Source organism: Delphinus delphis, chromosome 12, assembly GCF_949987515.2.
Source record: "Delphinus delphis chromosome 12, mDelDel1.2, whole genome shotgun sequence".
In the NCBI taxonomy this organism is placed as follows: domain Eukaryota; kingdom Metazoa; phylum Chordata; class Mammalia; order Artiodactyla; family Delphinidae; genus Delphinus; species Delphinus delphis.
The window spans coordinates 29,686,963-29,953,941 of record NC_082694.2 but is presented as its reverse complement, the minus strand read 5'-3'; the positions used below and the strand labels follow the sequence as shown (position 1 = coordinate 29,953,941).

General features: G+C 49.9%; 1 protein-coding gene across 9 annotated transcripts; it reads left to right on the top strand.

Moving 5' to 3' along the window:
* The first annotated feature begins 30,427 nt into the window (after positions 1-30,427).
* DYSF (dysferlin) lies at positions 30,428-252,399 on the top strand. Of its 9 annotated transcripts, XM_060026393.1 has the most exons (57): positions 30,428-30,585; positions 53,172-53,227; positions 54,436-54,527; positions 76,045-76,150; positions 83,333-83,447; positions 84,710-84,802; positions 85,155-85,366; positions 87,136-87,264; positions 87,656-87,718; positions 88,407-88,457; positions 90,532-90,562; positions 91,174-91,289; positions 98,301-98,427; positions 101,812-101,915; positions 109,807-109,875; positions 110,003-110,046; positions 113,513-113,595; positions 122,617-122,732; positions 123,255-123,368; positions 124,769-124,946; positions 125,510-125,634; positions 127,572-127,678; positions 132,790-132,982; positions 135,040-135,195; positions 138,735-138,866; positions 138,951-139,117; positions 139,923-140,037; positions 140,326-140,431; positions 140,687-140,829; positions 142,532-142,705; positions 158,120-158,213; positions 158,705-158,782; positions 166,591-166,772; positions 169,285-169,425; positions 170,209-170,238; positions 171,692-171,721; positions 177,793-177,834; positions 180,435-180,536; positions 180,656-180,817; positions 181,867-182,032; positions 182,452-182,528; positions 188,491-188,553; positions 213,144-213,242; positions 220,833-220,961; positions 221,268-221,423; positions 222,935-223,026; positions 225,630-225,800; positions 226,427-226,569; positions 228,625-228,764; positions 229,977-230,065; positions 230,312-230,407; positions 230,814-230,955; positions 234,995-235,094; positions 245,058-245,236; positions 246,814-246,923; positions 248,321-248,468; positions 252,133-252,399. In XM_060026393.1, exons 1-57 carry the CDS (start codon positions 30,498-30,500, stop codon positions 252,169-252,171), a joined length of 6,405 nt encoding a protein of 2,134 aa, XP_059882376.1. In that variant the 5' UTR covers positions 30,428-30,497; the 3' UTR covers positions 252,172-252,399. The 9 variants fall into 9 exon arrangements, with proteins under 9 accessions (XP_059882376.1, XP_059882378.1, XP_059882382.1 ...); XM_060026395.1 differs by lacking the exon at positions 177,793-177,834; XM_060026394.1 differs by lacking the exons at positions 30,428-30,585; positions 177,793-177,834 and adding an exon at positions 41,666-41,756.
* Positions 252,400-266,979: the final 14,580 nt, after the last annotated feature.

The window sequence follows — 266,979 nt, the reverse complement described above, 5'->3', positions numbered from 1 at the left end:
AAAGTTTTAGATGAGGCCATGCTTCAGACATAAGCCTACTGACTGAGAATTTTTAGTATCTGATTCTTTATCTCTTTAGATTAGAATGCACCAATTAACAATAGAGGGTGAATGGAGGGAAACAAAAAACAACTACTTTTTTAGATCTCTTACTCCCATCATAGCACAAGAGTTAGCTCACAGTCAGCAAGAGTGGAGTGAAGAACACATCTTTTTGTTGTTGCTCACCAAACTCACTGCACACTCAGTTCGCACTTAGCCACAGCCTGAGCAAAATGATAAAATACTACACGCCACAGAGTAAGGAATGGGGTGGGGAGAGGGATGGCTTGTGAATGCCAAGAGTCTGTTGTAATTAAAACCATATAGGTGAATGAGGTACTAAGAGGGAGAAGAGCTATTAAAAGGTTGGAGTATAAGGAGCTGGCAAGTTAAGGTGGCAGAGTAGGGAAGTTCCATGATGGTCTGGTGGTTAGGATTTGGCACTTTCATTGCCAAGGCCCGGGTTCAATCCCTTATCTGGGAACTGAGATCCCACAAGCTGTGCAGTGCAGCCTGCCCCCCACCCCCAAAAAAAAAAAAAAAACCACCAGTAGAGTAAATAAGACTCTTAAAGAATCTTTTCCTGGGGCTGCTTCTGAAGCTTTTAAAACCAGAGAAGTTAGGAACTTCTTTAATCTTGCCTGGATCAACCTTGGTGTTTAATCTTAAGCATTTATTTTTATTTATTTTTTTATTTTTGGCCACACCACGTGGCTTGTGGGATCTCAGTTCCCCAACCAGGGATTGAACCCAAACCACGGCAGTGAAAGCACCGAGTCCTAACCACTAGACCACCTGGGAACTCCCTAATCTTAAGAATTTAAATGTAAAACTCTTACTTCCTTCAAATTAGTTATCTGGACATTGGGATTCTAAATTAAAATAAAAGGAACTGCTAAAGCATAAAAGTATAGTAGAGGTGATTTGTGTGTGTTACCCTAGTGACAGATGTTGATGGTTCACTATATGTAGTAAATAATGTTCCTCTCTGCTGCTGCTTGCACTTAAGACTGGGAATTAGGACTCCAAATACAAAAGATTTTTAGGTTTGTTTTGTTTTGTTTCGTTTTTTTAAATAAACATACCTTTTTTGCATATAATCTTAGAAGTGTTCTAGACTTTTCCAGAAAACCTTGAAATACCTACCTCCCTTTATTCACACTACACATATGGAATGTCATTTACATAGCAGTTTCTGCTTACTAGTTGGTTAAGGTATATAACTGGATTGCAGCTTTTATCATTTCAGCATAGTTTCTGTCATTATCTAGACACCAAAGCAAGAAAAGGTTGTGTTTCCCCCTCATAAAGGTATTTAGATTCTTTTACCCTTTCTGGCATAGAATGCTGTGGAAGTTTGCCTCTCCAAAACTGCTCCTTCTGAATTCTTTAAAAAGAAAAAAAATGTGTTGAGAGTCAGGTTTTAAAACGTTAAATTTTTATTTTAATATTTTATTGTTTGATTGTAGAAAGTATCAAGCATTTGAAAAAGAATAGGGTAATTTATATATACTAATTATCTAGTTTGAGTAATTATCAGTGCAGTTATCAATTTATATATTTACTTTTTTCACTTCTCATTTTTTTTGTTCTTTTTTGTTTTTTGCGGTACACGGGTCCCTCACTGTTGTGGCCTCTACCGTTGCGGAGCACAGGCTCCGGATGTACAGACTCAGCGGCCATGGCTCACGGGCCTAGCCGCTCCACGGCATGTGGGATCTTCCCGGACTGGGGCACGAACCTGTGTCCCCTGCATCGGCAGGCGGACTCAACCACTGCACCACCAGGGAAGCCCCATCACTTCTCATATTATTTTAAAGTAAATCTCAGCATGTCATTTTACCCATAAATGTTTCATTATGTATTTCTAAAAGATAAGGATTCTTCTTAAAATAACCAGTAATATCATTAAAAATATTCCTTATTTAGATAAAAATCCAGGGACTTTCCTGGTGGTGCAGTTGTTAAGAATCTGCCTGCCAATGCAGGGGACACGTGTTTGAGCCCTGGTCCAGGAGGATCCCACATGCTGTGGAGCAACTAAGCCCATGCGCCACAACTACTGAGCCTGTGTGCCACAACTACTGATGCCGATGCGCCTAGAGCCCATGCTCTGCAGCAAGAGAAGCCACAACAAATGAGAAGCCTGTGCACTGCAACGAAGAGTAGCCCCTGCTCGTCACGCCACAACTAGAGAAAGCCCGCACCCAGCAACGAAGACCCAGTGCAGCCAAAATAAATAAAAAATAAAAATCCAGTTCAGATTTTCTACTCTCTCATAAATGATTTTTGTTTTCTTTTACTATGTTTGCATCAAGATCAAAATAAGATCCATACATTGTTGCTGGCTTGGTAGGTCTTTTAAATTATTTTTAATATATAGACTCTCTTCTGGTAATTTATTTAATGAAGAAACGAGATATTCAGTTCTGCAAAGCCATGCTACTCAAAATGAGGTCTTTGGATCTAGTGCCAGTCCACAAACTGTCTGGTACTAGTACAGAAGTCGAAAGTGTTTAGAAACTTTATCGCCATTTGACAGAGACTTTGTCTGTTTGTTGAATCTAATAATTTTAAAAATTGGGCTTGCATGTTTTTGCATTTTTTGTTTTTTAAAATATATTTACAAGTATTAGTCTGTGATAGATTGGAAATTAGGGGGTGAAAAATAAACTGATCCATCACATAGTTTGAGAAGCACTGCTGAAGGGTTTCACACAGCCTGGATTTTGTTGATTGCAACTGTACAGTGGAATTCTAACATTCCTCTTATAAATTGATAGTTGAATACAGAACGTTGATCAGAATTTTCTTTCTTTTTGGCAAGACTGCTTCAGACCGTGTTGTGGTCTTCCTGATCAGGAGGCACAAAATACCTGTTTTCTTTGGGATTTTGGTAGCAGTTGATGCTTAGAGCTTTGATGCACTTGGTCATTAGGGATTGTGAAACACTGATACTATAATTCTATATTTCTTCTTGTATAAACTAGGATACTTGTCTGAAAAGAGAACTTCCCCTCATCTGCTGTTTGGTTACTCGGTGGGTATGGTTTATGTAAAAAAGACATGATATGGGGCTTCCCTGGTGGCGCAGTGGTTGAGAGTCCACCTGCCGATGCAGGGGACACGGGTTTGTGCCCCAGTCTGGGAGGATCCCACATGCCATGGAGCGGCTGGACCTGTGAGCCATGGCCGCTGAGTCTGTACATCCGGAGCCTGTGCTCCGCAACGGGAGAGGCCACAACAGTGAGTGGCCTGCGTACCGCAAAAAAAAAAAAAAAAAAAAGACATGACACGTATTTGATGCTTTTCCTTTATTTACCTTTTTCCCCCAAAAAATAAGTTGTTTTGTTGGCATTCACTGGTCGTGATAAATTCTTTTTATTTAAATATTAATTTGAATTCATGAATTCTAACATATTTGATGTTACAAACCTTTGCAGTATCAGCCTGTTGATACTCAAATTGTTCCATTTTTGGCCTTTTTGATTTGACACCTCATTCCTTTTAACATGACACAACTAATTTTAATAGGTTCCTTCCTATCTGTATATGAAGATGTTGCAGGCTCACCTTGTATACCTCCTGCCCCAAATCTGAAGTCAGCCGTTTCCTTAAGGAACAGTGTCTACTTAGGGTGCACATTGCTTCTGTTTGGTTATTGCTCTTCAGTGGCTGGAACTTGGAAGTATATGTTTTGTTTTTAAGATAAAATGCATCATGATCATACTGATTCTTCTGGTTCAAATTGAGGACTTATAAGTTTTTATTTAGCTCTTTTAAGTCTAGATTTTCTTTGTCCTATGTCAGGAATTCTCATTCTCAAGGACATCAGTCAGAATAACAATACCAAGACCACAACCAACAATGTGATTATTAAAAACAGAAAATTTTAAACTTGAAACCTTTTGCACACCAAAGGAAACCATAAACAAGATGAAAAGACAACCCTCAGAATGGGAGAAAATATTTGCAAACAAAGGAACCGACGAGGGATTAATCTCCAAAATACACAAACAGCTCATGCAGCTCAATATCAAAAAAACAAGCAACCCAATCCAAAAATGGGCAGAAGACCTAAATAGACATTCCTCCAAAGAAGACATACAGATGGCCAAAAAGCACGTGGAAAGATGCTCAACATCACTAATTATTAGAGAAATGCAAATCAAAACTACAATGAGGTATATCACCTCACACCCGTCGGGATGGTCATCGTCAAAGAATCTACAAACAATAAATGCTGGAGAGGGTGTGGAGAAAAGGGAACCCTCCGACACTGTTGGTGGGAATGTAAATTGGTGTAGCCACTATGGAGAACAGTATGGAGGTTCCTTAAAAAACTAAAAATTGAGCTACCATATGATCCAGCAGTCCCACTCCTGGGCATATATCCAGAGAAAACTATAATTTGAAAGGATATGTGTACCCCAGTGTTCATTGCAGCACTATTTACAATAGCCAGGACATGGAAGCAACGTAAATGTCCATCAACAGAGGAATGGATAAAGAAGATGTGGTATATATATATATACACATATATACATACATACATACAATGGAATATTACTCAGCTGTAAAAAAAAAAAAAGAATGAAATAATGCCATTTGCAGCAACATGGATGGAACTAGAGATTGTCATCCTGAGTGAAGTAAGTCAGACACAAAAAAGACAAGATACTGCTTATATGTGGAATCTAAAAAGGTACAAATGAACTTATCTACAAAAACAGTTAACAGATGTAGAAAAACTTACGGTTAACAGGAAATAAGGGGGAGGAGAGATAAATTGGGAGATTGGGATTGACGTATACACAGTACTGTATGTAAAATAGATAACTAATAAAGGCCTACTGTATAGCACAGGGAACTCTACTCAATACTCTGTAATGGATTACATGGGAAAGGAGTCTAAAAAAGAGTGGATAGGGGCTTCCCTGGTGGCGCAGTGGTTGAGAGTCCGCTTGCCGATGCAGGCGACGTGGGTTTGTGCCCCGGTCTGGGAGGATCCCACATGCCGCAGAGTGGCTGGGCCTGTGAGCCATGGCCGCTGGGCCTGTGCATCTGGAGCCTGTGCTCCGCAACGGGAGAGGCCACAACAGTGAGTGGCCTGCGTACCACAAAAAAAAAAAAAAAAAAAAGGGTGGATATATGTACATATATAGCTGATTCACTTTGCTGTACACCTGAAACTAACACAACATTGTGAATCAACTATACTCCAAAAAACATTAAAAAAACTTTTTTTCCACCTTTGCTTTTGTTTTGCCTTTAGGGTATATCCTAGTAAGGATATACGTTCAAACTATAGGGCTTTCAAGTCACTTGGAATAGTTCTTTAACAGTTATGCTGCCATCTAGATTAACATTGAGGTTCGTTTAATTTCATTTTTGATTTTTTTCCAGACCACTGGTAGGAGTGGTCTCTAGACTTTGGTGGGGTGGGGTATTTTATCACTAATATTGTATAGAGTTGCCTATAGTAAATGATGATGATAAAAAGCAGTTTTACTCAGTTTTTATTATTTTTAAGTACTTTACAGACACCCCCCCCCCAATTTGGCCTTCATGGAATAGACTATACCCATTGCCCTGCCTTTAGTACACCCCTGCCAGTGGGGCTGCATTCCCCACTGGCAGGGGTGTACTAGAGGAGGCAGCCCTGCTGTTTCTGGGGTGACTCAGCCCTGTAGAACAGCTGGAGCCTTCTGAGTCTCTCCTGACTTACCAAGAAAGGCTTCTGAGTGGCCAGGAGGGGTACCTGGAGTATGCTGGTGCCTTTTTGAAAAGACTAGCCAGAGGCTTGGGTGGAAGTGTAATTAACGCACCACCTCTCACCAGCCTTGGTTGCAGTGACAACCTCTTGACTCCAGGTGTGTGTAGGCCCCCGAGTTGATCCTAGTCGTGTATTAAGGACCAGAGAAGAGAGGCCTGGCTTATAACAGCCACTGCAGGGACTGACTGGGAGCTGCACTCAGGTGTTATCTACACTGTGACGGCCCTGTAGTCTGGAACTTTTTTATTTTCAGTCCTCCAACTCCAACAGACCTGTTGCCACCACCTTCCCGAGGAAAACCCCTTGTGGTAAGCTGCCCCAGCCAGGGAAGGAAGGGGTGAAGATACCTGAGGAATGTTGCAAAGGTGAAGTTCAAACTTTGGCACCGAGGTATAATCACTCTGCAGTTATAGAAGTGGCCCCATACTTTGCTGTGAGCTGCTGGCTCTTGGTAAGTGTGACCCAGCCAGGTTTTTCTAATGCAACATTCGAAGCTATATTAGTTAGAAAGCTGAGGAACACTTAAACATAAGAAAACTGAATTAAACAGAGAACACTGTTGAATCTCCCTATTCTTTTCCTTCTTTAAGCCCTTGATTAAGTAATTTGCTTGTATTCCAGGCCTTTTTTACTTAAGAAATACACTGTGTCATTAAACTTTGAATTAACACTTAGCAGGGAGGGCTGTGCATGCCAAAAGGGGCACCTGTGACCAACAGCTTGAAGGAAGGCAGAAATCATGCCTTCCTCATGTTCACCTGGGGCCTTTCTCCTTGAGTAGAATAGCTTGGCACCTAAGTATTTGAAAATTCCAATCTCTTCTGTCCAGCATGTCAATTAAATGGACATATAGTGTAGCTCCAAGACCTGAGAGAGAGGAGTTGCTGTTGTGGGGAGGAGTTGCTGTTGTGGGGAAGTGAGGTTTAGAGGTGGGAATGAAAGATACTTAGGCGGGCTTGTACATGTGATTGCTGTTGCTTGCTTGTGAAGCACTCATTTCTCCCTTCTAAGTAGTCCTGCCATTGGGAACCAACATGGAAGCCACCCTACCTCTGGATTTTCAGTTCTGGGAGCTAATCTGTTTTCTTATTATGTTTTATCAACTTTCTCTCAAACTCATAGCTTTAGATGTTGAGGTTGGGAATTTGAACTTTATCCCATTGTCAAAGGAAAATATGCACACTTTTGAGATGAAATCCCATATTTAGGAAAATCACATTTACACACTGAACTTTACATGCCATCTACTCTGGTGCTGATGTAAGGCAACAGTTTAATTTCCATCTTTTGTCTAATGTGATACTGCTGATTTCCTTGTTGATTTGTGGCTGATTCCACTAGGCTCCTGTCCCTTTCATCTCCCCAGCCTTGCTTGAAACCTCCAAACACACAGTGCTTCCTCTGTCACGTCCCATGGACAACCCCAGTCTACTTCCTCTGTACTCCAACCTGATTCCTAATGCCAGTGGTTAGGACCTCCACACTGACTACTTTCCATACTTTTTAGGCTGTTTTGTTGCAGCCGTCTTGGCAGCAAAATCTCAGTGCTGGGGGGACATCAGAGGTCACCAAGGCCAGTCTTCAGATGCTCAAAATTCTCCATGGCATTCCCGCAATGGAATGGCTGTCCATTCAAGGAGTACTTCTAGGGCCTGGGTGCTCCCACTGTGGCCACTTCCATTTTTAGGTAGTTCTAGTTATTATTATCCTCTCTTTAGAATTTGAGTCTTAAAAACCTAGAGGTAAATCCAAGAGAAAATTTCAGGGTCCTTCAGGTAAGGAACTGTTAGATATTTTCTGTTTGTCCTACCAGATCCACTCCCTACCCTTTCCCACCCTGCTTTCTGCCCCAGGAGGCTAATCTATGTGGACAGCATCCATTGCCTGTCCACTTCTGTGTGGTTTTGAATGAGGAGCCAGGGCAGGAGATCGAACAGAGTAAGTGAGGTCAGAGTATTTCTCCTGGCTTTCTCTCTGCAGGATTACCTCAGTCTGGCTTTGTTCTTCAACTAGGAATCAACATTTTAATCAAGGCTGCATTCTTTATAGGATTCTCTCCTTTTAGGTTCCAGTAACTAGTAACTACTGTTACTCATCCTAGGGTGTTGAACTACCCTATAGCCTGCACACTTTGTCAATAGTCTCTTTATTAAACCTTCCTCAAGTTATCCTAATATCAGTGTGCTATTTCTTAATGAGACCTAGATTGATAGAATAATTGGTACCACAAGTGGCTCTAGGAAACTGTCCTTCAAAACTGGGCTAACATTAATTTTTTAACTGGTTATATTAATGTCAGATAAATTATACTTCAAAGTTTATTACTAGAGACAATGAGAAACATTACATGACAATAAAAAGATCAGTCCACCAAGAAGATGTAACAATCCTAAATGTTTAAACACCAAACAACAAAGCTTCAAAATACATGAAGGAAGAACTGATAGAGCTAAAAGGAGAAATAGAAAAATCAGTTATACTTGGGGACTTCAGTACCTCTCACCAATTGATAGAATTACTAGAGAGAAAATCATCAAGCATGCAGAAGAACTGAAGAAAATCGTCAAATCAGCAGGATCTAATTGGCATTTCTAGAACACCCAGCAACGGCAGAATACACATTGTTTTCAAGCAAGTATAGAATGTGCATTACAGACCATAATCTGGACCATAAAACAAACCTTGACATATTTAAAACAATTAGAATAATACAGAATATGTACTTTGACCATAATGGAATCAAACAGAAATCAACAACAGAATGACAATAGGAAAATCACAAAACACTTGGAAATTAAACAGCACACTTATAAATAATCCATGGGTCAAAGATGACGTTTCAAAGGGAAAAAACAGGAATGAAGATGAAGACATCAAAATTTGTGGGCTACAGCTAGTGAAGTACTGAGGAATATTTAAGTGCTTGCTTTGTAGAAGAAATAAGTTCATAGCTCAAGAAGCTAGAAAAAGGAGCAAGTGAGACCCAATGTAACCAGAAGGAAATGATAAAGCAGAAATTAATAAAATTGAAAAGAGGAAAATGAGAGGGAAAAATGAATGAAACAAAGCTAGTCCCTCAAAAAAATCAATAAAATTGATGAACCTCAGCAAGATTCACAAAAAGAAGACATGGATACTAATACTGGGAATGAAAAAAGGAAATAGCACAACAGACACTGCAGCTATTAGAAGAAGAATAAAGGAATACTATGAATAATCTCTGCTCAAATTCGACAACTTGGAAGAAATGGACAAGTCCCTTGAAAATCACAAGTTACCAAAACTAAGCCAAGATGAAGGTAGAGAACCTGAATAATCCTAAAATTGAATTTATAATCAAAACACTCTCAAAAAAGATAACTCCAGGCCCAGATGGTTTCACTGAAGAATTCTTTGAAACATTCAAAGAATTACTTTATACAATTTCTTCCAGAAAGTAGAAGAAGGAATACTTCCTGCCCATCATTTGAGGGATTTATTCTAGATATGCAAGGCTGGTTCAATATTGGAAACTCATCAATGTAATCCACCATATCAACTGGCTAAGGAAGGAAAAAGCCAGATGATAGCTTTTGATTCAGAAAAGACATTTGACAAAATTCAACACACATTCATGGTTAAATAGACAAACAAAAAAACCTCTCAGTACACTAAAAATAGATGGGAACTTCCTCAGTCTCATAAAAAGGCTCTATCCCCCAAAATCTACAGCTAGCATCACACTTAACATTGAAAGACAATGCTCTCCCTCTCAGATCCCAAGCAATGAAAGGATGTCCACTCTCACTTCTGTTATTTAACATAGTATTATAAATTGTAGCCACTGCAAGAAAGAAAAATCAGAAAGAAGAAATAAGACTATTGCTATCTGCAGATGATATGATTGTCTACATAGAAAACTCCACGGAATCTGCAACAAAACTTCTAGAACTCTTATATGAGTTCAGTAAGATATAAGAGCAATACAAAAATGAATTGTATTTTCTATATACTGACAATAAATAAGTAGAAACCAAAATTTTTTTTTCAAATTCAGTACCATTTACAATTGCTCCAAAGAAAATTACTTAGGTGTAAATGTACCAAAACATGTACAGGATCTATATTATGAAAATTATAAAATGCTGGTGAAAGAAATTAAGGGAGACCTAAATAAATAGATGATTATGTTCATGGATTGAAAAGTTCAACACAGTTAAGATGTTAATTCTCCCCAAAATTGTTCTATAGGTTAATGCAATTCCTGTCAAAATCCCAGTAAGTTGTTTATTTTTGTAGACATGTACAAGCTTATTCTACCCTTATATATGGGACACATAAAGCTGAAACAGTGGAGGGGAATTGGCCAAGGTGCTGGAGTAGAAATGCCCTGAGTTCACCTCTCTTGGGCACACCAAAATCACAAATATTTGCAGAACAACCATTGGTGAAAAAGACCAGAACCTACCCGAAAAAATCTACAACTAAAGATATAAAGAAGTAACCACAAGATGGGTAGGAGGGGCAGAGATGTGATGTAGTCAAGCCCTGTAACCCTAGTTGGGCAAGCTACAAAGGGGAGAATAACTACAATGGCAGAGGTTCTTCCAAGGGAGTGAGAGGTTGAAGCCCCACAATAGGCTCCCCATCCTGGGGGTCCTGCACTGGGAAAACAAGCCCCCAGAGCATTTGGCTTTGCAGGCCAGTGGGACTTACTTTAGGGTGTTCCAGGGGGCTGGGAGAAACAGAGACTTCACCCTTAAAGGGTGCACACAAAATCTCACATGCTCCATGACCCCGGGCAGAAGGAGTAATTTGATAGGAGCCTAGGTCAGACCTGCCTGCTGATCTTGGACAGTCTCCCAGAGAGACAGGAGGCAACTGCAGCTCACAGTGGGGACATAGGCACTGGTGGCAGCCATTTTGGGGAGCTCATTCTACCACATGGACACTAGTGCTGGCATGTGCCATTTTGGAATCCTCCCTCTAGCTTTTTAGCCCCAGGACAAAGCCCCACCCTGACCCAACAGCCTGTAGGCACCAGTGTAGGGATGTCTCAGGCCAAGCAACTGTGTATGGACATAGCTTCATCCTCTAGCAGACAGGCTGCCTCACCACCCCCTGAACCCACAGCTGTCCCTGGACATGGCACTGCCCACCAGAGGGTCCAGGACACCACCCCACACACCACTGTGCAGGCACTAGACTTGGGACCCCCGGGCCCTCTAACCAGAGATCCCAGGTCCCAACTCTGCCAACTGGGGGCAGACACCAGAAAGGCCCACATGGCCCTCATACAGGGAACCCCTAGAGCATATAGCTCTGGTGACAAGAGGGGAGTGTGCTGCTGGGAAGCAGAGGACATCTCCTACAAAAGACCCCTTCTCCAAGGTTAGGAAATGTAACCAATCTACCACATACATAAAAATAAAAACAGCAACTTAGGCAAAACGAGGCAACAGGAACATGTTCCAAAGGAAGAAACAAGATAAAACCCAAAGAAGGACTAAGTGGAGATAAGCAATCTACCCAAGAAAGAGTTTAGGGTGGTGATCATAAAGATGATCAAAGAACTCAGGAGAAGAATGGATGCACAGAGTGAGATGTTAGAATTTTTTTTAACAGAGTTTGAAAATATAAAGAACAACCAAACAGAAATGAAGAATACAATCATAAATGAAAAATATATTAGAAGGAATCAACAGTAGACTAAATGATACAGAGGAATGGATCAGTGAGTGGAAGACAGAGTAGTAGAAATCACTGCTGCTGAACAGAAAAAAGAATGAAAAGAAATGAGGACAGTTTTAAGAGACCTCTGGGACAACATCAAGTGCATGTATATATGCTGCATGCAAGAGACTCATTTCAGATCTAAAGACACACACTAAAAGTGAGGGGATGGAAAAGGGTATTCAATGCAAATGGAAATCAAAAGAAGGCCTGGGTAGCAATAGTTACATCAGACAAAATAGACTTTTAAATAAAGACTGTTACAAGAGACAAAGAAGGGCCTTGCATAATGATCAATGGATCAATTCAAGAAGAAAGTATAACAATTGTAAATATATATGCACCCAACATATTAACACAAAGCAAATACTAACAGACACAAAGGGAAAAAACAACAGTAAAAATAGTAGTAGGGGACTTTAACACCCCACTTACATCAATGGACAGATCACCCAGACAGAAAATCAATAAGGAAACACAGGCCTTAAATGACACATTAAGTCAGATGGACTTAATAGCTGTATGTAGGACATTTCATCCAAAAGCAGCAGAATACACATTCTTTTCAAATGCACATGGAACATTCTCCAGGATAGCTCACATCACATTCTTGGTAATTTTTAAGAAAATTGAAAGCATATCACGCATCTTTTCTGACCACAATGCTGTGAGACTAGAAATCAACTACAAGAAAAAAACTGGCAAAAAACACAAACGCATGGAGGCTAAACAATATGCTACTAAACAACCAATGGCTCACTGAAGAAATCAAAGAGGAAATTAAAAAATACCTGAAGACAAATAAAAACATAACCATCCAAAATCTATAGGATGCAGTAAAAGCAGTTGTAAGAAGGAAGTTTATAGTGATACAAGCATACCTCAGGAAACAAGAAAAAATCTCAAATAAACAACCTAACCTTACACCTAAAGGAGCATAGAAAAAGAAGAACAAACAAAACCCAAAGTTAGTAGAAGGAAAGAAATCAAAGATCAGAGCAAAAATAAATGAAATAGAGACTTTAAAAACAGTAGAAAAGATCAATGAAACTAAGAGCTGTTTCTTTGAAAAAATAAACAAAATTGATAAACCTTTAGCCATACTCATGAAAGAGAGAGAAAGAAAGCCCAAATTAAAAAAAAAAAATCAGAAATGAAAAAGGAGAAGTTAAAACCAACACCACAGAAAGGCAACGAATCAGACTGATATGAATAACTATGCCAATAAAATGGTCAATCTAGAAGAAATGGACAAATGTCTGGAGATGTACAATTTCCCAAGACTGAACCAGGAAGAAATAGAAAATATGAAGAGATCAACTACCAGTAATGAAATTGAAACAGTAAAACAAAAACAAATAACTCCCAACAAACAAAAGTCCAGGACCAGATGGCTTCACAAGTGAATTCTATCAAACATTTAGAGAAGAGTTAACATCTATCCTTCTCAAACTATTCCAAAAAATTGCAGAAGAAGAAATGCTTCTGAATGCATTCTATGGGACTAGCATCACCCCCCCCCCAATACTAAAACCAGACAAAGATACCACAAAAAAAGAAAATTAGGGACTTCCCTGGTGGCGCAGTGGTTAAGAATCTGCCTGCCAATGCAGGGGACACGTGTTTGAGCCCTGGTCCAGGAGGATCCCACATGCTGTGGAGCAACTAAGCCCATGCGCCACAACTACTGAGCCTGTGTGCCACAATTACTGAAGCCCACTCGCCTAGAGCCCTGCTCTGCAACAAGAGAAGCCACCGCAATGAGAAGCCCTTGCACCACAACGAAGAGTAGCCCCCGCTCACCCTGCAACTAGAGGAAGACCATGCACAGCAACGGAGACCCAACACAGCCAAAAAAAAATAAATGAATAAATAAATAAATAAATTGTAATAAAAAAGAACATTACAGGCCACTATCACTGATGAACATAGATACAGAAATCCTCAACAAAATATTAGCAAACCAAATCCAACAATACATTAAAAGGATCATATACACATAATCAAGTAGGATTTATTCCAGGAATGGAAGAATTTTTCAATATCCTACAAGTCAATCAATGTGATTCACCACATTCACAAATTGAAAAATAAAAACCATATGATCATCTTAATAGTTGCAGAAAAAAGCTTTTGATAAAATTCAACATCCATTTATGATAAAAACTCTCCAGAAAGTGAGCATAGAGGGAATATACTCCAACATAGGAAAGGCCATATATGACAAGCCCATCATACTCAACAGTGAAAAGCTGAAAGCATTTCCTCTAAGATCAGGAACAAGACAAGGAGACCCACTCTTGCCACTTTTATTCAGCATAGTATTAGAAGTCCTAGCCACAGAAATCAGACAAGAAGAAGAAATAAAAGAAATCCAGATTGGAAAGGAAGAAGTAAAACTGTCACTGTTTGCAGATGACATGATACTATACATAGAAAATCCTAAAGACGCCACCAAAAAACTACTAGAGCTCATCAATGAATTTGGTAAAGTTGCAGGATACAAAATTAATATACAGAAATATGTTGCATTTCCATACACTAACAATAAACTATGAAAGAGAAATTAAGGAAAAATTCCATTTACAATCATATCAAAAAGAATAAAATATCTAGGAATAAACCTACCTAAGGAGGTAAAAGACCTGTACTCAGAAAACTGTAAGATACTGACAAAAGAAATTGAAGACTACACAAACAGATGGAAAGATAAACTGTGTTTATGGAATGGAAGAACTAATATTGTTAAAATGGCAATACTACCCAGGATAATCTACAGATGCCATGCAATACCTATCAAAATACCAAGGGCATTTTTCACAGAAATAGAACAAATAATTTTAAAATTTGTATAGAAACACAAAAGACCCTAAATAGCCAAAATAATCTTGAAAAGAAGAACAGAGCTGGAGGAATCATGCTTGCTGACTTCAGACTATACTACAAAGCTACAGTAGTCAAACAGTATGGTACTGGGACTTCCCTGGTGGTCCTGTGGTTAAGACTTCGCCTTCCAATGCAGGGGGTGTGGGTTCAATCTTAGTGGGAGCTAAGATCCCACATGCCTTGTGGCCAAAAAACCAAAACATAAAACAGAAGCAATGTTGTAACAAATTCAATAAAGACTTTAAAAATGGTCCACATCCAAAAAAAAAAATCTTAGGGCTTCCCTGGTGGCGCAGTGGTTAAGAATCTGCCTGCCGATGCAGGGGACATGGGTTCAAGCCCTGGTCCGGGAAGATCCCACATGCCACGGAGCAACTAAGCCCATGCGCCACAACTACTAAGCCTATGCTCAAGCCCAGAAGCTACAACTACTGGGCCCGCAAGCCACAACTACTGAAGCCCGCATGCCTAGAGCCCATGCTCTGCAACAAGAGAAGCCACTGCAATGAGAAGCCCGCGCACCACAATGAAGAATAGCCCCCGCTCACCACAACTAGAGAAAGCCCGTGCACAGCAACAAAGACCCAATGCAGCCAAAATATAAATAAATAAATAAAAATTTTAAAAAAATCTTAAAAGGAAAAAAAGTATGGTATTGGGAGGAAAAAATAAAACAGAGACATAGATCAATGGAACAGAATAGAGAGCCCAGAAATAAACCCACACACTGGATTATGGCAATCTATGACAGAGGGGACAATATACAGTGGAGAAAAGACAGTCTCTTCAGTAAGTGGTACTGGGAAATCTGGATACCTACATGTAAAAAAATGAAATCAGAACATTCTCTAGCACCATATACAAAATAAAACTCAAAATGGATTAAAGACCTAAATGTAAGACTGCAACCATAAAACTCCTAGAAGAAAACATAGGCAGAACACTCTTTGACATTAGTCATAGAAATATTTTTTTGGATCTGTCTCCTCAGGCAAAGGGAAAAACAGTAAATTAAACAAATGGGACCTAATTAAACTTAAAATCTTTTGCATAGCAAAGGAAACCATCAACAAATAAAAAGGCAACCTGAACAGGAGAAAATTTTTGCAAATGATATGACCAATAAGCGGTTAATATCCAATATATATAACAACTCATACAACTCAATATCAAAAAAAAAAACCGAACAACCTGATTAAAAAATGAGCAGAAGACCTGAATAGACATTTTCCCAAAGAAGACATACAGATGGCCAAAAGGCATATGAAAAGATGCTCAACTTCGCTACTTATTAGAGAAATGCAAATCAAAACCACAATGAGAGAGCACCTCACACCTGTCAGAATAGCTATCATTAAAAAGTCTACAAATAGCAAATGTTGGAGAGGATGTGGAGAAAAGGGAACCCTCATACACTGTTGGTGGGAATATAAATTGGTGCAGCCACTGTGGAAAACAGTAGGGAGGTTTCTCAAAAAAACTAAAAATTGGAACTACCATATGATCCAGCAATTCCACTCCTGGATACATATTAGAAAAAAATGAAAACACTGATTCAAAAAGATACATGCACCCCAATGTTCATAGCAAAATCATTAACAATAGCCAAGATATGGAAGCAACGTAATGCCCATCAACAGATGAATGGATAAAGGTGATGTGGTGTATATATATTATGCCATGTATGTAATATATAGAGGAATGGAATATTACTCATCCATTAAAAAAAAAGAATGCAATTCTACCATTTGCCACAGCAGGGATGGACCTGGAGGGCACAATGCTGAGCGAAATAAGTCAGACATAGAGAGAGAGATACTGTATGATGTCACTTCTATGTGGAATCTGTAAAGTAAACTAGTGAATGTAACAAAAAAAGAAACAGACTCACAGAGAAAACAAACTAGTGGTTACCAGTGGGGAGAGGGAATGGGGGAGGGGTAAAGTAGGGGTAGGGGATTCAGAGGTACAAACTACTATGTATAAAATAAGTAAGCTACAACGATGTATTGTACATCACAGGGAATATAGCCAATATTTTTATCATAACTATAAATGGAATATAACCTTTAAATATTGTGAATCACTACATTGTGTACCTGAAACTTATACAATATTGTACATCAACTATATCTCAATAAATAAATAAAGTTTATATGGGAAGGGAAGAGAATAGACAAAATAGAATAGACAAAACCATTTTGAAAGAGAAGAATAAAGGGAAAGAAATCACTTTCTAATGTTAATTCTTACCATTTAGGTGCAGTAATCAAGAGAGCATGGTACTAAGAGAAGGAAATACCCAGAGATCAATGGAACAGAATAGAAAACCTGGAAATAGACCCACACAAATATACCCAATTAATTATTTACAAAGAAGCAAAGGCAATTCAATGGAATAGGAGTAGACTTTACATTAAATGGTGTTGGAGCAATTGGACATCCATCAGCAAAAAATCGAACCTCAACCTAAACTTCACACCTTATATGAAAAACTCAAAAAGGATCATGGATTTAAATGTAAAACACAAAACTATGAAACTTTCAGAGGAGAGTGTAAGGAAAATCTTAAGGATCTAGGATTTGGCCAGAGTTCTTAGACTTGACACCAAAAGTAAAATCCAAAAGAGGAAAAGTGGATAAATTGGATTTCATCAAAGTGAAAACTTTTGTTTTGCAAAAGACCTAAAAGGATGGTAAAGACAAATTATAGACTAGCAGAAAATATTTACAAATCACATATCCAACAAAGGCCTTATACCTAAAATATATAAAGTCTTGGACTTGCCTGGCTGTCCAGAGGTTAGGACTCTGCTCTTCCCCTGCAGGGGCAAGTTCGATCCCTGGTCAGGGAACTAAGATCCTACATGCCGCAGAGTGTGGCCAAAAAATTTAAAAAATAAAAAAGTCTCAAAACTTAAAATTAAAAAAAATCCAATCGAAAATCAGCAACAAATCCTCTTTGTATATCCAAAGAGGATATACAGATCACATATAAACATATGAAAAGACGTTCAACATCATTAGCTGTTAGTGAAATGCAAATTAAAATCACAAGGTATCACTACACAAGTATGAGAATGGTTAAAATGAAAAACAGTGATAATACCAAATACTGGCAAGGAATCGGACAAACTTGGTTGCTCATACATTGCTCACCAGCACAACCACTCCGGAAAATAGTTAGACAGATTCTTTTGAAACTAAAAATGAACTTACCATATGACCCAGCATTTGTACTCTTGGGCATTTATCCCAGAGAAACGAAGATTTATTTTTACACAAGAACTTGTACACAAATATTCATAGTAGCTTTATTTGTAATAGTCCCAAAAGGGAAGCTGCTGAAATACCCTTCAGTGGGTGAATAGTTAAACAAACTGTGGTCAATCCATACTATGAAATACTCTTTAACAGCTAAAAACAAGCCATTGTTGCTCAGAACAACTTGGATGAACCTCAAGGAAATTATGCTGAGTGAAAAAAGCCAGTCTCAAAAGGATACATGCCACATGGTTCCATTTATGTAGTATTCATAAATAGTTAATAAAGATGGAGAACAGATTAGTTATTGACAAGGATTAAGAATGGGAGAGAGGATGGGTTAACTATAAAGGGGTAACATGAAATAGTCTTTGATAGTACAATTGATTATCTTGATCATGGTGGTGGTTATGCAAGGCTACACACAACAAAATTGTATAGTGCTATATGCACATACAAGTGAGTGCATATATAACTGGTGAAATTGAAAAAGGTTTATGGGTTGTACTGATACCACTTGTTGATTTTCATATAGTTCTATGGGCACTTAAAATATTAACATTGGGGGAGTTGGTGGAAGGGTGCACAGAACTTCCCTGTACATTTCTTTGCAACTTCCTGTGAATTCATAATTATTTCAAAGTGAAAATTTTTAAAAATTGGATTCTGGGGTTGCATTGGTCATATATTCAAGTAATACGTAACCTCTTTGCCAGGGGTGAATAGGACATGGTAATCTGGTATGCAGTATCACCACAATTATTCCAATTATCACCAGTGGTATCAAGGAATGAAGTTTAAGGGCAGGCTTTGGAAGACGAAGTATCTGTGGCACTTTAGTCACTGTGACAACAATAGTGCTTATAAAGCTTCTAGATTTACCTGGTTTCCTATGGCCCCAGTTAGCATGTTTAGAGAAAAAGAGAAAAGTTATAAGCATACAATTAAAACGAGCGTGGAGGGACTTCCCTGGCTGTCCAGTAGTAAAGATTCCGGGCTTTCGCTGCAGGGGGCACGGGTTTGATCCCTGGTTGAGGATCTAAGATCCCACATGCCATGAGGCATGGCCAAAAAAACCAAACAAACAGCAACAAAAAACAACAGCCATGGAGAACCAGAAGACCTCTATGGCAGCTTTGAAGTTGTTCCTCATCTGGTGTCATAGAGAAGGTAAGGGTGAGGAACCTCGATATGACACATTCCCCTCAGATCCTGCCAGCCACTTGGTAGCTGGTTGACTGTATTCAGCCCCTCGCAACATGGAGGGTACAATGCTTTGTCCTCACCAGGGATTTACACGTTTTGGGTCTGGATTTGTCTTCCCTGAACTCAGGGCTTCTGATAGTACCACATTTGTGGACTTATGGATGGATTTATCCATCACCGTGGAATAGCATTCAACCTCACTTTGACAAGGAGATACATTTTTTGGTAAATGGACATGTGGGCCATGGACTCATGCCCACAGACTTCATAAGTTTTACTGTGTGCTCCATAACCCAGAAGCAGGTGGCTGATAGGTGGAATGACCTGCTAGAGTAGTTATGGCACAAATTGGAGAAAGTATGGGTGTTGTACTGCAGATGTTTTATATACTTTATTTTTTTTCTTTTTTTTTGCAGTTTGTAGCCTTTTATTTATTTTTTACTTTTGGCTGCATTGGGTCTTTTTTGCTGCGCGCGGGCTTTCTCTAGTTGCAGTGAGCAGGGCTACTCTTCGTTGCAGTGCTCAGGCTTCTCATTGCGGTGGCTTCTCTTGTTGTGGAGCATGGGCTGTAGGCGCGTGGGCTTCAGTAGTTGTGGCTCACGGGCTCTAGAGCACAGGCTCAGTAGCTGTGGTGCACGGGCTTAGTTGCTCCACAGCATGTGGGATCTTCCCGGTCCAGGGCTCGAACCCATGTCCCCTGCATTAGCAGGCGGATTCTTAACCACTGCGTCACCAGGGAAGCCCGCTTTATATACTTTAGACAGAGGCCAATATGTGGTACCATCTCCCCCATGGCCAGAATGCATAGGTTTGGGAACTAAGGAGTGGAGGTGTGGGTGTTCCCTCTCACTATTATATCCACTAACCCACTTGAAGGATTTTTATCTCCCATCTTTGTGACCCTGGCCTCAGTCTTTTTGGAAGTACCTAAGAGAAGAATGCATACACCAGAATGAATTGGAAGCTGAGACTGCCCTTTCACCTTTTGGGGTTCCTCATGCCACTGGACGAACAGGAAGGGAAAGAGATCATTGAACCTGATTGGATAATTGGTCCTGTTTACTGGGGGAAACTGAGTTTCATGGGAGTGTGCCTCTTACGACTCACTTGCCCAGTAGCCCTGGTCAATGGAAAACTGTGGCAATCTGATAAAGACAGGACCAGCAAGGACTCAAATCTGCCCAGCGTTCCTGCTGGCAGAGGGTTATGCAGAAGATGGAATGAGTAATGGAAAAATTAAACTTGATTATCAACATACGCCTTGTTACCAGATACAGAGGTGGAGACCATAGCAGGTGATTCTTTTTTTAAAATCTCTATTTCTCCTATTATTTTATATGCTGGGTGTGACAAACTAAGGATGCTCTGCTAAGTACCCAATTCTAAAACCACTAAGGGACTTGAATATTAGTAAAGATTGGTCTCAGAGCCTAGGCTTATCCGCCTTGGAGGATAAAGTGTCCTCAAATGTTAGGGGTGCTAATAGAACAAGATCTCTGGATCAGATATTGGGCAATGATTGGGCAAGAGAGAAGAGCAACTGTGAAGTACTGTGACTGGATGGGAAGTAGTGCAGCATGGTCTGTTCTGTTGTCTCAGTAGGACCTTTGGCTCAGTTCTGTTTTTCTCAAGCCAACTATATTCCTAAGCTGACTATAAAAAGAAAGCTCTTGGGAAGGGTGGGGATTTGCCAGGATCAAGGAGTTAAGTGGGTTCCCTGAGTTTGAGGGAGGCTGGTTAATAGAGAGTGTAGTGGAAAGACAGAGTCCTACTGAAATCACAGGGTATGAGCCTTGAAAACCAGTCGTCACCCTGGATAACTTTCATCCCAAAGCTGATTCTCCCCAGGCTTCCTTCTGTGCCTGCTATTCCAACCAGTTCTTTCTCGTTGGCCAGGATTATGTTCCATGTAGTGGGTTCCTTCTTTCTCAGCTCATCTTCTAAGCAATGGAATGGTCCCTAAGGTAAATTGAGATATTACTAGATGCATATCGCTGTCCCCCAAACGTCCAGAGAGTGGAAGTCTCTCCTCACCACCCGGGCTAGCCCTTGCACTAGAATCATCATCTCCAGTAATCATGTGTTCCAGTTTCCCCTCTCCTCTAATCCTCACCTAGAGCCTCTTTTGCATGAGTCTTGGTGAGGATTTCCATGCAGGGGTACATCTTGATCTGCAGGACTCTCTCTCCTGCCATCTGGTAGCTGCTTTGATCAAGGACTATCTTTCACCACTTTGTTGGGTTTATGTAAATACTTCTACTGTTAGAACCATACATGCTTCTGCTATGGTCTGAATGTTTGTGGCCCCCAAAATTCATATGCTGACATCCTAACCCCTAAAGGTGATGCTGTTAGTAGGTAGGACCTTTGGGAGGTGTTTAAGTCATGAGAGTGGAGCCCTCGTGAATAGGATTAGTGCTTTTTAAAGAGGCTCCAGAGATATTCCTAGCCTCCTTCTATCACGTGAGGACACAATGAGAAGTCTGTGACCCGGAGAAGAGAACTTACTCAACCATGCGGGCGCCCTGATGTGAGGCTTCCAGCCTCCAGACTGCGAGTAAAAATTTCTGATTATGAACCACCCAGTCAATGTTATTTTGTTATAGCAGCCTGAACGAACTAAGACCGCTTATAACATTTTTACAGATGTTAGAGACCATAAATATTATTTGTGGTTTCATTTCTAAAGTTTTAATTTTATGAAATTAAATAATAGCTACACATTCCAATAGTAATAATAATAAAACAATAATAATAACTAGCTAATATTTACTGAATGCTCACTATACACCAGGCAGATATAATGTTTGTAAAGCACTGTATTAGTCAGAGTTCTCTGGAGAAACAGAACCAGTAGGATATAAATATAAATACATAGAAAGAAATTTATTATGAAAGATTAGCACTTGCACTTAACGGAGGCTGAGAAGTCCCATGACCTGCCGTCTGCAAGCTGGCGGCCCAGAAAAGCCAGTGGTGCAGTTCCAGTCCTAACCCAAAGGCCCAAGAACCAGGAAGGAGTGGGACGGGGTGGGAGTGGAGGTCGCTGATGGTGTAAGTCCTGATCTGAGAAGGCCCAAGAACCAAGAGTGCCAGTGTCTGAGGGCAGGAGAAGATGGATGTCCCAGCTCAAGCAGAGAACATATCTGCCCTTCCTCTGCCTTACTGTTCTAATCAGTCTACTCAGTCCCTCAATGGACTGGATGATACCCACCTGCACTGGTGAGGGTGATCTTTACTTAGCCTACCGATTCAAATGCTAATCTCTTGCAGAAACAACCTCACAGACACCCAGAAATAATGTTTTACCAGCTATCTGGGCATCTCTTAGCCCAGTCAAGTTGACACACAACAGTTAATCATCACAAGCACTTGTCCCATGAGGTAGATGTTCCTATAGTATCCATTTTACAGACAAGGAAACCAAGGTGTCAGGAAAGTAGGCTATCATGCCCAAGGCTATACAGCTAGAAGGTGAAGAGTGAAGGTTTGAATCCAGGTAGTCTGACTCCAGAGACATCCCTTTACACTGGTGCCATTGTCCTTTTCTTGTCCTACTGGTTTTACAGTTTTTAGCTGAATATTATCTCCCTCACCTTCTCTCCCTCCCCCAAATGCTCTCTTTTGCCACTTCAAGCCGATCTCCAGACAAACATAGTCTTCTCAGTCCTTGTGAAATGTACACCCTCTGGATTCAAGAGTGCATTCACCTGGCGTTTAAGGTTAGGATCCAAAGAGCCAAAGCCTGTGCTTTGACACTACCTGGGTCAGTGTTTCCTGGTCTTTGGTCCATATAAGAATAACTGGGGAGTTTTTAAAAGCCAGATTCCTGGGCCTTTTGCAGAGATTTTGATTCAGTAGGCCTAGGAGTACAGAGGAACCCAGGTGTCTCCGTTTTTTACAAGAAGCTTCCAATGCAGGAAACCCTCAGATGGAGCACACTTTAAGAAATGCTGATGGGTCAAATATTCGCTTCTCTCGGTGTCCTTCCTTTTCCAAAGTCTCAGCCTTCAGGCAAGGAAGACACGCTGAAAATGCCCACAGTTTGTTGCCCTCTTAAGTCCTGGAACTATTCTTTAGGCCTTTCCTGGTGGTGTCTCCCCAGATAGCCACAGGAGTCCTTTGGTGTGTAAGCTTCAGCAAGCTCTCTGGCTCAGCTCCGCCCAGAGATGCACAGGAGCCCTTCACACTTGTTCCTCCTCATAGGTATCAACTCAGCCTAGGCCCTTATTCTGTGCCTCAGCAGGGAGCCATCCAGCACCACCATCTGCCTCTTCCCCCTGCTGGGGCCTGGAACAGGTTTCCTCACATTTGCTAAGATTGCTGCATCCTGGGATGTCGTAGTCTCTTCCAGAAGATGAGATAGCCTCACTTTGGAAAAAGTTTAATTCCTGTTCTTTTCCTCCATCACCTTAGTTTGGATCTTCTCAGAAGTGCACTCGCGCTCTCTCCCCTCCTCCAATGCCCCGCCCCATCTGTGTGTGTGTGTGTGTGTGTGTGTGTGTGTTTCTCTCATCCTCTCTAGAGACTCCTCATCCTTTGGAATTGATGTGAAAGGAGGACCGTGCTTACAGACTGACCTGCTCCCATTAGTCCCAAGGCCATGCTCCCTGCACTTCAGCAGATGGGCTGCTCCCACCCCCTGCTCAGGATGGGGCTTTCAGGGGGCATTTCAGACCACAGGAGCTCCACCCCTCCATTCTGAACACACTCCTTTTCCGTATATCAGCCATGCCTGGATGGATAAAAATAGTCTCTATTTATTGGGTGTTTACTAAGTGTTTATCATGGTAGATTCTCAGGAAGGTCCCTTTCATGGAAAATTGAAACCTTCTGACATTACCATAAGTTTTTCTCCTCAGCGTAAGCAGATGAGATGACCAGAGTGTGAACAGGATCTGTGGCTCTTAGCAAGCGTGGCGGAGATCTGTGTGGCTGAGAAGGTGGAAGTCATTCAGTGTTTACAGATTCTCTCTTCTGTTAAAATCTGTTGCTGCTTTTCTTCTTTCTTTCTGTTTTCTATTGGAAAACAGACTTTTTTAAAATCTGTTGCAGAAAGAAGACTTTCTTTCTGTTTTCTATTGGAAAATGGTATCAGACTTGTCGCTTGGTGTCTCAGTGAGGCTGGAGAGCTGACTCTCCTTTTCTACCCTGAAACAACAAGCAGTAAAAGTGGTCTGAACACCAGCTCTTTTCAATAATGGTCTGGCTGCCGTTGTCAGAGGTTTGGTGCATTAGTTTCCTATGGCTGCTCTAACCAATTGTTACAGTTGTGGTGGTTAAAACAACAAAATGTATTCTTTCACAGTTGTGGAGGCCGGAAGTCCAAGCTCAAGGTGTCAGCAGGGCCATGCTCCTTCCGGAGGCTTTGGGGGAAAATCTGTTCTTATCTCTTGTAGCTTCTGGTGACTGCCTGGCATTCCTTGACTTGTGGCCCCATCACTCCAATCTCTGCCTCCATCTTCACATCACCTTCTCTGTGTGCACCTGCCCTTCTCCTGCTGCCTCTTTCTTATAAGGATACACGTGATTGCATTTAGGGCCCACTGGGATAATCCAGGATAAACTCCCCCTCTCAAGATCCTTAACTTGGGCTTCCCTGGTGGCGCAGTGGTTGAGAGTCCGCCTGCCGATGCAGGGGACACGGGTTCGTGCCCCGGTCCGGGAAGATCCCACATGCCGCGGAGCGGCTGGGCCCGTGAGCCATGGCCACTGAGCCTGCGCGTCCGGAGCCTGTGCTTCTCAATGGGAGAGGCCACAGCAGTGAGAGACTCGCATACAGCAAAAAAAAAAAAAAAAAAAAAAAAAGATCCTTAACTTGATCACATGTTTTGCCATGTAAAGTAATATTCACAGGTCCTGGAGATTAGGAAATGAATATATCTCTGTGGAGGCACTTTTCTGACTTGGCTGTGGAAAGTAGGCACCCTCTGTTGTTAGCCCCCAAAGATCGAGCAAGGCGAGGCCACCCCTTGGCCCTGGACAGTCCAATCAATTGATGAATCTCACCTTCAGCAGAGGGCAGGAACAGAGTGGACATCTCTGCATTTGATAGGAAATAAAAGATAAATAAAATATTTTGAGCAGCCTCTGTATCCTGATATGTTGTAATTGCTTAACCTGCTGTGATAAAAAAAAAAAAAAAAAAATCCTTATCCAGGCCAGAAAAGGGAGGCACCCTTGATTTTGGAAAACCTTAAAATAGTGTTTTACATTACATGCATTTTATTCTCATTTTATCCTCACTGCAAACTGTGATTGTAGTCATCTTACAGATGAGGAAACTAAGGCTCATAGATAATAACTCTATCAATAGTCATATGGTAACTGGGAGCTAACACTCTTACCATCCCCACTTTCTGTTCCCGGTACACCTGACCCACTGGCTTCCTCTGCCCAGAACACAGAGCATGTGGTCCCAGAAGACCTGAGCTCATAGAACCAAAAATAGGTTGACCTTGAAGATTCAAATAAGTTTTCCTTAAATTGCCTAAGCTGGGAAGGGTTCTACTTATTTACTTTCTTTCCCAGAGGAGAAACCAAACTGTACCATCTTATGGAAAACCCAAACGAACTTTTTGGCCAACCCAATACAAGAAGATGTATAAATTCTGCATGTCAGCCAGGCTATCTATGGAGTAGAATTCATCTTTAGAGACTTCCTGAGCTGAAGCTGACTGACTGCCTATTTAGTACCTTCAGCTAGAGATCCTGACTTTGACATGGTTATGGTCTATGAGGGTCATCATGTATCATTGTTCAGGGCACTACCTGTGCAACTGTACATGGCAGCCCAGTTGGTTATTCTCTCATCCCAAATAAGGGATGGACCCCAGCCCACAAATATCCCCCTGACAACAACACACACCCGTAGACCTTACTTTACCCTCTGAGGACTTTTTCCCGGTTACATCAAAGCTCTAAGTACTGTTAAGACTCCGTGCTTCCACTGCAGGAGGGCATGGGTTGAATCCCTGGTCAGGGAACTAAGATCCCACATGCCACCCCGTGTGGCCAAAAAAAAAAAAAAAAAACTCCTAAGTCCTCACATTCTCCACTCCTCCACTTCTTTGCTTCTTTCCTGGTCTGATTCCAACCAGAGTTCCAAAGCAGAGAGGATAGGCAGAAACATGAGACACTAGTGGTGCTTAATATACCTTGAAAGTCATAGCCAAGGATCTTTTATAGCAAGAAACAGAATTATGCTTCAGGGACTTCTCTTGTGGCACAGTGGATAGGAGTCCTCCTGCAAACACGGGGGACATGGGTTCGATCACTGGTCCAGGACAATCCCACATGCCGCGGAGCAACTAAGCCCGTGCGCCACAACTACTGAGCCTGCGCTCTGGAGCCCGCGAGCCACAACTACTGAGCCCGCGTGCCTAGAGCCTGTGCTCCGCAACAAGAGAAGCCACTGTAATGAGAAGCCTGTGCACCACAACGAAGAGTAGCCCCCGCTCGCCACAACTAGAGAAAGCTGGCGTGCAGCAACGAAGACCCAACACAGCCAAAAATAAATAAAAATTAAATCTTAAAAAAAGAAAAAAAAAAGAATTATGCTTCAAATTACCCTAATCAAGATGTGGAGGGATTCATTATAAAGACACTAGATACAGTTGGATTCTTGGCTACTAGCAATAGCAACCAAACCTGGGCATCCGAATCAAGAGAGTTACAGGGGAGCTTTGGGGGCTCACAAAATGTAGGGAAGTTGGCAGTCTTGGCTTGGGAAAGAAAGAGAACTCAGGGCAGCAGGAGTCACGGCTGTGATCCTTTGTCCTACAGCAGGAGAAGGCTGGTCATTTGCTGTCACTGCAGCTGCCGTGTCTGACTTCCTGAAGCTCCTAAGGACTTACTTCCAGTCCTGGGAGAGAGTGTCCATCTGGCTGAGCCTGGGCCACACTGCACAGTGACGGGGAGCGAGAGGCCCTGGCTCTGAAGTTTCTAGAGAGGAAGGCACTTCTGCTCCCTGGGAACACTTACGAGGAGTGGTGAGAGGGTGTTTTAGGAAGGAGAGGTTGAAAGCTGGGAGCCAGAAACGACGAATATTCACCTCCAAGGCCATCTCAGAATTCATGGGCAGAAAGACTCATGAGGGATGGGATCCAGAAACAACTAGAAGGGTCTCTTTCTCTCTGTTCCCTCCCCCCTCCCCCATCATCTCTTTTTCTCTGACTGCAGAACTTTCTCCACTTCTCCCTGCATGGAGCTCTTTCTGAGGCTCCGTTTTATTCATCTGAGCTCCAGCCACACACAGAAGCTAGCATCTCAGTTCCAGTTCCAAATTCTTGGGAAAGATCATCGAATTGCTTCCGCTTGAATCTGGTGTCTTTCCCTGTCTCCAGGGGGTTAGTCTCAGAGAACATGGTTCTTTTAAATAGAGAAGACACCCCAAACATGTTCTATATATTGAGGAATAAAGTTGGGGGGCATTCCCATTAGGGGTTCACATCTGTACAGATGTGGCTATGCATAAAAAGTTTGAAGAGGACTTGCTGCATGAATAAACAGTGTAGAGAAGTTGCAAAGGGGATGTTTAACCTATAAAGAAAACTGATTCTTGTCAAATCACTTGAGTCACATTGTATTTGCAAGCAGCTAAGTGTTTCGTGGATCCAATTTTAGCTCTGCCTTACAGCAGGTTCATGTTACTTTATGCATTTGAATAGAGCCAAACTGTACTTCTTTAAAAATAGAACATAATTTGGACTTTCCCTAGATCAACAGGGCCTCTTGCCCTTCTTCTCAATGAAGTCAAGTTTTACTCCCTATTTGGTACCCTTCTCTAAAACTGGAACCTGGCAAACTCCTGCCACATACGAGGCACCCTATAAACGTTGGTTGAATGAATGAATGAATGAATGAGCCAATGACTCCATCCAAAGGTTATTTCTCCAGCAGCACATAAAGGCCAAGTTCAGCAGCAAGAAGCTTGATCTACTCCACCTGCTTACAGAACATCCCTCCCAGTTCCTCCCAGCTTTCCTTCATTCCATCTCCACTTTCATCACCTTGGGCCAAGTCACCACCATGTCTCACTTTGAGCCTCTGCTATAGCTTCTAACTGGCTTCTTCACCTCCACTCTGGCCCCTTGCACCCCCTTCCCCCCAAAGCAGCCAGAGATGCTGAAAAGTAAACCAGATCCTGTCATCCCTCTGGACCTGGCGGGCCCTAGGCAGCTTCCCACAGGCCCTGTGTGGTTCTCTTCAGCCTCGTCTCCTCCAACACTCCCTCCCCCTAATCTGCACTCCAGTCAGGATGTTCTTTCTTCCTGGACTCTTCCCAGGACCGTGACCCAGAGCATTTCCTTCCTTCTCTTAAGAAGCCTCTTGTCCTCTGCCCCAACCTCAGTCTTGCCCAGTAAACTCCTAACTGGCCTTCAGATCTCATCTCAAATTACCTCTCACTGTCCGGGGATGAGATGAGGGCTCCCTACTATCTGCTCTCACACACCACCACTTTCTATCCTTTATTGTACTTATTGTAATGGTGTAAGATTAGCTTGATTCCTCGATAAGCGTCAGTTTCCCCCACTGAAGTGGAAACTCTGTGAGGTCAAGGACTCTATTAATTTTCTCAGGCTGCCGTAACAAAATACCACAAACTGGGTGACTTAAACGACAGAAATTGGTTTTCTCATAGTTCTGGAGGCTAGAAGTCCAAGGTCAACCTGTCAGTCAGCAGGTCTTGTTTCTGCTGAGACCTCTCTCCTGGGCTTGCAGACGGCCCCCTCCTTGTGGTGTCCTTGCATGGTCTTTCCTCCGTGTGCATGCTTCCCCGGTGTCTCTTCATGTATCCAAATTTCCTCTTCTTACAAGAACCTGTCAGGTTGTATTAGATTAGAGCCTACTCTGACAGTCTCATTTTAACTTAATGACCTTCTTAACTGGGGTTAGTGCTTCAATGTACAGATTTTGGGAGAACACAATTCAGCCCATAACAGGGACCATGTCACTTATGTTCACTGTTGTGTCCCTGTCACCCAGGACAGTGCTTGGCATGTTGTAGGGCTCCATACATACCTGTTAAATGAATGATTAAATTTAAGCCCCCTCATTTTACTTTTCCCCCAACCACGTATGGTGCTAGAGGCAAAGAAGAGGCACAGATTGCAGCCGGAGAACTATAAGTGACCACACTGTCTGCTATTCTGATCTTAAAATCACAGACCTTTGGGGGAGTGTTGCTACCTCCCGGTACCTTCATATAAGGCAAAGCGAGCCCCCTGTCAGCAGCTGACCCTTCCTGCGCTGGGAGTGTGTGCTACCCCCATGGGCTGCTGGGGGAGAAGTTTTGCTGACAGCTGACAAGTTTTGCTGACAGCACACCCACACCCATCCAAGTGGCCCACTTTAGAAGGTGAGTCACCCATCTGCTGGGAGTGGGTCCACACAGCTCCCGGAAAGCAGTTTAGCAACAGGTACTAGGGCCTAAAAAAAAGGCATGTCCTGTGCCCTTATAATTCCAAAGCTAGGAATCCCATCTGAGGAACAAGCAGAGGGGGGCTCAAGATGGGTTTATATCCCAGTTTTTATATAAAAAACGATTTCTCACTACTCTGATGATAAGAAACTGGGAAGAGCCTCAGTGTGCAGCAGTGGGAGAAAGCTTTGGAATTTAAGACATTCATATGATAGAAAATTACGTAGCTCTTGAAAAAAATTGTTTATAAAGAATTTTTAATGATGCAAGAAAATGGTACATGAAAAAGCAGGACACGGAACTGCACAGACACTCTGATCTCAGGTGTACAATAAAGACCAATTTACGTGCATATATGCATGCAATTCACAGGAAAAAATCTGGGCTGGTAAATAAACAAATGTTAATACTGTATTTTTCAGACTCAGTGATTTCTTTCTTTTATGATTTTGTGTTAAAAGTGGCATGTGTTGTTTTTATAACCAGAGAAGAGCGGTACAAAGTTTTTAAGGCAGCCGGCGCTGCCCGTCAATGAAATTCCTCAGCTCTGGTCTTCTCTCGCGAAAGCGCCGGCCCCGCGCCTGCTCCCCAGCGCGTCCCCGGGGCGGTCCGGCCGGCTGGCTCCGAGGGGGAGTGCTGGAATCCCTGCGGCGGGAGGAGGCGACGGGCTCGGCGTTGCGCACACTGCCGGAGGTGGAAGGTCAGGGGAGGGACAAAGCCCTTCTCCCGTGCAGGAGCGAGATGTGAACTGCGCTGGGCGCCCGGACCCCTGGTCCAGCCCTCAGCCCTCGCGGCCGCCGCCCAGTCCGCTGTTCCACCGCCAGGTGCAAAATGCCGTGTCATTGGGAGAGTCTGCGGCCGGAGCATTGAATTACAGCTTAGCCGAGCCCGGGTAGGGCGGCGGGGGTGGAAGGTGAGCAGAAGCCCCTGTTCTCCTCGGAGCACCCGCTGACAAGCGGGCTGAGCGCAGCCGGGGAGCGGACCGAGTGGAGCCCACTGAAGCAGCCCGGGACTGGCCTGTTCCTCTTTAAGAGCCGCTGCTCTGAGCCGGGAGCCAGTGATCCAAGCCGTTCTCCCTCCGCCAGCTCTCTCCAGTGAGGGAACCCACGAGCTGCGCCTCGACCGTCCCCGACCTTCCCCAGCCCTCTCCGCGCCCTGGGCGCACTGGGCCCTGACTCCCCGCCAGTCATGCTGAGGGTCTTCATCCTCTACGCCGAGAACGTCCACACCCCGGACTCCGACATCAGCGATGCCTACTGCTCTGCGGTGTTTGCAGGTAGGAGGGGCCCGCGATCCCTCCCGGGAGGGGAGGATGGGGTCGGAGAGGAGACGCCGCGGCTCTCCATCCCGGAGAGCACTGGGACGTGAGAGGCCAGACTCCTCGCCCAGACCAGATTGACTTTGAGTGTTGCAAAAACACACACCCTCGGAGAGAGGCGACTCAGAGGGAAATTGAGGCAAGAGGGAGAGGTGGCTGAGCGGCCTGGAAGCTGAGCCCGGGTTGGGGCTAAGAGGGGCCTGGAAGACGGGGTCAGCATCTTTCCTCGCACTCTCAGGATCTCTTAAAAGAGGCCTTTCCAGGTTGTGTGCCGCAAAGCGTTTTACTGCAGGGCTCCCCGCCTCTCCCCGGAAGACTGGTGCCTGGACTATTTGTAATCCAGCTCTTCCCGCCTCCCGCCCCCCACCCCCTCCCCGCGCCCCGGCCCGGGCCTGGCGGCTCTCCTCGGCCTTCGCTCTCTATTACAGGCTGGGCCGGCAGGCAGGCGGCCACTGGGGGCAGAGGCATCGCCCATCGGTCCAGGGATCCTACCCTTGCTTTGGGCACAGGATGCGGGAAATTTAGCATGTTGGGGGTGGTAGCTCCATCATCAGATTGAGGCTACCTTGAGCAGGGGAGCCTGCTCCCCTCTCAGATTGAGACCTCCCACAGGAAGGTCTTTTCATGGTGATGAACGGCCTACTCCAGGAGGTGACGGCAGGGCCCTGTCTGCTTCTCTGCGATGCCCCTCTGGGTGGAGCCAGAGCTGGGGCCTACACAGCTGGGTCTGTGGGTTTGGAGCCATACTGAGGGAGAAGGACCAGAGGGCAGGAGTGTGGGAGCCCAGCTCCCCACCCACCCTGTGGGTTCACTCTCAGCCTCTGTTAGTTACCTGTCATGCCCTTTCTACCCCGGAGATCTGGCTACATCCCAGGCCTCTGGCAATCATAACATCGGCTGGTCCCTGGCCATCCAGCAGACATTCCCTTTCAGTTTCACAAGCTCCTGGATCTACCTGTTCCCAGACGCCCCTGTGCCCATGTGTTCCTGGACACATGCACACCTGAAGTGCATGTGACACCTGCAAGTTCCAAGGAGTAGAAACTCACAGAACGCAGGCATGTGTCCATAGCAATGTGCGTGCGCACACACACACACACACACACACACACACATTCCTGGGTGTGCGATTTTGGGTTTCTCGAGGAGGAGTCGCTGAATGGGCCCTTGGCCTGGAAAGAAGTGTGCCCCAAAGGGGGTAGAAGGAGCAGGAGGTGACACGCCAGCTGTGCTCTTTTCCTAACGCGTTGCTTTGACCTGTTCTGACCAGTTTCCCACAGTTGCCTTCAGAAATTAGCTTTATCAAGGTTTCCAGGAGGAGAACGAGGGCACCAATCGGGGGCCTCCACGCTTCCTCTGAAACCTTGGCTCTGGGCAGGCCAGGCCAGTGGTTCATCTGCATGGCCTGGACTAGCAGCCTGGCTGAGGGCCCTGGGCTGAGAGCTGCAGACCTCCAGGGAGCACCATTCACTCTGTAAATAGCCCCCTGGCTGAGGGGAGGAAGGATACATTGCTGCCGGAGGGAAAACAGGCACCTTGTGCTTTAAGCAGCCACTCCCACCCCAGCACCCCTCGCCTGGCACAGGGCCCCCTGAGGGCTGAGCACCCTCTGGAGCTGTCCAGTGCACAAATGAAATGCAAGAAGGGTCACCTTGGAGCCCCTGCCTCTGTTCTCAGGGGTCTTGTCTCCTCTGGCGTCCACTCAGACTGAACCAGATTTTCCCCCACCTTCTCTGACCACACCCCCAGCTCCCAACACCTCCCTGCAGGACAACACACTTGACTCAGCCTTCATGGAGCCCCTACCCAGACCAAGCTCAGAACCCTAGTAAGAGAAAGGAAAGAACGAATAATGAATAATGAAAGGGGAAGCACTTTCTCACCCCGGAAGTGCTTTACCTAGAGGAAATCCTATTGGTGTGGCTCCTCTCCTGTCGTCATGGAGCAAGTGCCCCATCCTGCATCCTCGCCCTGACTGAGCCCTTCCCCACATTTGTCTGTCTGCTGTCAGTCTGCAGTCCTCCCCTTGGCCTGCAGCCTGGCTCCTCTGGGTGGGCTCCCCCTTCCCTGGCGATGAACGAGGTACACTGTCTGTGCTGACTGAGAGGGTCCCCAGCCTTCGCAGGGGGCCTTCTGGATCCCCCCCACTCCCAGCCATCACAGTCACTGCCAAGCAGTCATGGGGAGCGCAGGCCCTCCCTCCCCCACCCTTGGCCACAGTCCACCTCCTGCGTGTTGGCCAAGCTCCTCACTCATGTCCAAATTTGGCCTCCCTGCGGCATTTGGGCCTGCTCACCCTCCTTATCCCGACCGGGGCCAGGTTGGTGAATGATTATGCAGAAGGCTCTGTCTCAGGGACACACTCCTCAGAGCAGAACACCCTTCTGGGAAGGCTTCCCGCACCAGCTGGCCTGGACCTGGCTTTCCCAGACCTTCTGCTTTTAGGGCCCATAGACCTCCTCCTTTGGTTACCTATTTGTAATATCTCATAATTTCACACGTGCCTCCGCCCATGCATAAATCCATTTCCTGCTCACGGTAGCTTTGTAAGGCCAGTGGGCAGGGATATCATCCCCTTTTACAGATGAGCAGATAGGCCCAGAGAAGTGCAGGGGCCTGACCAAGGTCACACAGTGGCCAAAGCACCCCTCCCACCCCCATCATCACGCCCTCTGTTGTTCTCAGCGTCCATGCTCATGAATAAGAAAGTGCTTTGGAATGCATACCATGCACTGCCCACACATGAGGCAGCCTGGGCCTGAGCCAGAACAGGGGAGGGCTGTGTGGGGGGTACCCAGCATGGGCTGAGTCAGAGTCGGGGGGAGTGCAAGGCTGCAGGGAGGGCAGTGTATGACAAATGACCCAGAGATGCAGGATTCCAATTTTGAAAAGTGTATTCATCGCAAGCAGAGAGAATGGTCATTCATTGACCACAATGTACCATTTTCAGATGCCGTTTCTTCAAAACCCCACAACGATCCTGTGAGATATATTTAACCGATACTGTGCTTACTAGGTGTAAGCGCTGTTCTAAATGGAGCTCACTTACTATGAGTTCTATCGTGTTCGAGTTGTAATCTGTACCAGGCCGTTGTATGTAGACGCTTCATCCTCCTAGCAACCATATATGGTAGCAACCATTATCACCCCCGTTCTACACTAGAAAGAGGTTCAGTCATACACTAGTAATTAGTGGAATCAGGATTCAGGCCCACACACTCTGGCTCCAGAACCCGTCTTTAACTGCTCTACCATTTCCCTCTGGTCTTAGCTCTGATTTATAAGAGACAAGCAGTAAAAGGTGGAGGGGCAGGACCCAGGTCTGGCTCACACCCCAGAGACCAGTCTCAGTCTGCACGTGGCCCCCTCACACCCTGCCTCATCTCACACATTGTCCCTGCTGCCACCCACTCTCGTTCGCCCTCAGGCCCTGACATCCCCACTCGCATTCTCTGGTCTGGAGGATGCTTTCTTATCTCAGAGGGGTCTCTGCCCCTCTGCATCACCCTCTCTGCATCTCATAGGACCAGTCACCGGTTGGCCCAGGATGCTCCCTCTGGGCAGTACTCTTGTGCTAGGCCATCTCAAGGCCTCTGTTAGGCCTGTGATGGCTGTTCAGGGACTGATAAGCTAAGGCTAGGGGCATGCATCATGTAGCACTGATGTGGGCAGCCTGCAGTGGTTGTGGCAGGCACTTGGGGGCCTCTGGAAAAGGGGCACTGTAAGCATAGGCCCCAAGCTTAGCCAATCCAGTGGGGTGGAGGGGCTCAGGGGTGCAGATAGCTGGCAGCCTTGGTCACATTCCAGTGGGATGAGACCATGGAACAAGAATGAAAGGACGGTAGCTGAGAGTGTTGGCTGTGGACCCAGACTGCCTGGGACCTTGGATTTGGAATCCCAGCACTGTCATTTTCCAGCTGTGTGTCTTTGGACAAGTTACTTAACCTCTCTGTGTCTCAGTTTCTCATCTATAAAGTGTTGATAATAATAGTACCTGCTTTGGAGGGATGATTCTGAAGCGTTTATGTGTTAATACACATAATACACTTTGAATAGTGCCTGGCACTTAAATACATGTTAACTATTTTACTATTATTATATATGTTTATATATATATTTATTATAATTATTATTATGGTTAACATGTATTGTACATGTACTAAGAAATCACTGCACACATCCAGAAAGCCTTTCACTATCTTTTTTGCCTGGTCCGGCCTATCACCAGCTCTGTTGGTTCATCTACTGTCCTACCAGACTGGGCACAATGTGCTGAGGAGTGAGTGGCCATCCCCTCGGCCCCAAGGGACCCTGGTCCTGTCTCCTCTGGCTGCTTCCCCCGCACCCCCCGGAGCAGTCGCTTCTGAGGCCAAGACATATGTCCACTTGCCTGCCGGCTGGCTGTGACCCTCACCATTGGGCTAGATCTTTCTTGGAAAAGTGACTCCCTGAGCCCACAAACCTTCTCAGTCCCTCTCCCCAGGCCAAAATCTGTTTCTTTCTTTTCTTTTTTTTTTTTTTTACATCTTTATTGGAGTATAATTGCTTTACAATGGTGTGTTAGTTTCTGCTTTATAACAAAGTGAATCAGTTATACATAGACATATGTTCCCATATCTCTTCCCTCTTGCGTCTCCCTCCCTCCCACCCTCCCTATCCCACCCCTATTTCTTTCTTTACTTCCTGCACGCTGGTCTCTTTCCAGATTGGTTCATTAGGCTGAAGTGTTAGCAAGAAGAGCACTAACATCTATTGTGTACCTACTGTGCGCCAGGTAGGCACTGGCCTGGAAACTTTAGTGTTTGCTGTAATCCTCCTAACAGCTCTGTGAAGTAGCATTCTCTCGATTTCACAGAAGTGGAAACAGACTCTGAAAGGTCAAATCTCACGTCTTGGGACACATGGCTAGAAAAGGGTGCACTGGGATGGACGCAGGGCCATCTGATTGTTCCTGCTATGGGAGAGTTCTTCCCAGGCAGTCGGTCACATGACCATGGCCATAACCAGAATCACTGCTGTATGTGCAATCTACACCCCGACACCCCTGGTAGACACGTGACTGCCTCTCTAATCCCAGCTGGTCGGATTGGGATATCCTTGGGACACAAATTCTTCAATGAATGTGAGCGGGGAGGGCAGGAGGAGGCATCGGACCATCCTTACTCCTGTAAGTTTTTGGACTTTGGCAGATGTGCCCTGAGGAATCCTGTAAGCTCACATGCAGAGTGTTCGTCTCCAGGTTGGTGTTATTGGAAGCAGAGGGCAAGGTTTATTTGCTTCCTGGATACCCCATGTCAGGCCTTGGGAAAAAACAAGGCCCCAGACATTAGGAGAACTGAGCCAGAGGAGGCCAACTCCAAAAGCAAGAAGGGGCTCTCCTTGAAGTATCTCCCCCTTGACTGGCAGGGAGGAAGGACCCCATCTAGGTGACAGAAGAGGGTCACAAACCCACATGCCCATGGGAGCATGGCAGGTGGCGTAACTAAGGCCAGAGGGAGAAGCGCATGCATATTGGGTGAGTGGTAGCGAGTAGGGCGAGCCGAGATGCATGCTCCCGGCTGCAGGCGCCAGAGAGTCAGTGTTAGGCAGAAAATTAGGGATCGTGTGCCAGCTTCTCTGATTTTTCAAGGGATGCTATAAATCCAGATCTCCTTATGGTTAAAGTACAATTTTGTTATAAAACATTGTGTTGATCAAAGACAGCAGGTCTATGTGCTGGATGTGTCCCAGGGGACACCAGTGGCAGCATCTGATGGTGTTTTGTTTAATCTGGGAGACCTTGGTTCTTGGACTCTCCAGGGAACAGGCAGCCAGTCTCCTCTCACTTGAGATTATCAGTCAGCACCTATCCATGACTACACCGATGGGGTAACAGGGGAGAGCCTTAGTCCCCTCCCCACCTTACCTCTTTTAGCTCTGAAATGTCTGTTGCGCTTAACATGAAATTGTAAGTAAAAACTGGGCTTGCTATGCAAATTCAGCTTCAAAGCAGGTCCCCTTGAGGCAGGAGATAGATGATCCCCAGGCTAAACGGCTGGAGTTTGTCCCCTGTGGACAGAGACTCCAAACAGCAGGAGGGAGGAAAAGCTAAGCCCTGCCCAGATAAGGGATAGAAGACCACATAGTCCTCATTCTCAGAAGTCAAGGAGACCTTCCCAACTACACACACACAGAAAAGCTCCTTGGAGGTCAAAAAGGGAGGGGGCGCCACCCCATAGTAAGTGATGTCAACCTACCCGTAGGCCTATTCTCTAGAATCCATCTTGGCTAAGAGATGCGCACACACACAGAGGAGGACGCTGAGATATACCAAATATGGACTCAGACCAGCAAAGCAAGATGACTGGCCAAAGGAAACCCAGAAGAAATGCCCCATAAAGGTCATTCAAACTACCACAACAGCGCGACTCTCTCTCTGAGCCCGCCCGTGTGTCTACCCACACGTACTCTTTTTCCTCCTAATAAACACTTTACTTGTTTCACTACTCTCCGTTTCTTTGTGGAAATTCATTTTCTTGTCACTGGCCACCGGTCTAGTGGCTAGGATTCAGTGCTCTCACTGCCGTGGCCTGACTTCAATCTCTGGCCGGGAGCTGAAATCCTGCTTCAAGCCGCTGCAGGCCGAGGACACCCGAGACCACCCTTACCCACTTGCTACCCAACAGTGGCTCCTAAGCTGGCCTTGTCCCCTTTGCAGTGGGGCTGGAGTTTTCTGGGATGCCGAGGAGCCGCCCTTACCTGGGGCCTTAGGTAGGATGCAGACCTGGCTGTTGGCTAGCGAGCCCTAACTGATGGTGGGGGGCACGATGGTCTCTCTCACTCACGTAATGGTTGATGCGTAGGCAGCCCAGGCTGGTAAAGTTCTGGCCCGCAGGGCTGTCCAGGCCCCCGGATCCCTTCTGTCTTGTTTCTCTGCTATCCCCCGTGGTCCCTTTGACAACATGGTTGGTGTGGTGGATACTGTACTTGGCTCTCCAGTGTCCCTTCCACACCATGATGAGGCTAAGCCAGTGGTTCTCAAAGAGGATAGTACTGTCCCCTTGGGGGAATTTCGGATATGATGATTTGGGATATGTTTTCACTGCAGCCTGGGCAGGACACACATAGCCCTCCTGCTCATATCGCATCGGTCATCACCTGGTTTCCTGGCCACATCTAGCTCTGAGGGAGTTCTGGGAAATGTAGTCTATTTATGTGGGTGACCATGCTTCCAGGTCAATCTCCTTGGAACATTTCTATGGCAGGAGGGGAGAACATCTTTTTTTTTTTTTTTTTTTTTTTTTTTTTTTTGCGGTACATGGGCCTCTCACTGTTGTGGCCTCTCCCGTTGCGGAGCACAGGCTCCGGACGCGCAGGCTCAGCGGCCATGGCTCACAGGCCCAGCCGCTCCGCGGCATGTGGGTTCTTCCCAGACCGGTGCACGAATCCGCGTCCCCTGCATCGGCAGGCGGACTCTCAACCACTGCGCCACCAGGGAAGCCCCGGGAGAACATCTTTGAGGGGGCCAAGTTGAGGTCTCAGCACACTGTCCGCAAGAGCTGCATTCCTGTTGCAAGTCCCCTTGGGAGGAAGCCCCCTTGAGCGCCAGGCCCCAGGATGACATCTCCAAGGGAAGAGTCAGCCATCCTATCAGGAAGAAGTGAAGGGCAGCCAGGCTGGGAAGTTGGAAGTTGGGATGGGAAAAGAGGCCTCAGGAAGTGTCCAGGGCTCAGGCCACCAGCTGCTGCTTTTCTGATGTACTGAGCAGGAGTGTGGAGACCCTGTTCCTCAGACATAAGCCAAGTGTTTGCAAAAGTCCCTTGGAATATTCCTCTGGAAATATTAGATATGCCCCTACAGATTTCCTGTGCCCCCTCTGACCGATTAGAGCAGGGCTAGGGGGCAAGGTGTGGTGTGCTGGGGAAGGCAGCAAAGTCAGGAATTATTGTGATGGTAAAAACTATCCTGGATCATCAGATCCAAAATTCCCCCTAGGGGGCAGTACTACCCTCTTTGAGAACAGCACACTTCACATCACAGGGTGGAAGGGACACTGGGGAGCCAAGTACAATGTCCATCACACCAACCCCAGGCCAGCCCTTCTATCCACCGGGAACACCTGGCTGCCTGAGACAGACTGGGGCTCTCCCCTCATCGACCGACTCCACCATCTAGCTAGACACCAAACCAGCACTTAAACAAATAGTTACTGCTTCCAGTTGGGACAAGCGCTAAGAAGGAAAAGCGCTGCTGTGCAGTTGTTTGCCAGAGGACCCAGCCTAGACCAGGAGGTCAGAGGCTTCCCACGGAAGTGATGAAGCCTGAAGAGTGAGTGGGGGTGGCCCTTTAAGAGAGGGGGGAAGGCAGTTGCAGGTGGAGGTGACAGCAGAGCTTGGAGGGAGTTTGGAGGGAGCTCAGCATGTTCCAGAAACTGAGAAGTGAGGGGCTGAGGGGTCTTACCTTGTATGCAGAGGAAAGGGAGCCGGGCTTTATTCCAAGAGCATGGCAGGCCTTGGAGGGATTTTACGAGGGGAAAGACATGATTATATTTAAGATCACTTGGCTCCTGTGTGGATAATGGACCAGAGGTGACCAGCTAAGAGGCAGCCCAGGCAGGAGAGGGTGGTGGTGGAAATGCCTTGGTGGAAGTATTTGGATGCTGTGGGCACATAGATGGTACCAAAGTCAGTAAGGATGACTTAGGCTGCAAGTAAGTGAAATCCTACCTCAAAAAGACTTTAATAATAAACAGTCTTAAAGTGATTTTTTTTTTTTTGAGGTACGCGGGCCTCTCACTGTTGTGGCCTCTCCCGTTGCAGAGCACAGGCTCCAGATGCGCAGGCTCAGCGGCCATGGCTCACGGGCCCAGCCGCTCCGCGGCATGTGGGATCTTCCCGGACCGGGGCACAAACCCGTGTACCCCTGCATCGGCAGGTGGACTCTCAACCACTGTGCCACCAGGGAAGCCCTTAAAGTGGTTTTTATTCCCGATACAAGTCCTCTTGGGAGGAAGCCCTGTTAGTACCACGCCACAGTATGATCCAGAGACCAGGTGGACTCTGGGCATATACAGTGGACAGCTCCACAGTCACCCTGGACCCAGGCTGACTCCATTTTTCTCTCTGGTCTGCCATCCTTGGTGTCTGCTACATCTTAGAGCTGGCTGGCAATTTGATCTACATGCTTCCTTATTCTCACGAAGCAGGAGAGGAAGTTGGGCTTGTCCATTCACGGAGGATAAGTTATCCCTCCAGGAGAACAACTCGGGACATATGCCATCGCTGGACCAATAGCTATTGCCAGGAGATGGTCTCAGATAGGTCAGGATCTGGAGCTAGGGCTGGGGGTAGTACCCGAATAGTCGGGTTCTGCTGAGAGAGAGGAAGTTTGGATGTTGGAGAGGAAGTGAATGTCCAGCTCATCATAAGGGTTAGTGGGGTCACCCAGGGAGAGTGGTAGAGTCAGGAGGAAGAGGGCGCAAGCCAGCTAGAGAAGGTGCAGCCTTTAAGGTTGGGGAGAGGACAGCCCCAGACTTGTCATCGAGTGGATGAGGGGGTAGGATCTAGTGCCCAAGTGCCCAGCGGGGCTTAGGAGTACGAATGATTCGTTTATAACAGCAGGAGAAAGAGCAAAAGATTTGGGTGCAGAAGCTGACGGGAGTTAGGAGGCGGGGAGCCTGAGGAAGTTCTCTACTTTGCATATAAAAAGCAAACTGAGAGCGAGGATGGTGATGGGGTGTTGTGGGTTTGGGGAGAGAAAAGTATGAAATAGCTGTCTAGGAGAGAGGGAGATTGAAGAGGCTGTGGAGATGTAGTAGTTCCTTATCAGCACTCAGGATCCACCAGAGTCAGGGGTGGGAAATCACAGGTGAGACCAGCAGGCTAGCTGTGTTATTCTCCAACACCTTTAGTGCTTAGCGGGCTGGGGTGGAGTAGGCAGGGCTGGATTTCACCACGTTGCTGTTTAGCCACCTGAAAATGCTGGATCTTCAAAACAAGCGAAGAGAAAGAGAGCTGTGATCTTGTGCAGCAGAATGACGATAACTAGTCACTGAATTGAGGCTGAGTGAGGAAGCTAGTGAGGACCTGGGAGGTGGGAGGAGGGACAGTGCCTGTCGGGTGCTCGGTGCTGCATTGTAGGGGTATGGAGGTGAGAAGCCACCTGTGGCCAAGAAGTTCATCAGCTGGAAAGGAACCAGACGTAACACAGGAACGCACGCTAAAGGCTGTCACCACTCGAGGCTCACGCTCTAGGCAATTCCCCTCATGGTGAGGGCGAGGGGACCTAGAGATTGCTTTTGGGGATGTGGCAGGGTACCGAGTGGGCAGGATGCAGACCTCCGCCTCCGGAGGCGGGTGACCTCAGACTGCTCTGGAGAAGGCTCAGAGGCTCTTCGCGAGAGTTCGAGCGTCGGAGTCTCTCGGACCTCCGGGGCACCGAGGGCGGTCGAGGGGGAAGGTGGGCCGAGGCGAGCGGCGTGGGCGCCAGGGGCTCAGGGCGCAGCGCGCGTTTGGCCGCTCGGCCCTCTCCTCCTCTAGCGCTCGCAGCGCTTGCAGTTTCCCGCGGACACACTCTGGTCTCTGAAGCCGGGTTTCCCCCACCTCCCGCCTTCGCACCCAGTTGCCCCTGGGCGCTTCGGGCAGGAGAGCAGTGGAAACGAGGTCGGCCTTGGTGCGCTCGGGGCCCGGGCGCGCTGGCCGGGCGGGTAACCGGGACAGTGCGGGCTCCCGCTAGCAGGCGGGCGGGCGACGCTTCCCAGCTGCGTAGCCGAGCCGTGCGCCCCGCGTCAGCTGCGCTTCCATTCCTGGCGGGGGCGGGGACCCGCGGAGGGGACCAGCGCCCCCGCCGGCGCCAGGCTGACCCCTGGCCCGCCCCGCCCTCCGCGGGCAGGGCGGATCCGGACCCGGGCCGGAGGGGAGGGTCCACCCAGTGGGTGTCCGGTGTCCTCGCCGCGGCCTCTCCCAGGCGCCGGGACTTCTCCCGCGGATGCGACAGCTCGCTCCCCTCTGGTGCGGCTGCCTCGGAGCCGAGAGCTTGCTCGGTGGGGGCCGGCCGAACCATGCTGAGCTGCCAGCTGGTGAGGGCCAGCAACCTCCCCAGTGTGAAGAAGGACCGGCGCAGCGACCCGGTCGCCAGCCTGACTTTCCGAGGTGAGAGCCCCGTGTCCGTGGCGCCCGTGCGCCCGCGCCACCGACTCTGCGCGCGCACCGCCGGGTCTGCCGCCCCGGCTCCGGCGCTAACTGTAGTCCAAGCCATAGTTTCCTCCTCGTCAGCAAGGACAGAAATCTCAGAGAAATTTCGGTCCTATCTTCTGCCGAGGGGACGAGGAGGATGCAACCGAGCACGATAAATGCCACAGTGTTCAGAAATTTTGGAAAACCGGAAGTGCCATAACAGGTCGACAGTTGACACTTTTCTAAGACCGAAGCCCAGAGGGAATAACGTGCGAGCCCTTAGCGGGCAGTGATGAGGGCGGGGTTGGAGGATGGGTGCGGAAGAGAGAGGAATAGGATCGCTTAAAAACTGGGTGTGGAGACCGTGAAAGTTGTGTCTTGATTTCATTCATTCATTCGTCCATCTTTCTTCAGCACTGGCCATATTGAATCGGCCGTGTCTCAGTTGGGAGGAAAAGGGATAGAATAGAGCGGATGTAGCCTTGATACAAAAAATTTTGAGAGTTCAAGGAAGTTTTTTAAATGCAAAGAGCCTAAACACCTGCCTGTGGTACTTAGACCAGAGAGGGTCTCTCTGTTTGGGGCAAACACCCCAAAGGACTCAAACCCCGCCCCCTTCTCACCAGGCACCCTTAACTCCCGCCTCAAGGCAGACATTCCCACGGGAGGAGGTATCTCAGGAGGGGAAAGGGAAGAGGAAGGATCTGTCAAAATTAAGAGAAGGAACAATGGCAGTGAGTCAGGACCCCGGTTCTGCAAAGAAAGATAATTAAGGAAAGGGAGAGGGTTTTCCTCTTACCACGAGGTGTATCCTGTGGTTTTGTGGAATTCAAAAACGTTTGCGGCGCAAAAGGTGGTCAAACGGAGAGGGACAAGTGGCTGGTGTTTTCAGGAGGTTAGAAAAAGGTGGGAACACCAAGGGGGCTCTTTAGCTCTGACCCACGATCGCCATCTTCTCCCCAAGCACCCCAAAATGATGATAACCATAGATGAAAGACACAGTTTGGCAAAGTGAGAACTAACTGTAGCTTTTATTCTTTGATGTGTGACCATTTACATTTTATTCCTCTTTTGAAAAGTGTGAGTCGAAACAGTTTAGAAAACTCTTCTGTTTTCATTAATTGGTGATATTCCTGGGTGCCTACTATGAAATGCAGCATCCAGACAAGGTCCCTAGTTCTCCCTTAGGTTCAGATTCTGCTTAAGCCATTCTTGTGTGGAAATGATGGGGCCAACACTGGCTGGGAAAGAAGCTCCCCAAGGACCCTGAGCCCAGGGCCCTTCATCAGCCTAGGTCTCTTAGATGCTTCGGACTTCTTTTGCATCTGTTCACCACTCTCTTTCCCTGGTTCTCTAACGGTTTTGTGGTAGCTACTAATCTCCCCATTCTGCAGACAAGGAAATGGAAACCTGGGGAAGTGTCCTGGTCATGGCAGGGAGTGCTTGGAGCGGGCAGTGCCCTTGAGTCCAAATCAATTGAGGTCCCTCTTGGCTGTTGCCCCAGCCCAGGTACCCCAAGCACATGCACCTGCTGTCCTCTCCCCATCTCTGCATTCCCCTCCCTTTATAATGCCTTACTATTTATTTGCACTGACAAGCTCCTAGCAAAACTGCAATATAATGGAATGTACCATCTCCAGCTGTTCAAAGTCTATTTAACTTTCAAAGCCCAGCTACAATGCCACCTTCTCCAGGAAGGCACCCAGGATTCCCCTGGCTATCATTAGTCTCTCCTCTCGTAATGCACAGCACCTTGTTAGGTCTGCTAGTGTACTTGCCCCAGCTGGGCTGTGCTCAGTACTTTGCTCCGTAATTAGGATCGCAGGACTCCTTGAGGGCAGCATCTCGTCCTATGCATCAGGATGCCTGGGGCTGAGAGCAAACTGGTGGTACTCTCTGGTGTGTGCCCTTTGTGGCCCAGTTACTCACCATCTTCCAGATGTGCCTGGGAGTCTCAACAGTCTGAGGCAATGGTTTTCATGTTTTACTGTGCCTGAGAATCTTCTGGCGATTGTGCTTGAAAGACAGATTCCTGGGTCCTATCCGTAGAGGTTCTGATGCAGCAGGTTTAAGTGACCTAAGAATTAGCATTTCCATACCTGATGCAGGCCATTTTGGAACCACGTCTTGAGAGAAATTGATGTGAGATGTGGTGAAAGGTGAAATTAATGTGACCTCCCCCACCTGACAGGGGTATTCATGCTGGACTTGGGGGCTGAGTTGATGCTTAGGGAAAGGGGCTGTTAGAATCAGACCCAGAATTTACAGATCATCTAGCTTGGGGTACTCAACCCCGGTTGCACATCAGAATTGCGTGGAGAGCTTTCAGAAAAAACACTGCCAAACTCCCGGTCCCTCCTCTCTTGAAGCAAAACTTCTGGGGTGAGGGGCCCAGATATAGGTGTTTCCAAAAAATCTCCAAATGTACAGAAAGCGCAGTCAGGGGTGAGAAGCCTTGTCGGAACACATCATGGCACAGAGGGGACTGGACTGCTTGCAGGGAAGTCTCCGCACTGTGTGCTGGGCTCCCACTCGGAGCGGAGCCCGAGGAGCATGGGCCTGGCCAGGCCCACTTGTCTCACAGTTGTTCCGGGCATTCCAGGCTCAGATGTAATTTCAGGACCTGCCTCCCAAAATAGACTATGAGCTCTGGGAGGCTGGACTCTGAGGGCCCTTTTCTGTGTTCCCTCTCTCAGGTCTTTAGGATAGAGGTTTTTAATGAATACTTATCATCCCTTTGTTCGTGTATTAATTATTTAGTTAGCGTGTCTAACTACCACGAGTACCTGGGCCACGGTGGAGATTTTTGACTGACCATCTGCGTGAATGGGCAGCTTCATTTCCTATAGCATTTAATGAGCTGGACTTCTCTTCTGCCCTGCCCATTTCCCACCCTCTAATGTCATGATTTACATCCCTTCATTCATGCATTTAGTTCATTGAACAAATATTTATTGAGCACCTACTACATGCTGGGTGCTGTTCGAGGGGCTGGGGATGCATCCAAGGACAAAACCAGATCCCTGTTCCCTTGGAGCTCAAACATCTTATTTCCTTGAAGTTTGGGTCTCCTGTGCCCCCACTTAGTGACTTTCTACCCTGCTTCCTCCAGGCTCACCAGCCAGAACCCGAGTCATTACTGCCCCTTCCCTTTCCCTCCTCCCATCAGTCCTCTCTTCCTCCCCGTGTCTCTCCAGTCGCTCTCTCTCCCTTCCCCCCTCTCCTCTCATCTATCTCCTGGGGAATCTTATAGAACCATCTGTAGGTGGGCCCACGTGACTTACCTGTACAGGGAAGGTGAGCTGCAAGGACACCGGACTCTCTGAATCTAGCTTTTTGAATATTAGAAGTTACTTTAGGGCTTCCCTGGTGGCGCAGTGGTTGAGAGTCCGCCTGCCGATGCAGGGGACGCGGGTTCGTGCCCCGGTCCGAGAGGATCCCACGTGCCGCGGCGGAGCGGCTGGGCCCGTGAGCTATGGCCACTGAGCCTGCGTGTCCGGAGCCTGTGCTCCGCAACGGGAGAGGCCGGCCCGCGAACCGCAAAACAACAACAACAACAAAAAATTACTTTAAAGCATGGAAAATAGCCTGTTTTCTTTAGGTGAACGTAACATGTACTCAATGTAAAAAAGGATGAGACAAAACTAAAAAGTAGCCCCCTATCCTTATACTTCAAATTAACTTGTCAACAATTTGACGTTTTCCTCCAAGATTCTTTTTTCTCTTTTGTTTTTAAAGCAATTTTAGTGTGAAATTTAACACCTAAGTAAGTACATAATATATAAATGTACGCTTTAATGCAGTTGTTCTCAGTTGGCGATTTTGTTCCTCGGGACATTTGGCAATGTCTGGAGACCTTTTGGGTTGTCACCGCTGGGTGGGAATGAGGTACTATTGGCATCTACTGTGGGTAGAGGCCAGGGATAATGCTAAACGTCCTACAGTGCACAAGACAGCTCCACGACACCCGCAACAATGACTTATCCATCCCCAGAAGCTAACATGGCCAAGGTTGAGGAACCCTTCCTTAATGGATAAATTATGAAGGGAACACCCATGTCTGTCACTCAGGTCAAGGAATTGAACCTTACCGGTCCTACCCCTCCACCAGAAGTCCCTAGACCCCTTGCCTTCCTCCCTAGAGATGATCCCATCCAGATATCTTTTTTCCAGATGTTTGCATATTTACATTTTCACTCAGTAAGAAGCCAGGGGCATTTTTGTATCAGTAAATATCCTCTGCACACCTTCTAAGTTTTATTTTATTACATAGATGCACCATAATTCAGTTAATCAACCCTCTATTAAGGAATATTTAGGTTGTATCAATTTTTTAATATTTATATCCAAAGCTTAAATTATACTGTCACTATGAGAAATATCCTGGTGACTAAATCTTTGCCCACTTATTTAACTATTTCCTTTTGGTAAATACTGGAAGTGGCGTTGCTGTGTCAGAGGTTATAGACATATTTAAGGCTTTGCCACATTTCCCAAATTGCTATCCTGACAGTCTGTACGAACTTTATCTTCCCATTAGCTGAGTTTGAGGGCTTATTTTCTTATAATTCTGCTAACACAAAGCATTATCATGCAAATTTTTAACAATTTTTTAGGTTCAAATAGTATTTGTGACCTTTCGATGTTATTGCCTATTTACATTTATTTCTTACTGAATTGCTTTTTAATTTGCCCAGTTTGGGAGGGAAGAGATGTTTGTCTTTTTCTTCATTAGTTGTGAGTCCTCTTTACATATTAAGGACATTAAGATGTTGTCATAGATGTTTAAAATATCTTCCCCGGTTCTAATTGGCCTTTTGAGTTTAAAGACTACGCCTCCTAGAGAGCATTCCATCACAGCCAGCATATCCACCTGCCACCACCCCTTCCTGACTACTCATTTTCTGGAAAGTATGCTTTCAGTTAAGATTTAGAAAATTGAGATCGAGGTGGGAGTTCTTGAGGTGAGAAGAGTAGGGCTCTGCTAGGGAAGCAGGGAGTGACTGCTGCCCAGTCTTGGGGTGTGCAGGCTTAAGTCGGGGCACAGATGGTGGGGCAAGTATCAGAGTTATCAGAGTCTGCCTACCCTTTTTGTTAGGGGATATCTGTGCCAAGAAGTAAAGCAGGCCTTCCCTCAGCAGAAGCCAGGGCTACCTTTTCTCCGTTTACCACCATTTCTCTTGTCCACCAGTTTTTGGTTTCCTGTTGGTAACTTTGAATTTCTATCGCTTTGTTTATCTGATGGGTATTCTTTTTTTTTAAATTAATTTATTTATTTATTCTTGGCTGCATTGGGTCTTCGTTGCTGCGTGTGGGCTTTCTCTAGTTGCGGTGAGCGGGCTTCTCATTGCTGTGGTTTCTCTTGTTGCAGAGCACGGGCTCTAGGCGCACGGGCTTCTGCAGTTATGGCATGCAGGCTCAGTAGTTGTGGGTGTCGGGCTCTAGAGCGCGGGCTCAGTGGCTGTGGTGCATGGACTTAGTTGCTCTGCTGCATGTGGGATCTTCCTGGATCAGGGCTTGAACCTGTGTCCCTTGCACTGGCAGGCAGATTCTTAACTGCTGCACCACCAGGGAAGTCCCTCTGATGGGCATTCTAATGAGGTGTCAAGAGAGTGCCCAGCCCAGAGCAAGTCCTCTATAAATATTTGTGGACTAAATGAGAGACTGCATTGAGGTTGCCTGCATGATCTGAAGGTGCCCTGCCTCTTTGACAGTGGGTCCTGTTACCTGACGGGTGGGCAGAAACAACCCGTCTCTCTCTCTTTGGGAGTCCCAGATGCCCCATCTCCTCTTCTCTCTGCTCCCTCTCTAGGTGAACAGCCCCACCAACACTCATGCATCCCTGTCAGAATCTGAGATGTGCTCTGCTCCCACCACCACTTCTGCCTTCCCCACCCAGATGCCTGTCAGTAGACCCCAGGCCTGCTACCTGTGTCCTCACCATCTTCCACCTGGACTTAAAAAAAAATTGTGTTAAAATACACATAATATAGGGCTTCCCTGGTGGCGCAGTTGTTGAGAGTCTGCCTGCCGATGCAGGGGACACGGGTTCGTGCCCCGGTCCGGGATGATCCCACATGCCGCGGAGCGGTTGGGCCCGTGAGCCATGGCCGCCGAGCCTGCGCGTCCGGAGCCTGTGCTCTGCAACGGGAGAGGCCACAAGAGTGAGAGGCCCGCGTACCGCAAAAAAAAAAAAAAAAAAAAAAAAAAAAAAAGATATATTGGTCAACTCACTCAATTGATGTCATGGCCTGCTAATGGGTCCCAATTTGCAGTTTGAAAAACACCACCCTAGGGACTTCCCTGACGGTCCAGTGGTTAGGACTCTGCGCTTCCACTGCAGGGGGCATGGGTTCGATCCCTGGTCAGGGAACTAAGATCCTGCATGCTGTGCAGTGTGGTCAAAAAACAAAAAAGAGAAAGAAAAAGAAAAACACTACCCTACAGCCATGGGTGACTGTGGTCTCGGAGTGTGGGTTGAGTTGGGGTGGGTAGGCTGGGGAAACAAGTGAAGAGTTTGCATGGGGCCCAGAAGAGCCCTCCCATGGCGGGTTCACTCCCCTTCACTAAGTCATTCAGCCTGGAGGCACACCCTAGGGCTCCAGCATGATTCTCACGGATGCCTGCTGGCCCCCAGTTCTGCAGAGTAATCTGGGGAGAGGATGTAATCCCCTCCCCCAACCCCAGCACGAGCTGTGAGCTCTCCTGTATCTTTAACTATTGAGTCTGTTTATTTACAGACATAACGCCACATCTCTCAAGGCCAGAATTGATGATCAAGGACAGGACAGGTCTAAATCCATGATGAGGAAGGAACTGTTTCCTAATTAGCAGCCTGACGTCCTCTTCCTTGGCGTCTGTAAGTCATGTGATCGTGCCGGGTTAACGTTTCATTTCTTTCTGGCTCTTCTTTGGGGCTGTAGAGCCTATCAGTGACCACTCGCTTCATGTCATCCAGAGGGTCCCAGAGTTGGCCCTTCTAACCGGGACTTAGTGAAATCCCTTAGAGGGTGTTTGTTCTCCTCATCTTCAGGGAAGGCGGGAAGTAGAAAATGTTTAAAAGACACTTTGCACAGGGCTTGGCACACAGACACTGCTTAGTTGCTGCTAGCCAGGAGCACCTGGATATGTTCCCAAGTGGACAATTCAAGAGAGGCTGCAGATGGAATTTTCCATGTTACTCCTGTAGGTCATGGAAAGTTGATAGGGGAGGGGAAGTGAACACTTAGATAGCATCTCATATCCCCTCAAAACTGATACAGCAGACACTCTTTATTATTGTCATTTTACTGCCAAGGGAGATAAGGCCTTAGAGAGGTGACAAGTTCAGTTAGTAGCGCCTGCTGTTTGAATGACTCCAAAGCCATGTGTTTAACCTCTGCTGGAACCACACCAACATGGGCCCCAAGGGGATTCAGAATGATTCAGCCAGGGCAGGACTGGGCAACCTTTAAGAAGATAACTGGGCCCCCCAAGGACACCTGCCCCCCATTGTACTTTCTTTCATCCCCTCTTTCTGTTGACATGTAGCCATTCTGCGAATGCAGTCTCTGGCGTTCTCTGAGAAGAGCCGTTCTGTCCTCTAGTGAGGAAGTGAACTTGCAGTCAACTTGGGAAAGAAAAGGACCCATTCCTTTGGCACCCGATTACTGGGCACCTTGCTATATTCTAGGGTTCCTAACATGAGGAAGGCATGGTGTCTGCTCTCTGAAGCTCACACTCTAGTAGGGGAGACAGACATAGAAGCACACAGTTGTCCTGCTGTTCGATACATGTGGTCACAGCTTGCAACCATCTCTGTCTGGGAGAGTCGGGGGAGGCGTATCTGAGCAGAGACAACTGAGCTGCCCATTGAAGGATCAGTAGGAATTCTCTAGATGCTTCAGAGTGGAGCACAGAGGGGAGGGGAGGGGAAGTGAACTCACATTTAATGAGCGTGCTGTGTGCCAGGCAGCTCAGTCATCTTGTCTTGTTTAATTTTCACCACAGTCCCGTAGGGAGGTATTATTATGACCTTACAGATGAGGAAACTGAGATGTTCAGTGAATTTCCTAAGAGGTTCTTCAAGTGTGGTACGTGGACCTCTGGGGGAATCCCCAGGCCTTTGAGCAGGTCAGCAAGGTTAAAGCTATTTCCACAATAACACTAAGATGCTATTTGCCATTTTCGCTGAGTCCATATTTGTACAACTGGTACAATAGCACTGGAAGGTGAAACTGTTTCTGCCTTAAGACTAATGAGGGCTTTGGCACCAAATTGTACTCGTTGTTGTATTTTTCACCCTCATGTAATTTGGAAAAAAAAAGCCAGTACTCACAGTTTGGGGGGCAAAAAAGCCAGTTTTACTGAAGAATGACCTTGATAAAGCAGTACAAATATTAATTTTATTAATCTTGATCTGGAGTTACACATGTTTGTAATATTTTCTGTGTTGAGATGGGAAGTATGCACAGAGCATTCTGCTGCACCCTGGAAAATGAAGGTCGCTGCAAGAAAAAGCCCCGTGTGACCGCTTGAGTGGCATGCTGAACTAGGCTTTTTTTTTTTTAATGGAATACCGTTTTTACTTGAAAGAATGACTGACAAACTATGATCGTTCAGACTTGGGCATCTGATAGACGTTTTCTTGAAAATGAGTGAGTGAGCCTGCCACTTTAAAAGTTGACGTTTATCATTTGTTGCCCATCATAAAATTTGAGCTTTCAAACAAAAATTGGAATTTTAGAAAGCTTCTGTCTTCCAGTTTCCCAGTATTTAATGTCTTTTCTGTTGAGACTGATGGTGATATTAATGAATGTAATTTTTCAGTATTATACAGTGAAATGTGTCAACATTTGGAAGGTCTGCATAACTCAGTGAGCAAAAACTTCCCAAATGAGCAATGCAAGATGTTACAGAATCATGTGTGGATAAAAGATTTATTCAAAATGCAAGATAGGACAACAGATTTTAATGTAACAGAGTACAAAATGTTCATCACTCTCTACTTTCAGATTTCACACTGCAGCTAACCTTTAGGTTTAAGAAATACTACTTATTGAGGGCTTCCCTAGTGGCACAGTGGTTAAGAATCTGCCTGCCAATGCAGGGGACACGAGTTCAAGCCCTGGTTCAGGAAGCTCCCACATGCCACGGAGCAACTAAGCCCCCTGCGTCCCAACTACTGAGCCTTTGCTCTAGAGTCTGCGAGCCACAACTACTGAGCCTACGTGCTACAGCTACTGAAGCCCATGCACCTAGAGCCTGTGCTCCACAACAAGAGAAGCCCCGGCAATGAGAAGACTGCGCACCGCAACGAAGAGTAGCGCGCAACTTGAGAAAGCCCGCACGCAGCTATGAAGACCCAATGCAGCCAAAAATTAAAAAAAAAGAAAAAGAAATAATACTTATTGAGTTTTGGTGCAGTATCAAAGAAGGAGATCCACAATTATCTGAAAATTTATTAAAATGCATCTCCAACTATATGTCTGGTTGGGTTTTTTTCACAGATGTCAACTAAAACAAGACATCTCAATGGACTGAACGTAGACAGGGTAATGAGAATTCAGTGAGGCATTAAAGAGATTTGCAAAATGTAAACAGTGTCACTTTTCTGTTGCCTTTGTTTTGGAAGTTAGTTATTTTTCATAAAAATATGCCACTTATGTTAACATGTACTGGGCTTATTATTGTTAATGTAATATTAATTACTAAATAAATATTTTTAAATGCCTCAGTTTTAACCTTGAATACAGTAAAAGTTGATAGATACAAGTTACCTTAGGAAAAGCTCCTTAGGGCCCTCAATAAATTTTTTTCTATGGAAGTTTTACTTTTTTTTAAATAAATAAATTTGTTTATTTATTTATTTATTTATGGCTGTGTTGGGTCTTTGTGGCGAGCGGGGGCTACTCTTTGTTGTGGTGCACGGGCTTCTCATTGTGGTGGCTTCTCTTGTTGTGGAGCACAGACCCTAGGCGCATGGGCTCCAGTAGTTCTGGCGCATGGGCTAAGTTGCTCCGCGGCATGTGGGATCTTCCCGGACCAGGGATCGAACCCGTGTCCCTCGCATTGACAGGCGGATTCTTAACCACTGCGCCACCAGCGAAGTCCCCTCAATAATTTTTTTTAAGCTTTATTTTATTTATTTATTTATTTTTGGCTGCATTGGGTCTTCGTTGCTGTGCGCGGGCTTTCTCTAGTTGCAGGAAGCGGGGGCTACTCTTCATTGCGGTGCGCGGGCTTTTCATTGCGGTGGCTTCTCTTTGTTGCGGAGCACGGGCTCTAGGCACTTGGGCTTCAGTAGTTGTGGCACACGGGCTTAGTTGCTCCGCAGCATGTGGGATCTTCCCGGGCCAGGGCTGTAAACGGTGTCCCCTGCACTGGCAGGCAGATTCTTAACCACTGCACCACCAGGGAAGTCCCGCCTCAATAATTTTTAAGAATGACATCCTGTGACCAAAAATTTGAGAACTGCTGCCCCTAGGGTCTCCCAGAAAATAAGTATTCTATGGTGGTCTGTGTCATTCCAAAGTCCACGTGCTTTTCCCACAACAGTGATTTGCAGCAGGCGGTGAGAGGGGTTGGGGGCTCACCCTCTACCACTGGGGCCCTGTGGCTCTTCCCAGCCATCACAGTGTTAGTTCTTCTTGTTGTCTATCTCAAAGCCCTTCTGCATTCCTCGGCCCAGCCCTCACGAGCAGGTAGGACAGCCTGCTTCCGATAGATACCTTCAAGGTGAGAGTGAGGTGGATTTTTTTAAAATTGAGGTAAAATTCACAGACCCTAAAAGTCACCATTTTAACCATTTAAAAGTGTACAGTGTAAATGGTTTTTAGTATACTCACAATGTTGTACAACCATCGTCACTATCTAATTCCATAACAGTTCATCACCCCAAAAAGAAGTCTCCATTAAGCGTTCACTTGCCATTCCCATCTCCCTCTAGGGCCCTGGAAACTACTAATCTATTTTCTGTCTCTGTGAATTTGCCTGTTCTGGACATTTCATATAAATGGAATCATACAATATGTGGAGATAGATTGTTTTAAAGAAAAATGGAATATTTTCTATGAAGATCATTCATTTTGAGAATCAGAAACTTTACAATTTAAAAGCTTTACTTAGAAAGTCAGGAGTAACAATAACAAACTCATTAAGAAGAGTCAGGCTGGGTATTTTCCTATAAACAGTCCTTCCGATGGGGCTGCTGTTTGTCCGTCCCAGAGCTGAGAGATGTGTGTGATTGGCATTGGGCTTTCATTGCAGACTGGTGGGATTCTCAGGGACTCGTGGGTTTTGTAAGGTTTCCTTTGGCGGGTGAGGTGCAGTGCAGGTCTTAGAACTGGCCCTCACTTGGGGAAGGCGCAGGTTGGGGTACATCTCTTCACTCCCCCTCTGTGTCTCTCGTAGGCGTGAAGAAGAGAACCAAAGTCATCAAGAACAACGTGAACCCCGTGTGGAATGAGGTATGTGAGCTTCCCACCTTCCCTCCTTTCCTCCCTCTGCTTCCACTGTCTCTGCAGGGACGAGTCAGGGGGCTCAGGCAGAGGCGGCTTTCTCAGAGGTGTTGTCATGGAGAGGAGGGGCTCTGGTCCGGTGTGCCAATGAAATCCTCCTGGCACCTGGGAGGAGGGGTGGTGGCCTGGCCTGCGGTCTCCCCTGTGCTGTGGGTACGGTGTGGAGAGGAGTGAGGGGTCCCTTGTCTCCACTTCTTTCAGCTCTGGCCAGCCAGGAGGAGGGTATCTAGGGCTCTCTTACCTGCTTTTTTTCCCTTACACAGGACCGTTGTCCTTGCCCAGAACTACCTCCTCCCCACAGCCCTCCCTGATTCATCAGGTCCTCCTCTGGTTCCTGCCCTCTCAACCAGCTTTCTTTCTTTCTTTTTTTTTTTCCTTTGGGTTAAATTTAATACACTGTTTCAGAAAAACTGACAATGTTTAGGTAATTTAAACTATAGGAAATAATTGTCTATTTGCAGTAGATCATCTGTGCAAATGATTTACTTAAGGCATGTTGCAATAGCCTTTAACAAGTTTAATCAGTAAATCTATGTTGGCAGATGCTCATTTATTTGCTTACCAACTCAAGCGCTTGCTGGTCAGGGTATCATCTGTGCAGAGATTTGTCATTCTCTAATTGCGAAAGAATTGGCTCCCATCTGCTGCATAACTTGCTCTTGTTCGAGACTTAGTCAACCAGCTTTCTTTATATGGCGCCCTGGTGGTCTTTGGAAGCCCTATCCTCGTGTGGATGGGGTTGGGATGCATGGGGTGCCTTTGCTCTGAGGAGGGTCCTGGGGTCTCTGGAGACCAAGGTGGCACTAACGCATGCTGTCACCAGGCGCCGGGCTGCCCCATGAGCACACTGATTTTGGGCCCTGAGGGCCACCTGGAAGTTTTCCCAGCTGTGCTCCTGGTGACTGGTGGAATTGAGTTGGGGAGGGGGTCATGGGGGTCTGGTCTCCTACTCTCTTCCGCTGCCTTCAGCTCTCACTGTCCCTTCTGAAGCTCTGAGACCCTGCTACTCATGTATTCATTCCTTCACTCATGCATCCTTCCCGTCACCAGTAGTGGTCACAGATGCCCGCTCAGTGCCCCAGGGGGACCCGTGGGGACCAGACACAGTCTCTTCTAGGGGTCCATAGGTTAAGACATCTTTTCTCTTTTTCTTCCAGGGCTTTGAGTGGGACCTCAAGGGTGTCCCCCTGGACCAAGGCTCCGAGCTTCATGTGGTGGTCAAAGACCACGAGACGATGGGGAGGAACAGGTGAGGCGGTGAGGGGGACTCTGGCCTGTGGGTGTGTACGGGTAGGGTCGTGGCGGATGTAGACTACAGAATGTGGACTCTGGAGAGCTGGTGTTTGGTGAAGACCTGCCACTCGTGGGCCTGGCCCGGTGGGAGATCTGGGGGAGAGGGCTGGCTGCAGTCTCAGGAACTCAGCCGTGGGTAAATCTGAGAGCTTCCCAAGTGACAGGGAAGGAAGATGGGCTAGAATCAGATGTGCGTGTGTTTCCCCAGACAGTCTGTGCCCCAGGGAGCAGGGAAGAAAAGGCTCTCTGGGTCCTGCTGCAGCCCTGAGGTGCCTGGCACGGCCCTCTCTCCCTGCCCAGCACAGGCTAGGGAGGGCAGTGGCACATGGCGCGAGGCAGGCCGAGCGATGGCTTCATGGAAGAGGTGGGACTCGAGGTGAGAGTTGTGGTTTAGAAGTCGGAACGGTAATGGCGACCCACACTGACTGCCCACCGTCCTGTGGCGGTGTCTTCTGGTGATATTTCATGTACGTAGTAGGGATGGTTTCCAGGCAGGGGCAATAGTAGGAGCAGAGTTCAGAGTTTTGTGGTGGCAAAACCAGGCTCTCGAGGCGGGCGATGGGTCCTTCCTCGTGTATGGAGCTCCTGGGCCTTGTGTGTGCTGGTGGCGGGGTGGGCAGGGCCAGCCAGCTTGCAGACGGATGGCCCTGTTGACTGTGGGTAGGGTGACCTGGGAGGCACAGCCTGAGAGCGCTCCAGTGCTGGAACCTTGAATGTCAGGGCGGGGCTTCAGCCGGTCCCTGCTAGGCCTGACGGGGGTGCAGCTGTGTGAGGGGCCGGCAGGGGTGGGTTCACGCTCTTGGTGCCGTTCACTGAGGTCTGGACCCGAGGATCGGGCATGGGCTTGCTGTTTTGTGACCTGCTGACAGTAGAGCCTTTGTTTGGGAACTGGGTCAGCTGGTGTCTGGGGCCCGGCTGTGTTTCCCTGGCAGGGCGAGAGTGGGAGAGGGAAGGAGGGGGGATTCAGAGACCTGGGGAAGGCCGACAGGGGTCTCAGCCTCCCAGACATCTGGAAAGTTGGAAATCTTAAAAAGCTTGGAAGAAAAACGCAACCACCACGGTCTCTCTGTGTCTCTGCTGGCTGTGGGTGCAGCGCGTGATACGTGTGGCGAGGATGGAGGCGCTTCCACTAGGCCCTCCCAAGGTAGGGCTAAAAGGTGTGGGTCCAGGGCGTCTTGGGTCCATTTTGTCCAGCCTGGACCTCAGCAGCCCCCACCTGCACAGGGTGCAGGTTCCTGCAGGGGCTGGAACTCATTCACACTGTTACCCCAGCACAGGTATTTCATAGAAAAAAGGCAGCTTCTGACAAGCATGAACGGTGGACCTACAGGTGAGGGAGGAGCAATGCTGGACTCTGGGTGGTCCTGGAAGGCTTCCTGGAGGAGGGCCACACAGACGGACTCAGAGGCCAGGGTCGGCTTTAGAGAGGAGAGGAAGGGAGGGCCTTCCGCTGTTTGGGCATGGAGGGCAGCAGGCTAAGGCCTTACATGTGGGATTCAGTCACATGACTTGTGCAGCCCAGTGAGAAGGGAGCAATGGGGCCAGGTTGGGAGGGGGCCTCTGACACCAGGCTGAGGATAATAATAGCAAACCCACAACAGCTGATGTTTACCAAGAGCTTAGCCAAGTGTCTGGCCCTGTGCTGAGTCTTTATATAAAAGATCTTTTTTAATCGTTAGGTGTTACTATTAGACTTGTCATTATTACGGAGGGAAACTGAGGCTCCAGGAGATTAATTTCCTCGAAGGCTACTGATGGCAGAGCTGTGATTGAAGGGCAGGTCTGCAACATGGTCAGAATCACGGAGCCCCTGCACCTCTCAGAGGCTCCCGGAAGCCCCAGGCAGGTGCTGGGCCCTTCTGGAGAGAGCGTAGCAAGGCAAAGGCATGCAGAGGAAACGCATGTTTCACTTTCATGATCACATTCAGTACTTTTCAGGCCCTGTGGGGAGATTTCTAAGACCATGAAGGCAGCAGGGGATGAGAACATATTTTTGATCAATTCAAGGGCCAGGCTAGACATCGGGGTGATAGCAGGCCAGTGCCACACATGGGCCGGCCTGGCTCCGTGGGTTGGAGATCACAGCAGGGGCAGGCTGTCTCGCACATTGGAGCCCTCTCGTTGGCCCCTGTAGGTGTCCTCTGGCTCCTGGGGGCAAGTCAGCTCCCTGAACACCAGTTTCCCACATGACCAGGTAGGTCACTTGAGAGGCCAGTGTGCTGGAAATCAGTTCCTCACACAGCAATTTGCAGAAGAACTAATTCACAAAGCTTCCTGATTCACCAGAAACTTCTTTCTGATAACAACTTGAATGCAACTTTTGAGTTTTTCAAACATTTATCTCAATTTTGCATTTCTAGGGATTAAAAATTAAATTTTAATTCAACTAAATTTAAACTTACATTCACAAACGTCTGAAGAATTTCAGAAATAATAGAATTTTAGCTTTGCTATCGGAGCCTCGGAGCCAGTGGGGTATGCAGGCTGGAGAGCAGTTTGCTTGGATGGAAGATGCATGAGGGGAAACCCACTGGAGCAGCGGGAGGGAGGCAGGTACCCACAGGGTGCTTCTGTAAGGCCCTCATGGTTAGAGCGCACAGTACGTTCATGCTGCTCATGAAATGTGAGAAAAGAATCCCAGTTAAGGGCTTCCCTGGTGGCGCAGTGGTTGAGAGTCCGCCTGCCGATGCAGGGGACACAGGTTCATGACCCGGTCCGGGAAGATCCCACGTGCCGCGGAGCGGCTGGGCCCGTGAGCCATGGCCACTGAGCCTGCGCGTCCGGAGCCTGTGCTCCGCAACGGGAGAGGCCACAACAGTGAGAGGCCCGCGTACCACAAAAAAAAAAAAAAAAAAACCAGTTACTTAAAAGTATTAAAAAGTCTAATGCTGTAAAAGTCAAGCATTTCCAGGAAGTGGAAAGAGCAACCATGTGATATTTTACGTTCTAAAAGAGAAAAGGAAAAAAAAATCGGTGAATTCAATTCAATGAACGTTTTACATAGAACACCTACTCACTACCCTCAAGTTGGCAGTGTCTGGTCAGGAAGCAAATAGGGAGACAACAGGTATGACGGTGACCGCTGCCATCTGACTGCCCTCAGTTTCAGTGAAATCCACAGGGTCGTCATGTAGCAGTTCCTTCCTTCCTGGCAGTCCTGGGTGGGCTGTGAGCCCACCTAGGGTCCTCCTGGGTCTTCTTCCAAGCGAGGTGCAGCACAGCCCTCCACAGTCTCCCTCTGTCTCCTCCTCTCCATCTTCTGAACCTCCATCCTCTGCCTCCACCTGTTTCTAGAGTCCCCTCAATGCCTCAATCATTCTTTACCGCCCCTCACTCACACCTCTGTCTCCACAGGTCTGTGGTTTTGCTCCTTTTTCTTCCTGGCCCCTCTCCGTTTATTCCTTCTGTCATCTGACTCTCCCCCACTTCCACTCTCTTCTCTTTCCCCAGGGCTTCTGGGATTTTTGATGTTTCTGTGTTTCCCCGACGACCGTTGGCAGTTTGGGGTGACCTCATTATGCCAGCCTGGTCTGTTGGCCTGGAGTGGGGTCTCGGAATCTCTCAGGAGGGGAAACTCAGGCTGGATACTGTCTCTGGGCCATTCTGCACCCCACCCATCCTGAAGCAACTGCAGGGGTGGATCAACTCCATGTCTATAAAATCAGGTTTCAAATGCACATAAGAGGAAACTTCACTCCTCTGGATGGGAGACACTCGTGCAAACCCAGCTAGGCTGGGTCCTGGACTCAGTTGAGTGTCCCAGGCTGCACTCAACAACTTCCTGTTTACTCTGGGCTTCTCAGAAGGATGCTGGAGGGGAAGTTGACCCTGATCCCTGACCAGCTAAGTTTGACCCCTGCGATGTTCAGCTGAGAAATTCCCAATTCAGGCTATGAGACGCAAGAGCATCAGCAGCAGCTTTGACATAACATACCAGTGCCTGGCCCCGCCTGCAAGTTCTCACTTAATTGATTGGGAGCGGGGCCTGTGCACCATTACGAACTCCCAGGTGTTAGGGAGTGAGAACCAGTCGTCTGCACTCCAGACCAGTGCTGCCCGGTAGAACTTTCTGAGATGATGGAACCATTCCGTGTTGGCTAGTGTAACTGAGGAACTGAATCTTAAATTTTATTTAATTTTAATTAATTTAAATTTGAATAGTTCATGTGCGTGCACAGTGGCGGCTTACTGTGTTGGACAGCGCAGCTCTAGGTTTTTAGAACAGTGCTCCAACCCTGGGTGCATCTTAGAATGGCCTGGGAGCTTTACAATAGATCAGTGTCTAGGCACAAACTGATGAAAGGAGAAGCTGGAGTCGGGTGCAGGCAGCAGCACTTCCTGAAACTGCCCAGGGGAGACCAGTGTGCACCAGGGCATGAGAGCAATGCTGGCACTTCTGCAAGGAATGGCTCTCAATTTTTTCATGGATTAACTGAGAAATAAATATAATTCTTGCCATAGTTTCTGGATGTGGTTATTGGTAGAACTGATTACCATGCAATAATTATGGGCAAAACGGCACATGGTAAAATTGTTAAGGAAATGAAAAACTGACTGAAGAATCCTGTTGGTAACTGTAAACACTGACCTGAGAGAATCAGACTTAATAGAACTAATTCCACAAAAGAAAACTCAAGAATCAAGAGAGCTATATTTGATAAAGCTTGATATGAATCGAAAAATGAAAAAACAAACAAACAAAAAAACCCCCAAGAAAACTTTGCACCAAACCTGTGTTGGGAAATTTAAACAGAAAATAATTGTTACTAATGACAATAATTTTGGTAAAATAAAAATGAAGATTAAAAAAAGAAAGGAGTTTAATTACACTGTATAGAAAATATCTCAACAAATTAACCGGGCTTAATTTAATTTGTTCTGAAAAATGCCTTTCCAGTAGAAATTAATTAATGTAGGTGTATTTTTTTTTTTTTTTAACATCTTTATTGGAGTATAATTGCTTTACAATGGTATGTTAGTTTCAGCTTCACAACAAAATGAATCAGTTATATATATACATATGTTCCCATATCTCTTCCCGCTTGCATCTCCCTCCCTCCCACCCTCCCTATCCCACCCCTCCAGGCGGTCACAAAGCACCGAGCTGATCTCCCTGTGCTATGCGGCTGCTTCCCACTAGCTATCTACCTTACGTTTGGTAGTGTATATATGTCCATGCCTCTTTATTGCTTTGTCACCGTTTACCCTTCCCCCTCCCCATAGCCTCAAGTCCATTCTCTAGTAAGTCTGTGTCTTTATTCCTGTTTCACCCCTAGGTTTTTCATGACATTTTTTTTTCTTAGATTCCATATATATGTGTTAGCATACGGTATTTGTCTCTCAGTTTCTGACTTACTTCACTATAATGAAAACAAGAGTAAACAAATGGGACCTAATGAAACTTAAAAGCTTTTGCGCAGCAAAGGAAACCATAAAGAAGACCAAAAGACAACCCTCAGAATGGGAGAAAATATTTGCAAATGAAGCAACTGACAAAGGATTGATCTCCAAAATTTATAAGCAGCTCATGCAGCTTAATAACAAAAAAACAAACAACCCAATCCAAAAATGGGTGTATTTTTTTTTAATTTAAATGTTTGGTAAATGTAAATATGGGAGCAAAAGTCTCCATGGGGTCAAAATGTCCATCTGTCAAAACACTAGGGTTACGGAATTCCCTGGCCATCCAGTGGTTAGGACTCTGCGCTTTCACTGCCGAGGGCCCGGTTTGATCCCAGGTCGGGGAACTAAGATCCTACAAGCCTAACGGCCCAGCCAAAAAAACCCCCAAAAACGAAGCAAAAAAACCACCAGGGTTAAAATGATACCTTGACCACCAGGCCCAGGATAGGGTGGCCAGATTCAATAGAGAAACATACAGGACACTCAGTTAGTTTGAATGTCCCAAATGTTGCATGAGACATACTTATATTAAGAGATTACCAAGTGTTTATCTGAAAGGTAAACTTAGCAGGGAATCCTGTACTTGATCTGGCAACTCTATTCCAGGGTGGCTGTCCCCCCGCCCCCGCTTCAATCAAGAAGTACAGAAGGAGACCCAGATTCACACCAAGAATCGGCTAGAAGGCACACTACTGCCTTTAAAGAAGCCTTCCCTTAGGCTCTCACAATAGCATTTTCTTCAGAAGAGTGTGATTCACTTCCAACCTTTCAGCAACCCGGTGACTCTATAAAGTGGGTCCTTGAGGGCTCTCTCAGCCGCACACAGAGCCTTGCCTGCCTTCACCTGCCCTGCGATCTGGGTTGTCAGTATGGTGTCGGCCACTGACGGGGGCCCCGGAGGCAGCTTGGGTACCTTCCTGGGCACTGCTGCTCCGTGTCCTTCCTCCTCAGCTGCTCCTCCTCTCACCCCGACGTCGGCCCCGTGAGCTGGTCACGGAATGAGCTGGAATGAATATGGACTTTGGGAAGAGCTAGGGTCCAGACTCAACAGCCCTGTGGCCTTGGGCAGGTCCTCAGCTCAGCTCCCTGAGCCTGTTTCCTCCTGCTTAGGGAGTATTAAATCAAGTGCAAAAGCACATCTCAGGGACCTGCCACAGAGGGCTGCTCCCTAAATGGCAGTTCCCTTCGGCACATCCCCTTTTCCGTAGCTCCCCTGTGCTGCCCTCCAGCTGCCCCAGTTGCTTGAGTCCCACTGACCCCAGCCCTTTCCCATCAAAGGCTGCTCTCAGCCAGCTGTGGTTTGAAAACGGACTCACTCATTCATACTGAAGTGTTGGTGGCAGCCTGTGGTTTAACGTTTTGCTCCTTCTCTTAGGAATGTAGGCGATGGTGCTTTATTTCCCAGACTCCGCTTAGACCAAAAATGAAAGCGCTAACGGTGAGCCTTTCGGCACCGCGATAGGCTGTGAGGAGATGTTTTGGGAACGGCGGGTCTTCCTGACGTAGGTGACCATCTCCTGTAGGGCTGTTGCTGACCCTGGAGTAGGTCTTGGTGCCCCTAGGGTGGAGGTAGGGGTTGTCCTGGTGTCTCCGGGGACAACGAGCTTAATCTACTGAGGGAAAGCAGGGGTTGCTAGGAAGGAGCTGAATGTGAGTCTGTCACGTGCAAGAATGTAAGGAAGGTCGGGCGCAGATCTGGCCAGTGGATGCCTTTGACTCACACCTGGAATGAGTTGATGTGGTCAAGGGGTTCCATCCTGGCAGGGGCAGGTGGTCTTGGTCTCCCAGGTTGTCTACATAGCTGAGCAGGGCAGTGGTGGTGGCTGGCATGAGAGTGAAGGTCAAAGGCTACTCTCGGGAGCCCCACTTTCAGCAGTGGGTCTCATCCTGGCACTGCCTTGACCTGGACCTTTCTGAAAGGCAATCACAGTACCTACAGTGCAGAGTTGTTGTATAATGCGTACGTGTCAAACGCCTACCCTGTGCTTGGCACATTGAAGGTGTCCGGTACATGGGGACTGTTGGTTGTAGCAGGATCCGTACAGATGCACATACAGAAACCACACCAGTATGTGAACATTACAGCAAGTGCATGCCCCGTCTGGACACGTGCTGTACCTGAATATGAACACATTCTTTTTTATTTGAAAAAAACCCCACAAGAGTATACAAATTATAAATATTTTTATAAGCAGAAGTAAGCGCCAGGATTTCCCTGGTGGTCCATTGGTTAAGACTCTGTGCTTCCACTGCAGGGGCCATGGGTTCGATCCCTGGTTGGGGAACTAAGATCCCGCATGCCACGTGGCACAGCCCAAAAAAATAAAGTAAAATAATAAGCGTAAGTCAGTAAGCTCCATTTTTAAAAGTTTATAAAGGAAAAAATGCATGTTCTCCAATCCGCTCCTTCCCTTCCCTCCAGTGGTGTCCACTGTTGACCGTATATAGCTTCCTCAACTTTCCCTAAGTATCTGCAAGCATCTGTTTATATACAAGTGTATTCATTTACTTACACAAAAATGAGTCACGCCATGTATGTTGGTCCCCATGTGGCTTTTTGTCATTTTATCACGAACCGTTTTCCCAGGTCAGTGGGTATCGGTCAACACCATTTTCAGTAGTTGTGTTGTATTCCACGGTGTGCGTGCACCATAATTTATCCCACTGTAACCTTATTGACTGGTATTTAGTTTCTTTCTAGTTTCTTTCCTGGCATGCCAGTGAACATCTTTATCCAAACGTTTTTATGTCCTTATACTATTTTTCCTTTAGGATAGGTCCTTAGAAATGGGATAACATTTTCATCAATTCTGCCAAATTGCTTTTCAGAAAAGGTGTCCTGAGTTACGTCTACCGACAGTGTAAAAAAAGTGCCCGTCAATGTTTTATTTTTGCTAGTGCCATGGGGGAAGAAAGGTATCTTATAATTTGTGTTTCCTTAATTGCTTGTAAAGTTGAGCATATTTCCATGTGTTTATTGCCCATTTGTATTTCTTCTTCTGTCAGTTGCCTATCTTAATCCTTTGAGGTGCTTGTTTTATTCTAACTAATTCATGGTAGTTTGTACGTTTGGGATCTTGTTAGGAATATTGACCCTCGGTCTGTTTTAAGTGTGGATGGTATTTTCTCTCTGCTTGTCGTCTGTTGGTTGCTTTGTCCTGGTGTCATTCTTACACAGGAATGGATGTTCACCTTTGGGTATTTGTATGCCTGTGCACATAGACATTTAAAAAGGCAGAGAGGCAGTTTGCTGTTGTTAGAAGTTGGGGAAAGTAGGCCTATGTTCAGCCTCCAGGTTTCAGCAAGCCAGTAGGCAAGCCTCCGGAATCCTTGGGAGGCAGTTTTGAGGCAGGAATACTTACAGTTCACCATCCCATTGTTCCCAGCATCCTCGGAAGCATTGACCATATCCTTATTTTCCAAGGATTTTTATAACTATATTTTGTCCTGGATTCTATCCAGGACATCCCTGTGTTTCGAAATAGTTTTTCTTTTGTCTTTCTCTGGATTGAAGTGGAAAACTATTTAGAGTTACCCTTGGGCGGCCCCTGGAGGATCAGATACTGGCAGGAAGTCTGCCAGAGGCCAGGCGGGCTGGGGTTTGTGTGTGTGTGTTATGTCCGGCTGTTCTCATTTCCTGCCTCTCACGGCCAGGCATGCATGGCTGAAGCGGCCGCAGCTCATGGTGTCTCTTCACCGGTGTCCTTAAACTTCCCCTGAGTGTGTGTGTCTGTGCGTGTGTGTGTGTGTGTGTGTGTGTGTGTGTGTGTGTGTCCTGCCAGGTCAGGGGCTATCTGATTTTCCTGTTGTGCTGACTCACTGAATCTAATGAGGAAGGTGCGGCTGAGTCAGTGATGAATGGGTTTGAGTTGTAATACATATATTTTTAGTTGGCATGTCTTTTTCTTAGTTTAAAAGATAAAGAATGAGAAACGGACACATGGAGACCTTTCTAGAGCCTTTTTTGGGAAATAATTTCAAACTCATAGGAAAGTTTCAAAAAGAACATCCACACACTTTACTTAGACTCATTTATTGGTAATGTTCTATTCCATTTGGTTTATAATATTCTCTCTCTCACTCTCTCCTCTCCCTCCTTCCTCCCTTTTTCTCTCTCTCCCATTTGAGGGTAAGTTATACTCATCATGGCCCTTTATCCTTAGATACTTCTGTGTATATTTCCAAAGAGCAGGGATTTTTTTTACATAATCACAGTAAGTTACCAACTTCAGTAAATTTAACATGGTTGCCTACTTTAATCTACTGTTTGTATTTTGATCCTATCAATTGACCAAGTTATGTCTTTTATAGCATTTCCCCCTCCCTTTCCCCCAGTATAGATACCCATATTGAATTTTGTCATCATATTTCCATAGCCTCCTTTACTTTGGGACATTTCCACAGTTATGACAATTTACATTTTTGAATAATACAATACCCCAATGAAAAAAATAGAATATTCCTCATTTGGGGTTTGTCTGATGTCTTTCTCATGATTATATTCATGATCAGATTCGGTTACTGACTCCTGGCTGGAATCCGTCATAGGTGCGTGTGTTTATCTCAGGATCTGGAGGTGCATGGTGTCCCTCGTTGGTGACATTCATTTCAATCACCCGTCAAGGTGTTGTCTGATTTTTCCATTGTGTCTTTACTGTTCTTTTTTTCCTCCTTGACGTGTGTTAAGAGACACTTTAAGACCCTGCCAATATCCTGCTCGTCAAAATGTCCCCCTAGATTTAGCAGCCACAGGTGACTCTTGCTTGACTGATTCAGTCTTTACCATGAAGGCTGGGAACTGGTTTTCCATTGCCAGCACTCCCTTCACATTTACCAGTCTGGGCTGTGTAAGCCTTTCCTGCAGGAGGCCCTAGTGATGGTGCGTGTCTAACCCCACTGCTGTCATGCCTGGACCCTACCCTGTGCCTGCACTGGTCATCGGCCACCCACACTCTCACTGGAGCCTCCCCCCTTGGCAGGTCCATCCTTCAAGGACAGAGCTAGAGTCAGGAAGAAGCCTGTTCAGGGCCTGGATTATAATGTTAGAAAGTCCTTCCTTCTGTTCTCTCTCCCTGAGATTTTGAGGGTCTCATTTCTATTCTACCATCAGGAGTGACCACAAATAAATCTTACCTCTTACATATATTATGACAGTCATGATCTAATGGGTCCCTCACTTCAATCTGGTGGGGTAGTATGTGCAGAGGACAGGAAGCTGGTGAGTGGGGTGACATTTACCAAGCACTGTCTGTGTCCCAGACACAGTTGGGGGTGTTAGGTATGTGAACTTGGATTTTACAAGAACCCTCTGGAGTGTGCACTATTCCTGTGAAGCTCCACCAGTGCAGGGGTGGTTGTCCATTTTGTGTAACCAGTATCCCCAATACCTACAATAATTAGGTGCTCACTACATATTTGTCAAATGAATAAATGACCTTTACAGATGAGAAAACAGGCCTCAAAAAGGTTATGTAACTTGTCCTCAGCCACAGAGCTGTCGCATGGCAGAGCTGAGGTTCCAGCCCAAGTAGGATGACTCGAGAGCTCTTTTTCTTCATCATTCTATGATAAAATTTATTTTTGGAAGATAGTTGAGAGGAAGAATGTTTTCAAAGTGTTGCTATAGGTTGAAAGGTATAGTTTAGAAATGTTGGCACTGACTCAACATGTGAAGACCATGGTTGGCGTGTGTGACACCCAGGGTCTGCCACCTGGGGTGTCCCATGAACCAAACAGGGCAAGAACTGTGTCCTGCCAGCCTTCCTGGGCCACCTTCCTTCCGGGTGTCTGGGGAGAGGGCTTGTCTTACATTCACTTACTGGTCAGTGTCAGTATGAGCTGCACCCACTTCTCCCATGTAACTTCTCCCTAACGCAGCTCCGAGCACCTGGGGATGTTGTCTTCTCTGGTCTGCTGCACCTCGGCTGCCTCACCTGTTCATTCTTCAGCTCATGGCACCATGGCATATGGGAAGGCCTGGGGTAACGGATGGAGGGTCTGCCACCCCCTGCAGGTGTGGAGGCCACTTTCAGTGGAAGAGCGTCTCTCTTAGGTCCTTCAGCTATCCCTGCCACAGGCATGGCTGCCTCTCCCTGACTAGCTGGTTTCTCCTGGGGTCTCAGCCAGCTGCCCTGTTGCCAGACCTGTTCCGCACACTCGACCCTTCCCTTCCTTCTTCTCCTCAGGGCCCAGACTTCAAGGCCACCCTCTGAAAGCTCCAAATGCATAGTGTAGACTACTAGACCTCACAACCTCCTCTTCATAGGAGAGTGTAGCCCATCTACAGGGTGCGATTACTGAGCTCTTTAAAATGACCATTCACCCCTGATCTCCCCAACAAAGAACTAGCAGGCTTGTGTTTTAAAATGTAGGTTTTGTTATTATTCAGGTATGGTAAGCCGACAAATCAGGAGATGATTACCATTGAAAGGATAGTTTGTTACCGTTCCTCAGAGGAGGGGGCATGTCGCACCATGGGGGCCACGTGGGGAAGCACCAGGGTCAGTCGGGAGGCAGGGGGAGGGATGGGAAAGCATGGGCAAGAGCCTTTACTGTGGTTTCCTCAGAAAAGAACAGGCAAGGCAGGGTAAGCGGGTTTAGGATCAGCTAGTTTGAATAATTTCAGCAGGCTCTGGAGGGCAGGGGCTATGTGAAGTTATGTGGCACCTGGCCCTGGGGTTTTCAGTGCAGGGGAATGTTGGCTGAATGTGAGTGCTCAATAGAGAAGGGGGTGGGGGTGTGGGCTCTGGCTTGGTGGGTCTGCATATGAAAGGTGCAGTTGCAGGTGAGTCCTTTATATCTCTAGGAATTGACTAGTCCTGGGAGGGGCAGCCCCTCCAAAGTGAGCAAAGCCCCAGATATCAAAACATCAAAATATTGAAAATAAAAAGGCATGATTAGTACAGCTTGGAATTAGATTTTTTTAAAAAGGTTGAACCAGATCAGATTTATAGCCTGGGCTCTCTTTTCCATGGATGAAGCAAAGGGTCTTTTTGTGTCTTTCATGATGTGCTCATGGGGCTCTGAGGTGTGCCACTGGTCCAGGATGGGGTCTAAGGCAAGGCTCTTGGAGTCTGGCTCTGTCTGTTATTTGTGTGAAATCAGACAAGTCAAATGCCTTTCCGAGTCCCAATCTCCTCATCTGTAAGGTGGATTGAACTAATACCAGTACCTACCCCACAGGGCTAGCGTCAGTTTAACCGCTGAGTGTACATTAGACACTCTATGTGTAGAGTGTCTAATATACACTCAGTCAGGAGGCAGGTAGCTCTTAGTAGAATGTACGTTCCATGAGGGCAGGCTCGGTGTTTTGTCTGATAGGCAAAATAAGTATTTGTTGAATTAATAAATTATAAAATTTAAAAAGAGTTTTTATGCTTTGTTTTCAAATTTAATTTTTGAGTTAGTAAAAAAATTTAAGGAGTTATAAAAGCAGACTCTATTTTAAAAAATGCAGCAAAAGTTCTCCCTTTGTTCCCCCAGCTGCGCAATTCTCATCTTTCTCCCATAGGTAACCATTGTTCTTTGTTTCTTCTGTATCACTCATATTATTGATTAATCACCAGTATAAATTCTGACTTTCCTCTTTTTTACATAATAGGTAGTATATTTATTTATTAAAATAGATTTTTTTGTATTGTGGTAAAATACACATAACAATTACCAGCTTAACCATTTTTAAGTGTATATAGTTTAGTGGCATTAAATACATTTGCATTGTTTTATAACCATCACTACCATTCATCCCTGTAACTCTTTTCATCTGTAAAACTGAAGCTCTATACCTATTAAACAATAACTCCCCATTGTCCCCTCCCTCCAGCCTCCGGCAAACACCATTACACTTTCTATCTGACCACTCTAAGTAATAGGTAGCATATTATACACACTGTTTTGAACATTGTTTTTTTACTTAACAATGCATCTTTAAAAAAAATCAATCAATATTTTAAAAATTGAAGTATAGTTGATTTACAATGTTGTGTTAATTTCTGCTGTACAGCAAAGTGATTCAGTTATACATATATACATTCTCTTTTTTTCAATATTCTTTTCCATTATGGTTTATCACAGGATATTGAATATAGTTCTCTGTGCTATACAGTACGACCTTGTTGTTTATCCATTCTATATATAAAAGCTTACGTCTGCTAACCCCAGCCTCCCACTCTACCCATCCCCCAACCCCCTCTGCCTTGGCAACCACCAGTCTATTCTCTATGTTCCTGATTCTGTTTCTGTTTCATAGATAGATTCATTTGTATCATAGTTTAGATTCCGCAGTAAGTGATATCATATGGTATTTGTCTTTCTCTTTCTGACTTACTTCATTTAGTATGATAATCTCTAGTTTCATCCATGTGGCTGCAGATGGCATTATGTCATTCTTTTTTATGACTGAGTAGTATTCCATTGTATACATGTACCAAATCTTCTTTATCCATTCATCTGTTGATGGACATTTAGGTTGTTTCCATGTCTTGGTTATTGTGAATAGTGCTGCTATGAACATAGGAATGCATGTATCTTTTTGAAATATAGTTTTGTCTGGATATATGCCCAGGAGTGGGATTGCTGGATCATATGGTAATTCTATTTTTAGTTTTCTGAGGAACCTCCATACTGTTTTCCACAAATTACATTCTGTAATCCACCAAATTACATTCCCACGAACAGTAGAGGAGGGGTCCCTTTTCTGCTTACCCTCTCCAGAATTTGTTACTTGTAGACTTTTTAATGATGGCCATTCTGACCAGTGTGAGGTGGTACCTCATTGTAGTTTTAATTTGCATTTCTCTAATAATTAGCAATGTTGAGCAGCTTTTCATGTGCCCATTGGCCATTTGGATGTCTTCTTTGGAGAAATGTCTATTTAGGTCTTCTGCCCATTTTTCAATTAGTTTTTTTGTTGTTGAGATGTATGAGCTGTTTGTACATTTTGGAAATGACCTTTTCGGTCACATCATTTGCAAATATTTTCTCCTATTCTGTAGGTTGTCTTTTCATTTTGTTTGTGGTTTCCTTTGCTGGGGAAAAGCTTGTGAGTTTGATTAGGTCCATTTGTTTATTTTTGTTTTTATTTCTATTGCCTTGGGAGACTGACCTAAGAAAACATTGGTACGGTTTATGTCAGAGAAAATTTTGCATGATCTCTTGTAGTAGTTTTAGGGTGTCATGTCTTATGTTTAAGTCTTTAAGCCACTTTGAGTTTATTTTTGTGTAAGGTTAGAGGGTGTGTTCTAACTTCATTGATTTACATGTGGCTGTCCAACTTTCCCTGTACCACTTGCTGAAGAGACTGTCTTTTTCCCATTGTATAGTCTCGCCTCCTTTGTCGAAGATTAATTGACCATAGGTATGTGGGCTTATTTCTGGGCTCACTATTCTTTTCCATTGATCCATATGCCTAACAATGTATGTTGAAGATTTTCCATACATTATAAGTCTACAGTGTAACATTTCCATAATTTTTATAGTTGTATACTATTCTGTTGTATGTCTATACTTAACTTACCCGTTTTCTATGATGGACATTTGGGTTGCCTCTTGTGTTTTGATCTTACAGTGATGTAAAATGTCCAGATGTTTCCTTTTTTAATTATTAAAATTTTTATTGGAGTATAGTTAATTTACAATGTTGTGTTAGTTTCAGGTGTACAGCAAAGCGAATCAGTTATACATATGCATATATCCACTCTTTTTTAGATTCTTTTCCCATGTATGGCCCGATGTTTTAAAATAAAATTGTTTAGATTTCTTTGTGCTTTGTTAAAATCAACTTACTTGGCCACCTTAATTCGTACCCTCCCACTTAAGGCTTAGACTTGGAGGTCACCACCTCGCATTTCTGATAGGACAGCAACCTACTGGATGATGAATTTGGGAACCAGCTCTTTTTCCATGAGGAAGGACGTATGCCTTGTCAACATGGAAGCAGCTTTGACCTTGCACTCCCTCTCCCATGCTAATTCCTGACCTGGCTTTCTGTCTTTGGGATGGCAGCAGCTCTTTCGGACCCCACACTTCTCTTGCCCTCACATTCCAGTGGCCTGGGAACACAGCACAGCCAAGAGGGACGACCAGGTCTGGGGAGACTGGGCAGCGCATTTTTCTATCAGTAGGCTGTCAAGGCCCACAGGGTTTCCTTCCAGCCCACCAGGCTCCACGCACACTCAGAGCTCGCTCCCAGGCAGCCCGTGCAGGACCCCCCGCCAGGCCTGTCCTTGCCTCATTTGACTGCTACTGAATCCTGCCTGCCACACTGGGCCACTGGTTGGTACCCACCGAGTGTGCAGCATCCCTGATGTGCAGAAGGCCGGGGCGCCCTAGGGTCTGTGTCTTAGCCTTGGTCTCAGGATGGGATGGGTCTCCTCAAGGGTCTGGACCCTCCCAGGTCCGAGCCCCCTGAATAACACATCTTCTCCGTCCTCCGTGAAATGAATGAATGAAAAGTGGCCGTCAGGGTTTCCGATCGCGGTCAAGCCTCAGATCCGTCCCCCTTCCCTCCCTTCCTCCTCCTCCCCGCAGTTCGGCGGGGCTGCCCACACAGGGCAGGCTCTGCCTCTCTCGGACTCGGGCGCGTCAGCCCACAACCTGCTCCTTAGGCTTCGGGATAGGCAGCCTGCTTCCAGCCTTACCTCCTAGCGGAGTGGAGGCCTGTGAAGCCGCTCAGGCCCTCGGAGGGACTGACCTCAGGGCCTATGCAGGGTTGGCAAGTGGGGGCATTTCATGGCCCAGAAAGACGTTTAAGGGAGGAAATAACAAGCAATCCTGCTGGCCGCGGTCCCTCCCGCCCGGAGGTGCCTGGGCTGGCAGGGGTGGGGCCGGCGCTTCCTCTTGCATTTCCTCCTATTGTTCCCGCCCCGCTTCCGGGAATTCTCCCTGACAGGGGCCTGGGCGGGCGGGATGCCGGCGAGGGAGGAGAGCCGGGCCCGCTCTGCGCCCTGACCCGCCGCGCTCTGGCCGCAGCCTCCAGGGTCCGGAACCGGGGGCTCGCCGGCAAACTAGCTGTCTGCACCTCCAGGTCTGCCATCCCTCCACTCCCCTGGCGGCCCTGCCTCCCGCCGCCCCAGGCTGAAGCCTCAGAATTGCCAGGAATTGCCGCTGGGAATCTGGGGGCCAAGTCTGTCTACCAACAAATAATGCAGGAGGCTGCAAATAAGAAAATAGTTTATTTGGGATTTTAAGAATTGCAATTCGGGAGACGCAAATTCGGGTACCTGTGAAAGTATTGGGAGAAAGAGGGACTTTTAAAGACAAAAAGCCTGGAGGTTGTTAAAAGTTGCCTGGCGAGAATTGTGATAGGATCTGAAAGTATTTGTGCTTAAAGAAGCACAGGTTGGGGACTTCCCTGGTGGCGCAGTGGTTGAGAGTCTGCCTACCGATGCAGGGGACACGGGTTCATGCCCCGGTCCGGGAAGATGCCACATGCCGCGGAGCGGCTGGGCCCGTGAGCCATGGCCGCTGAGCCTGTGCGTCCGGAGCCTGTGCTCCACAACGGGAGAGGCCACAACAGTGAGAGGCCCGCGTACCGCAAAAAAAAAAAAAAAAAAAAAAAAAAAAAAAAAGAATATGCCTGCCAATGCAGGGGACACGGGTTCGAGCCCTGGTCCGGGAAGATCCCACATGCCGCAGAGCAACTAAGCCAGTGCGCCACAACTACTGAGCCTGCGCCCTAGAGCCTGCGAATCATAACTACTGAAGCCCGTGTGGCACAACTACTGAAGTCCATGCACCTAGAGCCTGTGCTCCGCAACAAGAGAAGCCACCACAATGAGAAGCCCGCGCAACGCAAAGAAGAGCAGCCCCCGCTCACCGTTAGCTAGAGAGAGCCCACGTGTAGCAACGAAGACCCAACGCAGCCAAAAAAAAAAAAAGCACAGGTTGTTTTAGGGTAGGGGGTCTATAAGTAGATAGACTCTCCTGAGTTATTTTAGGGAAAGGGTCCGATAAATATCTGGAGTTTCGGGCAGGTGTTCTGGATGACTTCATCAGGTCAAAAGGTCAGATTCCATCCAGGCTGAGACATATATAAGTCACACTTCATTAATGGCCTCCCAGCTCCATTTTATAGAGCTCTGTTACCAATCCCGACTCTATTTTGATTTTCCTTTCACAGGTTCTAGAGCAGGATCCACCGTCAACCTGCTCAAGCAAGTCCCTCCGTTCTGCTGCCCCAGTTTCACAGTGTCGCATTGTTACCCAGAAACTGGGTTTGCCTCTTGGTGGGTGTCGAGCCAAAAGACACAACCAAGTCAAAGACCAGGAGAAGGAAGGATTTATTACTTGCAGCAAGTAAAGTGAAATTTGGGGACCCTTCCCAAAGCAGTGTCTCCCCGAAACAGCAAAATTGGGGAAGTTTTAAGCTATGGGTATATGCATATTCGAGAAGGGGCTTGGGCAGTAGGCAGAGTCCGAGCTTTAATTGACTGAAGGCATGAAGGTCAGAAAAGGTCAACGTCACCATCTCTTAGATTCCAGCTGATCTGGTGGTTGAGTGCCTGAGGGGGGATTTAAATTCTGAACAGCTCAAGAAGTGCTTTAGGCTAGTCTTTGCAATTTAAATAGAACTGGGCGTCTCCACAACTGGTTTGTTACCTTTGCTATTGTTACTTTTGCCTTGATAAGTTTGTCCTTTATGTTCTCTTAAGATCATTATTACTGAGATCTATTCAAGGACAAGGACTGTGGCCAGGATTAGATCACAAAATGGTTTAGGCCAAAAATGGCTTCTCTTATGTCAAGGAGGCCATGCCTGGTTCTCTTTCTCTGGGGACCCCCTACCCCATCTGCTTACAGCATGGATTCAGGGGTTCTCCGCACCTACTGTCTGGTTTTTTTGACATTGCCCACTTCAGTCAACACACTGGTGACAGGGGCCTTCCCCTCGCTGGCTCTGGGATAGAGACTCTCCAGGAGGCCCAGTTTAGTGAGCTATGGTACGAGCCTGCTCTGTTCTGCAAAGGACTATAACACAAACCAGTCCAAATTCTAGGAAATTCCTAGCATCATGAGGGGTGTTAGAACCCTGGAATGAATATTAGCAAACATCTCTCCCTTTAGCCCTATTAAAAAACAAAATTCAACTAAGTACATTTGAAGATCTAATTGGTTTTTTATTCATTGAGTTATGAATCTGACAGCGTCCCATCTAGCAACTAGAAAGGCACTCCAAGGGGTTGTGCAAAATGGAAGATATTATAGGCAGAAGGAGGGTGGGGCAAGAAGGTATTAACAAAAGAATATGAAGGGTTATTTTAAAGTCAGGACATCAACTTTTTTGGGTGGGGAACAGACAGGCAAGGGTTTATCATGCAGATTGCCTCGTCTTCTTCTGGGTGGGGTGGGAGTGGGGTAGAGATGCCCCACAAGACAGATTACCTTTCTGGTGCTTGACCAGAACATTCTAGACTGGCCTATTAAGATTACATTTCTGGGAAAGGTTGAAACTGCGACTAGACCCGGTATTAAATCTAGGTTTGGTATTGGCCTCGGCCTGCAGCGGCTTGAAGCAGGATTTTGGTTCCCCAGCCAGAGATTGAAGTCAGGCCGCGGCAGTGAGAGCGCCGAATTCTAGCCACTAGACCACCAGGGACAGTGTCCAGTGACAAGGCCCTGGCCCGTTGGCTTTGTAGAAATGAATTTCCACAAAGAGGCAGACAGTACTGAAATAAGCAAAGTGTTTATTAGGAGGAAAAACATGTGAATAGACTCACAGGGGCAGGCTCAGGGTCGCACCCTCGTGGTAGTTTGAATCACTTTTATGGGGCATTTCGTCCAGGTTTCCTCTGGCCAATCATCTTGCTTTGCCCGGCTCTGTGTCTGTATTTGGTTTAACTCAGGGTCCTCCTCTGTGTGTGTGTGCATCTCTGAGCCAAGTTGGATTCTAGTGAAGAGGCCTAGACGTAGGTTGACATCACCTACTATGGGGTGGTGCCCCTCGCTTTTTGACCCCTGAGGAGCCTTTCTGCACATGTGTAGTTGGGAAGGCCTCCTTGACCTAGAGAATGAGAAAAATGTGGTCTCTTTTTCTCTTATCTGGTTAGGGTTCAGCTCCTCTCTGCCCCTGCGATTACTGTTATCTTAAAGTGTCCACCGGAGGCAAAGTCCAGCTATTTACCCTGTTCCTGTTGTTGTTTCTATCTGGATGTGTAAACAGGAGGTTGGCTGAAAATGTCTAACCTGGAGCCCATCTATCTCCTGCCTCACATCTTTTGGCAATTGTGAATAATGCTGTTATGAACTTGGGTGTACAAATATCTCCTTGAGGGGCTTCCCTGGTGGCGCAGTGGTTGAGAGTCCGCCTGCCGATGCAGGGGACACGGGTTTGTGCCCCGGTCCGGGAGGATCCCACATGCCGCGGAGCGGCTGGGCCCGTGAGCCATGGCCGCTGAGCCTGCGCGTCCAGAGCCTGTGCTCCGCCATGGGAGAGGACACAACAGTGAGAGGCCCGCGTATCGCAAAAAAAAAAAAAAAAAATCTCCTTGAGTCCCTGATTTCAATTCTTTTGGGTATTTACTCAGAAGTGGAATTGCCAAATCATATGGTAATCTATATTTATTTATTAAAAGCTTTATAGTGTTTTTTTTTTAATTTTATTTATTTTTGGCCGTGTTGGGTCTTTGTTACTGCACGTGGGCTTTCTCTAGTTGTGGTGAGTGGGGGCTACTCTTTGTTGCGGTGCACAGGCTCTAGGCACGGGCTTCAGTAGTTGCAGCATGTGGGCTCAGGAGTTGCGGCATGTGGGCTCAGTAGCTGTGGCTCACGGGCTTGGTTGCTCCGCAGCATGTGGGATCTTCCCGGACCAGGGATCGAACCCATGTCCCCTGCATTGGCAGGCAGATTCTTAACCACTGTGCCACCAGGGAAGTCCTGGTAATTCTATATTTAATTTTTTTGAGGAACCGCCATGCTGTTTTCCATTCCAACCAATGGTGTGCAAGGGTTTCAATTTCTCAACATCCTCGTGAGCATTTGTTGTTTTCTGTTTTCTGATAGTAGTAATGGATGTGAAGTGGTACCTCATTGTAAGCAGCCAGTTTTAATAGTCAGCCCGTTAGGTCAGGATGGAAGTTTTATTTCATCAGTAATAAAAACTCATGTTCAAATCAGTTGTTATAGAGACCAGAAAAAGGAAGGTCCCAGATAATAGGTGTGCTATTTATCCATCGGAAAAACAAAAAATTAACAAGCAAATGATGAGAGTACACCTGTGGCTGGTCGTTGTTTGTGTCCTGACAGTAATGTGCAGGAGGCACACCCAAGTCCGATGTAGGCACTGGGCAACGGTTCTGGTTGACACAGGCCACTCGCTGCCCTGGTTTCCTGCCGCTGCTGCAGGATGCAGTTTGCTCACTTTTTAGCTTAGGGACACAACCTTTTTCCTTGGCACTCTTTGAAGGGTACCTTCACTGAACATCAGGTGGTGACCTTCTCTTTCCTAAGAGCTCATCCATCTATGGGCCTCTTCCCCTCAGTCAGAGATGCGGCCTCAGGTGTGTGTGGGGTGATAGTCTCTTGGGAGTGGGGCATGCCTCCCCTGCCCCAGTTTTCCTTTCTCCCTGTCCCCGAAGATAGGAAGGTCTGTGTGTTTTTCATTTATCATCGTTGCTGGCTGAGCTCTGGGAAACCAGTGTAGATGGTCTGTGTAGCTGTGGGTCAGGAGAGCTGCTGGGGCAGAGGAGAATGCAGAGGCAGTGGCGGCGAAACTGCCCCTGCTTTCAGGAGATGCTGCTCTGGTGCACTGTTCAGGTCTGATGGGCAAAACAACCCAGGCAGACGGGGTGGCAGGGCTGGGCCTCTGGGTGGGGGCGGGGCAGAAGGGGTCAAAGTTGACCTTGGGGGAAGTGTCTCTTGTCCTTCTCGTGCAGGGAGAGGGGCCTGGTCTTCCAGGGATGGTGATGGGGTAGCTGGGGGCAGGGCTGCCGGGGGAGCCTTGAGGGGTCCTAGGCATTCTAGGCAGATCAGTTGGTCTGTGGGGCATCCGTGAGGTGGCGGTGGTGAAGGGCATACGGGGGAGGAACTGGGCGCATTAGGCTGCTCTTCTACAGTCTACTTTTCTCTCCTCTCAGGTTCCTGGGGGAGGCCAACGTCCCACTCCGGGAGGTCCTTGCCACCCCCAGTCTGTCTGCCAGCTTCAATGCCCCGCTGCTGGACAGCAAGAAGCAGCCCACAGGGGTAAGTGTCCACCGGCCTCTGCATCTGGCCGGTTTCTGTCTGAGGCTTTGCCCTCCTGACCCCAGTGGGGTGTCAGAGTCCAGCCCCCAGCAACCAGGCCCGGCCTGCCCTGGCTGGAGCTCGGAGTGCCCGGGAGGGGCTCAGGGGTGGAAGGGATGGGAGGGGAAGAGGAGGGACCTGGCCCCACCTGCAGGGCTCCAGTCAGCCTTGCCGCACAGCAGCCTGCCCCTGGGTCACCTCCCGGGCTTGGTTTTTCACTGGAAACCCGAGGTCTTCCCAAGCTTCTCGGCAGCCTTGGTTACGGAGCCTCCATCTGCCTGGTAGCCCTTCCTCACCATCCAGGCCCCTTTTCCAGATCCAGAATATCTGAGTCATCTGGGTCACAGATCACAAGGGAAGGGGAACAGACACCCCCCTCCCCTGCCCACCAGGACCTGTCAGACCCCCTTCCCTTCCTCCATAGTCCTTCCTGCTCCTCCGCCAGCCTTCCCAGTGCTCTCCCAGTCCTCCCAGACAATTCCCAGCCCTCATCTCTGGCCTCCCGTTATTTTTAGTGAGCTAAATATACCCTGCGGGGTTCTTACTTCATGGTCAGTAGAATTCCTGACCTTCCCTCTGGGTCAGCCCCACCTCCCAGGATGCACTGCGGGGACTAACAGTCTGGAAGTACTTCCTCCCAGCGGGGCCCTGGGGAGTCTGTCAGACAGAGTGTGGCTACCTTGCCTGGTGGAGTGTGTGCATGTGCGTGTGCGTGTGCGTGTGTGTGTGAGGTTGGGGGCTCTTGGCTGGCTTGGTGAGTCAGGAAGTGGCCGGTCTGGGCAGAGCTCTGAATGGAACCACTGCTGGGAACTGGGAGCTGGAGAAAGAGAGTGAATGACTGAAGTCACACAGTGAATCGGCGTCCAGCCTGGGACACGAATCAGGGGGCACATCTCCTAAGCTCTCAGTCATGGAAGGGACTTGAACGGACCCCTGGTTCACTGCCCTTCTGATGCTGGAATTTTCTCCTAAGGTGCCTTAGGCCAGTGATGGCTGGGATGCTTCCTTGGTGGGGAAATGCCACTTCTCAGAGAATTCATCCCTTTCTCAGACAGTGCTCACTGGTAGAACATTCTGGTTCCGTGCAGGGTTCGCTGAGCCTGTCTCCATCACCTCTTGAGTCGCTTTTGTCCTCCCTTGGAGCCCTTCAGTCTGCTAATGCTTCCTGTAGTCAGGAAGGGCTCCGGGACTGCTGAGCTACCCTTCTAGGGATCGTGAAGTGGGCCAGAGCTGGCTCCTCTGAGACGGAGAGCACGAATGCAGGAGTGACAGGCATCGAGGCAGCTGGGGAAAGAGGCATTTTGAGTCAGGGGATCTGCTCGGTGCTTCTCCACGGCGTCTCAGGGACAGCGCTGCCTACTTTGCTGAGGGTCGGGCCCCCAGTGCCTCCAACCGGGGTTTCTCGCTTCCTGGCTGGGCCACTCAGTCATCTCCTCGCTCTCGCCCTCTCTGCATCTGCGACGCTGGTGTTTCCCGCCAGTGCTTGCCACTGTGTCACACACCCCTCCAGGAAGGGGCTGTGAGAGCCACAAGGTGATGGGTGGCCGCTGAGCACAGGCTCCGGGAGCTGGGGTAAATTAGGTTCCTGGACCCACCTCCAAGGTGTGCGTGGAGGCTTCTCCACACCCACCAGCAATACTCCAGACACCAGCTGGGTGGCTGCGATTCAACTCAATCCTGACACTATCTACCTGGCCATAGCATCAGATCCTACAGGTTAAATGCTCAGTCCTGCCCCCCACCCCCCTTCAGATACCAGTCGCAAGCCCAGGCTGTTACCTGTGCTTCTGACCAACTGGCTATAAATCAGAGGTTCCCAGAACCTCCTCCACAGTTTCAATGAATTTGCTAGAGTGGCTCACAGAACTCAGAGAAACATTTTACTTACTAGATTACCAGTTTATTTATTTTTAAAAATTTATTTATTTTGTTATTTTTGGCTGCGTTGGGTCTTCGTTGCTGCACGTGGGCTTTCTCTAGTTGCGGCGAGCGGGGGCTACTCTTGGTTGCAGTGCGCAGGCTTCTCACTGCGGTGGCCTCTCCTGTTGCAGAGCACGGGCTCTAGGCACGCAGGCTTCAGTAGTTGTGGCTCACGGGCTGTAGAGCGCGGGCTCAGTAGTTGTGGCGCACGGGCTTAGCTGCTCTGCGGCATGTGGGATCCTCCCGGACCAGGGCTCGAACCCGTGTCCCCTGCATTGGCAGGGGGATTCTTAAGCACTGTGCCACTGTAGCAGTTTATTAGAAAAGGGTATAACTCAGGAATAGCCAGACAGAAGAGACACACAGGCAAGGCATGGGGAAGAGGCACAGAGCTTCCATGCCCTCTCCGGGAGCACAACTCTCTCCAGCTTCCACATGTTCTCCAACACAGAAGCTCTCTGAAACACAGCCTTTAGGGTTTTTATGGAGGCTTCGTGACTTAAGCATGATTGATTAAATCGCTGACCATCAGTGACTGATTCAACCTCCAGCCCCTCTTCCATCCCTGGAGGTTGGGGGTGGGACTGAAGTTACAACCCTCTGTTCACACAGTTGGTCCTCCTGGCAACCAGCCCCATCCTTAGGTGGGGTCCAAAGGTCACTCCATTAACATAACAAGAGACCACCTTTGTCACTCTTGGCACTTAAGAAATTCCAAGAGTTTTGGAAGCCGTAAGCCAGGAAATGTGGACAAAGACGAAATATCTATGAAAAATATATTTTGCTCATCTCAGTGACCAAATATATATGTCTTACAAATCACGATATAGCATGGGGCCTCCTTCCCTGCAGCCCAGGAGGTAGCTCTGGCCTGTGGAGAGGGTCCAGGACCGTCTTCTAGCCCCTGTGATTGTGCTGAGTCACACTGCAGCCCCAGGCAGCTCCCAAGGCCCTCTGAACTGGGGCTCCCCACCCGGGGCCTGGGGCTGGTTGCACGGCAGTTGGGAGCACAGAGAGCTGGGGATTTGCTCAGAAGGGACAGAGAGCCCTGTCAGCGGCTGTGCATTCTCACTGGCCATTTACTGAGGCCGATTTCTGGGCTGAGTCCGATGGACAGAGTTTGCCAGGCATCCCCTGTTGGTTGTAGCTCGGATGACCTCAGAGGGCCAAGGGAACCTGCTGATGGTGTGAGGGGAGTGAAGTCAGGGCTTGTGGGATCCTTAGAAAACCCCAGAGGGACTGAGAGGAGAGGAGGGGCCTGCTGCACGCTGGCCCGTGGGCTCCACCTGCCTGTCGCTCGGCATTCTCACCCAAGTCCCTTCGGATGTGGCGTGCTGGGCCGTGTGCCATGAGAAGATGCCAGAATTATCTAGACGCCTCTGGCCCGAAGGGGAAAACGCTACCCCCATCCTGGGGGAGCCTCCAGGCCCACGAGGGTGCTGGACACACATGGAGGAAAGAGGCAACATGCTCACAAATGTAGTTTGAGAGCAGCTTGCTAATGAGGGTGTGGCTGATACACCACGAAAACCATGTCGGAATTTCCTCAGCCTTAAATGCCAGAGTTGGGTCAGGAGGGGAAACCCGCTGGGTGACAAAACACGTGAAACCCACTGGCGGGGTGGGTCGGGGAGGCAGGAGGGTCCTGTGTATTGGGAGCAGGCGCCGAGGTGAGCGGACACAGTGCTCTGGTGAACCCCTGAGTTTCCTTCAGGTGGTCTGAAGAGCTGCCGACAGCCCCTGCCTCAGCTCAGGGCCACATCTTACCCTCTGCCGGCTGCTGGGTGTCACCTGAGGGCAAGGTAAATGAGACCCAGGCACATGAAGTGCGTTGGGGGCAGTGTGGGTGGGCTGGTCCATGGTTTGGTCCTGCTAAGCTCAGTGTTGGAGCGCGGTGGCCCAGGAAGGAGGCAGCAAGCAACGGGGCTGAGCATGGCAGGGTGGGCGAAGGACCTGGGAGCTTGGCCCTATAACCTGTAGGAGGATCTGATGGGGTTGTCCTCTGTCTCTGCCTGTCCTGGTGTCCTGGTTTCCTGGGCCCTCTTAGCCTGGGGGCCACACAGGACCTTGCAGAATTCTGTGATACTGTTGACAGAACGGCAACATGGGTGACCGAGGTTATCTGCTCCAGGGCAGCGTGCTTTGATGGACACGTGACTGACTGGCAGTGGCCTTGTGATAGGATGTATGCGTGGTGGTGCTGGGGCTGAGGACCTGAGGGACAGGGCTGTCGGATGGAGCACCTTGATGTGGAGGGCCTTAAAGAGGGTCCTACTGAGGGCTGTGGGCCAAAGTCATGGTCTAGGAGAGATGGAGCTCACATACATCCCACAGAAAGAAAATCTCAGCTCTGGTTATGTCTGGAGAAGGGGACACGCTATGAGATATGATGTCCCAGTAAGGATGGGAGTGGTCCTGACCCTGAGTGGGGCCCACAGACATGCCCCCTTTCCTTTAGATCTCAGTAGAGCTAGAGGCCTCCAGTATTAACCAGCTTTGGTCCTGAAGCAGTGGACCCTGGAACCTGCCCCCTGCTGGCGAGATCTGTTCTAGATCCTGGGTTTCGGATCCTCAGAAGCTGCCAGGGATGTTCCTGTTGTTTCTTGATGGCGATGTAAAAGGTGGAGCTGGCTCTGTCTTGGAGGTCTGTTCACAGGCCTGGAGCCACTGGCATGTTGCCAAGCCTTCAGGAGGTTGGGGGTGGGGGGGGCTCTCAGTGTGGAGGGACCTGATGCTCAGGAAACTCCGGGGGTGAGGTGGGGTGGGGTGGGGTGGGGGCAGGGGTTACCTGGGTGGTCTTGGGATTCAGGGGATGCCGTTCCTTCCTGAGCCTCCACGCTAATGGCACCCAAGCCACGGCATGGAGCAGTTACACTGCCAGGGCTCCACTTCTGCACAGAGCACAGAGATGATGTACCGGAAGCCCCAGGTGGTGAGGGACGGGGGCTGGACAAGGTGAGCCCCAAGAAACAGGAAGTGGTGTTCTTCAAAGGAATCTGGTCCCAGGGTCAGAGGACCTCAGCCTCCAAGTGTTACGGGGCTTTATTTGTCTCTGCTGGGTGAGATTCCTGTGGTTGCTAGGTTTCTCCACCAATCACGAATCCATTCCCTTTTCTAATGAGTAAGGATGGCGGGGGGAGAGGTATTTTGTGACTCTGTAAATACTTTGCTCCATATCCAGTTTTTACCCAGCAGGTTTGACACCCATTGATATTTCTTGGTTGGATATCGTTTTGATGGTTGCTAAATGGTGATATCTTAAATCAATTATTAATTTTTTTCTGCGTTGATCATCTGGCGTTCCACTGTAAGGAAAAGTGTCCCCCTGTTGTATTTATTCATTTATTTCTATGTGGATTCACGTATTCCTATTTTATTCAATGGTTTAGTCTGTTCCCGTCATTATTTACTGTCATGTTCAAGTTGTACCAGATTTGGCCTGTGGGAACCCTTGAAAGCAGGCTTCTTTGTCCTCTTGACTTTTTTTTTTTATCATTTTCTGAGTACTTCCTTGTTTTCTGGCACAAAAAGGTGTTGCAGGGTCATCTTCTACCTTCCCTGGCCCAACCCCGGAATTAGTTACTACTCCGAAAAGCCCAAAGTGCCTTTTGATGAAGTGAAGGAAAATACAGCTTCCCAGGCCCACCTCAGACCTGGAGTCTCGGGGAGATGGGCGTGGTTGTGAGCGGGTCTGGGTATATGGGGCCGCCTTCTCGAGAGGCTGTTGTCCGCGTTACTAGAGCTTAGGGTGCGGGGCGCGCTGGCTGCTCAAGTGGCGACACCTGGCGGTGGTTCAGGAACCTGCATTGCTGTTAGGGCAATGCCTTGGATCTGGGACTTAAATGGTCTCATTGACTTCCCGGGCCTCCTCCTAGGTCTCCTGGGATGGGGAGCTGGCTCCAGCCTCCTTCCTCGGTGTTCTGAGCACCCGCCCATTACACACACACACACACACACACACACACACACACACCTGCCCCGACCCTGCCCTCCCTTAGCCCTGCTGCCCACGCCCAGGCTCCAACCTGAAGGGTTCAAGCTGCAGAGCTGGGTACATTCAGAACCTTGAGCTCCTTCCATCTCAGGACCAGGAATCGCTCCAGGAGTTTCCGGACATCCCTAATATTACTCAGCAGAGATAGATGTCTAGTGAATTATGCTGAGTCGCTCAGAAGATGCATCATTAACAGTTATGTTTATAAAGCGTTTATCAAAATTTGGGGAAATGCTTACTATCTAATATTAAGTAAAAGACAAGTGTTTGCTGTACATTTTTCATTTAAGAAGACTGGAGAGAATTATATCAAAGTGTGAATAGTGGTGGAATTATGACAATTTCTTTTCTTTTACATTTTTCTTTAAGGCTTTTGTAATTTCCAAACTTTCTTACTTTGGAGTTTTTATTACTTTGATCGATTAAAAGGCTGCCCCAGGACATCTGCTGGACCTGTTGTATCAGGGAAGGCTCGGCCAGGCCTCCGTGGCCTGGGAGCAGTAAGAGTAGAGAGCGCCATGGCTGTACCTTTTCTTCAGGTCCGGGTGCCCCTTTGAAGGGTGCCGGTCTCCTGGTAGGCTCGGGTGGGGCGGGAGCACAAGGCAGCCTTCCCCTGTCCGTGTGAGTGGCGTCATGGCTCACTCTCCTCTCACTGGTCAAAGCTGGAGCATCTGGGGGTGAGATGGGGGACAGGGGTGCTTCTGGGAGGGAAGAGGGCTCAGAAAGTTGAGCAGCACCCTGAGACCCTCTCAGTGCTAGCTGGGGCCTGAGCAGAGCAAGGCCGAGCTGTCGGTAGAGAGACAAGGGAGGACCCTCGGCTGGGCAGAGTGGCCAAGGGGCCTTTTTCCATAAGATGGGCCTATGCTGAGAGTTGAAAAATCCTGCAGGTGAGGTTCGATCGCTGATTCATTTATAGAAGCTTACTAGGCATTCTATTAACTAATTTCATCCTCATTTGACCCTATGCAGAAAGTGCTCTTGCTATCACTACCCCCATTTTACAGACAAGGAAACGGAGGCACAGAGAGTTTACAGATCTTGCCAAAGTCACACAGCTTCTGAGTGGTGGAATTGACTCCAGATTCAATGCTCTTAACCACCTGACTGTGCTGATGGGGCCACAGACTCCATTTTTGGTAGAGGGACGAAAGGAACAGGAAGGATGCTGGAGGGCGGTGGTCAGAGGCCAACACACTAACCTGCTGCCCTCTCTCCCCCATCTCTTCCAGGCCTCACTGGTCCTGCAGGTGTCCTACATGCCTCTCCCTGGAACCGTGCCCACGTTCCCACCTTCGACGCCTCTGGAACCCTCCCCAACTCTGCCTGACATGGATATGGTGGCTGGTGAGAAACCCACGCTCACCCTGGCGGGGCCCTGGGGGGAGAAGCCTAGCAGTGGCACCCGAGTCTGAGAAGAGGGTGTCTTCCTCATAGTGGGGGCTGCCCAGGCCTGGAGAAGGGAGGCCGGGTGGGTGGGGAGTCTTGAGAGCTGACTTCTGTCTTGCAAACCCAAGGGGCAGGAGGCGGGCTCCCCTAGGTGCCGCTAGGGTTAGTGTGAGGATCCCTTCCCAGCACCAGCTGTTCAGGAAGGGGACTGTGCCAGGGCTGGGCACACTGCCCTCTGCAGCTCCAGAGGGGTGGGAGTTTTAGAGGTAGGCCTGTGCTGAGATGGGGTCCATCCTAGGTGATGCCTGAGGCCCCACCCACTCCCCAGAGCTGGATGCCTCCCTGCCCTGGCGCTCCGTAGGCCCTTAGCAATGACACGTAACCAAAGAGCTGGATTTTCCCTGAAAGAGCCCTGGGCTGAAGTCAGGGGACCTGAGTTCCAGTCTTGCCTTTGACACCAAGTAGCTGTGTGACTTTGGGCCAGTCACTCCCTCTCTGGTCCTACAGTTTATTATTTGTGAAGTGAGGAGACTGAATTGTCTAAGTCTCGAGGTTGCCTCAGTTCTCTTTATTTACCTCTCCTGGCCTTGTGAAGTGAGGACCCAGCCCAGGGTGGCTGGCTTGCCCAGTGCTGGGCCTGGGTGTGACAGTCCAGCCTGCTGGGGTGAACAGGAAACCACATAGGTGGGCCAGGTGGGGTCTTGCCCGTGGGAAAGATTCTCTCATGGTGAAGGGAGCTAGAAGCAAACCCAGCACGACACCCGGCAGCCCGTCTCAGGTGTGCCCCGAGCCTGTCCTGCGGCCCGTGTAGGGCTCCTGGTGAGGCAGGCAGGGCAGGGCCCCTCTTGTTGGACTGGGCACTGTCTGAGCTCGGAGGTGGGGAGATCCTTCTGGACTGGGGTTGAGGGGGGAAGCAGGGGGTGCTCCTGGTGACCGAGGGTGGGGAGGCTGAGGGCCCTGAACGTTCAGGGGCCACTTTTGAGGTGAATCTGACAGAGGTGGGCTCCAGCCACTCGGGGAAGGCTCCTAGCGGTGGCCAGTTCCCAGTCCTTCCCAGGAGGTGGAGAGAGGGACAGATGGACAGATACGGCGCCCGTTTCGGAGCTTTGTGTCAGGCCAGGGCAGGCGGGGAGAGCAGGGTTGGGGCGGGGGGGGGCTAGCTTGGCTTCCCTCACCAGCTCCCTCCTCCCCTCTGGGGCTGTGCCCTGCCCGTGTGCCAGGTGGGGGACAGAGCCGGGCTGAGACTTGGTCCCTGCTCAGTGACAGCACCGTGGACACAAGATACTCTGGAAAGAAGTGGCTGGCCCCCACGGGTGAGACGCGGGCCGGGCTGTCCCGATCCTACCACCTGTAACCGGCTCGCTTGCTGCCATCGTCAGCTCCCCAGAGTGGGACAAGGTGGCCAGAAGGGCTCATCCCGCAGGACGAGGTGGGGAGGGCTGGGGCCATTCTGTCTCCTCCTGTCGACTCACTGGACTGACCACCCTCAAGTGTCAGCTGTTGGAAGCTCCTCTTCTTCTCCCTCATCCATCCTGGCTGAGTGGTGGGGAAAGAGAGGGGAAGGGGATTTGGGTGCTGAGCTGTTGGGTCCTCCATCGAGGTCCCTGATGGAGGATCCTCCCAGGGGCCAGAGGAACCCAGCCTCATCAGCACCCTCTCCTCCAGACACAGGAGGAGAGGAGGATACTGAGGACCAGGGGCTCACGGGAGACGAGGCCGAGCCATTCCTGGACCAGAGCGGGGCTCCAGGCCCAGGGGCCCCCATCACCCCAAAGAAGCCACCTTCCCATCCTCCCCCCTACCACCCCGGGGGAAGAAGGAAGAGAAGCACGCCCGCACCCAGAAAGCCGCTGTCGGACAAACCGCAGGACTTCCAGGTGACTGCAGTCTCCTCCTTCAGCCCGCAGCAGCCGCTGATGCCAGCGCAAAACTTGTCTGTCCAGCCGTGGGGAAGGTCCTAAGGGCTCTCCTAGGTGGGAGTCTGGTTCCCCTGGGTCCTGGGCAAATGCTAGATAGGGGGGCCATGGCTTGGGGCCTCTAGAAAAAGCCTCTGCCCAGCCCATGGTTTTGCTCTTAAAAAAAAAAAAAAAAAAAGGAAGAAAAAGGGTCACTGCAGAGTCAGCATCACTACACTGTTATCTGCTTCCCCAACCAGAGTTGCCCTAGCCAGCCGGTGCTGTGCTGTTCAAAGTGTGGTCCGTGGACGAGCAGCCTGGGTGTCACCTGGAAGCGTGTTAGAAAGGCGGGATCCCAGACCCACTGAATCAGAATCTGCACTTGAACAAGATCCCCAAGTCTGAGAAGCTCTGCCTATCTTTTTTTCTCCCTCTATCCATTTCCCCTATTTATAGCCATGATTTTTCTGAAGGTCATGTGCAATTTGAGTTTGTTCAAGTTTTTCACAGAATAGAACTATGAATATTAACGCTTTGACATTTTTTTATCCAAAAATCTATCCCATTTAATTTGCCTTTCTTTCTTTTTAAATTTTTCTTTTTATTTATTTATTTTTTGACTGCACCATGTGGCATGTGGGATCTTAGTTCCCCGACCAGGGGTCGAACCCAGGTTCCTTGCAGTGGAAGTGCAGAGTCTTAACCACTGGACCCCCAGGGAAGTCCCTAATTTGCCTTTTAAGTTGGGTCCTTTGCTTGTTCTTTTTCTTTTCTACAGAATTTTCCATCTTGATGTAATTGCATTTAGTGATATTTAACTATTCAGGACTACTATTAAAGTTAAAAACAGGAAACTTAAATATTTATTTATTAAATGAAACAAATTGTAAAAATATGCTTCAGTTCTAAATTGTGGTAATTTCAGCAAAAGTTCTAGTTATAACCATGTTTGCCTGAGAGACAAAATTCTAACCTATTTTTATTATTATTCACAAGACATGTTATTGTTTTTCTCCTTAGAAAATTAATACATTTTTTTGGGTAGAAAATTTGGAAAATACTGTACAGTGAAGAGAATGAAAATCACTCACCCCCTTCCCATTGCCATTGATAGTATATTCTGTAGTATCTTATTTTTAAAAAAGAGTCGATTAATAAAGAAATAACTGCTGATTAGAAATTAGAACCAGTAAACATCGTCTTTTTTCATGAAAGTTTTAATACTGTAAAATGTATTATTTTTTAATATTTTGCTTAAATTTGGAAGCACAGATGTTCTTGAAACCTTCATTTACTGAAAGTTCATTTCTCAGAATGTCAGACATTCTGTCTTGCACCTTATACTACATAAGAATAAAGTGGGGTTACATCACTATGTAACTTTGACCTCTGAGGGGATTGTCAGTGAGGAATATTCAAGCCACACAGAAACATTGGCTTCAAGGGGTCTGAGGTGGGGCCACGCATGAACTGAACGGAGGTGGGATCCTCAGCTCCGCCCTGGGATTTACCGCTGGCAGCTTGCTTGGGGGAGCCTGGCAGCTCTTACATGGAACCATGGGATTTTATAGATGCAAGGGACCTTGGTGGGAAGATATTGTTCTTACAGTGTTCTTCCTAATGCCTTTTTAATACCTGTCCCAAGAGGCCAGCTGTGAGGGTGGTCCCTGAGATTCCTGACTCTCTCGGGCAGGGGGTGGGTGCCTGATGACTTCTCCCTTTTCTTGCTCATGCCCCCTCCTGGCTTTCAGATCAGGGTCCAGGTGATCGAGGGACGCCAGCTGCCGGGAGTGAACATCAAGCCTGTGGTCAAGGTCACCGCAGCTGGGCAGACCAAGCGGACGCGGATCCACAAGGGAAATAGCCCCCTCTTCAACGAGGTGGGAGACCCTGGGTCAGAGCTAGGACCTTGGTGGGAGCACACAGCAGACGCCTGGCAGTTCATTCAGTTTTTGCATATGGCGCTAGCGCTGGGTGGAGAGCTGTGTCAGTTCCTGAGTAGGTTATCTGAGGAACTGGAGAGAGGGTTCCCGCCCTTACTCCTGCCTTGGGTTCCCCCTGCTTCACATCCCCATCATCCCGTGGGGCCGGCCACCCACCCTGTCCCTGACGTGACAACCTCTGTGAGGTCGAATCCCCAGAGCTCGGTGCTGGGCTGAGCCCACTGCCCACTTGTTGTGTGGACCAGACCTGGAGGCTGGGCAGTGGCTGTCCCCTCTTGCCCGGGCTCGGCGGGCCTTCATCTGTCCCCCTTTCACCCTGAATCAACAGACTCTTTTCTTCAATGTGTTTGACTCTCCCGCGGAGCTGTTCAACGAACCCATCTTTATCACGGTACGTGGCAGCCCCCGAAGGCCCTCTGTGGGCTCAGCGTGCATGTGTGAGTACGTGTGAGTGTGTGTGAGTGTGAGTGTGTGTGGGTGAGGCACCCACCCCCCACCCGAGCCTGGATGACGGCGAGCAGCTCACAGCCTCGCCCCCGTGCTCACAGGGTTGCCTTCTGAGCTCAGATGCAAGCGGCAGCCGAGTGCGGAGTCCCTGCTGTTCAGGGTCAGGTGCCTTAGGCCAGGGTCCTGAACTAATTCTTGCAGTGGATCTTTGATTTTCATCTTGTTTTGTTTGTCTATATGCCTGCTTCTGACAAGATTTTCTTTCTCTGGACCTCAGCTCTTTTTTTCCCCCTTTCCTTTGAAAGGCAGTATAGTTTAGCAGTTAAAAGTGTGGGCTCTGAAGCCAAAGTGTCTGGATTCTGGTCCTGCCTATACCGTGTAGGGCTTGTGTGATTCTGTACAAATGATCTCTCTGTGCCTCTATTTCCTCATCTGTAGAATGGGGATAATAATAGTACCTACTCATGGGGTTCTTGTGAGGGTTAAACATTGCTTGGAACAATCTCTGGGATACAGCAAGTGCTATTGGAATGTGGGCTGTTATTTTTTGGGAGGGAAGAGCCGTTCGGTTGGTTCCTGTCTGGGTCAACCTTTGCTAGTGAATGAGAGTTTGAACTTGTCTTTCCTTCCAGGTGGTGGACTCCTGTTCCCTCCGGACAGATGCTCTCATTGGGGAGTTCCGGGTAATGGTTTATTTTCTTTGAAAGCAATCAGTTCTTGTTTATCCATGTTAATGGAAGCTCTGTGGATGACGGGCAGGGTTGGTGCTCCAGAGATCCTGTCTGTCTTGGTCTGTGTTGGGGAAAATGTAATGAAAAAAACAAAACAAGATCTTCTCCTAACCCAGAAATCCTCTCCACAAAGGTAGTAGAGAAAGAAAGCACTTTTGTTATTGAATAAGCATTAAACCAGAGTATGATGCTATCACGGGCCATCCGCTAAGAGATTGCAAAGACAGAAAGTAATCTTGTATAGAGCCAAGCAGACACAACCCTTTCCGTATATGTTCTCAAGATAAACAATAACTAAACAATAACTAGTGCTCGAGTTAGCGGCCTGGATAGTACCCTCAGTCACACATAGTTCATCCTAAATCTACCTAGTAATTGGGGTGACCATCTGTGTTTGCTAATTGACTCTATCCACAAGAAAAGACAGAAAGCAAGCTCACATTTTTATGATGGGGGGTAGATTTACAATTTGGTTAAGGTAGGCCCTTCCCTTTCCCAGAGATGGGAGAGCCTGGAGAAGGGCACTCCTGGATCGTAAAGCTGACGAAAGGCTTATTTGGTTTCTAAAAAGGTAACATGTCAAAGAGATAGAGAAAGTACTTACATTAAGTTTTCTAATGAAAATGTTCTGACAAAAAGAGAGGAGAGGGAAATCTCTCCCCTTGTTTCCAACAGGGAGGATTCAGCTTCTTTTTAAAATTCGCATTTGTCCTTACATCTTGGAAAGACAGCGTGGGACCTGAGTTTAGGCAGCCCTCCTCGTAATTCTGACAATCTTGGGCCAGCGTGACACCAGCGTTCTGTGCCCTGGGCTCACCTGGGTTGGGAGTGGGGTCCAGATGTGGAGTCCATGGGGATGGGGTGGAGTGGGGTGGGGCGCAGTGGAGGGAGCGGGGGAGCCTGCCCCCTCATTTGTCCCAGACGTGCAGAAGTGAACAGTCCACTGCAGAGGACCTTGAACCAACGGCATAGGATGGTTTTAACAGATTACATAGTGTAAAGGCAACTAGTAATGGAGACCTTCACAAATGGTGTTTTAATGTCATTTTATTGATTTTCTCATTTTGAATCCATAAGCATTTATCACATGGAAAGAAAAGGCACAGGTTTATTTGACCTTCCTCTTGCTATCCAAATAAAATGTGGCCCCTTCTCCAAGAAGTAGTCACAAGATAGAAAACGGAGTCTGTTTTTCTGGAGAAGCATTTTCTTTAAAAGAATGGGCTTGTGCTGGAGTCATTCTGTAACACTTATGTTACAGGATCTTACGTTTTGAGTCTTTAATCTTGTTATAAGAACCCAAGGGTTAGGTTAAAAAAGTATTCTTTTTTCTAATTTTAAAAGTAATCCATGATTTTAAAAAACTTTGTAGTTTTTTTTTTTTTTTTCAGTACGTGGGCCTCTCACTGTCGTGGCCTCTCCCTTTGCGGAGCACAGGCTCCGGACGCGCAGGCTCAGTGGCCGTGGCTCACGGGCCCAGCCGCTCCGCGGCATGTGGGATCTTCCCAGACCAGGGCACGAACCCGTGTCCCCTGCATCGGCAGGCGGACTCTCAACCACTGCGCCACCAGGAAAGCCCATAAACTTTGTAGTTTTTGAGAGCAATTTTAGGTTCATAGCAAGACTGAGTGGAAAGTACAGTTCCCACATACCCCCTCCCCTAACACATGCATAACCTCTCCTACCATCAACATCTGACTAATCTGTGATTTTTTAAACGGAAAATTATAAAATATAGGAAAGAATAAAAATAAAATAAAAATCACCCAAATCTACCACCCAGAGGTAGTACAGTTACCGTTCGGTGTGTTTCCTTTGCTCTGTCTTTTCTATGCGTAGATATACTTTACCAAACTTCCATCAAAATGTATTCCACTTTCTTTCCATGTGATATCAGAAGATGAACATTTCCCCATGTCTCCAAATGTTCTTCAGAACAGGATTTTTAATGGGTTGGTATCATGCATCATACTTTAACACTCTGGGGACAAGAGTGTGACGTGTGCCTCCTTCTGTTTGATTTCAGATGGACGTGGGCAGCATCTACCGAGAGCCCCGTGAGTCACCCTCTCCTCCCCTTGGGCAGGTCCTTGCATTTGGGTTCCGGAGGCTGCATGGGGCACCCATTTGGGATACTCATCTTTCCTTCTAGGAGATTTTAGAATTTAGAGGTGGGGTTTGATCTTGGAGGTGAGGCTGCAGGAATGAAGAGAGGACAGGCTTTCATCTTCTGGGTAAAACAGGCCCCCAGGAAGATTGGACCCTCACGTGGGTCTCAGCTGGCCCAGCTGGAGGGCTAAATCTGGAAGGCCCAAGCACGGGTTGCTGGGGACTGGGGTGCCTCCAGACAGGACGGGTCATTTGGATCCCAAGTCTAGGATTTCTCTACACCCTGGTCTCTGCTGTGGTCTGGTCACTTCCTGAAGGGGAGGAAAATGGCTGGGGGTCTGGCTTTGGCAGCCTCTGATAGGGGCTTCTGTTAACATTTCTCACTTGGACCCAAATGAACACTCAAGGTACATTTTGTTCTAGAATTTGAGTCCTTCCCCCATGTCTGGGTAGATGAGTCCTTCATCTCATCCAATGGAGTCCACCCGGGGCTCCCAGAGGTGGCTGCAGACTTGTGTCCTTCCAATTCTGGGGTCACCAAGGGTGTTGTCTCTCTTAGGACATGCTTATCTCAGGAAGTGGCTGCTGCTTTCGGACCTGGATGATTTCTCTGCTGGGGCCAGAGGCTACCTGAAAGTGAGCCTTTGTGTGCTGGGGCCTGGAGACGAAGCCCCCGTGAGTACATTTCCTCGTCCCCCTCACAGCACCTCCGCCTGGCCTTGGAGGCACCAAATGAAGAAACAAAAAAACAACTTTAGTTTTTCTGATTTAAAAGAATACATGGCAATTATGAGAAATGTAGAACATGTGGAAAAGCATAAATAAAAATTGAATCACTCATAATTCTACCCATCAGAGAGAACCGTCATTAATACCTTCTTGCATATATTCTCCCAGAAGGACATACATGTATATTTTTCTTTTTTTTTTTGGTGCAAAAGTGAGATCACTCACTCTGTAATGTATTGTAGTCTGAATTTTATCACCTAAGAATATATCATTGTCATCTTTATGGTCAGTAAGTAAAGTTATAAGTTGGAGGTGGTAAGAATGAGAAAGGCTTTCAGAGTTGGGGAAGTATCAGCATCTCTGTATGTCTGGGGAGAGGAGAGAAGGTTTGGAACAGTTGTTGAGGAACAAGGGGTTAATTAGATACAGACAGAAGGATTTCTTTTTTTATTTAAAAAAATTTTGTTTATTTATTTATTCATTTATATTGGTAACTGTAAGTTTGTTTTCTGTGTCTGTGAGTCTATTTCTGTTTTGTAAATGAGTTCATTTGTATCATTTTCTTTTATATTCCACATATAAGCGGTATCATATGACATTCATCTTCTTTGGTCTGACTTACTTCACTTAGTATGATAATCTCTGGGTCCATCCATGTTGCTGCAAATGGCATTATTTCATTCTTTTTTGATGGTTGAGTAATATTCCGTGTGTGTGTGTGTGTGTGTGTGTGTGTGTGTGTGTATGTATGCAAACACACCACAAGACAGGAGGATTTCTGAGCAGACACTCTGGGCTGGAGGCTTTATGGGAGAGTGACCTCATAATACTCAGTGGCCTGGAAGCAGGAGAGGGGTAAGATGGAGGTGCTGTCAGGTGTGGACAAGGCAGGTGTGGTGGAGGCACAGGACTGAGGTAGCTGATGAGCCTGGCAGGGCGGATGCAAGAGGACTGGGCATAGAGCTGATGAGGAGGACAAAGAAGAGGGAAGGGCTAGGGAACACACATTTATTGAGTGCGTGCTGTGTGCCAAGCTCTGTGTTGGGTGCCTCACTTGGTGTGAGGGGGGTTGGAGGAGGTGGATAGGTTGAAGTCTGTCTTTAGAGAAGGGTCTCAAGGTCAAGGTCTTCCTAGAGGATTGGTTCTTAGTGGCTGGAGGTTTGAGATATGGCCATCCCTCTAGCAGCTGCAGGGGAGGGGGATTAAGATGCTGCTGGTTGGGGCTTCCCTGGTGGCGCAGTGGTTGAGGGTCCGCCTGCTGATGCAGGGGACACGGGTTTGAGCCCCGGTCCGGGAAGATCCCACATGCCGCGGAGCGGCTGGACCCGTGAGCCGTGGCTGCTGAGCCTGCGCGTCCGGAGCCTGTGCTCCGCCACGGGAGAGGCCACAACAGTGAGAGGCCCGCGTACCGCAAAAAAAAAAAAAAAAAAAAAGATGCTGCTGGTGGAGGACAAGGGACTGTGTTGGTGAATGACTTGTCCACGTGGATGTTGATTATCTCATGGGAGAATCGGAAATCAAACACGCAAACGTTGAGTCAGATACTGAGATCATCAAGGCAGAGTGAGCCAGGAGGAGTGGGAGAGGCAGGAGTGGGGAAGGCGGGTCTCCAGGAGGGCTGGGGAGGTGGAATCCCCAGGGAAAGCCGCGTGTGATCATGGAGGCGGAGGGCAAGTTCCATGAGGCTCTTAAGGACGAGAGCTCTGGCTGCTGACGAGAGCTCAAGAAGCCGCTGTGCAAAGGGTTAGGGGAAGGAGAACCCCGGGTGCCGTGCAGGGGCCAGTGGAGCTCAGGTGGACCAGCCCCACCCAAGGGCACCTCCCCTGATCTCTCATCCCGTGTCCCTCTGTAGCCCAGGCAGACATTGTGCTTTCCTGCTCCTTTTCCTTCTACGTGGACTCTCTGAATCTATTACCCTTTCCTAAGACACTCTTTCCTCTTCTTCCCATGGATCAGACCCTTGTTTTTCCCGGATGAAACCACTTTTCTTGAGACCAACTCAGAGGGAAGCCCCTGTTCTCTGCTTCAGCTCTTTGTGGCTTTCAGGATGGGAGGAGTGGCCATCTTTTGGTTTCCCACAGTAGCTTCTCAACTTCAGCATTGCCTTCTTTTTTTTTTTTAAATTAATTTTATTGGAGTATAGTTGATTTACAATGTTGTGTTAGTTCCTGCTGTGCAGCAAAGTGAATCACTTATAAATATACATATATCTACTCTTTTTTAGATTCTATTCCTGCATAGGTCATTACGGAGCATTGAGTAGAGTTCCCTGTGCTATACAGTGGGTTCTTATTAGTTATCTATGTTATATATAGCAGTGTGTATATGTCAAACCCAATCTCCCAATTTATACACCCCCCCTTGGTAACCTAAGTTTGTTTTCTACATCTGTGACTCTATTTCTGTTTTGTAAATAGGTTCATTTGTACCATTTTTTAAGATTTCACATATAAGCGATATCATATATTTGTCCTTCTCTGTCTGACTTACTTCACTCAGTATAACAATCTCTAAGTCCATCCATGTTGCTGCAGATGGCATTATTTCGTTCTTTTTTATGGCTGAGTAATATTCCATTGTATATATGTACCACATCTTCTTTATCCATTCCTCTGTTGATGGACATTTAGGTTGCTTCCACGTCCTGGCTATTGTAAATAGTGCTGCAATGAACATTGGGGTGCATGTATCCTTTCGAATTATGGTTTTCTCTGGATATATGCCCAGGAGTGGGATTGCTGGATCATATAGTAGTTCTATTTGTAGTTTTTTAAGGAACCTCCGTGCTGTTCTCCATAGTGCCTGCACCAATTTACATTCCCACCACCAGTATAGGAGGGTTCCCTTTTCTCCACACCCTCTCTGGCATTTATCGCTTGTAGATTGCCTTCTTCTCTGAAGCCTGCCTCACTGGTTATTTCCCCTGGTCTTCTGGGCTGTTACCTACCCCTGGCACAGGCAGAGCTGGTGCAGGAGGGTCCTTGCTGGCAGATTCCCATCTTTGCCATTGTTCTGAGGTCTGACGTGTCCTTGCTGATGAGCCATCAACGTCTGATCTTACTTCCTTTCAGACCCTGAGCTTGGAAATTGCTCTCCCCACCAGTTTCTTCCTGCCTCTTTCCCTCCCTCACCCTCAGTGAATGGCAGTTCTTCCTCACTGAGGTTACAGCGCTGACCCCTCTCAGTTTCCCAGCCCATCAACTCCCTCCTGAAGCCTGGCCCCCATCCCCGATCCGCACTCTCACTCTGTGCTCACTAGCTTCTGGGCTCTGCTGCCACACCTCGTGGCCCCCACCCTCCCCACGACATGCTGTCCGCACCACTCCTTGGTCAGCTTTGGGAGCAAAAGTCACCTGGAGTTGCTGTCAATGTCTTCCTTTACTTGGGTGAGGTTTACTCCTTATCCCATCCTCCACAGTGGCTGTTTCCAAAATTCTGGTCAGGAATTCCCTGGCGGTCCAGTGGTTGGGACTCTGCGCCGTCACTGCCGAGGGCACGGGTTCGATCCCTGGTCAGGGAAACTGAGATCCTCCAAGCCACGTGGCACAGCCAAAAAAACTTAAAGAAAACAAAACAAAACAACCTCCTGGTCTTAAGCTCCAGCCTCGGTCCCCCGTAGAGAGACAGAGCCGCACAGTGGGAGTGATGTGAGTGCTTGAAGCTCCCTGGGTCATCAGCGCACCCCCCATCTTCCTTCATCTTCCCTCCCTTCCCCTCTCCCCGTCTCCTTTGCATGTGCTCATGTCCTCCATACCACCCCCGTCTTGTTCTTCCTGTCTCTTCTCTGGCTCCTGCCCTCTGGTCTGTGTCAGACTCCAGATTTCCCAATCTCAAAACACCCTTGCCTTCACCCTTTCTCCCCACCCCTCCCCTCCAAGCTGCTTTCCTCTTCCTTTCAGCCATCACCAAGGTCACCAAGTTCTTGAGAGTACCCTGTGTCCCTCTCCTCCAGTCCTTTGCCAGCTGCTCACTCCTTCACCCCTTCAGCGTGCTTCCCACTGCCTCCTTCCCTGAACCACTGGCCTAAGGTCATCCATCGCAAAGCCCCAGGAGCTCTTCTCTCATTAATCCGCTCTGTTGCTCCACAGCGTTTGATTCTGGAGCTCACGTCTTATTTGAAACTCTCTTCTCCCTCGGCATCCATGACTCCCCTCATTCTTTTCCTTGTTTTTTTTTTTTGGAATGGATCCTTCAAATTCAGTGGCTTGACAAAATTCTGCTGCCTGCATCTTTGCTGTGCCTTTGACGTGACATTCAAGGCCCACGAACATCTGGCTTCAGTCTGATTTTGCAGTGCATCTATCTGTCTATGGAGGAGCCTGTCTCCGTCTACCTGAGGCTCCTCAATCGCTCATCTCCAGCCTGCATCTTCAGAGCTCCAGACGCTCAGTGTCAGTTGCCTGTACCAAAGCACATGAACATGTCCCTTAGGCCCCTTTAACTTCACATATAGAAACCCAGTATCATTCGCTGCCCACTCCTCATACCTGATTCCCATCCTGTGTTAGGTGACATCTTGGGAAATGGCACTCATCATACACTTAGTTCCCCAGGCCAGAGCGTCTTTCCTCATCCTTCAGTCCCACATCTGTCAGTCCACACGCACACAGTTGGCCAGTCTTGTTGGCATGACAACCTCAGTGCATGCCTCTCCTCTCTCTCATCCCAAGACCAGAGTTCAAGGTCAGGCTCCCGTCATATCTTACCTGGGCCTCTGTGTGAATGAAGATGTAGGTTCAGCTGCTGTAACTCCAGTTAACCCCACATTACCACCAAAACCATCTTCTTTAAACTCAGATACAATCATGTGAATCTCCTCTTAAAAAACTGCCGGAGACCCACCCTGCCCCCCAGTTACGTACAGGATGAAGTCCAGGATCCTTAGCATGACATTCAAGGCCATGAACATTTGGCCTCAGGCTGATTTTGAAGTGCCACTTGCCAGGACTTACTTCCATGGACTCCGTACTGTGGCCACACCAGACAATGTGACCCCTTCCAGAATGTACTTCCATCCTTCTCCCTGCCTTTTCACCTGATGGGATGCCTTCTCTGCCTACATAAAGCCACTTTGTTCTTCAAGACCCAATTCAGATGCTACTTCCTCCATGAAGCCTGCCTTGTCTTCCAGGGAAACTGATTGGTCTTTCCTTTCGGTCACCGCCCCATGTTTTGTTAGTTCAGTTAATGTGTCCATCTTTGTCACTGAGACTCAGTTTCTTGAGGTCAGCGACAGTATAATAGATATGAACTGTTTTATCTCCCCTCTTGCCTAGTACAGGTCTTGTGCATGGTATGTGCTCAATCAGTGCTTGTTGTCTAAGGGAATGAGCAGTGTTAAGGATGATGACTGAAAGCAGAGGAGGTGATCATTTTCTTCAGATGTGAGCTGAGGAAAAGCAGTGCAGAACTACTTCCTTCACAGCACTTGTGTGACATGAGGCATTCTGGGATGGAGAATTTTGCTGCAAAGATTCTGATGCAGGTTTCTACCTGTGGACTGAGTGAGGATGGTCCAGGCAGCTTTCCAAGGAGTGAGCTGCTGGGCATGGCCTGATGCCACCTCTCTCCTATCCTTCTGCCACCCCCTTGCCCAAGTGCAGCATGTGGATCTTTTGTTCCTCAAACTGCCAAGTTAGCCCTCGCTCTGCATGAGTTTCTGCCCCTGCCTGGATCCCACCATCCAGGTCTCCAAGCTGGCACATCACCAACACTATTCCTGCCCTCCCCTCAATATAGTTACAAGCCCCCTTGCTCTGTTCTTTCTAAACCCACTGGTTCTGCATCCAGCCTACGTTAACCCTCATCTAGCTTATCTGTAAAGTGGGGTATCCCAGGGCCTTGCACCCCACAGCATTGGCGTCGTCTGGGCATTTGTTAAAATACAGAGTCTTGGGTTCCACCCCAGACCTGTTGAACCAGAATCTGCATTTTAGTTGGAAGGTATAGCAGTGGTCTAGAAGTCACTGATTCTCCAGTTTCTAATGTGTAGCCACATTTGAGACCCACCGCTCATGGGGGTTGCTGTCAGGATTACATGAGAGAGTGTCTACAATCAGTAAATGTTATTTTTATTATTACTGTTCTAATCATAATACTCAGCACATGCTATTACATTCATTTGCTTAAAGGTCTGCTTTCCCTGTGAAAGGTGAGCACCACGGGGGCAGGACCTCCGTCCATCTTGTTCACTGCGGCAGCCCTCGCCCCTCAGCGTGATGCTGACACTTAGTAGTCACTCGATAGATACTTGTTGGGTGAATGAACAGACGTTATTGAAGACAGTGGCTGGCCTAGACCTCTGTCACCTCTGTGCTATTTTTTGATGGGTGGAATGGGAAGGAGACTGCAGTTCTTGAGTGCCTGCCGGTGTGCCACGTGCATTTACACGTTATTGAAGTTGATCCTCCCACAGCCCGGGAGGTCAGTGTCATTGTCTCCACTGTCCAGATGAGGAAGCAGAGTCTCAGGGTAAGGAACCTGTCAGAGATCACAGGCTAGGAAGTGGCAGGGCGAGATCTGCCTTTCTTCAAGATGCACCATTTATTTATTTATAAACATGACCTGAATGATGCAATTTTGGATTGAGGAATACTTTTTTCTAAAAAAAAAATTATTTATGTAGTTGCAACCAGGTCTTAGTTGCGGCAGGCAGGCTCCTTAGTTGTGGCACGTGGGCTCCCTAGTTGCAACAGTTGGTCTCCTTAGTTGTGGCTTGCCAGCTCCTTAGTTGTGGCATGTGAACTCTTAGTTGCAGCATGCATGTGGGATCTAGTTCTCTGACCAGGGATCGAACCCAGGCCCCCTGCACTGGAAGCGCAGCAGGGTCTTATCCGCTGCGCCACCAGGGAAGTCCCGAGATGCACCATTTAAGTGTGTTGGTTGAGCTCTCAGAAAAGGAAGGTAAAACACTGTGCTCGAAGGCACATTAAGGAATCATATTTGGTTGTGTTGTAGCTGGAGAGAAAAGATGCCTCTGAAGACAAGGAGGACATTGAAGGCAACCTGCTCAGGCCGACCGGCGTGGCCCTCCGCGGAGCGCACTTCTGCCTGAAGGTCTTCAGGGCTGAGGATTTACCGCAGAGTAAGTCTGGTGCCCTCGTTGGGTGACTGTGAGGGGGGATGCTGGGCTGGGCTGCCTCAGCTCCCTGGGGGAAGGAGAGGGAGGGGCTGGTCCCCTGCTCCCTCTCTGCCTCCCCTTGGCCTGGCTTCCTCACCCCGAGGGTCTACTAGATCCGTGTCAGCCCAGTTCTCCCTCTGCTCTGCCGTCTGGCGAAGCCTCACACCCTCTCTAGGTTTCCCAAGGCTTTTTACTGTTCTTAACAGAGAAACCGTCAGAATTAATGAGAAGTCATACTGATGCTGGTGGAGTCACAGAGATGCAAGAAATCTTGAGAGTACTAGCTGCCCCTGGGCTCCGTTTCAGCATCTGCTAGGCCTTGTCTGGCTCTTTGGCCACTCCGTACACCCATTTTCTTGGCTCTCACTATGGAGTCAGCACCATTTCAACTCTCTGTTCTGCGCTCACGGCTGGATCCCACTGATTTTCTTTCTCTCTTCTAGGAAGCCCCAGACTGAAAATTGGCAGACCCTGGGCTGGGGAAGCAGTTGCTGAAATGTTAGAAGGGCTCAGTGTTTCCACTGAGTGGAGACACATGGGTGTCTAGTTTGCCTGGGACTGTCCTGGTTTTAGCACCAAAAGTCCCACATCCCAGAAAGTCCTCATTCCCTGGTAAACTGGGACAGTGGGTCACCCTAGCTGTGGCTATGTCCCCATCATCCCAAGAAGGCCATTGTGGCCACTGCCTGATTTCTCACAGTGACTAACCCTGTACTAGCCCTACCCTGTGTGCTCAATAAATGTGGGGGAATTATGCTGAATATTCTAAAGCTGTGGGTGTCAACCCAGGCTGCAGTTAAATCATCCTGGAAGCTTTAAGGAAGTGCAGATGCCTGGGCCCTTCCTCCAGTGTTTCAGATTGACTTGGTTTGGGGTGGGGCTTACACACTGGTAGTTTAAAAATGCTCCCTGGTAGTTCTCTTGCTGCGGGCTATAAGCCACTATTTTGGAGCATACATTAGCAGAATTAAGCCAGGCGCTGTCCATAGCAGAGTTCACAAGAACAAGTAGTCGGGGACTACTTGGGTCCCTGTTTACGAGTTTTCCATGAAGCTAATTGCTTGAGGGTTTCTGCTTTGACTAATGACACCAATAAATGGGTTCCTTCTGCACAAGCTTAATTGAACCAAAATCATGGGGAAAGCCTTTAAATAAGTAATGGGCATTAAAATACAGGCTTAGAACATTCTGCGTCTGTTGGTTGAAACTATGCAGAAGTGAGGCTGGTGAGCTTCCAAAGGGGGCTGGGGAAATAGAAATGTTTGCTTTGCTCAGGGTAAAGGGGATTATGTTGAATTCTCTGAAATGTTGTTTAAATATAAATAAAAGAAAAATAGATGGGTAAATAGAACATAAATATTTGCTAATTGTTATCTGTTGTATTCATGTAGACATTGGCTAGTATACAATTGTTAACTGTCCCCTCCTCTCAGTTTCTCATTTATATACATAGGTACATTTATACCTAACATATATATACATACATACATACACACATCTATCATCTGTAAATACATATGTAAAAATATGGCTAATTCAGTAAAATATTGGTTTGAAGCAGCATAGATTAAATATATATATAAATATATATATATATTTTTAAACAGAATTGACTTATTGGTTACCCTCAGGAAAATCACTGTGCTAATGTATAAAGGAAAATGTCAAACAGGCAACAGTAATGGGATATTATTATAACAACTTACAGTCTTTTTTTTTTAAATTAATTTATTTTTGGCTGCATTGGGTCTTCGTTGCTGCAAGCAGGCTTTCTCTAGTTGTAATGAGCGGGGGCTACTCTTTTTCTTTTTTTGTTTTTTAACATCTTTATTGGAGTATAATTGCTTTACAATGGCGTGTTAGTTTCTGCTGTATAACAAAGTGAATCAGCTATACATATACATATATCCCCATATCTCCTTCCTCTTGCGTCTCCCTCCCACCCTCCCTATCCCACCCCTCTAGGTGGACACAAAGCACCGAGCTGACCTCCCTGTGCTATGCGGCTGCTTCCCACTAGCTATCTATTTTACATTTGGTAGTGTATATATGTCCGTGCTACTCTCTCACTTCATCCCAGCCTACCCTTCCCCCTCCCTGTGTCCTCAAGTCCATTCTCTGTGTCTTCAGTCCTGTCCTGCCCCTAGGTTCGTCAGAACCATGTTTTTTTTTTTTTTAGATTCCATATATATGTGTTAGCATACAGCATTTGTTTCTCTTTCTGACTTCACTCTGTATGAAAGTCTCTAGGTCCATCCACCTCACTAAAAATAACTCAATTTCGTTTCTTTCTATGGCTGGGTAATATTCCATTGTATATATGTGCCACATCTTCTTTATCCATTCATCTGTTGATGGACGACACTTAACATTGCTTCCATGTCCTGGCTATTGTAAGTAGAGCTTCAATGAACATTGTGGTACATGACTCTTTTTGAATTATGGTTTTCTCAGGGTATATGCCCAGTAGTGGGATTGCTATTCCCACTATAACTTGGTAGTTCTATTTTTAGTTTTTTAAGGAACCTCCATACTGTTTTCCATAGTGGCTGTATCAATTTACATTCCCACCAACAGTGCAAGAGGGTTCCCTTTTCTCCACACCTTCTCCAGCATTTATTGTTTGTAGATTTTTTTGATGATGGCCATTCTGACTGGTGTGAGGTGATACCTCATTTTAGTTTTTTTAAAAAGTTTATTTATTTATTTATTTAATTTATTTATGGCTGCATTGGGTCTTCGTTGCTCCACATGGGCTTTTCTCTAGTTGCGGCGAGTGGGGGCTACTCCTCGTTGTGGTGTGCGGGCTTATTGCTGTGGCTTCTCTTGTTGCGGAGCATGGGCTCTGGGTGCACGGGCTTCAGTAGCTGTGGCACACAGGCTCAGTAGTTATGGCTCAGGGGCTCTAGAGCACAGGCTCAGTAGCTGTGGTGCATGGGCTTAGCTGCTCCGTGGCATGGGTGATCTTCCTGGACCAGGGATCGAACCCGTGTCCCCTGCATTGGCAGGTGAATTCTTAACCACTGTGCCACCAGGGAAGTCCCCAACTTCCAGTCTTTTTCTGGATTGATGTAGATTTCTAATCAGTCAATCAATCGGACCTGTTCTGAAAGCCTTTGAGAATGGGGCGGGGGACAGTGAACCAGCTGTTTGGAGCTGGGCAAGGAAGCAGCGCAGTGCCCTCAGGAGCTGCTATTCTGAGATGGTCCTTTCTCCCAGGAGCCCTGGGCTGAGGGGTCCATGGCGTCTCTCTCAGGGAGTCCCAGGACTGTGGGGAGACAGGTGGGAAGTGGGGGTTTTGAAGATGGGAGAGCGGGTGGGCAGTGATCAGCATGTCTTTCTCCTCAGTGGATGATGCCGTAATGGACAACGTGAAGCAGATCTTTGGCTTTGAGAGTAACAAGAAGAACTTGGTGGATCCCTTCGTGGAAGTCAGCTTTGCGGGGAAGATGGTAAGGGGCAAGTAAACAAGAGGATTTGTGGGAGGGTGATGACTGGATGTCCCTGTGGATGGGCACTGGATGTGCAGGACAGAGTGAGGCACACACAGTGCCCCCCATCAGAGGCATGTGCACACTGGGGATGGGGGGCTGATTGTGGGACATGGGGTGAGACACGCAGGCCCAGCTCTCTGGGGCTGCCATGCACACGCACGAGGACAGGTCTGCTCAGGTGTTTGAGACAGACACATAGGTGTGGATGGACAGGGAGAGGACATATGGACAGTGGATAGATAGAGGAATATTTGGGGGAAAATTAAGTAATAGTCAGGAAACCAGATGTGAAGGCACAATGATAGGGAAACTTAAAAACAATGCAGTGAAAACATAGTGATTATTTTTAAAAAGTTGTGGCAGGAGTTGGGCAGACTCCTTTCAGCCACACTGGTGGGGGCCCTAGGGATCGTGTACCTCTCTTCCTTCCTGCCTAGAGGCCAGGCTGTCGCTCCAGTCCCTCTTGATTTCTGCCTGGGCCCCTCCCTCTATCCCACCTTAGGGATGGCTTTGCCCACTTTCCAGGCTCTCCTTCGAAGCCTCAGCCACTCCCAGGGTTCAGCCGTCACCTCTCCACAGAGGAATCCACAGCTGTATTTGACTCTGACCCCTCTCTTCAGACACAGACCTCCCCATGCCTCTTCAAGTCTCTATATTCTGCCCCTCCAGCCTTTTAAAGGAGTCATCTGCTGCCCCAAACCGCCCCACTTCCAGAAGCCGCCATCCTAATCAGGTACCACCGTCAAAGGCAGAAAATGTGGGCCTGCCTTGATTCGGCCCTTTTTTTTTTGACCTCCCTACATCAAACATGCCACCCCTAGCTCTTGCCTTCAAAAATCCCGAGGTCCTTTCCTGTCTCTATGCCCCTAGTCACTGTCATCTCTCCCCGGGGCAACACAACAGCCTTGGGTCCATTCTCTTGTCCGGGTTCTCCCCATAGAAATCCACCAGCATATTTAGTGTAAAACACAGTCCTGTCTGTAAAAGGAAGTTCAAACCGCATAACCTGGTTGACCAGGTCTCACCCAGCCGAACTTTCTCACCTCATCTCCATGGCCAATATTAGCTTGTACAGTCTTTGCGAGAATGTGGAACATCTCGCCCCCTCCTGGGCGGACGCAGCTCTGCAGCCCGCTTGGAGCAGCGCCGAACTGAGCGGGTTTCAGCCCCACTGTCTCGCTGGGGGGGCGGGGGGGGCGGGGTGCGGAGGGGGGCGTGCGGGTACAAACCGCACAGACAGCACGTCGCCCGTGTGACCTCTCGTCTGCCCTGCGGTCACACTTAGCTTTTGCCCGGGCCTGTGCACTCCGGGGTCCTTCCTGGCCCTTTCCCCCCGCAAGTCTGTTGCGTCGTTCAAGGTTTAGCTTCCGTCACCCACACAGGCCTGATGTGCTAGTTCGGCCTTCGGGGCTCCGCGCGGCCGATTGCACGGCCCTTTTTTAGCCCGTTTTCCGCTGCATTCCGGTGTTTGTTAGCACATGTTCCTCTGACTTTCGGGGAAACAGCCCGATTTCTTTTACTCTATAACCTCAGAGCAGAGACTGGTGGAAATACTGGAAATAGGGGAGAATGACGTATCTGGAAGGCGCAGCCTCCACCCCAGCTCCCGGAACCCTAACGAGGCGCCTCTGAGCTTCGTGCCAACCTCAGGGAGCTGGCAGGGTGGGGTAGCGCCCTCCGGGGCCCCGCCGGCCTGGCCCAGAGGTCCACCGGCCGGCCGCAGCGCCAGGCTCCGGCGAGTTGAGTTGGATGACTTGGGTGTTAACAGGAAAATTGGAAACGGGGCGGAGGAGAAGGGCTTTGAACAGAGCGGAGTGGAGGGCGGGTGCAGCCGGCTCTGCTTTGCTCCCGAGGCAGAGGCCGGAAGGGGGAGACACGCAGGTGTTATAGGACAGTCGGGGAGACGTTTACAAGCTTAACAACAAACGCTAAAAGCCTGGGGTGATGATGGAGGTGGTGTGGGCTCCCATTCACACAGCACTTTGCAGTGTTCTTTTTCACTTAATCTCTTCTTAGATTCATTTTGGAAAGATGTAGGGTCTGCCCGCCCATCCCACCAACAAAGGGACCCCTGAGGTCAGGGGCCGGATCGCTGAGGCCCAGGTGTGATTTCACAAACGGGAGGAAGGCCTTGGATAGTTTGTTTCCTCTGCCTGCTACCTGAAGTCCACACTCTTCCCCGCCCCCCGTTTTATGTTTCTTTTCTTTCTTCTTTTATTATCGATGCACATATTTATTAAGGAATTTGGAAAAATGCAGAAAAAGTAGCATTATCCATAAGGCATCATACAAAGTTTATGTTTGGGGCCTATCTTTCTAGTTTTTAAAATTTTTATTTTTTACTGTGAATCAATATTAGACACTGTTGAAACACTTTATTTTTTTTAATATTTAAAAACATAAAGAAAAGTTGAAAGAATGGTTCAGTGAATGCTTACCCCCTGGTATGGTCTCCACTTAGATGAAACAATTATGAACCTTTTGCTGCATTTACTTTCTCTCTCTCTCTCTGGATACTCCCCCCACCCCAGTCATTTGAAACCTAATTGCACACTTTGCCCCTAAAGGCTTCAGCAAGCACCTCCTGAGAAAAAGAAAATTCTTTGTAACCACAATAACATTATCACACCTAGGAAATGAACAATTATCTTCTACTCTTGTCAGATACTGGCTCATATAAATATTCTCTGATTATCCCCCAAATGTCTTTTAGAGCTGTTTAATTTTTTTTGTTTGTTTTTGTTTTTTTTTTTTGCGGTACGTGGGCCTCTCACTGTTGTGGCCTCTCCCGTTGTGGAGCACAGGCTCCGGACGCGCAGGCTCAGTGGCCATGGCTCACGGGCCTAGCTGCTCCGCGGCATGTGGGATCTTCCTGGACCGGGGCACGAACCCGCATCCCCTGCATCGGCAGGCGGACTCTCAACCACTGCGCCACCAGGGAAGCCCTAATTTTGTTTTGATCTAAGATCCAACTGGATTTTACGCTCTGTGTTAGTCTCTTCTGTAACAGTCTTTTACCCACCTCCATCATTCCCATTTTTCTCACCCCACAACATTGCATTTTTGAAAAGCCCAAGCCGTTTGTCCATGTCCTGGATTTGTCCCATTGTTTCCTTCTGTTGTTGTTTAACTTCTTCTGGCCCCTGTATTTCCTATAAACTGGAAGTTAGGTCTCAAGATCAGATTGCATTCAAATGAACTGTTTGGGCAAGAACGCATCACGGGTGATGTTTCGTACGTCGTATTGCGTCACAACAGGAAGCAAAATGTCACCTTGTCCCATCACTGGTAATGATTGATTACTTGGTTTAGGTGGTGTCTCCAGATCTCTCCCTTGTCAAAGCACACGCTCGCCTCTGTACTTTGCAGGTTATCTGTGGGCGATATCTCGACGTGTGCTGATGTCCTGTTTCCCAGCAACCTCTTACCTAATGGTCCACGAAGCCATTGACCTCCTTGCCTGAACAAGTCATTCACCTGGGGTGCAAAGCGGCGATTCCCTCATTATCATTCCTTCTCTCTTTATTAGCTGGTGTTTTTTGTAAAGAAGAGCTTCCCCTCCCCTCTTCCCTTTTGAGTGTTAATATGCCCCTAATACTTTTTATTAATTCAGTGTATTAAAATCAGTTATGGTGCTGGTTGTGTGAACCGTCCTGCTGTTGGCCAGTGGAGCGCCTTTGAGCTGTTCCTCCGTCCCGGGCTAAGACAGGGTCTCAGGGGAAATGTCTGTGGGAGAGGTAACACGAATTTTAAACTCATTCACACTGGGGTGTAAGTGCTCACTGTGGGTCTTACCGAAGTGCAGTTTTTGTTTGGGCTTGGGCTCAGAGTCTGATGCCCTTAGGAGGGACCGTGATGGGATGAATGGAGGCAGGAAGGAAGCAGGAAGGTTGGCTGGACAGTCCTGCTGGACACTTACTCCAAGGACCGGGATCAGTTTTCCCAGCTTGACAGATGGGAAAGTCATGTCTCAAGATTGTTTTTATTCCACATTCCCAACATGGTAGGGTGCTGTGATGATGGCTAGAACCAAGACCGACCTGCCTTCCGATTCAGTAGCTTTCCTTGGAGCTGAGTCTCAGAGCTCTGGGGCTCCTAGCTGCTACTGGGTCCCTGCCAGCACCTTGATCTCTCTAGGGCTTCTGTTCTGAGATGCCCTTGGCTGGCCCTGGGGATTTTTCTAGGAAGGTGCAGATGTCTGGGGAAGGTGATAGAGGTAGGGGACCAGGCCCAGGCAAGGGACTATATAAAGCTGACTGGTGGCTGGGCTCCTGAATGAAGCTGCACCCTCCATTTTCCCTCTAGAAGGAAGGGGCTTATGAAAGAGGCAGTTGAGACCCTCCATCTTCTGGTGGTCACCGGGTCTCTGTGTCCCCTGCTCTCTGCCCCAGCCACCTCGTCATGGCTTCCCCCAACTCTCTCTGCTACCTTTATCACCTGTGTCATCCTGCCTGTCCTCTCTCTGTCTCTGGTGTGTCCCTTTTTCTCATTCATCCTTTTCTGAAATGAAAAGCCCTGGGGATTTGTCCTCTGTGTGCCTACTCACCCAAGCCTGGCCCTCTTTGCATTTCCTCTAATGGACACTTGGTGGCACTGTTATCTAAGACGTGAACCATACCTGATTTGGCTAAGCTACTGAGATAGAAGGTTTTGTGTGTGTGCGCACTCACACACACACATATCACACTTCTTCATGGTATGGGGCAAGGACAGGGGAGGTACTTGGAGGGCAGAGTGGGAGACTAAAGCGACTTTTTTATTTTCCAAGAATAAAACCTATTAATCATAAAAAGATGAAAAAATCAGAGAAAAGCAAGGAAAATGAAAAAAATTAAGCACATTTCTGCACACCACCTTGGAGAGGCCCACCATTAACATTTGTTTATATCTCCTGCTAGTACGTTTTCCTCCCTGTAGCTCTCACTCCTTCTCTCTGTTGCACATCCCCCCCGCCAACCCTGGCCCTGCCCTGCCCCAATGGAAAAAAAAATTGGATTCGGAATACAGTTGATCTTCATTATTCACAGATTCTGTATTTGCAAATTTGCCTACTCGCTAAAATTTATTTGTAACCCCAAATTAATCCTTAAGGTGCTTTGGTGATCATTTGCAAAGCTGGGAACAATTTGAGTCAGCTGAGGTGCATGTTGCCAGCTGGGCTGAAACAATGTGATTCCCTCCTTGTTTCAGCTCTCGTGGTGTAAATGTGTCCTTTTCCTGGTCTATTTAGTGTCATGCTTTTTGCATTTTTTGTGCTTTTTGCTGGTGATTTCAGTGTTTACAATGGCTCCCGAGTGTTGTGCTGAAATGCTGTCTAGTATTTCCCTGTGTAAGAAGGCTGTGACGTGCCTTATGGAGAAACTATGTATTAGGTAAGCTTCATACAGGCATGAGTGAGAGTGCTGTTGGCTGTGAGTTCAATGTTAATGAATCCACAATATATAATAAAAAAACGGTGTTTTGAAACAGAAACACACATAAAACAAGGTTATTGGTGAGTTGACAAAAAACTGTTGTGACAGAGGCTTGCAGGAACTGAACCCTGTATTTCTCTTAGGAGCAACGCTTCAGTGTTCATCAGCTCATGTTCTTGGTGACTTACGATGTGTAGTTAGAATGTGTAACTACCGCCAGTAATGAGAATCCACTATATCTGTGTGGTTTGGTAAAGTGCTTTTATCACCTAACATTTCCTTAGGTTATTAAATAGTCTTTGAAATCAATTTTTTGATGGCTGCATAATATTCCATGAGATGATATAACATACATTTTAATCCCACCCACATCTCGGTGGCTCTCTCACGGGGAGCCTCCAAGGGCAGCCCGGAGGAAGTGATTGCTGGGGAGGCCTTGGACTGCCTGGGGCAGGGCTGGGGGAGGGTGGGGACAACCTGTGCCTTCTTGTCCAGGGAGCTGAGTGATGCTGCCAGGGTCTCTCAGCTGTGTCTGATTAACGAGTCTTCCCTCCCTCCCTCCCTCCCTCCCTCCCTTCCTTCTTTCCTTCCTATTTTAAACTTTTGTTCATCTAAGTTTTGAATTAGGTAATACATTTATTATGCCCACCATATACATTTATGCATCCATCATTTTGCATCATTCTGGCTTAATTATGCATATGCTGCACACATCTGACCATAAATTCTTACCTTTTACCCTTTTAACACAAACGGTTGCACATGACACTCACTGTTCTGCACCTTGCTTTTTTCACTTAATAATATAACTTGGAAGTTGTTTCATATCACAGAGCTCTTTCATTCTTCTAGGGCTACACAGTGCCCCATTCTGTGGATGGATCACACTTTATCTAATCTGTCCTCTGTTGGTGGACACATGGGTTGTTCCACGTCCTCCCTAGTTGGAGCCATGCTGCAGTGGATAACCTCGTACACGTGTTATTCTGCACACGTGCAAGTCTTTCTGTAGGATACTTTCTAGAGGTAGGACTTGTAGGTCAGAGGGCATTTGCATTTGTAATTTTGAACCATAGTGGCCAATGGCCCTTTGGAGGGGTTGAGCTGTTCTGTTTTCCCACCAGCAAAATCCTAGCGGGCAGTTTTCCCATTGCCTTGCCAAGAGAGGGCTGTCAGGCTTTAGAGATTTTTGTGAATCTGATAGATGAGATGTCGTATCTCATTCATTTTGTTTCTTTTATTATGAGGGAGATTAAGCATCTTTCTGTGTGCTTTACAGCCCTTTGTGTAACCATTCCTGAGAACTGTGTGTCCCACTTTGCCTTTTGTTCCGTCTGACTGTCGGAGCTCTTCTTTCCTTACTCCTCTCTTTGCTCACACAAGGGCCAAATCCCGGCACCCATCCCTGCCCCCAGACTTTGCCTGGGCTCTTCTCACAGGGAGGAGGGGATGGTGGGCACAGGGGCTGGTACTGGGTGGATCAGGGATGGAGACAAAGTCCTGGCCCCTAGGGAGGCCACACCCTCATTTGATGGAGGGCCCAAAGCCCCCAGTCTGGTCAGGTGCTCATTAGATGAGAAAATGCATGTCAATGCTTCACACAATCAGGGCCCACAGTAAATGCCCTGAGGAAGGCTGCTCACTGTTTCCGTGTGTAGGACACACACACCTTCCAGGATCTGAAGCAGAGTCTTCACCTGCTGCCCTGTGTGGGTACGGGATGCCCTGGGCTGGCTAAGGGACCTGGTGCCTCCCTGGGGACGCCCAGGGCAGAGCAGAACACGCAAGCCGCTGGATTGGATCTGGTTTCCACCTCTGCTAGGTTTCTTGTTTGTGGAAAGCCCAGTCTTATGAGCAGGGCTGATTGGAGGCAGACTGTGGCTTATGAGGTTTGTGTCTTCACTGCATTTTCCTCTCTCAGATGCAGGTGCATGGCCCCCTGCCCTGGCCCTCCAGCCCCCCTTTCCTCTCCTCCTCCCTCCATCTCTAATCTCCTGGGTTCACAGTCTTCCAAAAGGGCAGGTGATCTGGGCTGATGGGCAAAGGGGATTGCCTCAGACTCTAGGACTCCTGGGAAAGCTGGTCTGGACGCAGGGCTCCATATTTAGGGTCATGGCCATAATGGGAGGTGAGGGAGGAGAATTTCCAGCCAGAGGTATGAGATAAGGAAGGAGGGTTGTGACATTCAAACAATCTATCCCTCCTAACTCCCTCCACCCCATGCCCCCTTGGGTCTGATCTACCATTGAGCTTTGTCTCTAGAAAGATTCCCTGTGTCTGAGCCCACTGCACCAGGCTCCATGGCCCCCAGGGCCTTCTGCCCAGCCCCAAACGTGGCCAGCATGGCAGAGAATGGCTGCTGGCTGGTGTGGTGGTCTCCGAGGGAGCCCAGAGTCCCCTCAAAGCTCCATCCACCTGTGCTCTGTGTCTTCTAGCTCTGCAGCAAGATCCTGGAGAAGACGGCCAACCCTCAGTGGAACCAGAGCATCACGGTGCCTGCCATGGTGAGCCTCACCCCCATGAGCCCACCCCAGGAGGCCTGGGCTCCCAGCCTACCCAGTTCCCGCCCGCATCCCAGACTTCTGCTTCTTCAGAAGGACCCCACCCAACCCGTCTCTCTTCCCTCCTTAGTTTCCCTCCATGTGTGAGAAAATGAGGATTCGTGTCATAGACTGGTGAGCTCTGCGTCCCGGGATCTTTAGAGGTGGCTGTTGTCAGGGGTCACTTGGTCCTTCGGTTTCCTTTTGTTCATTCTGCAAGAAGTGGGAGAGTCTGTTTCAGGTGAGGTAGTTTCCTCTGGGGGAGGCCAGAGAAGGAGAGGGTGTGGGCTGTTGGGAAGCTTACAGCCCTGCTCGAGGGCAGCCAGCGGGGGCTGGAACAGCTCCAGGAACCAGAGATCCCTGAGGCCAGGAGGGGCCAGGAAGGCTTCCTGGAGGAGGTGAGGTTTTGGGAAGTTCAGGATGAAGGCATTCTAATGAAGAGAGGGTCATAAGCAGAGGCATGGAAGCCGGAAAGAGCAAAGCTTCCAGGAGGGTGGGCTGTGTTGCCCACAGTGTTGGTAGGATGAAACGGGTCTCCAGGCTGGGGAAGTGGGTCCGGTTACCCGAGCTGGGGATGCCACTGCCGGCTTGCAGCAGGGGTGGGCAAGAGTCACACAGTCATCTTAGAAAGTGAGTATCTAACCCTTGCTGAGCGTCTATGTGCTCCAGGTCCTCCTCCCAGTGAGCGCTTTACATGCGTGTCCCACCTGACGCTCACCTCGACTCTAGGCACCGCCCGACCTTGCAGATGAGGGAGTAGGTTTGAATAGACTGAGTACCCTGTACGACGTTGGGAAGCAGCCGAGGCCAGGCTCGAACAAGCCTGTGCTCCCTCCGCCCGTGCGCTTAACCACCGGGCCGTGCTGACCCCTCCGCGTTGAGCCTTCTCTCACGCCCGACGGCTGTTAGGCGTCCCCACGCGCGATCTCCAGGACCTTCCCTACATCAGCCTTTCCCAAAAGAGAGAGTTGTCCTTTCTCTGCCCCCAAAAAGTCTTGGCTGTGCGGTTCCCGGCGTGTTGTCCTTTGGTCTCAGGCCCATGGCACCCCCAGCCAGGAGGATAATGAGAGACTAGGGAAAACCCCCAGGCCACAGAGCCATTAAAGTGCGCGCCAGGTCCCCAGCCCGAGAGAAGACAGCTTGGGAGAATTAGAGGAGAGGAAGGGAGTGCGAGGGGGGCGAGGAGGGAGAGGCCTCTGGGGCCCTGCCCCCCCGTATGCTCTGTGGGAGGTGCTTTGGGGGCAATGTGCTCTACACCCACGGAGCCATCCTTCCCCTCGACGTGTGCGCGCGCGTGCGTGCGCTGGGTGCGTGCCTGTGCGTGGCGGTGTGAGTGGATGCACGCGGGCGTGCGAGCGCAAGGGTGCCGCGTCCCCTGTGTTGTGGACGGCCTCGCCCGAGTCCGTGTGAGCCGAGTGAGGCATCGGCATACTGTACAATCCAAACGCATTACCGAATCTGGTGGCTGCCTCTCTGGTTTAGGCTGAAGTGGCATTTTTATTGTGAGTCTATTTTCAGACTTGCTGCATTTTCCAAAAGCAACCCCAAGCCCCAAAACCCAACTCTTGGCCAGAAAGCATTCAGTTGCTGCAAGTTCCTATCCAGAAAAGTGCTTTCTTCCCAGAAAACTCAGATAAACTTGTGTTATTACCTGAATCCTAGAAATACGATATGGTCCATATGGCCTTTTCTCTGTAACTTAATCTTCCATTCAGTTCTCAAAGAATTTCTTTCATTAAAAGACAAAATCCCTCAAACTACCCCCTACCCCGCAAAAAAAAACCTGACACAAAATCTCTCTCCTCCCATTCTCTTTCCCTTCTCACCAGATTCAGGTAAGACCAGAGGTGAGAAATCCTATTCCTCTCCAAGGGCTGGTCTTTTCTAGGGGTTGGTCATGAAGGCAGTTTAAAAGTGTCATCAACTGTCAATTATCTGGTATTGATAACCTTACTGTAAAATGTTTAAGGGAATTTTTACTTTCCAGTTCATCTTAACGTTATTCACCAGGAAAAGGGATACAGATCTGTGCTGACAGTTCACTCTTCCTAATGTAGACCCCGCCCTGAGAGAAAACTTTAAAGCTTGATCACCTCCCTGGGAAATACAGAGAGAAAGGAAGGGAGCAGCAGAGATCTGGTATCTCATGGCTTTAAGATTTAAAAGGAAAATGAAATTGCCATGCCCAGGCGGGTCTTTCACAATGGGGCGTGTGGGTGTCATCTCCTGAAGCCTCCTGTGGCCAAAGGATGCACAGCAGGGAGAGAGGGCCTGCTGGGCCCCGAGAGGAGGGAAGAGGCACGTGGGGAACCTTCTGGAAGGAGATAGATCCTGCCCCATCCAGCGTTCCTCAGTCTCAGCACTGTGACGTTTTGGACCGGAAAAGTCTTTGCAGTGGGTGACTGTCCTGTGCACTGTAGGATGTTTGCTGCAACCATGGCTTCTCTCTACCACTCCCCTCCACATCGAAAATGTTTCCAGACGTTGCCAGATGTCCTGGGGTCAAAATCACTGGATTGAGAACTCTAGGTCTAGCCTGGCAAGGAAGCAGCAGGTCGCTGCAAGCATAGCTCTGGTTTCCATGTCAGGCATATTCTGCTCAAATCCCAGCTTTGCCAACCTGCCTACCTCAGCTTCTTCATCTGAAATTGGGGCTAATTGCAGAAGCTGCCTCAGGGCCAACAGGAGGATTAAATGAGCCAAGTCACGTGACGGGGTTAGCACACTGCTTGGCTCTCAGGAGGAGTCCAGTAAATGCTGACTATTACTGTATATGATTGTTAGGGGGGCAGGTGTGGGGCGCAGAGGAAGGGTCTGCACAAGACAGTCAGTCCTCAAGCTTCTCCCCATAGTCCCCTATGCTGGCTGGGGAGGGGAGAGGCCGCCTTCTGGGAGGCAGGACAGGCCCCGTGTTGTAGACAGAAGCCGCGTGGGCCACGGTGCGAGCACTGGACCTGGAGTCTGGACACCAGGGTTTCGGTTCTGGCTCTGCCCCTCCCTCCCAGGCTGACCTCGGGCAAGGACCTTCTGGCTCTGAGCCTCAGTTTCTTCATCCATGCAAAAGAGATGTTAGTAAGAGTATCTGTTCCTCAAGGCTGCTGGGAGAATCCTTGGAGATAAGGGGGTTTAAAAGTGCTTTGTCACATACAGAATCAGATACAAAAAAGAGCTACCATAAGCTAATTAAGACTGTGGCCTTGGAGGCTGTTTCTTCCTGGTCATCTGGTTTTCTCCTTGGTCCGGGTATGTCTTGGCTCCTAGAGCCTTGCTCTCCCTGGGCCTGGGGGTCTGGCTCCCTGAGCGGCCTCCTGCTCCCCCGCCCTGCCTCCTGCCTCAGGTCTCCTCCCTTTCAACCTGCAGCTGTGCCCGCAGACCTCCAGCATGGCCGATGGGATGCTGATGGTGGGGGGGATGGACTGGGTCCCCCCTAGAGGAGTCTTGAGTGACACTTTCTTGCCTAGGATTACTAGGCCTCCATAACATACCCCGTGTGAAGACTGGGACCCCTAATGATGTATAACCGAGGTCGTTTCCTTCCTGGGTGGGCTGTGGCCTGCGATCCCCCTCCCCTGTTCACGCCCTTTCTGCCCCTTTGCTCTAGGGACCGCCTTACGCACAACGACATTGTGGCCACCAACTACCTGAGTATGTCGAAAATCTCTGCCTCTGGAGGAGAAATAGAAGGTACGTTCCACCTTTCTGCTGCCCTCTGGCCCCCCGTGCTCTCCCCTGTTCCGCCCCTACTGTCTTGAGAGTTTGTAGAAAAGGGAAGATTATAAGGTCTTTGCTGCCCATTTCCCAGGGAGAAGGGCTCTGGCCAGTGAGAGAGATGGGTTTGCATTTAGGACTGGCCCACTTCGGATGGTGAGATACACCACCGAATGGCATAGAGAGGATTCATTCCTGCAGATTATACTGGTGGCTGTGGCCACACCATCTACCGGGTTCTAGGTTGGCTGACTGTGTTCTAGCAGCTTCTGTTTTGAAAAGCTTTCACTGGCCTGTGAACAAGTAGTTCATGATCATTTTGTACAATTTAAAAGAGATAGTCTGAAAGAACAATATAAAATTGTCACAAAATTATCCATAAGCCTACCCTCCCAGACAAGAGGTAAATATTAACATTCTGGGACCTGTTTGTCTGTATGTATGTACGTGAAAAACATTGCTTTGAAACAATTTTCAATTGTTTTGAAAATTGCTTTTTGTCACTTGGCAGTACAACAGAGATGTTTACTCATGTTATTAAGTATTCTTCTACAATATAATTTTAAATGAATACACACATTCCATTGTGTGAATACACCATAGTCCACATTAACTAAATGTTGAATAGTTAAGTGTTTTCTAATTTTTCCATGTTATAAACAGCTAACTTGATACTGAATATTTTTGTAGCTGAATCTTTATGTAATTCATGATTTTTCTTTTGCATAAATACCTAGAAGTGGAATTGCTGTGTTGAAAGATTCGAACACTTTAGGGACTTCCCTGGTGGTCCAGTGGCTAAGACTCCATGCTCCCAATGCAGGGGGCCCAAGGTTCGATCCCTGGTCAGGGAACTAGATCCCACATGCCACAACTAAGCCCTGGCCCAGCCAAATAAAAAAAAAAAATAAATATTTTTTAAAAGATTTGAACATTTTGAATCTTTTGGTATATATCAAAAGTGCCCTACAAAAAGGCTGGACTAATTTACACTCTAATCACTCAAGCTTCTTTTGCTGCACCCTCATCAACAAAATGCAAAATAATGGTATTTAAAAAGAATTTTGTCAGTTTTTTGGGTGAATTTCATTGTTGCCTTAATTTTATTTCATTGATATCTGGTAAAGTTGACCATTGTAAATTTTAAAATATTTTAATAATTATCTTACATTTACAAATTATATATATTTATATACTTCTAAATTTATTCTGTTGTAAATTGCCTATTCATGCTTTTGTCTATATTTCTGATGATAAGAGTTGTGTATGTATGTGGAGGTTAATTTTCTCCCATCATATATGTTGTAAATAATTTTTGTCAGTCTTATTTTATCATTTAATAGCTTTTAACATACGGAAATTAAAAAATTTCACATAGCTAAATATATTAATCTTTTCCTTAGTGAATTAGGAAAGGGTTTAACATTACTTTTTTCAAAATTGTTCTTTGGTGATACCAATGCTATATATTGAATAATCTTTTCCCTGCGTTTTGAATTGCCACTTTTATCCCATACTAAATTCCTAAACGTGTTCTTGGGCCTATTTCTTGATTTTCTATTATCTTTAATTGGTATGTCTGCTTATTACTTCTTAGGTTTTGGTATCTGGGCTATGCTGGCTCTGTAAAATTAATTGGAAAGATTTAAAGTCTTTTCTAACATCTGGAACAGTTTATATATCATAAGAATATAGTCTTTTGAGGGTTTGAAAGAATTCACCCATAAAACCATATGGGCTGGGTGCCCTTTTTGAGTGGGTGTTGCACTCGCTCTTTAAAACCTTTTCAGTTTCTCCTGTGATCATTGGTATTTTTAGTTTGTTACTTTTACTATAGTTAATTTTGATAATCTACATTTTCCTAGAAAAACATTCATTACACTGAGGTCTTCTAATTTTTTTACTTATAGTGTTGTGTGGAGTAATCTTTTATAATTTAAACAATTCTCTCTACTTTCTTACTTCTAATGAAATATGTTTGAATTTTCCTTTTTCTTGACTAGGCTAGTTAGAAGTTTTTATTTTTCTCCCTACTTTATTGGACTTTTCAAAGAATCTGCTTTTGGATTTAGATATCAATTCTAATATTTTCTAATTTTTTATTCTCTCATCTTTCTACTCTTTAACTCTCTTTAGACGTATTTTGTTGTTTCCTTTTTAACTTTCTAGTTAACTTCTTGTGTTTATTTTCAATATTTCTTATTTAAATAATGGAAGTATGGTTTCTGCTCCATATGTCATGCTTTTGGCCTTCAGCAAACCCCAAGGTTATATTTATCTCTATTTTTTACACTTAAATATTTAATCTATTTTGAATTTATTTTGGTGTGTTTTCTGAGACTGATTTGATTCCTTTGTAGGTAATCTTTTCTTTTTTCTCTGACTAGATGCTGTTTGTAGGAATGTCTCTTTTTCCTTGCAGTTTAAAAAATACCTTTGCTCTGTCTAGGTACAGGACTCTTTTCCTTGAATTTTGTCTGAGACATAGAGAATCCTTAAATCTGAGTTGAGGGATGATTTCATTTACTCTTACATTGTTTACCCGAGCAGCTGAAGGCAGGGTGCGAGAGGGGTAGGAGGGGAGCTCTGGAACCAGGCAGCTTGAGAGAGTTGCTCCAGTCTCCTCCCACCAGTCCCAGCCTTGTAAGGTTCTTGTAAGGATCCAGTGAGATTATAAATGTTACATTCTGGTACATAATAAACCCCAAAGTAATGTCTGTTGTTTAGTATTGCTACTACTGGCTTTCTGCATCCCTAATCTGATTTTTCTTCCCACTGTACCAATTCTGCTTTTTACTGCTTCCCATGTGGTTTAAAATTGACTATTGCATTTTTAGTTTCTTGTCATGCCTTCCTTTCCCTCTTTTTTTTAATGTTTTCCTTTTCCTCTTTGTTCTCTCCCTCAAGTTTTGCTTTGTTCCGCAAAAACTATGTCTTCTTGCACTCTACCGAGGATTCCAAATCGTGTCCTGAGAATTTCAGGTGAACACTCTCTTGAATCTTACAGATGCTATTTCCTCCCTGTTTCCCTATACTGGTTGGCCCCCTGTTTTCCCCCTCCCCCTTTATTTACTCTCACAATATCTGGTCAGTGTTGGTGTCTTTCCACAGACAGGATGTGTGGGTCTCTGTCCACCCATCTTCTCAGATCTTTATCTGGAGGACAGGTTAGCGTGCCCAGTTTCTGGAAGATTCTACCTAGCACTCTTGAAGTTGACCTTCTAGATTCTCTGAAACGTTAAAAAAAAAAAAAACCTTTGAATTATAGATAATTCAAACATACATAAAAGTAAAGAATTCTACAATGAACTCCCAGGTGCCCTCACTCAGCTTTAACATCTAGCTGCTTTCTGTCATTCTGATTTCATCGTTGATACTTGTAATTGGTGGAATACACAAGAACTCCCTTCCAGAAGTCATTGCTATGTGGGCTCCTCCTGCCCCAGCCCCTCCCACTCCCAACTGTGGGAACTGCTGGTCCCAGGATGCGGTGCTTCTTCTGTGATTGCTGTTCCGAGAGTTGGATGTAGAGGTAGAAGGATTGGAGGTGGGGGCAGTGTATCATGGGAGTGGGTGGGAGAGAGGGTATTCTAGGCTCCTCGTGGATCAGAACTCCTGGCATGGAAGGAACCTCTTCTCCAGTTTCCTGGCTGGTGCCATCCCTGTCTCTGAGTCCAAGGACAGACGCTGGTACAGCACAAAGTGACCTTCTGACTTTTCCAACAGCTGCCGTTTCATGAGGCTATAGCTGCGCCAGCTGTCAGCCACCTGAGGGAGAGTTTAGATCCCTGTGCCCCCATCAGTCTTCACGACTGGTGGTGATGCTGACCTTGATCTTTTCCAGGGTCATCATGAATATTTGAATGGGAACGTGAGAAAGATGTTTATTTGGCCACTAGATGGCGCTCAGGCCATGGGCAACCCCGCGTGGTTCAGGGACCACTGGCTCCCACAGATTGTTTTGGGCTTAAATGAGAATCTTCTTGCCACCAGCTAACCGGTTTTAGATGTGCAGTTAAATAGCTTGATCTATGTAGCAATAAAAGAGTTAGACTTACTGCTCAAACTGGAGCTGTTCTTCCCAAGCTCTCTCTAGGCCTGGAAGGTTAGCCCTTGCCTCTGTCCCTGCCAAGCTTTTCCCACTTGTCCTGAGGCCACCTCAGAATGTCACCCCAACTTTCAGATCTTTGTGTTTTTCTCCACACTGGGGTGTTCTAGAACATCTGGGTGATGCATGGCCCTTGATTTCCCCACTGCTCTCAAAACCCAAACTAAAGCAAACTGTAAAAATGGGTTCTTTCTCTATTCCCTGGCCTCACAGTTCACCAGCTTATTTGATCCAACCAGGAGTTTTTGTTTTCGTGTTTTGTTTTTATTTCCAGCTAGGACAGGACCTAACACTAGCTTCTTAAGCACCTCTGCCCACAAGTTTGCCTGGGCACACTTAAGTATTCCTTGGACCCTGTGCTCCAAAACATTTAGTAAAAAATTGGTTTTTTAATAAGGAGTGCTTTTCTTAGAAGCTGCAGTACTTTCGAAAGGTAACAGGAACATGAGACCCATGAAACCTACACAGATTCTTTTATAACTTTGTACGTACGAAAATCGTGCTACATAAATAGCACTCAGGCAGTTTTTTCCACAGCTACGAAATCCAAAGTTCGTTTCTTTTTGTCTTTGGAACGTAGATGATGAGGATTTCCCAGCAGTTCTTGGTTTCTCCTCCTGCCTGGCGCGGGCTGGTGTCAGGCAGCCAAGCCGTGGGCGTGGGAGATGGGCTGAGAGGCAGAGGCAGCGGCAGGGCTGGCCGCAGGTAGTGGCCTCAGCTTCTCCAGGAGACGCGGGGTCCCGGGCTGGGAGGGCCTGCCCTCTGGCTTCCCCAGGTGAGGGAGCTGGGCTGGGCTGCTCACGCTACAGAACTGGGAGCATTCATCTGTGTTTTGAGGCTTCCCCAGCCCCTATTCCTTGGGCTTAGGGAAAACACACCAGAACACTTGTGTTTTGGCAGAAGAGTGATGAGGATTAAATAGAGGCTTTGTCTTGGTTGGCTTCACTGGTGACGCTGCCCTTGACTTTATGAGCTGTCTGCAGACACAGGGGAAGGACCCAGGATGATCCTCAGCTCCTGGAGACCTGGGACCCTGCCCCCAGATTAGGAGCCATTGGCCTCAGTTGTCAGCAGGGCCGTGTCTCAGCATGCCTTACACTGTGCCTGTTAGGTTTGCTGAACAAACGAATGAATGAGTGAGGGAATTAGTGAAAAGGCGTGGTTGGGAACAAGTCTACTCTGCAGCCCCCTAACTCGGTCCTCCCAGCCACCAGAGGCACGTGTTGTTCAGATGGCTGGTAGGACAGGGGCCATCTGTGTCTGGGCTGGGCACTAGTTTGCAGCCAGGATCCAGAGTTGGTCTGTGGGTGGAAAGCCATGTTTGCTTCTGCAAGAAGCACGTGGGGGTCGGAACTATGACCTCGGCCTCATTAGCCCTAGATAACTGACCGGGCCTGTTTGTAATCATTTGGAAGGAGCTTAAAGTGGAATCTGTTTCCTTCCGGCGGGCCCTGGCCGTACTCTCCTGGGGCTGCAGCTGTGCCCGTGGCGGTCCTCTGTGGTTGCCGAAACTCCCCTGCGACCAGAGGCCTCGCTCCCCCACTGATGAAAACCTATTCCTGTGGATATGAAAATGGCCATGAATTATGGTTTCTGCAGCTCTGACTTCTGCCAGCTGGCATTCCTAGCTGAGGCCTGCTGTGGAGAGCTGAGTGGGTGGGTCCCAGGGCCTCAGTTCCCCCAGAGCCTCGCCTCACTGCCCTCCGTGCTGCCCTCTGGGCTCACTTGGTCAGCTCTGTCCTCGTATCCAGGCTCCACGTTCCCTCTTCTCTTCCCCACGCTCTTTCTTTCTGTGTCTCTCCTCATTCTTCCTTCACAATGTTTTACTCAGCTCTTGGCCCTTAACTCTGATCATGGAGCTATAGGAAAATAGCAATAGGTATTGTTTTTTGAAGGAGACCAGTAGGTAAAGGTGATCAATGAATGAAAATAATTTAGGGTTTCACCAAACACAACCCCAGGTCAATCAGGACCCCAGACTTGGCTACACTTAGATGGTTGGAGGAGGAGACAGGGAAGGTCAGACTGTGGGAAGAGGCAGAATCGGAGAGGACCATGGAAGGAGACTGAGGGCTGCCTACTCTTTTGGGGGCATCTTGTACCTGCCTATAAGCGAGGGACGGATTCCAAGAGGCCGAAAGTATGCCAGAGCATCTCCTTTCTTGCTTCTCTTATTTCTAGACACTCCTCACCAGCATCTAGGGTATACCCAAGAGTAGAACCTTTAGCTAATGGAGGGTGCCTGGCACTGTGGTTCATTTGAAACGGCAGGTGTCAAAAGCCAGATCCCAGTGCCTGCTGTTGTGAAAATGCAACACGGTGCCTTCAGTGGTAATACTGGAAATAACCACTAGGTGGAGATCTTGTGCCTTGAAATGCTTCCACTCAGGGCAGTCAACCTGCCTGTGGCAGGGACCGCTGGGTGTGCCTCACTGCCTAGCTCTGGCCCTTTCACGTTTCCCTCACCCTTTCTTTGCATCTGTACTTTGTTTTCCTCACTTATCTGGGTATAATATGGAAAAGCACATTTTCTTTATTGTGTTATTTCTTTTTTTAAAATTAATTAATTATTTTCGGCTGTGTTGGGTCTTCGTTGCAGTGCACGGGCTTCATTGCGGTGGCTCCTCTTGTGAGGAAGCACAGGCTCTAGTCACGTGGGCTTCAGCAGTTGTGGCACGTGGGCTCAGTAGCTGTGGCTCGTGGGCTCTAGAGCGCAGGCTCAGCAGTTGTGGCGCACGGGCCTAGTTTCTCCGCAGCACGTGGGATCTTCCCGGACTAGGGATCGAACCTGTGTCCCCTGCATTGGCAGGCTGATTCTTAACAACTGCACCACCAGGGAAGTCCATGTGTTATTTCTGGAATGTATTGAGTCAAGTTTCTGGTCCAATTTCCAATTGGCAAACAGAACTCACAGCCATGTAGGCAGACACCGGTGGGGAGAGACCCGAGCGCTCACTAGGGCACTGGGGCTATCTCTGGCTGAGGGGGGTGCGCTGTTGACTTAGTGTGTGATAAATTCACAGCTGGGCTGGGGTTGGGGCCTCGGGCCACATCTGTCTCCCCTTCCAGGAGCTGCGTTTCCATCTGTCTGTCTGCCAACTGTCCATCCACATGCCCCATTCACCTAATCCGTCCTCCACCCAGCCATGCCCATCCTGACCCCTTTTCCATTTCTTTACGCTTCAGAGGAGTCTGCAGGTGTGGTCACGCCTCCTCCAGCCACAGACCGTACGTGCTTTCACCTCCAGGATGACAAGGGTGTGGGCCTTGTGGTTTTTGCTGGAGGGGCAAGGGCGCTGTTTGCCGGGAATTTTTTGATTTGCCTGAGGTGGGATTGAGATTCTCCACCACAATCCCAGTTTACCTTTGGCTGTTACCTCTCAAACGTGGTTGAATATGTAAATTGCTTGGAATGCTTTAAAGGCAATTCCCTCCCACTCTCTAAACCCCTTCCAGAATCTGCTGGGCCCTGGAGCTCAAAAGAGTTTAGTTCTTCAGCAGGGAAGGGGTAGAGCAGGCAGGGGAGTGCATGATGAGGCAGGGGCAGTGTAAGTCCTCTTGGGGCCCAGGAGGAGCCCAGGGTGAGTTGAAAACTCCTGAAGTTGACATTTACAAGGTAAATTATAATCGAGATGATTAGTACAGATAATTAGTAATGCTCACAACAGTTCCATCAGGCCTCCCACCCCTGTCCCAAATGCCAGAGCCCAGCGTGTGCTGGGGACTGGAGGACGAGTGATGCTGGGTGCAGGGCTCTGGGGGAGGCATGCTCCTGTCTTCTAATTGGTAATATCTTATGCCTCAGGGATGGGCTCAAGCCCCGGAGCTCACGCCCAGGGTCTGAGTGCTCAGAGTTTGCAGTCGGTCCTTGGGTCTGGCTCGAGTACTTCCTTGCTGAGGCCGTTTATTTTGTGCCTACCTTGCCCCACCCATGATCTTCTGGATTGGAGCATCCCAGATGGTACCTGCTCCTGGGCCCACCTCCCACCTTTGCCATTCTGGAAATGGCCTCTTCCTTCCTCTGGAAGGGGCACCCTGGCTTTTCAAGATTCTCAGAATCTGGCCAGTGAAGTCCCGTCCTGGGAAACTTGGCTGTCCGTTGGAAAGTCGTGACATTAACAAAAGAGAGCCTCCAAAAAAGGATGGAAATGATGTGAAGAAAAGATCTTCCCTCATCACTAGTGTCATTCTCAAACTCTCCTCCAACTCGCTCCACTGAAAGATCGTTCTTTGCACAATGTAGGGAAGGGGAGGGATGGCAGGATGAGTCAAGGCTGTTAGATGGTCTGTCTCAACTTCATAAGGACACAAAGGTGGAGGAGACATGTGCCTGGGGCTGCCCTGTGTGTGAGGTGGTGGTATCCAGCTGGGCCCCCTCCCTGGCACCTGAGAGATGGAGTCTCTGGTCACCAGGCTCCTGGGCCTCCTTTGTGCCTCCCCGCAGGCCAGATGGCCTGAGACACAGATGTAACTGCAGGATGAGGAGGGCATGCAGGACAGGGTATGGCCTGAGAGAGGCAGGGCAGGGGAGGCCCCTGAGTCCCAGCTTTGCACGCTGGCTGAGCGCATGCGCTTTGAGGTTAGACCACGTTGGGTCGTGCCTCTGTGTAGTCGTGTATTCCTGCGCCTCGCTTGGCTTCGGTTTCCTCATCTGTAAAATGAGACTAATAAAATCAGTGCAAATCTCCACATCTCAGCATGGTGGTGAGGATTAAAGGGACGCACGGGAGACAGCTCTCGTGGGTGTCACTGTCCTTTATACATTTACGGGGGCTGCATCCCATGCATGTGCGAGGAACTGAGGGCTGGTCTCCGGCCCGAAGGTGGCTGGGTGGAGTGCTAGAAATCTCGGCTGGGCGGCCCCTCTGATCCGCACCTGTGTCTCCCAGTGGATGACCATCTGGGCTTCCTCCCCACCTTCGGGCCCTGCTATGTCAACCTCTACGGCAGCCCCAGGGAGTTCACTGGCTTCCCGGACCCCTATGCAGAGCTCAACACGGGCAAGGTGAGTCAGACAGGAACCCACAGTCCCCAGATCCCCAGGCCTGCATACAGGGTCTTCCCCCCTGGCCTGGGCAGTATCTGCAGTTGGCCTGGACTCCAGGGGCCTGACGGGACTTGAGTGGGCCGAGGGTCTGGCAGCCACCCCCTCAGAGAACCCTTCTTCTCCCTGAACCCCTCCTGGCCCCTCCTTCCCTCCCACTCCCTTCCCTTTGCCTCTCCTTCAGGGCCAGCCTGACCACCCCTCCCCTCGCCCCCCTAATTTTCCTGGCCTCTGGGGGCCCAGCCTCCATCTATCTCAGGTTTCAGTCTCCCTGGCTAGGTTGGACTCTGGTGTTGACCATCAGGGTGGCATGTCCCATGAACTCTCTGGGCCACCGTTTCCTCACCTGCAGAGTGATGGGGTGTGGCTCAGGGCCCTCCTGGTTGCCGGGAGGTGACTGATCCCAGGGCCAGACCAGGCTCCTTTCCTTCCCCTCCTCCCCTCCATCGACCCTGCTCCTGGTGACCCAGCCTCCCCTCTCAGGGGGAAGGTGTGGCCTACCGAGGCCGGCTTCTGCTCTCCCTGGAGACCAAGCTGGTGGAGCACAGCGAACAGAAGGTGGAAGATCTCCCTGCGGATGACATCCTTCGGGTGGAGGTAAGGGGTGTGGCCCTGGGAGGGGCCAAGAGGGCGGTGGCCAAGTGGGGCTGGCGGAGGAGGAGGGCTCAGTTCCACCCACACTCGTGTGCCCTCACACCTCTGGGCCTCAGAGTAACCCAACACCTACCCTGCCTCCCTAAGGAATGTTCAGAGGCTCAAAGAAGATAAATGAAGGTTTTTAAAGTCTAGAGCTCAATGCACAATGAGAGGCTATGTTATTAATAATAATAATGTAAGAATACCTAACCCTTTAATCACTGACTGTGTCACACACTATGCTGGTGACACTCTTTTTTTTTTTTTTTACATCTTTATTGGAGTATAATTGCTTTACAATGGTGTGTCAGTTTCTGCTGTATAACAAAGTATATCAGTTATACATATACATATGTCCCCATATCTCTTCCCTCTTGCGTCTCCCTCCCTCCCACCCTCCCTAGCTGGTGACACTCTTGATGTCATCGAGTCCTCCCAGCACCTCCAGGTGGCTGCTCTGAGTATCTCCATTTTACAGATGAGGAGACTGAGGCTCAAATGCAGCAGAGCAGCACGTGGTCGAGCTGGGCCTTGTGTCCAGGAGACAGCTGTATGGAGTCCTCATGGTGGTGCACACTTTCATACTCTGTAGTCAGACAGTGCTGGTTTGAGCTCTGACTTGACCACCTGTCTGTTGTATCAGTTTCCCTGTGTGTAAAGTGGGGGTAATGATTATATTCCCCTCATAAGATTGTTGTGAGAATTAGAGTAATTCATACCTGCATGCAGTAAGCACTCAGTAAGTGTTAGCTGTTACCACTGTGCACATCATCTAAAAACCCAGTCGTAGAATCCCTCTTCTCTCTGCCTTCCACAAAGGGGATCGTAAAGTCATCTCGGTTCAGGCCGGGGTGTGTGGTTGAGTGCCTGCCATGTCCTCAGCCCCGTGCCCGATGCCCAGAGGGGACAATGGTATTCATTCATCCCACGCACGTGGCAGCCTGCGCTGCTGCAGAGCTGGCTGGCATGGTGGAGAGCCCCAGTGGTGCAGGGTGGGTGCTCTGGGTGGGGGCATGGTGGCTTAGAACCTTCGGCCCCCTCTGAACAGCAGATGCGGGAGACCAGGCTCCCCGGGGTGGCAGTGCCATTGCTGTTTGTTTGGATTAAGGAGCAGCATGACCTTGGAGGCATGGACCTTATTAGAGGAACATGGCCAAACACACAGGCCTGGAATGTGTTTGCTCAGTTACTAACCAAATCTGGGCTGTGGGGCAGAGCTGGACCACTTGCCACCCATCCGTCCAGCCAGGATTTATTGGGTGCCAGGCATGGCCAGGGCCTGTGAGACACGTGACCCCTCCCCATGCTGGTGTCTTCTTCCCTCCTCCCCCTGACCCCACTGCTGCCCTCTCTGCCCCCAGAAATACCTCCGGAGGCGCAAATACTCGCTCTTTGCCGCCTTCTACTCGGCCACCATGCTGCAGGACGTTGACGACGCAGTCCAGTTTGAGGTCAGCATCGGGAACTACGGGAACAAGTTCGACACGACCTGCCTGCCACTGGCCTCCACCACCCAGTACAGCCGGGCGGTCTTTGATGGTGAGGCCAGAGACCACGCGCCTGGCTGGGACCCAGACCACCGAGCAGTGGGCTGAGCCCTAAATCCTGCCCCCTGGGGAAAGCTGCTGGAGGCTCGCCCAAAGGCTCTGGCCCTGGGCACACCTGTTTGGGGGACCCCCTGGTTTGCTTCCCCCCCACCCCGTGCCGCCTTCCCCTGCTCATCTCCAGGTGCGTCCCTGCTGGGACCCATAGATTGGGCTCTCGAAACCAGCAGTGGTCGGCATTGATCCTGACTTGTGGCGATCAGTTATCACAGGGTGGCTGCGGGCTTGGCATAGAGGTTTCGGAGAGTGTGGGATTCCCAGGGCCCTTCTAACAGCCCCTCGGTTCTGATGTGTTAAGGAGTCCTAATGAGGGTGGCAGCTGCCTGCTCCACGCGGGAAGGGAACTCTGGCACCTTGTCTGGGCACTGGGGGATGCTGGCCGAGACACGGCTATCCACGGGAGCTCTTAGTGGGGGAGCAGGTGCTCGCATCCATCCTCCCCTCGGCCCCCGCACTGCTCCACTCCTGGCTCAGCCGCAGGCCCTTGGGTCCTTCCAGGCTGCCACTACTACTACTTACCCTGGGGCAACGTGAAGCCCGTGGTGGTGCTGTCGTCCTACTGGGAGGACATCAGCCACAGAGTCGAGGCTCAGAACCAGCTGCTTAGGATCGCTGACCAGCTGGTGAGTGGAAGCTGGCCCCACCCTCAGTAACCTGTGCATGCACCCCTGGTGGGTGTCTTCAGACCTGCTTCCGTGGGTGCGAAGCCTGCAGACCTCATGGTGCCTGGGGTCCCCTGAAACCTGACCAGGCCAGGCTTGTGCTCCTGTCCTGCCTACTGGGAATAGAGGAGAGGGAGGGAGCACAGCCCTGGGGGCGCCCCCAGTCTGATGTAGGAGATAGCACAGAGAAAAAGCTGAGGGAAACTGAGCTGGGAGCAGAGGACAGAGCCACCACCCATTCATTCCTTCATTCGTTCGTTCATCAAGTGCCTTTGACTCCTGCCACGGCAGGACTTGTGCTGGGAACTCCTAGCTAGAGGGTAGACATGAACAGGATGCTGCCCCTGTCTTCACGAGTCAGCCTAGAGTCAGCTTAGTGAAGCAGAGTGTAGGTTCACCCACCCCTCTCCTGCAGAGACTCAAACTCACATTCTGCTCCGGGAGTCCCTAGGGAGGGTGGCTCGGAGGGGAGAGGGACCAAGGAGCATCAGGAAGGCATCGCGGGGCAGCAGGGGGGCCGTGTCCAGTGAGGGGGGTTGGGAGCTCGTTAGGATGTCCTTGCAGAGGTCCAGGGGAGCATGATTTGGCCCTGGGAAGGAGCTGACCTCAGGGAAAAAACTGAAGGACTTGAGCTGCCAGGACTTGGTGGTCTGTTGAATTGGGGGCCGTGAGGAGGGACTCCGGTGAACGGGGAATTGGGAAGCTGGGGAGAAGAACAGGGTCTACGAGGTCAGGTGATGAGTCCTGTCTTGGATATGGCCGGGGGTTAATTGTGGAGGCTGGGAGTTGCAGGCCTGCTGCTTGGCCAGGGAGCGGAGGAGAATCAGAGTGGGCAGAGGTGTAGAGGCCAGGGTGAGACGATCCTGGTGGTGGTTCCCAGCCCCTTCTGTGTGTGCCTGGGGTGGAAGCTCACCCGCGAGGTGTGTGGCCTGTGGGGACATGGGGAGGCAGGCGTGGCCATGCTGCTGGGGCCTGCGAGGGGCAACAGGGTGGAGGGAAGGGGGTTGGAGAGGCTTGGGCAGGTGGAGGAGGGAAAGTGGAAAGGGAAGCGGGGGTGGGGCTTTTAGAGTGGCTGGGAGGGGATGCAGGCCCCAGTCAGGGGCCGTGGTGAACCACACTTTCCCTGAGACCCAGAGCTCTGTGGCAGGGAGGGGACCAGCCCATACCCGGTTTCGGAGAACTCGGAGTCGATGCTGTGCAAGTCCAGCATCTTCTGGGCCAGCTGTTCTCTCCAAGCCGTTCCCTGCGGGCAGGGGTTCGCTGATCCTTCCAGGGCCTGTCTGTGCCCAGCATGGTAGTCCCAGGGTGGAGCACACGGCACGCGCTCAGGAAGGTTGAGGTGGGGAAGAGGGTGGGGGACTGAGGGGAAAGTCCTTGGCCTGAGGGGTGTCCCGTGAGAGATCTCCGCCTCCCAGCTCAGGCCTGAGGCCCAGGGAGGAGAGCTCCATGGAGGAGACCAGGTGCCGCTGGGGCACAACCTGGCCACAGGAGTTTGGAGAGGGCAGCCCCGTTACTGCAGGATGTCTGAGCGCTCCTGAAGGAAGGATGAGGGACCCAAGCCTGCTTGGGTGGCAGGACTTGGAAAGGAGGGAGGGTGCCAGCGGGGGAAGTGGAGGCGGCTCCAAGGTCACTCACCTGTGAGACCTTAGACCTGGCTTGACGGGGACCCGTGGAGAGCCCGTGGGGTGGGCGTCCCAGGCTTGGGAATTTGGATCTGTTTGGTGTGGGGAATCCTGGAAGCTTCTTGAGCCAAGACAGATGCTGGTGTGTGGGGTCTGGGCTGTGCCTCTTGGCTCTAACCATTCTCTTTTTGGTGGGACCGGGCTGTGGTGACAGTGCCTGGGGTTAAGGGTCCATCCCACGGTGACTCTCCCAACCCCTGCCTGCCCGTTCCACAGGAAGCCGGCCTGGAGCAGGTCCACGTGGCCCTGAAGGCTCAGCACTCTGCCGAGGACGTGGACTCCCTGGTGGCTCAGCTGATGGATGAGCTCATTGCAGGCTGCAGGTACGGCGTGCCTGGCACCCACGCGCCCTCCCTTCCTGGCTCGGCCGGGCCCTTTCCCCGGGAGTGTTCGTGTGTGGTGGTGAGCGACTGCACGTCTCCCCAGCCACGCTTGGCCAGCAGTCCAGCCCATGCTGAGTCCAAAGGTGGTGGAGCCAGCGCGGGGAGTTGAAAAGGTGACATTTAGAGCAGGTCATAAATCTCCCGGCAGCGGCGGCAGCTGTGGGCCCGCCGGGGCGGCCAGGCTCACCTGAATGGGGAGCATTGTGTCTCTGATCCCCGACCTCTTATTTCTCTGATGGAATCTCCAGGAGGAGCTGGCTGGTGGGAGGGACGGCACCCCTCCTTCCCCCAAGGCCATGTTGGGGACCACAGTGTCTGTTTAGCCTTGTATTAGCACAGCTGATGGTCACCTTCAGGAAAAGGGGGCGCTGGGGGGTGAAGGAGAATGGGGGGGCTCCGGGTCCCGGGGCCCTGGCAGGAGGGGGAGCGTCTCCTCCACAGCTGGGTGACTTGGAGCTCACCACTCACCTGCTCAGAACCTTGCTTTCCTCATCTTCAACCTGACATTAAGAATAAGTGCTTTCTAATATCACACAAGCAAAATGCCTGGTCCTTAGGAAGTAGTTAATAAACGGCAGCTGTAATTATTATTGAGAAGAAGAAGCGTGAGGAGATTTAGATTCTCATCCCATTAACCACCCTTGTGGCTTTGGGCAACTTCACTTCTCTGGACCTCAGTTTTCCCAGCTATTAAATGGACTTAATAATAAACAGACCTCTTTCTACTTTCTATGGGATTAAGCGTAAATATATGCAAATGTATTCTTTGCCCGCTCTAAATCTTATCATCCCAGCCCCCGTCGGGAATGCATGAGAAATGCCTTCGTGTTGCAAATCAGGAATCCGTGACCCTGGCTGCCTGCCACAGTGCCACTCTGGTCCTTTGTACCCCAGTTGGGAAGTGCACCTTTATCAGAAATGACCCTGCCTCAAGCCCTCCTGGGGGTGATGAGGCAGAAGTGAGCAAATGAAAGAAAGTGTGTTGGGGGCTTGAGGCATGTGCCCTAGTAGCTCAGAGCAGGTGTATCTTACGCAAATCAAAATCAGAGACGCTTCCTGGAGGAGGGGATGCCCTATGTGAACTCCGGAGGGAAAGGAGTCAGCCTTTGGAGAGCGGACTGCCGGGCACAGGCGCAGAAGCCCCAAATGCCTGCTGCCTCCTGGGGCTGCAAGGGAAACTGCAGTCCAGAGGCGACAGACCTCCAGGGTTTGCTAAGGCAAGTTCAGCCCTGGGGGCTGTTGGGGCACAGGGATCCCCGGGATTCAGACGCTCACTCCTGCTGCAGCGTAAGAGGTGGGCTGGGGGTGGTGATGAGGGGCAACTGGACGAAGGCTTCACCCAGGGCAGGGACACGGGGACGTGGGGTGAGAGAAGCAGAGGTCAGCGACATGGGGACATGGGGTGAGAGAAGCAGAGGGCAGCGTGGACTCTTCAGGAGGCATCATGGTGGTAACAGCCTCATAAGGAACACTTGCTGTGCCAAGTGCTGTTCTGAGAATTTCACATGTATCAGCTAATCATAAAAATCTCATGAGGTAGGAAGCAGAGTGATCCACATTTTACAGATGAGGAAACTGAGGCATGGGGAGGTGAATTGCCCAGATTCATGCCTCTAGTGAGGGGCTGAGCCCCCTCGCCGTGCTGCTCTGTACTGGACAGGCTTTGATGGTGGATTGAGTGTGAGGGCCCAAAGAAGGTCCAGAATGATTCCCTGGCTCTGGCCAGAGCAGGTGGGTGGAGAGCAGAGCCGCTTCTGGAGGGAGTCAGCGGGTTTGGGGGAGGATGAGGAATTCGGGGCTGGCCGTGTTGAGTGGCAGGTGCCTGTGGGCATCTGTGGTCTGGAGGTCAGAGGTCAGAGCGAGGCTAGAGGGGCACACGGGGGTGCGGTCAGCAGAGGGGGCTGCCGAATGACTGGCTGTGCCCCACTGCCCGGCCTGACAGCCTCGGACGCAGAGGGTGGGCCCCGGCTCTCGGTTCACTGCGTTCTCCTTGTGACTCATGTGTGGTATGGGCCTTGGCAGGTCTGAGGTGCCTGAAACGTCTGAGATGGGTGGGTCCCAGGTCCCGGGCTGTCACTCCGCTCTCTCAGGGCTCTGTTCTTGGCGGGCTTGGCTAAGAATGCTTATGCCAAAGCCTGGTCCCCTTGAATCATTCTCCTGGGGGTAGATGGTGGCCAGGGCCCTCCTGGGGAGCCCGGGTCGCAGGTCAAGGGCTTGTGAGGAGGGTCCCGTCCCCTCAGGAGTGCACGCATGGCTTTCTGGGGAGAACGCTGGGCCTCAGGACCAGTTCCTTTGGCACCACCTGAGGCCACTAATAGCCCTGGGGCCGCAGCAAGAGAGCTTCCACCCCCGCCCCTGGCCCGCTCTGTGCTGAGCGTCACAGCTGATAGCAGGGCAGCTGGGCATGGGGGACGTGAGCCAGCTTGCCACAGATGACCTGGCTGCTCACCCATTCCTCCAGCCAGCCCCTGCCCAACATCCGACATCAGTGTCCTTCATTTGGTCAGACCCCTCCCTGCCTCCTCTCCCTGGGAGCCCCTCTCCCCCTGGCCAGTGCCGCCCACTCTTTTCTTCCGGATCAGCCTTCTCCTCTCATCTCTCAACTCATGGACACAACTACCAGCTGCACACCTCCACCTGGGTGTCCACCAGCACATCCAATTCGTTCTCTGTGATCTTCCTAACGGTGCGGTCCGCTTCGACTTCAGCCCCGCGGCGGCTCCTGTTGCCTTTAGGAAAAGCTGCAGCTCTCCTCTGACGGGTGGGCCGCTCTGTCCCCACTGCCTGCCTTCTAGACCTCAGCAATCTTACCCTCTAGCCCTCCGGAGCCTCTGTGCTGGCCCACCCCCCAACCCCACCTCCCTCCCACCAACGCCCACCTGCCTCCGAGCCTTTGTCTTGTGCCCATACCGTTCCTCTGGCCAGAGCGCCCTTCCCGCTCTTCTTGGCCTCACTAGCTCCTGCTGGCCCTGCCAGTGCAGCCTGAGGCCACTTCCTCCAGGAAGGGCTCCAGACCCTGAGGATTCTCAGGGGGATCTAGCTTGCTTGCTTGTCTGTTCCAGGGGCCCCCTGAGGGCAGGGCTGGGTCTCATCCCTGGACCCGGCCTCCAGCCAGGACCAGCAGAGCTGTTGCTTGTGGGGAGTGAAATGAATGAGCCAGCGGCCAGTTTATCTTTCAGGCAGGACACTGTCCGCTCCCAGGTGGCTGTCCCTGTGAAAGGCACCCACTCGCCTCAGGGGCAGGCGGCAACCTTGTGAGCAGCCCAGCTCTGCTCCCAGCCTATGCTGAGCCCTGCCTTGGGCCCGCCTGTCATTTCCAAGGCAGCCAGGGTTGGCAGGGCGACGGCCCCTGCTTGGGGTTGGGGCAGTGTCATCCAGCCTCCTCTTCCAGGTCTCCCTTTCTTTCTGTACCCTGTTTTGGGCTTTTTGGGGGTGAGGAAGGGCTGAGACATCTTGTTTGTGGCAGTTACAGGTCCCGGCTGTTTCTTGGGGAGTCTCGGCTGGGCTGGTAGCCTCCATGAACATCTCCCTCTGGTGGTCTGCCCGGCAGTCCCTCTCGGCTCCCGACCCAGGCCGGGAGCATAAATCACCCTGGTTGGCTTGCCTCCCCATATCCCACTCCAGACCCGCCTGCCCCCACCCTCAGGCCCACTCACGCCTCCTTCCCTGCAGGCCCAGCCCAGGACTTTGGCCCAGGCCCCCCTTCACCCACCGAACATGCCCCTCCGCCACGTTCGAGTGGGCTGGGGATGGAGGCCGCCCCTCTCCTGGCCTGGGGCAGCCCCATCCGAGGCACCCTCGGGGCAGTAAATATTATATTACTACGGGGTGTGCAGTACGTGACCTGAGACAGGCCTCGGGGCTTAAGTTTCCCGAGATGGAGTTTGCGTACTGCTCCCCCCACCCTAAAAATTCAATTAAAAAAAATAACAGGAAAAATGTAGAGCGCCGAGGGCCTGCCAGAGTGGTGTATCTGGCGGCGGCGGTGCCGCTGCACTCGGCGGTAATTGGTTCTGCATAGCTCGGGGAAATTGGCAGAAAAATAAATCAGCCGGGAGCCGGGAGCCGAGACACTGTGGGGCGGGGAGCGTGAGGTGGGGCAGCAGATGTGGCGAGCGAGCGGGCCTGACTGATGTCCTGTTTGGGAGTCAGGGGCTTAGCGGGGGGGTGGGGGTGGGGCAGCCCCCCCTACCCTCCAGCAGGGATGATCTAGAGGGTCCTGCCTGGCGAGGAAGAGCACAGACGCCCCCTCCCACCCCACTCCATCCTGTGTGACCCTTGCGTGTGCACTCACTGACCCTGGGGCTTCGGACGGCCAGGGGCAGCCACATAAAGGGCTTTTAGGGAGCCCGGAGAGGGAGCCCATCCTTTGGATGGGGGTGGTCAGAGCTCTTCGCCTCTAAATGGGGTTGAGCTTAAACCCAACCCCCCGACTGGAGGCTTAAGGCTGTGTTTCTGGGACTGCGTGTACCCCCAGCTCCTCTCCAGAGGCTTCCCAAAGCAGAGGGTTCTGGGAGGGGTGTTGTGCGGCCGCCCTGGGTCGACACATCTGTACTGCTGGCTGCCGGCCTCCCCACAGCGTCTGCAGTGGCTTGTCAGGGGTCCATAAATTTCCTTCTTGAAGAACGTGTGCGCACAACAGAATGGATTCGCTTCAGCCAAAGGCAACCTAGTGCTTGCGCCTCTGCTCTAGGAGGGTGCCGGGGGGAGGGAGGGACCCACTGGGCCTCTGGGGACGTGCACTCAGGTGGGCAGAGGGGACTCACGACTGGAGGCTTGAGGATAGGTTCCAGACAGGCAGCCCCAGAATAAAGGGCTGCGGCGCTTCAGAGTGGGGGGCACACTGGCCAGTGTGGCTGCAGCAGGCTTCCTGGAAGAGATGGCTGGAGGAGGCACCCAGGGCACACGCCGCAGCCAGCAGGCAGGCTGAGGGTGTGAGACCCGTTGCGGGGGGCCTGTGCACACGTGTGTAGGTGCTTGCCTGCACCCGGGCCTGGGCGAGCGCCGGGCTCCTGCTCGTCGGGTACATCCCGTCTGTCTGTCCGTCACAGCCAACCCCTGGGTAATGTCCAAGAGACGCCCTCCGCCACCCACCTGGACCACTACCTGTACCGCCTGCGCACTCGTCACCTGAGCCAGATCACTGAGGCGGCCCAGGCCCTGAAGCTCAGCCACAGTGAACTCCCCACCGCCCTGGAGCAGGCTGAGGACTGGCTCCTGCGTCTCCGTGCCCTGGCAGATGAGGTAGCTGCCCCTGAGAGGTGCCTTCCTTCCTGCCTGGAGTGTCAGAACTGGGAGGGATGTGGGGAATGTCTGGACCATGATCCACACTGGCTCCATTGCTGGGTAACCTTGGGCAGGTGACTTAACCTCTCTGAGCCTCCGTGTCCCCATTCACAGAAGAAGGACAGAGGATGCAAGGGGATACTGGGTGTTGTAGGGCCCAGCAGAGCCTGGCATTTAGTAGGTGCTCGATAAATGCCCCCAAATGTGCTCGATAAATGTGCTTAATAAATGCTGCCAAAATACGTCAGAGACAGAGCTGGGACCAGAACCGGGGCTCCTGGCTCTAGGTTCAGCGCCAGGGGCTGCTCCCCCAGGGGCCCAACTCCTTCTGCCCACCAACCTGTCTACCCCCGGCCTCAAACCTGCCTCTCACGGGACCCTGCATTTCCTGCCCTCCTGGATATCCCTGAGCCCCAGGCCTGAGGAGGCTGCACCTGCAGTAACTCTGCATCTATACCCTGACCCCTCTGCCCCTATCCCACTCTGCAGGGAAGCAGGCAGGCCACAGACTTGTCCAGAATGAGGAGGAAGGTCTGCTCATGTGTCACAGGTGGACACAGCTGCCACCCACCCTGGCCAGAGCCACCTGGGACTCCCGGGGAGAGGGGTGGTGAGGAAGGATCTCCCCAGAAGGAGTGTGCAGAGAAAGGCAGGGCCTGCGAGCGGCTTCTGGAGGAGTGACTTGTTGAAGGGGAGAAGGGAGTCCAGGAGGTGGAAGGGGTGCTCAGGCAGGGAGGAGCCTGCAATGTTAGTCCCTGAGAGGCAGCTTCGGCTCGTCCCCAAGCGGGGCCTTGGACGTGTGGCCGGTTACCTGGGGGCCACTGTGTTGCTCAGCCCCAGGACGACCCCTGGCAGTGGCTGTGGACCGTCCCTTTGGGAGGGTCACAGGCTGCCTCCCGTGTGTTGGCCCCGACCCTGGGACTCTCACGCAGATTGTGTTATGGCTGCGAGGGGTTAAGGTGAAGCGGGTGCTACAGACTGTGAGGGAGACCGGAGAGAGCCTTTCTCAAATTTGAGTGTGCATCCGAATCCCCCGAAGGCCTTGTTAAAACTGGGTACAAGCCCTACCTGATCCCGCATGTCTGGGACGGGGCCTGAGAATCTGCATTTCCAGTTAGTTTCCAGGTGATGCTGCGGCTGCTCTGGGGACCGCACTTTGAGAACCCTTGGTATCGTGGTTCGAAACACACATCTGGAATCAGAAAACCCTAGTTCCTAACTTCTTTGAGCCTGAATTTCCTCACCTGTGCCTGCCTCTGGGCTTGCTGTAGGGATGAAGGGACACGGCCTAGGAGGTGTTGAGGGAGTGTGCCAGCCATCAGCTCTCAGCAGGAGCCTGGCTTCGAGACCCAGCCCTGCCCCACTGACCACACCGCTCAGCAGCCTTGGGAGAAGATGGACTTAGCCAACTGGCCGCCTCTCCTGAGTGTGGCAGCTGGGAGCAGTTCTCACGCCTAGAGGCTCAGAGGGGCTCAAGGGCCCTGCAGTCTGGGCTGGTCCCCATTTTCAGAGCCCAGTGTCAGCAGGCCCAGAAAAGGGCCAGACCCCCAGGGTCCCCGCTGTTAGAGGGAGGAGGGATCGTGTGTCCTCTGGGAAGGCGCACCCCTTCTGTGGATTCGCTTCTGCTCTCAGGGGTGAGGAAGGGGGTGGCACCTTAAGTGCAATGTCATCTCTAGGGTCAAATCAGATCCTCCGATGTCTTCCCACCGGGAGCCTCTATCTACCCACCCAGTTGAGGGGATCTAAGAACTTGGGGCTCCAGGCAGGAGTGTCTCTTCCTAGAAAACGTGAACGCAGCTTAGTGAATTCCTGGCGGGCTCCTCGTGTGAGCCGGGGGCAGCCTGTCACCCTATCCCTGGGGGCTCAGAGCTACTGAAGACAGGGGTGCCCAGCCAGCCCTGGGAGGTCAAGGGGGTGGCTGGGGGTGGGAGCTGGGAGGAGAGGCCTGGGGAGAGGGGGCTGAGGGTGTGGGCTGGGCGGTACCATCTCCACCCTGACTGCCACCCTCTCTCCAGCCCCAGAACAGCCTGCCTGACATCGTCATCTGGATGCTGCAGGGTGACAAGCGGGTGGCGTACCAGCGGGTGCCCACCCACGAGGTTCTCTTCTCCCGACGGGGCACCAGCTACTGTGGCAAGAATTGTGGAAAGCTGCAGACGATGTTTCTGAAAGTGGGTTGTTTCTCCTTAAGTCATGGTCATACTTTGTCACCCCCAGGGTGGTCCGCACCCCTTCTGTTTCCCCTCCTGTTCTCTGTCAGACTCCGAGTTTTTAGACTCTGCTCTTGGAAGGGACCGAGGGCTTGCGTAAAAAGACTTCCCTTCTCCCCTCTCCCCACAAAGTCCCTGGACCCCATGCACCTGGTCTGGAAAGGGAGCAGGTGAGAATTGGAACCAGGGGTGCTGGGAATGAAGGAGGGGCTGACTCCCGAGGCTGTGCTCCCCTCCAGCCAGCTCCCTGGTGGGGGGCCTCAGCCCTCAGCTCCCACCGCCAGCCTTTGGGAGCCCGGGCACAGACTTGCCTCCCCCCTCCCACCTCCCGAGGGTTTGGCTTCAGGTGGAGTCACACGTGGGTTCAGGTTCCTCCCTGGGGGAAGGCTGGTGTCTGGGCACCGGCTGTGCCTATGGCTCTGCTCCATCAGAGATCTGGGAGCAGGTAATCCTGTCCCTCCAGTCACCCCGCCCCACCTCTCCTGCCCTTTGTCCTCCTGCCATCTTCTTCTCTCAGCCTTGGTGGGTGGGTAACAGGGAAGTGAGCAGGTGCCTGGAGGCCCCCGTCCTCCTCTCTGGGTTCATGTGGGGACACAGAGCCCGGGCTGCTTGGTCGGGACAGAATTTGGGGAAATCTGAGCTGTGGCTGTTGCGGCCCAGGAGAGCGTCCCGTGGGGAGGGCCGTCCCTCACCATGCATGGCTGACTCCAGATGGCTCCGCCGGCATCGTAAACTGCCTGGCCTTCAACCCTCTCTCCCCACGTGTCTCTTCCCATCCGCACCAGGACCTCCTTCCATCTCACCTCTTCCACGAAGTCGCTGTGGACTAACCTTAGCCTCGAACCTCTGAGTGGCTATTGGTCGACCCATTCGTACACTGATCAGTCATTCTTGCTGCCCCCTGAGGTGGGCAGAGGAGACAGGTTTCAAAGGCCCAGAGTGTGTGGACAGGTTGCAGGGCTGGCTGGAATCCTGTGTGGTCTTGGGCAGATTGTCTAACCTCTCTGAATGCTGTTTTCCCACCTATAAAACAAAGATCAGGCTGCCCTGATCACAATTTTGAGGATGGAATTAGGTAACACAGGTCAAGGGTCTGACTGGAACTAGGTGATCAATGAATATCAGTTTTTTTCTCCTCTTCTCCCTTTTTCCTTCTGGGGAGAGGAGGCTCTACCAGCACCATGACTGGAGGCCAGCGCAGGGCCAGGGATGATCAGATATCTGCGTTTGGGTCATTGGTGCTTCAGAGGAGAGCCGGCTTTGCCTAGAAAGAGGGCGGGGGTGTCAGGCAGCGGGCTGCCCCTCCCACCTCGGGGCATGTTCCTCGTGAGATCCTAACCTCCTAGCATCCTGCTTTCCTCCCTCCCAAGCCAGCTCCTTGCCTGGTAGGGCAGATGGGAAAGGAAGTCAAGGAGCGGCCACATCTGAATGGGGTTAACTAGGGAGGGCTGTCAGGCTGCAGTGGAGGTGGGGCTGCAGGAGTGGGCCTGGTGGATGCCGGTGAACGGAATCAGTCTCTGACCTCTTGGCCCTGCAGCCTCGGGGAAATGCAAACTGAAAAATTTCCCTGATCCCAAGCAAGGAAAAAAAAAAGATATAGGATTGTTTCTCGAAGTCTTCCCCACTGAGTTTATGAGCCCCGCCAGTAGCTCCTGAGCAAGCTCTACAAAAATGTTGGCAGCAAGCGGAGACCAAGAAAACATTGGTGTTTCTTAACTTAAACCAAAGTTGGAAAAAATGAGCACCAGCAGAGAGGGAGAGGAGCCCCAAACTAGACATTTCTTTATTTGCTGTTGCTATTTTGGGTCCAGCAGGCTGGCCCTGTCTGGGGGAGGGCAGGGGAGAGACTGGGGGCGGAGGGAGAAGGGGGGGGGTCAGGCATTCCTGCCATCTCCCTGGGGCTGGTGGTTTGGAGGGGAAAAGGCTGCTAACCACCCCAAGGGAGAGGACACTGAAGCGAGCAGCCATGGGGAGGTTTCTGGGGGGTGACACTTGGGGTCAGGGGCTCCTCCAGGCTTCACCGAGGATGAACCAAAGGCAGAGAGGCTGGATGAAGGGTGAGACTGGTAATGCCTTGCCACGACACCCCTTCCTGACCCTCTTACCCGGCCTGGGCTCTCCCTCCGGGGATCCAGGCCTCCTCTACCAGTTAGAGAGCCCTTACCTCAGCCTCCCTTTCCTCCTCTGAACCCACCAAGACTTTCTCGTCTCATTCAGCTCCACGTCCCAGAGGAGACCCTCCTCTAAGCTCACACACATGAAGCCTGGGTAGTTAATGTATTACTTCCTCTAAGGAACCGTGTGTTATTCTAAAAGTGAGGCATTTCTGCTCTTCAGGCCGTATCTGACCCTTGATTTCAGTCAAAGGGTGAAGCAGTTGCGGAGAATAAATTTTTTATGTTGGGTTGTTGTGGTTATTCCATTTTGGCAGAACTTCTGAAAGTTTCAGGATAAAAAGCAGTTGAAGACCAGTGAATAGTGGTTAACAGGCTGATAAGCACTTAAAAGGGTAGGGATATCAGATGATACACTAACATCCAGCCACCCCCCCCCCAAAAAAAAAAACAAACTGAAAACGAAGGGAGAGGCTTTAACCTCCTCCCCTTTCAGACCTTTCTATCTCTCTTTTTTTTTAAAAAAATAATTAATTAATTTATGTTTGGCTGCCTTGGGTCTTCGTTGCTGCACGCAGGCTTTCTCTAGTTGCTGTGAGCGGGGGCTCCTCTTCACGGCGGTACGCGGGCTTCTCATTGCGGTGGCTTCTCTTGTTGCGGAGCACAGGCTCTAGGTGCACAGGCTTCAGTAATTGTGGCTCATGGACTCTAGAGCGCAGGCTCGGTAGTTCTGGTGCATGGGCTTAGTTGCTCCGCGGCATGTGGGATCTTCCTGGACCAGGGTTTGAACCCGTGTCCCCTGCGTTTGCAGGCGGATTCTTAACCACTGTGCCACCAGGGAAGCCCAGACCTTTCTATCTCTTATAAAGACATGTTCTACAACTGCACCATTAAATATGGTAGCCGTATATGGTTATTTAAATTTAAATTAATTAAATAAAACTAAAAATTTAGTTTCTCAGTCACACCAGCTACATTTTAAGGGCTCAACTGCCACATGGGGCTAGTGCATTGGACTGTGCAGATATAAACCACTTCCACTGTAGCAGAAAGTTCCATTGGACAGTGCTATTCTAGACGAGAACAGAAATGAGGATGTGGTGGGAGAGGGGAGAATGGGGACTCCTGGTCTAGACACGGCTCGTCTCTGCAGAGAGCATCTAGATGGGGAGGATGCAGTCTTCTCCTTTGATGGGAAGGAATCTTGGCCGGTGGGGGCGTTTCTTAGTCATACACCCCTCTTCCATGAAATTCTAATAAGTCCTCCAACAGAGCACATACCTGATGGGGTGTCAGGCTGGTATGCTCAGGCCTGGAGGCTCCCCCAAGTCGAGACATACTGACCCTGAAGGGGACTGTGGGTTTCTCTCCTTCTCTGCTACCCAGTATCCAATGGAGGGGGTGCCTGGAGCCCGGATGCCAGTGCAGATTCGGGTCAGGCTCTGGTTCGGGCTCTCTGTGGATGAAAAGGAGTTCAACCAGTTTGCTGAGGGCAAGCTCTCCGTCTTTGCTGAAACCGTGAGTGCCTGACCGCCTGCCCACCCTACCCCCGGCCCCAAAGCTACCGCAGCCCCACTCACTTCTCTGTTGCTCACTCTCCAGTATGAGAACCAGACCAAGCTGGCTCTGGTCGGGAACTGGGGCACAACGGGCCTCACCTACCCCAAATTTTCTGATGTCACGGGCAAGATCAAGCTACCCAAGGAGAGCTTCCGCCCCTCAGCTGGCTGGACCTGGGCTGGAGACTGGTTCGTGTGTCCAGAGAAGACGTGAGTCGTGGACAGGGAGGGCTTGGGGACCCCGTTTGCCCCAGCCATTTCTCTGAAAGGGCCTCGGCTCTATTCATCCCTCTGTCTACGGCCGCTGCCCCTGCGCTGGTCATAGCGACTTCCATTTGAACTCTCCCGGGACTGGGGGATCACGAGGCAGCATTCTTTTCTGCAAGGGCTCTAATGATTGGAAAGTCCTTTATGATTAAACCGAAGCTGGCCTCCAGTGGGCTTTGCGTCCACTGGTTACGGCCTTTTCCTCCAAGATACCACAGAAAACCCGCTCCCTTCTCTGCGTGTTAATCCCTCCTTCAGTGCCCCTCAGAACAGCCTCGTTCATCCTTCTCCATCTCATCGCCATCTCCACCTCCTTCTCCTCTCTCTCTTTTCCAGTTCGGTTGATATTCAACAACTGTTTGTTTGGTTTTTCTTTTTACTTTTGAAAAATTGAAGAGTAACATATATTGTAGTCATGTACTCAAATCTTAAGTATATAGCGCGATAACATTTTACATTTCTACAACTATCTATTGAGCTTCAACTACCCACCGGGTTTTCGACGTCTTCAATTGGCTTCCTTTTCTCTTTCTTTATCTTGGTGGTGACTTCCTCTTCTGTCTGCAAGTGTCTCCCTGGGTCTCCCCTTGACTCGCTGCCCCTCCTCTCTCTCCCCTCATCTCTCTTGTTGTTGGTTGGGGTGAGGCTGACACAGGAAGTTTGGCCCAGGCTCTGGGGTGCTCTGCTGGGGGTTGTGGACGGCCTGGGGGTCTCTTCGGCAGAGGCTCTGACCCGCCCCCGCCCACAGCCTGCTTCATGACACCGACGCGGGCCACCTGAGCTTCGTGGAGGAAGTGTTTGAGAACCAGACCCGGCTCCCCGGAGGCCAGTGGATCTATATGAGCGACAACTACACGGATGTGGTAAGGGGGTGCTCTGGGGGCAGGTGGCCTCTGCTTTCCTGGAGGCCTGGACATTGGGGCCCAAGAGGGGCCTGTGACTGAAAGAAGAGGAATGTTCTCCCCTGCTCCCACGTCCCCAGCGTCAATGCCCTGGTCTCCAGAGGGACAGTGTGTGAGATCTGGCAAGGGTAGGACACTGAGCCCGAGTCACACCTGGGGCTTTAGAATATATGTTGTCAGGTGGCATCTTCTCATCTTCCCTGATCACGTCTGTCTCTTCTCACGCTTGCCTGGCCTGTGTTACCCCAGAACGGGGAGAAGGTGCTTCCCAAGGATGACATCGAGTGCCCGCTGGGCTGGAAGTGGGAAGATGAAGAGTGGTCCACGGACCTCAATCGGGCCGTTGACGAACAAGGTGGGCAGCACGTGGAGCCCAGTGAGCACCCGGCAGACTCGTGAGGCATGCTGGAAGGGGTCACAGTTGAGTGCAGGCCCCTTGGGCCTGGGGTTCTGGCCTTCACTGGGCTACTTCATCTGGGGGACTTCCTGGGTGAGCCCTCACTGTAAATTACAAATTGGGAGTCAGTGGCCACTTGAAAGTCTGTGAATGTACCCCAAATGGAGAGATGGGGAATGGCCAGGCAGTGAGTGATGGGCACCTCTCCCCCAGGCTGGGAGTACAGCATCACCATCCCCCCGGACCGGAAGCCGAGGCACTGGGTCCCTGCTGAGAAGATGTACTACACACACCGTCGGCGGCGCTGGGTCCGCCTGCGCAGGAGGGACCTCAGCCAGATGGAGGCGCTGAAGAGGGTGAGCCCAGTCGGCGGGGGGAGGGTGGGGCATGGGGAGGGGTGAGGCCCCGGGGAGGGGAGGCCAGCTGGGCACAGGTGCACACCTCTGTGCAGGGGACATGTACAAGACACACGGGCTCACTCGAGATGCTCGCAGATCGTACCCAGCACTCACACAGATGCACACGGACAGAAAACATCCAAATGCCCATGACCAAGCAAGGGGATGCACTTGGAATTCACGCACAGACCTGGAAGGTGCGAAGGCGTATCTAGAGTGTGTCTGTGGCTAGGTGTCCGAGGGGCAGAGTCTGAGACAGGGACTCGGCTGCATGCAGTTTACTGAGGCAGTACTCTCAGAAGTGCCAGGAGCAAGGATGTGGTCTCCGACAAAGTCAGCTTTGGCTTGAGCTGTGGTTCGGGAAGGGGCTCAGCCTGGAGCACTACAGAATCCTCCTCACCAGGCAAGGGGGGTGGGCTTAGTACGGTCTTAGCCGTCAGTCACTGGCTGGGGGTTGCTGGGGGCGTGCTGGAGGGAGCCTGTTCCCTCCAGCACGGCCAGTTCCCTGGAGAAGGGGGACGCTGGTCAAGGGGCTTGGGTGGGCTTGGTCAGCATTTACCAGGGGGCATGTACACAGTGTGAGCACACATGCCCACGGCCGTGCCCAGATACTCTTGGGACACAGACAGGTGCAGAGTGAGCTTGTGTGGGCACACGAGTGCCTGTACCTACCTGCTCCTGGGGTCACACAGATGCCCGTGTCGTGCACAGCCTCAGGGCCTGCCTCCCTGGAACCCTCTTGGCCTGCGTCCTTCCTTCCCAAGCGCACGTTGGAATTTTGGCTCGAGAACTAGGCCTCCCCCAGTCCGGGAATAGCCTTTGGCATGACCCGAGTCCCTTCCTCTCTCTCTGGTCACAGTGACTGTAGAGAGGAAGGTCACTGGGTCCCAGGAGAGGCAAGGCTTTTGGGCAGCAGGCTGTTCCTGGTGGCATGAACCAGACTCCACGCTCCCTGTGAGGGCACCCAGGGGACAGAGGCAAAGCCTTGCCAGGTGGTGTGCCTTGCCTGCTCCCTCACCACCAGCATCGTTCCTGGAGAGGGACGCAACTGGCCTCCGGGACTGGCACTGTCACCGAGCTCATGGCCTGGGCCTGACCTGAGGGTTATCTCAGGTCACGAGGTGGATGGGAAGGGGCTTCCGGGGCTCCCCAAGGCTGGGAAAGGACCCCTTGAGAAGAAGTGCGGGGGTCTCTCCACACTGACGTAGGCCTAGCCTCATGGAGAAACAGCCTGGGGCTGGGAAATGGGCTCTTCATTTTGCCTCTGAATTGCAGACCCGTTTCCACTTTTATAAGTTGGGATATGAAGAAGAAAAAGGAAATGACAAGAAAACCCTGGATTCGTGAAATCCACCCAGAACCCAAATAAGCAAACAAGCCGAAAGCCCAGTGTTTTCATCACTGCTCAGCCTACCTTCCTTTCTTGGCTCCTCGGAGCTCCCCACAGCCTAGGGAGCCTCTTCTCCTCCTCATTTCCTGACCCGGGGCTCAGAGCCCCCTCCTCCGGGCGGCCCTCGCAGGTTTTCCCACCTGGAGGGTGATGGTGTGTGGTGTGTGTGGGGGAATCGTGGAGGGCAGGGAGGGCACAGCTGGAGCCCAAGCCAGGACTCCCCGCCAACCTGCCAAGTGGCCTCTGAGTCTGCCCTGTTCTCCCACGCAGCACAGGCAGGCGGAGGCGGAGGGCGAGGGCTGGGAGTACGCCTCGCTCTTTGGCTGGAAGTTCCACCTGGAGTACCGCAAGACAGACGCCTTTCGCCGCCGCCGCTGGCGCCGCCGCATGGAGCCACTGGAGAAGACGGGGCCTGCAGCTGTGTTTGCCCTCGAGGGGGCCCTGGTACGTGACAGTGGTCATCTTGGGTTGGTGGGGTGCAGCGTGGTCTCCCAGGGCTGTTCAGGGCTGACGCAGGAGAGGTGCAGAGGACCCCGGGACGGGACTTTGGCTTCAGTCCTCTGAGGTTGCGTGTGGGGAAAGTGAACACCAGTCTGGGTGTCCTCCTAAAAGAAAATAGCTCATTTCTTGGCACCAGAAGACCCACGGCTTTTTTGGTAATTGAGAAGGGACCAGGGGAGAGGGCCCCAGCCTTTTGATGGTCTGACCTGTGACGGGGGCCAAGGGACCTGGCTCTTCCTGAAGAGGCTGGCTGGCCTGGGGTTGGGTCTCGGAAGCTTTGGCCTGGTCCAAGGGAGTAGCCTGAGAGGTCTAGTGACCCTGGATGTCCTTGGTTGGACATGAGTCCTCCTGAGAGGAGGCTATCTTGTGCGCATCCTCGGGAATTTTGGGGAGAGATGTGCCTCAGAGACCAAACCCCAGGCTGGCTGTGCTGCCTCAGAGGGTACTTCCCAGAGCCAGTGCAATGGGTGTCAGGTCAAGGTTATCCAGGGTCAGGATGATGTGTTCCGCAAAAGAGATGAGCAGACCCTTCCTGGACAGTCTGAGTGGGACATTCAGGGCCAGGAGATAGCCTGTCCCCCACTCTGTTGGTTTGGAGACTCCATCCAAGCATTGGGCGTGAGATGCCTAGGAGGAGACACCTTCTCTGAAATCCAGGTAGGACTGCCTGTCCCCTGAGGGGGCTTTGGGCTGTGACACAGGGGAGCAGGTCCCACCAGCTTCACTGGCTGATGGAATCTGAGTGTGTCCACGTGAGCCAGCTGTGTGTGTGCGCGTGTGCGTGCGTGCGTGCGCGCGCGTCCGTATGAGCATTTCGTCTGGGTGCGGAGCAGTGTGTCTTAGCCCTCAGCCAGGGAGTACAGTGGGGCAGGCCCCTGACCCGATGGGATGGCTACAGAGAAGGGAGTTGAGCCTGGCAGCGGCTCCGAGGGGTAGTGGGAAGAGCCTGGAGGTTCCATCACTCCCAGGGGTGCCAGTGTGGGAGAGGAAACCCTCCGGGGCCCAGATGATGTCAGAGGCTCTGGAGGGAGCCCCTCCTGGGTCTTGGGGGCCAAGTGGTCAGGAGGCTGGAAGGAGACGGCAGAGCTCTGGGCTCTCTGGGGCCCTGAGCTGGTGCTCAGGTGGGAGTTGGAACTGCCACCCAGGCTGGAGCAGCTGCAGTGGGGAGTCTCCTTGTCCTGTCAGAAGGGGCCTAGCTTGGGCACAGGGCAGTGCCTGGGGGAGGTTGTGTGGTTCCAGCTGAGGAGTGGGGAATAAAGACCTCAGCAGGCCGCAGAGGCAGGGCCAGGTCTGAGGGTGCTTGCCCTCTAAGGAGCCAGGACTCGTTTTCATCCGACGGAAACACAACCAAAGTGGGCTGAAGAGAGAAAAAGAGCTTAAGAGCTCAGATTGCTGGGAATCTGATTCACCGAGGTGAATCAGGCATTAGGCCTGGCAGGAGCTAGGGGCTCACACAGTGTCCCCGACTCGCTCCTCTGTCTTGGCCCCGTTCTCACACTGGCTCTTTCCATGTCGTTGGCAAAGTTGGTACCTGTGACAGAGGCTGACGCCACCTTTGCAGCTAGCACAGCCCGGCGGGCATCCTCTGTTTCCTCACAGCTGGAGACCCCAGAGCGGAGAGTGCGCTTTCTCAGTAGTGCCAGTACTGCCTCGTGTGCGATTGACTGGCTCTGCTTGGCCCTGTGCCCACACCAGCCCCTGAGCCTGAGGGCGAGGAACGGAATGTTCTGAATGACCGTCCTGGGTCACGCCCCTTTTCTGTGGTTGACAGCCCCACAGGCTGGGGAGAAGAGCATCTGAAAAGGAAAAAACCCCAAACGGTGGTGGACTCAGAGCTATAGATGACGACCACAGGACTCTTCTCTCTCTCTTTTTTTTTTTTTTTGCGGTACGCGGGCCTCTCACTCTTGTGGCTTCTCCCGTTGTGGAGCACAGGACACGCAGGCTCAGCGGCCATGGCTCACGGGCCCAGCCACTCCGCGGCATGTGGGATCTTCCCGGACCGGGGCACGAACCCGTGTCCCCTGCATCGGCAGGCGGACTCTCTACCACTGCGCCACCAGGGAAGCCCAGGACTCTTCTCTTGAATGAGCAGTAGGAGCAAGTGTGGGTTGCTGAGTGGAGGAGGAGTGCTCTGGTCAGAGCTGGGTTTTAGGGCCATTAATCAAGTAGCCGTGGAGGATGGCTGGGGCCGGAGAGCCTCCCATCAGGAGACCATCAGGAGGCTTGGTTAGAGATCTGGGAAGACGTGACCATCTGGGGTGGGGGCCAAGGGACCGAAGCAGAGGGAGGTGGAGTAGCAGGGCTTGGGGAGGGAAGGGTCCAGTAGGCATCAGACGCTCTGCTGGGTGGACGGTAGGGCCGCTGCCATCGCCAGGCCACGGGGCGGGGTGGGCCTGGGGCTGCGATGAGTTCACGGTTGGCACTGGCAAGTGTGACGCACATGGTGAAGTGCTGTATGAGGAAGATGGACCTGGAGGCTGCCTGCCAGGCGGCCCAGGGCAGGGAGGCTGGGGGCGTGGGAGCTGAGCATCAGCTGTGAGGCGAGCTGGCTGAGAGGAGAGAGGGCGCAAGGCCGGAGGTGCCCAGAGACCTGTGGATGGAAGCGTGGATGGCTCTGGGGCTGGTGAGGATCTAGGGGAAGAAGACGAGCAAGGCTGGCGGACTCACTGCCAAGCTTTCATGGCTCAGTGACTGGGAGAATGAAGAGGGCCATTTCCCAGAACACAGAAACCAGGCCGTTTATCCTTTACGTGGGAGAGAAATGTCATGAGGGAGCATTGAAATCAAACGTCAAGTGGGAAAGTGAATGATTGTGATGCAGTTGGGACTCGCCTGTGAAATGTGGAAGAAACCGAAGTAGTGAAGCCCAGAGTCCTGAGGGAACTTTGCTGACATAGGGAGCCAGAGGCAGACAGTGGTTAGAACGGCTGGATCCACAAACCTGGAGTTGAACACAGTCTTTAGGTGTGACCAGCACTTGGACAGGACCACAGGCCCATTGGACAGAAACTGTCTGGACCACTCTACTTGAGCAAATGAGCCCCCATCAGCACGCGTGCTCACACACACACACACACACACACACACATGCACACACATGCATGCACACACACACTCTCCCCTTCCATGGTCACCTTTACATGCTTCCTGCCAGGACCGAGGATGGCCTGGGTTCCCATCCCTAAGTCTGCTGTCCTTCATCCAGGGATGTACTGGTGCTCCAGCTAAGGCACTGGGGCTAGAGTCCACCCTGCATCATTGGGGCAGATGGTTGGGTTTTCTGGGTGCCAGGACCAATCTATCGTTCTGGGTACTGACCTTTGCCCACTGGTCACTGATGCCTGCCGATTCACTTGGCGGGAGTGTGGTGGGGTGGGTGAGGCTTCTGAATGGCGCTGGTTTGGTTTGAATTCTGCTTCCTCTGCTTCAGCTGTGGATAGGTCACTTGTCCCTTTAGTGACTCTGTTACTTACGAATGTCACTACATGTATGGGTCCTCGTAAGGATTAAGGACATAACCCAAGTACAGAGGTGCTTCTCAGTTTTAATGGACATAAGACCCATCTGAGGATCTTGTTAAAACGTATGCTCTTGATCTGCTGTCTGGGTGGGGCCCGAGAGTCTGCATTTCTAACAGCCCACGCTGCTGGTCCAAGGACCATCTTTGAGTAACAAGGATGTCGGGTGCACAGTGCATCCCGAAGATGAGGGAGGCAGTCACATCGACCACTACCGGGTGCCTCTCTGAGGGAGGCAGGGTGTCTATTCCTGACTGGAGGTGTGTCACCAGGGCCCTAGAGAGCGAGGCAGGGGCAGGTGTCATGTTCTCCCTGCTCCTTGTGGGGAGAAAGCGATCTTTTCTTCCAAGCATCCTCCACCTGATAGTGGAGGCCTGGCTCATGGGAAACCCCTGTCCGATTAGGAAGAGGGATATTCACGTGTGAATGCAAATAAACCCAACAGAAGCTGCATCTCCGAAGTGCTGGAGGGCAGACTAAGGGTAATTCCAGAGTGACAGCCCCCAATGAGGGTGGCTTCTTGGAGGAGGGCCTGGGGAGGCAGAGCTTGGAGGAGTCCAGGACTGTGGGTGGTAGCCAGGTGGGCTTTCTGGTAATCTGACAGTTCTGTATGTCTGGGTGCAAGGGCCAGGCCTGTGGCGCCCCCTTGCCTCCTACTGCCCGTCCCCTGGCCCATGCGTCCACCAGCAAGCTGGGCCTCACTTGCCAGCTCCCCTCCTGAAGACGTCTCACTGCAAGGCAGGCCCAGTCTGCTCATTAGCACGGGCAGCCTTTCCCTGAAACCTTCTGCCGGGGCCAAGCCTGGCTCCCTCTGCGGAGCGGGAGGCCCTGGCTCTGTCTGCTAATCGTCTGCTGTCTCCATCCCGAGCATTATTTTATTTTCGTATTATTCTTTTTCCAGCTAATATCCTGGCATTCCCAAAGACACCGGGTTTCATAATCTTCCTGGCGTTCCCAGGGAGCTGGGAAGTGGAGCACAAAGCTGCTATTATAGCGTGTTCCATCCAGCCTCCCTCTCCTGCCCCACACCCCTCGCTGCCGCCGCCACCGCCACCGCCGGCGTCCACCCAGTCACCCCCTCCTGACGCCACCAGACTCTCTGAGAACGCTGGTGACGGCTGCCGGGGATGAGCTCACAGAATCCATCCTGTGGCCCTTGCCCTGGGCCTGCCCTCCATGTGCGAGGATTTTTCCAGAGCCCTGTCTTTGCGCTTGGCCCGGCGTGTCTGGAAGGGTTTTCTGAGATGCCTGAGCCTGGGCAGGGAGAAGAGGAGATGGAGACCCGGCCGCGTGTGCTCCTAGTCTTGGAGATTTTTAGAGCTGGAAGGAACTTTCATGTTCGAAAGCACTCTCCACCTGGCTTTGGTGCTACTTGAAATTGGATGCAGAGTTGTGGGTGTGCATGTGTGATCTGTGTGTGCACGTGTGTCTGACGTGTGAGCACGTGTGTGATGTGTGTATGGATGTATATGGCGTGTGCACATGTGTGATATGCGTGTGTGTGCCGTGTGCATGTGTGTGTCTGTGGTGGGTAAATTCTGATGTAAAGTCCATGGTTTTCTCCAATTCTCAAGAAAATCTAGGATCCAAAGAGGGTAAGAATTACAAAAATCTGTTTTACCTTGTGCCGAAGACCAGGCTGAGAGCTGTACGTGCATTGTCTCATTTCATCCTCACAGGGACCCCGGAAGGCTGGATTCTATGATTATACCCATTTTACAGTTGGGGAGACTGAGGTTCCAGAACTGCACTGTCTAATATGAAAGCCACTAACTAGGTGTGGCTATTTAAATTTACATTTAAAGTGATTAAAATAAGAAAATTCCGTTCCCCAGTCACACCGGCCACATTCGGGGAGCTCGACAGCCACGCCTGGCTAGTGGCTACCATATTGGGCAGTGCAGAATAGTCCCATCACGACAGAAAGTTCTCTTGGACAGTGCTGCTCTAGAACAACTCTGAGCCCCTAATGTAGCCCCAGAAGAAACTGAGGCCTGAGAAGGAGTTTGCCCAGAGGCACGGCATGGGTCAGTTCTAGAACCAAGGCCAGAAGAGCGGGCTCTTCTGCTCTCTCTCCCCAGATTCATCTCCCCACTTGCTATGAGGGCATAAAGTCCTTCCCCCATAGAAGGCCCTTGAGTGGGGTCCCAGGGAGCATCATGGGCGCTGGCTGGAGCCCTCAGCTGGATGCATCCCCCTCCTCGTCTTGTAGCCAGGCAGCTTGGCCTCCCTGGAGCAGCTGGGCAGCTAGAGAGGAGTTGGCACCACTGCCCCCAGCCAGGAAGCCTCCAATCGGTTGGCAGGGGCCTGAGTCCTGACCTGAAGTGCCAAGGACCCACAGAGACAGGCACCCCCAGCCCCTGTCAGGGGGCAGGGAAGGGCAGCTGGGAGTCGGAAGGGCTGGGAAGGGGGTCAGGGAGAAGCCGGGGCCAGAGAGGAGGAATTTGGGAATTTGAACTGGCTGAAAAGGAGGTCAGATGTGGGTGGGGAGGGGAGGGGCCGTCTCTGGACCTGGATGAAATCCTGCTGTGTGCGGGGGCACCTAGGCATGCTTCCTAGAGTGGCTGCTTTGAGCAAGGGCAGCACCTGGGCGGTGAAAGGGCTTTGCCTTATTAAGTAATCAAGACCCCTGGCTGGGTCTGTGGGCCATTGGAAGGCGGCTCTGTGTCTCTTGAATGTCCTAATCAAGCACCTGTTCCACACCTGGCATTGTGCTACGGGGCAGGTTGAGGGCCACCGGAGGATTACACAGAAGGACCATTTGAGTAAATCCTCTAACTGTGTGGACTCTGGGTCTATCTCACTCAAGATTTGGACGCCGAAGCCTGCGTGCGTCCACTGAAACTTGTGTGTCTGCGTACCTGAGACACAATGCCAGCGCACAGGTAAGCATGGACTGTGTGTGTTACTGCTGGGTGGGTGTGATGGCTGCACCCCCTGTGTGTCATTATACACGCATGAGGGTGTGTCCACAGTGGCTAAGGTGACCTTATAATTTATTGTCTGGTCTGGACACTATTAAAAATCATGTTGGAAAATAGGCATAAGCTAGGCAAACGAGGACATACAGTCGTCCTGATGACGGAGGCACTCTGGCATGGCCTAAAACCTGCCTGAGCGTCCTCTGCAGACTTCAGAGACCTGGAAAGCCTAGAGGGACACACAGGCACATGCAAACACAGACACTCGTGCCAGCCCACACGTGGCATTGTGGATTCTCCAGGTTTCCTAATTCCACTCCCAGGCTCCCCAGGGGCTGGCCGGTAGCTCTGCAAGGAGTTTCGCAGCTGCTCTCAAGCCCTGGCTCCAGCTGTAAATTAAATGGGGTTGCACACTCGCCTGCTATTTCACTTAAGGTTGCAATCAGCCCTGATTAGGAAGGGAGGGCTGTGTGTTCCCAAGTTTTCTCTTTTACAGGGTTCTCCTCTGGCCTGGCCTGTGGGCCTGTGTGGGGTTTCCCTGGAAGCGGAGGCCAGAGCAGTCAGGGCAGTGACATGGGTGTGGGCTCCCCAGGGCCCTGACTTGGCACTTAGTCCTGTCCTGCCTCAGATCCCTGCTCAGGTGCTGAGTTCCGATGGGGAAGCAGGAGCTGGGAAGAGCCCTGCGGGGGTCCTGGGAGATCCCGGGCTCTACCAGCGAATTTCCCATGCACCCTGAAGGAAAACATGAATCTCTGGGTCCCAGTTTTCTCACTTATCAGATGGAGGTGATAACAACACAGCAAAAATAACCCCCTCCCCTTACAGAGCAGGGCTTGGCAAACGATGGCCCACTGGCCAAGTCTGGCCCTCTGCCTTTTTGTGTAAACAGGGCTGTATCAGCACAGCCACGCTCATCCATACGGCTGCTGTCTGCTGCTACAGCAGCTGAGCAGTTGCAACAGCGCCTATATGGCTGGCAAAGGTGAAAGTATTTACTCTCAGGCCCTTTATGGATAAAGTTTGTCAGCTGTTCTAGAGCATATGCTGTGTGTCAGGCAGTGCCCTCTGCGCTGTTCATGTATTATCTCATTTAGGCCTCCCAATAATCCTGAGGTAGATTTTATTAGTGCTCCCATTTTACAGAGACACAAACTGAGGCACGGAGAAAACAAGTAATAATTATTTTAGTGGTATTTCCTTGGTTGAAGGAAAAATCTTATGGATAATGGCTGGGTTGTACAGGTTTATAGCACTCTTCTCTCCATTGTCATTTGTTATTTGGGTATCCCAGCAGAGCTGATGGTGAAGAAGAGATCCTGGCAGGTCACCCGAGGCCTGCCTGTGCTGGTCGACGTTTAACAACTGGCTCTCCGGAAAAAAATCCAGCTCTTCTTGTAGCATTTGCTCAAATGGTCTAGATATCCCTGCCATGGCCAGTTGCAAGGTCTCAGTGTGAGATCACAGAATGTGGGGATAGGAGGAGATGAGCAGTAGCACACCATTATATAGTGTTTATACGGTACTTCCACCTCACAGATACTCCAGATGTAGATCACCTTGGGAGCAAGATAACAGTAAAAGGTAGCGGAAGAATTTGGAAGTGATGCTTTTGAATATTCATCACCTTTGTTTTAGAAATGATTTCCGAAGTTACAAATTTATCTGATTTAATTTTTACAAGTGACTGTGTTTAACGAACGGCTTGCAAATGGCTGGAAATTTAATGATCTCTCATGAGCCCTGAGAGCCAGCTCCAGCACCCGCTGCTCTCTGGGGTCCTCTGATCTTGTTTACATAAAGAAGGAGATTGGGGCTCCCCGTAGTGGCGCCTTTCCTGTCAGCTCTGTCACCTGTGCTCTTTGGATCCATCAGACACAGGACGTGAGTCCTTCCTGTGAGGTGAGGAGGGTAGCTGGCCCCTGAAACCCATACGCTTGACTCCGCTGGGGCAGGGCGTGCCCTGGTGGCCCCTGGAGCCACCTCCGAGGCTCCGTTTTTTCCTGACCGCCGTGAGTGTGGCTTCTGTGTTTCTGTCCCCCTCTTACTCAGCCCTGGGGAGCCCCGCTGCTCAGCCTGTGTCTTTTTGCTGCATCCTCCTCTGCTCTGGCCCCTTCTGTCTCCTCCGTGCCTCTGCTTTATAGATCCTGAACCAGACCTCTGGACCCCGTGTGGGAGTGCCAGAGGGAGGAGGCATGTGTGTGACAGCCTGTGTGCAGAAAGAATCTGAGAAATGCCAGGGGTCTGCTGCTCGGTCTTGGATCCACTTTAGGTGGGTCGAGGCGTCCCCTTCACGGACTCCTTGTTTTCCCAGAACCTGCCCACCTTCTCCCTGTGTGGCGGCCAGCGTCCCGGGATGTCAGCCCTCAGCAGAAAAGGTGGGCTTGGCCACTGGCTCAGGGGACCCCTGGGGAGCCCAGGCATCTGGGAAGGAGAGTTCCTCACCCTCCTGAGCTCGGGCATCTCCAGGGAGCCGTGGCTGCCAGCGGGGCAACAGCGGGTTGGAGGCCCCCCAGTCCCCTTGGGCGAGCAGTAGGGTCCCTCCCACAGCTAGCCACAAGACCAAGTGCGTGGCCACAGACTGCGTGGCTGCCAGCCCCAGCCTGGGAGTCACATCGGCATGAGCTATGGAGGTAGGAATGTGACTGTGGGAAACTCAATGCCCCGAGCCTGGCCTGGGGCTGGGGAAGAGTGTGAGTGCGGAGTGGGGGTGAAGGGTGGGTGGGTGGAAACCAGACCGTTAGCTACCCCTGCAGCCTGGTTCTGCTCAGGGCTCCAAGTGAGAGCAGAAGGAAGCCAGCCCCGCTGCTCCCGGCCTCGCCCTGCCCCAGCCTTGCCCCTCTAGCCAAGCCTTCCCTAAGCTCTGGGTGGGGGGCAGGCCTCCAGCGTGTCACTGCTGCCCCTGTTCCAGCACCCCTCTTATTCCCCTCGTCCGGGAAACCTTCCTGAATGGGACCTTCCGAGGGCCCACCCTGTTCCATTCCACCCCACAAATGGCCCCATCCTGGGGTGTAAGTGAGCCCACATCACTCTCTCTTTCTCTGGTGGCATCTGACCCTGAGCCCCATGAGGGTGGGAGGTTGCTGTCTGATGCACACTTTCCTGTCCCTTTCCCTGGGACCTTAGGCCTGAGTGCTGTGCACATGCCTTAGGGCGGGGATGCTGGTGATTCATTTCATGCGATAAATCTTCACCGAATGCCTACTAAGTGCCAGACACTGGGGTCAGGTGCAGGGGATAAAGGAACGTGCATGCCTTACCTATACACATGGAAAGATGGATGCAGGAGAGATGCTAGGGGAGGCTGGGTAGGGGCTGCTGATAAAGGCAGGGCAGTCAAGGAAGTGTCCAAGCCTCAGTGGTGACTGAGTTGAGGGAAGAGCTCAAGTTAGCTTGTCTGGAGGGCATTCCAGGCGGTGCGGACAGCCAGTGCAAAGGTCCTGTGGCAGAGGGATGGTGATGAATTCCAAACTTAAAGCCAGAGGGCAGGGATGAAGGCGGGGGAAGGTATTGTTCAGCATGAAACTGGTGAGATGAAAGAGTGAAACTGGCACCACTGAATGCTGATTACGTGCAGGGACCTGTCAAGGGCTGTGGGTCCGTTTCATTTAATTTCCACCTGTGGTTCTCAGCTGGGGACAATTTCTATCCCCCACCCCATCCCGCAAGGGACATTTGACAATGTCTGGAGATATTTTTGGTGGTCACAGCAGAGGGAGGGGGGCAGCTCTGGACATCTAATGGCTAGAGGCCAGGGATACTGCTAAACAATGCACAGGGCAGCTCCCACAGCAGAGTTATGTAGCCCCAAATGTCAGTAGTGCCAAGGCTGAACCCCCCTGCATTTGCCTCAGTAGCCCATCGGGGTGAGTGTTACCACGATGGCCGCTTTACAGTGAGGAATCTGAGTTTCAGGCTTCCCTGAGGCGCCCCCAGCTACCCTCCTCCGACCCATACTGTGAGCTCCAGGCACCTGCCCCCCACCCCGTTTCCTGGTGCCTGACACAGAGCCCGATTCCCTGGGGACTGGCAGCCTGATGTTCTCTGTGTCGGAGCTTCAGGGTCTGTAAGATGAATGAGTTGCTCTGATCATCTGCTCTGTGCACGTGCTATGCAATGTCAGGGAGTCGCAGGCCGCTCTTCTTCCGTGCAGTCGTTAAGTGGCTTGGCCTTTGTGTGCCATAGTTTGCCCGTCTGGAGAACAAAGGCACTCACAGTCCCTGTTGGAAGGTGGTAAGGTGTTGGCAGGATTCTGCTGTGAGGTTAGATGCTAAGGGCAGCATCTCTGCTGCGTCTCCACTGACCCCCTCTTCTCCCCTCTGCCAACGTCATCGCTTTCTCAGGGGGTGCTTCCCTCAAGTCAGGCTCGGCCCAGGAAGTTCCTTTAGCCCCAGACAGTTCCCTCCAGAAAATGGGTGATTATGTGACAGGAGAGGCACCTACAGAGACTGGGGCTCAACTTGGAATTTTTTCCTTGATCAGTAAATATTTGCCGAAGCCTTCTGTGTGCCAGGCATCGTAGCGGGTTCTGGGGACACAGCAGTGCCCCCATGGAGCCAGAGAGACAATGAACAAAAACGTTAATATAGCAAATGTGTGGGGTAATACGTGCTATGAGGAACAGTAAAGCTGAATAAGAGAGTAGACAGGGCTATTATGTGGGGTTGGGGCGTGTGGGGTGGGAGATGTGACGGTGTGGATGTGAACATGATTTTTGACCTTTGGTCACGGAAGACCTCTCTGGGGAGGTGACATTTTATGTCTCCACAAGCAGCAATACCTATTTTCCAACTCGAATATGGGAAAGGCCTGGCACAAAGTAGGTGTTCAATAAACACAAGTGGCATGTCAGAGGGACGGGCTGACGGGAGGGAGATGCTTCCCAGGAGCTCCCAAATCATCTTTTCATGAGACTTCATTGTTTGCTTTGAGAGAAATTCCCAAACGTGAGCCATGTATGTCCACGTGTGAAAGCCAAAAATATGCTTCAGAGTGGAAAAAGCGTGACATTGGATCATCTGTGTTAACGCGCAGGGTGATCCCCTGACCTGGCGATGGGCTGGTCTTTGTCATCAGCTCTCCCCAGAAAGGTGTGTGCTCATTCATCCATTCACTCATTCTCTAATTATTAATGGGGCACCCGCTGTGTGTGAGGGGTTCTGCTGGATGCTGGGTGCATGGGGGGAACCTCGCAAAGCTCTCTGTGGGAGGGGCAGACAGCGAACAGGTATTTACAATGGAGGGTGATATATGCAGTAAGGGGGGAAATCTGGGGCTCTGTGGGAGCCCACGGGAGGTGTACCGAACTCATCCTTGCAGGGTGACCCTGAAGGTGAGACTGGATGTCTGAGGAAAAAGCCAGGGAAAGAGCAGGGCAGAGAGAACTACGTGCAGGAGGCCTGAGGGCGAGAAAGGGGACCCTGGGGGTTCAGTTGGTTTGAGTGTGGAAGCAGCATCCTGACTGCTGGAGACTCAACGCAGGGGCTGCCACCGGGCTGGGAGAGGGGCCGGCCTCCGCTCTGCTCCTAAGGTCTGAAGGGGATTCGTGGAGAGCCCAGGTCCCCCCTGGGAAGGTCAGTGGGCCAGAGGATGTAAAGGCACTGGCCTGCTGTGTGGGGGGAATTCTGCCCAGCCTGGGAACCTGGCTGACCGCAGGGCTGAGGCTCCTCTGGCGGGACTGAACTTACTGGGGACTCTAGGTGCGTGTGTCGTCCTGGTTCTCCTAGCTTCTTCCCAGCAACCCCTGTCTGTCTCCTTGAGCAGGGAGGGAAGGGGAGGCGGAGGCAAGGCCACGCCAGGGTGGCAGATGGGAGTGGGGTCGGACAGAGGCCCTGTGGACCAGAGGGAGCGGCTGTGGGCCCCTCCTCTGGAGACAGGGCAGGTGGGAGAGCCTCGGCCGCCCCTCAGGGCCATTCCGAGGGAGCGCTGGTTCTGCCTCTGAAGGGTGTCATTCTCGGTGCCAGGGCCTGCTGTGGGCCAGGACTGAGCCGGACCTGAGGTACCTGGCCCCGGCCTTGTGGAAATCCCAGGGATGGGGACACCTTTTTTTATCACAGGCAGGCGGCCCTGCCTTTGGACAGAGACCCAGAAAGTGCTGCCCGCTGCTGACGGGACACGGCTGGGGGGCCACCTGGAGCAGGTGCGCGCTGAGTGGGGATGTGCCCTGGAGGCAGCCTGCAAGCGTGGAGGTCCCTGCAGGCACCTGGTGGGAGAGAGAAATCACGGGGCCCATGGGAGCTGGAGGCGGCTTCCCTCCCTGCACTCACCTCAGTGCCCTACTTGCTGGCGTGGGACATATGTGTGGCCAGGGTGAGGTGGAGGGGCTACAGAGCCTGCCCTACCCCCGACCAAGGCGCTCTGAGCTGCCTGCGCTAAGCCTCGTGGCACCTGGGGGCTGGCCGAACCCTGGTTCCAGCATCCTGACCTGCTTTCCTTGGCGTCCCTGTACCTCACGCCTGGGGTGGCCTGCTGGGCCCCCAGCTCCGGCTCTACGTGCGGCCTCGTAGACCCTGCGGCCAGAGCTACTAGCTGCTGGGCTTGGTGTGGGTGGCGGCAGGGCCAGAGCTGTGAGGCTGGGCCCAGCGCCTCTCCTGGCGGGAACCCAGGATGCCCGGGACCCTCGCCTGCCGGGAGGGAAGATTGCAGATGCTGTGGCCTTTGGGTTCTCACCTGTCTGTAGTATGGCATCCCTCCCTGTTGTCCTGCTCTCGTGTGTGTGTGTGTGTGTGTGTGTGTGTGTGTGTGTGTGTGTGTGCATGCATGTGTGTATGCATGTGTGTGCACGTGTGTGTGTGCACGCGCACGTGTGTGTGTGTGTGGAGAGAGGTTGATTGCTTGATTGACTGATTTTAATTTCTGCCCGGGACTGCGACGTTGCACTGAAATGTCTACTTTTCCAGCTCCTGGAACAATTTTGAACAAATATGGGGTATATGAATACCACCCCTGAGCACAATTAGTAACTTCATGGTTTATGACTTCCCCAGGTGGTGTGCTAACACAACATGTGATTTGTCTTCCTAAGAATCCCAGCAACTCTCTGAGATAAATACTGGAGAATTATCCCAAATTTATAGAGACTTGTGCAGAGAGGTTAAGCAACCTGCCCAAAGTCACACAGCTAGTAAATGGTAGCTGGAGCCCAAGGAATCTGATTCTAGAGCTTGTGTTGAAATTGTGGCCAAAGGAAAGGCGGGGGGGGGGTCACCGTATCTTCCTGTCAGAAAGTGGGGTGTCCTGTGCTAGGAGCCAGAGCCCACCCCGTTGTAGCCGGACCTCAGTGGGTCCCCTGGGAGAGCAGATGAACATGTCTTTCGCCCGTATATGTTTTATGGGCTCTTCTGTGGGATGGAGGAGAGGATGACTGCCTACCTTTAGGTTGCATTTCCTTGTTGACCCAGAGTGACCAGGGCAGGCCTTCCCTGGTGTCCTAAGATGAGCTGATCTGGGGGAGGACCAGCATTCTTGGCAGGGAACGGTAGGAGCTTGCACTGGGAGCAGGTGCGTGTCTGGGCCAGCTTTGGGGAGCATGGCCTGCCCGATTGGATTTGGGGGAAGTAAGCCCTGGTGTTGGAGGGGGAAGGTGGAGCAGGGCACTGGGGGTCTGACCAGGACCCTTCAGGTGGTGAGAGCCATGGAGGGCTTCAGGCCGGGAGCCGGGTGCCGAGTGTGGGTAATGCAGCTGGTTCTGGTCCTGGGTGCGGGCGGATCGGAAGCCGGCGGGCGGGCACCCGGGGAAGCTTCTTGGACTGGAGGTCTGGGGCTAGGCCCTGAGGGTGGAGAGGAGGAGCACCTAGGTGGCCGTACATCTAGGGGGGTGGGGCCACGATGTAGCTGCAGGGCCTGGGGAGAGGTCGAGACTCCTGGGGAATGGCTGCCGCCAGGTGGGGGGCATGGTGGCCTTGGGAAGTGGCTGCTCTGGGTGGGCCTGGGCGGGGTGAAAATGCCACGGGAGGGGAGGCCGGGGTTTTCTTTCAAGGGTGTGCGTGCTTGTGTGTTGGGAAGAGGGAGTGGCGAGGGACTGGGGCAGGTGACAGTGTGGGGAGGGGGGAAGGGCTTGCAGAGGAAGCGGGCAGTCTCTCTGTTGGGCTTCTGCCGTGGGAGGCTGGTGGAGCTGGTATCACAGAAAGCCAGGTCTGGAAGGACGGGCTGCCATGTGACCGGCACATTTTCAATTTTTGTGGGGGCCTTGAGGTCCCCGCTGGGGCTCATCCCTGATGAGGGGCTGCGGTGTGGCAGAGGTGGTGGTGGAGGGAAGCAGTGCACCAAGGAGGTGGGCATCTGGTCCAAGGAGGCTGTTTAGGGCCCAGTGGTTAGAGCCCAGCGCGAACAAGGGCAAGGTTTACACACAGCTTCTGAGGCCGAGTGCAGACCCACCCTGCGTCGACTCCTGTCCCCTGTCCTCAGACTGAGGCCTCCTCTGACAGTCAGCGCAGTGGGAGCTGATGAGAGACAGTGGAGGAGGCAGTGCAGCTTCTCCCCAGAGCTGGGGGCCCAGCTAAGTGCCCGTGTGTCCCTGGCACCAGCACCGTGTCCAGACATGTGTTGGGTGGGACAGAGATGCTAGACAGGGCCCTCCAGACTCGGGCTCCCCTAAACTCATCAGCCCGGGCAGATCCCCACTGGATTCCCTCTCAGAGAGCCCCTTCGATTCCTTCCTTCTAGCAAACTCTAACCTCTTAGGCTGGAACAGCTCAAAATCCCATTCTGGCTTGTCTGGTCTCCACTAGAGAGGGAGAATTTCCCTGTGGACTTAACACTGGGGTCTGGGAAGGCGCAGCCCTGGAGTGAAATCAGAGCTTTGGGCAGGTGAGGGGCCTCGTCTAAAGGACTCTGGGGACCTGACTCTCCGAACCAGTCTCCCTGCCACCCCCAGGCTCTGGGGTCAGAGTCTGCGGTGACCAGCTCTCCATCTCCAGGGCGGCGTGGTGGACGACAGGAGTGAAGATTCCAAGTCTGTCTCCACCTTGAGCTTTGGCGTGAACAGACCCACGATTTCCTGCATCTTTGACTGTAAGTGACGTTTGGAGGTGCCTACAGGGGTGACACGGATGAGTGTGTAGCCTGACGTTCCTGTTTGTGTGGGTCACATGGTCAGGTGTATACGTGGGGGCTGAGGAGGACTGAGTCTGGGTGTTTTGTTAGCGGGTCAGTGTCTCTTGGCTTGTGTGTGTGTGAACTCAGCCTGAAATCCAGCATTCAAGGCGCTGTGCATTCTCACTGCCCCCATCATCTGTGACCCCTCCACTCCTTCCCCCTCCTCTGCCACCTCCCCAGCTGTCACCAGACCCAAGGACACATCACTTGGGGGTCCACCTTTGGGCTGTGGTCTGCTCTCCTGATCTTGAGAGCAGCTAACTCCAGCATAGCGTACACGTGTCGTTTCTACCATCCAGCCCCTCTGTGCGCTGCCCCCTCTAGGGACACCCTCTGTCCTCCCCTCGAGCCCCAGATCTTGGTCACCCCCAGCCCCTCAGCTGGCATCTGTTTCTTCCTCGGTGCAGACGGGAACCGCTACCATCTACGCTGCTACATGTACCAGGCCCGGGATCTGCCTGCGATGGACAAGGACTCCTTTTCTGGTAGGTGGGAGGAGGGAGGAGAGCCAGGGACCAGGGCCTGAGGGCTGGGAACAGAGTCATCGGGCCTTCAGACCACAGGGAACATGGCCCAGGCTTCTCCTATGGTGGGTCGGGGGGCGCTGTGTTTGTTGGGTTTGTGGAGGTGAGGGCTGCAGTCAGGTCACCGTGTCCTCCTGGTTGTCAGGTGGCCTGCTTGACCCGTCTGCAGGTTTTGGTTTTACTGACCATCCCCTCCTCCTGAAAGCCCCTCTGGCCTTGGCCCCTGGGACACCCCTCTCTCCTGGTCTCCTGCAGCTTCCTGCTGCCCTACCTGCTCCTACTGAGCTACTGCCCTCTAAGCCTGATGCTTCCGAGAGTTCTGTGTGTGTTCTCTTCTCTGGGCGCTGGGTTCCCCCAGGCAGCCCAGTAGCCACTCCTGTTGGGGAAGCTTCCAGGTCTTTAGTTCCTTTATGTCCAGCCACATTCTCTATGTCTCCCCTAGAAGCCTCAGAGGCACCTCAGTTCATCTCGTCTAAGCTGAACTCCTTGGGACCCCTCCCCCAGATCCAGGCCCCCCTTTACATCCCACCTTGGTCTTAGTATCACGTCAATGCGCTTCTACTGCCCATCAGGTTGGTTAACGGTCAGGTGCCCAGTTCTGTTGATTCTGGCTCCTGAATCTGTCTCGGAGATTGTTCCCTCCTATTCTGCATCGTGGCTGCCGTCTCACACTGGCCTTGCTCCTTTTATCTGAATGCTCCAGTCATCTCCTGGCCTCCCTGTGACCTTCCACACAACCCCAGACACAGCTGGTCATGTCACTCCCCTGATTTCAGACATAGACACTAACAGGTAAATCCCCAACTCTTTAGCCTGGCAGACAACTCCTTCGTGATCTGACCCCTTTGGATCTCACCAGTTTCATCTTTCCCTAATTCCCCTCTATCTGCTAGCTCTGGCTACACCAACTTTCGTCAATGTTTGTCTAGTTCTTCCACATTTCTGGCCTTTGTGCTCAGTGCCTAGAATGCCTTCCCTCCCTATTTTTAATCCAGTGAACTCCTACTCATCCTTCAAGACCCAGCCCAGATGCCCTCTGACTCTTCCCCAAGCTGAGCTGGTTGTTGCTTCCTCAGCACCTGGCCAGGAGCTCACCAGCACCTCTCTCAGAGTCCTTACCCACTGCATAGATTACTTGCCATCTACCTCTGTCATATTCTTCCCGCCATGACTCTGAGCTCCTCCAGGAAGGGACCTTGACTTACCCTTGAGCCTGCAGCAGGTTCTAAAGAACTAACACTAAGATACCTAAAGAGCTAGCACTTACTAAGTGCCCACTATGAGCCTAGGCGCTTTGCTGACGTTTTTTCACGTACCCCTTACCACTCTCCTGTGAAGCAGGCATTGAACATCCCCATTTTACAGATGAAGAAACTAAACTGCTTGAGTTAAAATAGCTGACAAGTGATGTACCCCACTCCAAGTGCTTGCTACTCACTTGAGTAGATCTGAGTTCTTCTATGGGAGTGACCTCCTGTTCACAGAATGGCACTCAGCTCATGGCCAGGCGCCCGTCCTCCTTTCTGGACCCTGCTCCTCCCTGACCTGGGGACAGCTGTGCTTCCTCGTGTTCCTCTCCTCTCAGTGACCTTTTCTCGAGCCCCACGCAGCCAGGCTCAGGGTGGATGGAGCAACAAGCACATGGGGATTGGCAGGTGGTGGTGGGGGGGTTGTGGGAGTGTGGGGGAGACCTCTGCAGCTGCAACTTCCTGGGAACCTTGGCCGGGATGCTTTCTGAAAATCAGCACCTACCCCAAGGAGAAGAGAAGTGACCTGATTCCCAGTCTTGCTTCCTCTTCCTTCGGGGGAGGGTGTGAGAGGTCGGGGTGCAGGCGGCAGGTTTGTGTGTGGGGGGTGGGTAAGTGGGGTGCAGGTCGAGGGCCCCTTGTCCTCCACTGGCCGGGCGGGGGGTGGACCCTGCAGGGAGGGTGCTCCTCCCGGGGACCCGCACCTCTGGGGACTGCAGGCAGGGTCAGCCTGGTACCGGGGCCGAAGGAGACGTCACACTTTCCATCCTAGCTCCACCCCCTCCCCCAAATAAACATCCCTTGAGCTTTGAGGGCACTGCCCAGGCCCTGGCCGCTGGCTTCTGAATGAAAGGCCTGATTGAGCGGCTGCTGGAAAGGAAAACAGCAGCCAACACGGGTGAACCTATAAAACCCAGAGTGTTTATTTTCACTCCCAAACCCTAAACCAAAGCAGTTTCTCCCCTGGAACTGACCCTGAGGTGGCTGGAGGCTGTGCGTGGCCACTGGCTGGCATTTCTCAGAGGAAACTCCTGTGTGAATCAGGAATGTCTGGGGTCTGGGGAGGGTCCGGCACAGAGTCTGTCGCTGGTGTCGTCTTCCAGCCTGCTTGCTGGCGTCTGCAGCCCAGAGGGCTCTCCTTGGGAAGCGCTCTGACCTTGCTGCCCCGGGCTTTTCCCCAGCGGGGCCCCCATGAGCCTGTGCTGTGCCCTCTGCTAGTCCCTTGTGTGGTGGGCCTTGGGGCTGCCACAAGGCCAGTGCTCTCTCTATTTCTTCTCCTTGACTGAAGGTGTGGGGGATACAGGAATTGTCCAGGAAACACTTGTTGAATAACACTGAACTCGGTCGGGGAGGGAGGCTTGTGGAGACACTGCCATCCAGGCTGCCTGAGGATTTTGCCTTGGGTGGGGTTTGAGTGGAGGCCCGGCATCAATTCTCTGGACCACTGGAAGGGCGAGTGTGGCCTGTGCTTGTGCGCTTATGAGTGTGTGTGGCCAGCATAGTGATTAGGTATAAAAAATGTGAAATGATGCTTGATTCAAATGGCTTCTCTTATGTTGGGATAGCGTTGCCACTGCTGGGTGAGCATCTGGAATACAAACTGGATCTACTTTGAACAGAAAAGACAGGACTCCAGAGGACTTAGAAATCACTTGTCCTCAGTGCCGTACCTGCTGGGCAGCATCGTGGCTGTGAACAGCGGTCAGAGCTGAGTGGCTCTTCCCTGTAGACGGATATTTCTCAAAGGGGATCGGGGAGTGCGCTGTCTCCTTTGCCCTGTTATACTCCAGGGAATTCTGCTTTGCCTCGACCCCCAGCCGGCGACCACCGGTGTGGTTTGAGGGAGCCATAGGCTCTGCTTACAGAGCTGCCGCCAGGAGGGAGGACCCTTGGGCAGCTCACATTCCAGGGCATGGCCCTTAGCTTGAGGCACCCAGAAACTCCTCCTTGAGAGTCTCATGGGTCAGTGGGCTCAGGGGCCCCACTTGGTTAACGAAGGAGATGAGAGAAGGCTAGTAGGTCAGATGCCAAGTTATTCATTTATGGGGGTAGAGTGTCTGCCAAGAAAGCAGAAGGTCCTGTGCCCTCTTTGCTGGCCTCGTGGTTCCAGGGAGGTCAAAGCTGTGTGCTAGTTGGGTGGTCCTGAGGGGCGTTGCTGCCACGCCAGGCCACAGTGAGGTCTGGTGAACCATGGTTGCCCCACAGCTGAAGTCACCTCCGTGGGGACCAGTGCTTTCGTCTCTCCCAGATCCAGACTCTGGCTTGGGTGGGGCTGGGGAGCCCTTGCTTGTGGGCTTCCTCTGTCTGGACTCCAGTCCGAGCCCACCCCCTCTTTTGAAGCACAGCTTTCTGTTAAGTTTGGCTTTGGCTGGGGGAATTCTCCCAATGAGCTTAAGAAGCTGTTTTCCAAGGTGTGCTGGAGGCTTGTGAAATGCTCCACTTAAAAAGGGTTCCTGAGCGAGAGAGACTGGGAAACCCTGCACGCTTAGCGATTTACGAATCACGGTGGCATTGAAGGCTGGGGTGGCTGCAGGAGTCTGTTGAACGTGTTTAGCGTTCCTTCATTCCCCGAGAACTCGCCTTGCGAAGAACACATTTTGGGGAACTCTGATGGACAGGATTCAGCCCAACTCGCTGAGCACAAGTCCAGGACCGTTTGCGATCTGCCCGCCTGCAACCTCCTCCCTGGGGCCCCGGGGTGCTACCTTCCTCCCCTCAGCCAGACTTGCTGTTCCCTGAGTGCTCTTTGGTGCTTTTGCCAGTGCTGTGCTTCTCTTTGGTCCACCTCGGTTACCTCCTTATTCTTGAGACTCGGGGCTGGAGACCGCCTTTGGGGGTACTGACTTGACGCCACCAGACTCCAGGGCGTACCCCCACCCCTAGCGCCTTGAACGCTCCGCCGTGAGGCTGCGCATCGCTTTGTATTGTAACCGATGTCTAGTTACCACTTCCAAGCAGCAGCCATGATCTTCAGAGCCCGGACCGTGTCTCGTACACCTTCCTATTCAGAGCACTGTGCCTACCTACCATATGTGGGTCAGTCAATAACTGTATGGTGGATGAATGACGGATCGCAGGTAATGCTGGAGTGAACATCTTTGTTCATATAGTTTCATGGTTCATTTGGATGATTCCCAGAAATATGGGAAACAGGGTGTAAACAGTTTTATGTTTTTCAGGTCATACTGCCTGATGGCTTTTCTAAAGGGTTGCTGAATTGCTTCCAGCAATAAAGGAGAGTACCTATTTCGTCAAATATTTGCCAACACTGGGTTTTATAAATCTAAACGATTTTTCTTAATTTTATAGGAAAAATACTGCTGTATTGCAGTTTTTGTTTGCAATGCCTTGATTACTGGCAGTCTACTCCACCCTGTCTTAAGGGCCCTTTTCCCATGTTTGTGGCAGGTAGAAGGAGCACTGACTACGAGTCAGGGAGTCTGGTCCCAGGTACCTGTGAGTAGGGGCTAGTGGTCTTTCTGGGGCAAAGCTCCCTCTTCTGACAAGGGATATGATGACACCTGCCCTGTGGTCTGAGCAGTTGGAGGGAGGGCCCATGAGGGAAGCTTAGTGTATTGTGACTGCAGAAGGGTCCTCCTTGGAGCTCCGGGAAGGCCTGAACAGCAGAGATCAGGCACAGGGCTGCAGGTCCAGCAGTTACCTGCCTGGGGCCTCCTGTGGTGATGGAGTCCAGTAGAACCCTTGTGTGTTCTTGGCTGGAGCTCCCAGGGCAGCCTGTGGTCCTCACAGAGCTCCGATCCAGCTTCAGTACCGGGGGTGCTCCGTGTGGCTTGGCAGGTGAGGCCGGAGGGCTGAAGCTGGCCCTCCCCTCCTGGAGTGGCTCTGGGAAGAGCTGGCCTCTCCCCTCCCCTCCACCTCTCCTTGGGATCTGCCTCTCCATCCTCCTGGCTTTCCTGGAAGAGGCTTGTGTCTGTGCGTCCGTCTGGCTTCCCTTCATCTGACCACCTTGCCTCAGCAACACCCCACCCCCCTTGTTTCTCTTTTTTTGAGGGGCTGGGCCTTGTGCGGGGAGAGGCCAGGCCCCAGCACACAGTAGCCCAGTGTCTGAGGCCCCAGGCCTCCAGGCCTGCTCCTTACAATGCCTTTGTTGTGTGTTTTCCCCCCGCCCCCCGCGGGCGGGGCGAGCGTGTGGGTCTGGGTGATTTTTGTTTGAAAGCCACCCCCTCCCTTTCCCCCAGTGCTGAGCTCATTGCCTGCGCTGATGGGGCTGCTGGAAGGAGTCGCCTGCTCGGGGGCCAGCGTGGGGGGCGCTGCCAACACCAATACAGCGTGCATGGCCGCCACAATGTGCAATTGTGATCTTTGTGTAAACGCGGTCGGTCTGGGGCCCGCGCGCTTATAAAAATAAAGCCTTGGGAAGCACAGGGGGCGGGAACAAAAGGGGCTTTTTCGCTGGCTCTCGAATATGGTTTTATTTATCGGAACGCGCCCTCTTTTTCTTACTGGAACCGGGGAGAGGTTCTCTGCCGAGCTTGGAGCTGATGGTATCACAGCCAGACGGTTTCATTAAATGCACAGACGCCGCTGGGCCCTGCCAGGGCCAGGAAGGGAACGGCTTGGGCCAGCCCTGCCAGGCTGGTGCATGGGAAAGGAGAGCCCCATGCCAGGGAGGCTCCCACCTGGTGGGCGTGGCAAGATGTGGTGGGCATGTCTCCCCTGCCCCTTCTTCTGCCAAGGGCCTCCCATTGCCCTCTTCTACCTCCAGAATCAGGTTCAAAACCAATTTCCTACAGGAAGCCCTCCCAGATTGACCTCAGTTTGTTCTTGTGCCTGAAGGCTGGCAAGCTGGTCCTAGCCTGGTGGCTGCCTCCTGTTAGGCAAACCCAGCATTGTTCGGCCAGTGAGTGCCCGTAGCTTCTGTTTCCTAACGTGAATCCCACCCCCCCCCCCCTTAAAACAAGCCCTTTGAGCAATAGCCAGAATCCTGGACCCTGTCCCCCACCCCATCTCTTGATGGAAGTCCTCCTGTTGCCCACTCCAACTTTCCCACCTCTTCAATAGCCACTCTGCCACCTCCTGTGCAGTGGCTGTGGCGTGCCACTTGGACTCTGGATGGCCAGGGAGAGACTGGCCTGCTCCCTCCCCTCTGTGGGGAAGAGCTATCTCCCCATCTCAGCCCCAGGACTGCAGTTGGACACCCCGGCTCTAGATGTCTGGCGCTGAGGTCCTCTTGAGTCACGTGGGGGCTGCCCTGGAGGGTGCAGAGGATGCAAGGTGCTACAGGATGGAGGAACTGCCAAGGGTATAGGGCATGTGATAGAGCATTTGGGCTCAGCCCTGCCAGACATCTAGCATCCAGCTGCCAGCCTCCTGGATCCCCAGACTTCCCTGTCCACATGCCCTCAGCATCTGGCTCGTCAAGTCTTACAAAATGGCAAACTGGACCCTGCCCCCTAATGAGAGAAGTTGGAGGAGCCCCCTCCTCCGAGCCCTTTGCTCTTGTCCCAAATTACATGCACTCAGTCCCATGGGACCTTCTCTGGCGTTGGTTTCCAAGTGGAGTCCTGAAAGGCAGCATTAGCAACACCCGGGAACTTGTTAGAAATGTCAATTCTCAGGCCCCACCCCAGACCCGATGAAGGAGTCTCTGAGGGTGGGACCCAGCAGTCTCTGCCAGCCTTCCAGACGACTCTGCTGCATGCTCACATTTGAGAACCACTGCCCTAGAATCTTCTCTAGTGATGCTTTGGGACCAGGCAGAGGGAATGCCTCCTGGGTGGGTCCCAGGCTAGCATGGCTGGGGCCAATAGGCTGGAAAGTAGTTTGAGGGCGTCAGGGAGCTGCAGGGATCTTAGGGTCCCCCTCACACCCCCCCACCGCTCAATAGCCCTTGAATCCCTTTGTTTCTCTCTAGTGCCCCCACCCATCTAAGCCACCACCCTCCCTGCCTGAACCCCTGCAGTAGTTTCCTAACTGGTCTCCCTGCACCCACTTCTGCCCCCTCCAGTCTCTTCTCCAGGTGGCGGCCACAGTTAGCTTGCTGAAATGCAGACTCAGCCATGCCAGATCCCTCTCTCACACGCCACTGCACCTCCTATGTGTTCTTCAAAGCATGATCGAAATTGTCATTTTATGTTTGTTTGTATAGATTACCGTTTTGCTCCAAATGTATCCTCAGCCCCTAGCACCTAGCCCCCGGCCTGTTATGCAGAAGGCACTCAGTCAGTAAGTGCTTTTTGGATGAATGAATGAATGAATGCACAATCTATTCATTTTGCCTCCAGCAACCAGCCCAGGAAAGAGCCCAGGAGGGAAGCTCTCTGGATCTTTGCGCCCACTCTCTGGGACCTCGGTCCCATCTCCCCATGGTGGCCACCGGCTGGCCTCACGGAGGATGGAGGTGGGGGGGTACCCCCAGGATAGGGCTCCAGCCTGGACGTCGGTGCTCCTGAGTGGCAGCCACAGCTCTGCTCCAGCTTTGTGGCTGCATAACTCCTGAACGGGCGACTCTCACGGTCTCCGTTGTGTCCCATCTCCCTTCTCTGTGCCTGGCCCACACAGATCCCTATGCAATCGTCTCCTTCATGCACCAGAGCCAGAAGACGGTGGTGGTGAAGAACACCCTGAACCCCACCTGGGACCAGACACTCATCTTCTACGAGATCGAGATCTTCGGTGAGCTGGCCAGCATCGCTGAGCAGCCGGCCAGCATCGTGGTGGAGCTGTACGACCACGACACCTATGTGAGTGTGCCCACCTTCCTCCCCCGAGCCCTCACTGCCCACCCTCTCCAGGGCCCAGGGGAGATGCTGCTGTGAGGGGTGGGTCCCCAACGAGACGGGAGTTCCCCAAGGCTGGGGCTGATGGCCTCTCCCCCAACCCCACAGGCAGTGGTGAAAACTGTTTTAGAGTAATTAAAAACGAATTGCCACCACGTGTGCTGTGCCCACGGCAGAGAGCGGGTACAGATCTGGCAAGGGTGCTTGGCTGTGGTCAGGAGCCTGGGTTTTCTCTCTCTAACTTGCTTATAAGACCCCAGGTCGGTCCCTTCTCCCCATCCGAGGGCCGCTTTGACTCCACACACGGTTATCAAGCACTTGTGCTGGGCTGGGTGGCCCCTCATGTGGGGTCCCCCAGCCAGGTGGGAGCCGGGGCTCAGGAACCACCAGGCAGGGACTCCTCCAGGGAGCCAGTGTGAGGTGCAGGTGGGGCCCTCTCTGCAGGACTGTCGCACAGCACAGAACCGCTTGTGCTGGCGGGAAGGCTCTGTGGTCGTGCCCCCCAAACGAGGGCCACTTGCCGTGTGTGCTGAGAAACCGAATTTTCATTGTTTTAGTTTTAATCCATTAAACTTTAAGTAGCCACAGGCGGCCGGTGGCTCTGGTATTGGACAGCACAGCTCTGAAAGGTTCCCAGGAGAGAGAGGGCTGTGGGCTGGAATGTGCGATGTGGGAAGACCCAGGCCCTGGTGGAAATGGGAGATTGGGGTGTTGGGATGAGGCAGGGGTGTTAGCACAGCACGGGGGCCAGTGGGAGATGGAAGGATGGGGAAGGCAGGCAGGGAAGGAGGAGAAAGGAGTACGAGGCCAGGGGAGCGGGGAGAGTGGCGGGGTCAGGGCGACATGTTACAAAGGAGGGGTGGGATGCTGTTGGAAGAGAGAGACTGTGTCGGCCGAGGGGTGTGTGGCCAAGAGGCCCTACCTGGGTTGGGGGTGGCAGTAGATGAAAGGGGAGGGGCTAGGGCTTCACAGATGCTTCCAGAAAGAGTTGCCATGACTGGAAGGGAGAGTGTGGTGACCAGGGGTTGGGGGAAGGTGAGGCTGATCAGGGCGTCCCACTGGCTGGTGGTGGGCAATGCGGGCCTGGGCTGGGGAGGCTGACCCGTAAGCTCTGCCCTTAGAAGGAAGAGCTGGCTCCGTGGGGGCCGAGCAGCTGGAGGAAGGGTCTTTTGGGGATTTGCGGGGGAAGAGCTCAGGACCTGGAGCTTTTGGGGCAGGAGGAGGCGGGAGGTGGCAGGGCCTGGAGGGGGGCCAGGGCCAGGGGACTTTGCAGAAGCAGGTGTGACTGCTGGTGCAGGGTGGGCGGGAGGCCGGCAGGACACAGCCTCTCTCTCCCAGTGGCACCTCACCTCCTCGTCACCAATGGAACTCTATCCCCTTTGGGCCAGTGCCCGGGAGGGATCCCGGGGGAGAAAGCCATGGCCTCTTCTGGGTGGGTGGGCCCCAGGGTCCTGGGGGAGAGCAGAGCTGTGCTCATTGATAATATAGTCAAACGGGGCTGTACCTGTTGGCAAATATCCATTGCCCTGAGCCCCTGTTGTCCTGGCGGCCTGGCCTCTGTGAGGACTCCCCTCCCCGAGCCTCTCCATGACCCAGCGACTAGAGGGCAACGATGGGCCCAGAGGAGCCTCCGGGACCCCTCCCAGTGCTGTGGCTGGTGACCACTCTGAGTGGTCTATGCTGGACCGTCACCCGCTGGTGTGGGCATTTATGCAGAAGCTGGTGGCCACTCCAGGATGGCTCTCGGCAATGTCCCCAGCAGTGGTGTGACTGCAGGTAGCCTCCCAGTCCTAGCCTGGTTTCTCCAGATGAGTGCCTTGGGCGGGCCACCGAGGCTTACGACAGCTGTGGCATCATCTGGCCGAGACCCAGGTTCTGTCTGCGGCCCCTGCCCTTGGGGGAGCTAACCACAAGGTCGGAGTTCACCGGTCCGCAAGCTCACTCTATCCTCTAGTCAGTGGGGAGCCATGGAAGGCTCATGAGTAAACGGAATGATAAGATGAAAACATCATTTGAACAAGACTCATTTAATTGGATGAGCGTGATCACAGTCTCCCCATGTGGAAACTGGGGGGATTTGAAGGTGAAATGAACAGGAGATACACATTCCTGGGAAATGTCAAACACCTCTCCTGCTGAGGGCATTAAAGAACTGCTAGGAGGCTGTCACTCTCCTGTCCAATGGGCTTAGAGCCTGATTACATTAAGGCAAGGTGAACGCTAGCTGGACATACAAAGAAGGGACTTGTGGAACACGATGGGAATTCAGCATTAACAATAGTGGCAGGAGGCCACTCTCATGCTGCCCTCGCATCCCCCTGAGGGAAGCAGAGCTCACCGTCTGCACCAGGGACTGCCCTGACTTCTGAGGCCCTTCCGAGTTTGGGAGGCCAGATGTAGGTCTGCTGACTGCTCTGAGGCTGCCAGAGCCCTGGGCGGGGGGACGCTGACTTTTCTCTCTCTATGCTCGGTCTAGGGTGCAGATGAGTTTATGGGACGCTGCATCTGTCAGCCGAGTCTGGAACGGATGCCCCGGCTGGCCTGGTTCCCGCTGACCAGGGGCAACCAGCCGGCGGGTGAGCTGCTGGCCTCTTTTGAGCTCATCCAGAGAGAGAAGGTGAGGCTGGTCCACGTCCAGAGCCAGGAGGCCCGGCAGGGAACTCCTGGTGGTGGAGGGGGAGGGCCCAGACAGGGGATGGTCTGATAGAGGGGAGGGGGCTTAGCTACATGCTTCTTCCCCCACCAAGGGCCTGCACTTAGTGGAGAGCACTGAAGGGCCACCTCTGGATGTGGGGCCTCCTGCTGGAACCGGTCTTGCCCATCTTTTCTGAGCCCCAAATCAGGACACGATCGAACACTGGGGCGGAAATCTGAACTGTGTTACTATGTCTGAGTCCTCTGGCCATTGGATGTATCTTTCTCTGGGTTATATCCTGACGTGGTTTCTGGAAGGGGGACCTCTGTGATCTGGCTGGCAGGGGACTCCAGGGACAGGTGAGGGCAGGACCCCTGTTGCAGTGCTGGCTCTACCATAGCCTCAGCCAGCCAATTCCCTGCTGTAAAATAAGGGGTTTGGATTAGAGCCCCATCTTCAAACTCGCTCTTAGTGGGATGTGAACCCTAATATGGAAGCCGGCTAGAAGTGAGGCTACTCTGGCTGAAGTGTCTGGAGGGGACACGGCACACTGCCAACCTGGCTTCCCCTGCACTCGCTTACCAGGCACCTCGCAGGAGTCCCTAGTCCGCCAAGGAAGAGTCTGCGAATCCCTGGACTGTCTGATCACAGACATAGTCCATGAGTGTCATTTTGTGGTTGGAGATGTGTTTACCTGGCCAGGGCAGAAAGGTGGTGGGGCCTTGGGTGACGGGCACCTAACCAAAGCTCTTTTTCTTCACCCAGCCGGCCATCCACCATATCCCTGGTTTTGAGGTAAGCCTCGCTCTCACCTTTGCTTCTTCAACCTTGCCCCCTCCCGGTGTTTGCAGCCCCCTCCCAGGCTAGGAAGGGGAGCAGGTGTGCACCACCACCATCCTGGCTTCAAGCCAAGCAAGGCTCGGTTGGGGCCACAGGGGCAGGGTGGGTAGGGGCTGGGGTCCCTGCCCAGCTCTGGCTTTCCCGCCCTTCTCCCCTGAGAAGTCCAAGAATCACAGACTCAGATGGAAGGGACCTCATGGTCATCCAGCCCAGTGGCTCTCAGCTGGGCTACATGTTGGAATCCCTTGGGCAGCTTTAAAAATCAGCAGTGCTCAGGCCCCACCCTAGACCAAGTGAAATCCCATCTTTCAGGGTGTGGCTCAGGCCTTCGTATCTCTCAAAGCTGCCCAGGAGGTTTGAATGTGCAGCCTGGGCTGAGAACCATCGACTTAGGCCAGTAGTTCTCCGCGTGGCATCACCCGAGGTATTGTTAGAAATGCCAAACTTGGGTCCCACTTCACACCTATGAAGCCAACTCTGAGGGCAGCACAGAAACCTGGGCATTGTCGAGCCCTGCAGGGGACTCGGACGCGCGCTCACGTTTCAGAAGCTCTGATTTAGACCGTAGTTCCCAACTCAGTGTTCCCACTAAGATCCGGTTTTATTTCCTCTACTAGCTATGGAGACTTCATTCCCTTTGCCCTGCTCCCCTTCCTTCTCCTGGGGGTCATGAAAAATGTAAACCTTTTACTGGTACACAGGCTGATTTGATTCAGGAATCCTCTGCCCGGCCAAGCTCAGCTGCAACTTTGAGAAGTGGTCGTTTGGGCTCTGTTTGGGTGCTTCTCCCCTTACGAGGCGGGGAGCCCAGGCGATCTGCAGACAGTCCTTACAGTACAAGCCCTCCTTGCCCCCTGCCCCCACTCCTCCCTCTGCCTCTCCTCCCACCCCTTCTAGTCTCTCTCCCTCTCCCTTTCCTGCTCCCTGTGCGCTCCAAGCTTCTGCTCTCAGCTCTGCCAGCCCTGGGCATGTAGGTTGCTTCTCCTTGGTTCTCCAAGTCCACATCTCCAGCAGTGGCTCCAGGGATTCAGGCCTGACTGCCTCCTGGGGCTGTTACACAGGGTCCGGGACCTTCCCAGCACCTGGCTGTTAGTCATTCTCCTTTCTCCTGTCACTTCTAGAGACGCCTGGGCTCCAGGTTTACGCTTTGGCCTCTCCCACCACTCCCTCTGCATCAACGTTTGTTGTACCTACTTTCTCAGGGACCACGTAGAGGGCGCGTCTGGGAAGCACATCACCCTCACCCTAGATGGGAAGTGGTTTCTGTTTGCTCCTTGTAGGGAGACATCTGGCCTGTTGATCTCTGCCCCAGCCTAGTGGTCCTTGTCACTAATGGTAAACTTTTACTCTCCTTCCTCTCCTCCCTCCACCATCTCCTGGATGTGGACTGTCCCATGGTGTGGTCCAGGTGCAGGATACATCAGGGATCCTGGAAGAGGTGAGCTGGCCCCTCACAGCTGTGGCCTGTGGCTGGGGATAGGTGGGCAGAGGCAGAGGGAAGATGAAGGCCATGCCCTGGAGTCTTTCTGGTTCCTGGTACTCCAGTGTCCTCTGTCACGTGGACCCCTGTCTGGATTTAATTTCCCACACTCTGCGTGGATCCGGGGCTGCCTGGGGTGTGTCCTGGTGTGAATCTGGCTCTTAGGTGGATTGCTGCTATGTTGGAAGCCACATTTGCCCAGACCCCTGGGACAGCAGGGGTCTCAACGGCTGAGTACCAAGTGGCATGTTTTCAAGAATAGAATGTTCCTAAGGGACCAGAGTAGTCAAGGAAGCCTTGCTGGTGGAGGTGGCGTTAGCCGAACATTGTCGTAGCGCTTAGGAAGAAGGTGGGGAACGTGCCTCTGGCCCAAGGGACCAAGCACCAGGTTGGGGCCCGGCTGCTTTAGGGAACGGGGCAGGCTGGGGACTCCTAGCTTCTGGGAGAAGTTTGGGGTTTGCATCCAAATGGAGCAAGGCTATGCCCTTTGGTCTGCAGGATGAGAAGCCCATTTCCTTATGGCCTCCTGCACATCTGTGAGCAGGTCCTCAAGAGTGAGCTGAGGCAAAGGCCTGGGCAGAGAGACAGGAAGGAGAGCCCTGGTCAGATGGGGGTGGGAAAAGGGCAGCCACTTCCTGCCGTCAGGGAATCCCCAGGCTGCGAGCGAACACTATTTGACATTTTCAGTGCAATTTGGACTTGAAGTGCAGGGTCAGGATGTGGGATCCGCCGGCCCCGCGCCCCTTACCTCACTTCCTGCAGCTCCCAGACCGAGGTGGGGTCCGCCAAGTGAGCTGGCCGCAATTGCGCCTGACAGGCAGCCTCCTGCTTCTGGCTGCAGTTGCGAAAGACTGCCGATTTGGAAAGGGGACGAGAGTCCTGTCCAGGGAAGCAGCACGGAGCCCTCTCTCTTGATTGAGAGCATTCTGTGGCCAAAACCCACAGCCTGCTCTGAAGAAGACCCAGCCCAGGGATGAGTTATTAAAAAAAGTTAAAATCCTTAATAACTGGATTTGTAATATATAACAGTGAAGGCTCAGATTCCAAGAGCAGGGATCTGGCTGTGGTCTTGTTGTCAGGAAGCAAATCAAAATCTGCAGCTTTGGGGCCAGAGCCTGACGAGGGCCAAGTGCGCTGCTGCAGGGCCAGCCGGCCACAGGCTGAGGCGGGTGTGGGTCAGCAGGGCCAGAGGAGAGCAAGTCCTGGGGGTCTGCTGGGCACAGGGCTGGGCCAGCACGTTCAAAGGGTCCCAGGCCCAGTAGGATGGATGGAGGATCAGCTGGTCCAGGGAACCACCCCAGAAGGTGACCTGGTGGCCCCTTCATCCCCAGAGGGCTCCCGCCCAGGCCCTGGGGCCCAGAGCTCAGCCTCTTTCTTCCCCTGCACTTGAAGGCTAAGACTCATGCCGAGGTCCTGCGTCCTATTTGGTTTTAAGAATCCCCAGGGGCGGGGTGGAGGCAGGTTAGTCTTGCTGCTGCTGCCGCTGGTCCTGCTGGAAGCCTGACGCCTTAGCAAGATTTTTCTGTCTTCTTTGCTGCGGCCGAGCTCCTGCCTGGTATCCCTCATTCAGCCCCCTCCAGACTCCCGGCCTGATCCCTGTGAAGGGCGCTCCAGCCATCCTGGAGGGCTTTGAAAAGCCATGCCGGGAGCTTAGCTTCTGGGCCACTGGCCACGGGGGCCCTCAAAAGTCTGGGAGCAGAGAGGACAGATGGGTGTGTTAGGAAGCCGTCTGGCTGCAGAGAGGTGTGGAGTGGGGAGTGAGGGGCAGGAGAGACCAGCTAGGAGGCTTTTGAGACAGATGTGGTGATGGGGGCCTAGGCTAGAGAGGGAATGGAGAGGGGCGAGTGACTCTGAAGCATGGCGTAAGGACGGCCTCTTCGGTGGGGACTGCCTTCCGGCCAGCACACAGCCCACGCCTGTGTGGGAGACAGTGTCATGGATGAGGTGAAAGGCATCTACCCGGGCTGAGCTCTCCTAGAGCAGATGGAGGACAGTAGGGATGGCTTCCTGGAAGAGGTGACTCTGAGCTCTCTTTGGGGGTCCAGGTGGCAGTGCCTCGGGCTGGGGGTGCGTGTCACCGCGTGGGGCCAGTTTGGTGGGCAACAAGATTTCCCCTCCCCCAGGCTGTTTGCCCACCTGGAACATCCCTCCCCAGGGGCTCTTGGTAGGGAAGGGGGACTGTTGCATTGTGTCTTTGAGGCTTTGGTGTCTGGGAGACCTGGGTCCTAAACGGGTGGAGGGGAGGGTTTCTTTCCAGTTCCCAGCCTGTCTTTCTGTCTGTCACTTGCTGTTTCCCCTCTTCCTGAGCCTTTCTCTTCCCCTTGTCCAGCTCTCCCTTCGCATTTCCCTTTTCCTCTGTTTGCTCCTTGGCCCAGGCTCCCTCTCTCCCTCCTTCTCCCCGCCTCTTCTGAGCCCTCTGTCTCGTTTCTTTTCCTTTTTGTCTGGAGAACAAAGGCGGTCTGCGCTGCCAAGGGGAATGAGTTCAAAGAAACTGCAATTTTAGATTTCCTGAGAAATGGAGAGTGCAGAGGCATGTGTGAGTGTGTGCAACTATGTACACTCACGAGAGCATGCACGCGCGCGCACACACACACACACACACAGCAGAAGAGATGATGGCAGATTCCTTAATAATTGAGGGCTCCTAGGATGTGGAGCCTGTGCAGAGGAAGACCCCATCTGGGAACCCTTTAGGTGGGAGCAGGGGCTTGTGGTCCTGAGCACCTAAGGGGGCGTGGTTCGGAGTATCACCCTTGGTTCTGATGCTCCTGTCACGCTCCGTGGAGGCATGCCCTGGTTGAAAGGAGAGCGTCCTCTGTGGCTTTTTTGCTGTGAGTTGGGGGCCAACCAGATGTCACTCCATCCCCTTCCTAATCCAGGCAACAGGCTATGGCTTTTAGTCTGAGATGTACATGAGGTACTCTCCGGCACCCCCAAATCCTCCAGAAGGAAAAATTTGGTGTTTTGCAATCAGGAGAATAAGCCCAGTGGTCCCCCATCCCCCATCCCTCCCCCAAGGCTTTAATTTAAAACACTGTTTTTCCTGGGAAGTGTAATTAGAGCAGCATGCTGTCCCTAACGAGCTGGGTGGGGCAGGCAGACAGTGGAGCCCTCCCAGCCCGCCTGGCTGCGCCCACATGGAGCTCCCCGCGGAGCTCGGATCTGAGTGTCCAGAGGGTCACCTGACTGTGCCCTGCTGTGTGAGGAGGGGGTCTGTGGGCTACCGGTGGCAACACTGACCTAGGTGGCTGGAGGGGCCTGCCCACACTTGCCCCAGCCCTGGGAATGCACGTCTGTCTAGTGTGGTGGCCCCTGGGACCGGGGGAGGAAGCCCCCCCTCATGGCTCAGGGGCCTCAGTTCCCTGTACTGAACTGGCCAGCAGGACGGATAGATGAAAGGAGGCAGGAGGTGGATTCTGCTTAAGGTGGGGAGAGAGCCTCATTTGTCCTTGTGTCCTTGTCCTCTTGGTCTGAGCTGTCTCGGTAAGCGCCCTGCACACCTGTAGAACCCCGTCAGTGTAGCAGCCCCACGTCTGCCCTGCGTTCAGGGTGGGTGGGGAGGAGCATGGAAGGCATGGACCCCGCCACGGAAGGGGTCATCTTATTAGCCTTCTATTGTGTGGCTGCCCCTGAGCTCTGTGATCCTCGGAGTCCCCCGGCACACACGGGACAGTGAATCAGGATGTCCTGGCGGTGCTTTCAGTCTACACCCACCCCCTCCCAGCCTGGCAGTGCTGATAGGGGTCGCTGCAGCCCACCCCACTGAGGGTCACTGTCCTGGAAGGAGATATCATGCCTCTCAGATGGGCTGGACCAGAAAAAATTGAGAAACTTGGGCACAGGAGTGGCCATCGGGCTGGTGTCACAGGACTCCCAAGCGTGATATGTGGGATACCAGTCAGGACCTTGGGCAACCAGAACCCAGGGTTGCTTAATTAGAGGTAAAAGAAGTCAGAGAGTAGGGTTTAAAGAGTTTCTGGAGTGGTTGGGGAGATTTTCTGGAGGATGTAGAGTTTGACCTAGGCCCTGGAAGATGTGGTAGATTCTGGAAGATGGCAAAGGAAGCCCCTTCAAACAGAGGGAGGAATGAGCGGGCACGGGGAAAGGAGGGGCTGGTGAGGATGCAAGACTGACACAGGCAAGAGCGTTGGGAAGGATGGGAGAGCGTTGGAGTCGGTTCTTTGTCCCCCATCCCCCTGTCCGTTCGCCCTCTGCCATCCCTCCCTCCCTGCCTTCAATAATCTGTTCGTAAGCCTTTATTTATTGGACAGGGGATATAGCTGTTGTCCCCGTGTGCAGAATTGCTGGTTTCACAAGGGACACAGACAAATGAACGCACAGAAATAACCCAGCGTGATGTGTCTTTCAATGGGACAAGTTGCTCTGGGAACCGTGGGGTGCTTAACTTAAACCTGTGGCTCCAGGTTAGGTGGACATGAAGTCCACGTAGGAGGTAGCCAGATGAAGTGGGCAGAAGAGCCTTTCAGACAGAGGGACCCGTGAGCTCCAACCTCACAGGTACAGAGAGTGTGGTACCTCCTGCAACCTGCTGGCGTTCAGAAGTGGGGGTGCTGTTGAGCGTGGCTGGGGAGGTGGCCCATCACTGCCTGGGGTCCCGGAGGGGAAAGTTGGTGGTGAGAGGCGAGACCAGAGAGGTCAACAGGAGCTAGAAGATGAGGGGTCTTGGAGGCTGCGTCACGGAGTTTGGACTTCATCCTGAGTGGGTGGGTTTTAAACAGGGTGGCATTCTTAGAAAGTCTTCCCTGGCTGCAGAGTACAGCATACATTCATTGGAAGGGGATGTGCTAAACCAGATGCAAGAGATCACTTAGGATGAAGCTGGTGAATCCAGGCAAGAGATGGTGGTGACCCAGACCCAGGAAAGAAGATGGGTGGGTGGGCCTGGGGGAGATTTAGGAGACAGAGCCCTAAGGCTTGGGGATCAATCCAGGGGAAGGAGAGTCAAGGGTGGTGTGGCGTTTTTGGCTTGGAGATCTGGGTGGATGGTGGGGCTGGATTCTGAGATGACATTTGAAGAGAGCAAGTTTTTGGCGGGGGGGCAGGGGTGGGATCTTAGAGAATCCAGTTTGGGACAAGCTCGGTGTGAGAGGCCAGGAGGACACATGGATGAAGCAGCGGTAAGGTTGGAATGTGAGTGTGGGGCTTAGGAGAGATGTTTGGGAGCGGAAAGCCTAGGGGAGGGATGGGCAGAGGAGCAGCAGGGAGGCTGCCAGGGAGACACAGCCAGCAGAGGGTAGAGAGGGTGGAGGGGCCAGCGGTAAGGAGCTAGACAGACGGCTTTAGGCAGGACGACGAGGTCAGCTGGCCAGATGCTGCTGAGGTAGGGAGAGAGATAGGCGCCTGTGAGTTTCCTCTGGGTTGGGCTACAAGCAGGTTGTTGTTAATTTTGGAGAGAGAAGTTTCCAGGGAGGGGGTGCAAGGGGCGGAGCGAGTGCACTGGGCAGAGGGCTGTGTGGAAGCGGGGGAGAGGCAGGGGATGGAGGCAGCCTTTTTCAGGAAGAGAGAGAGGAGAGGGTGGCAGGCTGCAGGAGAGGACACAGAGAGAAGGTGTGGATGAGATACCGTCTTGAGACTGTCTTTAAATGCAAGGAAAAAATCCAGCAGATAGTGTGGAAAATCGTGCACTGGATGAGGCCGGGTTAGGGAGCCAGAGCACGTGGCGGCGTAGATGTGCAGTGATAATGAGAGGTGCCTACAGGCGGGGGCGGTGCCTACAGGCGGGAGCGGTGCCTACAGGCGGGGCGGTGCGCACAGTGGGGAGGGGACAGAGGACTTGGTGGCAGCTGGCAGGTGTAGGGGAGCCCCTGCAGAGGCAGGGATTCTGGGGAATGGCAACAAGGTGCAGGGAGCAGGGATGTCCTGGGACCCCTGAGGACGGCATGGTGGATGGAGGTGGCCTTGGGATGAGACTGGGGGCCTTGTGCCTCATAAGCTGCCCTGCGGATGCGCCTCTAACCGCTGTCTCTGCTTGTCTCTCCCTCCTGCCGGCCGGGCCTGGCGCTCCACAGCTGTGTGCACCCGCCGTCTTCCTCCAGGGCCTCCTGCAAACGGTACTGGAGCCCAGTCTTCTCCAGGTTCTTGGTCCCTGTCTTCCTCTGTAAGCAGGTTCCTGTGGTGGGGAGCCTGGGCGTCTGCACAGAGAGAGGAATATCCTCACAGGGGACCTGGAGGAGCCCAGAGGGAAAGCGGGACGTGGAAGTGAGGGACAAAAAGGAATCAAAGGGACACTGCCCAGAGTCTGGGGACCAGGAGAGGAATGTTCTAGGGGAAGTATATTCATGAGGTTCCCTGGGTGATTTCAGGACAACATTGCAGCCCTATGAGAAAGGCTTGGTCTTTCTGCCTCCCCACCCAGGAGCCCGGGGCTGTTCCCTCCCTGACCTCTTCTATTTGTCCCTTTCGTCATGGGCTTTTGGCCCTGGGTCCACTGTGGGTTGGGCATCAGCCTTGAGCAGGCCACCAGCAGGCCACCAGCAGGCCTTCAGGCATAACCTTTTTCAAAAAGAGGCGACCCCTGCTGCACAGCTGTTGCAGTAGGTGGCCTTGGAGTGTCAAGGTTGGACGAGCAGCCAGGCCACCACGGGCTCTGCCTCCAGCCTCCAGGGGCACCATTCACGTGGACTGTGACGTGCACAGCACCCCTGGAGTTGTGCCCGTGGCAGCCCTGCTCATCGCTCTTTCTCCTGATGGCGTCCGCTACTCAGCCAGTCTAAAAATATCATGTCACCTGCATTGTGGGTCCGGAGGAAGATGATGAATTCCTTCACTCTGTGCTCTGGGGACTTAGGGATAGTTCTGAAGCCAGCGTTGTTTTGAGAGGTGCCTCTGATGGCTCAGCTCTGCTCAAGTCCCTGGGGGATCACCAACAACATGAGTGATGGAAACAGTGGCACCACCAACAATACAGTGTTCATTTTAGTCACTGCTGTTTATTAAGCACCTTCTATGTGCCAGAAACCCTTTATATTTGTTCTCTTGTTAAATTCTCAGACCAATTTTGTAAGAGTTTCGTTATCCCGGATTTTCATGTGAGGGTACTGAGTCACAGAGGTTGAATAATTTTCCCAAGGTCAAATAGCTGAGGAGCTGCAGGGTTCAGACTAGGACCAGGGTCTGGTTTGATTCTAGAAATGAGCTTCTTACCACCACAGGTCACGAAGCGTAGCATCATCAGTGTGTCATTGGCAGGAGTGACAGCTGGGATGGGCTGTGAAGTGGTGAGGCAGGAGGAAGCTGGTGGGTTTCAGTCCTCCAGCTGCTCCCACCGTCTGCGTCAGAGCATCTGTAGATGGAAGCACCATCCTTTGAGAAGGAACCCAGAGCAAGTCACTCGGAGAATGAATCCAACGATTCCATCGTTTATTAATGCGATTACCTGAGGCAAGCTCTGTAAAGCACACAGCACAGCCCTTCTGTTTATAGTTAACATTTCCTGAGCGTCAGGGCCTCCATGTACGGATGTGCAGGTTGTGCACTGCGGAAGAGCCCTGGGTCTAAGGGCGTGCGATTTCCAGTGCAGACATCATGTATTTTAATTTATTATAACAATTTCCAGTAGGTGGCAGTAAAGTGTCTTGTTCTAATAAACTAGTAAACTATGATGATTTTCTGACGTGGACGTTAAGAGTTTTAAGAAAGGGTCATCCTTCTCTAGTTGTCACAGAGGTGCCATGTGGGCTCCTGTTGAGAGTTCACATGAACCAGGCACTCTTCTAAATGTTGTATTAACTTCTCCAAGCCTCCCACTAACCTTTAGAGGTTGATAGTTTTTAATAATCACTTTACAGATGAAGAAAATGGAGCCACAGAGAAGTGAAATAACTTATTTTACTCAGTAAGTAGTGGAGTCAGGATCTATACCCAGAGCCCATGTTTCTAACCACTGTCAGACTTGGTAGTTGTCTAATCCACAGTAATACCTGCCTCCATTGCCCCGCCTGCTTCCCTATGTATTTCTTCAGGACTCTTGCCCAAGTCTTTCTGGCAAACCCATAGCAGGTAGGGTTGACACAGGCCACGCTCATCTCTGGTCCGTGGTGTGAAGGAGCCTCCCCAGTAGGCCCTTTGGTGCCCCTGGATGGTGGGCCTTGCTGTCCCCTTCTCCTATTTGTAAATACCCCCTCTGGCCCACAGTGCAAGCATTCTGTTCAGATGTGTCACACCTCAGGACAGGTGTGAGTTTGGGGCTGGAGACGGAACACCAGGGCGGGTGGTAAGTCGGGAGGGTCTGAGCCAGGAGGCAGGAGAACCAGGCTAGCAGGAGGGCACGTGGTCCTCTCGGGACTGAGAGGGGCTGAAGTGGACGTGTCAGGTTGGACGGGACGGTGCACGTGTGTGCACAAGTGTATGTGTGACAGGGACGGGGTCACCCTGAGCAGCTCGTGGGTGGGAGGAGGGGTGCCCCGGGGCTCATTTGAAACAGGATCACTTGAACCCGGGGCCAAGGTGCTAGAATTGTGATCCTGGAGGAGATGGTGCCTGAGAAACTGACTTTGCTCTCTCATTTCTGTCTGCCCACTTCTGTGTCCTCGCCACTCTGTTTCTGTGTCTCTCCACACGTCCTTCTTTCCATCCCATCTGTCCTCCTTTCTTGTCTTTCCGCCTTGGTCTCCCTCCTGCCTTTGCCTCCATTCTACCTGCTGCCCTGCAGTCGGAGGACACGGACCTACCCTACCCGCCACCCCAGAGGGAGGCCAACATCTACATGGTCCCCCAGAACATCAAGCCTGTTCTCCAGCGAACCGCCATCGAGGTGAGCCCGCCCCCGTGGTGGGGTGGGGACTGTGGGCAGCCGGGCCCTTCCTCTTCCTGGCCCAGCCTTTCTGGGGCCTGGGGGCCTTCCCAGCTGCTGTCCTCACTCCGTGCCCCCAGATCCTGGCGTGGGGCCTTCGGAACATGAAGAGCTACCAGCTGGCCAGCGTGTCCTCCCCCAGCCTGGTGGTGGAGTGCGGGGGCCAGACCGTGCAGTCCTGTGTCATCAAGAACCTCCGGAAGAACCCCAACTTTGACATCTGCACCCTCTTCATGGAAGTGGTGAGCCCGACCTCCCCGCTGTCCCCTTCCGGAGTCCTGGTGGTTAGAATTTCCTTGCGGCCCCAGGCGGCCTGCGGTCTGGCTCCCTGCGGGATTCTGAGTGGGTCACGGCATCGCTCCCACCTCACTGGAGAATGGGAGGAAATGCTCTCTCCTCCCTGGAGGAGTTGAAGCCTGCGAGCAGTGCAGAGGGGGCCAGCTCGGCCCCTTCTCCTCAGATCCTGAGTCCACGGAACTCCCAAGGACCCATCCGTGGCTGTTTCCCCGCTCAGGGCCGGCCTCAGCTCCCCCGGTGCTCCCTGCCAGGTCTCTGAGCTTCCAGGATTCCTCCAAACCTTCCAGGACCTGGTCCTCCCCCAGCCTGGGCCCCCGCGGAGGGGCTCACCCCCGCGGCCCTCAGGCCTCAGCTCCCTCCAGCAACCTGGGCTGCCTGGGCCTAGTGACCAGAGTAAGGCAAGTCTGAGGAAAGGAAAATGGTTTGCAAGATGAAAGTACTATAGAAATTCCAGGCCCAGTGGCTGTCAACAGGAGCCTCCTCCTGGCTGAGCCAAAGCCGCCACCGAAGGAGAGCATATAAATTATTTCAAGTTGTGTTCAAAGTGCTTTTAGGGTTGGGGGGAGAAGAATCTGGGTCTGGAAGCCAACTCTTGAGTATCCACTTGGGGGGGTCTGTCTGCGAGAAACGTTGAGTCCCGGGCCAACTTCTCCCTTCTTCCCTTCCCCGGCCAGTGAGGGTTCAGGGAAAGTAGACTTGTTTTAACTTTAGGCTGAGCTGGATGTGTTTGGAAGGTAAAACTGTGAGGGAGAAGTCGGCCTCTGCATACAGCATCCAAGAGGCAGACAGAAGGGACGTGTGGCTTCTGCTCCACTGGCCAGCTCCTGGGCTCGGCAAACCACCCGTTTGGATCGCTGGCTCTTGGGGGTTATGTGTGGGTTGAGAGCATTTTCTGCACCTTGGACTTGCCCTGGGAAGAAGGGCTCACCTTCCTCTGAGACCTCCCAGAGATGGGGTCAGGCTGCTGCCCAGAGCTTCCCCCCCCTCCACCCAGATGCTGCCCAGGGAGGAGCTCTACTGTCCCCCCATCGTGATCAAGGTAATTGATAATCGCCAGTTTGGCCGCCGGCCTGTGGTGGGCCAGTGTACCATCCGCTCCCTGGAGAGCTTCCTGTGCGACCCTTACTCAGAGGAGAGTCCGTCCCCACAGGGCGGCCCAGGTAGGGGAGGGGCTGTTGACGGGGGCGGGGAGGCAGAGGGGGCTGGGACAGGTGGACTTCCCAGCTTACCGGGCCCTGAATGAGACGACCGGAAGGACGGTCGTCTCCCTCAGGGCACCGTCTGGCCCTGGGCTGGGCCCCCCAGGAGAGGTTGGGGGGGTGGATGCTGAGGTGGGGTGTGGTGCGGAAAAGGCCGAGGGAGAGGGAGATTCAGGGATCAGTGGGATGAAGAGGGAGCTAGAGGGAGAACTGGGGAGACGGGGAGCGTGACGGGATCCGGGAGAGGGAAGGATGGCTGGGAGGAAGAGGGAGACACGGAGTGAAAAGTGTGGCAAGACAGAGGGCCGAGTCTTGTGTCTCAGGAGGGGTGAGCCCCTGAGGGAGCCCCCTCTCAGGCCTGGACACTGCTCCCCCTACAGATGACGTGAGCTTACTCAGTCCTGGGGAAGATGTGTTGATTGACATCGACGACAAGGAGCCTCTCATCCCCATCCAGGTACGATGGGTCCCCGGGGACACACACTGGCTCCTTCCAAGAGCTGGCTTGCTTGCCCTCTCCCTGCCCCTGGCCCTCCCTTCCTTATCACACGGCCTCCATAGGACACTCTCTCTGCAGCCTGGTGGCTGGACACCTTACAGATGGACGGCCCCCGTTAGGAGCTTTCAGTCTGGTTGGGAGCAGGTTGGGGGTTGCAGGGGAGACTGTGTGGTCTTCTGGTCAAGACCCAATCATTTCCCCCAAAGCATATGAGAAAAATGGCCCCACTACCTGGAGGGCGCTCTCCTGGAAATCACCCAGGAAATCAGGGTGGAAGGAGCGAACGAGAGAGAAGGAGGACAGGGTGGGGAGTGACCGGTAGCCTCTGGGGTGCCCCAGCCCCATCGCCTTACCCAGCTAGGGCCCTCCTTGGGGGCAGATTCATCTGTGGGCTTGTGCTCTGTGGCACCTGGCAGGCAGCTTGAAGGAGGGGTGTGTATCCAAGCCAGTGGTCCCTCTCACCCCGTTCCCTCCACCTGCAGGAGAGGAAGGGGGCCAGGAGAGGGGCCTTACTGCAAGGGTGTCCAACCCTGTGGGCAGGTAAGAGGCAGCCCCTGGCTATGTGCTCCACAACAGGGCGAGCTGGTGACCCAGACACCAGTGCCAAACAGCATGGCAAGAGGTCTGTGGCATCTCTTATTGAGGGGGGAAGCGCTCTCTTCACCTTGGGCCCTGGGCTGGCTCAGGGTCCTGTACGGCTGAGACCACCCAGTCCTTCCTGCAGTGGAGATGGAGAAAGACCTCACTGTGGGCACCAGCCTGCAATAGCTCTGTTCCAGGTTGTCACCCTCTGTTCCAGGTTGTCACCCTCCGCTCAGCTTCTCTTGATTCTGGCCGCACCCCTGGCACGTGGGGCTCCCAGAGCTTCTGGGCTGCCCGGAGGCAGAGCCTCCCAGCCCGTGTAGACAGTACTTGTGCTCAGGCCCACAACCTGTTTGTTCACTGGGGAGGGGGTGGCATTTTGGGAGGGTTTTATTTTTTTCTGAACCATCAGTCAGATATTAGCCTTGAGAGCAAGAGAACGAACTTGGGTGTTGGGTTGGGCTCGGGGTCCTCGAGACTCTCCCCGAGATGTGCTTACAGGGGCTTCCCTCTGACATTTAGGGCTGATTTCTGCTTCTTTCTCACGCGCTCATCTCTTTCACCTTTCTGCCACTTCCATGGGGACATTTCTGGTGTTCAGTCCTGGGCCTTGCTGCTGCTGAGACAAGAGCTTCATAGCTGCTTTATAGTTCTCTGGTGCTAAGCGTCCTCAGAAGCCCCCAGCTCTCTGTTTCTCCCGCCTCTATGGCTCTCCAGGGCCCCACCCCAGCACGCGTTCTGCTGGGAGCACCTTCTGGCCAGCTCCCAGTCATTCTGTAAGACTCAGCCTAGGTGTGGTCACCTCCTTCCAGGATTCTGCCCTGGCTCCCCCACTTCTTCTGCAAGTCCTGTCTCTATCTTGGTCACCGCGCTTGCCTTAAGTCGTGCAGCATCTTTCCTAGACTAGGCTCAGGGAAGTGACTAGGGCTCATTCCTCTTCGTGTCCCCAGTGACCAGCACAGGGCCTGACTTAGAGGAGGCGTTCGAAGAAAGTCTGCCTGGGTGGATGGGTAGATGGACGGAAGGATGGATGGATGGATGGACGGATGAGTGGATGGATGCATAAGTAGATGGATGTCTGGGTCAGTTACCTGCCTACTCTCTGTAGGGGTCTAAGGAGGAGCTTCTCTTGACTGGGGAAACCCAAACGGAAATTGCAAATACACAGAATTCAGCTACGCTCAAGGCTAGTACCTTCTGGCCTGGGTGGGTGTTCGTAGCTGAATGAGGCAGCTAATTAGCCCCAAGCTCCGGGCGCCCAGTGCTGGCTCCCGCTTCCCCCACCCCCGTCAGCGGGCCGTCTGAGTCTGTGCAGGGAAGCGTAGAGCTTGCCCAGCAGGATTTCCGTTCTGTGTGTGCTGCCCTCAAAGTGTCTACAGACTCAGATGGGGAGGGACTCTCTTGGGTCCTGCTGGCTACAAGCACAACCAGAGGCAGACGGTGAGGAGGCCCAGGCTGGACGTCCTTACAGCGTTGACATGAGTGAACCGGGGCCCGGGGTCTGAGCCAGAGCAGGGGCTGCACTCTTGGTGGGAGCATGCGGCTAGAGCTGCTGGCCGGGCAGAGGGCGGGGAGCTGAGGTTCGGGCTGGTGGAGGCATGCCCGCGCGGGGAGGGCCTGGGCTCACAGGACCTCGGAGGTCGGTAGGGAGAGGAGGAAGTGAGATCCGCCTGCTCTGGTGGGGGAGGTTTGGACCCTGCCCTCATCGAGCTCCCTGTCTGATGGAGGAGACATAACCCTATTCTCAAGGAGCCCCGAGGCCCGCAGGGAGATCAGTCCCAGTCTTCGGGAAGCCCTGTCCTGATGGGGTCTGCTGGGGGCTTGGGGAAAAAGCAATTTTGTACCGTGCTTTTCTCTGAGATCGTTGATCCGATCTGGCTGGCTCAGGAGATCCTTCCCTCACTCTGTCTTGCACATCTCCTGTGCAGGACTTGGGAGGACCGGGCATCTTGGGGCTGATCCAGGAGGCTGTGGGTTCCAGATCCAGTGGTTTTCCAGATAGTTCTGGCTGGACTCTTGTCCCCTCGCCCCTTCCCCAGTGCAGATAGGAGAGGGATGAGAAGGAGGGATGAGCAGTCTGGCAGAACTTGGATTTTGCTGGCTCGTGTTTGTGCGGCCCGTGTCTCTAGGCCGCCCGTGTTGTTCCCCCCCATCATGCGGCCCCTATCGCTGTGCTCACCAGCTCTGGCTGTGGACCCAGCAGAAGGCTCCTCCCCAGCTCCAAATGCTCTCTTGCCACATTCGGCTTCTGTTTAAGTCCCTCCCGTCTCCTTGCTCAGTTGCCTCTTCTCTGCTGAAGAACCTTCTCACCATCGTCCGCCAGTTTCTGGGATGAGCTGCCACACACTAGAAAAAGATACCCCAGACTTTCCTGATGCTTGTGCCATTGGCTGACAACCACGGCCAAGCATTTCTCAGGTTTCTAGAAATGTTTCAGTGTCTGTCAAGAGTGGCCAGTTCTAGAGATGATCTGAAATGGATGTATGAGGCAGAACTGTCCACTTGGCCTTCTAGGCCTTGTAGGTGGGCACCTGTCTCTGGGAGTAGGGAGATGCCTGGCCTCCTGGACTCTTCTCTGTGGCGGGGGCTGGGATGAGATCAACTCTCGCATGGCAACCCCACAGTGTATTCTTGGTCTGTGTGGCTGTCTTTGTGTAGATTTTAGTGCCGTAGTCTGGGGATGGTGGCAGTGTGGGTGTGTGCGGTGTGTGTGCACATGAGTGTGCGTGAGAAGTGGGGTGGGGGCTGGGAGCAGATATGTGCGCAAGCGTAGTGGTGGTGCTGCAAGCATCGTGGCCTTGACACCTAACTTGCTGAGGGCAGGCTGGGGGTGTCCTCCGAGGGGGGCACAGAGGTGTTTCCTTCCGTCTAGTGCTCTGCTTGAGATAAAGGATATATTCATTTTTCTCTGATTATAAGTATATGTCCATTATATAAAGTTTGGAAAATATAGAAAAATAATGAACAGATAGGTGTTGCCTCCAGCCAGGAGCACGCTGTGAATGAACTGCTCCCAACGCGGCCTCCTCTGTCCTTCCCTTCCCCCCAGGCTGCACTCTCTGGCTCTGATTCTGCCTCTGAGTATGAATCAGGCTCTACGTTTATGTTTCAAACAAACTTGGGGTCTTTGTCGACTAGTCTGCTGGTTCTTGGTGTTCTGATGATGAAAATGGGAAGAGAAGCAGTGCAGGAACGCACCCAGAGTGGGCTTCCCACCATTTCCTAGGGGGTCCTGAGGCTCACGTAGAGGTGGCACCCCCTGCCCATCCCACGCATCACCTACCTTCAGGTCAAGGGTGACGCTTGCCTATCATTCTGAGAGATCACCCTGGGTAGGGGTCTCCTCTTGAAGTCAGGCCGTGGGTGGAGAACATGTGTGTGTTGAGGAGGGATAAAGGGGAAGCGCGCTCTCGGGAAGTCTTCCCTCTGGCTGACAGAGAGAGGAGGGCTATGTTGCAGAGCCAGATGAGATGCACAGAGTGATAGCAAAGCAGCGAATGCTTGCTTAGCAAGGACACCAGGATCTTGGACTCTGGGCCCTACAAGGTCAGCGTGGGCTAAGTCATCAGGAAAGCTTCTCCCAGAGGGCTGGCGAGAGGGGTTAGAACAGCAGAGGGGAGAGGAGGCCTTTCCTGGTGGGCAGAGGAGCTGGGGCAAAGGCTTGGTGGTGGGAGGTGTGTGTGTGTGTGTGTGTGTGTGTGTGTGTGTTGACAGCATGTGTGTTGATTGCATGTGTTTGGTGGTGCACCGAGTGTGTGTGTGTGTGTGTGTGTGTGTGTGTGTGTGTGTGTGTGTGTGTCTGATGGGCCTGGGAAGCTGTAGGGGAAACTCAGGCTAGCGTGCAGGAGGCATCAGAAGGCCTGCTCCCCACACCCGTGGGGTGGGGTGGGGTGGGGTGCTGGGGCCAGCTGCTCCCCGGCTCCCAGCTCGGGCTAATTTTGAGCCACCTGCTCCGGTTTTAGTCTCTGGGACGCCGTGAAGGTGGGAACGTGCTCCCAGAACTGGAGCGGCAAATTATGTCCAAATCCCAAAGGGGAACATGTAATTTCGGAAGCTGGCCCAGACCTTTGGAGCACTATGTTTAGCTTTATTTTTTCTCCCTCTTGCACTGGTGAACTGCCGGTTTCCCTCTCACCTTTCTAAAAACTAACTGTATTAAAAATAACAATACGGCTTCTGTGAGGTTCAGGAGGAGAACAAGAGGGGCAGAGCTGCTGCCTGGCTGGGCCAGTCTCTGGGCAGCTGGGGGCTTCACGTGGAGTTCATCTGGTCGATTCCAAGGGCTCGGCCTCCTGGGGAGTCTCCCAGAGCCTCCTGCCCCAGACTCAAAGGAAGAGAGGGTCCCGCTGGTCTGCTCTTCCCTCCCCCATATCCCCCAAGCCTGCCTTCCTGGACCGTTAGCTCTCTCTTAAACTGGCAGTGCTGCTTTATTCCTCTATCCTTCACACTTGCTGTCTCCTCTGCCTAGAAGGCATCTCCTGGCCTCATCCACCTAGACTGGTACTCGTCCACCCACAGCTCCATCACCTCCTCTGGCACTATTGTAGTGGCCCCTGAAAAAGTCACCCTACCTTCGGTCCTGACCCCAACAAGGCCCTCCTGGACCCTGCACCCTATACATTATGGATTCACTGTGCTAGGAGATTGCAGGCAAGGATCTGATGCCAGAAAAGAATGCAGCAAGGTTTCCGTAGTATAGGGGTGGTGTGTTTATGAGACTCTGAAAGCTTCCCTGGTTTTGGGGAAGCCACATGATGCCCTGGTTTTTGTCCTTGAGGACAGAAGACTCAGAAACCTGCATTGGTTTAGGAATAGTGCCCAAGCAGGGGTTGGTGTGACTCAGTTGTTAGAAGAAACCACCAGGGATGATGGGGAGCTTGGAGTATGTCTGAGGTCAGGAAGTTGGAAAGGCAGGGAGGGCATGTGAGAGTGGCATGGAGTCAGTGGTGCCCAGGCAGTGAGAAAGCAGGCATGAGACAGGTATTGGCTGAGCCCCTCCCACGTGCCTCACCTTGTCCTAGGTGTGCATGGCCTTCACGTCATCCATACTCGCTGCTGCTCTGTGACAACACACGGCTGTGTTCCCATTCTCCAGATGGAGATGCTGACTCAGAGAGGTCAGGGGGCTTGTCCAAGGTCACGTAGCTGGTAAAGCAATGAGGCCGGGATTCGGAGCCACACTTGTCCAACTCCAAAGCACGCGTTTCTCGCACAACTTTTGCAGCCTCCCTGGAGAGAGAGCACAGGGTGCCTGGTTGGAGAGCTCTGCTTCCTCGGGATCATGCAGTTTTCCCTGGTTTCTCTAATCCTGTCGCTAACCAGCGTGTTTAATTTGTAGCTTGCAGATGGTCTGTCGGGCTTCGCCCCCACTAACATGGCGTCTTCTCCATCCAGTCGTCATGTATGTATTGTTTACCTATTTGTGGGCACCTTGATTTTCCCGGGGGGGCTGAGTGGGGGTAAGGAGTTAGGAAGGGAACAGAGGAGGTGGGGATGGGAGGGGAAGAAAGGAGTTTTCTGAGCCCTGGCAGAAAACAGTTACCTGTCCTGTGCGGTGATGGAGGGGCAGGGAGAAAGCTGAGGGAAGGTTTGCAGAAACAGACATCCCTGAATTATCTCTCGGTGCATCCTGGGATTTACCTTAATCCTGTTTCCCTGCATGGGGTAGCATGGGCCAGTGGAAACAGGGAAGTCTCTAGACCCTGACCGCTGGGACGTGGGACACAAGAGGCCTCTGTGGGCAAAGGCAGATTGATTTTCTCTACTCCTCCCAGAGGCATGAAACGTGTGTGACTGCGGAAACCTGGCTGTCCCCAGCAGATTCTGAGAGCTCTGCTGGGGCCCACAGTTCACTCCTGCATTTGCCAGGAGGGATACTTCTGTCCTCCTGGGCTGATTCCTTAGGTATTATCTTTATGGGTCGAGGGTCCTTCAACATGCACTCATGAAGTCAAGGGGAGCCCCAGACTTGTAGGGGGGACATAAGAGATAGGACTTGCTGAAAGTTAAACTCCATTCATGGTGCCAAGAGGAGGCATTGCTGTGTTGAGAATTTTATGGCTTCTAGGCAGAGGCAGTCTACATTTTAAATGTTTTCTGATTTATCTATTGTAGAAAATATAGAAAACACAAAAAAGTGTAAGGCAGAAAGTTAAAACCACCTGTGTTCCTACCAGTTGGAGATAAGCACTGTTAAGACTTTGATGTGCCTACATTTTTAGATATCTCTTATGCACATGTGCGTACTTTTATTTTTTTACAAAATCAAGATCATATTGTACTTTTTAAAAAATCTGCATTTTCTTGTACTTAAAATGTATTATAAATGTTTTTCCATGTCTTTATATTCTTTAAAAAATGGTTGCATGTCATGCTGTTGTATGGACATCCATAAACTATTCCCCTATCATTGGACATTTCATTTCTTAATTTCCACTATTGTCTTATTTTTTGTACCTTAGAGGAGTTATTTTTAGTTTACTTTAAATAGGTCTAGTCCATTTCTTGTTAAGTTATTCCTAGGCATTTTATAGTGTTTGTTGCTGTCTGAATGGAATATCTTTTTTTCCCTTATGACTTTGTATAACTAGCTATTGCTAGAATATAGAAAAACAATATTTTGGTATATTTACTTTGAAACAGACTCTTTGTTAAGCACCTTTATTACTTCTGACAGTGGTTAATTGATTCGGTTGAGTTTTTCAGGTAGATAAGATTGCCTTCTTCAAACAATAATAAACATGTCATTATAACATGTCATTATTATATTAATTATTATTATTATAATAAACATGTCATTATTCCTTTTTCCAGAATGACATTTGATAATGGAGTTGCTAGTGAGCAAACTTATTTAGTTACTGATTCTAATGAGAAGGTCTCTGTCATTTTTCCATTATGATAATGATTGGTGGTTTCGGATAGATATTCTTGATTTTGTCAGGTTGTGTCCTGTATTATTAGTTTATTAATAACTTAAAAATTAGATATGGAAGTTTAATATTGGGCTGGCCATAAAGTTCGTTCGGGTTTTCCCATAACATCTTATGGCCAACTAATATTATCCAATGGCATTTGGCATTTATCAAGATGATCATTTTGTTTTCCATTGTCCGTTTTATATATATATATTATATATACACACACACACACACACACACACACACACACACACTCATATATATGTATGTATAATTGTCCTGCATTCCTGGGGTAAACCCAAATGGGTCAATTGGTCATGGTATTATAGTTGACTACAATTGAAGTCCTCTTATGCAGTCCATCAAGATAGGTAGTTGGTTGGCTAATTAAAGTCGGTTAAATAGGGACTCATTAAAAGTCAAATATAAGTACCACGAACATTTCTTTTTAATCATATCCATGTATCTTCATTTGACAGTCATTTGACATGTGCCAAGACCTCTTTGAATCTGGATCTGCTATTCAAATGTCATGTTGCCTTTCCAGTATAAACCACATTCATAATGCATTAGCTATGATTTTTCCTTTAGGTTTATTAAAGTTTGATGAGCTTTTAATGATAGCTGCAAAAGACTCTGAACATGGAGTTTTTTTTAACATTTCAGATCCCTCTCACTCATACTTAATTTTCATAATTAAAAAAAAATCAACATTAAGTTCATTTTCATAGATAAAATGCCCTTTCTTTTTAAATTCAAATTTTATATATTTTTATAATATTTACTTATTGATCTAATTACTGTATTAGTACAACTGGCATAAACAGATTTGGGAACAAACAATTAACTCTTGGTAAACATATAGCTCATCTGCTGGGAGCTGCAGTGGATAAATTAGATTAGCTGCAGGCTTGCACCTGCTCTGGACCTTAGATCGTTAGCAGAGAGAATGGGTAGCATTTGTTAATCCTGGTCAAGGGGAAGTTTGTAAGGATAACATCTAGCATAGATTACTGAGTTAGATTTGTTATTATTTATATGGGATTTTTGCATCTTTATTAATAAGTATTACTTTTAGGTTGTCTTTGTTAGGTTTTGATATCAAGGTTATAATAGTTTTATAAAATATTTTTTGAAGTGTACTCTCATGTCCTGTGCTCTTGAACAGTCTCTGTGGCAGGAGAATGATTGTTTAAAGGTTTGAAAATACATGAGAGCCATTCTTTATGAATATGAATTATGCAAGTTGAAAATTACATGATATAAACATTTTAATAGTCTTGTTTTATGTATAAAATGTGTAATACTGTGAATCAATCTACATTTAAAAAATGATTAACAGTCATGAAATTTAAAAGGTGGTGGCCAAATGAATTGTATTTATGGTTTAGCTGGTAAACAGGATACCCATCATCTTTTTTTGAAAATGGTGTTATATGATGTGAGTTTTGAATTTTAGAAGATCTTCAGGAATGCATACCTTATACAATTGTATAAGATGCATCTGCTCTGTACTCATTTGTAAGACTGGGCCTAGCACCATTTTTGGGAGGGGATTCTTTGATCATTTTCTACTTCTTCAATCAATTTAGTGCCTTAGATGTCTTCAGATATTGCTTATAACATTAGTAGAGATTTATACATATTACTATAATAAAAGAAAATCCTTCTGTATCTGTTCTGTTTTTTATCCTCATTTCTAATTTTGTAATTTATGTTTTTTTTTTTAACTTCATTAGGCTTAATAGCATTTCATCAATTTTATGGTTGTTTTTCATCCAAAGAACCAGCTCTTTAAATTTTTTTGATTCTTCTGTGTACTTTTTTTCCGTGTTTTTTTTTTTTTTTTTTTTTTTTTTTTTGGCGGTACACGGGCCTCTCACCGCTGTGGCCTCTCCCGCCGCGGAGCACAGACTCCGGACACGCAGGCCCAGTGGCCATGGCTCACGGGTGCAGCCGCTCTGCGGCATGAGGGATCCTCCCAGATCAGGACACAAATCCGCGTCCTCCACACCAGCAGGTGGACTCCCAACCACTGTGCCGCCACCAGGGAAGCCCTTCTGTGTACTTTTAATTTCTTTTTCTTTTTTATTATTTCCTTTTCTTGTCTGATTGCACTGACTGGGACCACAAGTTTAATATTCCATGTAACTGATAATAGTATTCTTATCTGCTCTAATTTAAAATGGAATATATTTTTTTGAATTTTATTTTATTTATTTATTTTATACAGCAGGTTCTTATTAGTTATCTATTTTATATATATTAGTGTATATATTTCAGTCCTAATCTCTCAATTCATCCCACCACCACCACCTCCCTGCCCCCCCCCCCCCACTTTCCTCCCTTGGTGTCCATGTTTGTTCTCTACATCTGTGTCTCTATTTCTGCCCTGCAAACCGGTTCATCTGTACCATTTTTCTGGATTCCACATGTATGCGTTAATATACAATATTTGTTTTTCTCTTTCTGACTTACTTCACTCTGTATGACAGTCTCTAGGTCCATCCACATCTCTACAAATGACCCAATTTCATTCCTTTTTATGGCTGAGTAATGTTCCATTGTATATATGTACCACATCTTCTTTATCCATAAAATAGAATATTTTTATGTTCCACCACTGAGTATGAAATTTATCAGGTGAGTGATTACTAGCTAGCTAGGAGTTTTTATCATGAATGATGTTAAATTTTATTCAGTGTTCTTTATGGATCTGTTGAGGTGATCATATGATTTTTCTCCTTTAATCTGTTAATGTGGTGAATTACATTAATAGATTTTTTTTTTTTTAGATGTTGGGGGTAGGAGGTTATTAATTAATTAATTTATTTTTGCTGTATTGGGTCTTCGTTTCTGTGCGAGGGCTTTCTCTAGTTGTGGCAAGCGGGGGCCACTCTTCATCGCGGTGCGTGGGCCTCTCACTATCGCGGCCTCTTTTGTTATGGAGCACAGGCTCCAGACGCGCAGGCTCAGTAGTTGTGGCTCACGGGCCTAGTCGCTCCGCAGCATGTGGGATCCTCCCAGACCAGGGCTCGAACCCGTGTCCCCCACATTAGCGGCAGATTCTCAACCACTGCGCCACCAGGGAAGCCCCCATTAATAGATTTTTTAAAATGCTGAAACAACTTTGCAGTTCTGAAACTATCTATCCTGGTCATGTTACATTGTCTTTTTTCTGCATTGTTGGGTTCAGTTTGCAAATGTTTACTTTAGGAGTTTTTTTGCATCAATCTTTATGAGTGATAATGGCCTGGAGTTTCTTTTTCTGATACTGTTCTTTTCAGGTTTTGGTATCTAGGTAATATTAATCTTATAAAATGACTTGGGGAATATTTTCTCTTTTTCTAGTCTCTGAATAAATGATAAAAGCTTGAAATTATCTGTTGCCTGAAGGTTTGGTAGATTCATTTGTAAAACTGTCTAGACTTAGCATTCTTCTCGGGGATATTTTAAACTGCTGATAAAAATTTTAAAAATGTTTATAGGACCTTTGAGATTTTCTGTTTCTACGTGAGTCGTTCTTGGTGATTTATATTTTATAGGAATTTATCCATTTCTTGCTAAAAATTATTGACATAGTGTTTTTCATAATAACTTCTTACTGTTTTGAAAAATTTTCTTCTTCTATTTATGTTCCCTTTCATTCCTAAGGTTATATTTTATTATTCTTGCCAAAATTTGTCAGTTCTGTAAAAGTCTTTTCAGAGAACCAATTTTTATGTCTGTTGATTTAGCTCTATTGTTTCTGTGTTTTCTAGTTTCTAGTTCTTTTCTTTATTATCTTCTTCCTTCGAGTTTTAGAGAGCTTGTTATATTTTTAACCTCTTAAGAGCTATGCCTAGTTCATCAATTTTCAAACTTTCCTCTTTTCTAATGTAAGCATTTAAGGCTATAGAATTCCCTCGAAGTACTGCTTTATGCATCCCACAGGTTTTGGTAAGTGGTATTTTTGTTGTTTTTTAGTCCTGAGTATTTTCTGATTTCTGTCATATTTCTTTTTGACACCTGAATTGTTTAAAAGTATGTTTTAGAAATTCCTAACTTATGTTTTAAGTTATCTTTTTATCGGTTTCTAGCTTAACAGTACTATGGTTCAGAGAATGTGGTCTGTGTGCAATATTTCTTGACACTTGCTTTATGGCCTAGTACAGGGTCAATTTTTGTAATGATCTTGTGTGTGCTTGAAAAGAATGTGTATTCTCCCAATGTGTTTTACATATAGCGTGTCCATTTAGATCAGACTTGTTAACTGCGTTATTCAAATCTATTTTCTTGTGATTTTGTTTTGTGTGGTTTATCAATTTTTGAGATATTAAAACATCCTGCTTTGATGTGATGTTTGTTCTTCCTTGTTATTTCTGCCTACTTTTCCTTTATATATTTGAGGCTGTGTTATTAGGCACAAACAACTGTAGATTTCTTATATCTTCCTAGAGAATTGAATCTTTTAATGATACGTAGTAAACCCCCACTCCTTACCTTTTAAAATCTCTACTAATGAGTTTTGCCTTAAAGTCTGTTTTGTCTCATGTTAACATAGCTATACCATATTCTCTTGCTTGATGTTTTCCTAGTATATCTTTTTCTTTTTACTTTCAACTTTTCTGTGATTTTATGTTTTAGGTGTCTCTCTGATGAACAGCAAATAGATGGAGTCTGGTTTTATTTAATACATTCTGACATAAGCTCTTAATTAGAGAGTTGGACAGTCTAATATATTAATTGTGTCTTACTGATATATTTGGATTTATTTCTGCCATTTTATTCTACTGTCCAGCCCTTTTCTTTTTTTCCTCTTTTTAAAATTTTTTTGGATTGAAAGATTCACCTGCCCCCACCCCCTGCCCCCCGTCTTTTCATTCCTTTTTCCCTTTTCGGTTTCAAAGCTATACATTGTTTCTATTCCTTCAGGGATTAGTATAGAAACTTTAACATGTATATTCAATTTAGTAAAGTCTAAATTTAATTGGTATTTATAGCCTCCTCCAAAATATTACAAGGAACTTTGGATGCTTTAATTCCAGTCACTTACCAATTTACAAACTTTTGTTCAATATTTTAGCTCTACCTCTATAAATGACACTTTTAAAGCAATATGATTTTTTAAGTAATTGATTTTTCTTTTAGCTATGCCCACGTTGACTGTTTTGTTTTGTAGACCAGTCTTCCTTCTCCTGAGATCATCTTTATTCCTGAAGTAGAGCCTACAGAAATTCCTGTAATTGGGATCAATTCATTATAAACATTCTCACTTATTTTTTCTATTAAAATTTTTTTTATTGCAGTATAGTTGCTTTACAACGTTGTGTTAGTTTCTGCTATACAGCAAAGTGAATCAGTTATATATATACATGTGTCCCCTCTTTTTTAGATTTCCTTCCCATTTAGGTCACCATAGAGCTTTGAGTAGAGTTCCCTGTGCTATATAGTAGGTTCTCATTAGTTGTCTGTTTTATATATAGTAGTGTGTATATGTCAATCCCAACCTCCCAATTCATCCCACCCCCCTTTCCCCCTTTGATATCCATAAATTTGTTCTCTACATCTGTGTCTCTATTTCTGCTTCGCAAGTAAGTTCATATGTACCATTTTTCTAGCAGTATTCTATGATACTTGTTTTTCTCTTTCTGACTTACTTCACTCTGTATGAAAATCTCTAGGTCTATCCACATCTCTGCAAATGACACTATTTCATTCCTTTTATGGCTGAATAATATTCCATTGTATAAATGTACCACATCTTTTTTTTTAAGGTATGTACATTTTATTTAGACATAATGTTATTTCACACTTAATATACTACAACATAGTGTAAACATAACTTTTATATGCATTTGGAGACCAAAAAATTCATGTGACTCTCTTTATTACGATATTTGGTTTATAGAGATGGTCTGGAACCAAACTCGCAATATGTTCATATGCCTGGATTTAGAAAGAGAATGTTCTATTGTTTCACTAGCTTGTTCATCATTTCTGAAAGGTTACCTTAGGATGCAAATAACCCATTAATTCAGTCAATCAAACAATATTTATTAAACACCAAATATACACAGGTACTATTCTGGGCCTGAAATACTAAAGTGTGTAAAACAGAGTCTATATCTTCAATGAGGCTTCAATCTCTTGGGATTTCAAGAAGTGATAGCACTAAGAAGAAGATAAAATGTAGAAACGCCATTCAGAGTGAGTGAGGGGGTTGCTTTAACTAAGGTAGTCACTTCGCTGTTACATTTTGATTGTTACTTGAATGATGAGTAGGAGGCAGATATGTGGATAAGGAAAAGCTGATGTCAAAATCCTGAGATGGAAAGGAGCTGACTGTCTAAGAGGCAGAAAAGCCAACATGGCTCGGAGTAGGGAACGAAGGGGAGAGTGGGGAGCAGGGGAATGAGTGCATGGGCACTTCAAGGACAGTGGATTTTTTTTCTGGTTATAAAGAGAAGGCCTTGGGTGACTTTAAACTGAGGTATGGCCGGGTCTGAATCACACTTTACAAAGTCCACTTTGGCTTCTGTATGCAGGATGGACTATAAAGGAGGCAAGAGTTCTCAGGAGCACCTGACGTCCCTACTTAAAGATATGTTCTTCTAGAAGACCAATTTAGAGGCTGTTGCCATAGTTGGGGTAAAAAATGATAGCTGAACAGTATTAGTGGCAGGATATGTTTTAGAGATAGAACTTGTAGATCCTACCGATGAATTAGATGAATTAGAAGAAATCAAGGATGGTTCTTTAAGTTTGAAGCCTGAGCAACTGGATGGATAGGATGATACCATAACTGAGATTGGGAAAATCTGTGGGGAAGTGAATTAGGAGGGCAGGCAGAGAAATTCAAAGCTCTATTTTGTCCAGTCCAGTTTAAGATGCCTGTTAGACTTCAAAAAGATATATCAAGAAGGCAGTTGGATATCTGCAGTGAGAAATGTCAGTTGAGTTGTTCAGTGCTTTGCATTTCAATCTCATTCCCGCCACTCTCAATCTCAAAGATACCTCAGCTAGGTATCTTTGGTTGACTTAGTTAACTTTCTGAGCTTCTATTCCTTCATTTAAAATTGGCATAATGATAATAAATAAAGTAATATTTAATCCCAAATCTCCCGAATCCTAGTCCAAGACTCTTTACTCCACCATTCCCTTATTCTCCAGCTACTCATTTGCTGCCATTGTTTGGACATTCTTAGATCGTGTAACAGACAGCAATGTCGTCACTTTGTTTAATTTTTTTCCAATTTTTTCCCACATCTTCTTTATCCATTCCTCTGTTGATGGACATTTTGCTTCCATGTCCTGGCTGTTGTAAATAGAGCTGCAATGAACATTGGCATGCATGTATCTTTTTGAATTATGGTTTTCTCCGGGTATATGCCCAGGAGTGGGATTACTGGGTCATATGGTTGTTCTATTTTTAGTTTTTTGAGCGCCTCTATACTGTTCTCCATAGTGGCTGTACCAATTTACATTCCCACCAATAGTGCAGGAGGGTTCCCTTTTCTCCACACCCTCTCCAGCATTTATTGTTTGTAGATTTTCTGATGATGCCCATTCCTATTGCCCGGCAGGTGCGTGAGGGTCAGCCCCAGTGTGTGTGTGTGTGTGTGTGTGTGTGTGTGTGTGTGTGTGTGGCTTTCCAGGTGTTTGGCAGCAGGCGTGTCTCACTTTTTAATTATTGTTTGAAAATATTTTTATTTCACTCTTATTTTAGAAATACTAGTTTCACTGACACTTATCTCCAGTCATCACTTTGAAGATACTATCTCACTAATCTCACTACCTTCTGGCTTCCATTGTGCTGTTGTCTTCCTAAATCTGAGGACTGTTTTTTTCCTTTTTCCTTTTAATTAGTTCTGGATGGTCAACCATTATCTCTTCAAATATTACATATTCCCCATTCTCTCATTTCCTTCTAAAATCCTGATTAGATCTTCAATGGACCTGCTCTATTCTCCATGTCGGTTCAACTTTCTTTCATATTTCGTGTTTCTTTGTGTTACACACTGGCTAATTTCTGAAGATATGTCTTCTAGTTCACTAAGTCTTGTTTCTAAAGGTTATGTAACCCTGTCTATTGAGTTTCTAGTCCTAAGTATTAATATTTTTATCTCTAAAAGTTCTCTTTTTTTCCAAATCTTCTTGTTTATTTTTGAAAGTATCTTGTTCTTTTGCCATATTGTTAATGCCTTTATTTTTTAAACAGTTTTTTTCTTAAAAGTCCTATTTCTTTTAATTCTGCTTTCTGTTGTCCTGACAAGTCTGATCTGCAGTTGGTGTTTCTAGCTGACTCTCACTCATGGTGCCTTGTTTCTTATGTGTTTCACTATTTTCAATTGTGAACTCATGTTCCTTGGAACTTTATCTGAGAGTTCTTTGAGGCCTGGATGAAAGTCACATTCTTTCAGAGAGGACACATGTTTACTTTTATCAGATGCCTGGAAACACTACAAACTCAGATTCACTTAAAGCTAAATGTTTGGCTTGGGCTTTTTGGGTCCCACCGTTAGTTTGCATTTTGGCTCCTTATTTCTCTGGATTTTTTATTTTTCATTTGCCTCCAAGGATCTTCTTTACATTCCTATCAGCTCAGTCATGCATTTAAAAAGAATTTTAAAGATATCGTATTAACTAATTTAGGTGTTCTTACTTGGAGGGTTTCTCTGGTCCTCTAGTTTGCCATTTTGCTGGAAATCAGTGTCTTTGTTATAGTTTTCAATTTGACAGTCATGATGTCTTCATGCAGATGCTAGTTCCTTCAGGACCACATGCTCTAACTTCTTGTTTATGGGATCCTCCTGAGGCTTCCTGTGACCATAAATTGGTCCTTTGTTTTCTTTCGTTTTTACTCAACCCTTTAACAGAACACTTATCTTAGTCCTCGTATTGTCCCCCTTCTTTTGAACCTTAATCTTTTCTTTCTGTCCTCACAGAGGGAAGTCCTTGCTTGTCAAGAACCAGGAGCTCCAATGGCTCTTGCATTAGTGCATAGGCCCCCTTCTAATCTCAAACTCAGGTAAAAGGAAGAAGGAAACAGTCTAAGGTTGTTGTAAATTTACCTTGCCAGTTAGGAATCCAGCAGGGTGGGAGAATTAAGAAGGAAAACAGGATCAGAGGCTTTTCTACTGGGCTGAAGAGTTTGTTTTCTATGTTTGTTGGGGCAGTCAGATGCTGGCTGGCTAGGTCCGAGCCACAGTTCTTGCCTATAGAACCCTATATAGGAGTTTCTTAAATAAAGGAGAGCTGGCTCCAGGCAGGGGTGTTAGTCTAGAGAAGCTTCTACAGTCTTGGCTGTGTGGACCCTCAACCTTGTGAGCTCAGACACCTGATGGGTCAACTTTCTTAGGGCTAGATGCATATTTTTCAAGTTTCTAGACCAAGGTTACCAATGTATGAGTTTACAGTGAGAAATACTTCTGCCTGGGGGATGTGATCTTGGATAGTGGTCCAGCCTGTGGTCTCTCTATAGGCTCAGCAGTTGGGAAGCCAAGTTGTGACTGGAGATGAGTGAAGAATCAGAATGAGGAGAGAGGAGTTCTGGGATTTGAAATTGAGTATCAGCTGTCCAAAATGGACTGATACCTCCATCTCCAAAGAAAGGGACAGCTTTAGTCCCTAACCCTGGGATCCTGCCTCTGATGATGCTGGTGTGAACAGTCAACTCTAACTCCTCTTCTCTTACATTTCCAGGACTGATCAGTTCCTTTGTTTCCTGACATAGCCTTTCTCTAGATGTATTAGTACAATTTACCCACTTACGGTTAAGGCTCAGCGTAGAAGCTGCCTTTCTCTTTGAGATGATTTTGCCTCTCCTTGCTCTGAACCCCTCTGCATTGATTTCATGGTCTGATTCTCCGAGGGCAGCCCTATTTCTCTTTCCAAGTTTTGGGGGGAATGCTTCACTGCAGCTTATGAGTACCAACAACAATTTATCAAAAGACTTGGAAGCAAAGGTTTTCTGAGCAAAGGAATCAATGACAGGGTGTGTCTCCCAAGTGAGGAAGTATTTCCAGAAGGTGCCCAAGGCAATTTGTCTCAGTGCACCGTGCTTGCACCTCTGGCCTTGAGAGTTTCAGGGGCAGTGTTTTCACCTTAATAACACGAATGGTTTTTACCTGGACTTTTGTATATATCAGACGTGCTAACGAGGAAGGTACTTATCTTCTCCTTAAAGCAGGTTTCCTAAGGACATGTATTTGGCACTATTGGTTTAGCAAGAATTATTGTATGCGCTTGAAAGTAACAAAACTGTACTTCTTTAAAAATATCTCTGGTTCAGATGTGTTGCCAGTGCAGCCTGGCCTCCCCCCACTCCCATTAGTTCTGATTAGGGAGGTTTGATGCCTGTCACTGTGTGTAATCTGGACCTTCCTTTGTGAGTCATTCCTTCTCTCATTTTCTCAGAGCAAATACAAATCGCCCATCCAATGACAAGTGAAGGCACAGGGGAGGCAAGGGGAGGGAAATCAGAGCCGAAATCTGTTAGCTATTTGGAGTAATTGGTTATTTGCTGTGTTTGCTGGTTGGGAAGCAGAGCACATACTTTACGGTCTCTCCTGTTACGGGGGCTGGAGTCACCCGCCGATATTGGATCCTCGTTGCCGGAGCCCTTGGCTCCGGGCGCCTTTCCCCTGCTTGGCATTCCTGTGGTCTCCTCGGGGGTGCACCCCTCCTCCCTCGATGCGCACTGCAGGGGGGACAGCCCAGGGTGAGACTTGTCTGGCGAACTCCAGGGCCTCATCAGGGAGGAAGAGGCCCCAGCCCCCACCTAGCAGCCCTCCCTGCCTCTGCCCTGTACTCCCCTCTTCCCAAGAGGTCTTTCCCCCGGTCCACGAGGAAGAAGCTTCATCTCTTCCCAGAGGGAAATTCTCGGCTTTCCTTGAACACCTACAGGACAGGAAGTTCTCTCTGAGGTCTAATTTAATGCCTTCCTACCCCTGATGGTCCTGTCATCATTCCTGTCCCCTCCCGTTCCCCAGCCTGGGTCAAAACAGTGCTTGGAACTTGGTTCAGCTCTCACTGCTGAGTACAGGTTCCCCCTGAGGATGCTCAGCGGAGCTTATCAACCTGCCCAGTGACGTGAGCACCTCTCTTACGTTCACGGAGGCATGGGAAACCAGCCTGAATTAGCAGCAAGTTCAAAATATAGAATATTTGAAAAGTAATATGACTTTGTGTATGAAAACTCACACAGTAACTAGAAAGTAGGTTGACTTTGGCACATAGTAGGCTCCCCCAAAATACCTCTAAAATTGAATTTAAGATAGCTAAGATTAGTGTCTGTAGTTTGATGAATGCTTCTGCAGCCCTGGGAAGGCCTTCAAAAATAGTTTTTCTCTTAAGTAGATGGCTGGAACTCCTGTCAAACAAAACTGTCTACATAAGCAGAATGAAGGTAAGGCGAGTTTTTGCCCAGGCCCTACTGGAATCATCACAGATTTTGAGTAGCAATGTCTCATTGCTTTCTTCATAGGTTTGAACACTCTTCTTTCATTCACCCTGCTGGATAGATTCCATGCGTTTGGACTTTCTGCATGGGTTATGGGGTCATGCTGTCCTCAGAGGACCAAGTCATGGGGCCCCCATACATACCTTAGGCTTCTGAGTTTGGAAGAGATTTTCCACAGGTCCCCCACCTCACTTGGGCCCTCCATCTGGATCAGGCCAGTAGTGAAACTGTCAGGTCCTGACCCTTCTCTGCTCACCATCTGCTTGACTTTGCCAGGTTTCAGGCACACTGATTCGCGGGGCCTTTTGGAAGCAATTCAGCATTTTGGTTAAAGGTCTTCCTTTTCCTCCCACCTCTGCTGGTCCAGCTGGAAGTCAGAGTAAACAGAGTAGTGATCCCTTCCACAGACATGGAGGCAGAACTGCAGGGAGTGTCCACACGAGACTGAAAGCCCAGTGTTCCACTCGTGGGAATAATTAAGTGGGTTTTTTTGGTCATTAGTGTGTAGAGTTCTGCTGAATCAACACGGTAGCTGACCGTGGGTGTAAGTCTGTGTGGTTTGGGGGGGCATGAAGCTTTTAGTATGCATGGGGTGGGGTAGGTTCAGAGTCGGGGCGTTGCACGTCTAGGGGTTTTTCTGGTTTACATGGAGGTGTGAGTACTTGTATGTTATGTCTGTGTTTGTATTGATGTGTGTGTGAGCAAACAGACTCAGTGTTTAAATCTCAAGACATTAATTAAAGAACTAGAGAATCATCACGTCATTATTCCAGTTCTGCAGATATTGAGCTATGGGGCAGAAGCACTGGGGGTCAACCTGATGATGCTGACAACATCAACAAGAGCGTTTATCATGGTAAACTTTATAGGTCACAAAATATCTTCACAGACACCAACTCGAAGCCCATACTAATCCCAGTGTTGGGTTCTAATATTACGATCTTGATGATGCTGATTTGTGCTAAGACAGAAATTACTTTCAACACGGTCTAGGATGGCTACCTTCTGGTTGACGTAGGCAATGAAGGCCTGCTTAAAATTAGTTTTAAAAAATGGAGGTGGGTGTATATTTCCCTAGAGTGGCTCCAAGGTTTAAAATTGTAACCTTGGTGATAAAGGAATTTGACCATGAACTTTTCTCTTTGATTCAAGAGTTCATCCTGGGGAGAGAACACAAGCGATACTCCCTGCCTTCCCCAACTTTCCTAACTTCACAGAAAGTCAGGCTTGGAATGATTGTTGTCAATTTCGCCATCCATATTCATGAACTGCATCAGGCTTACCGAATGAAAACGGGAGATTAAATGGTCTGAATGTGCCGTGCTGATTTGGGTCTTCAGAGGGATTAGGGTGCCCATTAGACTGGATCAAGCCCGGAGAAGCATGTCTTTGTTACGTGGCTCCGGTTGCTCAGGAACTGAATGTTGGCTATTAGCTGAAATTGGAGAGGCCGCCAGTCCGTGCCTTGATCAGACTGACTTGCTTGGCTGGCTGAATGGTGAGGGACCTTGAACCCTGGGCACGGGGAAATAAAGCTTTGATGGCCAGACTTCTTGCTGAAGCCTGAGGTGACACTTCAACCATCGAGCCATTTGCATTTGTTTCTCCTCTTTGTCGTGTTCCAAGACTAGATGCTTAGCTATTACACAATGAGGTCAAGAGCACACTTCGAATTAGAGAGTGTGTACGACCATCTCCCTTTTGGAGCTTTGGGTCATCGGATTCCACTAACACCAGAGGGTGGCTTGGCTTTGGCACATCTGGGATAAGACATGGGAGGACCGTCCTGTTTCTGTGGGGCTCATTCTCACGGGGGGCTAACTTATTCTTGGGCTTCTTGAGGAAGGGAAGGAAGAAGTGGGCATGAAGTAACTCCATCAGAAGCCAGGTTAGTGAAAGAGCAGGAATGATATTTTCAAGTCACACATCTGTGAGCGTGTTGAAAATATAACTTTATTTTTCTGTAATTCAACTTAATCTCTCTTTTGAGCTCACATTTTTCCTGGCAGAAAAGTCCTGGTAACTTCAACCATTTAGGTTTAAGCTTTAGTTAGTTTTGGATTTTTCTTTCTTGTCCTCACGCCTGGGAGGCAGCTGAGTTCTGGGTTGGGCTTCCATAAGGTCATGACCTCCACAGGAAGGGACCCCCGGTCACTAGTGTGTGCGCACCCTGGATCTATTGGGCACACAGACCAAACAGACTGTAGCTCATTATCTCGACCAGAAGGCCCTTTCAGGTGTCCCGGCTCTCTCTCTCGACTACCTCTCGAGCCTTTCTGGGGAGCACGGTACAAGTTGGCAGCTCCTTTGTGACACTCCGGGGTCTACAGGAAATGACGAGGACTGCCTCAGGCTCTCTGTCCCATGACACCCCTGCAGCCGTCTTCTGTCAAACGCCATACGCCCCAAATTCTCTGGCAATTTCCGGATGGCTGCTGCTTACCGGATGTCCAAGGTTACAGAGGGGTCTATGCCATGTACACTTCGGGGCTAACCTGTGGCGGAGGGTGTGGGGCTGCCTTACCAGAAACCCTCACAGACTCTGGTTCTTGCTTCCTCTCCCACTCTACTCTTGCATCTCCTCTGTAAATAGCGGGAGAAGGGCTGGAAAGAACCTCCTCTTAAACCTCTTTTTTTAATGGCATATTATCTGCTTTAGGAAATTTAAAAGCCAGGGATCCTGCCTCCCCACCCCCCTGCTGTCTAGGCATTCCTATATCCGTTAGATATTGACTGGCCTCCAAAAATGCGCCAGGCAATGTTCTAAGGATTGGATGGAGGTATCGCGTTAAAAAAGATAAACATCTGTGCCATCATGGGACATAATAAACAAGTACCTAAATAAAATATATGGAGTGTCTGATGGTGATAATTGCTAGGGAGAAAAAGCAAGGAAGGGGGAATGAGAATTGCTGGAAGGGGGATAGTGATTTAAAATATGGTGAATAAGGAGGGGAAAACAGATCGTAGTTAGTCAAGACTTGAAGGAGGTGATGAAGTGACCCGGGGAGGAATAGAGTTCCTGCCGTGGGAGGAGCATGAAGGCTCTGAAGATGTTCGCGGACTGGGAAGGCCACCGGGGTGGGAGCGGCGTGAGTGAGGAAGTAGTGGAAGGACGTGAGGTGGGGGAGGTGTGAGGGCCTGATCATGAGAGACTTTAGCTTGCTGTTGTTGTAAGGGCTTTGGCCTTATTCGAAGCGAGTTGGCAAATCACTGGATTTGCACAGAGAGGCGATGTGTTCCGATGTGTGTGGCTGTCATATTGAGAATAGATTTGGGGGCAAGGGTGAAGGCAGGGAGGCCAGTTAGAAGACTGGTGCAATTCAGAATGAGAGAAAATATTTGCAAACAAAGCAACTGACAAAGGATTAATCTCCAAAATTTACAAGCAGCTCAATATTAAAAAAACAAACAACCCAATCCAAAAATGGGCAGAAGACCTAAATAGACATTTCTCCAAAGAAGACATACAGATTGCCAACAAACACATGAAAGGATGCTCAACATCACTAATCATTAGAGAAATGCAAATCAAAACTACAATGAGGTATCATCTCACACTGGTCAGAATGGCCATCATCAAAAAATCTACAAACAATAAATGCTGGAGAGAGTGTGGAGAAAAGGGAACCCTCTTGCACTGTTGGTGGGAATGTAAATTGATACAGCCACTATGGAGATTCCTTAAAAAACTAAAAATAGAACTACCCTATGATCCAGCAATCCCACTACTGGGCATATACCCTGAGAAAACCATAATTCAAGAAGAGTCATGCACCACAATGTTCATTGCAGCTCTATTTACAATAGCCAGGACATGGAAGCAACCTAAGTGTCCATTGACAGATGAATGGATAAAGAAGATGTGGCACATATATACAATGGAATATTACTTACCCATAAAAAGAAATGAAATTGAGTTATTTGTAGTGAGGTGGATGGACCTAGAGTCTGTCATACAGAGTGAAGTAAGTCAGAAAGAGAAAAACAAATACCGTATGCTAACACATATATATGGAATCTAAACAAAACAAAACAAAACAAAAAAAGTTCTGAAGAACCTAGGGGCTGGACAGGAATAAAGACACAGATGTAGAGAATGGACTTGAGGACACGGGGAGGGGGAAGGGTAAGCTGGGACAAAGTGAGAGAGTGGCATGGACATATATACACTACCAAACGTAAAATAGATAGCTAGTGGGAAGCAGCCGCATAGCACAGGGAGATCAGCTCGGTGCTTTGTGACCACTTAGAGGGGTGGTATAGGGAGGGTGGGTGGGAGGGAGACGCAAGAGGGAGGAGATACGGGGATATATGTATATGTATGGCTGATTCACTTTATTATAAAGCAGAAACTGACACACCATTGTAGAGCAATTATACTCCAATAAAGATGTTTAAAAAAAAAACAAAACCGCCAAAACAATCCAGATGATGGGGACCAGGCCCGTGGTGATACGGGAGAATCGGTCTGATTCTGAGTATGTACTGAAGGTGGCGCCAACAGGATTCGCCGATGGATGGAATGTGGGACATGAGGAAGAGTCCAAAGTGACTTCGGGGGTTTTGACGTGAGCATCTGGAAGGAAGGAGTTGCAGTTGCTTATAAGAGGAAGACTGTGGAAGGAGCAGGTGGGCGGGTGGGAGGTGTGATTAGGAATTGGATTCTGGAGATGGCACATTCGAGAAGCTTATTAGATGTCTAGTCGGAGATGTTAAACAGGCAGCTGGAGTTCAGAGGAGTCATGCAGGTTGGAGAGAGCTCCACGTGGGGTTCCTCAGTGTATATGTTATTTAAAGACATCAGACTCGAGGGGAACCCCAAGGGAGTAAGAGTGGATGGGGAGGAGAAGGGGTCTGAGCCTGGAGCCCCAGGCCACTCAGATGATCAAAGCACAGGTGACAAGGAGGAATCAGCAGAGACTGGGAAGGCGTGACCAGTAGGGTGGGAGGACCACAACCGTGATGCTCTGTAAGGCAAGGGGGATGTTTCAAAGACAGGAAGTGACTGCCTCTATCAAATACTGCTCTTGGTTGATTTTTGAGGCCTGAGTCCTCGGTGACCTTGACAGGCAAGTTTCGGTGGAGCAGAGAGAATGGAAAGACAAGAATTAGAGACAAGTGTAGACAACTCTAGACGTTTTTCTGCAAAAGGAAGAAAGAAAGTAGGTGGGAGCCAAAAGTGCGGTTTGAGGGTTTTCTTTTTAAATGATGGGGGACTAGTGTCACATGTTTGAACGCCGATGGGAATGATCCAGTAGAGAGGGAAGCGTGATGACACAGGAGAGGGGGAAGGGGATCACGTCCTTGAATGGGTCAGAGGGCATGACCCAGTGCAGGGGTGGCCTTGGGTCGGGGTGCAAGCAGAGCACCTTTTTAACAGGAGGGAGGGTGGGTGTGGTGTCGGTGCTGGTGGGCTTGCAGGGGGTGAGGTCTCTTCTGATTGCTTCTGTTCTAAGAGAAAGAGGAAGCAGGGTCACTGGCCCAGAGTGACGACAGGGAGGAGGTGTTAGAGGGCTGAGAGGAAAGGAGAAGGTGTGGAATGCTCGTGTCCAGCGGGGGGAGAGCAGAGGACCAGGGAGTTGAGATGGAGTGGATGACAGCAATGGACCCACTTGAGGCTGTGACATGAACTTGGAGTGAGACCAGCCTCTGGTTTGCTATTGTTCAGCCACATTGGATGTGATGGGGAAGAGCTGGGTTTAAACCTAGGTTTGATTGGCCAGAAACACAATGGAGCAAGAGAGGGCCAAGGAAATTTAGAAGTGGGGAAGGGCAAAGAGGCCAAATATAAACTAGCTAGGATGTAAATTATGATTCTGCTGCATGTGTCATTTCTGTCAAGAATGAGGACGATTAGAAGAGGACTTACCTACGGGATGCAGGGAGAAAAGGGGGACTGAAATCACTGAGCAGCTGGCTAGCTGGGGTTACCAGGGGTTAGGAAAGTCACCAGCCCTGCTCCTCACCAGTGTGTCTGCTTAAGGAGAACCAGCCATAGAAATCACCTGGAACTTGGAGGGAGGAGGAAATTACAGCTGAGAGTTCTCGGGCAGAGTTGAGTGTGGTAAGACTTAAGTCCTGTTTGGTGGTCAATTGCTAGTTCTTTAAAAAAAAAAAACCCAAAAAATCTTAACTCTAATTTCCTTAAAATAAATACTTGAGATTTCTGCTTTTGTTCTTCTGTTAGAGGTTATACGCTTGTATTTTATCGTCTGTTCTTTTTTATTTTAACACCTTTTTTTTGCGATAATCCACAAAAATACAAGCCCCTATTTAAAGTATACAATTCAGTGACATTTAGTTTATCAACAGAGTTGTGCAACCGTCATCCATCATCAACTTTAGAATATATTCAACATTCCAAAAAGAAATCCTGTACCCCAAGAGCAGTTGTCCCCCATTTCCTCCCAACCACTAATCTATTTTTTGTCTCTATTGGTTTGCTTATTCTGGACATTTCATATAAATGAAATCATGCCATGTGATCTTTTGTGACCACATAAGAACTTCTTTCATTTAGCATAATGTTTCCAAGGTTCATCCAAGTTGTAACATGTATCAGTTCTTCACTGCTTTTTATTATCAAATAGTGTGCCATTGTATGGGTACGTCACATTTTCTTTATCCATTGATGGACATTTGGATTGTTTCTACTTTGGGGCTATTATGAATAATGCTGCTATGAACATTCATGTACAAGTTTTTGTGAGGACCTAAGTTTTCATTTCTCTTGGATATATAATGAGGTGTAGAATTCCTGGGTCATATGGTTACTCTCTGTTTAATCTTTTGAGGAACTGCCAGGCTATTCTCCAAAGTGACCGCAACATGTTACATTTCCACCAGAAGTAGATGAGGGTCTCAGTTTCTCCACATCTTTACCAACATTTGTTATTATCTGACTTTTTGGTTATAGCCATCCTAGTGGTGTGAGATGTTCTCTCATTGTGGTTTTGATTTGCATTTCCTTGATGGCTAACGATGTTAAGCATCTTTTCATGTGCTTATTGGCCATTTGTGTATCTTCTTTCAAGGAATGTCTGTTTTAATCCATGGCTCATTTTTATTGCGTTATTCATCTTTTTATTATTGAATTGTGTGAGTTCTCTATATATTCTGGTTACAAATCCCTTATCAGATACAGATGGGAAAATATTTTCTCCTGTTCAGTGAATTACCTTTTCATTTTCTTGGTGGTGTGTTTTGAAGTATCCTTGTATTGTTCTTTATTTTTAAAATCTTTCATTTTTAAAATTATGTAAGGAATACATGCATACAATGAAAAATTAGAAAACTTTGAGTGATACACAAGAATAAAAGGAATAAACAAAACATCTGTAATCTTATCATTCACAGATAATTGCTGTGAACATTTGGGGTTTGATCCTTTAATTAAAAAGAATTCTCATTATTCAGTTTTTAACCTGTTGTAAATCTCATCCATTGTGAATAACTTTCCATGTCAATAAACATTTCTACAACATCATTTTTTTTATGTTGTACAACATTTAATCACATGAATGTACAGTTTACCCCAAAAGTTCCTTATTGTCAGATGCTTAAGTTGTTTTTCCCTGTTATAAATGTAGTTAAATCTCTATGCATATCTATAAATACTTTCTTTGAATAGATTTCTAGAATGGGAGTGATGGGTCAAAATGTAGGCACATTTTTGGGGCTGTAGAAACATGCAGCCAGATTTCCTTCTGGAAAGATTGTGGCCAGCTACGCTCCTGCTGGCAGTCTGTGAGAGAGCCAGCCCTTGGCCAGAAGCTAACCTGGTCCACACAAAAAAGCAATACTATTGTCAGTAGCACCGTGCTAGGCACTGTTCTGTGTACTTTATACATACGACTCATTTATTCCTCATGATAACTCTGTCAAATTGGTATTAGTGTTTTTCCATTTTACAGACAAGATAATTGAGGCATAGAGAAGTTAAGTTTTGCCCAAGGTCACACAGCTAGGAGTGGCAGGATTTGAACCCTGAGGCAGACTTCCTTCTGGGAGAAAGCCTGGTACTGTTAAGTACAATGCTGGCTATTGCTTGAAGATAGTCTTTACAATGCTAAGAAAGTTTCCCTTTACTCTTAACTCATGAGAGCTTCATTTAGAAATAACTAAAAATTTTATAACAATTTTATAACCCCTCACACTCCCTTCTTTTTTGCCTATATAGATCAGGGGTTGATAAGCTTCTTCTTAAATGGCCAGATAGTAAATACTTTAGGTTTGGGGGACATAAGGTCTCTGTCACAACTACTCAGCTCTGCTGTTGTATTTAAGAGGCAGCCACAGACAATATGTAAATTACAAAACCCGGTGGCTGGCTACCAGGCCATAGTTTGCAAATTTCTGTTATAGATGATTATTTGGGTTTTCTCTCCTTGCTTGTTGATACTGAGCCACTCCTGCATTCTGGAATAATCCAGTCTGACCATGCAAAATCTACTGCTGCAATCTATTTGTTAGTATTTTATTTAGGACCTTTATATCTCTGTTCAGGAATAGGATTGATGTGTGTGTGTGTGTGCGTGTGTGTGTGTGTGTCCCCTGGTCAGGCTTCACAAAATGAAAGGGAGAAACTTCATTTTTTTTCTATACTGTGGAACAAAGAATGATCTATTCTTTGAGAGACTGATAGAACCTGCCTCCAAAGAAACCATCTTGGCCTGATGTCTTTTTTGGAGGTAGTTCTTTTGAGATCTCTTCCACTTTCAGGAAGTGATCTCTTCATGTTTTCTATTACTTTTGAATTAATTTTGGCAATTTATATATATTTTTAGAAAGTTACCTACTTCATCTAGATTTTCCAGGGTTTTTCCATTGATTTGGGTGTAGCAAATCTCTTAATATTTTTATTCTCTCCATGATATCGTTTTTTTTTTTTCCTGCGGTACGCGGGCCTCTCACTGTTGTGGCCTCTCCCGTTGCGGAGCACAGGCTCCGGACACGCAGGCTCAGTGGCCATGGCTCACGGGCCCAGCCGCTCCGCGGCATGTGGGATCTTCCCAGACCGGGGCACGAACCCGTGTCCCCTGCATCGGCAGGAGGACTCTCAACCACTGAGCCACCAGGGAAGCCCCATAATATCTTTTTATTTGATCTTTCTTATTCCTAATGGTGTACCTACTTTTTAACATTAGATTTGGTAAATAATCTAATGTTTATTTTTTTGATCTTTTGAAAGTTTTCTCTGGAATTGAATTATCAGTTGTAATATTCTCCATAATTCTACTCATCATTTTCAAATTATCTTCCTACTTTTCTCTAACTTCTTGAGTTATCAGGTTATTTATTTTCATTCTTTTTGTATAAAAGCAAGAATATTTAAGACTAAATTTTCTTTTGAGTACAGACTTGGCTACCAAGTTTTAAGGCATAGCCCTCTTACTCTTGGTATTTTCTAAGGATCTATGATTTTAGTTTTGGTTTTTCCTTTGACTCAGAAGGGTTTTAAGAGTACATCTTTAAATTTCTAAAAGGTTGGAATTTTTGAGTTTCTCATTAGTTTCTAGTTTTATTATTGAGGTCAGAGAGTGTGACTGGTAATGGGTTTATTCCTTGGACTTTATTGACATTGGCTACTTGGCTTTTAATTTTTTCTAAGTGCTCCAATGGTGCTGGAAAAGAAGGTGTAAGTTCTGTTTTTAGATTACATGATGTTTGTGTATTTAAATGGCACTGTTAATCATATTACTCAGAATCTCTGTCTCCATATTCTTTTTTTAAAAAAATTTACTTGGTTTTTCAAGACTGAGGGAAATGTAATGACTTTCCCACAGCTATCGTGTTCCTGTCATTTCCTTGTACAAAATACACTGATTGTTGCCTTTTTATGCCTGACTCTGAGCCTGAGTCATAAACTCAGATCTTTAAGTATCTGAGCTGGGGAAGAAAAGAAAGACTTAAGAGGAATCAAACAGCTAACTTGAATTCCATTCTAACCATTCCTACTTCTGTGTACATATTTGCCTGTGTGTTAGCGTGTGTACTTTGGGGGGATATATGTGTGTTTCAGCATACACATCTCCTTGGGCATGATTGTGTAAATATGTTCTTTTGTGTGTCCGTGATTGGGTGAGTTTGATATGTGTGTCTGTGTATGTTTATTCATCCGTGACATCTTTTTCTTCAAACTGAACTTAAAACATCAGGGGCGGTGTCTGCCTTGCTGGCTGTTTTGAGAGTCATTACAACTCAGAAAGCTCTGCTACCCTGTATCTTAACCCATCTGAACCTCTTTTCCCCTTTTTGGCTGCAGAAGATCCTCCTGGTAAGTTGGTCAGACAGAGACTCTCTGTAGACTCAGCCTTACTCTGGCACCCACTTGGTGCTCTGTCTAGGCACCATATTCTGGCCACACACATGGTGTTAGTGCCGTACTTCCAGGATGGGTGGAGACTCTGAGAACCTCAGTCCACGCTGTCCCCGTTGTACCTGTTCAAGTTCCCTTTGTCTGCCTGCAGCATGTGCTAACCCTTAATAAGGTAGAACAGCATGTCCTAACCCTTAATAAGGTGGAGCTTGATGGACTGGGCATTGGTCTAAAGGGAGCACCAGCATTTCCAGAAACTCATGATGGGGTTCAGTTCATTTTATGGAATCAGAGCAAGCTCCTGAGAGATCCCCTAGTTGACCGCCTCATACAGAGGAGGAAAGCGGGCCCCAGAATGGGCTCTCCTGACACCTTGTCCTGGGCCCTTCCCATGGAACTGGGAGAGCTTTACCGGCAGCACAGACCCAGTGCCTGGGCCTGCGTGGGTTTTGGGGGAGACCAGGCAGAGTGATAATCCCACCTTCAGAGAGCTTGCTGACTCCCTGAGTGACCAGACACCTGCACAGGACACAGCTGAAGGAGCATTCTAGACACAAGAGCCAAGAGGGCCTTGTCCAGGAATAAACGGCGGGGAGACCAGTGTGTACCCCAACAGGCTCATCCACCTTTGCCCACAGATATGAATAAGCGAAGGAAGGAAGGGGCAGAGAGTGTGTTGTCACTAACTTCCTTTCTCCTCACCTAATTTCCCCCATTGAGCATAGTGTCTTTTGAATAATGGGCACTTAGTATTCGTTGAATTTCAGGGACTCTGCCTTGATATGACCTTGCAGGAGACTAAGTTCTGATTTTGGAAGCTTTTTTTTGTCTGTGGTCTGGCGGGGATCAGGATAGCCCTTTGGGGTCTGAGTTTTCCTGGGTGTACTGTATTTTATTAATAAATAACACTTTATTGACATTTCCCCCCAAAGAGTTATCCTATGTATCCTCTGATTTTAGCTTCAGTATGCCCCTGGAATGCAGGGGGACTGTGATGATTATGCCCATTTCACAGAAAGGAAAAGGGAGGCCCCAAGAGCTTAACAGAATCACACGGTGCAGGTAGGCAGGGCCAGGGCGAGAGCCTCTGCCTCTCAACACCAAGAAGGTGTGAAGACCTTTCTCCTGACTGCACAGTTGGCCCCTGGAGAGGCAGAGAGTTCCAGCTCTCTGCTCCCCCAAACTCACACCAGCAGGAGAGATTTGCAGTCCAGGCCAGCCCATCAGCCTTGCTTGGTGTTGGTCCAGAAGAAACTTGCTTGGCAAATTCTGTTTCTGAAACAGTCTCTTTTTTTCTACCCACTCAGGAGGAGGAGTTCATTGATTGGTGGAGCAAATTCTTTGCCTCGATAGGGGAGAGGGAAAAGTGCGGGTCCTACCTGGAGAAGGACTTCGACACTCTAAAGGTGAGCCCTCCTCACAATGTCCTCTTCAGTCTAGCAGTCCCTGGGCATGTGCACTGGGCAGCGGGAGATGCAACTGAAAGAGAATATATGTATACCTATATGTATATGCATATATATTTATGGGTGAAATGATACCTGGGATCTGTTTTAAAATGGGTGAAATGATACCTGGGATCTGTTTTAAAATGCTCAATGAATTATTTAGATGATGTGGGTCACCCTGTGATAGATGTTCATAATATTAAAGTTGATTGAAATTGCAAAATATTGAAAATTGTTAAAGCTTGGAGATGGGTACTTAGGGATTTGTTATACTATTCTGTCTCTCTTAAAGTTATTTGAACTTTTCTATTATAAAAATTTTCCATTAAAATAAAAAGGAAAGTCAATGTGAGAATGTACCTCTGATTCCCCCACCTCTGCAACTGGGATAGAAATTACCTAGCACATATAAAAATATGGTAAACTCTGTTTCTGTGGAAAAAAACCCCAGAGCCCGAAAAACAACACAAAACCAGGGATGAGTCAGCCAAATTCTGGTATTTTGAGGAAATTCCACAAATACAGTTATACTTTTTAAAAGCAGACTACTTTTAAAAAAGATAACCAGAGGTGACTCAAAATTACTCCCTGAAGGAGTTACATAGTGTCATGGAGAGGGTTACCAGGTAAAATTCAGGATGCTCAGTTACACTGGACTTCAGATATATAATGAATAATATTTGAGTATAAATTTGCTTTAAATATTGCACAGAACGTACTTATATAACAACTATTTGTTGTTTATCCGAAATTCAAATTTAACTGGGTGGCCTGTATTTTCACTTGCTAAACCTGGCAGCCCTACCTAGAGAGCAAGAGGGGGCCAAGGCTGTCAGACATGCAAGAAAAGCCCAAGGAGCTCCCTAACAGGGACTAGGTGAAGGAGGCTTGAGGCTTATTGTAGTGGTGGGTGACCAGTATGGAAGGTGATCTCACAAGGCGGCCACAGCTGCCTCTGGTACGTTGGACGCCCCCATGTCATTGTACCTGGAGACCTGGAGGGGCAGAGATGAGGCCTCAGGCAGCAGCAGTCAGAAGGCTCAGGCCTCCCCAGGCAGCAAGTTCTTTGTTGACTTGGTAGGTGGGTGTGTGAGGCTGGGCAAAGAGACAGAACTATTTGCGTACCAGGAAGAAGGTCCGACACATTAAGTCTGGCATGTGGTACTGTGGCCTTGCCAAAAAATGAGAAAAGCCAAGTAAGAATGAGGACTCCTGCCAGGGTGGCCCATGGCCCTGGCACCCTTGCCACTCCCTCAGATGCCGGATGCTGAACTGGCACCCAGCCCACCAGCTTGACCTCTCTGAGATCTGTGACAGTTTCCAAGTGAAAATGGGCTGTCTAAAAACAAAATGCATTCAACCTGTTTCTGGGGGGAAAAGCAGATCTGGAAGAGATGCTGGTTCTTTAGGGATCAGTAACCACCACCACCAACATGGGTCTTTGAAAAATAGCTTGTAGTATTATGGAGAGAATGGAGTACACAGTGGGTGGGGGGAAAAACCCATATTTTGGAAATTGCTATCATAGGGAAAAAAAGACAACTCATAGTCACAATAGTGAAAGATAGAAAACAAAGATACAGCAAGAAAGCATAGAAAAGCAGAAATCATAGAAAAACACAATAGAAAAAGAATATTAATTTTCCTAATAAATAAAACTGGGTTACAGTCTTTTACTAAGTGATAAGGACTCAGACTTCATCAAAAGTCAAAATTCATTATCATGTCTTTAAAGGACACATCTAAGACAATACAACTTAGAATGGCTAAAGTAGTAAATATTTTGGCAAACAAAATAAAGTAAGTATGAACAAAAGAGAAACAGATAGAAACTAAAGTAAAAAGCAAAGGAAACAAAATGGAGTGTTTTGTATAAATAAAAGATATACATCTCAGTGCAAAAACTCTCAAACATTAATGTTTGGAAGAATAAAGCTTAGAAATCCTTAAAGCAAAAATGGATAAGAATATATAAAGTACTACCTCACACAAATGAAGGCATGAAATTACAGAAATTAAAATTGCAGTGGTGATTTTAATGCACCTCTTTCCTAGACAGATGAAACAGGCAACCAATAAATAAGGAAATAAAAGATCTGAATAACAAGGTAAATATTTTCTAAGCTACATCAAGAGTAGCTTTAAAATAGAGAATAAAAATAATTTAAAAATGGAAAATGCATTTTTCCTAATGCTCAGAGAACACTTACAAAATTTGATCACATATTAGGTTAGTAATAGGCTACCAAAAGCAGAAATCATACAAGACAGATTTAAATGCAATAAAATGAGAAATTAATAACAAAAGTTTAAACAAAAAGACCAACCACTTGGAAATTTAAAAAGTATTTTATTGGGACTTCCAGTATGAACATGGCTGCATAAGTCAGCATTTTTCACTTTTTCTCTTTGGAAATCATTCAAACCCACAAACTTCATTTTCAGTAAAAGTTGGAAACAAATAAAACCCGCAGACTCCAAAATACATGTAAGGGCTGTCCAAAGGCAACTGAGATTGGGTAGAAGCCACTCGGCAGTAAATGAAGAGAAGATGCATGAAAATGATGAAAGGTCATAGTGGTAGCTGATCTCAGAAAACCCCATACTTCCTAATAAAAGAATGTGGATAATTATTTAAGACAGGCTATGGATTCATGTGGAGTTATTATCTATTCTCTTTACTTTTGTGTGTGCTTGAAAATTTTCATAACAGATAGTTAAAAATATAATTCCCGAAATTGAAGTTTCACTGTAAAATATAAAAATATGTCCTTTGTTCACAACAATGGACATGGGAACTTTGGAGACAGGTTCAGGCTGGTGACAAAAGCTTCTTAGACCTGATTTGGTTCAGAGAAAACAGAGAAGGTGGAGCTACACAAGAATCACACAGATGAACCATATTTGTAGGGAACAGCCTGCCTCTGTTATGGGAACAAAGGAAATAACTGGTCTAGGAAAATCTAACACATTTAGTGACAAGTAATAACAAAAAAAAAAGTTAGCACAGTATTAATTTAAAAATACTATGAAAAAAAGAAGAGAAAATATATAACAAAACTTAACCAAAAGAAGAGGATATATATATACCCACCAGAAAAATTTCTCCAAGGAACAGATGAGATGAAAGATTTTGCTGTTAACTTTTTAGAAATAGGGTGGTCAGAATGCAAGCAGAAATAAAAGAACGAAGGGCTGGTGAGATGAGAAGATGTGAAATATGAGCTAGTAAGATTCAGGAAAGAAGGAGAAGAAAACATGAAATTGGAAGGAGCACAGGACAGAATGGCCACATTGGAAAACACAGAAAGGGGCATAGAGGACAGAATGAAATGGAAATAAAGAAAGAGTTATAAAAGAATAAAGAGAAAATGACAAACATAGTAGTCAGGGAAAGGAGATCCAACATTTGTATAATTGGAGTCCGCAAGGAGGACAACCAAAACAAGGAACTAAAACAAACAGCTGATAGTTTAATAAAACTTCACTGAAATGAAAGAATACTTGAGTACGCATATTAGAAGGTCTGCTGCGTGTCAGGAAAAATTGACCCAGATTGGTCAACCCAGGGACATATTCTAGTGTAGTTATTGGACACTAGAGATAAAGAAAAAATTCTCTGGGTAGACATACATTCTCCCCCCACACAAATTTAAATAATTTAAAAAAGGAAAGAAATCAAAGTGACTTCACTTTCTCTACAACATTTAATGCCCAAAGATGATAGAGCACCATGTGTAAGATCATCAGGGAAAGAAAGGGTGACCCAAGGATTTGACATTCAGCCAAGCTGCCCTTCAAGCATAAAGGCTATAGACACACAGGTATTCACATTCAGGAGACAGGTAGTATGGCTCCCAGGAGCCCGTCTTGAGGGACTCCTACGGGATGAATTGGAGCTCATCTAGGAGCCATCTCAACTTGGAGGTAACTGGGAAAACCATAACAAAAGGACTGGTTGTGAGCATATTTTACCTTAGGCCTAAGATGGAAACAAATGGGAGGGTTAGGGTAGCTGGACAGAATGTAAATACCTTATATACTGAAAATGTAGAAACGATAAAACTGACAAAAGTTAGGTAAAGAGGAAAGAGGATGGAATACAGAGTAAGGGCACTGATAGTCATATTACAGAATAAATAGAATTGACAGATATTATTTAAAATTGGAAATCACGAAATGTGGAAACAACCTAAATGTCCATTGACTGATGAATGAATAAACAAAATATGGTAATTACATACAATGAAATATTATTCAGCCTTAAAAGGGAAGGAAATTCTGACCCATGCTACAACATGGGTGAATCTTTAAGACATATGTTAAGTGAAATAAGCTAGTTGCAAAAGGGCAAATACTGTATGATTCCACTCATGTGCAGTACTTAGAGTAATAAATTCATAGAGACAGAAAGTGGAATGATGGTTGCCAGGCACTGGGGGTGGGGGGAGAAAGGGAGTTATTGTTTAGTGAGTTTGGGGTTTCAACTGGGGAGGATGAAAAAAATTCTGGAGATAAATGGTGGTGATGGGAGCATAAAAGTGTGACCGTACTTAATGTCATTGAACTGTACACTTAAAGTGGTTTAAAAGGTATGTTTATGCTATTAATATATGTAATATATAAATAATAAAATTGGCAAATCAAATAATAGGCATATAAGCAAATTATAAGCAAACAGCACGAACATAAACATTAAGATAGATAATATTGTCTAAAACTAGGTGATGGAGAGGGAGAGGGAGGAAGATGAAATTTGATTATTTTATCATTGCTATAGTGGGGAACCCATGAATACTGCCCCTAAAGACACAATAATATTAGAGCATAAACTCAGGTCATTTTAGCTCTCAGAAAAACTAAAACACACACACACACACACACACACACACACACACACACACACACACACACAGAAAACAGACCATGCAAAGATTTTTAGAAAAACCCTATGAAACTAGGAAACATAATATAAACATATTACATGACTATGTAAATATAATACAAATGTAAAACCAGACCAAACATATCTGTCATATCAATACATGTCATATCAATCATTTATTAATCACAAAATTTAAAGCAGATCTCAAAGCAAAATCTAACTCTAAAATAAAACACTTCATAAAAGTTGAATATCAAAGATTGGGAAAGTGTGTGCCAGGCAAATGCAGATGAAAAGAAAGCAGAAGTCACAATCTTAATATTAGATGAGAGCATACACAGGTCCCCCAAATTAGATGAGACAAAGAATGGCACTTTAGAATGCTAAATACTGCAATTCCTAGTTATGATGGTCATGAGAATATCTATGTGCTAAATAATACCTCAATATTTACAAAACAGAAATTACAAGAGATAGAAGAAGAAATAGAAATATACTGGTTTGTGGCGGAGATTTTAATTCACTTTTCTCAGTTCATGTCAGATCAAGGGGACAAAAGCATGAGAGGATATAGAAGACTAAAGTAATTACTAACCTGATTGAACCTGGTAGCTTGAAAATAGAGACACCCCTATGGCACATTTACAAAATTGGCATATATACACTACTATGTATAAAATAGATAACTAATGAGAACCTACTGTATAGCACAGGGAACTCTACTCAGTGCTCCGTGATGACCTAAGTGGGAAGGAAATCTAAAAAAGAGTGGATATATGTATACGTATAACTGATTCACTTTGCTGCACAGCAGAAACTAACACAATATTGTAAAGCAACTATACCCCAATAAAAATTAATTTAAAAAACTCCAAAACAAAAATCGACCATGTGATCGAGCATAAAGAAAATCTTAATAAAATTCAAAAAGTGATGAAACACTGACAATGTTTTCTGAATATAATGCCATAAAATTAGAAATTAATAACAAGCTCAAAAGCACAAGAAAACTTCTATCTGGAAAATTTTTAAAAAATCAACTCTCTTTTAACAATTCTTGGTGAAAGAGAAAATATAAGAGAAATTGCAGAATATCTGGGAAGCAAGGATAAAACCCTACCTTTTAGAACTTACTGGTTACAGTTAAAGCAGTATTCAGAGGAAGTTTATAGCCTTAAAAACTTACGTTAAAACAAAAGAAAGAAAACTAATTACACATATAGCTTTTAGATCAAAAAGTAAAAATAAAACTATAATTATGGAATGCCAAGAAAAGAAAAATGAACACATTATACATGAAAACAAATGGGGCAATACTAAGGCAGTAGTAAGCAGAGGCAATTTCATAGCAATAAGTGTTTTCCTTATCAGAAAAGAGGGAACAAAGTAATTAAAATTTCAACTGAAGAAATTAGAAGAAAAAATCCTTAAAATAGTAGAAGAAAATAATAGAAATAGAAGCAGAAATAAGAAAGTGAAAACGGTAGTATAGACACCTCGAAGAATTGGTCTTTTGACTGAAATGATGCAACTATATAAATATGGCAAGAAAATATTCAAAATGATACATACCAAATGTTAACCAAATAATTAGTTGTCATTTTTGGAAATCAGAATTTAAGGCAATAATAATATTTTCTTTATATCTACTTACATTTTCTAATTTTTAATAATGAAGCTATATCACTCACGTAATTAATTATTTCTTAGAAGAGATAGAACTTGAGCTTCATGGAAGAGATAGAACTAGAGCTCGGCCTAATGAGAAAAAATGTTTAGCGAGATGAGAAAGGGACTTACCTGAAGTACAGTAGGCCCTCTGTGCCCGCGGGTTGCATATTTGCAGATTCAACACATGGAATCCGCAGATATGGAGGGCCGACGGTCTTGCCAGTCAGTTTCAGATTATAACCAATTTTAGCATGTATATTAAGTGGGTTAATATCACTATTAATTAAGTACATTTAATCATCTATAATAGAAGACTACTGCTTCATTTAGGTCTAAGCAATGCTCTAACAAGTAAAAGTCATTGTTTGAGAGGAGAGATAAATAAATTGAGTTGACAAATTTAAAGTGGTGCTCAAAATACATCCTCAGCCCAGTATTTGATCCACTGCCATTTGGACATCCTGGACAGTAAGGATTTTGCTGACTTGTGAATCTTCTAGAGTTCTGTCTTGATCTTCAAATAAAAAGTCAGTTAACTTTTCATTTATTTGTTTGACTGTGATCTTATTCTCAAAAAATGCACCACCCATGTATCTGATGACTCTCGGGTATCTAGAATATTGGATTAATCAGAAAACCCTGTTTTCCAGCATTGCTGAACAAATGTCTTCCCCTCTTACTCCCTTCTCTGGTTCCCCCTCCACCCCGTTTCTCTCTCTCATCTCCATGATTTGCATCCTTTTTATCTCTGCCTTTGTTCTCTTCTTCTCTGCCTCTCTTCCTTCTTGGCCCCCTCTCTTACCTCCACCTCTCCCACCTGCCTTCCTCTTGACCTTTGTTCTCTAATTTGCTTATGGCTTTTCCCCCTCATTTTCTTCTCTGTCCTTTCTCTCCTTTCCTTTACTTGAATACTGTCATGTTTCCTCTTTCCTTGCTGTCCCTCTTCTTTCCCTCTTTCCTTTGTCCCCCTCTTTTGTCCCCCCATGTGGCAGGTCTATGACACACCACTGGAGAATGTGAAGGACTTTGAGGGCCTGTCTGACTTTTGTAACACCTTCAAGCTCTACCGGGGCAAGACTCAGGAGGAGATGGAAGACCCATCTGTCATTGGGGAGTTTAAGGTAAGTCCTTGAGGACACATCTCTAACCCAGGGAGGCCCAAGACTGGAGTGGCAGCCATGAGTGAAGGGGGTGGGGGCAGAAGTACTGTAGTAACATCAGTAATGACCCCAGTGCTGCAGTTGGTGACCATGTGGGTGATGGAGATGATGGTGGTGACGGTGATGCTGCTGATGCAGAATGCGATGGGGGTGATGGGATGGCATTGGGCTTAGTGATTGCAGTGGTGATGAGAGTAAGGGACATAGTGGTGATTGTATTGGTGACACTGAGGATGAAAATTAAACTTGACCCTTCCTTCTGTTCAGGGCCTCTTCAAAATTTATCCCCTCCCAGAAGACCCGGCCATCCCCATTCCCCCAAGACAGTTCCACCAGCTGGCTTCCCAGGGGCCCCAGGAATGCCTGGTCCGCATCTACATTATCCGAGCGTTTGGCCTGCAGCCCAAGGACCCCAATGGGAAGGTAACATTCCTAGAGCTCTCACCTCCCCTGGAATAAATGGTAGGCTGGGGTACAAAGAGGCTGCAGAATTTGGATACACTCTTTGCCCCAGGGAGTTCACAGTAAGTGGGGACACCAGACAAAGATGTACAAACCTGAGGTGGGACTGCATTGGAGTTCTATCAAGGCCAAGTGTTCCAGGTCAGAAAAGGCCAAAGTCAATACAAGACTTTGGAATCATGGGGAAGACTTCCCGGAAGGAATAGGATTCTTAAGCATTGATGGAGTTTTGATAGGCTGGGAGGGAGAAGAAAACCATATTTTAGGAGGAGTCAGAAACCTTGGCAAAGGTTTGAGAGCAGACTCAGTGTAGGTTTAGCACAAGGATAAGGCATAAGGACAAGGGACATTGATGGTGTAGACTGGGGCAGGACTTTGTGGGACTTTCAAGGGTGGGGTGGGGAGGGAAGAAGGAGGGGTAGAGCATGATGAGTAACTGTGCTGGCCTGGCCATGGCGGAGCCTGAGGCAAAAGGAAAAATCAGCAGTCCTGATCCTGTCTTTATTTAAAACTTTGATATTTTCTTCATCATGGACTGTTGGTGCTGGTTTCAATTTTTAAAATATCACATTAAAGTGTTGTTTATTTTGATTACTAAGCTTTTTTGTCTTCCCCTTAAATTTTGTGCCTGAGGCGAGTACCTCACTGACCTACTCTAGTCCTGACCCTGAGCGAAGGAGGGGAGCCTGAGGGAGGGCGGGAGTCTGGAGCTACCCGGAGATGGGGGGAGGAACAGAGTAAAGTTGGGAAGAGAGAGGAAGAGGAAGAGGCGAGGCAGGAGTGGGGGACAGTGGGGTTCAGAGGTACGAGGCTAGGGTCTTCTCTTGTCTCCTTAGACAGGTGCAGGCCTAGCCTGTGTCCTAGGTTGTGGGTAGGGGCCTGGTGTCCAATCCCTGCTGCCCTGCTTTTCAAGGTGAGAAAAGCTGCCCATGCCCTGCTGGGAGATCACAGGGAGAGATGGAACAGTCCCCGCCCAGGCACCACCGATGGCCTCCAAGACGTGGCTGTGGTCAAGTTTATATACTTCAAGCCTTCCTGGTGCCGAGACCCTGGCTGCTCCAGAGGCTAGTTGAGGGAATGCTGCTGCTTGTGGGAGGCTGCGCTGGGCTGAAAAAGTCTGGCCCTCTCCACCTGCTGAAGCAGAGGTCACAGACAGGACCCCAGCTTGGCCCAGTCACATATGTCACACAAGCTGGCATGTTTCTGAGGATATGGGCCTGGCCCCCACCCGCCCTCACCCAGTGGGGCAGTGGATTGGGAGTATGGGGGACTTAGGAGCCCAGTTTCCACTGCCAGAGCCGAGGCTAGAAGCCCACATCGGGGGTGGTGTGCTGGGTGGGGCTGCTGGCCTGGCAGGAGGCAGCTTCTTGATGGTAGGCCCCCTTGCCCCTTTGAGGGGCAGAGCAATGAAGGAGCCTCAGAAGCGTGTTGGGAAGGTTATGTCGCTGAAGTGTTTCCTTCTCCTCCTCCAGTGTGATCCTTACATCAGGATCTCCATAGGGAAGAAGTCGGTGAGTGACCAGGACAGCTACATCCCCTGTACTCTGGAGCCTGTGTTTGGAAAGTAAGTTGGGGTGGCTTGGGTCTTGGGGTGGAGGTGCCAGTCTGGATCACCCACAGCCCAGCGGGAGAGATGTGGCTGCCACTGGGAAGTCCCCATCTCCTGGAGCAAAGCTGTGTTCCCTAAATCTTGCATGTCTGTAAGGGTGTAACCTCAGCTAGCGCTTCCTTAAGCGCTAAAGGCCTGAGTCCTTGCAGAAGCTCCTAGTTAAACAATTACCTTGAAGATCAGAAATCTAAATGGAAACCCAGAGCATGCATTTGCTAATTCTTCTTTTTTTTAGATCAACTTTTACTTTGGAATAATTTTAGATTTACAGAAAAGTTACAAAGATACTATAGTTTTCATATACCCATCACTCAATTTCCTCCGCCATTAACATTCCTACCTAACCATGGTACATGTATCAAAATTAAGAAATTGATATTGGCGCATTACTATTAACTAAACTCTAGACTCTTAGGATTTTGCCGATTTTTCCATTAATGCCCCTTTACTGTTTCAGGATCCAATCCAGGATTCCTATTACATTTAGTAGTTATTCTCTTTTACTGTTGCACGTTCATCTGTGGCAGATAGCGGAAGGATGTGGACTCAAGAGGGTAAAATGCTTCCTAAAATCTAAGAACGAGGGAAGGAGGAAGCAGTGCCCATTGCATGGGAGTAGTTCCCAGGCTTCCTGACTTGCTTGCTGTTTGGATGCGAGCGTATCTAGGGCAGAGAAAGGAGAATCTTGAGGGAGGTTGGCAGTTATTTCTCTAGCACCTGTAGGAGAAGGCATGTACCGATATTGTCAAGCGACACACTGGATTCATGAACCGGTGTCTCTTGAGTTAGTTGTAGTCATCTGGCCCTGCAGAGAGACCCAATCAGCCAGGGGAAATGCCATTTTTGAAGGGGAAACAGTCCTGGCCAATGATGAGCCACTGCCAGGCTGGAACTGGAGGGAAGGGCTGCGGGGAGGATGGTGGGTGGAAGAGAAGAACCCTGTTTGGTGAGCCCCAGTGGCCAGCATGGGGCCCCATGCTGACGGGACCGCGCAGGGCCCAGGCCAGGGTAGGGGAGCTAGTGTAGAAACATGCCTCTCCCTCTCTGTTTCACCATCCCCCTCGGATCACGGCCGCCTGCTCTGCTTGGGGGATCAAGCTTCTGTGAGTCCACAGCAGAAGCTCTTTGTTTCTATCACCCACGTGTTGACCAGCAGAATTCATGGGACATAATCAGACACAACTCTGATTTTGTCTGCCAGTTTCCTGTAGACATTTATTCTGTGCGGGTGACCTTCCTCACTCCCTGAGTGGAAACTGGCAGGCAGGCCACCTTCCGCTCAGCTTTAGACAGTCCGCTTTGCCGTCAGCCCACCGTCTCAAGTTGATAACCAGAATGTGCATTCGTGTGTCATCAGGAGCACGCCGGATGGCTGGAGGGCAGTCGCTCCCTCTCGCAGCTGCATCCACCTTGGGCACAGCGTGTGCGCCTTGGGGGTGTGTGCGGAGGGGAGGAGGGTCTTTGCCCAGTGTCCCCCCCGCCCCTTCCTGCCGTCCTTCGCCATACTTGCAGGTCTAGGACTGGGGAGCCTGTGTGAGAGGAGGGGCCCATCTCAAGTGCTGACTTCGCCCCATCCGGCACCCTTGGGGTGGCAGATGTTTGCTTTCCTGTGGGCTTTTCAGACACCCCCTGAGCTCTCCTAACATAGCTCCTGGGATGTGGCAGGTGCCGTGTCCCTGTAGCGGGTGTCCCCCTCCCATACCCCCCAACCCGTTCTCAGATGGGCCGCCCCACAGTCTCTCGCTGTTGGAGTCCCAGATCCCGTGGGACAGGCTTCAGAGCAGCAGCCCCCCCTCCGCAGGCAGCGCTGCAGTTCCGTGCCCAGCCAGGACGGGAGCTCAGCTCCTCCCAAACGTACCCACACCTCCTCTCTGCTACAAGCTGCTTGTGCTTCCTCCACCACAGCTCGGGTGCCAGGCTTGTGTGTCCCTCCTGCAGGGAACTCATTTCAGGGGAGAAGGGACAGCACTTCTACACTTGACCTCCGTGGGAGGTGACGGGGGGTCTCAGAGCACGGCAGGAGCTCTCTTCAAAGAAACCTCCACACAGATCCTCTCTTAATCCCACTCCAGAAGGAGTGGTGAGGCCCCAGGAGTCCGGAAAGTGGATCCCAGGCCATGCCCTTGGTAAATTTCTGGAGCTCTGGCACCTGGCTCTGGAGTTTCACATCTCTTGTCTCCAGGTGTCCTGGTTGAAACTTCATTTTTAACCTTGTGCTCCATTTCATTCGTCCATTCTGTGGTCCATCAGGCAGGCATCTGCTATATGCCCAGCTCAGATTATTTGGGAATACCGCACACACAGACACACACACACACACACACACACCACACACACTCAGACAAGCCCAGCACTGGGAGTGCTGTGGGTGGTGTGCTGTAAGAGCTATAGGAGGCTCGAGGAGGGTGGACTGCAGGCCAGTCCTGGGAGAGGAGGAGGAGACACCAGGGGTGGCTTTCTAGCTCTTGCTCCAGCCTTGCCACCCACTTGAGTTTGCGCTGTGTCCGGTGACCTCTGGGAGCTGGCGTCGTCATGACAACTGCCTACCCCCACAATAGGATGTTCGAGCTGACCTGCACTCTGCCTCTGGAGAAGGACCTGAAGGTTACCCTCTATGACTACGACCTCCTCTCCAAGGACGAAAAGATCGGGGAGACGGTTATCGACTTGGAGAACAGGCTGCTGTCCAAGTTTGGGGCTCGCTGCGGACTCCCCCAGACCTACTGCATGTAGGTGCAGGGCACTGGCTGCTTCCCTGACTGTGGGCCGAGCCCTGACTGTGTGCCAACCTGGGCCTAGCACAGCACAGACACTGTCTCTCTCAGTCAGCCCAGGTCTTATCCCCACTCCATAGATATGGAAACTGAGACCTGGACTTGTAAGTGGTGGGATTAGCATTTGAACGTGCTTATCTGAAGCTAAGAACCCAGCTCTTCCTCACGTCTATAATCAAGTTCTCCTTAAGGCACCGTAGAGGGCCTGGAGAGGGGAAGGAGAAGGGAGACAGACAATGGGACACAGCCCCACTGGGCCCCAAGGTGAACTCACGTGTGGCCAGCCCCTCCCACTTCCTGCCAACTTGGGTCTTGTCTGGGTCTGATTCTTTAAAGCTGGAAATTGGTAGCATTTCAGTTCCAACTCCATGTGTACGTAAAGAAGTCCTTTTGTCTCTGGGCCTCAGTTTCTCTGTGTGTGAAGTGGGCTCCCCGGTCACGATGAACAATCACACAGGGTGCCCACAGGCAAAGTGAAGGGTGGGTGATGCCGTGCGTGTGGGTACATAGGTCACTGCACACACCTCTGCCCCCATTCGTGTCCTGGAGCGTCTCATCTTTGTCTTGTGTTTGGGCCTCAGCTCTGGACCCAACCAGTGGCGGGATCAGCTCCATCCCTCTCAGCTCCTCCACCTGTTCTGCCAGCAGCGCAGAGTCAAGGCCCCCGTGTACCGGACAGACCGTGTAGTGTTTCAGGATAAAGAATACACCATCGAAGAAATAGGTGAGTTCTCCCTCTCCCTCCCTCTCTCTTGTGGGTCCTCTCCTGCTGGATGTAACCACTGGACACAACCCACACCAGCACGGTGTGGTCTTGAGTCTCTCCAGGGCAGCACAGGTGGACTAAACTTGCACTTGGTATTCTTGGGACCAGTACTTACCTGGGACACCATTGTGAAAATTAGAGGTCAAGGTGGGGCCACGGTCAGGGTGGGTCAGGGTCAGAGCTCAGTCTAAGACCAGGTTGGGGCCTGTCTGAGGCAAGATGAGGGGTGAGTCTGAAGCCAGGATCAGGGTCATGGTTAGGATCAGTCTGCTTCTAGCTTTGTGTGGACAGACTGGTCAGAGTTTGTGTAGAGCCCACCGCTGAGAAAGTTTTCTACTTAATCATACTAGTCTGCCAGCTTCACCTTGACGTTACCTTCTGAGCCCCCAGTCACAACTCCTTCACCTGATACATCCAAAGGGTGGCAGGAAGCCCTGTAGCCCCCGTCTTGCCTAATGCTCTGGGTCTGTCTCATGCTCCTGCCGAGGGTCCTGCCATGTGCTCCCCGCGTGTCTGAGATGCTCATAGGCCTGCACGGCCCACCCAGAGCAGCTCAGACTCCCCAGAGGTGTTTACAGACCCAGCTGGCCCCTCGCCTCCTGCTGGTTTCGGAGATGTTTGATGTCAGAGCTGGTGCTGAGGCTGTAAAAGGGGAGGGAGGCTCTGGCTCCCTCACCTCAAATCCCCCTCCTCCTTCTTCGTTTCTCTGATTCTCCAACGTCGTGGCTGAGCCAGGCTCCTTTCCATTAGGCCCTAACCCCTCCCCCAGTCTCTTTTCCTGTAGAACATGCATCTGTTTTAGGGGTGGTCTCATTTCTTTCTGCTAGTCTGTGAGCAGCATAAGCACAGGAACCAGGGCTCACGGTCATAAATTCATAGGAAAAGAAAGCCAGAAAGCTAGAGTTGGTGAGGCCTGACGTCTCCCTGTTTTTGCAGATGAGGCCATTCAGACCACGAGTGGTTAACAACCTGCCCAAAGTCACGCAGCTGGTTAGAGGCAGAATCAGGTTCCTGGCCCGGTGGTCCTTCTGCAATGCCGTGCTGCTTCCTTAGTGGTACCTAGTAAAGTGGGCAGGGCAGGTTTGACAGATGAACGTGTGTATGTGTGTGTATGTTAGAACCTGTGCTGGTGAACATGGGCACACCTGAGTGCACAGACCTGTGTGTGTACGTGTGTATAGACATGTGTGGACCCTCCTACCACCAGTCAAGGTCTCTTTCAGGGGGGCTCCAAGTTCATGTTGCTGGCTGGTTGGCCAGGCTTGTCAGGGTCAGAACCACCGCCGTGTCCTCACCCCATACACAGTACCAGTCCCTGACCCAACCCCTGGCAGGTAGAGCTGTACCTGGGAAGCACGCAGGGGAGGGGAGGGGTATTCGCATCCAGTCATGCGCCTTTCCTAATGAGTGTGTGATCTCAGCTGCCCTGCTCCCCAGCTGTGTGGCTGCCCAGTGCTTCGTGTCTGTCATCTGTGAAATGGGGCTAATAATAGCACTTACCTTTTAGGGTTACTTTGAGGATCAAGCCCTGTCAATATTTATGAAGAGCAGTGCCTGGCTCCTGCTTTATAAGTGTTCTCTGTTACTGCTATTATTTTAGCTACTGCTACTAATCAAAGAGATTGCATGAAACAGAGAATACTACTGAGAGCACTTAGATGCCCAATCTGGGAGAAGAGTTGTGGAGCCTCAGAGTTGAGAGCAATCTGGAAGGGCTTCCTGGAAGGAGTGGGCTTTGGAGGGTGGGGAGAATTTGTATTGGGTGGGAAAAAGGAAGGAGAACTTACAGAAGAGGCTTGGTAGAGTTGGTGGCAATGGGGAATCTGGATTTTAAGCCCAGAGCCTGTGGACAACGAGGTTTCCCTTACAGAGAACGAGACGTGAGGGCCAGAAGAACTGTGTCTGGGCTAGGGGTGAGGCCGCAGGGTTAACAGCTTCCCGAGGCCCTCAGGCCCCCCTACCATCTCCTGCTCACTCTGTCCTGGCAATTTTTTGGTCTTCTCTCTGGGGCAGAGGCTGGCAGGGTCCCGAACCCACACCTGGGCCCAGTGGAGGAGCGTCTGGCCTTGCATGTCCTCCGGCAGCAGGGCCTGGTCCCTGAGCACGTGGAGTCCCGGCCCCTCTACAGTCCCCTGCAGCCGGACATCGAGCAGGTAGGACCTCCACCCTCGGGCCCCAGAGCCCCTGACCCTCAGCTACCCCTCCCCAAGGACAGCTTGGATATCCCAGAAGCACCAGTGGAGACCTCAGGATTTGGCTAATCCCTCGTTGTGGAGTTTCTCCACAGCCTGAATGGTTACCATTGTTGGCCTATGAGGGGACCTCTTGAGCCTGGCCTCCCCTGGCTGCCTGCAGGCCTCAGGGCCTGGGGAATGAGGCTTCTCCTCCATCCCTGTGTAGGCTGGACCTCTGGCTGCCCACAGGTCATTCTGAAGCCTCGCTGTTTCAGCCTGGCCACAGGGAGTCCTCCCCTGCCATCAGTCAGTGACATTGCAGATGGCCAACACTGTGCTGGGCAGTGGGGAGTTCAGACAGGGCGAGCCTATGACAGAGAGGCAGAGCAGCCATCAGGAGGGCCAGGGGAATCCTCCCAGGCAGAGGGAGGGTGGGCAGAGGGACAGCAGGCCCAGGGGTGACGTGCGGAGGCTTCCTGGAGGGGTTTGGAGGAGGGGGAGGAGAGAAAATGTTCCAGGCAGAGATGGGCCGAGGCAGCCTTTGTGGCACTAAGGTGCCTTTGTGGACATGCAGAGAACATCCTCTCTGCTCTTTGGAGCTGAGCTCTCCTCCCCTTGGTGGCGTGGCCACCAGCTCCCCAGAGTGGCACTGCAGGTGTTGAAATGTCAGCTCTTTCACGCTCATGTGAACCAGAAGAAGTTAGGTCAATCCCTGCTCCGTCTTCTGTAAGATGGGGACAGAGATAACAGCCGGCTCGCAGAGAAAGAGGGAGCGAAGTGGTGGCAGGTAGAGTGGTTTCCTGTCGTGGAAACCCTCTGAGCCCCCATCACTAAACCATGCTCTCTGAGCCTCCACAACTGTGTACACCATCCCCAAGGCCGACTGCCCCCTGCCCTCTTCCGCCTGGCACAGTGAGACTCAGCAAACATCGCTGTCTCCAGAGAGCTGCCCTGACCCCTGATCCCCAGGTGCTACCCCAGTCCTCGGCCTGTGGGGCAGTGGGCTCACCCCTATGGTTGGCCCTATGGTCCCCTTGAGGGCATCTCTCCTACAGTGTGCTGAGCCTCTCCATGCAGGGCCTGGGGTTTCCCTGTCCTGTGCTCCAAGTATCCAGTGCAGAGCGGGTGGTCAGGAGATGTTGGTTGAATGAAGAGGGTGGCGAGAGAGCAGGGTCATGTCTCCCTCCCCAGGGGAAGCTGCAGATGTGGATCGACCTGTTTCCAAAGGCCCTGGGGCGGCCGGGACCTCCTTTCAACATCACCCCACGGAGAGCCAGAAGGTGACTTACCCCAGCCCAGGCTCAGAGCTGAGCAGGGTGGTGGACTGGTTGCTGCGGGTGGGAGCAGGTGGTGGCTCTCGGGCCAGGCTTTGGGCCACTCAGGCCTCAATCTTGTGCGGGCCTGGCCAAATGTCCAGCCGGGCAAGCAGCAGAGTCTTGGGTGAGCTGACTTCTCGGCTTCTCGGACAAGGACTGCCCACCCTTTGGTGGGAAATCCACGTGGATTTGAGTCATCCTTCTCTGCAGATTTTTCCTGCGTTGTATTATTTGGAACACCAAGGATGTGATCCTGGACGACCTCAGCATCACCGGGGAGAAGATGAGCGACATTTATGTGAAAGGGTAGGAAGTCACCCTCCTTCCCACCCGTCCTGACTCCACGGTGTCGCCTCTGCTCCCTCGGGGGTGGTGGTTGGTTGGGAAAGGGGGAACTCTGGGGTAGGGAAGGGGGAGAACAAGAAAGGAAGGACGGCCTTATGGGAGTGGTCTCTGCCTCTGGGGAGTCAACCCCCACCAGATTTCTTCTTCCACATGAATCTTTGCATTGAACTTACAAGGCTTGAGGATATCCCTCAAGGGAAAAGTGAGAACATTTTGAAATTTATGACACATTTGGTACATCAAATTATTTTTCCTTTATCGCTTACCGAGTTCAATGACCTTCTTAGTTCCTTGTTTGCTTACGTCGAGGCTGCGTATTGCGGTGGAGACCTTAACTAGCCGTGTTCTCTAAACTGTGTGTGTCTAGTTGGATGGTCGGCTTTGAAGAGCACAAGCAGAAGACAGACGTGCATTACCGGTCCCTGGGAGGCGAAGGCAACTTTAACTGGAGGTTCATCTTCCCTTTTGACTACCTGCCAGCTGAGCAAGTCTGCACTGTCTCCAAGAAGGTGGGTGTCATTCCTGTCCCCGGGGTGCTCATCCCAGGGCTGTCGAATAGCAGCCTGATCACTGTCAGCTGTGTCACTGTCATACTCCTGCCGCTGCCCTGCCATTGCTGGAGCCACCTCGGCTACCGCTGCGTAACAGCCACCACCATTGTCCCATCACTGCCGGCGTCACCACCACCACCACGTCCACCATGCCCACTCCTCCTACTTCTGCCATCATCGCCATCGTTAGCATTGCTGCCATCCCACAATCTCCCCCACGCCAGCGCTACAACCACTGTATGGAGCTAAGTCCAAATCCTAACAGACCAAGCCGCAGGGAGGGCCGTGGTCTCAGAGTGGGGAGAACATTGGTAGGGAAACCCAGCACGGTCATCAGAGAGCGGTGGGGCAGAACCCCTAGGGAGAGCGGCCCCAGAGGGCTGTCTGGCCTTCGGTTTGGGCTGTCTGGCCACCCGCTAGGATCGGGTGTTGCTTAGCCAAGTCCCTGCTGCTTCCCCCTTTCTCCCATTTCTGTGCCCGGGGCCTGTGGCCACTGTCCAGGCTAGTATCTCTCAGACCTGGGGAGGCCCGGTGCCTCAGCGTGGGGAAGGGGCAGCTCCAGAGACCTCAGCTCTTTGTGGGTTAGCATCTTCTAGTTGAGGCCTCCTCTGGGCCGTGAACTCTCTCCTCCTGAAATAGGCGGGTCCCAAGGCGGGTTGTGGCCCCGAGCCTGCCCTTAGGGAGCAGCCCCCAGAGCACAGTGAGGAGGGTGCCGTGGGCAGGCAGCTTCCGGAGGCGGAGGGCCCCTCTGTTGGAGCTTCTAACTACGGCGTCCCGCCTAGAATCAGTTCCGCCTGTACAAGATCTCCTGTTCCACAGGGTGAATACCTCTCTGGAGTTTGGGTCCTGCTGGTCCTGTTTCCTTCCAGAGGTGGCGCAGGGCTCCAAGGCAAAGCTTCTGCGACTCCTCTTTCTGTCCTGAACGGTTGTGTGGCTTAAAGAAGGGAAATATGTAATGGACCTCGGCTGCCTAGGTCCTCTTCATTGCATCCTTCCCCCATGACCCCTTCCTAACCCAACAGACAGAATCATCTGCACTTCAGAGAAACCAGAATGTTCCGCTGAACATTCTGAAACCATCAAACAAAAGAAAATATGGGTTAAATAAGGTTAAATGAATTCTTTCACCCAGGGATGCCTACCAGAAAGCAGAGTTTAGCAACAGCCCTGGATGCTGTGACGTCAAGGAAAGCCTGGCCTGTTTGTAGGTTTAATCCTGTTTGCCTTTGTTCAGCATGTTTGTCTATCAAAAGATGTTTCCATAACAAACCAAATGCTGCATTTGCTGGGGAGAGCTCCAAGTCAAAGAAACAGTGCCTGTCCTTGCTGTGGACGGAGGGAATGGGGAAGGGCGGCCAGGCCCTCCTTCAGGCCACCTCCCGTGCTCATCAAGCCCTACACGGGGTGAGGCGTGGCTGGGGAACCGAGGCTGAGAGATGCCGATCGGCCCAACACGGGAGGCGGGACCACCTCTCTGTTGTGACAGGTGGAGATGGGTGCAAGGAGTCGCAGGGAGCAGAGTCTTCTGTTCTTGCTACAAAGTAGGAAGAGAGAGAATCTCCTGGCACTGTGGCAGGTGATTTGAGACAAACGACAAAGGCGGGAAGCAGCCATTATTGAGTGAAGGAGACAAAGGGGGAGAGAAAGGCAGAGGGAGAGGGAGCTAACTGGTGGTACCCGGCAGTTCTGAGGGCCCAATGGGATTGCTGATTAAGAATTTGAGGGGGCTCCATTTTGGCAACAGTGGGGTTTCATCTCTGCCCTTTAGACACCAGCAAGGAAGCAGGGAGTTGAACTGACCCACAGTGGAGTTCCAGAGGAAGAGAGGGGGTGAGGGAACCGACCCATTGGCCCGATGGCCCGCAGGACTGGGCTGGCCTTGGGAGAAGGAGAAGGCTATGGGGGATGCTGAGCTGGGAGGAGTCAAGGAGGCTGGGAGTGGCCCGGAGTGGTGAGGGCTGAGGGAACGGGACTTCCCCCTGCCTGGTGCCAGGCTCCGGAGAGGGCGGCTGGAGGGGTGTGTGTGGCAGAGGTCAGAAGAGGAGGTTGAGAACAATCAAGGGGTTCTGAAGTCATCCAGGAACAGGAGGGAGGAACTGGCTTGACCGGAGACAGGGCCATCGGGTCCCTCTGGGAGAAAGGACGCTGGGAGGCAGGGGGAGCCGTGCCCACGGTGGGGCACCAATTAGCTGGTCTGGGCTAGGGGACTAAGCCTGGGGGCGGTTAGTGCAGCGGCACTGCACAGCCTCTTGGCTCCTTGGTCCTGCTGCAGAGCCAGCCCTCTGCCGAGGGGTTCAGCGCCTCTGGCAGGCAGGCCCTCCAGGGACCCCATTAACCAGACGAGACTGTTGTAAAGTACAAGGTCTCCTTTCATCCAGCGGCTTTGAACCACTGCTGGTTGCCCTGGCCGGCTCCCCACCTGGAGCCCAGCACACCCACCGGAGCGGGCCTGTGCGTCAGGCACCCACCCTGCAAATAAACAGCTAGTAAAAGGGCCCAGACTGGGAACGTAATGAGTGCCTGGGACCTGGGGGGCCATCCCCAGGCTGGAGCCCCAGCCCAGCTGCTCCCACCAGGGGCTGTTTGAACCTCTGGCTCATTACTGAGCCCATAAACCGGGCCGGCCAGAGGCACGGAGGATGCTGGCGTCCTGTACAGGCAGGCCTGCAGAGCTGGCCATAAAAGCCCCGCCAGAGGAGGGAGGCACCTGCAGGAGGGCTGGGGCCTGGAAAAGGGGGAGGCGCCAGATGGGGGCTGGGGGCGAGGGGCCAGGTGGGGACCTGAGCCCCTTCACCAGCCCAGGCAGCAGTGCAGGCTACAGCCAACGGCTTCACAAGGTGATCATTCCTCGGGGGCACCGGCCACGGCCTTTGGTCACAGGACCTCTGTGGGGTCCGTGTGATCTGAAGGGGCCACCAAGGCTGTGTACACAGGGCACCTGGGCCCAGACAAACTCTGTGTGGTCAGCAGTACTCCCTGACTCCCGTGGAGTCTGTCCCCCTGAGACTGGGTCCAGGTCCCTGCTGTGACCTGGCACCCACCATCTGCGGGATCGTCAGTGGGTCCTTGCCACCCACGCAGGTAAAGCTACAGTGAGAGGACAGAGAATAGGTGTGAGTGGGAAAGCCCCAGGGACGGTCCTTTGGGTTGAATGTGACTGGACCCAGGGGTGGATCCAGGCCTCAGCGTGCCAGTCCCCAGCCCTCAGCTGCTCCACGAGGCCTTGGTGGAGAGAAGCCCAAGACAGTGCAGTTTCAGGCTGACTGGTCTGAGGAAGCGGGGAGGGGACAGCAGTGGGCTGGTGAACTTCCCAGCACCGGGAGCTTTCGGTGTGCCCCAGGGCAAGCTCTTGGAGGTGAAGGTGGGGTGGGCTGGGGACACTGCCCCCAGTGCCAGATCCTTACAGTGGTGTGTCGGGGGGTCCCCCCTGACACCCAGGTTCCCAGCCAGCCCACCTTGTCCCCAAGATCGCAGGGGCAGGATTAAGAGACTCTTGAACCTGACTGACTGGGTTGGAATCCAGCTTGCCACTTCCCAGCTGGGTGACTTGGATAAATTACTCGCTCTGGTTTCCTCAAGATAGTATCTCCTCATAGGTCGTTGGAAGCATAAATGATTTCATAGTGGGAAAAGGCTGACGCCTAAGAAGTGCATATTAATGTTGTTTTTATTACCTGTCAGACTTTGGGCAAATTCTTAACTTCTCAAAGCCTTTGTTATGTCATCTGTAAAACGGCAATGAGAACCTTGACTCATGGAATTGCGAGGATTAAAGGAGCTACCTTATGTCAAGTGAGCCTGCGTGGTCCCCTCCTGGGCCCTTGAACACTGCCCTCTGGGGTCTCAACAGTCTTCCTGCTAGGATCTGACTCTGGCAAGTCCCTAAGGGACGTCCCCCTCCACTGCCTCCTCCAGGCAGCCTTCCAGGCTAGAAGGGACCACTGCTCCTCTCTAATCCTGCTCTCCTGCTTCCTCCTCTGCTTCTCCTCTGGGCCAGGATGCTTTCTGGAGGCTGGACAAGACAGAGAGCAAGATCCCTGCCCGAGCGGTATTCCAGATCTGGGACAACGACAAGTTCTCCTTTGATGACTTTCTGGGTAAGCACCATTTCCGGTCAGCGCCATCTTGCCTGTCGGGGCTGCCCCAGAACCCCTCTCTCAGGCCTTGTGGGAAGGCTGGCAGGAGGATCAGGGAGCTCAGGGTCACTGGTCCCTGGTGCTGAGTGAGGTCGGTGACACAGGGTAGTGCCAGGGTGATCAGGGTGGCCAGCAGGGTGGCCTGCCAGCCGAGGTGGCATTGAACGCTGGGCCGTGTTGGTTGGTAGGACCCAGGTAAGGAAGAGAGGGGAGCGCAGGGTGAAGGCAGTGCAAGCAGGAGCTCCGTCACTGGCTGTCTGGCCTTTCACGTGACAGGATCCCTGCCTCCTCAGTCTAGTGAGTGAGTGGCTCAAGGCTCTCTTCGCCCTTGTGCCCCAGAGACTGAGCAAATGAACACACCTGGGGCCAGGACTCTGCTGGGGGAAAGTGTGCTGCAACCCTGACTGTGGAACAGGGAGCGCTGGCTTGGAGGACGAGGTGGAGATGGTGCCTTCACAGGGTGAGGTGTGGGGCCTGCTGGCTGGACTGTAAGGAGCCGCCCCATCACAGCTATAAAAGTTCACTGGGAAAATGTGGCCTATCCCTACGATAGGATGTTATTCAGCCACAAGAAGAAATGAGATCATGCTACACCATGGGTGAACCTTGAAAACACACCAAGTGAAAGAAGCCAGACGCAAAAGTACAAATATCGTATGATTCCTTTACATGAAATGTCCGCAATACGTAATCCACAGAGGCAGAAAGTGGTTGCCGGGGATTGGAAGGAGAGGAGGTTGGGGACCGGCTGCTCGTGGGTCTGGCGTTTTTTTAGGGGTGATGAAAATATTCTGGAATTAGATAGTGCTGGTGGTCTCACAACGCTGTGAATATACTAAAAGCCACTGAGTTGTACACTTTACAATGGTTAAAATGGTGCATTTTGTTATGTGAATTTCACCTCAGTAAAGAAATAGTGAACCTGTGAGAAAGGCGGTCCAGGAAGTCACGAGTCCTGTGTTGCAGTTCTGCTCTGCCACCTGGGGGCAGGGCGGGCTTGGACGAATCACTGGAGCCCTCCCTGTGTGGCCAGTGATTGCAGAAGTCACCGAGCTCTTGGGCCCCTGCAGAGGATGCTCTGAGGAGCAGCCCCAGTAGGAATGGGGAGGAGGGCTGCCTGCCCGTTGGGCTGCTCTTCACCCCACTTCCCCCTGACCCCGAGCCTGGTCCCCTGAACTTGGAGGACTGGCAGCTGCTCCACAACTTCACTGTAAAAGATTCAGGGTGTCAAAATCATAGCACTAAGTTGGATTTTTGTTCTCTTACTTATTATTCTGGAATACATAATTCCTGTGGCAAAATTAGAAACCGGAGATAAGCAATGCCTCCCCTTCCTATTTTATTATAATCTCACCACCCAGAGATAACCTTCACTAATATAACTAAGATAACCTTCACTTTGGCGTGTATTATTATTTTGGCATGTATCTTATACAAGCAAACACATATGTGTTATATGTGTATTTTATACATATATATACACATGCATATATGGCATATAGATAGCAAAATTGGTTTATGTTACACATACTGTCTTAGATCTTGATTTTGGGGAAAGCAATATATTAAAAACATTCTTTCTGTCAGGGGTTATCCATCTGCATTGTATCTGCATCATGGTGCTTAATGTCCTGCCTGATGTCCCATCGGACCCTCATTAGTCCCCCCCTAGGTGTGTACTCGGCTCATCTCTAGGATTTCCTGCATGAGTGACAGCCTAGGCTTACATTTTTGGACCCTTTGTGCGTATCTTTCCTGAACTCTAAGAAGCAGATTTTTAGAGTCTTTGTACATTTTAGTGGTTTTTGAAACATTTTGTTCAGTAGCCCTCTAGAAAGATTTTACATTTTTATATTCTCACCTGTGCCCTGTTTGCCTTAAGGGCACCATTTTTCCTAAACTTTTGCTGCCAGTGTTATCTTTTTTTTAAAAAAATTGCCAATGTAGTACCTCATTTTTATCTTTCTTTGCATTTCTTCATTACTTGTAAGGTACAACTTTAAAAATATGTTGTTATCCATATTGTTGATGGGATTTTCTTTTTCATGGTTTTGGGATGGTCCTCTTTTATTGTTGATTTTCAGAGCTTTTTATATAGTAAGGACACATTACAAATAATTTCTCCATTTTTCAATTGCTTTTCACATTTTTATGGAATTTTTTTTTGCTTACAGACTAAATAATTTTTTTAGCATCAGTCTGTCAATCTTGCCTTTATGAGGTGAGGCTTTAGAAAATCAATTTTAAAAAGACAAACAAAAAATTGCATTTTATTGAATGAGAAAACAGTGTCCAAAATAAAATTAAACAGGATCATCTTTTGTTTTTAAAAATAAAACTGCTACTTTTTAACTCCATAGATTTCTTTTTTTTTAATTGGATGTTTGTATATATTGTGAAGTGATAGCCAAAATAAGTTACGTAGTTAACAATGTTTTTTTCTTGTGAAGAGAAATTTTAAGATCTACTCTTTTAGCAACTTACAGTATTATTCAGAGATTTCTTTTTCCCCCTTCATAATGTATTTTCTAATTACATATTTTACTTCTTTTGAGTACTTATTACTTTTATTTTAAAAATGATAGTTAAGATCTGTAATTTTGCCATCAGGAAATAATCCTATGTTTCCTTACAGTCTTTTGTAGATATAGTATATATAGTTTAATATCCTGATTTTTACTTAATATTATCTTGGGATCATGTTTAAAATGGGAAATAAACATTCATCTGTAGTTGAGGGATGGAGAGATGTGTAGATGGGTGGATAGATAGATGAATGCTGATAGAGTTGAACAAATGCTGGATAGAATAATGGCCTGATTAATGGATAGATACAGTGCTCAGCAAATGGTAGCTCTAGAGGGATGTAGATAGTTAAGTCAAAGCAGATAGATGTATGGAAGGATAAATGGATGAATGGAAAAAAAGAAAGCTAGAAAAATAGATCCAGTCAATGAATACTTGCAGTAACTGAGCATTCCACACTGAAAAAAACCTAATCTCCTTTGTATGGTATTCAAGAATTGTTACCGAGTCCAGGCTTGCTCTGCTCACTGCACGACAGGCCAAAGAATTGAAGACGAGGTGTTGAGACAAGGAATACGACTTTATTTGGAAAGCCGGCTGACCAAGAAGATGACAGACTAAAGTCTCAAAATAACCATCTTATTGGGGTTTGGATGCCAGTTTCTTTTATAGCACAGAGAAGGGGAGGAGATGAGGAAGTAAAGTAAAAAGGCTATAAGTTTTGCAAATATCACCTGGAATGGCCAGCCTCCAGGAGGGGATGTGTTCATTTCTTCTTTCTTGTAGCCATCCACAGGTGGACGGTTCCGGATATTTACCTGAACAAAGGCACTTTGGTTTAACATTCAGGCAGAGGGGCAGGGTTCCCTGAGTATAGACAGTATGTATAGACATTATGCCATTATGTATAGACAGTATCCTTTTAGTGAACAAAAGCAGTGGAAAGCAAAGGTTAAAGTAAAAGAAACAGATACAACATATAGTCTGATTTGGCTCTTCCCTGTTACAATTCCCCACTGTCAATATCCATTCCACAATCTTGTGGAAGAAGGGGCGATGGCCGTTCTAACTGCTTCATCAGATGGATCTTTCTGGGAGTGTCCATCGGTGTCAGTGTTCCAAACATTGTTTCTTTTGTTCCTCTCTGGAAAGCGTCTCCTTTACACCTGTAGCCTTAAAAAATATTCACAGCTTAAAAGTTGAGAGTTATGATGTATTCAGTGGGAATTTTGAGGCCTTCAAGCTTGGGAGGGAGCACTTCAAGTTAAGGAATTTAGCGCTTTTCTATGTATGGGAAAATGCAAGAGTCTGGGCTCACTGAAATCACTCCCTTGATATGCACCTTAGCTATCTGGGGCCTGTATCCTGTATTCTCATATCCTGAGTTTCCTCAGGGTTCACCGGCTCACGTTGGAGGGCTGCAATCGCTAATGACTGATGTGGCAGGAAATATTCAATTTCTCAGATCCTCTCCTCTTGGTCGGGATTTTGACCAATATTTGGGAGACATTTCATGATCAACTTTTGTCCCACGGCGCTGGGAGGCTCATCCCAGATCAGGCAAAAATTCTTGGTGTGCCACTCCAAGTGCTAGTTTTGGGATTAGGCCCTATTGATAATTAAAGCTTCTCTGGATCCCCTATCTAATTATGATCCAGGAGACATTTTCCCTTGTTGCTTCTTCCCATACCTAGAATCACACTATTACAATTATTTTACGTTATAAATGTGATCTATTTCCTCAAGATGTTTAGCCATAAAAGTTTTGTTGGAAGCCTGGTTACACACTGGGTACTGTAAGAGACAACGGTCTTATAAAATAGACAGGATATAAGTAATGCAGCTAGTAACATTGACAAAGACAATGCAGGGAGACACAAAATACAAACTATTTGGCTTACAAAGGTGTAATTTACCAAATTACCGTGAGTCATAATTCGCTTAAGGCGAAGGTTTTCCTTACACCTGGAAAACACAGATTTAAAGCAGTCATTTTTCAGATAGAAACCATAAAAATTATAACCATATTCACCACTTTACTGAGTTCTATGTAACGAATCCTTCCTGCTAACAGCTTTATAAGCCATCAGGTTTCCCATTAGAATTCTTCAATTTCTTAGCCAGTCCAGCATTATGGCCTGAAAGCCAGAAACTTGTATTTATCCAAAGTCCTTCCTATGAATCTTCTTGAAGAGGAAGCATTTTTACAAAGGCATCATCAGAGTGAAACCATAACTGTCTATAATGACGAAAGACTTAAGAAGGCCCGTTTAAATCTGATTACAATGCAATTGACAAAGTAACTTGGTTAGTGCTGTGACGTGCAACATATTTAGATAATAACTAGAATTATGACGGATAACGTTTTACCAGCACACATCAGATTTTAGGAACTCCATATAATCTCTAGAATACCGGTATCATTTACCATACAGTATAACCTAAGAAGATCTATTACTTATTTGACACTCCCCATGTAATTCAACATACCAGTGAACCTAATTAGTTAATATCTCTCTTTGGGGTGTTTCAGGGGCCCTTTGAAGCATCCCAAAGTTAGCTAGAGTTCAAAGGAACTTCATTATAATTTTTTTTTTTTTTTGCGGTATGCGGACCTCTCACTGTTGTGGCCTCTCCCGTTGTGGAGTACAGGCTCCGGACGCGCAGGCTCAGCGGCCATGGCTCACGGGCCCAGCCGCTCTGCGGCATGTGGGATCTTCCCAGACCAGGGCACGAACCTGTGTCCCCTGCATCAGCAGGCAGACTCTCAACCACTGTGCCACCAGGGAAGCCCCTTCATTATAATTTGATTTGTGAAGTTTTGTCAAAAAAATATCAAAAGGGTTTAAACAGTCAGATAGGATCTCAGGTCACTGTGAAACAATAGTTATTCACTTAGCGGAAGTAACAGTAAAAGATTTCAAAGGCAAATACAGAACAGATCACTTAAAAGGTAGAAAAACTTAAAATCTGTTATCAGAGGCAGTTCAGAATCTTAAGAAACCTTGTCTTCTTAACAGAGAGAAAAGCCAAATTCAAATTTTTGACCAGCTTACTTTTAAAATTCATTTACTCAGTTAAACTTATTTTAAACTTAGTCAGTCCTGACCATCTACAAAACTCTTTTCTTGGGGTCCACTTTCCATAAACCGTCCATGACTTAACTCATTTTAGCACAATTCTAACTTTCAAGTTGTGGAATATCTGCAGAGATTAATAATTTTATTTTTTTAAATATATTTATTTGTGTTTATTTTTGGCTATGTTGGGTCTTCATTGCTGTGCGTGGGCTTTCTCTAGTTGCGGCGAGCAGGGTCTACTCTTCATTGTGGTGCATGGGCTTTACATTATCGTGGCTTCTCTTGTTGTGGAGCACAGGCCTCAGTAGTTGTGGCATGTGGACTCTAGAGCGGAGGCTCAGTAGTTGTGGTGCATGGGCTTAGTTGCTCCATGGCATGTGGGATCTTCCCAGGCCAGGGATCGAACCTGTGTCCCCTTCATTGGCAGGCGGATTCTTAACCACTGCACCACCAGGGAAGCTCTGGAGAGATTAATTTTAGATAAAGATAATTATTTTAAAAAGTGCACCTAAAGCTCTTATCTCATTTGCATTTTCTTTCCTTAAAAGTTTCTTTACATCAAGTTACTTTCCTTGCTGATAAACTTGCAACAGATATAACAAGATTTTATTTAGCTTATATTAAACCTAGGCATAATGAAAGTATTATACTTAATGCTGATGACTCTAATGACATGTCTATATTAATTAGATCAACAAACAAACATTAATACTGAATATTTCTCAGTGCACATGAACCTGAAATTCATTTAGCTTAATTTTTCTTGTATTTAGAATTGTTTGGTTTGTAAGAACTTACTCTTCTTTAAGCCAATTAAATAGAGCTCATCCGCAAATCAACCCCAGCAATGTTATCCAAAGACAAAGACACATACAAGGACACAAACAAACAGAGACACCATAGTTCTCATTTCAAAATTTCAGCCCTGAGTCACGTACAGCAACATAAAACCCATCAGTTTACAAAAAGAGGTTGGATTAAATTTAGGTTTCTGGCAGATGGAACAAATCAAGTTCACTTGTCTAGATGGCTGAATTTTTACAGAAAAAACACTTAGTTTTTTAATTTATCCTTGACAAGTCAATTTCTAAATTACTTTGCCCTTTTCTCAAAGTTTGCATTTCAAAAAGATGGCAGAGATGAGCGTTCCTGAGAAGACCAGATAGGACACTCACATCTCAAAGATACAGTCAAGTTTTTCCTAGGATGCCTTTGTTTCCCCTTTGTTTAACATTTACAAGCCTCTTAAGATAAATAGGGAAGGTAGTCAATCAACTTGTTCTCCACTGTCTAAGTTATCTGGGGCTCCTGTGGGGAAATTAGAATCGGATGCCTCAAGTCCAGGGGAGTCCCCTGGCCTCTTACAGGATGTCAGCACAAGGGAAACTGCCCTGCTGTAGAAGTGGCCCCTGGTCCAAATTGGGTGTCCTGTTGGGTCTTAGATGGTGATACTAAACCAGGTCCCTGTGCCTTGGGGGTTATCATAGAAGCTTCTATTTGATCCCCATGGGTAGGGGAAACAGGAGGCGGTGAATATGTTGGCGGCATGTGGGGGGGGAGCAGTTGGAGAAACTGCTGGTGCAGCCTGCTCTTTTGCAAAACACTTCTAACTGCGAGATCATATAATGATTGAGTGAGCCATTCAGGGACCATCATTCTTCTGATCCTAACATATATTGGGTCCACACCCTATTACAATAGTGTATCATGTCTTTCTTAGTCATAGGCTCATGGCTATGTTTTGCCCATTTATCTAATATACACCCCAAAGGGCTCTCCTTCAGGATAGATGGAGTATTTCCATTTTTTATAAGTTTGATAACACCAAAACACAAAAGACACAAACAAATTCCAACACAAAAGGCCCAAACAAATTCTAACATCGGTGCACACAAAACCAAGACCAAAACCAATGAACCAGTTCCTAAATCAGGTAGACTTAACCTGCAAAACCAACAAACTAGTTCCCAAATCGGGTAGACTTACCCTACAAAACCAACGAACTGGCTCCAAATCAGGTAGAGTCCAACAACAATTTCCCCCTCCAGTAGGGTACCCCAATCAAACAAATTGGCTTATCCTGTAAAGGAAAAGCCCAAAGTGAGAGGGAAATATGTTGCCAGTGTGCACGCTGGAGCAACTTACCATACAAAGTCGAGTTCATCGACTCGCAACACAAAAGGATACACAAAAGCAAAACAAGACCAAGACCAAAACAAATGAACTGGTTACTGAATTGGGTAGACTAACCGTACAAAATTGAGTCTGTGGACTCGTAGAAGTTGGTATTTTCCTTGCTTCAACTGCCAAGCGCTGCAGTAGCTGGCACCGCTTGAGGGAAGTTTGAAGGGAAGATCCTCAGGACAAATGGTCCTGGCATCTGCTAGGCCTTGCCACAATGTTCCCTGACCGGGGCTGTCTAGCCAAAAAACGGCAAGCCTCCTGGCTGGCTTGCCAAATTTGTTACCGAGTCCAAGCTCACCCTGCTTGCCACACGACAGGCCAATGAATCAGAGATGAGGTGTTGAGGCAAGGAATACGACTTTATTCGGAAAGCTGGCAGACTGAGAAGATTGCAGACTAATGTCTCAAAATAACCATCTTATTGGGGTTTGGATGCCAGTTTCTTTTATAGCACAAAGAGGCGGAGGAGATGAGGAAGTAAAGTAAAAAGGCCATAAGGTTTGCAAACATCACCTGGAATAGCCAGCCTCGGGGAGGGGATGTGTTAATTTCTTCTTTCTTATAGCCATCCACAGATGGACAGGTTCTGGATGTTTCCCTGAAAAAGGCGCCTTGGTTCAACATTCAGGCAGAGGGGCAGGGTTCCCCAAGGCAGGCCATTCTGTATAGACAGTATCCTTTTAGTGAACAAAAGCAGTGGAAAGAAAAGGTTAAAGTAAGAGAAACAGATCCAACATGTGGTCAGATTTGGCTCTTCCCTGTTACAGAATTTCTTCAATTTGGCCTTGGAAAATATTTTTTAGATTTACCTCTCTCACTTAATCCCTTCAGTAACCTATGCTCCAATCCCATTGACTTCGTGTTGTTGGAATTGGATTAGGTGAAACCTCATGAAATTGCTGTTTTTATACGTCAAATATAGTTGAATACCAGAATTTTCATATGGCTCAACCCAGTAGATGGGACTATTCTTGGAGAAGATGGATAAAATAGCTGAGTAGATGAAGCAGTATAGAAAGATAGCTCCTTGGATAACTAGGTGGGCAGATGAAAAAATTGGTGGATGAACCACAATGAGATAACACTTATACCTATAAAAAAGCTAAAGCAAAAACAAAAAATGGAAAATAACAAGTGTTGGAGAGGATGTGGAGAAATTGGAACACTTGTACATTGGTGGTATGCATGTAAAATGGCGCAGCTGCTTGGGAAAAAGTTTGGCAGTTCCTCAAAAAGCTAAACATATGACCTAGCAATTTCACTTCTAGTTATGTACCCAAAAGAATTAAAAACTGGGACTAAGACATCTGCACACCAGTGTTCAGAGCAGCATCATTCACAAGAGTCAAAAGGTGGAAACAATCCAAGTGTCCATCAACAGATGAATGGATAAACAAAATGTGGTATATACATACCATGGAATATTATTCAGCCATAAAAAGTATGAAGTACTGATACATGCTACAACATGGATGAATCTGGAAAACTAAATTTGCCAAGTGAAATAAGCCAGATACAAAAGGATAAATTTTTATGATCCCACTTATATGAAGTGTCTAGAATAGGCTTTTTCATAGAGACAGAAAGTAGATTTAGAGGTTAGCGGGGCTGAGAGGAGAGGGGAATGGGGAGTTATTACTTAATGGATACAGAGTTGCTGTTTGGGGGGAATGAAAAAGTTATGGAAATAGGTAGTGCTGATGGTTGCAAAATGTTGTGAACGTAATTCATGCCACTGAAGTATACATCTGAACATGGTTAAAATAACAAATTTTATCTTATCTATAAATATTTTACTGCACTAAAAACAGTTTAAAAAGTTGATGGTTGATGGATGTAGACGATGGGTGAATGAGTGAATTTGTGCATAGTAAGATGAACAGTTGAGCAGGTGGGAAGTTCTGTTAAGGGTGAATCAGTCAGGGCACAGTAGCAGGCATATGCGTGCATGAATAGATGGATGGGAAGCTGCTGTACAGATGGAATGAGAGGCAGTGGGTGGGGAGTGGAGTTTGAGCCATGGGGCTAAGACCATGGATAGAAGCTGAGGAGGCTGAACTTGCCCAGCCCCAGGGTGGTCCTAGGCTGGCAGTGACTGAGAAAGCGTGGGCCAAAGCACCCTCCTCTGCCACAGGCTCTCTGCAGCTGGACCTCAACCGCATGCCCAAGCCTGCCAAGACCGCTGAGAAGTGTTCCTTGGACCAGCTGGATGACACTTTCCACCCGGAGTGGTTTGTGTCCCTTTTTGAACAGAAAACAGTGAAGGGCTGGTGGCCCTGTGTGGCGGACGAGGGTGAGAAGAAGATACTGGCGGTAAGTCTGTTCCCTCTGGTTGGTGGAAGTGACACGTCCATAGAAATCGCTGAGCACAGACGTGTTCCTCTCCCTCTATCCTGCCCTCCCTGTCTGTTTCCCAAGACACTGTCCCTCTTCCCTGCCAGTTCCCCGCCTTCGTCTCCTCGAGGCTCGTATCCCAGGAAAGCCCATCTAAATCTAAAGATGCCCTAATCTCCCGTGGACGCTGTTTAATTTGTACTTGCTCCTTGGCCTTCACAGTGATCTGTGTCCTGGGTTCCCCTCTGGCTGGGCTTCCTGTGGAGGACAGGGGTCATGCCACTCCCATTTGAGCAGAACCCTATAAGGGACCGTCCTTGTCCTCTTCTCCCTGCCCAGAGGTCTGCCCAGGCGTGTGACTGGGGACCATGGAGAATCATCCTTCCTCTGCAGAGGAAGTAAATGAGTTTACTGTCCTTCCTTGGTATCAGCAGAGGGTTGGTTCCAGGAGCCCGTGTGGACACCAAATCCATGGGTGCTCAAGTCTCATAGTCCACCTTCTGTGTTTGGTTTAATCTACAGATCTGAAACCTGCAAATGAGGGCCAACTGTATATTTATTGAAAAAATCTGTGTATAAGTGGACCTGTGCAGTTAAAACCCGTGTTGTTCAAGGGTCAACTGTACTTAGAAATGGCAGAGAGCCAGCCAATCCCTAAAGTGGCCCTTGAAATAAAATATCCGTGTTGTATAACAAATTATAACAATTAATAAGAAATACTAACATCTCAAAAGAAAAATGAGCAAAAGGCCTACATAGATAATACATAAAGCAGTACAGTGGCCATTACATATTTAAGAAGGTTCATTTCCCCTAGTAATTACATAAAGGAATGCTTTAAAATGTGAAAACATTTTTTATGTATTATATTAGGATTTTTAAAAAATAGAAACACTTATTGCTAGTGAGGATGCAGAGAGACAGCCCTCTCATTTACCTCTGTTGGGCAGGCTAATGATTTTTACCATTTGGGGAAACAATATAGTAATATATAGCCAGAGACTTAACAATATTTATGCCCTTGAAACTTTTCATCCCACTTCTAAAATCTCTCCTAAAGAAATAACCCCATAAAATTAAAAATTTAGGGTTTATTTATAACAACAAAGAGTTGGAAACAACCTAAACGAACCAAAATAACTGGTTTACTAAATAAATTATGGTCAACCATAGCATAGATACAGCATGAAAAGCAGACTTTAAAGAGTATATAATTATATAATAAAATATATTCCTAAATGAAAGAAACAAGCTATAGAACCATATATACACAGCGTGACATTTCATATACTTGCAAAGAAAAATAGCTCTGATGAATAAAGTATTACGAGTGCTTGTCTCTACACAGTAGAAGTATGGGTGACAGTCTCCTTTTTTATACATTTCCGTAGTTGCTATGTGTTCTGCAAGGAGCAGGTACTTTTATGAGCAGATCACCCTGTATCTTTTTTCAAACAAATCATAAAGTGACCTTTACATCTGTCCTGGCCTGGCTCCTCTCCAAGCCATGGGGCCAAGCCTTTATGTCTCTGATCAGGTCCCCCTTGTCCCCTCAGGGCAAGTTGGAGATGACTTTGGAGATTGTGGCCGAGAGCGAACATGAGGAGCGGCCGGCCGGCCAGGGCCGGGATGAGCCCAACATGAACCCCAAGCTCGAGGACCCAAGGTTGGTGCTCAGCCCCTGAGCCCTGATGCCCAAGGGGACGGGGAGGAGTATCCACAGTTCAGGAGGCACTCACCGTATAGCCGCACAGAGGCCCCAGGGCCCAGAGAGGGGTGTGACTCATCCAAGGGTACACATTGTTAGGGGGCAGGTGACAGACATCATTCCAGGACACGCTGGGCTCGTCAGCTAGTTCCAGAAGCAGGCGCTGTTGGGTAGCTCTTGGTTGTAGGCCAGGCGTGCTGTCATATATATGTTGTGTCATGGAACCTTCCCTGCTGAGTCGTTGTTAGTATCCCCGCTTTACAGATGAGGAAACAATCACAGCAAAGTTAAATAAGGTCATTCCAAGGAAAGTGGCGAAGCTGAAATTCTCACACCTGGTCTGATTGGCCCCAGAGCCTGACCAAGGTCTTTCCCTGACCAAGCTGCCTTCCATGGCTCTCCTATGGTGTCAATGTGGCTTTCAAAAGGCCTTTCAGCTTTAATTTTCCCAGCTGTGAAATGGGGGCCTAGTCCCTGCCTCCCCTACCTCACAGGCCTCTAAGGGAGGGGCCTACATCCCAAACCAGTGGATGCAGAAGCCTTGAAGGCAGTTACCGGAGCCTGAAAGATGGCTGTTCGGGGGCGGGGCGGGGTGGGGGGGAGTGAGCGGGGCTGCATTCGCTGGGTCCCTTTCCACGGCCTGCTCAGCTCAAGTCACACTTAGCACAGACAGCCCACTTTGTTATAGCGCTAGCCTGAGTGCCACTGGCTGGCAGAGCAGGGAGAGGCATCCCTGCCCAAGGATGCTGGGATCTGAGTGGAAAGACAGAGAGACCCAGGAGACCCAGCAGCACGCAAGCAGATGTGAAAACGACCGTTACTGAGACACAAAATCCTGCCCGCTCTTTGAATTGTGAGGCTGACCTAGGGGAAGGATTTGAGGTTCTTGGTTATGAGACACAATCAGCTTTCTGGGTTCACTCCCTGCCAGTGAACGAGCCCCGTGCCTCTAGCCCAGTGGCTTAGCTTCTCTGGGGCTCGTGGACCGTAGCTCACCTAACGTGGAGCCCCCTTAAGCTCTGCCCAGTCCCCAATCTCTAGTCTGTGACTAAGTCCTGGGTCAGGAAGGAGAGAGTGGCAGGGAAGGTGACCTGGACAGGGTGGCTGAGCACGGGGTCCCTGAGGGTGTGCAGGGCTTGACAGCACCAAGAAGAGGAGGGCAACATGGGCGGGGCTCACACTGTAGCAAAGGCTGGGAGGAGAGGGCGATGCAGGTGTGGACAGGGGCTGGGGGCCTGGAGGCTGGGCAGGTCTGGGGGGCTGACTCGGGTGGGCCAGGGCAATTTGTGAGCAGGACCCGGAGGGAGCAGCCCTGGTGGGAGGTACCCTGCTGACCTCTGGGATCTCACTCACAGGCGCCCTGACACCTCCTTCCTCTGGTTCACCTCTCCGTACAAGACCATGAAGTTTATCCTCTGGCGGCGGTTCCGGTGCGCCATCATCCTCTTCATCCTTCTCTTCATTCTCCTGCTGTTCTTGGGCATCTTCGTCTACTCCTTCCCGGTAAGCTGGCCTGAGTGGGGAGGCACAGACCCTTGTCTTGGAGGAGCTCCTGGTCTGACGTGGGAGGTACAGCCCTTGACCTCCAGCAGCTTCTGGTTCTCAGGGGAGTCTGTCATTGTCCTCAAAGTGCACCCCGTGTCTGATGGAGAGAAGTAGCTTCTGTCTTTGGGGAGTCCATGGTCTGATGAGGGAGACATAGGCCCTGCTCTGGGGAGTCCCCAGTCTGGTAGGAGACCCTTGGGGAGCTCTTAGCCCAGTGAGGGAATCTGAGTTCTTGCCCGTGATGGGGAGACACCGCATCCTCAGCAAGCCCCTGAGGGGCTATGTAATCAAGGGGTTGGCAGAAGGCGAGGCCCCTTGGGCAGGCATGGGCAGGGGAACCTTCTTGAAGGAGGGTGTGGAGTGGGTCAGGAGGGGCAGGGAAGGTGTAGATGGCAGAGCAGAGGGGAAGGTCCTCTGCTTGTGAGGATAGCACCTGCTGAGGACCTGGGGCTGGAGAGGGTGCCACCTGGGAACCTGAGAAAGTGTGTCCTGCCTGCTGCAGTGGGGTGGGCGTGGGGCAAGGTGTGGGCGAGGAGGGGGAGCCTCTCACTGGGCGCAGTAAACACTGGGGCCCCTTTCACCTGCTAAGAAGCCAGTTGATGCCTGACGAAGAGTGGCCAGGGCCACCCGCGTGGGGACTGCTGTGCCCAGCTCCAGGGGCCCCTCCCAAGGGAGGAGGTTCTGGAGCTCTCTTCCCTGCCTGTGCTTCCCTCATCCTCACAGCAGCACCCCCAGTGTCTCTAGAACCTCAGAAGGGATCACAGTGTCCCCAGGCTGACACCTGATTTTTAATATTCTTGAAATTTTGGAAACTTTTTAATACAAAAAATTCAAAATCGTATGTAAGTAGAGGAATGGTGTGATCGACTCCATGTCACCCTTATTTGAATGGAAAGAAACACACATCCAGAGAGGAGAGGGACCAGCTCAGGGCTGCATGGCAGCCCTGTGTACAGCTCCCAGTCTGGGGTTCCGGCCACAGCCCTGGTCAGCACCAGGCCGCCGGCCAAGCACACTGTCCCACAGTGGGTAGTGCGCTCTGGGAATCACTCACCTGTGAGCTCTTTGCTTCGTGAATCCTCCGGGAGGAGGAGGCCCCCGAGAGCGCTCTCCCACCGTAGCTGGCAAGGCATTGTACCAGCAGAGCACGCCTCCTACGAGGAGGACGGTTAAAACCACGGAACAATCCCCTGCAGGCCCTAAGGTCATGAACTGTGGGAGCAGCAGAGAGGATGCTCTGGTTTGGACGTCCAGGCCCCGGCTAGCCCTTGGACCCTAAGTGACAAAGGAGGGTCTAGAGCTGGGATGACCGTGAGCTGGGCCGCGAGCCGGGCCCTCGTCTCAGCTGACTGTGTTGCCTGGAGCGCCAGGCTGAGGCTGTTCTGAGGCCCAGCGAGACGACTCACGGCCCGTTGGCCAAATGTGCCTGAGGCCCAGGGGCGGGTCCAGGCTGGGGGACCCTGAAGCTCATTCGGTTCGGGGGGCCCTCCTGAAGCAAAGGAAGACAGATTACAAGTACAAGGTTAGCTGCTGGGCCCTGGAAGGGCACGAGCAAGGGTGGTGCCTGGAGTGTAGCTGCCCTGGCAGTGACCTGGGCTCAGGGGTTGGGCCCAGGACTCCCCTTGTGGTCCCCTGTGTCTCCTCCCCTGGGACGCAGCCCTGTGGCCAAGTTGGGGAGGCGCAGTGGCCCTCACCTGGCCTGTCCTCAGGCTTACCTCCTCTCATGTTGAGGGCACCCAGCCGCCCCTCGGTTCAGGTGAAGACCTTATTAGCGCACGAAGTGTGTCCGGGAGGTGAGGGCGTGTTGTGTGGGTGAGGGAGAGGCTGGTGGGCCCCGTGCCCCTGGGAGCTGTCGGTCCACGAGGAGATGCAGTGAAGCCAGGGACGAGGGGGAGCACAGGGTACAGCCTAACGCCTCACTGAGAGACCAGGCCGGGGAGCGTGGGCAAAGGGGAGCTGGTATGGACCCTCGCTCCTTGAGGAGGTGGGCTGAGGAGCAAGCAGCGGCAGCACCAGGGAGCTGGTAAGAAATGCAGAGTCCTGGGCCAGCCCCAGGCCTGCTGAGGAGAATCTGCCTCGGGAACATCGAGGTCAGAGCATCGCTGCTGTGTGGAGCACAGCTCCATGTGGAGTCAGGAGCTGTTGGCTGGGTTCTGGCTCTGTCAGTGGCTCCCCAGTGACCGTGGCCAGGCCCTCCCGTCGCGTGAGGGAGGGGCTGGGATAGGTCAGTGCTGACCTGCTGTGACTAGCACTGTGGATAGCGGAGCGATTTTGCCTTCCCCAGGGGGGCTGCATGTCAAGCCAGCCTTCTGCTGAAGAGCTGAGGGGAGGGCCCCGCCCCTGCAAGGCACTAGGGCTGCAGACTAGGCCTCGGGGATCTGGGGAAGGAGGCCCTGCTGCTTGGCTGGGAGACGGACAGAAGATTTCCAGTCCCTTCCAGCCTGTGGTCCTTTCTCGTCCCTGGGGCAGCCTTACCCCAAAGCCCTGCGGGCAGGCCCTGGTCAGAGCCTCTTCCCTGTGTCCTGAGTCCCCAGCAGCAGCATCAATCTCCTTTGAGATCTTCGGGATGTGTCCTGTTTCGAATGCCAGCCCTGCCTTCTGTCTCCAGAGCTGGCATGTGGGGTGAGATCCTAGGCGAGGGCTGTAGGGCAGCCTGGGTCTGAGGCTGCAGACTGCTTTTGCTCGCAGGCCTTTGCTACAAGCTGGGCGTATCCTCCTTCCCTCCAGCCAAGTCACCCAGTCACCTGGTGGATGCCAGGCCTGTGACCGTCCATCACCTGGCTTTCAGGCCTTGGGGGGCAGAGGCCTGGGTGCAGAGGGGCTCCCCCCCAGTTGGCCTCATCTCCCACCCTCTTGGAAATTCCCCTGGGAGGGGGACAGGGAGGGCAGCCCGTCTGATTCCTCCCAGCTCTGCCCTAGAGGCAGCCGGGAGCAGGGCCAGTGTGGGGAGGCAGGAGGCGATCTGGCAGGGAAGGAGCGGCGGCTTTGTTTCCAGAGTTGGCTTTCCTGGGCGGCGCTGGGGAACATACTGTCCCAATTAGGAGCCCTGTGTTGTGTTGTATGTGTTTTCATGGTTTTGGGGGGAGGAGTGGGGAGGGGAGATTCCTGCCAGTCCTGCAGCAGCCAGGGCTTAATCAGGGGTGACCCATCTCTAGGGCTGGCCCGCACTGTGGGTCATCCCTCTATACCCCCCACCCCAACTCTCTCTCTGCGTTTTGGACGGGAGCGCGGTGGCCAGCGAGCCCCAGGTTCCCGCGCTGGGCAGTGTGGGAGGAGGGTGGGGAGAAGCGCAGCCGTGCCTTCAGGCCACCTGTCTGATGGAAAAGGCCGGTCCTGGCCTGCCCAGGGGCAGAGTCCTCTCGGTAGCTGGGCAGAACCTGGGGGTGGGCCCTGGAGAGATGGGGGAGAAGCCAGAGCAATTCAGGCGCTGTGGCCCCCAGGCAGGAGTGTGGGCTTGTGTGACAGCGAGAGCGCTGGCAGGGTGGAGTGCTGAGCCGAGTGTGGCCTGGGGGCTGATGAGGGAGAGGTGCAGGCAGGTGGTTGAGCGGATCAGCCACCTTTCCCAGCTCCGTTTCCCTGGCAGCTGTCATCACCTGTCCCTGCCTCTCCCCCCTCCCTCCAGAACTATACCGCCATGAAGCTGGTGAAGCCATTCAGCTGAGGACTCTCGGGCCCAGGACTGGCTGCCTCCTCTGCCCTGCTCAGCTGAGTGTCTCCAGATGTCCAGGCCTCACCGTCCTGCCAGGGTGGGCAGACAGAGAGAGGGACTGGCACGTGCTCCAAGCGTTGGCGACATCGAGCCCTGCGGTCACCCCACTTTCATCATTTCTTTCTCCCCCATCCCAACCCTTTTGGGGATCAGCCCATGTGTATTTCAGTATAAAACAGTTTGAACCACAAAGCGGCGTTGGTGTGTGTATCTCTGTGGCACCTGAATGGGGTGACTGTGCCGGGGATGTCTGGGTGGGCGCGTGTGTGGGATGTGTGCCTCTGTGCCACGTTCCCAGTGGGACTGTGTATCTTTCGGCAGGACTGGTAGGGGTGGCGGGGGCTTTGAGGCTTGATGTCTGGCCTGCCTGGAGACCCAGCCTGTTCTGCTTCCGGGACGCCCCTCCACCCTGTGCCCTCCTTCCTCAGTCATCTCCTCGCCCACGGTGATCTTTGCTTGGGTGGGCAGTTACCTGCACCATGCCCGGGAAGAGGTTCCACTTATGCACATGGAGCCCCTCGGAAAAACTCTCCAGGCTGGGAGGCTGCTGGACCCCTGGCTGTGACCTTGTCTCCCATGCTCTTGGAATTTTTTTGGGTTCCCTCCCTCTGTTTCCTCACCCTGCTTTAATGATCTGGACTGGATAAACACACCCTTTTCTTGTGGTCTGAGCATCGCATTAGCTTTCGGGCTGACATCTCTTGCAGGAATCAGGCTTCATCTACAAGAGCAGCAAGAACACACTTAGAGAAAAACCAAAGAGCACAAAAACATCGCGTTTCCAAAATAGAGGCCTCTGCCTCTGTTGGCCGGTGGGCTGGAACTCTGGAGCACAGCCTGGCGGGAGGGCTTCTCCCATTTCCTGCTGTGAGCCTGTTCCCGTGGCCCAGGCCCCGAGGCCCCAGAGTGAGCCTTCCAGCCCCCTTGTCTCTTCACTGCATGCTGGGACCCAGACTGAGGCCCTGCCTCGTCCCCACCTGATTGGCAGGACTGGGGGGTGACTGGCACAGGGCTGATGACCTGAACCCTCCTGGGTGAGGGAGCTGCATCTTGAACATAGAGTGCTTCTCTCTTCAGGAGAGGTTCTGGCTGGAGGACACCCTCAGTGTCCAGCTCCGTGTGGGCCCTGAGAACCTGGGTGGCCAGTCCTGAGACTCTGACGCCTGACACCTGGAGCCAGGTGGCCACACCTCGCACAGAACAGGCAGCAAGGACTGGGGTTACCCAACTCTTCTGGGTCGTGAGCCTTCCCTGAATACCCACCGTGCCCGCCTGCTTGGAGGCCATGAACAGGCGATTCCACGGAGAGGGCTGGAGGTGAAAGGATGGAAGAGCTGGGGCTGCAGCTTTGGGAGGTGCTGAGAGAGCTTAGAGGCTCTGGAGACCTGAGAATATTGGAAGGTAGGGAGGAGGAAGCCACTGGAGGGAAAGATAGATCGAAGACACGAGAGAGAAAATGGGATAATTAATGGAACCAGCTTCTGGAGAAGGAGGGGAGGGCGTAAGCTTTGGAAAGAAAGTTCTCTTTTTCTTACAGGTACAAGAAGACTGGAGGAAATAAATACATACTGTGCAAGTATCAGCTGGGTTAAATGAGTTTGGGGGTACATTGTGCCCACTTATTAACTTTTTCCTTTAATCATTTGCTTTCTCTTGCTGCTTTGAGTTGCCGATCATAGGAAACATTATTTAAACGAGTAAAGGGACTATAATGGCTTTACAGAAATGAAATTTTCAGAGGGATTGACCTCAGGTGAGGGCTCACTCACCTCCTCAGTTAGGTCACCAAGACTTTGCATTCTCTCTCCGCTCTGCCCTTGTCAGGCTAGGGTTGGGGTTAAAGCTGCCGCCTGGAACCGTATAGGCCACCAAGCAAAACTCAGGGAGAATGAGGAACGGATGGTGAGGAGATACCGTGTCCAGCACATGTTTATTGAGAGACGCCACATGGCAGCCCTAGAGCAGGTTCTGAGGGTATAGCAGGGAGTTACATGTGACTCCTGGCCTTCCATAGCTCCCAGCATGGGGGGAAAGGAGGATCAGGAAACCATGGTTATTTGAACGCTTGTGAGAGTATCAGAGAAGGGACACCCTGGGGCAGGGAAGGGATGTCATCTGAGTGGAGCGTTGGACTGGCCCAGTGGCTAAGAAGGGAAAGCTGTGCTGAGCAGCTGGGATAGAGACCAGTCTCCGGCTGTCAGAGAGCCTGGCTTCTTCGGGGCAGGGCTGGGTGTGGAAGGGCCTGTATCTGCAGCTGAAGAGTTTGAACTTCATTCCGGAGGTAAGCAAGAAGCACGGAAAGACTTAAAGCCGGACTGACCTTGATCAGAGGTGTGGTTTCTTAGTTCTAATCTTGGGAGACAGGAGTCTTCTGGGAGCACATGGTGGGGCTTCAGGTTGTATAAGCCTTATGGCTTTCGAGAGGGTGAGGGTCCAGTGATCTCACCCAATTCTGCAATAGGGTCTATGATCACAAGTGGTGAAGAACAGTTGCTCAGGATGCTGTGTGGCCGGTTGCAGAGGGCCATTCTAGAAGGCTGGTCCATTAGTCCAGGAGCCAACTCTGAAAAGCAGGGCAGGAGTCATTCATTCATTCATTCACTCATTCATTCATTTAAGAAATACATACACACACACACACACACGGAGAGACATCTGTGTACCAGACAAAGTGCTAGGCTCTAGAGATACAATGCTGAAAAGGATAAACATGGTTCCTGTTCTCCCAGAGCTCACAACTGAGTAGCAGAGGGAGACAAGTAGATGGGTAATTACAACACACTGAGGGGCAAGGGTTACAGGGTTAAGGGCAGGGAATGGAAAACACAGTAGAGAGAGCAAAGACTGACCAGAAATGGTTCAAAGATCTGTAAGAATCTCCACAGGGCATAGAGCCGTGGTTCTCAACCAGGGCCGATTTTTGCCCCCCAGGTCACATTTGACATTGTCTGGAGCCAGTTTTTATGGTCCTGGCTTGGGGTGGAGGGGATGAGGGTGCTACTGGCATCCAGGAGCTACTAAACATCCCTCAGTGCACAGGACACACCCTCCCACCCCAAATTATCCAGTCCGAAGATCTGATAGTGCTGCTGTTGGAAACTCTGGCATAGAGATCGTGGACTGCAGAGACCTGAGCAGATAGAACTAAGAGGCCTGGGGGATTGACTGGTTAGGGCTGGGGTGGGGCGGTGGGGTGGTGGGATGGGAGATGAATTCCAAATGACTCCCACTTGCCTGGCTTTGTGAGTGGTGGGACCATTCATGAAGTCCGTTTTGGACAACAAAGTTCCTCCACGTCTCCCTACTAATATGGTCTCTCCTCTCTTCACAAAGTTCTAGAAAGCATCATTTATACTTGCTGTCTCCATGCCCTTACCCTGCACTCACTCCTCCACCCACTGTGGTCTGACTTCATCCCTGTGGCTGACTCAGTGGGTCGTCTTCTCCAACAGCCATCCCCTTTCTATTCCCCTGTGGCACTGTGCCGAGAAAAGAGCCCTGCCCCAGCCCTCGGGGAAGGTGTCTTATGAGATCAAGCCAACCATAGTAAAGCCATTACCCTTGACGGTGATTGGTTTAGGAAGAGGCATGTGACTCATTTATGGCCAATGAGATGTGAGGGGAAGGTGGTGATGGTTACGGGTGGGGAGGGTGCTTGAAAAGTTTCTAGGAAGGTTTTATCCCCAATAACAAAGGACACACAAGAAGACACATCTTCATCTTTTGCCTTTTCTTCTTGTGGAAAAAACGTAATGTCTGGAGCCATGGCTGCCATCTTGTGATCATGAGGGGACAAGCCTGAGGAAGAAAGTCGATCAGAGGATGGCAAGAACCTGATTCTCCAGGAAGCTATTGAGAAAGAACCAACTCTGGAACTTCCCTACTTCCAAGAGGTCTTGTTATGTGGGATCATAAATTCCTTATTGTTTAAGCCATCTTCGGTTGGGTAGTGTGCTACCCATAGCTCAAAGCATCCTTGTTGGTAGATTTCATTCTACTGTTTTCACTGCAGTCGCCAATAACCGGGGCGTTGTGTCCAGGCACCACATCTAAGACATCATGAGTTTATTCTTTATTATAACAGTTTTCCCACAGATGGCAGTAAAGTGTTTTGTTCTAATAAAATCAGTGTGTTACAGTTTTCTGAAAGAAGCGAACTACCTTGAGGAAGGGGCACCTTTCTCTAATTCACACCAGGACCCCACCTACCCCGGTTGTTAAATCTGTGGACGCGGACCCTCCCAACGCTCTGCAGCAGCTGGCAGCACTGAGCGTTCTCTGCTTCTTAATACACTTTCAGTTTTTGGCTTCCATGCCACCACGGTTGCCCAATATTCCTCTTTTCTGTCCGGCCCTGCCTTCTCTGATTGGTCTCTAGTGTTCCCCAGGGCCCTTGGCCTGGCCCTCTCTTGTTACTCTGCATCTCCTCAGCTGCCTCACCCACTCCTGTGGCTTTGGTTGTTCTCTAGAGGCTACTGACCCTGGAATCCCTACCTCTAGCCCCATTTTTTCCCCTGTGCTGCAGCCATGCTAGCCAACTGCTTACCCAGTGGGCATCTCCCCCCAGGGTGACTTACCGGCTCTGCAAACGCAACCCCCGCCTCCCATCCCCACTCAACATCTCTATCCTCCACCCCATGAGAACAGCTCCCGCCCTGTGGTTCCCTCCATCGACCCAGTCACTAGAGCTGAATGTGTGGGAGGCATCCTTGAGTCTTACCTCCTCCTTAGCCTGTATCCAAGACATCAGCAGATCCCACAAATTCTGCCTCTTGGATCTCTCTGGATCGAGCTACTTTTCTTCCCAACGCCACCCCTTCCAATTACGATCAGGCCCCCAAGCAGGCCAGTCATTGGAACCCAGGTAGCACTCCTTCAGCCTTCTCCCTCGCCACACCTCAGTTCACTGTCTGCGGGCAGTCAGCCCTGGACCCAGCTGTGGTCCCCTCCTCCCAGATTCCAGCCTCACAAGGGAGGTCAGCCATGCTGGCCCAGGGTCCTCAGAGGACAATCCTGCCATCTTTCTTGCCTCACCTGTTGCTTTTCCCTCTGCTCTACTGAGTGGAACGCTGAGCAAGCCTGGCCTTGGCCCGTGGCTCAGGCCTCAGCGTGGCCCCTTCCTCTGGGAGGTTTCCTCTGACCTGTCCTGGTGCCCGTCCACCACTGAAACCCGGCACACTTGACTGTCCCCGCCTCCCCTGACCCCTAATCTGTGCCTCCAAGGGGGAAATCACATCTCAGTCCTTAATGAGATGTCTGCTTCCTTCACTAAAGGGACTTCACTAAGTGTTTCATTGCATCCTCTCTTTAAATAGGCAGGCCCTCAGAGCCATTGCAAATTGGATTTCTGTGTTCTGAAATTCAGTTAGTGTTCAATATTTGAGACCCATTCTTTTGCAAGGTGGAGAATCACTCTCATCTGTTAAAAAAATGGTTCGGTAAAATTTCATAAGCCTTTTATATGCGGAATACTCAGTTCCCTGACTTTATTTTCTTTGCTGGTGTTTTGGAGAGAGATATTCTGCTTGTGCGCTCGGACACACACGTACACACACACATGCATTCACACGCGCACCATTTTCTGTTCCTTTTCCAGGGCTCTGTGGACAGCCCAGGCTGGAGTGACAGGGAGCTGGATAGACAGGAAGAGCTGTAAGCACAGCCCTGGCCTGTAGCCCCCTCCCCGTTGCCTCCGCCCCCAGGGAACGCAAACTTGTCTCAATCCTCTCTCCACGTGTTTCATAAATGCAGGATTAGGGGGTTTCCAGGGGAGCCAGGTGGGCATCCCCTGCCTGGGACGTGGGGACAGCCCAGGAAACATTTTTTATTGCGGATGAGAACAGGGTAAGGGCCAGGGTTCGCCTGCCAGGCTGGCCCTTAAATGGTGGCTGAGATTCCCACAAGTAGAGTGGGAACCTCCCTCTCCCTCCTTCCCCCTTTGCTGCTGCTCCATCCTGTCCTCTGGAGACGACTAGCTGCAGCTTCTGTGCCCTGTGGCTTGGCCCAGTGTGGATTTCATGCTGTGTCTCTGCCTTTATTTTGGTCTTGGTTTTTCATGGGGTGTGTGTGTGTGTGCGTGTGTGTCCGTGTCTGTATCTGTGTGTGTGTGAGCGCACACGCGTGTGTAAAAGAGAGACAACGGATGAGACAGATGACGAGAGAGATAGATTCATGGTGAGGGACAGAGACAGAGACAGACACACAGGAAGACTGTGCAGCAGGGACAAGAAAGGGACCAGAACCTTTCATGCAAGTACTGGGTGGAGCATGGCCTCAACTCCTCTCATTCCTCCAGAGCCGGCTCCTTTCTGCCCTCCCCACTGGCTCCCAAGCTTATTCGGTTAGACACAGAATACAGGAGGAAGAGAGAGGCTACGCCCCTGGGTTGGCCACTCCAAATCCAGTTGGGGAAGCCTCACATCATATTTTCCTGGTAACCCATTAGTTCACTGTAAGCTCCATCGGTTACCCTGGGCTCCATTCCCCTTCACTCTGCAGGGCTGGCCGGGGTATGTTTGGGGTGGGGTGGCGTGGGGCGCTGTGGTTGGTTCAGCTCCCTGGCTGGTTCTACATGTTTCCATCATGAGCCTGGGGCCGGAGCCTGGTTGCCTCTTCCCCCCGCAGGCTCAAGAGACCCCTGGGGCCCCCAGGAGCCTTTCCTGAGATGATACACAGTGGCTGACATATAGTGAGTGCTCGATTTCCTTTGAAAAGGAGCTCTGAGCTGCCGGGGTGTTGGGACGAGAGAGAGTGCTAAAGAAGAAGACAAGGCAGGTGTGGGGGTCTCCCCTCTCTGGGGGACTCCTCCAGTGTAAGGGGGACAGTGGCCCCATTTCTTTGCCCGGGAAGGATGGGGCTTGTTGTTCTCTGGATGTGGGAAAGGAGGGAGAGAAACCGTGCAGCTGTCCTGCCACACGGGCAGTGCCCACCACATGACTGTCTCGGCCACCACGTCTGGGCTTTCCTTTCCTGGAGAGCAGCTATTCTGCATGCCACCTTGGGGTGGGCTGGGTGACAGTCGCCCACCAATGACCAGAATGGGGATCCCTACAGAGGTGTGCACTAGAGGATGCCCCTGCCCCATAGAGACCCCCTCACGCAGACGGTCAAGGCCAGTTACGCTCAGACCCACGCAGGAAGCGCCATGCTCTCTGGGACGCAGTCACAAACGCAGGCATAGTCACAGGCGCACGCGTGTGCGCTCAGGGCACACGTGTTGCTGTGTGTGTGTGCGTGCGTCTGTGCGTGTGTGTTTCACATTTTTGGCCGGAATACACTCTGGAAACCTAAGCAGAAAAGAGCGTGTGAATGTGGCCATCATCAGGGATAAATTAATCCCAGACATGTAAAGGGTTTTCTTTTTTCATTCTCAGCCTGACTGCAAATTCAATTATAACTCTCTGCCAGCTACTGAAATGAGGGGACAAGTACGGACGTGGCTGAGCCTGGAAAATGGGGCAGGGCAGGGGACCCTCTTGATCCGAACCCTCATCCCCCTTCCTTGCTGTCCGGGATCCAGGAAAGAGTCGCAGCCATTCCTGGATACCACACGCCGACAGAGCTTTGGGGCAGCAGTGAGGTGACATCCAAGAACGTGGACCTGGCAGAAGCAGAACTGCCCTCTGAGACCTGAGTGAGGAAATGACCACATGTGGGATCAGAGCACAGGCTGGCAAAGGCTCCCTAATGAGGTGACTGGTCCCAGGGCCTGGCAAACCGTGGTGGCGCATGTGTCCACCCACCCTGGGAGAGAAAGGTGAGACACCTGATTGTGTCCAGGGGAGAGAGACTTGGCTGGGGGACCCCTTGGCATCGTTCTATCTCCCACGGCTATTGGGACCTGCGGCCATGAAACCCTGACTTTGCCCCTCACCCCTCACCCTCTCAGGCAAACTTCTCATGGTGATTGGCTTCCAGCACAGGTCTGCTTGTGGGCGGATGCAGGCTCTGCTGCCCCCTGAACACTTGCCTACTGGCTTTAATGCTTGTACACCCCTCTCTGAGCTCTGCTAATGAGGGTCTCCCCTTGGAGCTGGACCCACCTCCCTCAGACACATACAATCAGGGGTTCAGGGATCTCAGCCTGAGAGCGTCTCGTCTGAGTGCCCCCTGAGAAGACTGCTGGGGGAAAATGCGGCATCCTCTCCCTGGCCATACCCTTCACTTGGGCTGCGGAAGGTTTGAGCATTCCTGTCTGCTCCAGGCGGAGAGCGAAGTGTGTCCCCTCTCTGATGGAGGCTTGGTCCTCTGTGTCAGCTGCCTTCTCATTCTTTCAGAGGCAGGGAGGGGAATTGAGTTACGTAAAGGGGACTACCGGGATTGGGGGAACCGGGCGCTTTTGGTCCCACAAGAATTCCCAAAGAAGGTCAGGTGAGGCTAGTTTGAAGAGGACGGATGAGCTGGCAGAGATCCGATTTTGAAAGGGGGTGCTGTGAGTGGGCAGTTGGGGATTCTGAGGCTGGGAGGGAGGTGGGGGAAGGAGGAACGGTCCTGGTGACCCTGAACAGAGAGATCTGAAGGGGAGCCAAGGGGGCCTGCAGGAAGAGGCCTGGAGGGGCAGGCCTCTGGCTGGAGGTGGGGGCTCTGCCTGCCCTTTCCCCGGGCCTCTGGGGCCTTTTACATAACCTAGGCCTGGCCAAGGAGAGCTGGATTTTCACAGTTAGGCTCAGGCTGCCAGAAGAATGAGAAAAATGGGCCTGAGGGAACACCTCCACCGCAAAGAATAGGACAGGGCGTGTGTGTGTGTGTGTGTGTGTGTGTGTGTGTGTGTGTGTGTGTGTGTGTGTGCGCGCGCGCGCACAAGAGGAACAGAGAGAGAGAGAGAGAGAGAGAGAGAGAGAAAGAGAGAGGGAGAGAGAGAGAGAGGGAGAGAGAGGGAGCACAAGCGAGCGCTGGCTCTGTGAGCTCCTGGCCAGCCCTGGAAGAGCCCCCAGTGCCTGCCTTCCCCCAGGGCTTTAGAGCAGGGAGGCTTCCGCTGTGTACCCAGTCAGGCTGCCTCGGATGCCTGAGCCTCACGTCCCACCAGGTCAGGGTCTCCAGAGGCACCTGCTGCTCCGCTTTCCTGTTGCCATCAAGGTGGGGGAGCGGGGGCTCCTAGGCAGATCCGAGTTGCTCGGGCCAGGACTGAGGATGAAGTTGGAGGCTGCTCAGAGAGGAACCCTTGGCTATGGAGTGCCCACCACGTGTCAGGCGCTGTGCTAGGCACGTTGTCACCTTTCATCCTCCCCTGTGGAAGGCAGCTATTTGGAGTCCCATTTTAGAGACAAGGAAACGGAGACTCAGGGAGGCCACACAGCTGTTAAGGGAAGGTAAACCCAGCCATGGTGACTCCAGAGTCCTTGCTGTCTGGCCCCCTCCCCGGGCCCAGCCAACCCCCGTCTCACAGCTGGTGATGTCCTGACCAGACCCAGAGCCCCTGCCTGGTGTTGGGGGCATGGAAGGCAGGATGAGGTGAAGGCGATTGTGTGTGGAGGTGTAGCCCTGACACTGCAAAGTTTTCAGTTTTTCATTCACTCAGCAAGTATTTTTTGAGCGCCTGTCATGCCCAGGCTCTGTTCTAAGCACAGAATTCTTGCCCTTGTGAAACCTTTCAGTCGGGGAGCCAGACAAGGAAGTGTTTCAGGTAGTAATAAGTGAATGCCAGGAGGAAAAATAAAGCAAGGGGATGAGATAGAAAGGACAGTGGGTGGGGAGTGACCTTTCTCCAAAAGGTTGAGGCGAAGCCCTCTGAAAATGTGACACCGGCTGATGTGAGAGAGCAAGCAGGCAAAGCCTGGGTGAGAGCGTTCCGGACAGAGGGCAGAGCAAGTGCAAAGGCTCTGAGGTGGGACCGAGCTTGGCTTGCGGCCCTGCTCGCACTGGCAACTGCTTGGGAGTTGGCCACCATCCCCCATACGGCTCATCTGGAACTCCTTCTGTTCTCAGCAATGTCATCGCAGTTCATCCCTGTTGCTCCGTGCGCTGCCCTTGCCAGGACTGATGAGGCACCTCAGCCACTAGGTTGGCTGTGACACAGACCCCCAGCTGTCTTCTTTCCCATGGTTGGCAGCTCGGGGAAATGCTTCCTAGCGTCCACACTCTTCACTGCCCACTCTAAGCCCCGCTGCCGATTCAGGCAACACGCTATTTCCAGATGGGCAAGGGTGACTATTTTATTTTTGAAAATAGCTTTTATTGGCTTTTGTCTTATTACAAAAGTGATATACGTTCATTATAGAAATCTGAGAAAACAGCTAGCAAAAGGAAGAGTATAAAAGAGCCACTAACTAATCCCATTACCCAGAAAGAACCACTGTTGGCACTTGGGTATCTCTAGAATTTTCCGTGTGAGTATAAAATATATGTATTTTTAAAAAGTATGACCTCACTGTTTATAGTGGTTTGCAACCACCATACTGTGACTATACATCCGCATCGCTGAGTGTGCCTCCACCACATGGTTTTATGGCTCCATAATTGTCTGTCATCTGGATAAGCCATGGTTTATTTAACGAGGCCTCTGCTGATGGACTTTTAGGTAGTTCCCCCCTGCACACCCCACCCCCGCCACGCTTTTGTTTGAGCATCTTGTCCACAGGCCTTTTCCCCAGCCATTCCAGGAGGCTCTTTGAAGTGTCTAGAAAGTTCTTGAGATATGAGGCAGGGTAAGATGCCTCTGGATGCCAGAGGTCAGAACAGGGGTCTGGGCAGTGCAGGTGGGTCCCTGCTTCCTTCTTGAGGTTAGGGACCCCTTAGGTCTCTCAGCCATCCCCAAGCTAAGGCTGAATCCCTGAGAAGACTGAGGAGATAGGATTTAACTAAGGAAACTGTTTTCCCTACCGTTGTCCACAAACAGCGCTGCTTCTGCAGGAAGGAAACTCTGGCCCTCTAGCCTGCCAGCAATAGGCCTGGGGCGGGAGGGGTGTAGGGGAACTGAATCCTAGAGCAGGAGGGGGATGGGAGCTCAGGATCTCCTGCCCCGAGGTGAAGGTCCTGAGAGTCTGCAGGCTGCTGGTGCCCTGGAGCATTGCGGGAAAGCTGTGGGGTACTGGTGGTGGGAAAGCTGAGGACCCCCAGGGGAGCATAGGGGCGGTATGGGTAAGTGAGGCTGTCTGAGTACCACTGATGGGGAAAACCCCTCTTGCCTCCTCCATAAAGCTGCCTCTGGTTTCTCCACCAGGGCAGGCTCAGAGCCTTTGCCATCATGGTTTGTGTCTCCCTCGGAGCCCTCACACCCCCTGCTCACCATCACCGCAGTTACTGGGGTCAGCCTGAACTTGACGCCCAGCTCTCAGGATTCACCCACCACCATCTTGAGGCCTGGGGCAGGCTTGTTCCCCCCACCAAATGTGGAGTCATCATACCCCCTTTAGAGAGTTCCTGTGAGGTCCAGAGGCCAGGAATGTAGAGTGTGGCACATGCTAGAGGCTCCGTTTTTAAATATTTCTTTTACATTTTCTTCTCTCTCCTTAGGCCAAGTCTTTGAGGGGATATAAAATGTCTTCGCCATCTCTGTGCCTTCCCCCACTCCCAGGGGGTTTCCATATACTTCAGGATGTACGCAATACTTCACTGGGGTATGGGAAGAAAATATTTACAGAATCTATCTAGGTATCTATCTAGGTATCTATCTAGGTATCTATCTAGGTATCTATCTAGAATCTAGGTAAGCGATCACCCTTACCTAACATGTAATGTTCATATTGATCCTGAACTCCACTTATGCCATATGGCAGTCGGGCATGGGTTTTATGTCATGGGGTATTAGCAGCATCACCCTTGTTTATCGGTTTTTGGTGTATTAGTTTTTGGTGCAAGCCTGGTTAAGAGAATTGACAGATTACATTATCTGGATTTAACTAAAGTACCCCTCACACAAAGGACAGTGGGCTTAGAAAGATTCTTGCCGTGTAAACACTCTGACTAAAGATAAGTTAACAAAGTAGACAGAGAAGAATAGCAGATTGAAGAGAAGCTAGCAATGCAAACCAGAAATGCCGGACAGAGGATACACACATCTCCCAGCCCAGCGAGGGCTCACCTGACAAGTTTGTTAGGAAGCAAAACAAACAAAGAAACAAACACAACCCCAAACCAACAAGGACTTAATCAGATCTGACAAGAAGTCAGTGACACAAACTGAGATATCGAGAGGACTAGTTGAAATTAGGACGGTACCCGTGAACCTTGTCCTAAACACAGAGTGAGCCTTGAGACGTCGACTCATGGCAGCTGTACGTGGATGTAATTTATGGAGAGATAAATAACATACATTGAGAGCGCATGTTGGGAGTTTTTAGTGATATCAAAGGGTTTGGGGAGCCCTGCCCCCCAGCCTCCAGCACCAGGTCTGGCACACAGCGGGGCTCAGGAAGCTTGTGTGGGGCTGCCCTGTGCTTTCTGTGCGTGTCTGTAGGAGGTTTTTATGGCTGTATAAGTGTTCTGTTCCCTCCCTCACCCAGAGCACTTTCCCCTCCTCCTCTTGCACCCCCATCACTTTTCCTCTCATTTTATCCCCTCCTGCCAGGGGGTGCCCCTGCCTGACCCTCATTAACTCAAAGTGTAAAAACCATTTGTCTGCAACCCGCTTTCTCCCCTCCTCCCCACGCTGGGGCCTGGAGCCAGGCCCTTCTTTCCTCCCATGACTGTCTGAGCCCAGGCTGCTGTGGTTTTATGACTTAGATCCGAATCTGCTAGGCCCCAGAGAACAGGCAGGACTCATTAGGGGACGGCCTCGGGGCGGCTCAGAAGACCTACAAAGAATGGACGATGCCTCTGGGGGGACCCCAGATCTGCCCCTCACTCCTCAGAAGGCTGCACAGGCTGTGCACTGCACACTGCTAAAGACCCCAGCCTTCAGGACAGTGATGTAGATGGCGCTCCTCCTCCCCAGGGCTGGGTGGGATACGCGTGACGGACACCCTCTTCAGCTCTCTCCTCTCCATCCTTGCCCCAGTCTCCAAGGCAGCTCCTGCCCCAAGGACCTCTGCCCCTAGCCTTCCCACCTGGAAGGAGTGACAGGGAAGAAGGAAGGGAAAATGGCCCTGGGATTAAACCAGATAATAAATGTCAGGTGGTTGGAACCCTACAGAAGTGTTTGCTGTGGTACCAAGGAGGTATGTGAGGAATAGGGCCTGTGGCCTTTGGGTGGCAGCACTGAAGGTGCTGAGGATAGGGGACAGTCTGTAAATGGAGTGGGTGAGCACGGCTCCTGGGGGCTGTGAGTGGCATCTCTAGGCCTTGTTGTGGTCCCCCTACCCCTGGAGGGGACCACATCCTTCTCTGGCTCAGTCTCGGGCAGGCTGCCCGAGGGGCTAATCACCTGCCTCCCTCAGGGTAGCCCAGCAGGGCGGGCAGAGGCGAGCCAAGCGGGGGTGTCCCTCCTCCACCCCCCAAGCTGGCAGTGGCCCTGGGGAACCCAGGAGTCAGAAGCGGATCCAGGGTTTGTGGCTGGGAGCCCAGCCTGGCCCGGCATAAAAAGGTGCTTGAATTTTCCTTGCTCAGGGGAGCCGCAAATTGTCTTGATGAGCGTGGCTGGGTTTATGTAACATAAACACCTCAGCACACGGCATCCACCTTGCAGGGCGGGCTGCTGGGGGCACCAGCGGGGACCAGTCAGCCTCACCCGGGAGCTGGGTGGGGGCCACCGAGGCAGTGTGCCAGGCTGGCACGGAGTCCCAAACTCCCCTGTCGGTGCTTTACTCACTGGCTTTGCAACCACTCTTCTCCTGGCTCCTTATTTAAAGAACAACCCACTTTCCACTCCCAACCGAGGGTGACTGAACAGGTCTGCCCCGTCAGGGTAAGTTAGCTGAAACCCTTGTTTTCTCCTTCTACCCTCCCAGCTTTGATGGCCCGGAGTATCCTCAGGGACCTGGGGGGAGGCAGGTGGTGGCCCTTAAGTAGGAGTGGGCATGGGGGTGGGACCGGGCCCTGTCACACGGCAGGGAGGCTAGAGCCGAGATAGGAGGGCTGCTTCCACACAGGTTCTCCTGTTGCTGGACCCAAGGCAGGCTTGACTGGTGCTGCGTGGTGGGCTCCCTGCATGGTTCTCAGCTGCCCTGGGCTGCCCACCCCCCTCCCTACTCCCTCACGGCTGACCCAGCCCAGACCCTCACTGGCCCTGGTGGTGGCTTTGGGACACACTCAAAGCCACCACTGACCTGCCTCCCCACCCGCCAGGGTAAAAATAGATGTTTCCACCACGGCCACCTCTGCAGCCTCAACTTTCTCCCACTTGAGCTCCTGCCAGCGCTCGCTCAGTGGAGCACGAATCGCAGAGCGGAGCCTGGCCGCGGGCCCCACGGAGGAGCCTGGCTACCGGTGAACGCCCCATTGTTCCCAGAGGTGACCCTGTGTGTCCCTCCTCTGGGCCTGGGGCCTGCCCTGCTCACCTCCAGGCCTCTTCCCCTTGTCTTTGGCTTTGTGCCTGTCTGGCCTCTCAGCTGCTTGCCCTTCACCTTGATAGATGAGAGGCATAGTCCCTCCCTTGCAGGGCCAGCTCCATGGGCAGGTGACCTGTGCCTGGGACTGCCTGCTGAGAAGGCCCCCAAGCTTGGTTTAGTGCTCTGCTCTCACTGCCTTGAAATTCTTAATCATTTTTTAAAGAGGGGCGCTACATCTTAATTTTGTACGGGGCCCCATGAATTATGTGGCCAGGCCTGTTCCATCAGGGGCCACAGTCTGATGAGGGAGCCATAGATCTGATGGGAGACGCACATCCTCTCCCATAGGGAGCCCATAGATTGGAGAAAGAGGCATGACAGCTCCAGGACACAAACC

Coding starts and splice junctions, on each gene's coding strand:
- DYSF (XM_060026393.1), top strand. CDS start 30,498: ATGCTGAGGGTCTTCATCCTCTACGCCGAGAACGTCCACACCCCGGAC. Junction 125,635..127,571: donor TTAGGATCGCTGACCAGCTG/GTGAGTGGAAGC, acceptor CCCGTTCCACAG/GAAGCCGGCCTGGAGCAGGT. Junction 226,570..228,624: donor ATACACCATCGAAGAAATAG/GTGAGTTCTCCC, acceptor TCTCTGGGGCAG/AGGCTGGCAGGGTCCCGAAC.